Below are 287,478 nucleotides of genomic sequence, written 5' to 3' on the forward strand. Positions count from 1 at the left end.
GACTCTTTTCATTTGATTAGATTCATGGTGTTGCAAATATGGCAAAGGTAGCACCATGCATGGCAGTGCATTTAAAGACGCCCACTGCTATGGCCAAAAGAAAAGAAAAAAATATATTGTAAGGTTGTCAACTGCTGCGGGAAAAAATCCATATTCTTTAGGAGGTTATAAAAGACCATTTGTATCCTGGCTCCGGTACCTGCAGGTGGACTTCTCACTATTCTCTTTCCTTCTCTGCCTTACCTGAAAGGACCTCTTAGTCACTCTCCTTATATCTCCCAGCACCTGCAGTAGGCTTGGACATAAAGCAGTGCTCAAGAAATACTGCGCAGTAGATGATAGCTCTTTTGGCCTGTTAAGAGCTCTATTAATTCTATAAGCCTTCAAAGGAGACTTCTACTAATTCCTAGGAATTCTTTCTTCATAACAGAGGAGGTATAAGAATGGTAAATAAATGTCACTATTTCTTCTTCCCTTCAGAGTGAAACCACTGATTCTTTCAACCTGTGTCTTAAACTTTTTTAAATTGAAGTTTAGTTGATTTACAATATTGTGTTAGTTTCAGGTGTACAGAAAAGTGATTCAGTGATATTTATATATATATATTTTTTTTTCCAGTTCTTTTCCGTTATAGGTTATTACAAGATATTGAATTTATGTTCCCTGTGCTATACAACAGTAAACGCTTGTTGTTTATTTTATATATAGTCGTGTGTATCTGTTAATCCCAAACTCCTAATTTATCCCTCCCTTTGGTAACCTTGGGTTTGTTTTCTATGTTTGTGAGTCTGTTTCTGTTTTGCATTAGTTTTTAGATTCCACATATAAGTGATATTATATAATATTAGTCTTTCTCTGTGTCTTAAAATTTTTTAAGGCCAAATTTTTATTTTAAAATCGCAGAAGTGCCCACCTCTCAAAGTGGAAGAAATTCGTAAAGAAATAGCAAGGGTGCTAAGTTTCCTAACATTAGACGGTTTAGTGAAATGGAATTTGAAAGGATTTAATGGTCATTTAAACTTGAACTGCTAATTATTTTCTTAGGAAAACAAAAATAAGTAAATAAAGGAAAGAAAACATAAATGAAAGTTCTCCATAAGATACTAAAGATGGTACATGCTTTACAAACCACATTGGGGTCAGCAGTACCCTAAACGCTGTTCTAGGAAATGGATGATTTAAGACCACCAAGAGAATCTTAAAATTTAGCCAATTTCAGATTAGTATATATATTTGTAAATTTAATGATATATTAATGATTTTACCATCAAAATATCCTATCTATTATGTGTGACCACTCACATAAGCAAATTGACATTATAATAGAATCAAGTATTAAACTCTTTAATTCTATACTGATAGGCATTATTTAAAAACTAAACCACGGACCCCAAAAAACCTAGGGAAAATGTGTAGCAAATTTGACAACAGCTTTATTGGAATATAATTCACAAATCATAGAATTCCACCTTTTTTTTTTCTTTTGGCTGTGCCTAGCAGCTCTGCGGGATCTTAGTTCCCCAACCAGTGATCGAATCCGTGCTCCCTGCAGTGGAAACGTGGAGTCCTAACCACTGGACTGCCAGGGAGTCCCCTCCACTTTTAATTTTCCTTTCTTTAAACACTTTGCATTTATTTACATTTGAGAAAATTCCTAGAGGAGTGTATACATGGCACTGTGTAACAAGGGATCTTCCTTTTTCCAGAGCAGCAGGTTGTAGTCATTCTAAAACTAAAAAAACTTTTGTACATTATTCCAATAGCGTATACTTATCGAGTTTAATCAAATGCAAATGAATAATAAAAATCATTGAAGATACTTTTCACAAGTTGGTTTCTAAGCAACAAAATTTATATTAACACTGGTAAGGCTTAAGTAAAATTCTGTCACATTTATAAACACACATAAACATTTATTGACTGTTTACTATGTGTCATATGCCGTCCTAAGCAATTTAGTACTGTGCTACCTCATTTGATCTTTACAAGAACTATATCAGATAGGTACTATTATTTTTCCCATTTTCTGGACGAGGAAATTGAAGCATTTATCCAAGTGTGCATAGCTAATAAGTGACAGAACCAGGATTCGAAGTGATTTAGGCCAACTCAAAGCTGTGCTATCAAGTATTATGCTAAGCTGCTTCTCTGGGAAAATAGTACAGGGAATTAAACTGTGGCTTTTAAATATGAAATCATCAGTGTTTTCTGAGTCTGTCAAGCACCCTGTAAATGGAAGTCTTTGTGAAAATTAAATACAGATTGAGCTTTTTCCTCCCCACTTCTGGACCACCTCTCTCTCTCATGAAGCTTGACCTGGTTTTTAGCCATATTCTACCCCCTCCGTTTTGAGGACTCCACTCATCTGTGGGGTGCTTCTTTTCACTACTTCTAGATTTAACAAGATATATTTTAATTTGGGGTCATTTCATTAGGAATGAAAAAGCAAATTCATAAGGAACATAGTTTTTATATAACAGTTTTATATAACAGATGGAAGCACTCCTTATTCTGAAGCTCAGTCTTGTTTTTTCTTGTATTGGTTTTTTCTCCTCAGTTTTACTGACTTCACTGACTTCTCTTTCGGGTACTCATGTTCATTTCTTCTAGATTTACGAATGTATATTTTTATAACTCTTGACCATATCGTTAGGCATGAAATAGCAAATTAAAAGGGACGTAGGGGTTTTTTTTTGTTTTTGTTTGTTTGTTTTGCGGTATGCGGGCCCCTCACTGTTGTGGCCTCTCCCGTTGCGGAGCACAGGCTCCGGACGCGCAGGCCCAGTGGCCATGGCTCACGGGCCCAGCCGCTCCGCGGCATGTGGGATCTTCCCAGACCGGGGCACGAATCCACGTTCCCCGCATCGCCAGGCGGACTCTCAACCACTGCACCACCAGGGAAGCCCGGGACATAGGTTTTATAACCGATAGAAGAGGTAATTTTTTATTATTATTTAGGCTTTAAAAACATTTAGTGTTTTTATTTGTGGTACGCGGGCCTCTCACTGTTGTGGCCTCTTCCGTTGCGGAACACAGGCTCCGGACGCGCAGGCTCAGCGGCCGTGGCTCACAGGCCCAGCCGCTCCGCGGCATGTGGGATGTTTCCAGACCGGGGCACAGAACCCGTGTCTCCTGCATCGACAGGCGGACTCTCAACCAGTGCGCCACGAGGGAAGCCCTATTTAGTGTTTTTGAATAGCTGACTGGTATTCAGAAGTCAGTATGAAAGATACAGAAGGGCCTTCAGTGAAAAATGGGTCCCCTGTTGTTTTTTATTCTGCCTTTGATAGAAGTGACTGTTGTTACCATGTTATTATCATGTTGTGGGAGAGATTTTATCCTCAAGAAAGTATCTTGAGGGGCTTCCCTGGTGGCGCCAGTGCTTGAGAGTCCGCCTGCTGATACAGGGGACGCGGGTTCGTGCCCCGGTCCGGGAGGATCCCACACGTCACGGAGCGGTTAGGCCTGTGAGTCATGGCCGCTGAGCCTGCGCGTCCGGAGCCTGTGCTCTGCAACGGGAGAGGCCACAACAGTGAGGACCCCGCGTACCACAAAAAAAAAAAAAAGCATCTTGTCCTCAGTTTCTTAGACTTACTTTTAAATGACTGCCTCCTACTTGTTTTGTTTCAGCATTTTAATGGTACTAGTCCATTGCCTTATGTTGTCCTTTCTTTCCAATAACAGGTCATCAGATATTGTATTGTTGTTCAATGGTTTGTTTCTATTTATTTATTTATTTATTGAAGTACAGTTGATTTATTTAATGTTGTGTTAATTACTGCTGTACAGCAAAGTGACTCAGTTATACATATATATACATTCTTTTTCATACTCTTTTCCATTATGGTTTATCACAGGATATTGACTGTAGTTCCCTGTGCTATACAGTAGGACCTTGTTGTTTATCCATTCTATATATACCAGTTTGCATCTGCTAATCCCAAACTCCCAATCCATCCTTCCCCCAACCTCCTCCCCTTGATAAACACGAGTCTATTCTCTATGTCCCTGATTCTGTTTCTGTTTCGCAGATCGGTTCATTTTTGTCATATTTTAGATTCCACATATAAGGGATATCATATGGTATTTGTCTTTCTCTTTCTGACTTACTTCACTTTTTATTTTTTAATTAACACACCAGTTTTGTTATTTTTTAAAATTTTTGGCTGCGATGGGTCTTTGTTGCTGTGCACAGGCTCTCTCTAGTTGTGACGAGTGGGGGCTACCCTTCATTGCGGTGCTCATGCTTCTCATTGAGGTGGCTTCTCTTGTTGTGGAGCATGGGCTGTAGGTGTGTGGGCTTCAGTAGTTGTGGCGTGTGGGCTCAGTAGTTGTGGCTCCCAGGCTCTAGAGCACAGGCTCAGCAGTTGTGGTGCACGGGCTTAGTTGCTCTGCAGCATGTGGGATATTCCTGGACGAGGGCTTGAACCCACGTCCCCTGCATTGGCAGGTGGTTTCTTAACCACTGCACCACCAGGGAAGCCCCTGACTTACTTCACTCAGTATGATAATCTCTAGTTGCCTCCATGTTGCTGCAAAGGGCATTATTTCATTCTTTTTCATGGCTGAGTAGTATTCCATTTTATATGTATATACCACATCTTCTTTATCCTCAATGGTTTATTTCTTAAGCTCTGTGAGGCTACATGGATTTTCATTCTATTATTCCTTATATCTTTTGGTATGAAATATTTCATGATCAATTTAAAATATTATGTAACTATCAAAAAGTTACATATAAAGCCAATATAATAACATGGAAAACATTGCTATAAAATCACAATGTATAAATTAAAAATAATGACAACTATGTAAAAGCCACAAAAAATCTGGCAAAGCAAGACCCCCCCCCCCAAAGTTAACACCTTTTCCTTTGGATGGTGGTATTATTACTTCCTTTTAAAAAATATTTCATCTATTTTCTTTTATGATTGGCATTGTACTATAACTTAAAAATAGTAAACTTATTTTTAAAAACAAGCACAATATATTTATTAGGTAGTAAACCATTTGCACTATTATATTGCATTTGATTTATAAGTTAATATCCCACTTACCTTGGGATCTAGAATCATATGTGAACTGTAAAAGGATGGGGAGGGCAGAGATGGAGTTCACTGGTACTGAAGTTAGTTGACAGAGGGGTGTGAAAGCTGGGTGGACCAAGGGTTGCTGCTAGAGATTCTTGAAATTTATGAAGAAGATTTTTCTGATGGTCATGGATAATTGAAGTTGGCTTCCAGTGAGATTTGAGGTAGCAGTAAATGTCCTCAGAGTCAATGTGCAACATAAATTAACTTCGTTGCAAGAAAGAATAAATGAATAAGTCAGGGCTAACATTGAAATGGAGGCTCTGAACTCAAGCTTAGATATTAGAATATTCTCGAAGTTTCCAATGAATCTTAGACTTCTAGAATATTCACAGGTCTTTGAGAGCATCTGTTTTAACTTCCTCATGTGATAATTGAGCAAACTAAACGCCAGCCAAGTAAGCAAAAGAATGAACTCTTCTCATTTCTTTAATTGTATTAGTTCCTGTGTCAAACCAAACCAAACGGTGCCCTAAAATTTTCACAGGAAAATATACTACAAATTCCTTGGTCTGCTCTTTGCCAGTCATAGAAAACCCTCGACAATCTGGCTCCAACCTCTCTTTCTACCTGATCCCACATTAATCCTCCAGAAATGCATGGAGTTTCTGCTATCCTCTGCTTCCCAACCTCACCACCTGCGTTGACACCATTGTCTCCCTCACCAATAAGGCCCTCATCCCTTCTCTCTGCCTATTGAAAATAATTTATCTTTCAAGATACAACTAAGACACTTGGTGGGTTGGTTATTATCCAGATGCAACATAATGAGTGTCTTGATTTGGCTGACGGTGTGGAAATAAAGTAGAATGGAAAAAAATTTGTGCTAGAGATGGGGAAGAATGAAGAAGCCATGGGGGATAATAATAATATCGATAATAATAATAATAAATAGAATGCCAAAAATAGCTACTAACATTTATTGTATGCTTACTATGTGCAACACCCTGTGTGAACCATTTTTATATTCATGATCACACTTAATAATATTCTCAATAACTCTGTGAAATACTGTATCAGTTAGGATTGTGTTACATATAATTGAGAACACTTACAAGAGTTTAAGAAGTCAATTTGGTTATTTTTCTTCTTCCATTTTAAAAAATTTGTTTTATTTTTTATTTTAAAAAAATTTTATTGGAGTATAGTTGATGTACAACGTTGTGTTAGTTTCAGGTGTGCGGCAAAGTGAATCATATACCTATACCCACTCTTTTTTTTCTTCCATTTAATGAAGAGCCCAGTCCAGTTTTATGTGTTACTCAATGACATCACTAAGAATCCTATCTTCTTTCTTCACTCTTCTCAGCATATGTCTTTCATTTTCATGGTCATAGTATCACTGACACTTCTCCAGACATTGCATCTGCCTCCCAGAGAGAAAGGACAATGAATATCTCTTCTCAAGGACCTCCATCAGCATCTTTTTGGTCAGAACTATGTCTTATCGTTACCTCTAGCTGCAAAGGAGGCTGTGAGATCACTAAATAAAATTTTGTTAATAAGGAAGAAGGAGGATGGATAATTTGGAAAACAACCCTCAAGGTTATCCTCATATTATAGATGAGGAAAGTGAGGTGTGAGAATGCTTAGAAACAGTGTTGGAAGTAGGTCTGACAGCAGAGCCCAAGTTATTAACCATTTACATTACACAGCACTATTTTTAAAATGGCTTTTGTCCTGATCTCCACTTAAGATGGTGTGTAAAGATTGGAACACACTTTTTGCCCCCTTTTCCTTCTCTGGCGCCTTCTCTTCCTCTTTGCTGCTGTCTTTCCCCCTCAGATCTCAGAGAGGAGGCTGCAGTTTTTAGTTAGGGCTGGAGGGAAAATAACTGGTATATTTCTTCATTTTCTTTCCCATTTGAAATCCTCGATATTGTTTTAGGAAACAAGAGAGAGGATGATTTTAATAGGATTTGGTAAGTGATTAAGTATGGAGCTTGACATAGAGTCAAACAAAATCTTTTGATTTTGATCACAAGTTGTTTGGGTCATGGAAGATACATATGAATAAGACAGAGGAATTGTTAAATTTCTAGTGTTAAGTTTCAGGCATTGGTAAAACTTCCAGATAGGTAACTGGATAATCGTTGGGTGAGTCAATCATAAGACGCAGAGGAAAAAAAAAAAAAAAATAAGACGCAGAGGAGAAGAAAAATAAGGTGAATGTATGAGAAAGCGTTAATCCTGTCCCCGCTGGAATAATAAAATGTATTTGTTTTGCTTATTTCTAAACTTGTTTGTAACAAGGCTTTATATGCCTGAGGATGAAAAAAAAGAGAGGGTAATATTTCAGTCTTGAAGATAACAAAACAATGACTTTTTTTTTAAAAGGAGCATCATCAATTTACATCTATGTCTGCACTGGGAGAGCTGACAGCATCTTATGAAACTCTGTGAACCAATTCTATGGACTGGGGCGATGGAAGAAACACAAAAATAGGGAATTCAATCAGAGAGCTCCCATGCTGTATGACACCACGAAATCAGATTCAGACCTCTCAAGAGTGGGGAGGGTGTTACTTTTCATCATCTCGTGAATATATTCTTTATTCCAAGTATGGCAAAAGTCAATGCCGTAAGTGTTTACTCTCCTGTCTTCGTCAGACATTAGGGTATATTGATAAACACAGTATTAGAATCATCTTAATGGGTGAAATTTTCTGAGCTCTGCATAGGGTACTCTTTGGGTGTGTCGTATTTTTTGCTGTTACTTATAGTGTGGTCCATGGACCAGCGGCAACAGCATCTGTTAGAAATGCAGAGTCTCAGAGCCTACCCCAGAACTTCCGAATTACAATCTGCATTTTATACAGGATCCCTACACGATCTGTATGTGAATTAAAATTTGGAAAGCACTGATGTAACCAATTAAGAAAGTGTATGGAATGCATTATAAAAGCCCCTTGGTTTTCAGTAACTGTTATAAAGGAGTGATTATTGGTATTTGTGGGATCCTGGACTCCCTGGAATGTGCTGGAAACTATGAAATCTCCTCTCAGAAGAAATGCACATAAGAAGTTGAACATGGTACTTTGCCTAAAAGTTTTTAGAGGGATTCATAGTCTCAAGGCTAAAAGCCAGGGTCTTATTTTCCTTTTCTAACCTGGAGGAACACTTTCCAACAACTGACATGTGAGTGGGCTGATTAACTAGGGCATGAACACAATCTGAATAGTTGAGACGCTTCCATGTGTGTCACTTTTGTGTGAACAAACAAACAAAACTAAAAAGTATTTTTTCTAGAAACCTAGTCACCAGCAGTGACTGCATTTGTAGGTACTAGTGATTCATGTTTCTTCCTGGTGAGGAAATAAAAAATTTTAAACGTAAAAAATAACTTGATTTTGTCTGGACCGAAATGAAAAGAAATTTGATGCCAGCCTAGAATTTGAAAGCAGCCTTGAGGGGAAAGAATCCTGCTTAATTCTCAAGCTCTCGGGTGGTTATTTTAATACGATAAGAAAGAGAAGTTAAGAGAATATTTACATTCCATGACCACAGGAGTAGAGTAAATAAAAAACACTGGGAAGGAGCAGGTCTTACTTAAATTTAAATCTATGCAGGACCTGTCTCTTGTTAATGTTTACTGAGAAGGAGCAAAAAGCTTAAACAACTTAAAATCCACACATCATGGTTGGCATTAAAAACAATGGAGTTTTTCCCTCATTTCTTACAGTCTCCTATTTTTAATAGGGAAACGTTGTCCTCACTTACAGAGGATTATTTCTCTAACCAATGGGACTCACTTTGCTTCCTCTCAGTCTTTAAAATTATGCATTCATGGCCCTGGTAACAGTAACGCTGCTCTACTCTTCTTTGTCGCCATATGTGCTGGAAAAAATCCACCCCAATGTTTTTCATCTGATTTACATCAGCAATATCTATTTCTGAGGATTATTCATGGATTACCCATCAATATTCAGAACAATGTTTCTCTGGATCTTAATCTTTGCTATATTTGGCTTAGGATTTTGTTTTCTAAAAAATTTTCCATTTCCTTTCTCCCACTCAGCAGAAGACTAACCCCAGTTAACTGTTTGGTTGGCCAATATATTTGCAATCTCACTTAGATCAAAAGGTGCTATCCACATGAAAGGCACAGCAGCTGAAGCGGTACAGAAAGAAGGGCTTAACTCAAAATAGAAATTGCCCAGCATTTATTTTTTTAAATTAAGCTTTAAGTAAACCAAAAAGGTTGCTCTGAATGTTTCATTGTGAAAATTCTTAGAAAGTATTTTCTTCAGTGTTTTCTGGGAGCTTTTCGAAAACTGGTCATTCACATCTTCTTAGCTTACTCTAGTGAACTTGGTGGTGGTGGTGGTTTTTTTGTTTGTTTCTTTTTTCATTTTGCTCCCCAATACTACTTTTCCCATCAGAATCTGCAGTTGTCTTTCTCTTCTATCCACGGTCATGTCCTTCTGTCATTTTCTCCCATGATCGTTCAGCTAGAGGGGAAGCCAAATCATGAACAGGAGGAAAAAGTTGGCAAAAGACCACAGCTTTGTTTAAAACGGTCTACATTTAATACAGCTCTTTGGCTTCTGCCTAGAAAGTAACCTTCTCTCATAAACAACCAGCAAGGCAGCAACTCCAGTGGTTTAGCCACAAGTGAAAGCACAGAGGGGGCTTCAGGGCTGCTACCTACAAACCACTTGAGAACCAAACAGGAGGGATCAGAGAAAGGAGAATTGTAGATCTCCCAGCTGTATTTCCTGTCATGAGGGAGGAGTGCAGAGAGGATCAAAAGTAACCTTGACAGGGCTTCCCTGGTGGCGCAGTGGTTGGGGGTCCGCCTGCCGGTGCAGGGGACACGGGTTCGTGCCCCGGTCCGGGAGGATCCCACATGCCGCGGAGCGGCTGGGCCTGTGAGCCATGGCCGCTCGGCCTGCGCGTCCGGAGCCTGTGCTCCGCGGCGGGAGAGGCCACAGCGGTGAGAGGCCCGCGTACCGTAAAAAAAAAAAAAAAAAAGTAACCTTGGCAAGGGGCAGAGCACAGGCAACATGGTAAAGCAGGTCAGGCATGCCTGGAGCAGAAACCTCGCCCCGGGATCCAGAAAATCCTGCTGAATAACTGAGCCACCTCGCACTTCTCACTTCTTAAAGGACAAAGCTAAGCGCATAGCAGGCTTTCCATACCTACGTATTTCTCTATGGTGCTTCCTATGATTCTTGTTAGTGTTAAGGAAAACTACTCATTTGTATTTAATTATTGTGTGTGTGGTCACCATTTCAAACTCTCTTATAGACCCAATGGTATATCAACACATATGCTCTGGATTTCTGCCCGTAATGCTGACTTTTTTCCTCCTTTCGAATAATTATCTCGTTTTTGTTTTCTGTGTTATTGCAGTGGTTTGAGCTTCCAGGGCAGTGTTAAATACTTGCAATAAGTGTGGCATTGTTGTTCTCTCCTTTTAATAGAAATGTTTTAGTTGATTATCATAAGTTGTATACTATAGTGGGTTGAATTGTGTCCCCCGAAAAGATATGTTAAAGTCCTAACTTTTGGTACCTGTGAATATGGACCTTATTTGCTAATGTAATCAAGTTTAGGTGAGCCCTAAATCCAGTGATCCTCTCAGGCGAAGGAGATTTGGAGACACACACATGCAGGCAGAGGGAAGACAGCCATGTGATGGCAGAGGCAGAAACTGGAGTGATGACACTACAGGCCAAGGAATGCCAAGGATTGCCAGCCACCAGCAGAAGCTGGGATACAGCAAGAAAGGATTCTTCCCCAGGCCCTTCAGAATGAACGTGACCTTGCCAGTACCTTGTCTTTGAACTTCTAGCCTCCAGAACTGTGAGAGAATAGATGTCTATTGTTTCAAGCCATCCAGTTTATGGTAATTTGCTCCTAGAAAACTAATACAGATACTGTTTGTGGGTTTGTTTGTTTTTTTTCTGGTATGCGGGCCTCTCACTGTTGTGGCCTCTCCCGTTGCAGAGCACAGGCTCCAGACGCGCAGGCTCTGCGGCCATGGCTCACAGGCCCAGCCGCTCCAGGCATGTGGGATCCTCCCGGGCCGGGGCACGAACCCACGTCCCCTGCATCGCAGGCAGACTCTCAACCACTGCGCCACCAGGGAAGCCCATGTTTGTGTTTTAAAACAGATATTTAAGAAGAGCAGTTCTCTTTGATTATATTTTAAAAAACTAACAATGAGTACTCTTTTATCTATTGAATACTTGCTAAATTTGTATGTTGGTTTTTATGTCTTTATATATTTTTATACACATAGATTATTTTATATAAATCCACAAATATGATGCTATGATATCCTGGATTTTATGTTTTTAATGTTGTAGGGGTTTTTTTGTTGTTGTTTTTTGGTATTTTTGCTTTTTTTGCCTGGTATTCTCCTCCCCTTCTCCCCACCATGCCCTCCCCACATTACCCTAACCCAGGGAACTAGATCCCGCATACATGCCGCAACGAAGATCCCGCACATCACAACTAAGACCCAGCGCAGCCAAATAAATAAATATTTTAGAAAATAAAGTAATACCTAATAATTAATTTCCATTTGCCTGATGCTTAAAGTTTGAGTATGTTTTATATAGTTTTGGACATTTGGATTTGCTCGTCTGCCTTGAAATTTTAATACACCTTGTCTATTTTACTTTTGGGTTGTTTGCCTTTTCTTTTTTTTTTTTTTTTTTCTGCGGTACGCAGGCCTCTTACCGCTGTGGCCTCTCCCGTCGCGGAGCACAGGCTCCGGACGCGCAGGCTCAGCGGCCATGGCTCACGGGCCCAGCCGCTCCACGGCATGTGGGATCTTCCCCGATCGGGGCACGAACCCGTGTCCCCTGCATCGGCAGGCGGAGTCTCAACCACTGCGCCACCAGGGAAGCCCTGTTTGCCTTTTCTTACAAATTTATAAGATATTTCTTTTTGTGCTCTGTATAGCAAAAATTTTAATATATTGTTTATTGACTTGTTTGTGGTATATATAGCCAAAGTTTTTATTTACATGCAACTAAAATATGCCTATTGTCTCTATTATAGATGTTTTCCCCCATTACAGCTCCTTGGTTTCCGGTCTTGGTGAAGAAGGTTGCCAATGTTCCTAGAAGAGATGGCACATATAATGAATTAGATTGTCTTAGAAGATTTTTATTGTTTCATTGTTATATTTAAGTCTTTTAGTATTTTTTGTTTATATTATGTTTACCCAAAAAACCTAAGAGACTTTGGTAAATCCTAATCATATTATAAACAAATGGAGATTGAATTCTCCTTTTCAAATTCATAACCAATTAAAAAAAATTTCTTGACTGACTATAACTGTCAGAAATCCCCAAAACAATCCGAACAGCCTTACTGAGGTATAAGTGACATTAAACTGCACATGTTTAAAGTGAGCACCTTAATCAGCTTTGAAAAATGTACACATCCATGAAGCCATCACCATAGTCAAGAAAGTGAACATACTCACCTTCAAAAGTTTCCTTCTGAACCTTTGTGATCCCTCTCCCTCCTCCCAACCCCACAGGCAATCAGATCTGCTTCCTATCACTACACGTTAGTTTGACTTTGTCTAGAATTTTATATAAATGGAATCATGAAGTATGTACTCTCTCTCTCTCTCTTTTTTTTTTTTTTTTGGTCTGGCTTATTTTACTCAGCATAATTATTTTGAGATGAATTTACATGATGGTATGTATCAATAGTTTATTTCTTTTTTTATATAAATTTATTTATTTTTGGTTGCGTTGGGTCTTGGTCACTGTGTGCGGGCTTTCTCTAGTTGAGGCGAGTGGGGGCTATTCTTCATTGCCATGCGCGGGCTTCTCATTGCTTTGGCTTCTCTTGTTGCGGAGCACGGGCTCTAGAAGCACGGGCTTCAGTAGTTGTAGCACGTGGGCTCAGTAGTTGTGGCTAGTTGTGGCGCACGGGTTTAGTTGTTCCGTGGCATGTGGGATCTTCCTGGACCAGGGCTCGAACCCGTGTACCCTGCATTGGCAGATGGAGTCTTGACCACTGCGCCACCAGGGAAGCCCAATAGTTTATTTCTTTTTATTGCTGGGTAGCACTCCATCGTGCAGATATACCACAATACATTTACCCATTCACCTGTTAATGGACATTCCATTCAGCATTGGTTCTCATGCGTAGAGGAGGCTTCTCCACACATTTTACATTCATGTTTATTACCTGGATGGGTTCTTCACATACAATAAGCAGTGGGATTCCGGAGGCTTTTCCACCCTTAATACATTCATAGTGTGTCTCATCTATACGGATGTTGTAATATTTAATGAAGCGTGGTTTCTGCGTGAAGGGTGTTGCCCATTTACTGTACTTATAGGGCATCTCTCAAATGAGGATTTTCACTTGCCATTGAATACTTTCTCACCTTCCTCCCATGCATAGGTTTATCTCCAGTAAGACCTCGCTAGCATCTAATAAGGCTTGACTTCTAAATATGACTTTTCTCATACCTACTACATTGATAAGATTTCTCTCTAGCATGGATTTGATGAATACTGAGGTTTTCCCCTTTGTCTGCAGATTTCCCACGTTCATTACATTCAGGGAGTTTCTTTCTAGTATGAATGTTTTGATCCGTAGTGAGGCATTGCCTCTAGGTAAAGACATTTCCACATTGATTATACTCAGGAGGCTCTTTCCAGTATGGATATTCTCATGCTCTGTGAGGTGTGATTTGCTATTGGAGCGGGGGGTGCCCTCTTCCTTTAGATGCACGGTGTCCCTCCAGCATGCCTTCTTAGATTTCTAATGAGAAATGACATGTGAGTACAAGCTTTCCTTCTCCTTATAATGATGCGTGTAAGCTTTTTCTATGACAGCTGAAGTCTTTTCCACCTTTATCACTTTTATATGATTTCTCCTTGTATGGATTCTGAAATGTAGAGTGAGGGATGAGATTCAAGAGAACACTTGAGGGACTCTCCTGGTGGCGCACTGGTTAAGCATCCACCTGCCAATGCAGGGGACACGAGTTCCAGCCCTGGTCCGGGAAGATCCCACATGCTACGGAGCAACTAAGCCCGTGCGCCACAACTGCTGAAGGCCGCGTGCCACAACTACTGAAGCCTGCATGCCTGGAGCCTGTGCTCCGCAACAAGAGAAGCCACTGCAATGAGAAGCTCTCGGCAACTAGAGAAAGCCCGCGCACAGCCATGGAAGACGCTACGCAGCCAATAATTAAATAAATAAAATAAATCTATTTTTTTAAAAAAGAGAGAACACTTGAGTCCAGTCAGCACATGCTTGAATGTACAGTCTCCAGGACGCATATTCTCATGATCTCTGAGGTATTGCTTCAGGCTAAAGGCTTTTCTACACTAAATATATTCATGAGTTTTTCCTCCAGTATGAATTTTTTTAGCTTAAGGAGATTTGCTTTGGCTAGAGGCTTTCCAACATTCCTTAAATGCTACAGTTTCTCTTTAGTATTAATTCTCAGGTATCTGCTGACATCATATTTCTGAGAGAAGACTCTTCTCACAATGATTACCCCAGATGAGATCGCTACACATAGGAGGAACCATAGCAAACTTGTTATATTCATAATCGTTCTTGCTTACACAGATTCCCTCATACTGAAATCTAAGTTATGGTCCAAATTTTTCAGACTGAGCCATATTCATAAAAATGTTTTCTTGAAGGAAAAATGTTTGATGGGAAGTACTTTTCCTTTTTTTTCTTTAAGGAAGTACTTTTCAATTTCATACATTTTCTTTTTCCTTGACTGTATTTCAGGGAGAAAGATGCAGTTTGACTCAGGGTCTTCCTGCTGCTTTTATCGCTGCTTATTAACTTCCGCTGGATATCACCTCCTTTGCAGTTCTTTCTCCAACATCTGTGGCTCTAGCTGTTTGAACTGAAGATGGTATATCCACTCTTGTGACTTAAGATCTCTGGGAGTCTGGGACACAAACAAAAGCAGACACCCCATAACAGCTAGTCCTTCTGCAGCCATCTTATCTATTTTTCTTAAAAAGCTGATTTTTTTTTTTTTTGACCGCACCGCGCGGCTTGAGAGATCTTAGTTCCCCGACCAGGGATCGAACCTGGGCCCCCTGCAGTAGAAACGCGGAGTCCTAACCACTGGAATGCCAGGGATAAAAACCTGCTTGTATTTTCCACTCCATAATTAAGTGTGTCCGATTTTATATAAAAATCATATTTTAATTTAATTATCTGCTCAATTCCTTGGCTTTTTCCTTTCACATCTTAAAAAACATACAACCAACAAGGAACTACTGTATAGCACAGGGAACTATACTCAATATATATATTTTTTTGGTTGCGTTGGGTCTTCTTTGCTGCCCATGGGCTTTCTCTAGTAGCAGTAAGGGGGGGATGCTCTTCGTTGTGGTGCGCGGGCTTCTCATTGCGGTGGCTTCTCTTGTTGCAGAGCACGGGCTCTAGGCGCGCAGGCTTCAGTAGTTGTGGCGCACGGGCTTAGTTGCTCCACAGCCTGTGGGATCTTCCCGGACCAGGGCTCGAACCCATGTCCCCTGAACTGGCAGGCGGACTCAACCACTGCGCCACCAGGGAAGTCCCTCAATATTTTGTAATAACCTATAAGGGAAAAGAATCTGAAAAGGACTATACATATATATCTATATATCTATATATCTGTATGTATATATATCTGTATCTATATATATATCTGAATCACTGTGCTGTACACCTGAAACTAACACAATATTATAAATCAACTATACTTCAATTAAGAAGATAAAAACATTTTTTTTAAAGAATGTATATATATGTCTAACTGAATCACTTTGCTGTACAACAGCAGTTGACATTATAAATCAACTACAGCTCCATAAGATAAATTTTAAAAAGCCAACCTTCTCAGCAAAAACAAACAAAAACACCCTCAAACTGTTCCTATATCATAAATGCTCATAATCTCAGCCATCCACATGGAGATGCCCTACACATACACGATCCTGTGGCCTTATAGTTTCTTCCTTACTTTATAATGTTGTCTTAGTTTCCTGTGGCTGTCATAACAAAGTACCACAAACTAGCTGGCTTAAAATAATAGAAATTCATTCTCTCACAGTTCTGGAGGCTAGATGTCTGAGATGAAGGTGTTGGTGGGGCAATGGTCCCTCTGAAGGTTCTAGGGAAGAATCCTTCTCTTCAAGCCCTTGGTGGTTGCTGGCAATCTTTGGTTTTCCTTGCCTTGTAGATGCACCATCTCTGCCCCATCTTCATATATCTTCCCCTGTGTGTATCTCTATTTTCTCTTCCTTTTTTTTTTTTTTTCTGGCCGCGCACCACGCGGCTTTCGGGATCTTAGTTCCCCGACGAGGGACTGAACCCACGCCCTCAGCAGTGAAAGCACAGAGTCCTAACCACTGGACCACCAGGGAATTCCATATTTTCTCTTCTTTTAAGGATACCAGTCATTGGGTTAGGGCCCAACATATCCATCTAATGTGACCTCATCTTAACTCATCATATCTGCAAAGGCCCTATTTCTAAATAAGGTCACAGTCACAGCTGCCAGATGTGGCACCAGGAAAGCCCATGGCATTAACATTTTAAAGGTGAGTATAGGCCAGTTATTTTGTAGAATATCCCTCAGTTTGGGTTTGCCCATAGAGTTAAGAGCTTCTGGTAGCCATATTGCAGAAGTCGTGTCCTTCCCAGGGCATCACATGCAGAGGCACTCGGTCTCGGGGTCCTATCCCTGAGTTCAGTAACTTTGATCACAACGATGGTATCTGCCAACTTTCTCCACCGTAAAGTTATTATTTTTCCATTGTAGTTGATAAGTATCTTTTGTAGAGCTATTTCAAGACCACGTTGATATCAAACCATCAAATTTTCATCCATTAAGGTTTATCCTCCATTGATCATTCTTGCTTGAAAAAATTTAATAGTTGTTATGGTTCCTGCCAAATGATCTCTCTTCTTTTCCCAGCATTCCTTTTTCTCTTTTTAGTTTGTTTTCTTTGTAATGATGAGCTTTTCCCTTTTTACTCACGGACTTTGGTTTTAACCTTTGTAGAGTCCTCACTCTGTTGCCAGCTCTGTGATGCATTAAAAAAAAGTGTTTTATGGAAAGCATGTACAACATTTTAGTTGTTTTTATTGGCCTATCTTATCTGCTATACTATTGGCAACAGATATCACTCTTCACCTCCCACTCTTTCTTCAGACAATTCTTAAGTTTCCTAACTCTCCCCTGAAGCTGCTATTGACAAATAACCAGGTACTTCCCCCTCCATCTTTCCAGGCCCACAGGTTATCTGTCTTTATCTTTCTTTACCTCTCAGCATCATTAGCTGCAGCTGATGACTAGCCTTCTTCAAGCACTCTCTTCCCTTGGCTTCTCAGACACCACCCTCCTCTGTTCTGTTTTACTGGCCTTCATGGTCTCTTTGGTTGGTTCCTCTCCTGTCTCTCATCTCTAAACTCAGCAGCTCCCAAGAGCTTAATCCTGGACCCTCTTGTCTTCTCTATAAACACTCTCTCCTTCATCTCATCCTCATTAGATGATCTCATCTAATTAGACTTCATGTAATCCTATGTATTGAAATACAATTCAGGGACTTCCCTTGTGGTGCAGTGGTTAAGAATCTGCCTGCCAATGCAGGGGACACAGTTTCGAGCCCTGGTCCGGGAAGATCCCACATGCCATGGAGCAACTAAGCCCGTGCGTCACAACTACTGAGGCTGCACTCTAGAGCCCATGAGCCACAACTACTGAACCCATGTGCCACAACTACTGCAGCTGCGTGCCTAGAGCCTGTGCTCTGCAACAAAGAGAAGCCACTGCAATAAGAAGCCCACGCACCGCAACAAAGAGTAGCCCCCGCTCGCTGCAAATAGAGAAAGCCCATGCACAGCAACGAAGACCCAACACAGTCAAAAAAAAATTAATTAAAAAAAAAAGAAATATAGTTTATAGGGGGGAGGGATACATTGGGAGATTGGGGGATTTATATATACACTACTATATATAAAATAGATAACTAATAGGAACCTACTGTACAGCACAGGGAACTCTACTCAATACTCTGTAATGACATATATGGGAATCGAATCTAAAAGAGTGGATATATGTATATGTATAACTGAGTCACTTTGCTGTACACCTGAAACTAACACAACATTGTAAATCAACTATGCTCCAATAAAAAGAAAAAAAAGAAATACAATGTATAATCTGATGAATTCTAAAATTGTATTGCAGCCCAGGTCTCTCCTTGAATTCCAACTGCTTCTGCAGTATGTCCAAGTGTATTTCTAAAAGATATTTCAAAATTGACATGACTATAATAGAACTCTTAATTTTCTAACCAGGTCTCTCCTCAGTTAAGCCATCCACATTTACTAGGTCACTCGAGTCTCAACTTTATGCATCTGTCTTGATCACTCTCTTGTCATCACTAGAAATGCCAACTCTCACCCATTCTCTTATTCATTTGCAAGTTCTTTGGCTTTACCTCAAAAATATATTTGGTATCCATACATTTCCCCCATTTACACTTCTCCTGTTTTAGTCAAGATCACCATCATTTCTTGCTTAGACCATATTGCAGCGGACCCTTACTATCCTCCTTGTCTCCCGTTTCTCATCCCCTCAGCCAACATGATAAGCTTCCTAGGGCAGCCTGAGTTATCTTTAAAAACAAAACAAAACACTGTATCATACCTTCGCTTAAAACCTCTACTTTAAGTTGTACTTAAAATACAATAACAACTCCCATACTCTAGCCCTCAAAGCAATATATGATCTGACCCTTGCCTGTTTCCCCAAGTTTCCTTGGACCACTGTATTTCTTGCCCTGTGTCCTAGCAACTCAGGCTTTCTTAGGTTTTTCAGTGTGTTAGAGTGAAAGCTCTCCATAAAGGCAGGGATTTTTATGTGTTGTGTTTCTCCTTTTGTCTATAATGTTAATTGACCAATCTCAAAGCACCTAGGACAGTGCCTGGCGTATCATAAGCATTCAATGAATATTTATTCTATGGAAGAATGAATGAATAGGTGCATGCTTTTTTTTTTTTTCCCCCCTCATGCCTTTACATCTGCTGGTCTCAGACTGGAATGTTCTCCAAGATCTTAGCACGGTGGGCTTTTTTCATCAATCAAGTCTCAGCTCAAATGTTAGCATCTCAGAAAGGATTTCTTTGACACCTTTATTTAAATTGCCAGCATTCTCCTCCCCTTTGCATTTTTCTGCTTTATTTTCTTCATAGCACTTATCATTACCTGAAATCATCTCATTTATTTATCAATTTTCTTCTGTTTCCTGCACTAGAACTTAAGCTCCATGAGAGCAGGGGCTTTTTTTTGTTTTGGTTCCCCATTCCATCCTCATTGTTTAGAACAGTGACTGGTAGACAGTACATATTCAGTACTTGTATACTGAAGGGAGAGAATTCTACTGTGTGCAAATTTAATAATTAACTGAAACATTTATATAAAAGGCAGATTACTGAGGCTCATTCCAAACCTTCTGAATAACAAAATCTCTGAGGTGGTGTCTACCTGTAACATTTATGCACTCTAAAGTTTTAGGTCTAGGGAATTCCCTGGCGGTCCAGTGGTTAGGACTCTGCGCTTTCAGCCCTTCCACTGCAGGGGACACACGGGTTCAGTCCTTGGTGGGGGAACTAAGATCCTGCATGGCTGCGTGGCCAGTAAAGTTTTAGACAATTTCTCCAAGTCCGTGAGGCCAACTTGGGCCCTCCAGTCCAGACAGCCCCATTCCTCATGACAATTTCCCCTTTTGTGTTCCTTGCGGTCATTTCTGGTCAGACTTCAGTTGTGATGATCCCAATCCTTCAGAGAAGATGTAATAATGTTAAATCTCAAAACGGGGGAAATTCTCTCTAGGGACCGTGGACCTGTCCACTTCTGGCATTGTTTGTCTACTCACAGCACCAAAAGAGAACATTCCAGTGACTCTCCTAACCAATATCATCTTTCCTAAGGCAACTGACTTTCATGTGTCTTTATATCCAGCTAAGAGTTAATAGCATCTCTCACTATAAATGTTAAGGTCTGCCTCATCAGACCCCAAATGTGCTTTCTTTTCAATTAAATTCAGCAAGTGTTTACTGACAGCCTGCACAGGAGTCTGTGGAGGAACAAGACATGGGTAGTCATCAAGTTGCTTATAAGGTACTCAACAGTCCTGAAATTCTAAAAACAATGTTTTCCCAAAATTTCCCAGATTTTGTTTCCAGTTTTAAAAATAAACAGTAAATAGGATATTGTTGAATGAATTTCACATCCTCCGCTCGCCCACCGCCCCGTGTTTTCTATTCTTAGGTCTTTTGCTTAGTGGTACTTTCTTGGTTAGCCAATAGTTCAGCAATTTTGTATATTTTATCGTCATTGATACTTTTATCCGTTTAAGATCTAGTGTGCTAAGTATTTTACACGTAAATCCCACTTTATCTTCAAAATAACGTAGCAAGTTAGATGTCATGGACAGGATTACGGCTCCCTGAAGGTCCAAAGGCTCAAGGTCTCTTCAAGATCTAGTTGCCATTCATATTAGGGGCGGGGAACTACAGGTGGCATCTTGCTGCAAAGCCCGAGCTCATCTCTCTGCACTGGGCTGCTTTGCGAAGGCAATTTTAAGGGATGGTACGATGTGGAAGCCTGAGGTTAAGAAAAGAGTGAGTTAAGCCCTTGGTTAACCAAGGTTGAAAAACATCTTCACGTTTGTGAAAATCACTTCCTTTCAGCATGGTAAAGGGGAGAGGAGAGACGCAGCGCCGCACTCCGGGCTTCTGCCGGGCTGAGGTCAGACGCCGGGGCCGGCTCCGAGGCGCAGGGCTTCCGCGCGTGGCGTGGGCTCGGCTGGGCGCTCCGCAAGCCGGCCCGCTGCCGGGGCCCGAGCCGCCTCCAAGCCCGCGCGCCCTTGGCCCGCCGCGTCCTGGGGAGCACCTCTCAGGACGCGGGCCCTCGGGGGGCGTGTAGCACCCGACGAGCAGCTCCTCCTCCCAACCTCGGGCACAGAGGCTGGAAGGCTCACGACCTGGGCCGCCGCCGCCGCCGCCGGTCCCTCCGAGCGGTCTTGACCCTGAAACCGAAGAGTCGGCTTCTCTGATTGGCTTAGAGCACAAACGCAGGCGAGCGGTGCCTGAGACCCGCTCTTTGATTGGACTTGAAACGAACAGCAGAGCACGAAATAAAGAGGCCTTCCGTCATTGGGCCACTGTGTAAATCTCCTTTTAGCTTCTCCGCTGACTGAATAAGCGTCTCAGGATCTTCGTCATGAGTCTTAAATCTGGGCCTGTCAGTTCGCCCCAGCGTTACTCCTCTTTAGGCGAGGCATGGAGTTTACAGAGTTCAACCAATCACATAACGCCGAGATCAGGTTGCCAGGCAGGTTATGCTAATGAGGCCCCGCCTTTTATGCAGCTCCCACTCTGCGGCGGGAAGAACCACCTGGAGGTGGCGGGGGGGGTTTGATTTCCATCACCCCTAGGGAGAGAGGATCGGGGACCCGCTGATCTTCCAGCTCCCCTCACCCAACATCGTGTAAGTACCTAAAGGATTAAGGGAACCGGATAAGCCAGCGTCCAGAGTACCCCATCGACTGGGAGGGTGTTTCGTCTTTGCTTAGTCCCACCCAAAATGGCGCCAAGCTCTTTCCGCGTCTCAGAGCCCGGCCGGGGCCAACCGACCGCGGACCCGGGTGGGGGGGAGGACTTGATGGTGGTGGTGGGGGAGAAATCCCGGCGGCACCGCCCGATGGTACAGTCCAGTCGGGGCTGGGACGAGGCACCTCACTCGGGGTGGGGGGTCAAACCATCTGCACCTTCCAAGGGGAAAGGGGCAAAATCCCTAAAGGAGCCCCTCCTGGTGCTGCGTTCAGCCATGGCTCCGGCGCCTCTTCGCCCTGCCTTCCCTGCGCGCAGCCTCCCCCCTGCGACCCCCGAGCGGCTCGCACGCTCCGCCGGCCGCGCGCACCTCTCCTCCCCTGCCCGCGTTGGTTGGGCCGGGACGGCAGTTGGGCGCCCTGCGCGCTCCTGCGGCGGCTGTTGGGCGGGCGCTCGGGGTGCGGCGGGCCGTGTTGGCCGGCGGGCGCGGGGGCGGCGGCTGCGCCCGGAGCTCGGGGACGGCGGGCTCCGTGGACTAGGCGCCCTGCTTTGTTTTGGGAGGCCGCGCCACCGTCCTGCCATTGATTGCTGGTTCCCTGTCCCTTACGCACAAGTTGGCGTCCCGGGACCCGGCGAGGCCCCGCTCGGAGGGCGTGGGGGTGGCCCGTTTGGGTCAGTCGTGGTGCATGGTGTCCTCCGTGGGCAGGGCGCAGGCCGAGGTCCACTTGCGCTCTGGGTCGAGTGCAGAGGCGCGAGACCGAGGCCTTTGGGGAGCGGGTTGGTGGTGCATGGTTGCCAGCCGAGGGTCAGCTTTCCTTAAGCACTTTAGCCCGTGACGACGTATTAGGTCCTCCACTAAGTAAAGTGTACGCAGCGCTTTGGAATAGTGCGTGCGTACGTGCTTAGCCTTGCTTGGCGGATTGGTTGGGTTTCGATCCATTTTCAATCTATGTTTGTGTAGGTCTAAGCACAAAGCGGGCTGGTTTGGGGTCTGCAGTCGAGGTTCGGTGTGTGAGGAGTCCCGCCCAGCGCGGCCCTGTGCCATCTGCGCCGAAGCCCGTTCAAATCTTGCCGGGCTAATCGTCCCCAAAAGTTCTTTAAACTCAAAAGCACTTAACGTTCATTAAAAACAAAATCACTCGTGACGCTCTAAGGCCTCTGCCTCAGACCCGCTCTTTTGTTTCTCTCTCCACCTTTTGCTGGAAGCTCTTTGAGGGCAGGAAGGTACATTGCGTGTTTTTGGTATCCTTCCATCCACTCCACCCCCCAGCACCGGAGCAGCTTGAGGAACCGTACTTATATGATGCTCTAGAATTGAAAAAGCAAAATTAAAAAAAATAAAAATAAAAATTGGTGGGTGCAAAGCCATGCTTCAAGCAGTGCTGATGAAATCTGATATGTTTACAAAGTGACTTCTGGGTTTACTTTTGCGGTACGCGGGCCTCTCACTGTTGTGGCCTCTCCCGTTGCGGAGCACAGGCTCCGGACGCGCAGGCCCATCGGCCATGGCTCACCGGCCCAGCCGCTCCGCTGCATGTGGGATCTTCCCGCACCGGGGCACGAACCCGTGTGCCCTAGCATCAGCAGGTGGACTCTCAACCACTGCGCCACCAGGGAAGCCACCTGCGTTTACTTTTTAAATGAAGTGAAATTGACAAAGTGAACCGTTTTAAAGAGAACAATTTAGTGATAGATGCGTATTTAAAAATTTTGGAGCGAGACTTTTTTCCCACCTGTGGCTCTTCCTCACTTTATTCCTTGAGCACCCACTCTTGGCTCTGCTCTTTTGTTTTGCGAGGGCGCTAAACCGGTGTCTTTTTCTAAATAAGCCATTTTTAGTTTTCTAGTGTTTTGCGGCGTGCTCCACCACGCGTTAGTGTACTGTATATGTGAATATAATACTGTATAGTGTACTGTATATGTGAATATAATCGCGCATGTATTATAGATAAGGCAAAGCCCACGTCTTCAAGGGCCCTCAGTGCTTCTTAATAAGAGTTTATCATGGTATAAGGGATAGTGTATCAATCCAGTGTAATCCTAAATTGGTTGGCACTGCCTCAATTGCCACTTGTCTGAATTTATTTTTTTCTTCTAGTTTTAACAGTAGTACATGATCATTGTAGAAGACATAGAAAATATAGAACAGTATAAAAAGTAAAAATTAGCTGAAGTACAATTACCAGAGATAATTTCTACTGATATTTTGGTATGCTTCAAATCTTTTTTGTGTGTGCATATAAACATTTTTACAAACTTGGCACATGATATGTGGTTTTCACATCTAGGTTTTTTGTTTTTTTGTTTTTTTAATGTAAATAGGTACCTAATGACGTCACTGATGATTTTCCATTTTCAGTAGTTTTCCCCATTACTTGAAGGGGGCATCATGAAATCCTCTGAACTAAAGGAATTATGAAATTTGATTCATTCTGTTTTTCACAAGCAGAATTTATTGATTACTGTTTAAATTTATCATAGGTAACCTAATGGGATAGGTTTCTGAGTAACAAGCAGAACTGTTCCAAGAGTTGAGAAATACTGAACTGTAATTTTGATTTCCTTAATAATTTTAAGCACTGGTGAACACATGGTAACTGCATAATTTCGTTTGGTGCAAATGATAAACTGTTAAACACCCTGTCATTGCAATGTTGGAATTGTTTAGCCAGAGTTTGTTTTAAAATAGAATGCTGATGTACTTTGACCTATTGCCACTAAAATACACAGTCTTCCCCCACCCACCTCTGTCCCAGAGAGTGTAGACACACCCTGCCCAGCCTTTTGTGTGGTTTTCACAAGCAGAATTTATTGGTTAAACAATAAATGTATTGTTTAACTTTATCATAGGTGCTTTAATAGATTAGCAAATGAGCATTTGGTCTCCTGTCTAGAAGGGGCCAGCGAGTTAAGAAAAAGGAAGTGTTTTACTATAACCAAATCTTTGCAGAATGGTCCCACTGGATTCTCCAGGGGTACTGGGTAGGGGCAGGAAGGTGAGGGGGGAGCTTTTTCTGACTTTATTATATTGGTCATTCTCTGTTGAAGCCTTCCTCTCCCTCTCTGGCCTTATACTGTTTACATGAATTACTGCTAAAAGGTGTCTGGCCTCCTTCCTTTTTTTATTCTCAAAGTTAAAAGCCTAGTTCAGGACTTATGTGGACCTGGTGCCTTTCCAGTTTATTTCCTTGCAGCCCTACCGTGACACTGATATTTAACTATTAGTACTGAAACATTACTTCCACTCCCTTTCCAGAGTCCGTCAGGGGCTTTGGGCTTCCAGTTGCCTAGACCTGTGTAGATTTTAAAGGTTCAGGTTGTGGAAAGCAGCTGAAAGTAGGTTCTTTTTGGATAACTTTGAAATATTTCAAAGAATTGGGGTTGAGGAAACGGAGAGGGAGGTGGGAGGCTATAGATTATACCAAGTCACAATTATAGCAAGACTAGTTAAAAATGTGGTGAAAACACTCATTATAAAATTATAAAATCAGTAATGTGCAACGCTTTAAGAACTCAAAACATACAGATTGCTATTGGGAAAATAGTCTGTTATTGTTTGTTATCCATTTCTTAGTTGAACTCATTTATTTCAGCATCAGAACATTGGAGCTAAATGCTCGCTTTTTTTACCCACATCCTTCAGTCTGACGGTCTGGCTCTCACGGTCTGGCCTGTTTCCCGCTGTCCCTCAGATCTGTGCTGTCCGGTATGGTTACCAGTAGCCACATATGGCAGTGAAGCACTTGAAAAATGGCTCGTGCTGTGAGTGTGAAATGCATGCCAGATTTTGAGATTTGGTATGAAAAAAAATGAACTATTTCAATATCTAAAATATTGATTACATGTTGAAATGATATGTCGCATATCCCATGTTAAATAAAATCCATTACTGCAATTAATTTTGCCTGTTTCTACTTTCAACAAATGTGGCTGCTAGATTTAAAATTATGTATGTGGGTTGCATGCGTGGCTGCCTGATTTGTTCACTGAACAGCCACCTTAGGCTTAGTCTCATGGGGGGGGAGTGCTCCCAAGTGGCAGTAAGTCATCATACAGTGTCTTATCTTTTTGTTTCTATAGTTTCAGCCAATAGATGTGTCTGATTTCTTTTAGTGCTTATGATAGCTCTCACAGAAGCATTATTATTCTTTTGAAGAATACCTTAATCTCAAAACCATTTCCAGGTAATTGAGTTAACTGTTACTGAATAAATATATTCAATTAATCATTTGAACTTAAAATAATGAAATGCCATCTGTTAAGCACATAATCCATTAAAAAAAAAAAAAGTTGAGGATTTCCCTGGTGGCGCAGTGGTTGAGAGTCCGCCTGCCGATGCAGGGGACACGGGTTCATGCCCCGGTCTGGGAAGATCCCACATGCCGAGGAGCGGCTGGACCCGTGAGCCATGGCCGCTGAGCCTGCACGTCCGGAACCTGTGCTCCGCAACGGGAGAGGCCGCAACAGTGAGAGGCCCGCGTACCACAAAAAACAAAACAAAACAAACAGACAAAAAACAAAACAAAACAAAGAAGTTGAGCTAAGTATAATCAGCTGAATTTTCCCCAGCTTGGTCTGCTACTTACTCACTGATTTTTACAATATACTGTTTTTTCAGAGATTTAAGAAATATTTCTGGGAGAAACTTGAAATTGAAAAAATCAAGCTCATAATTTTTTTTTCTCCTGTGATTAAAAAAAAGGCCACAATAGTTTGCTTCTAAGTGTGGAACACTTTGGACCAGCTCATGGGACAGCTATCCTTTTAAGCACAAATAATCATAACCTACAGATAAAATCATATTCTTTCTATACCTATATTTGAAAACATTGACCGTTTTGCCCTTACGTACCTTTGTGGATGTGTTTCTTTTTACTACCCTGTATGGGGGTTTGATACGGTGTCAAATTCAACAGCATGGGCTCTGGGGGCAAAGGAACCTAGATTTAGAGCCCAGCTTTATTGGCTGGCTGTGATCTTGGGCCCATTAGTTAACTTCTGTAAACCTTAGTTTCTTTATCAAATTATTAATCTAGTTCCTTAATTATTAATGGGGATAATAATAGTACCAACCGCAAAGACTCCGTGTGAGAATGCCTGTTATCACTGTCCACAGCGGTAAAAATGGCTCAGTAACTGTATACTGATTTTGGATATTCTACTTCAGCCAAACTAGTCTTCTCACTGTCCCTGCAATTCTGGGGTTTTCCTTCATGTTTTCACACCTTCATTTCTCAAATGGAATGTTTGTTCCTTTCTGCCCACTTCTCCCTCCTTCCCCAGTTCTGCCCACGAAAATCCCATCCATCCTTCTAGAGCAGTGGTCAGTAAACTTTTTTTTGGTAAAGAACCAGATAATAGGGACTTCCCTGACGGTCCAGTGGTTAAGACTCAGCACTCCCAATGCAGGGGGCACGGGTTTGATCCCTGGTCAGGCAACTAAGATCCCGCATGCTGCACTTCAAGGCCCGCCCCCCCCCCCCAAAAAAAACCCCAAACAAAAAACAAACAAACCAAAAAACTAGATAGTAAACATTTTCAGCTTTGTGGGCCAGACACTCCCTGAAGCAACTACTCTCCGCCCCTGGTGTGAAAGCATGGCCATGTTCCAATTAAACTTTATTTAAGGACCCTGAAATTTGAAGTAATATAATTTCCATGTGTCACAAAATATTCTTCTTTTGTCTTTTCAACCATTTAAAAATGTAAAGCCATTCTTAGTTCACAGGCCATACAGACAAACAGGTGTCGGTCTGCCCTGCCCTGGAGCCAGGTGAAAGCCGAGGTGGGGAGGGAGGCGGAACATCTTACCTGAAAGGGATCCCTCTTGTCTCTGAATGCCCTACAGGATTTTTGTACTGCTTTGTAATCATTGTAACATTTATCGAGTGCTTAATTAGTATCGCATAGCAACTATTTGTGCTTATTTCTTGCTTCCTAAACATATTGTAAATTTCTAGAAGCTTTGGATATTTTATAGTCCCCTCATATAGAATGCAGTACAGAAGTGCCTTTTACTTACTGGGCTCTAAAATGTTTGGAGGAATACAATTAACATAAGACATTAAAGTGAGCTCTGGAATTTTCCTCCCTTTTCTTCAAAATTCTTATTTTTGGATGCAAATCTCACCATTTTGTTGGCATTGCTTGAAGATTTTGAGGCCAATCCGCTAGGGGTTATTTTCAGTCTTGCCACAAACCATGATTATAGGCAACCTTATCATCATGTTCTTCTGATAGAGGAAAACTATAATCCTTTGACTAATTATGGCTTTGTGTTTGACTGACTTTGAAGTGTCCTTTCTAAGACACCTGTTTACATTTAATCCTTACTGTGCGACAGTGACAGACGGCGTTTTAACTACTTTACAAATGAGAAAAAGGAGGCAGTTTAGTGAATGATGTGGGTGGCGGGAGCAGGGTGTCTGGGTCCTCAGTGCCAGGCAGTGGTATGTATATTTATGAGATTTCAGCCTCTTACTCATCATTTATTCATCTTCTCTTTTATTCTTTTTCCATTGAAGTTGATGAATTGAAAATATTTTGGGATTCTGGGGAATTCCCTGGCGGTCCAGTGGTTAGGACTCGGTGCTCTCACTATCGAGGGCCTGGGTTCAATCCCTGATCGGGGCGCTAAGATCCCACAAGCCGTGCAGCACGGCCAAAAAAAAAAAAAAAAGTATTCTGGATTTCCAGTACTTCATAATTTGATAAATATAAGGACTAATAGATGTTTAGGACTTGTTTATGTGACATACAAGTTTTCTCAAGTATGTTAAACCCTCTGAAGTGAGATATGACATAACCACAAAACAGTAATTCTAGAATTAAAACTAAATTATGGAGCAGTAATTGTGCTTTTTTAAAAAATTAATTAATTTGTTTATGGCTGCGTCGGGTCTTCGTTGCTGTGCACGGGCTTCTCTTTGCGGTGGCTTCTGTTGTTGCGGATCACGGGCTCTAGGCGCGCGGGCTTCAGTAGCTGTGGCTCGAAGGCTCTAGGGCACAGGCTCAGTAGTTGTGGCGCACGGGCTTAGTTGCTCCGCGGCATGTGGGATCTTCCCGGACCAGGACTCAAACCCCTGTCTCCCGCGTTGGCAGGGGATTCTTAACCACTGCGCCACCAGGGAAGCCCAGTAATTGTGCTTTGATGAACTTTGTTTCATTTAAAAATTTTAAGAAAGTTGATATTCATATTTATATATACTTTTCCCAAACCTTAGGAATCTCATCAAAAAATTATATCTTTTGGGCTTCCCTGGTGGCGCAGTGGTTGAGAGTCCGCCTGCCGGTGCAGGGGACGCGGGTTCGTGCCCCGGTCCGGGGGGATCCCACATACCGCGGAGCGGCTGGGCCCGTGAGCCACGGCCGCTGAGCCTGCACGTCCGGAGCCTGTGCTCCGCAACGGGAGAGGCCACAACAGTGAGAGGCCCGCATAGCTTTTTCTACATCATTTAAAAATCATATATTTTTTTCTGATTTGTGGTTTTTCAACAGTTATAAACTGTAGGAGAAATATTTTAATTCTAACAAAATATGTATAAGACCTTTACAGAAAAAATTCTGAAACTTTATTGAGTGACTCCAAATAAACTCTAAATAAATGGAGTGACACTGGTTTGAGGATTGGAAGATTCAATATTGTAAGGCATTGATTCTTTGGAAACTGACTTATGGATTTAATGTAATCCCAGCAAATTGAAAAAAACTAGACAAGCTGATGAAATTTTTGCCAAGGCCCAAGAAAAGGCAAGACACTCTTGAAAAAGAAAAAGAAGTTGGAAACCCTTCTGTTCCAGAGATCAAGAGCTAAATAATTAAGACAGTGTGATCCTGGCACCGGGTTAGAGCAGTAGCCCAACTGAACACCCCGAGGAGTCCGGAAAGAGTCTCACACATTCAGACACTTGATTTATGACCCAGGAAGCATGGCAAATAAAAGGCCAAACAGTACAACTTTTAGGAGTTGACATAGGAGAATATGTTCATGACCTCAGTCTCGAAAGGGTTTTTTTTTTTTTAAGATGTTTTTTATTTAAGATGTTACCTGCACTAATGGAAAAATGGGCAAAAGTCTATAACAGGCACTTCAGAAAAGGAGAGATCCAGATGTCTAATAAACATACGAGAAGGTGTTCAAACTTGTTAATAATCAAGGAAATGCAAATTACAACCACAGTGCCGTGTTACTTTGAGCCTAAATTCAAGTTGACAAACGTGTACCTGAATGAAAGTCGGCAATACCAAGTCCCAAAGCTTTTGAGCAATAGAACAGTCATACGTGGCTGGTAGGAATAGAAACTGGTATGACTACTTAGGAAAACCGTTTGACATTACCTAGAAAGTCAAAGACAAGCAGACACCAAAGCCCAGCGACTCCACTGTTAGAGAAGTTGATACACATGAGAGAACCAGGAAGAATATTTGGGGTAATTAATTTTCCTGATATGAGTTGATTCAGTTCATATTTGAGGGCTGTTATGTTCTATACACAGGTAGCTTTATTTTGGCACAAGGGTAAATAAATTATATTTTTTCCCCTCTCTGCTGGGGAAAAAAATAATAATATCTAGTGTGTTCCTCATTTCCTAAAACAATGCTGGGCACAGAATAGGCATATAATAAATACTGTTGTGTTTTTAAAAATTATCATTTCAATTTTTATAGTGGGTACCCTTCACTATAGCTTTGTAGTTACCTTAACTCTGGCTATTGACTAATTTGCTCAATTAAATCTGGCTGCGGTTTTGGTAAATTACAACCTCCCCTGGTTCCTTTGAGATCCAGCTTAGCCTACTGATTGCATCATCTGGTGGGAGTCCGAGGAGACAGCACAGTGGAGCCATGCTTGGGTTCTGGCAGCTTTGCTGGGAGGAGAGCTGTGCAGCAGAGAAGGGAAAAGATGTCTAAGCTCTGTAGTGAAAGGGATCTGGGTTCAAATCCCACTTATCAGTGCTATGGCCTTGGACAAGTAATAATTTTTTTTTTTTTTTGCGGTACGCGGGCCTCACACTATTGTGGCCTCTCCCGTTGCGGAGCACAGGCTCCGGCCGCGCAGGCTCAGCGGCCATGGCTCACGGGCCCACCCGCTCCGCGGCATGTGGGATCTTCCCGGACTGGGGCACGAACCCGCGTCCCCTGCATCGGCAGGCGGACTCTCAACCACTGCGCCACCAGGGAAGCCCAAGTAATAATTTTTGGTTGTTGTGAGGATTAAGTGGAATTGAGTATTTAATAAGCCACAGTGCCTGGCTTATGATGGGAACTCAGTAAATGGCAACCATAATCATTACTATGCCAGTAGTTGTTTGCTTAAGTAACATTGAATTTCCACAGTATGTTTTCAATCAGTTGAACTATGAATATGCTGATTTTTAAAATAAAGAGCTGCATCTGTTAGGGGATTCTAATTCTGTGGTCTTGGACTTCCCTGGTGGCACAGTGGTTAAGAATCCGCCTGCCAATGCAGGGGACATGGGTTTGATCCCTGGTCCGGGAAGATCCCACATGCCGCGGAGCAGCTAAGCCCATGCGCCACAACTACTGAGCCTGCGCTCTAGAACCCGCGAGCCACAACTACTGAGCCCGTGTGCCACAACTGTTGAAGCCCACACGCCTAGAGGCTGTGCTCCGCAACAAGAGAAGCCACTGCAATGAGAAGCCCGCGCACCACAAGGAAGAGCAGCCCCCGCTCGCCGCAACTAGAGAAAGCCCGCACAACAGTGAAGCCCCAATGCTGCCAAAAATAAATAAATAAACAAAAAAACCCTGATTTTGTGGTCTTAACTCATTTGACGTGTAGCCTATATCTGAAGGAAGTGGTCTGGTAAGTGTTTGCAAAGCGTAGATACCGCTGAGCTTTCTAAACAGGAATGGGGTGTCTCTCTTTATGGGAGAAAGTGCTAATCACATAGTTTTAAAATTCTATCCGTTTAAAGTTGAAATACACATGTTATCTAGTGAAATACATTAGTTGTGAGAACCCTTGCCTACAGTTAAGACATATTTATTCCCCAATGAATTGTTTAACAATGAAAATATATTAAATTGTCTTTTACTTGGAAAGAAGACTTTTCTGGATAAGATACCTTCATGATCTAATACTTAGCATCATGAGTTAAATAGTTACTAACATTTGGAATACACTCTATACCATTGTAGTATACTGTAACAAACATCCCACTCTATCTTAACAGTGAGCCTGAGTTAGGTAAATCAGGTGTTATTATTCCAGTTGTCAAGAAAAAGAACTTGTCTCACATCCAGAATTTTCCCACTACTCTGTACTGAGAAAACACTGTAAGAAACGTCCTGGCTGGTAGAAGACACCTCTGAATACCAGGCCAGTGGTGGATGCTGGCCTTTTATAGTAGTTTTATTAAGATGGAGGAGGTTGAAATTAGATTATAATGTTAATTATATGCCATTAATATAGAGTTTTTATGAAGGCAGTAACTGCCTCACTGTGTCATCTGTCTGGGCTCACCATCTTGTTAATTAAATGTTTATTTTTGACCATTCTGTGTTTCATATTTAACTTTGCAAGCAAGGGGCTGAGGTTGAGGAATGAGAATTTGAAAATGAACGGAAGATGAGGCCCATATTACCTGTTCACAGGGGGACTGAATTGGATACAAAGGGAATTACTTCAAACCAGTGTCACTTTGCTTCGTAGTCCTGGGGCAGAGCCATGGTCCAGTCTGTTTGAACAAAAGGCTGTGCCTATTTCAGGAGTTGAGGTAGAGTGAACGAGTACTTACACTGTCTTCTCTTGTATTATATCCAAAATGTTAAATTATGAAAATTGTGCCCTAGAATAATTTCTTCTAAGCAATTTTAATATTCTTTTTTTTCCAGTTAAAACATTTTAAAGCGCTTGAATTTGTTGAGGAAACAGCTTAGTACTTGAGATTATGCCCCTTAACATTATCTAGTATTTTATCCTAACCTGGATTTGTGATTGTCGAGTCATAGTTACCACCCAGAACCCTCTGTAAGAAAGGCTTTCAGGGCCCCAGAAGACCCACCTGCAAGTCTCCTATTTAGTTACTGCAATTGCTAATTCAACAAAGAGCTTGTGATATGTGGACCAGATAGCTTTCTTTGTACAGGTGCGCCCGGGCCAGAGATTGTATTTGTACCCTTGCCAGTTCTCTTGCGAATAAATGCTACTGTTGAGAAAGGGAGCTGGAAGGATTGTGCTCAGAGCTATGTCATCCATTATCCGTAGTCAGAAAACATGGATGCTCCATATTATTCGATGAGTCATTTGTATTAATCTCTCAGTCTTCAGATGTTCCCCATTAAACTGTATTTGCACACAAAGCTTATTTCCAATATTCCTGGTAAGTGCACGGAATGGATTTGCTTGTTATCATGTGGTGAAGGGAAGCTGGAAAATCAAATGTGCATGAGAGTAATCTGGTTGGCAAGGAGGACCACCTGAACTAACAACCACACAGCCTTTTCCGAATTCTAAGACATTCACACCACAAACATATTAGAGAAGCTGGTAAGTTGCATATTTTGAAGAAAGGTGTAAGGATTCTTGCTAAATTTTTGCTTAGTAACAAAAAAGAATCTCTTTTTTAGAAGGTGACTTTGAGCAATAAAGGTCTATGAATAACTTTTTTTTTTTTTTTTTGCGGTACGCGTGCCTCTCACTGTTGTGGCCTCTCCCGTCGTGGAGCACAGGCTCCGGACGCACAGGCTCAGTGGCTGTGGCTCACGGGCCCAGCCGCTCCGCGGCATGTGGGATCTTCCCGGACCGGGGCACGAACCCGCGTCCCCTGCATTGGCAGGCGGACTCTCAACCACTGCGCCACCAGGGAAGCCCCTATGAATAACTATTAATGTCATGAAGTTGGAATAAGAATTCAGAGCTCTAATCTTTGCCCAGTGCTTCCTGAAGGCAGTTCTTGGCCTCAGTATAATCAGTCCTTCATGTTACTTCTAGAATGATTTTCCAAAAGATGTTACTGCCATGATAAAATATTTTTCTTCCCTTGCTGTGTAAGATTTAGACAGATCTGGTTGACTTCAGAATCATCTGGAGAGGTTTATGAACAAAGCTTCCTGCTCTTCCCCTCGACCTTTGCAATTGAGAGAATCCAGAATTTCAGGGGGGAGGCTCTGGAATTTGTCTTTTTGCCTAGGTCCTTAGGTGAATCTGATAAAACCAGGTTGTAAACTTTGGGAACTGTAATTCTTCAACTTGAAGTCTTTTGTAGATCCACCCTAACTATGGTTTGAGGCTTTTCTCTCTTATAGTCCCTGAGCATATCCTCAACTTCTCTTGCCTCTGGAACTTCCTCAAGCTGTTCCCATCAGAAATGCCATTATGTTTGCTCCAGTAGCAAGTATTATCCTCTCTCTTTCTCTCTGTATCTATCTCCCTGTATAGAAAGGTTCCTGATGTTTGTTGCCAAATTGCTTCCTAGAAGGTTTGCATTGATTTAAATGCCCATCTTTTTTTCTTAAAAAAAAACCCCAACAGCTTAATTGAGATATAATTCACGTACCATACAATTCACTCAGGTAAAGCATACAATTCAGTGGCTTTAGCCTATTCACAGTTATACAACTATCACCACAATCAATTTTAAAATATTTTCATAACTCCAAAAGGAACTCCACCTCTTAGCCATCACCCCTTAATTCGTCATTTCATCCCAATCCCTGGGCAACCACTTATCCACTTTCTATCTCTGTTAATTTGTCTTTTCTGCATATTTCATATAAATGGATTCATTCAATGTATGGTCCTTTGTGACCAGCTTCTTTCACTTAACAAAGTTTTAAAGGTTCATTCTTATTGTAGCATGTATCCGTATTTCATTTCTTTTTTTTTTTTTTTTTTGCTGAGTAATATTCCATTATATGAATGTACCATATTTTATCTCTCTGTTCATCAGTTGATGAATGTTTAGGTTGTTTCCACTTTATGGCTATTACGAATAATGCTGCTATGAATGTTCGTGTCCAAGTTTTTATGTGGACATATGTTTTTATTTCCCTTGGGTTTATTATATCTTGGTGACAAATCTCTGGGTCGTTTGGTAACTCTACATTTAGCCTTTAGAAATTGCCAGACTGTTTTCCATAGTGGCTGCAGCATTTTACATTCTTACCAAGCAGTAGGTGAGGGTTCCGGTTTTTCTGCCTACTCACCAACACCTGCTATTATCTGTTGCTATCTCAGAATTTTGAATGAAATTGAGAAGATTAAAGTATACTACAGAACTGAGCATAATAGAAACTAGGATATCCTTAAAAAAGGCAACTTTGTGTAGATAGTGGGCATAAAAGATCTTGCCAGTGTTAAAGATATAGATTAATATTTTGCTGAAGTTGAGGGTGCATAAGCTATGTTCAACTATAATTCTGAACCTCCATATACTATAGATTTTCTTAGTCGGAAAAACCTTTCCTGTTAGTGGAGAGTTTACAGTCTGTATGATTTGAATTTCAAGAATGTTCCACTTACACAACAGCAGGTGAAGAGCCAGAGGTGATTAACCCTAGGAATGAACATGCATTGTTAAGGTGTATTAATAATTAATATCAGTAACCGGGGCAACCACAACCATGAACGTCTGCTACTGTTTCCCAAGTGCCAGGTATGGTGTTCTGTTTCATTGATTTCATGGCTTCACATTATTATTTCATAGTTCTACCTTAGCAAGTGGATCTCTCGTTGTTGTTCCTGCTCTATAGATGAGGGAGTTAAGGCTTGGGAAGTGAGGTGACTTGTCTCTGGTCACGTAGTGAGTGGATGGTGGCTGAAGAGCGTGAACCCAGGCCATCTGACTCTGGAGCTCTGTTCACGCCGCCATGCTAGAGATGGGGGAAGGGGACGTGGGGTGGTAGTAGGCTAGCGGAAGGTCCTGGTAAGGCACCAGGAATTGTGTAAGGACTGACCATGGCTCTACAGGAGGGAGGACTGTCCAGCTGTGATTTCCGACGGTTCTGACGGTCACCCCTGAACCTCTGTCCATCCTGTTAACTAAAGCAGGTTGGAGGCCCCAGGGGAGGGGAGAGATGTACATTCTAGTTCCCAAACTGCCCTACCACCAGCCTTGGCTGTGCCACCTTGAGCCTGGGTTTATCCCCTGTGAGGTTGGCTCCTCTTAATACCTGACCTACTGTGACAGTGCTGTCATGGGCATGACACAGGTCATGCCTACAGAAACTTCAGAAATTCTACAGTCAGACGTCAAGATCTATTCCTTGGGTTGTAATACGTGGACTTCTCAGAGAATTTCTTTTAATACCATATTTGACCCAGTGTACTCTGTGTTTATAAGGATTATTTTGATTTGGGAAGCAGCTGAGTTCCATGGACCTTTGCAGTCTTATAGTTGGCGTGAGTTCAAGTTCCCTCAGAATATTCGGATTTGCTAGTTTATGGTACTAGATAATGTCTTGAGGAATTTGCTTTCTCCCCCTCCATGTTTTTTTCTTTCCAGCTCATTAAAGTTCAGTTATAAACATTGATATCATACATATACTTAATTTCTCAACTGTGGAAGTAGTTGTGCACCATCATTTTAATGCTGACACATTTTTTTATTTATGGGAATTCATCCTAAGAGTGTTTTTGTTAAGAAAGCGGTTCCCTCCTAAGGCAGGAGACTGGACCATGCGTTCATTCCAGAAGCATTTGTGGACCCTCTGCTGTCGGCCGGGTTCCAGGTGCTGAGGGCCCTGCGTTGTCCCATTGGGTGAGGGCGCTCTCGTGCAGCTGCATTCCCCCGTGGCGGGTGGCAGGGGACACAGACTCTGCACAAAATGCGTGCATCACTTAATTGATGGTACATGCTTTGCAGAGTGTGAAAGGAGAGAATGTGGAGACAGGGAACAGAAAAGGCCTGCTGAGGAGGTAACACTGACCCTGAAATCTGAATAGGGAGGAGGAGGTGGCCATCTGAAATGTTGGCCAGAGCATCCGGGTGGAGCCACTGCAAAAGCCCTGAAGGCTGGCCTGAGCCCTGGGAGTGTGTAAAGCTAGAAGGAGGAGAGGTCTGCCAGCGCAGCCTTTAGGGGTCGGCCAGCAAGTGAGCTTGTGAAGGAAGTGCCATAGAGGTGGGAGGAACCAGGACAGTTTAGTGTTAGGAGGTGGAGAGAAGAGCTTAAGGAGGGTGTGAATGCTCCCGAGGTCAAGTGAGCTGAGAACCTGGAGGGAACCTGGGGTTTGGCTGTAGACTTTTAAAAGGTGCAGCCTTGCAGGGGGGCAGGGTGGTGTGTTGGCAAGGGTGGAAGCCCAGTTGGGGAGGGAATGTGGGGCGAGGAAGTGAAGGTGGGCTCGCCAGCTCTTTATTGTGTGTGAGAACAGCAGAGAGAAGTAGGTGAGCAGGAAGGTGGGCCCAAGGGAAAGTTTGTTTTTACTGTACACATTTTGTTGAAATATAACACGTTTAGAAAAGTGCACAGTAAAGATAGGAGATACTGTGCACATTTGCTGATGTGAGTGTTCCAGTAGGGAGGGAACAGTGATGCTGCAGAGGAGTGGGTGTGGGGAAGCGTGCAGAGTGGTGCAGCCCCTGAGGGGACCAGACGGACAGGCTGCCCAGCAGCCCAGGTGGAGAGCCCTGGGCTTGGGTCAGACTGGGGACGTTTCCTCCATTGCAGTGTATGAAGAAGGAATATTTAGTTTCAAAGTTGGGAGAATCACATTTTAATAACAACACAATATTTTTAGATACTGCCTATATTCCGAAGCTTTCTCATTGCTTTTCTGCTCCTTGATAAATCAATGACCTATTTAATGATTCTGGGTGTATCTTGATTATACTTTGTCATATCAGATGTGTCATATGACAGTTTTTTCTTACCAGGGGCTACCATTACTGGTGTCCACAAGTTCTCAGATTTTGATAAACACAGTCACAAGGTCAAAGGGGAAATGTTTTCACAGTCTCATCCCCCTGGGATTGCCCTCAGTTTCCTGCCAAGGCAGCCAGTTCTGAATGGTCAGACCCAGGAGAGAGGGGATGCTTATTGAAACGTGCCTGCATTTCTGCACCTGCTTTTCCCCTTGGAGCATTTTCTGATTCCCAGGAGGCTGGGAAGCTGGTTGGAAAGGGCTACTAAGAGACAAGAGAAGCAGGTAGTGCTTTAGGCTACTTTGTGGGGCTGGAGAGATAAGACATTCCAGGTGAAGGGCTGCGAAGGCCGGCTCTGGTTTTCCCCTCAAGCTATTTGTAGACTAGGCTGTACTGGCCGGCAGGCTAACAAGTCACCCCCGAAGCAGCTGAATAGCAGAGTGGGATTTTGGTAGTTTCACTTTGCTGGGAAGAAAAAAATTGGAATTCCGGGCCCACCAAGGAAGAGGCTCCCTAGGAAACACCTACCTGGAAATTTCCGTTGCCACTCCCGGAAGGTCAAACCTAAGAGCAGACTCTGTCTTGTAGGCCTGCAGAAAGTGCCGACCAGCCTGGAGTCAGCTTGGTGGGGTGGAGGGCCCTTCTGCAGCCCGCGGGAGGATGGGCAGAGGGTGGAGGCCGGTGGAGGCAGGTGGCCGCTCCCAAAGGCGCCACAAGGCTTCCAGACGCTGGTGGCTTTCTGTTCCTTGATCCACATGCCTTTACTTTGTGAACCTCCCTCAGGTCAGACGCTAATGATCTGTGTGCTTCTCCGTAGGCCTGTGATACACTGCGGTTTGAGGTTTCCACCTGAAATCTTGTAAGAGCAGAATGGAAGACCCCTGATAGAGTCCTCTTTGGAATCGCTTTCACATTTTACCAGCCAACCAGCTATTCTTTGTAAAAAGGAAAAGGCAAACATCAAGGTCTATCATTCTTTAGAACTCCCACTGAGTGCTGCCTCCTTTTGAATTCTCAAAGATATTAATGTAGAATTGTTGGGCTAAGACCCCCAGCATGTTCTTAGCCTAGGTTTTTCTTTTCTTTGAGTGAATGGTAAGAGTTCTTTTGAATGACTTGATGGGGTTCAAATGCATTGCTGACAAACTATCAAATGGGATGGGAGGATCAATCTTTGTGTTTTTTTGGTGCATGAAAAGTTCTTATCTGAACTAGGAAAATAAAGCCTGTGTTTCTTGGGTTGACACAAAGAAAGATTTGCTTGCATGCATCTTTTGAGGCATGAAGAAAGGAGTGCCACAGCCCTGACTGGAAAAAATAACCTTCTTTCAAAGAAGAGAACCCTTAGTTGATAGTGTCTGAAGCCCTTTGTGTGCACAAGAAAAGTAGCAGGAATCATTGCCTAATGTGGAGATTTCTGTGGGAGAAGTGGAAGGCAAAGGGCCACAAATGGAGAGGCAGAGATGGCCGAGGTGACCGTTGCAGGCCTGTTTGACACACCTCATTCCTTGCTTGCTGTTGTCATCCTGCGTTTTCTACTCTGTGTTTTTTTAAAAAACCTTCGTTCAGCTCTCTTCTGGTTACACAGTGTTGTCCTTGTTTATGGCCAGAAACAAATTAGGAAAAGTTACTTAGGATATATTCTACAGCAGTTTTTATTTTAATTTAATTTTATTTAATTTATTTATTTTTAATTTTTGGCTGCACCGTGCGGCTTGCGGGATCTTCGTTCCCTGACCAGGGATTGAACCCAGGCCCCGGCAGTGACAGCACCGAGTCCTAACCCCTGGACTGCCAGGGAGGTCCCTCTACAATAGTTTTTAGACTGTAACAGGTAGTTCAGTCTCATAATATTAAAAGTGCAGCTTACACCGACACTTATCTGCCATTCTCCCCTGCTCACGACCCAGTTTCTGAAGGTTTTTTCTGGAGTTTTTTTCCCCAGTGGCATAAAATTTTATCTGGAGTTTTTTTGCAGTCTTGTGCTTTTCACTATTTGCTTCATTGCCAACACTTATAACAAATGTAAAATGTGAATGGCATCGGTGGAAATACCTGGAGGACCCCATTATGATCACTTCTTCATCCTTTATCTTTACCCTTAGACCTCTCTGCTTATATGGAAATATTCCAAATCCATAACTGCTTAATTAAGAACCCCTTTTTTATTTGGAACCTAGTCAAAAGTTTATTATTATAATTTTAACAATTTGTTGAAAGCCTTTCTGAAAGCCTTGTTCCCTGATTATTTTTTCAGAAGCGTTTAGTTCCTTAGGTGTATTTCCCTTCACTGGAATTGTGCTTACTTTATTTCCTCGTGGAATTAAAAAAACGATATTTTTGTCCTACTACTCCGCCCTCACTTGTAGGTTTCCAGGAGCTCTTTAGCTGGGGTCATAGTAGCCCCTTCAGATGGAATTGGGCTCCGACAAACGGAGGGACCTTAGGCCCACCAGACCCAGGACTGCGGGGGAGTCATCACCCTGTCTGTGGTCACTTGGTCCTTTGTGAACTGTAGGCCGGTCCCACGCTAGCCCTCCCCCTGGCCCCCGGCTGGGGTGAAGCTAGAATAAACAGTGTCTGCCGGGGCACGGGGCACCTTGCTGGGCAAGGAGAGGGTGTTGCAGATAGTTTTCACTCCTCATTTTCATTTTTTCTCAATGGAGATACTAATTTGTTGTGAATTTTTAAAATTGAGAAACTATGGGATGGATTATTTGGGCTTCCCCTTTTCAGCAAGAATGGGGAATTTGTGTTGAAATCTGTATACGTTTGTTATTTGTCCATTGTTACTTCCTCTACCAGTTCCTGTTCACCATGTAGAACCAAGTTCAGTTTTTTTTCCCTTCTGAGTTCCAAAACTACTTCTTCCAGAAATCAATGAAATGTAACATCTCAGCTTGCCATTCTAAATGAGTGAACGTTGTGGAAGCCTTTTTTTCCCACATTTAATTAATTAATTAATTAACTGAAGTATGGTTGATTTACAATGTTGTATTAGTTTCTGGTGTACAGCAAAGTGATTCAATCATGCATATATGTATCTAGAGTTTTCCATATTTTTTCCATTATAGGTTATTATAAGATATTGAATATAGTTCCCTGTGCTATACAGTAGGACATTGTTTAGCCGTTCTGTATATAATAGTTTGCATCTGCTAATCCCAAACTCCCACTCCATCCCTTTCCCATCCCCCTCCCCCTTGGTAACCACAAGTCTGTTCTCTAGTCCATGAGTCTGTTTCTGTTTAGTAGATAAGTTCATTTGTGTCATATTTTAGATTCCACATATAAGTGATATCATATGGTATTTGTCTTTCTCTGTCTGGCTTACTTCACTTAGTATGATAATCTCTAGGTCCATCCATGTTGCTGCAAATGGCATTATTTCAATTCTTTTTTATGGCTGAGTAATATTCCACTGTATACATGTACCACATCTTCTTTATCCATTCATCTGTCGATGGGCACTTAGATATAGTAGAAGCCCTATATTTCCAGTCTGCTTGGTCTGATTTTATAGCTCTCACATTTACTGTAGCACCTCAGTTGTGCAGTGGTGACCAGCTGTGCAGAGCAGAGCGCTCGTTGTGATTCTGTCCTGTTATGTCTTCTGAATCATGAGGATATGGGTTTAAACAACTTTGTCAGCTGTCGTGACATTAAATCAGCTGAAGGAGTTGATGAGTGATACTTCTCAGACTGGTGCTGGCGCACAGTGGCACATCCTGTCCTGAGCTTGGCCTTTGAGTGCTGTCTTCCCTCGGGCATGCCATGGCCACAGTGCCAGAGCGCTGAGCTGGATGATAGCTTCTGTAAAACGGAAGCTGCCCGAGACAAGTGGTTTCCAAAGTACCCTCCCCCGAAACAGTAGTGTTCTAGAGCTAGACCAAGGTGGTTTTTCATTTAAATAAAAATAAAGGATAGAATTTTCTTTATTTTGAGCTTCTGTCCCATGAAATTTCATTAACTCTTTGTTGCTATTACTGCCAATCACCTTAGTCAGCACTAGGAGGTGACAAATGAACAAGTAGCAAAAAAAGTTAGTGGAAAACTTGGGAATACCTAGTCTTGCTTAATCTGATAGTTTAAAAAAATTATAAAATAAGCTTGGATGTGATTTTTATATAGCTCATATAATGGAGCCATTTATGCTGGAATCTTAACACAGGTCAAGTAATCTTAGTTTATGGAACGAGAAGCAGGGTGGAATGGTGGCCACCACATGGGCTCAGTAGCCACATGCCTGGGCTTCTGGGCATCACAGCTCTGCCACATAATAGCTCTTACCAGCTCTGTTACCCTGGGCAAATCACTTAATCTCTCTCTTTCTCTGTCCCTCACCTATAAAGTAGAGACAATAATGTACCAGCTTCATGGGTTATTGTGAAGATTAAATGAATCAATACATGTAAAGTACTTAGAACATGCCTGGCACGTAGTAAGTGCTATACAAATGTTAGCTAATATTGTTTTGTGACATAAAAAATATATATGTTAATGTTTCATGGTGCTTGGCAAAGAACACTGTGGTCCTGTCTTGTGAACATATTTGAGAACCATGGGCCTGGAATTTCTCTTCTAGTTCTGCAATTCTATTATTCTGTGTCATAGAATTGGATTCCCCATAATCTTTCTTTTCCCTTTTTATGTTAGTGCTTTAATGAACATGTTCTTCTTTTTTTTTCCCCTCTCTACATAGAGTGAAATCATTCTTACCAAGTGGAATCTAATCTTAAATATGACTTCAGAAGGTGTCCTTTCTGTTTCTTGACATAAGGGTGTTTTTGTATTGTGTACGTTAGTTACAGTCGTTTTCTACTGTTACACAGCTAATATCCTTCCGTTCTTTATCCTACGGATGAGAACACTGAAGCTCGGAGAGAGTAAACCAATTGTCAAAAGCTAAGAGTGGCAGATCTGTGATTTTAAGCCAGGCTGTCTGAATCCCGAGCCTGCTCTCATATAAGTATGGCAAATCCAAGTTGCGGTTCCAGTGGCTGTGTGCCTATTCCAGTGTAACTAGCCTAAAGCAAGCTCAGGCAGCATTCCCTTAAATGGAGACGGATTTCTATGTGAGCATTCCTGAAGGATGCTCTTTTTATACTTGGGTCAGCAAAAGTCACCAGATAGCTGTGCCTGTTCATTCCAAGAAAGGTGAAAGGCGAAGCAAACAAAAACAAGCAATTGCTTGTACATCAGGCCAGAGAGCCTCTGGGCCCAGCCATTGCCTGTTTGCCCCGGGAGAACCCTCCTGTCGGTGCACACTGCTGCCCTAGGCCTAAGGGGAGGCGCTGGCTGGCCTCCAGGCCTTGGTGTCTGTTCCCCGCCCAGCCTTCTCACGGGCCCTGAGGTCTCCCTACCGCTGGCTGCGCAGGGCTGGCTGCTGAGTTTGTGCACTGCGGGACGGTTGTTGCAGGCTGGGCAGCAGGAGCGCAGGGAGAGAAGGAGAAGGAAATCTGCCTCCTCACCGCCGCTCTGCTGGCTGGTCCCCTTCTGTTCTGAGCTCCCCCACAGCTCCCTCCCACGATTGCAAAGCCACCTCCTCCACTTTCTTTCTCACAGTTTTTATATTCATTTTGCAAGTCTATCAGCCTCCCTCTAACTTCTTTCTATGGCGTGTGTCGTGTAGGATTTCAAGGAAGGAGTTAGCAGTCTCTGCTGGTTAGTTTGCCATGAGCCAGAAAAGTTGATTTGCAAGTGTACTGTCTGGATTGTGGCGCACTTCCTTCCATGTAAAGAACGATGCATCTGGAAGGCACCTCACCAGTGCAGAAACCTCTCTTGCATTCTTAGTGTTTCTGAGGTCCAACAATGTGCCATAATCCCGGGGAATTTAACAACTATCTATAACAATGTGTGTTTTTTTGTTTTTTTGTTTTTCTTTTTTTTTGTGGTCCGCGGGCCTCTCACTGTTATGGCCTCTCCCGTTGCGGAGCACAGGCTCCGGACGCGCAGGCTCAGCGGCCATGGCTCACGGGCCCAGCCGCTCCGTGGCACGTGGGATCTTCCCGGACCGGGGCACGAACCCGTGTCCCCTGCATCGGCAGGCGGACTCTCAACCACTGCGCCACCAGGGAAGGCCTATAACAACGTTTTAAAGTGATATTGTATTTATAGTTCATCCTGTCATCCCGGGTGCACATCTACCTTTGAAGGTGGATCTGGGCCTCTTCTTCCACCTCTACGTGCAGGTGATGAAACGGGAGCTTCTCGACTCCAAGTCCTGAGTGGTTCTGGAGAATTGGCTTCTTTCAGCCCAAAAGGGCCGGTGTTGGTGGGAACCAGGCTGGTGGATGGTGAGGGGATACGGCTGTGGGGTGGGAACTACGAGGAGAGCAGGCGATGTGGAGGCTGGGTCACTGGGCTACTCCATCGTCTGGCTCCGGGCCAGCCTTGTTAGTGCAGCGGCTGGAAAGGCAGGCATTTCTCTTTCCTTCTTTCTCCCCCTCACGTTTCCTCACTGTCCTTTTTACCACGCAGGCATCCCCGGTGAGCTGGGAAGCCAGCTGCCCATCCCTCCCACTAGACTGTGAGCTCCGTGGGAGCAGAGCTCTTGCTCAACCTTTTATGCTCGATGTTCACAAAGCATGAAAAGAATTGCTACCATTTCTCGAATGTTCGTCATTATGCTACGTGATCCCAAATGCTATCACGTTGTCTTGAATCTAAGATGTTGGTGGTAAGAAACAACAATTATTTTATGTATCATTACAAAAGGAAAAAGCCTTGCCAATTAAACTCTGATTCAAGTGCTTTTTGGTACTTAGAATTTTTATTAGATACTTGTTGAAAGAGCTCTTTTAGATTTATTTAGGCATAGATTTTTATCACATCACTCGTGCATACATGAAAGGGAAAATATAAGTGAAATGAATTGTTTAAGATATTCCTAAAATGTTGTCGCTTTCAGAGGCTGACTCTTCAGAATCATTTTTGGCTCAGGGTCATCGATGTCTCTGTACCATCAAGAGTGCTGGGGACACAGCATTTCTGAAAAGAGGGCACACTGCTGTCACCAGGAATCTCCTCCAAACAGCCTGTACCCATTCTGGGAGTTCTGATCCCGGTGTTTTTTTATTCAGCCTGTGGCAGGCCTGTCTTTCCACGTATCTCAGTAATAACATTGCACAAAGCAGCATCATTCACGACGCTGTCTCTTATACCCAAGTCCCATAGGTTTGTTGGGCAAGGTCATTTTTCCAGTGATGGATATTTGCTTCCCTAATCAAATTTGTGCCCAGCTGCTGTTCCCATGCCTTTCAGTTTTAATGCCAAATTACAGTGTCATCTTTTTGCATTTAAAATGGCAGTTACACGCAGGGTGTCTGGTGCTCACAACACACATGACTCAGTGAAGCGAGGACAGAACTAATGAAGGGCTGTGAGCAAGGTCACACACGCGGGCAGGGCATCCACAGCCTCCCTGCCACCTGGGTGAGAGCGACGGTGGGACACCAGTGTTGTAAAATAGACCCCTCATTCAGAAGTGTTAACAGGTGAAAAAAAGTGCATTAGAGACTTGATGAAATGCAGACTGTTAAGTCTTAACAACAGCCATGCCGGGCAGATAATTTGGATTTTCCAACGAGGAGACTGAGGATGAGTCTGTGGCTTACTGACATCACACCTAGTAAGCACATGGTAGATTTGGGGGCATAGAACCCAGATTTGTCTGAGGCTAAAGCTCCTACTTTCAATTATATAACACCATTCATTTTTATACATATATATATATATATATATATATAATATGTAACATATACATATGTTACATATGTATATGCTATCAACATATATGTCCTATATATACATATATGTTACAACACATATGTATATATATAGGACCTAGAACAGTATCTGGCATGTTTAATAAATATTTGTTGTTAATAAGTATTTAATAAATATTTGTTGAATGAAATCATTAGAGAGGATAGAAATGCTTCTCTTCCTGGAAATGAAGTCTCTAACATTTTAGACAGTGGGTGAAAGAAGGAAGGTAGGTGGCCATTTTCTAGACAAGGTACAGCTTGTGGATCTCGGGTTCTTTCAGGTCAAGAAGACGAGCGGAGGAAGTCTGTCCCTAGCTCACAGAGCCTGTCAGCACTTGCCTGTTGGACAGTGCTGAGGCAGTTCCTGGAATCATCCTTCCGCCTCGCTCATAAATCAAGATCAACAGGGTTCTATAAATTGTGCAGTTAAAAAAGTAATAATAAAAAAGGCAATCAAATATGACAAGCCTTGCTATGAAGAAAGTTCAGGTACAGGGCATTGGTTATTTGATAAATTGCTAGGTTTATAAAACTATGAGGACTTCCCTGGTGGCACAGTGGTTGAGAATCCGCCTGCCAATGCAGGGGACACGGTTCGAGCCCTGGTCCGGGAAGATCCCACATGGCATGGAGCAACTAAGCCCGCGCACCACAACTACTGAGCCTGCGCTCTAGAGCCCGTGAGCCGCAACTACTGAGCCTGTGTGCCACAACTACTGAAGCCCGTGTGCCTAGAACTCGCGCTCTGCAGCAAGAGAAGCCACCGCAATGAGAAGCCCGCGCACCACAACAAAGAGTAGCCCCCATACACCGCAACTAGAGAAAGCCTGTGCCCAGCAACGAAGACCCAACACAGCCAAAAATAAATAAATAAATTTATAAATAAAATAAAAAAATATGAAATGTTTTGAAAATTCTGAAGCTCTTATAGCTCATCAGTAAAATATGAAAGTTGACACATTTGAGCACTACCATGTGCTAAATCTGTGCCTGGGATTTTTACATATATCATGTAACTCTCACTGTAACACCAGTAGGTAATTATCATATCCATTTTACATAGGATAGTATCGAGGCTCAAGGTGTTTACGTGATTTGGCCGAAGGATGTAACTACTGAGTAGCTGAGTCATTGGGGAAGCCCGGATGTTCAACTCAGAGTCTGTGGATTTTCTACTATACTCTGCTGCTTCCCATCTAAGCTTAAGGCTAGAAACCACTTTATACTCTCGTTTTACAGTTAAGGAAGCTGATGCTAGAGGATTTTAAAGTGACTTACTTAGTAGCGGAGTCATACCTAAAATTCAGTTTTCTTGAACAATTTATTAAACAATAAATAATTGCAGAATGTCACACTGTTTTGAATAGTTTATTAGTTACAGGAGCTCAATAGGTCTTATAAGTATCAATATATCTTAAAGAACAAGAACTGGGTATTCTGTATCACTGCTTTAGATTCCAGACACTTTTTGAATTAAAGGATTTTCACCATCTTTTATTAGTTTAATTTTTTTATAATGTATTTTAAAATAAATTTATTTATTTATTTTGTTTTTGGCTGCGTTGGGTCTTTGTTGCTGTGTGTGGGCTTTCTCTAGTTACGGCATGCGGGCTTCAGTAGTTGCGGCACGTGGGCTCCAGAGTGCAGGCTTAGCAGTTGTGGTGCATGGGCTTAGTTGCTCCGCGGCATGTGGGATCTTCCCGGACCAGGGCTTGAACCTGTGTCTCCTGCATTGGCAGATGGACTCTTAACCACTGTGCCACCAGGGAAGCCCTTTTAATTTAATTTAATTTTGTTTTGGCTGTGCTGGGTCTTCGTTGCTGCCTGCGGGCTTTCTCTAGATGTGGCTAGTGGGGGCTACTCTTCGTTGCGGTGCATGGGCTTCTCATTGCAGTGGCTTCTCTTCTTGCGGAGCACGGGCTCTAGGCACGCGGGCTTCAGTAGTTGTGGCACGTGAGCTCAGTAGTTGTGGCTCACGTGCTCTAGAGCACAGGCTCAGTAGTTGCGGCACATGGGCCTAGTTGCCCTGCAGCATGTGGGATCTTCCCAGACCACTGCTCGAACCCATGTCCCCTGCATTGGCAGGCAGATTCTTAACCACTGGACCACCAGGGAAGTCCAAGAATTTTCACCATCTTGGGCTTCTTTGTGTGCTAACAGTATTCTAAAATTATTGGGAGCTGACACTGTGGGCAGTATTTCACATCTGTATTGCTAAATTTTACTAGCAGGCTTTCCTATGTGTCGATGAACTGTTCTGTTATTTTGCTCCCATCTGCCAAGTAGTTATTTTCATTTTTTTTCTCCCCCTTTATCCTTGCCTTCTGCAGTCTCTGGTATTTTATGTCATGTAATGTATACTTCCTTATTTTGGTAAGATTAGAAAAAAGGTATTTCAGTCTAGAGTAAATATCCTGTCCCTTCCCATCTCTTCTTTCTTGTTTCTGTTCATCCTTGAAGATTCACCTTCTCTGAGAAGTCATCCCTGGACACCCGCTTTGGGATCAGGTGTCTTCTCTCTTCCCACCGCGACCGATCTGTACAAATGATCAAGGACATGCCACACGACAGATCTAGAGTTACTCATATTCCTTGACCTGAAGGAACTTCGAGTTGAGACGGGGAGGCAGACATTTAGACAGAAAAATGCAATATGATCGAACCTTTTTTAAAAATCTAGTGTGTGAGTGTTTATCATGGAGCAGGCGTTGTGCTAAGCGTTTTATGTGCATTATTTCATGTTCTGTCAGTAACCTTATGATCCCGATTTTACAGGGAAGGAGAGGGATTTAGAGACTGTCCTTGCTCTGCCTGAGGTCAGTTAAGTCACAGAATTGCTACCGAAATCCAGGTCCAGAGCCCAAGCTCGTAGCCACTCTGCCTCTTGTACTGCCTTCTGCCTCTGCACAGATGTGTCCCCTGGGCCCTCGCACGCTAGGCACAGGGAGAGGACAGCCCCAGTGCTGGAGTTCAGAAACTGATAGTTACTTTACCGTCATACAGCCACTGTAACTGACTCCAAATTATCCCTCAGAGACTTCAAAAGAATTCAAGGTATAGCACATTGTATGTCCAAACGCATTCATCACAAAAGATTAAAAACAACCTGTTTATCAACACAAGATTAAATACATTATGATATATTCATATAATGAAATGATGCAGCTTTAATAACGAATGAGGAAATGCTATATGGATATGGAACAACGTAAAGGGTATGATATTATACGGAATAAATAAGGTTTAAAAGAGATGCTGCTTTGTATAGAATCAATAGCATGCTGCTGTGTGTGGTTGCAGAGGCATGGAATGTTTAAATTTTGCTTGTATATGCATAAAATATCTTTGGAAGAATAGATAACAAATTGATGGTATGGGTTGATTCTGAAGAATGGATAAGGGATTCCAGGTAGAGAGAAATAATAAGCACCTTTCTAGAAATGAAAACAAATAAGAAAGGCACCCTGGGCTGGTGTGTTTCCAGAGCGTGAGGGGTGAGCCTGCCTGGCTCCTCCCTGCGTCCCCTTGTGCACTTGAGTGATTGTACAATTGACAAACTAAGTTGAAAAAAAAAATCTCAAATTCCTGTATGGGAAAAGCATAACATCTCTTCTGTGGTATTAATTCCTGTTGAAATACATGTCCTGAATCTAACCATGAAGAGACATCAGACAAACTCAAATTGAGGGACCTTCTGAAAAACAAATGGCCTCTGCATTTCCAAAATGTCAAGGTCGTGGAGAACTAGGAAAGACTGGGGACTGTTCCCAATCAGAGGGGACAGACGGGACGTGTCCGCGGGACGCACCGTGTGCGATGCCAGATTGGATCCTGGGCCAGAAAAAAGGGGTTTCCTTCTCTGCAAAGGACGGTAATCAGACAATTGGCAGAAGTTGAATGTGGTCTGTAAATTAGGTAATAGTACTGTTTTCATGTTCACGTCCTGATTGTGATAGTACTGTGGTTACGTGAGAAAATGTCCTGTTTTTAGGAAACAGACACTTAAGAATTTAGTAGTAAAGGGGCTTTGTGTCTGCAATTTACTCTCAAATAGTTCAAGTTAAAAAAACAAAAGAGAGAGAGGGAGAGAGAAGGAGAGAGAATAATAACGTAAGCATGGTAAAATGTTACCATTTGGGGAACCTGAGTGAAGAAGTACAGGAATTCTCTGTACTATTTATGCTGCTTTTCTGTCTGAAATTATTAAAAAATAAAAAAAATTTTAAAAACACTTCTGATGTGGAACATTTTATGATTTTGTAATACTGAGCCTTTTATGTCCTTTTGTACAATTTTGTGATTTTCTTCCTATAGATCTTTATATTGTTGGTGACATTTATTCCTAAGTTTCTTAATATTTTTATTCCTTTTTTAAAAAATATAAGTTTTGTTGAGGTATAATTCACATACTGTGCAACTCACTCTGACCACCTTTGTACTGTGCTTAGATAGTACCATTATATAAGGAAGGCATGCTTTTTTTTTTTAAAGACAACTTTATAGGGTATAATTTACACATGATGAAATGCACATATTTTAATTGAATAGGTTGATGACTTTTGACACATGAATTCCCCACGTAACCACCCCCCAGTCTAGATGCAGGATAGAGAACATTTCCATTTCTCCAGAGAGTGTGCCCCCGGCCCCTTTGCTTATATAGTCACCTGTTGGCGACACGGGCATCTTTTCCAGGACCCTCCGGTGTGTGCAGGGCGAGCGTGTGTGTGGTGGGGTGCCTTCGGGCGGGGGTAAGGATGGTAGCATTGCAGCCAAGCAGGAGCAGGTTCCTCAGTGGCTCCAAAGAGGCTCTCAGGCTGTTTGGACATGGCTTTCCTGTATCCCAGACTTAGGCCCTGACATTGGGTGTTCCAGTTTCTTTTTTTCTTCTGTAGGCCTTATTCTGGTTCAGAGGTTGGAGCATGTGTAGCCTAAGAACGTTTCTCAGCTTATTTCCATTAACAATGGAGAAAATTCTGGCTGGGTTCTGGGTAGTGGTCTTTTTTTTTTTTTACAGAGATGTGCAATTTATTTATTTTTAAAATTTTTTGGCCACACCCCGAGGCACCGGGGATCTTAGTTCCCTGACCAGGGATCAAACACACACCCCCTGCATTGAAAGGCAGAGCCTTAACCACGGGACCACCAGCGCAATCCCTGGGCAGTGGTCTTTCTGACCTTTAGTTGAATGGTGTTCTGAGCAGTTTGGCCTTTCCTGTCCTGCTATTTAATGGGCTGGTGGGAGGAGGTGTATCAGGCCTGGCTGCCCTGATAAACAGCAGATCTCATGTGACCTTTAAAATGTCAGTGTTTTATCATCATCAGAAGGGAAGATTGATTAAAACATCTATTTTGGAAAATAATAATGTTTCAAGGTGTAAATTTTGTGCGCATCGATGTTTAGTTGATGTTTGATTGCTCACTCATCACCCCTGTATGGACCGAATGGGAAACAGAGTTTATATTTGTATTCACCAAATTGTGGCCCAGAAAATTCAGCTCCTTCTGCCTGCCAGTTTTTCCTCGTTTTGTGACTTTTATTATTCTACTGTTCATTTTGAGTTGGTGGTATAGGAAGTCAGTGTCTAAACAAGTGTGCAGGGACTTCCCCGGTGGTCCAGTGGGAAAGAATCGGCTTCCAAAGCAGAGGACTTGGGTTCGATCCCTGGTTGGGGAACTAAGATCCCACATGCCTTGGGGCAACTAGGCCTGCACGCCACAACTACTGAGCTCTCGCACCTCAACAAGAGAGCCTGAGTGCCGCAAACTACAGAGCCCACGCACCACAACTAGAGAAGAGAAAACCCGCACTCCACAGCTAGAGAGAAGCCCGAGTGCCGCAAGAAAGAGCCTGTGTGCCACAACGAAAAGATCCTGCATGCCTCAGTGAAGATCCCGTGTGCCTGCAACTGAGATCTGACACAACCTAAATAAATAAAATATTTTAAACAAGTGTGCAAGGGAGGGACGAGCTGGCCGAGCAGCAGCGAGTCTTGGTGTGAACCCAGCACTTCCCTGCATTTAGCATCTGGGGGCCTCATCCTTCTCAGGAGAGCTAAGAGGACTGCCGTCAGCATTTGTGATGAAGGTTCCATCCACCTAACTGTGCCCAGAGCAGAGCAAGTATGCAATACATTGCATCATTATTCCAAATAATTTCTTCATTTTTACCTTTTTGCCCAGGTGTGTAATCTTTCACAAAGCTTTTTTCCCCCCTTTTTGTGGTTGAAACTGTAATTTATTAAAATGCATTCATTTAGTTAAAGTCTTGGGTCCTTTTCTCTCTTTTTTCAGGCACGTTGCAGAGAGGCCTTTTTGTCCTTGATGAACACTCACGTGGTAGGCAGATGACTGTCCTTCACCCCGAGCTGCTCTAGGTGCCCAGGACGCTGTCCAGCAAAGAAAGGATGGATTCCAAAGATGAAAGCTCACACGTGTGGCCTCCGGCTGCAGAGCATGAGGAGAATGCCGCACAGGTGAAGAGTGGTCTTCCAGCTGGGCATTGACAGCAGTTTTTTAGTTGGTACAGTTTGCTGACAGCTAGAGAAATAGAAGCTCCTATGCAGTGATGAGTGGTTGGGAGGAAGCTGACTTGCAGAACTGGTGCAGAAGGAACGGGCAGCGTTTCAGCACCTTGGACACTCCAGCAACGTGGGGTGCTGTGATTTTGCGGAGCTACATACCACTCATGGCTTCTCTGCCTTTCCCCTGTTTTATTGTCATAATCCACTTCACTGCTCCGTTTTATTACATGGTATTGGTGCTGAAAGCTTCAAACTGGAGGTTTTCTTTATGTTATCCTGGAAAGGGTTTTGTTTCTTCATGTGTAATGAAGTACAAAGGTATGCCTGTAGAGTGAGTGGCTTTTCCATTTCTTCTCAAATTCAGGATGTAAACCTCTAATTGAAAGTTGTCCCATTGAATCCACAGCTCTGGAGGTTAGTCGCTTATTCAGATGCTGCTGTAACCAGTGATCTCTGCCTTTCAAATTGCTACCCTAACCAGCTACACGTTCTTTGGACTATTCTTAGCAAAGGCGAACCTCTGCATTTTTGGTATGCATTTGAATTTTGAGAAGAGTCAGCACTCATAGGGAGCCGTGTTTACATGTGACCAAAGTATAACACTTCATTTTAAAGCATTATAATATATATGTAATTTTAATTTAATTTTCATCAAATTATATAACCATAGTATTATTACCCAAATCAGAAAATTAACATTGAAACCTTTAAATATACACATCTTATTTAATTTAAGCAATATAACAAATTTACAATACATAAAATTGATCACCTGGTATGATTTGAAAGTCTGAGTTTGAATACTGAGCAAAACAGTTCCAGAGATGCTTCCAGCAGAATAATTGAGAATGCTGTTTTGGTTCTCATGGAAACTATTTGGAAGGCTACTTTCATGTAGCTATATATTTTGGTGTATTTTGTTTATAAACAAAAATGTAGTTCATTAATAAATAGGGTCCACATTTGTGGGTAACCAGATGGTAGATGGCAGAGCTCAGCACCCTTTATTGCCCCCCTCCTCCCACTGTTCCTTCTCCCAACCAGGAATTCTGATTTAGCCCAGTACTGGGTGTTGAAGACCAAGTTGAAGAGTTTGGATAACTCTTAAGGAAATTTTATTTTTTCTTTTTTAAGCATTGAAACTAGTTCAAGATTTTGATGTCAATGAGCAAATCTAAACTCACAAAATTATTTTGCAGCACTTAAAACTGCGCAAATATCTTAGAAGCCTAATTCTCGTATGGATGCAAACTGTATCTTCATGGGCAAAGCAGATTTATGTAGAAGCTGGACTAAGCGCTTAGTATAGAAGTGGAGGTTTGTTTTACTTATGTGGTTGGTGCTTGACTTCACTGGGTCTCCATTTTTCTTTCTGGGGATTGAATTAGCTTATGTCATCTTCGGGATCTACTATTCTCCACTGGAAAAAAACTGAAATAAAAAAGTTAGGTCTAAAGCCAAGACAGGGTAAGAGGAAGGAATCCGACCTAAGAGGGTCTAACCTCAATATCAGCACATAAACTATTTCTCTCCCAAATGTGTTCTTTGACCATCTGCTTTGTACCTTCAATATCAGATACTAGGCTGTATGCCAGCCTTCAAGAACCTCCAAAGCTGACTACTCGAAAGCACTTTACAGAATCCAGTTTCTGCTTTAGTTCTTGGTAGATAGAAAATTATTTCCCCTGGTGACAACTGAAATAGTTGTCCAAAACCCCTTAAAAGTACTCACTTAGAATTTTTTGTATTGTTACCTAGTTGGCAAGGGAGAGTTCTGTTACATTCACCGAGTCAGCAAACGTTTACCAACTCGCCTCCAGACCGGCCTTGGAGTATGAAAGAATTTGTAGGAAAGAAAGTGACCTTGTTTTAATGTGTTTGCCAAAAGGCACTGTTAGTTATAAGGTAGAATTCTTATGATGTGTTGAAAGCAACTGGTTTTTGAATCTTGACATTTTTTTTCACATTACAAATAATTTGTATTTTGTAGTTCGGTAATGTTGTCAACCATGCATCTTCTGTCACATTTCCAGGGTCAGTGAACCACCCTGTCAGTACTCCCCGAAAGAGATACCTGCATTGGACATTTGAGGCAAAGGGAACTTTAAATTGGTTGCCTAATATTGAGCAATAAGTCAGTGACAAGGTCCTTGGATCCTGTTGCCAAGTCGCTAACTCAGCATAGATGAAGGCGTATCAGTTGAGTTCTCCTTTCAGTGGGGATCTTTTAGAAATGCAAGTGTGTAATGTTCTCGGTCAGTCCTGCGTCTTTGTGAGACAGGTTTTGTTCCACAAGGGTGGTTGCTACATACTTGCCGGTTATTTTTTTTTTTTTTTTTTTTTTGCCCCAGGTGCATTTTGTTCCAGACGCTGGAACTGTGGCCCAGATTGTCTACACCGATGACCAGGTCCGTCCACCACAGCAGGTGGTGTACACGGCAGATGGTGCCTCTTACGCGTCAGTGGATGGTCCGGAGCACACGCTGGTCTACATCCATCCCGTGGAAGCTGCGCAGGCATGTGAAGGACTGTGGTTTATAGTTTGTTTGTTAATCAGTTAATTCACCAATTACTTAGGTTTACTCTCTGCCAGTCACTGTGCTATTTGCTGGTGATACAGGAAATATTCATATAAGATTTATGCTCTCAAGGAGCTTATAACCAACTGGGCAGAGGAAGATATGGTTTATTTATTTAAATTAAATGTAATAAGGAGTTAGAGCACTAACCTCGAATGAGTTCTTTCCCCAACTGACTATTGATATTGATTTTTTTTTTTTTTTTTTTTGCATTATGCAGGCCTCTCACTCTTGTGGCCTCTCCCATTGCGGAGCACAGGCTCCGGATGCGCAGGCTCAGAGGCCATGGCTCATGGGCCCAGCCGCTCCGCGGCATGTGGGATCTTCCCGGACCGGGGCACGAACCCGTGTCCCCTGCATCGGCAGGTGGATTCTCAACCACTGCGCCACCAGGGAAGCCCGATATTGATTTTTTTTAAATTATAAATTTATTTATTTTTGGCTGTGTTGGGTCTTCATTGCTAAGCCCGGGCTTTCTCTAGTTGAAGCCAGCAAGGGCTACTCTGTGTTGTGGTGCGTGGGCTTCTCATTGCAGTGGCTTCTCTTGTTGTGGAGCATGGGCTCTAGGTGCTTGGGCTTCAGTAGTTGTGGCTCACGGGCTCTAGAGCGAAGGCTCAGTAGTTGTGGTGCACGGGCTTAGTTGCTCTGCGGCATGTGGGATCTTCCTGGACCAGGGGTCGAACCTGTGTCCCCTGCATTGGCAGGTGGATTCTTAACCATTGTGCCACTAGCGAAGTTCCTGATTGATTTTATTAACAAGATTATCAGCTTTTACTTTTCCTAAGGTATCAACAACCAGGCCAAACATGGTAACTTAATCAAGACAGATCAGTGAAAACATGCAGAGTTTTTCAGTTAAACGAGGGATCCTACTAGCTTATTAACTGCTATTTACTAATAACTTACTGATGTGTAGACCTGTAATAGAAGCACAGGTAAAAACTGTACGATTACAGCTACTTTCATTTTTTTGCCAGTGACTCTGAATTTTAGTTTCCAAATGCATGACACGAATATTCCCCAATATATAAATGTTAGTTTGTATGGGACTTCCCTCGTGGTCCAGTGGGTAAGACTCCACGCTCTCAATGCAGGGGGCCCAGGTTTGATCCCTGGTCAGGGAACTAGATCCCGCACGCATGCTGCAACTAAGAGTCTGCATGCTGCAACTAAAAAGATCCTGTGTGCCACAACTAAGACCGGGCGCAGCCAAAATAAATAAATATTAAAAAAAAATGTTAGTTTGTATTGTCAGCACTTTACAGTGTACAAAGCACTTTTAAACACATTAAAAGAGAAATCAGTTCCATGGTTTATAGTAGGATCCTGGTAATAAAAATTTGCCCTCATGCAATATTTAATCAAGAGACTCAAATCACTCCCAAGAAGACATGGGACCCACCTAATAAATACCTTTCAAATCTACATAAAGATGAACGTGCCTAATAGTCAGATGGTACTTTTGGAATGTCCTTTCTTAGTTTTAGTCCCCTAGCTGTATTAAAATAAGTGCATGTAGATTATGTGAAGAATGTCCTGTGACCAACTTTTGGTTCATTACTGTGTTACTAAATGTCTGAATTATGATAATTTTTTTTATTGTCAAATACAAGAAATCTGACACTGGCTGAAATTCTCTTTTACGGTTCTCTGGAATCAACACTTAACCTTAGTTCTTATGCCCATAGGTTTGCTAAAGCCTCGCGCAAATTAAAGTCTCTAGAAAGAATACTCTGGACTGGAGATTTTCTGTGGTACCCTGGCTAAAATCATTTTGAAGATTTTCCTTCTCCATTTATCTTTGCTGCACCACGGCCCAAATTATGTGTTTATAATCAGAACTTTTAAAATTATGATGTTACTGGCTTTTATCCAAAACAGAATCTGTGCAACATTAAACTCAATTTATTTTCCTTCTACTTCTCTTGTGGTAATGAGTGTGCATTTATATTTGAAAGAGTTGTAATCCTTGGGAATACAGTACTCTTCTGTTTGCCGGTATATCTCCAACTATTTTCATTTAATTGCAAGGCTACTCCTGTGATAGAGTGTTACGTGTTGAATGCATGCCCCCCTGTTCATAGCATGCCGTTTTAATCAAGTGTGACATTCAGTCTCAGGAGAGACTTTGCTTTAGAGTAAACTCCTGAAGTATGAAGTATGTTAGCCAATAGAGATGGTTAGCTTTCACAATCTCTTTGGAGCCATCTGGATGAAAGGCTTTAGCAAAATGTAAGAGTACTATCTTTATCTTCTTTGTTAACGAAAGATTATTACTAGCTATTTGGTAGTTAACTGTCTCAAGAATTGGTGCTTAGCAGTAGTATAATTTTTCCTGTGTAGATGAGCTGTCTAACGATCTATTGATAAGTTTTTGTTGTTGTTTGTTTAGACGCTGTTTACAGACCCAGGCCAGGTAGCTTATGTCCAACAGGATGCTACAGCTCAGCAGGTAATGAGTTGCTTTTTTGCCTTTTTGTTGATTGTGGGTAATACTGAAGTTACCCTTCCCTGGAATGCCCCCAACCCTCTGTACTGTGCATTCTCTGGATGTCTATTTCTCATGCGTTTAGAATATTCTCAATGTCCGTTAATGAAAACAAAGCAGGACATGACACTAACACACTCCAACCAGTATACATTGCAATAGCGTGGTAATAAAAAAATGATTTGTCAGGGGAATTCAAGCATTAAATTAAAATAAGCATATCAACTGGGTATTGGTTCAAGTTCCAAAGAGTAATCCTGAGTTTCAAAAGTGTCTATGGAAATTGGGAAACATTTTAGTACTTGGTATTTTTTTTACATTATTGAATTATAGTTGATATACAATGTTGTGTTAGTTTCTGGTGTACAGCAAAGTGATTCAGTTATATATATATATAATATATATATTCTTTTTTCATATTCTTTTCCATTATGGTTTATTACAGGATATTGAATATAGTTCCTCGTGCTATACAGTAGGACCTTGTTGTTTATCTATTTTATATATAGTAGTTTGTATCTGCTAATCCCAAACTTCAAATTTATCTCTCCCCCTCCTTTCCCCTTTGGTAACCATAAGTTTGTTGTCTATGTTTGTGTATCTGTTTCTGTTTTGTAAATAAATTCATTTGTATCATATTTTAGATTCCACATACAAGTGATATCATATGATATTTGTCTTTCTCTTTCTGACTTACTTAGTATGACAATCTATTTTTAAATATTAGGGAAAAATTCCTGCTTAAATTACATATATATTTAGCGGCAACCTTCCTCATTCTACTTTCAGAGAATTGAGATTCTTCTTGGTTTTCTTTTAAAACATTTATTTCCTTTTATCTATATTTCTAATATATCCTACTTGACTTTGAGGGACTTCTTCGTTATTTTCCTCCAGGTTGCAAAAGTGATAAGGAAGGTGCAGAAACTAGATATTGTCAGTCTTACCCTCAAGGGAATGTGAATCCAAATAGTTTTATTTTCATGTTGGCTAGTATGACTGTTATTTAGCTATACCACTGAGTGTCATGAGTAATTATCAAGTAAATTCTCATTAGTAAGCACTTTCTGCTTTTAAAATTTTTTAGTAGGTGATTTGGAAACTTGCATTTTAAAATTTGGAAAATGAACAGTAATTGTTTTGATATTATTTATGAAATCTAGCGAGAATTAGGAGTCTTCATCATAGCAGTTATGGTTGAATTTATTCCTGACTGGTAGTGACCTACAATTTTGTGGGTCTGCCATCTTGAATGAGAACTTGTCTTAGTTCATCTGGGCCGCTATAACAGAATGCCATACACGGGGTGGCTTACAAACAACAGAAACTTATTTCTCACAGTTCTGGAGGCTGGGAAGTCCAAGACCAAAGTGCCAATAGATTTGTTGTCTGGTGAGAGCCCTCTTCCTGTTCACAGATGGCTGTGCCCTCACATGGCAGAAGGGGTGAGGCTGCTCTCTGGAGTCTTGTATAAGGGCACTAATCCCATTCATGGGGGCTCTACCCTCATGACCTAATCACCTCTCAGAGGCCCCACCTCCTAACACCGTCACAATGGGGATTAGGTTTCGACATATGTATAAACTTTGGGGAGACACAAATGTTCTGTTGCAGAGTTACTATTTTATTTTAGTAATTTTGTACTAATTAAGTTTACTCTTGATAAAACAAATCATGTCCATTTCTGTGAATATTTATTGATTCCACCAAGCAAGCAATGGATAGATTTAATTCATTTTTACAACTTGGAAGGAAAAAAATAAAATGAAATGCCTTTGTGTTTCATAGATGATTAATTCATTCACTAATATTTGGAGTAATGATTTCTTTTTAATAAAAAGTTGAAGCAATACAAAATAAAAGAGAAGTACATTAAAAAACCCAAACAAACAAATTCTGTCCAGGAACATCCTCATTAATTTACAATTGGTAACTATTATTCTAGACTTCCTCCCAGACATAAAACAGACAAAGATAAACAAGCAGGGGAAAATTGTGCCCTAAATGCTATTATTAATCTAAATGCTTTAAACTTAAATTTACTTGAGTGTAATAGAAGGAAAGCAAATGGAGATGAACCGGAAAGAGGTTGGAGTCCTCACGGTTTCCTAACCGGCCTTGGGCTCCGGTCCCCTGTGTCCTCAGCTCTTGCTGCGATGACCTGACATCAGCACACTGACACTTCCTCCCCCTCCTCTCCTCCCCCAGTGTTTGGTGTTAGTTGCATTATTATTGTAACTAATGTATTTATGTTCTGTTCAGTAACCACAGCTACTTAGAATTTTGCTCCATTATCTCCTGGCATTTAATTTATACAAATCTTGAGTCTAATTTTGATTATTTTCCTCATTCCTTTTCTATCTTAATGGCTGTTTGAGTGTTTCTTTATCCTTGAAGTTTTTCTTTGAAGTCTAATGACTTCACCAGCATTTGAATCAGAATTCCCTAGGACAGGGTGTGTCCTTTTCATGTATAGGTTAAGACTCTGTTTCGGGAACATTTTCATCTATTAGGTTTTTGAAGATCTATTCAGTTTCATTTGATATGTTCACTTTTCCAGGAATATCAGTGTGAGTATATTGATTCTGCTTTCTATATCTAACATCCTCTCTGTGCTCATTTTTATATCTATTCTTTTCCACGTTATTTGTGTAATTTGCTTTATGTCCCCCATATTTCCTTACTGTTTTTTAAACTTTTTAATTAAATTATAACATACATATGGAAAAGTGCAAAAACTTATAAGCAATAATGCAATGATATACCACGAAGTGAACACACTCTGTAACCAACACCCAGATTAAATAATAGAACATTACCATCTCCTAAAAGCCATCCTCACGCTCTCTCCTAATCACTTCTCCTTCCCTTCTCCTCAAAGGTCACACTCTCCTGCCTGCTGACACTGTAGACTGGTTTTCCATGGTTTTGAACTTTATATGAACAGAATACCTTAGTATGGTTTCCTTTTTGTCTTTTTTTTTTTTTTTTTTTTTAATTTTTATTTTGGCCTTGCCACTCAGCTTGTGGGATCTCAGTTTCCCCATCAGGGACTGAACCCAGGCCACGGCAGTGAAAGCGCAAAATCCTAACCACTAGACCAGCAGGGAACTCCCCTTTTTGTCTTGTTCTTTGGTTTAACATTCTGCGTGGGAGAGTCACGTTGTTCATGTTGTTGGGTGCCCCCGCGGTTTCCTTCCCTTCTATTTTTATCGCTATATCGTGTTCAGTTTTATGAAAGTACCATAATACATCCAGGAGTGTGATCCTCCCTCCACTTTGTTCTTCTTCAAGAGTTTCTTGGCCCTTTGCTTTTCCATACACATTTTAGAATCAGCCTGAAGTTTCCACCGAAGTCCTGCAGGAAACTTACTGGCATTTCGTTGCATCTATGGATCAGTTTGTGAATCACTGACATCTTTATAATATTGAGTCTTCCAATCTGTAAATATGATCTATCCACGAGTTTATTTATTTTTAAAATTTTTATTGAAATATAGTTGATTTAGAATGTTGTATTAGTTTCAGGTATACAGCACAGTGATTCAGTTATACATACGTGTATAAATATATGTATTCTTTTATTACATTCTCTTCCATTATAGGTTATTACAAGATATTGAGTATAGCTCCCTGTGCTACACAGTAGGTCCTTTATTTTATTTTATTTATTTATGTTTGGCTGCGTTAGGTCTTCGTTGCTGCGTGCGGCCTTTCTCTAGTTGCGGCAAGCAGGGGCTACTCTTTGTTGCGGTGTGCAGGCTTCTCATTGCGGTGGCTTCTCTTTGCTGCAGAGCACGGGCTCTAGGCACATGGGCTTCAGCAGTTGTGGCTCGTGGGCTCTAGAGCGCAGGCTCAGTAGTCGTGGCGCACGGGCTTAGTTGCTCTGCAGCATGTGGGATCTTCCCAGACCAGGGCTCGAACCCGTGTCCGCTGCATTAGCAGGTGGATTCTTAACCACTGCACCACCAGGGAAGTCCCAGTAGGTCCTTGTCGGTTATCTATTTTATATATCATAGTATCCTTGAGTTTTAAATAAAAGTTGAAAATTGTCTTCTGGGTAGAGGTTTTTCGATAGATTTATTCCTAGATATTTGGTGTCTTTTGATGGTATTGTAAATTATGGTATGATTTTTTTAAATTTTATTTTCTAAGTTCTATTTCTGATTTTCTTGATAAATAGTCAGGTTGTCTATGATTACTGACATTTTTACTTCTTTCCAATATAAGGAAAAAAATCCAAAACTGGATTTTTTTCCTTCTTTCTGATATAAGCATAAAAAATCCAAAGCTGGATTTTTTCCTTCCAGTTTTATTGAGATATAACTGACACACAGCACTGTATTATAAGTTCAAGGTGTGCGGCATAATGTTTTGACTTACCTACATCGTGCAGTGATCGCCACGATAAGTTTAGTGAACATCCGTCATCTTCAAAATTAAACAAATAGAAAAAAATATTTTTTGGTGATGAGAACTCTTAGCATTTACTCTCTTAACAAGTTTCACATATAGCACACAGCAGTGTTCATTATATCTATTGCATTGTACATTACATCCCTAGGACTTATTTATCTTGTAACTGGAAGTTTTACCCTTTGACCACCTTCATCCAATCCCCCCTCCCCCATCCACCACCTCTGGTAACCACAAGGGGCATCTCTTTTTCTATAAGCTTTTATGTTTGTTTTTGAAGTATAATTGACCGACAATACTGTGTTAGTTCCTGTTACACAACATAATGATTTTTTTGTATACATTTCATACATTCCGCGATGTCTAGTTATGATATGTCACCACACAAGGATATTACTCACTGACTGTATTCCCCACACTGTACATTTCATACCCATGACTCACTTATTTTGCAACTAGAAGTTTGTACCTCTTAATCTGCCTCACCTATTTCTTTCCTTCCCCCACCCTCCGATACTCTGGTAACCACCTGTTTGTTCTTTGTCTATAACTCTGTTTCTGTTTTGTTATGTTTGCTCACTTACATCTTTTATTTTTTATTTCTTCTTTTGTCCCCCCTTGGTCTGCTGGCTAGGATCTCCAATACATTACTGAACAGAGGTGCTAGTAGGTTTGTAGATTTCTCATTTTCCTTCCTGATCGCAGAGGAAAAACTTTCACTACTTTACTATTAAGAATGATGTTTAGTGCAGGATTTTCTTTTCTTTTTTTTGGCTGCACTGTATGGCTTGGCTTGTGGATCTCAGTTCCCCGACCAGGGATCGAATCCGCGCCGCCTGCAGTGGAAGTGCAGAGTCTTAACCACTGGACTGCTGGGAAGTCCCTAGTGCAGGATTTTTATAAAAAGAACACATTGATTAAGAAAGCTCCCTTTATTTATAGTTTTTAATGCGTGTTTATTATTGATTGATGTTGATTATTATTCATGGATGCTGATTTTTATCAAATGCTCCTTTTGAATCTGTTGAGATTTTTCTCTTTACTGTTAATAGGGTGGATTATATTAATTGATATTTAAAAGTTAATCCAGCCTCGCATTCTGTAATAAATTCTATTTGCTCCTTTTCATATATGTCTGGATTTGGATTTGGTCTGCTAATATTTCGTTTGGGGTTTTATATGTTTATTCAATAGTTGACTGTATTTTAGCCAGTGTATTTGATATTTTTTTCTTTTAAAGTAGCTTTCATCTTGATGATATTTTTTTCTTTTAATAACATCCTGAAAAGCTACATCATCATTTTTGTTGGCTGTATAGTATTCTATTATGGGGATGTTCTATTATTTATATTCTCCATCTATTGTTTTATATGTATGTTCTTTCTTTCTTTCTTTCTTTTTTGCTACTATAAAGAACATTCTCACAGACGTCATATCAGATTATTTCCTTAGAATAAATTCCCCAAAGAGAAATGATAGAGACTAAAGGTAGTCACATTTTAAATTATTTAAGAACCAAGATTTTTGTGAAAGTGAAAAAAGATACAAATATAAAAATCAAACACTTTAAATACAAAGTTAGAATCCTAAATTTGAATTAGAATATCAGTATGAACTCATGACTTTTTTTTCTCTTAAAAAACATGTTTTCTAGTTCTGGCCACTGAAAAGGTTTAGATGAAGTCATCAGTCCAGTAGCAATGATGTAGTCTCTAACTACAGTTTTCCAATAAAAGGAATCAGGGCTACTTAGAAAAACGACAGATTCTAGCCCTGGGGCAGAAAATGTACAAGATGTGCCTGAAACATCTTGTCTTATCAGAATGCAAGGAAGCGAGTAAAAACTTCTCTTCTGGGGTCCTGGGAAGAAACTCAAGATCTAACTTGAAGGGGCCAAAATGGGACAATTTGACTCATGAAAAAGGAAAAATATCTACAGTAGATTGAAACACATTAAATATATTTAAAATCCACAAGTTCATACTGATATGAAAAGAAATAACTCTTTGGTCACTTTTTGAGGCTGCTAGGGGACCACCACATTATTAGGAAAAGTGGTAAATGGCTGGAAAGAATCCAGCCTTTCCCCCCGAGTGTCCACAGGTAAACAATCACTTGATGAGGGAAATTTCATTATAGAGGCATCCAACTAATAAAGAAAGGGGGGACGACTGGCTTAGAGTCTCACCATTTTTCATCTCCTATCATCAGAAAAAAGCTGATGAGGCACTTTGTAATGAATGGATCAACTTACCCCCTGAACATTGTCAATATCACTAAAAAGAGAGAACATTCATTATAGGGTTCCTGGTGTTGTGTACCTCCTCTTGACATACAGCACTGTATTTTTCCACATAAGAGGTATTCCTCCCCCAAAATTGAACCTGAATCTGATCGAGTCTCTAGATTTCACTGCCAACTAATAGGAAGCACAGTAAACAAAATGGAACAAGTTACAAGACACACAAGGATGCAGTTAGCACCATCTAGACTGCGGGAAGCAGACAAATTGCAGAAGAAAAGAAGAGAAATGGAACTTACAGATTAAAGGAGACTTCAGAGACATAGCAGTCAGATGCAGCACGTGGACCTTGATTGGGTCCTGATTTGAACAAGCCAACTGTAAAAAAAAATTATGAGACAATTGGGGAGATCCTAACAATAATTGGATATTTGGTGATGTTAAGGAATGATTATTTTTTAGGTATGATAATAAATAAAATATAAAAGTCCTTTTCTTGTAGAGATATCTACTGAACTACTTAGAGATGAAAATATATAATGTTTGAAGTTTGCTTCAAAACAATCGAGTGAGGGGGAAGGTGGGCGGGAGAACAGCTGAAGGAAGGTGAGCTCTGAGTTGATAATTGTTGAAGCCAAGTGATGGGTACACAACATGTATTATACTATTCTCTCTATTTGATATAGGTTTGAAATTTGTCATTATAAATGAGAAAGTCATTTTGATAGGACTTTCTAAATTGCTTTTCAGATGCTGAAAAAGTTTACATTCCCACCAACAGTGTATGAGATCGCCCATTTCCACACGCCCTTGCCACGTTGGGTATTTGCATTCTTTGAATATTTTGCCAATCTGATAAGGAAAGTGGTTATTTTGTTGCTTTAATGTTAAGGTATCATTTTAATTAGAGGTTTTGTTGCTATTTGCACCTTAGAGGGCCCTTCCTCTTCTCCAGTCTCCAGAAACAATCTGCCTGTTTATGTTTTGTACAAAAGAAAAGTTGTTCTCAGACAGCTCTGTGAACCCGGCATAACAGGCAGTACAGCCATTGCCTTAGCATCTGTCTTTATTGCAGTTTCCTTTCAACCCGCACGGTTTTTATTTCCGGCTATAACACCTCAGTGATTATCAGTTAATTCCATGACCTGGATAGATTCTGGATAGAAAGTTAGAGTGAGGGTTTAACATAGGTGATGGGTGCTTTTTTTTTCAATCCTTAGCAAAAAGGTGCCTGTTTTTTCAATTGTCGGTAGTGGTGGCAAAATCCATTTGAAACCTTTTTCATATACGCATTCCCTCGTCCGTAAGGAAGGCAAGGGACTCTCCAGACCTAGAAGCACAGTCTCCGTTTTGTTTCTGAAAAGGAACATGTGTGGCTCCCCACACACTGAGAGGAAAATATGCTGCCCTCATAATTGGTCTCAGTAGGAACCCGGAGCATTCTGTTGTGTTTGCTGCTGTCCAGTGTAGTTTCATGTTTCACTCTCAGATAAATTGTATACTGAAATGCATTATGTCGCTTCAGAAATAATTACCGAGAGTGATGTTAAGTGGGAAGGAGAAGGTATACCACGAGTTTAACAAATTCCTTTTCCTCTCGCCACGCTTTATCGTGTGTGACAAAATGAACGGGCGTAAACTATTTTTGTTACTAATCTTTTCCTCTAAGGGAAGTTGGCACCACGGCTCCCCGCCCTGCTGCCGGGCCGTTGCCTCAGGAGCAGGTGTGTTACCTCGCTGCTCGTCGCTCGGGTACTCACGGTGTATGCGCTGTTTACCTTCTCCTTGAATCGACTCCAGTCCACAGGGGCCATTGTGATGTAGCAGAAAAGCAGGGCAGAGTCAGAATGTGGATTTCCTCTCTGCCACTTAGGAGCTGGGTGGTAAAGTGATCTGGCCTCAGAGGAATTTAGATTCCTCTGGCACGCCGTAAATGTCAGTTGAATTTGAATTATTAGTGAAACAAACCTGTAATGCATTCCTACTGTGTGTTAAGGTCCATGCTATCTGAAATACACGGTTCTTACCTACAAATGATTATCCCCACTTTCCATCCCTTTTCGACGGTAACTTGCATGATTCTGGTATATGTTCCACCTGTGCTTTAGCATCGGTCCCTCTAGGAAATGCTGAAGGCTTCAAGCCTTTTCTTTGCCACAGCCTTTGAGGAGAGTTCCAGCCCAGGGACGAGGAGGTTGTCCGTCTGTTTTGATGTCAGCTTTCTCAGCAGTGGCGAGAAGCCAGCAGTAACTTGCCTGACCCGCAGTCTTTCTAGCAGCATCTGTTGGGGAAAAATACAGCTCAACTTCATGGGAGTTAACTCCCAATTGCTGAATCCATTCTTTCAGGTTGGCTCTGCAAAGAGATAAAGAATTTATGAGGAGTGGAGGTGGATATATGCTTTGGTTTGTTCAGTGTGTGATAACATTCATCACTAAGGCTGGCATAAGCTCTGAGTGGCTTAGAGTAAAGGGTGATATCGAAGCTGCGCTCTGAGACAGCAAGTGGGAGCCGATCAGATCAGGGTGCAGAGGGGGTGGCAGTTGCAGTTCTGTTGCCAGAAGTCCCTATTCTTTTGCTTGTTGACTCCTCATGTCAGTGGGCATTTTATTGTTGTTATTGAAGTTGAAGCAGAAATACCTCCCAGAATTTTGTCCTCCTGTCTACACTTCTGAAAGGCCCTGAGCTACAGATGGAATGTCATGCAAGAGTCTGGCTCCTGGGTTAAGTGAATGCATGTTAAAACACGCATGTGCTATCTGAGGTAACTGATTTTATCTGCCTTCTTCAGCCTGAGGGTTTCCCATGTTGGGCAGTGACCTTTAACTGCCTTGGCAGGTCAGATTCTGTAATATTGTTTCTTTACAGAGTTTGAGAGGTTCTTAGATGCACCACTGAGAAAGGATGTTTCTCTGAAGAGCGGCAGAATATCATTTCCCAAAGGGCCAGATGTATTTCCACAAACTAATCTTCATTGGATACCTGCTATGTGGCCAGCAGCCTTTTAAGGTTGTAAAGGAAATACATGCTGTCACCTCGGTCCTTAAAGAACTTAGATAATAATAATAATCTATTACTATTAATATTAAGCACTTACTAAATGCCAGACACTCTACTACTGGCCTCATATACACATTGTTCCACTTAATCCTCACAACAACCTATGAGGTATGTATTACCATGCCCATTTTACAGATAAAGAAACAAAGGTTCAGAGAAGTGTGTTAACTTGCCAGCATCTTAATCGAAATCTGTCTGACTCCAAAGCCTGTGGTCTGCTTGCGTGAGGTACAGTTCGAGAGGCAAGCTGGGCTCCCAGGGAAATGCACACGAATTGGCAATGGAGACAAAGCTATGAGGAACAGCTAAGGTGTGACATGTCAGAACCAAGATTCTGAAAGATCTTGGCGGACTGAAAGAACAGAAAAGACAATAAAATGAAATTTACTAGAGATACATGGCCATTTAAGTAAAAATCAGCTATGTAATTCCTGAGCAGGAGAAAAAGGGTTCAGTAGCGCTCTTTGAGCAGACAAGAGGACCCAGTGACCTGCCACTTCCAAATGGGGAGCGCTAGGACGTGGCGGTCTCCAGTAAACGCTGGTGCAAGCTGATGGGGATCCGCTGAGGGGTGAATGGACACAGCAGGACCGTGAGCAATGGGTCAGTGCATTAGGGGTTTGGGTCTTGAAGTACTGGAGGAACTGTCTTCATGGGGCACAGAGGGGGCACTTACTTGGTGTAACTCGAGAGGGAAGTCGGGGAGGTCTTGACTCCACGGGAACATCCCTGAGCTGTTCCAGAACCATCCGGGCTGCCTGGTGGGCAGTGTGAGGAAACGTGAAGCCCAGGCTGGACGGTGTCGCTGGGTGGGATTCTGTGACTCCAGGGGCTGCAGAAGGTCAGAGCAGAGAGCGGACGCTGTTCCCAGAGAAAGCAGACGACGAGGACGGGGTTTAGACGGTTGCCGAGGGAAGAGCATTTTAGGCGAGGAAAGACAAAGAAAAAAGGGAGTAGGCACTTCCAAACACGTGTCTTACTTGTTGAACAGGGGGAGGGCATGGCTTGAGTATGAGTAATGGTGCTAACGGAGCAGGAGAAATGCGCTTGCGTCAGAGGGATCTGAGTGGTATATATCCCGAGGCCGCTTATTTAGAAGGTGAGAACTTTTAAGGTACCATTATTTTCCTCCGGTGTATTTGGTAAAGTTAATCGAATCCATGACCCAAACCGTGTCTTATTTGCAAGAGACTAATTTCAGTGTGATGAACAAAATAGGCATCTCTTTCCTTGTTACTTACAAACCTCGGCCTCTCTGAAGTGTGTGACAGGAGAGCTGGTACCCACTGAATTTTACCAACTGCGTCTTGCACCACGTGTTCAATTTTAAAGCCACGTGGTTGAAGGTGGGTCAGATCTTTACCTGCATTATGGTGTGGCCCCCTGCAAAGGCAGGAGGGTCCCTACCCCAAACCAAACTGAGGCTGATGATACCACACATGTTCCAGGAGGGTTTGGAAGGGTTCATTACTTTCATATTTGAAGTCTCCGGGGAGACAGGGCAGGCCCCTCATGCAGGTTTGGAAAGGCTGAGAGAGCAAGGAAGTGGGACTTGAGGTGAAGGCTGGGATCGGCACGACAGTCCCCAGCATGTGGTCAGGGGCTCGTGGGATCTGAAACTCCTGCTGGCACCGGCAGAGCCCAGATGTTGGGCAGAAACAGCAAAAAAGGAAAACAGATCCCTTATTACAGCCCATAGATGGAAATAAGAGTCATTTCTGCAGGGCCTCGAAGGGAGCTGGCGAGAAGAGTATTGCGCCCAAACCTTGTGTTCTGCGTGTGTCCTGGCTAACCCCAAACAGGCTGTACTAACGTTACGATTAAATGTCGTCCAGGCCTCGTTGCCGGTGCACAGCCAGGTGCTACCTTCGCTTGAGGGTGTGGGTGGCACGGACCCTTTGGCGACCCTGCAGAGCCCCATGGCCAGACTGGAGGCCAAGGATGAGGAGGATTCAGAAGACTCGGAGGAGGAGGAGGAGGACGGCGGAGACACAGACCTGGACGACTGGGAGCCTGACCCCCCTCGGCCCTTCGACCCGCACGACCTGTGTACGTAGAGCCGCCTCTCGGGAGCGCGTGTGGGCGCAGGGCGGGCTGGCCCCTGCCGGGGCTCCTGGTGCAGATGCTGCGCCCGGTCTAGGTGTCGCCCTCACTCCATCCTCAGGCAGCCTGTGAAGGAGGCCCTGGCTGTCCCTAGAGTTCTGATTGTACTGATGAGCGAACTGAAGCCCAGGGGAAGCTGGGCGGCCTGCTCAGTGCCCCAGGGGGCCGGGGCTGGGTCAGGACCCAGCCTCAGTCTCTGATCCCAGAGCTCCAGCTGCCAGACCGTGATGTGGTCCAGTCCTGGCAGATCCGGCCATTTCCGATTCCACAAGTTCCCTTCCTGCTTTACCTCTCTTCATACCGACCTGAAAAAATGCCTGTTATAAAAAGACGCCTGTTCTGAAAAGACACCCCAGGCACCAGAGCGCTGCATTTTTCTAGCTCGACTAACGCTCCGCACAGTCTTGTGAGGTCGGCAGCTTTCCCAAGGTCGTGCTCAGTTGTTCAAGAGCCAGGGTTCGAACTCGGGTGTCTGCTGGCTGCAGGTGCCCAGGACGACTGCCTGTCCGTCCTGCCTGCTTGGGGGGTGGGTCCTGCTTCCACCCACCAAGCCATTGCCGCTGCCCATCAACTTCGTGCCTAGATGACAAAGTCCTTATCTCCCCTTGTGAGTTACGAGACTCTGCAGAGCTTTGAGGTCTCACCGTATTTCCCCTGGACCTTCTGTGTCGTGGTGGTAGGCCTGTTTGCATGGGGCCAGTGTTCATCTCCAGGCCCAAAGAAGGGCTTCCTCATTTTGCTTTTCTTTGAATTCATAAGTTTTCAAGGCAACTCCTTAGTCAAATACACAACACACAAGGTCACTTTATGTTATAAATATTAATACAAGATAGCTCTCCATTATTGGAGAACTGTGGAAATTGGAAATACCCATTTTCTAAGTCAGGTCATCACACAGCCAGAGTTGGGTAAACTATAATTGGTTAATTAGATTTGTTTAGGGTCACGAGCATGCTCTCTGTGTGGCCCAGTCCCTTTTTCCTGTTTTGTGGCTGGACCTGTCTCATTCTGGCGGTGAGCTGACAGATGGGCGACACTGGGAAAGGGGGTGAACCACTTTTTCCTGTTTTGTGGCTCGACCTGTCTCATTCTGGCGGTGAGCTGACAGATGGGCGACACTGGGAAAGGGGGTGAACCACTTTTTCCTGTTTTGTGGCTCGACCTGTCTCATTCTGGCGGTGAGCTGACAGATGGGTGACACTGGGAAAGGGGGTGAACGTGGATGCTTAGTGCCCACCGGTCACTTGCAGAATGAGCTGAAAGTACATATCAGGGCTGGGCTAACTGTGTCATCCAGGTGAATGAAGGATGGGATGCTAAATTCATTCATGTCAGCATTACCTTCACACAGTACACACGGAAATCTCAAACTCAACAGCGCTTTTTCTGTTGATTTAGACATGCCCAGACAATAAGGCTTCTATAACTCCCTTTGAGGAAACTGATTAAACAGTATTGTCAGGTTTTTAAATAACAGCTTTATTGTGATATAATTTACATACTATAAAATTCACCTAATTTACATATTATAAAATTCTCATCAGATTTTGCAACATTTAGCCTAAGAAGCTCCTCTTTTCTCTTTTCAGACATGTTATAATTGATTTGCAAGTTTAATGCCACTATTTGAATGAATATCCAACAGAGGAATAAATCGCGGCCTGCAAATTATTTCCGGCAGGCCGCAAGCTAATTCTGCCTGCTTTTAGAAGAAAAGTACAGGATCTTAGTGGCCTCTGAGGAGGAATGTATTACAGTGGAATGGGTATTGCAGCTGTAGGAGTGCATTGAGTTTGGGCTGGGAAGTTTAGATTTGGGGATTTTTCAGGTTGGAACTTTTCCCCTGAGACTGTGACGTTGAGGATTGCTCTCTCGTGTAGGGTGTGAGGAGTGTAATAACGCGCACTCGTCCGTGTGCCCGAAGCACGGCCCCCTGCATCCGATCCCCAACCGGCCGGTGCTGACCCGGGCGCGGGCCAGCCTCCCCCTGGTGCTGTACATCGACAGGTTCCTGGGCGGTGTGTTCTCCAAAAGGCGTATCCCCAAGCGCACCCAGTTCGGCCCCGTGGAGGGGCCGCTGGTCAGGGAGTCGGAGCTGAAGGACTGTTACATCCACCTCAAGGTAATTTCTGCTTCAACATAGTCCAGTCTCGTTCCGACGATTTTTAAGGGGCACGCGTTTTCCCACCAAGCCTCTTAATGCAATCTCATAGCAGTTCGCTAGTAGTTTTCTTTCTGTGCTTGACTTGTTTCAAATGGAGACGTTTTCTCTCTCACCAATGACACAGAGGGTACGGTTTCAGTCCCCGAAGTCTCAATGTGAATAATTCTGAGAGGTGTTCTCAGGGGCTGGATTAGTCTGGGAGGGCTGCCAGGATCAAACATGACAGACCGGGGGAGCTTAAAGAACCGATGTTTGTTTTCTCACAGTCCTAGAGGCTGGAAGTCCAAGGCCAAGGTGCAGGCAAGGTTGGCCCCCGGTGAGGCTGCTCTCCTTGGCTTGCAGGTGGCTGCCCTGCGGCTGCCTTTGCACAGGGCTGTCCCTGTCTGCAAGGTGCCTCTGCAGCTTCTCTGTGTGTCCTGATCTCCCCTTCCTATGAGGACACCAGTCAGATGGGATTGGGACCCACTCTTGCAAAGCCGTGTCTCCGAATGCAGTTACATTCTGGGCTACTGGGGGGCTAGGGCTTCAACATACACATTTTGGGGGGGACACAATTCATCCCATAAAAGGGACTCGACAGCTTGTTTTTCAAATTAACTATGACTGGAGCATAGAATTACGTCGACTCATGTTATCTGTTAAGTGCCCATAATGTTTTTAGGAAAACCTCTTTGCAGTTTTTTAAAAAATTAATTAATTAATTAATTTTTCGCTGTGTTGGGTCTTCATTTCTGTGCAAGGGCTTTCTCTAGTTGCCGTGAGTGGGGGCCACTCTTCATCGCGGTACACGGGCCTCTCACTGTCGCGGCCTCTCTTGTTGCGGAGCATAGGCTCCAGAAGCGCAGGCTCAGTAGTTGTGGCGCACGGGCCTAGTTGCTTCGCAGCATGTGGGATCTTCCCAGACCAGGGCTCGAACTCGTGTCCCCGGCATTGGCAGGCATATTCTCAACCACTGCGCCACCAGGGAAGCCCCTAATTAGTCTCATTTTTTGATGTGTTAGTTAATGATGAAATATCAACCAAAGCTGTACACTCAGGGTGCTAACTTGTAGATTTTGCTAAGTAATCCTTCTGTAGGTGAGTCTTCAGAAGGTATCTTTTTCCTGTTCCATTCGGCAAGACACAATTCCAGTATCTTTCTAGATACAAAGGGGAGAATCAGCATATCTGGTTAATTTCAGGAACAATATCTTGTATGTCATTACATGAATATCTATCATATTAGAGGTTTTGTGTATGTGTGTCTTTTTACTTTCACTCTGGTTGCAGGTTTCTCTTGATAAAGGTGACAGAAGAGACAGGGATTTGCACGAAGACCTGTGGTTTGAGTTGTCTGACGAGACCCTTTGTAACTGGATGATGTTCGTGCGCCCGGCCCAGAATCACCTGGAGCAGAACCTGGTGGCTTACCAGTATGGCCACCACGTGTACTACACAACAATCAAGAATGTGGAGCCCAAGCAAGAGCTTAAGGTACAGTGCTGGGTCAGTGGCACCTTTGCTAGGAATTGCAATTGCTTCATGCTTTTCCTACTTTTCTTTTCCCTTTGCAGAGGGATTCCTTAAACAATGGTCCTTTTCTTGTAATTCACTTACTTACTGAGCACTTGCTGTGTACTGTACACTTCTAATAATCCCACAAATAAAACAGAATGAAAAGTATATGACTTTTGAGATCTCTCAAAGGCGTTCATGAAGGTATTAGGCCCAGGGGTGAGGAAGTAGTTGTTTTGGGGGCACAGGCAGGTCTGTGTGATTAAAGATGGGCTTACTTCACATCATTTACACATTCTAAGGAAGAGTTAGCTGGGAAACAGGAGATCTTGTAAAATGGAATTCAGATGTATGGGCGAGATTTCTTTATCTGAAGACTCATTTTACCCAAAGAATTCTATGCACTGACTTCTGATTTTAGGAATATATTTTTTGGGGATAACACTCTGTAGGAATTTGTCTAAATATTAACTCTTGATGATTAATGAAAATTCCGCTATGATTCTAAGGGAAAATCCCCTCTGCCCCCCACTACCCGTGCCCGTTTTTAAAGCTATGTTAGGAACATGGTAAAAAGAGGGGGTCAAAATATTAAAGTTATAAATGAAAAATATGTCAGAAATGATTGCTTTGGTACATGAACACTGAATAGCACTGTGCCTCAGTGTGATAAAGTGAGAAATAGATACTTCTTTGGGGGGAACAAAGACCTAGACTTTGTTTAAAAGCTGTACAAACCCTGCGTCTTTGAAACCGTCAAGTTTAGATAATCCATAACCTCCAAAGAAAATGTGTAGAAGGAGATTCACATCTCACACCTGTATTCCAACAAATTCTTGATACTGAATGAGTACTTTTAACTGTGGAGGGGAGATTATTTTCTCTTTTAATGCAGTAGAAGGCAGACAGATACAATTAAATAAGAATATAATAGTTCAATATAATGAACAACCAAAACAACAGATAAAAAGAAAGCAACAGAATGGGGGAAATATTTGTAATGCATGTTAAAAGGTTTGAGTATACAAACTGAGAGAAAGTTGTGTGCCCCTAACCTCACTACATCCAGATGGACAATAAATAAGTATCAGGAATAGACTTTACTTGGGGGAGGACTCAAATAGTAAAGAAATGTTAAAAATTTTTTTTAAAGGTTGATCATTTAAAAACCCTTAAAGCAACTATGAGTTAATATTTTTGTTAATTTAAACTAGCAAAAATAAACAGATATAATACAAGGAGTGTGAGGGTTTAAAAAATAGGGATGTTTGTTTCAGTATTGCAATATTTTATAGACTATTTCTGACAGTAGGCAGCAAAAATGTTCTCGGCTGAGTAAACCCAATCCTTGAAAATAAGTCTGAGGAAATAATTATAAGCAAAGATAGAGCTAGCTACATTAGAATTTTGTAATTTTTTTGCTGACTCAGACATTAAGATGCACCATTATTTTGCACACCATTGAGAAAACACTGCCAGCTGAGCTATGTTACAGTGCTTATTTTAATCAACAGAAGTAGTTATTTTATTTTTATGGCAGGAGCTATTTTGGACTTATTTAGACACAATTTTGAAATCACATCACACTTACGCATATTTAAAAAGGCACACTATAAGCAAAAGAAATTGGTTCAGGTATAAACTGCTTTCTGTGCAGTCTGACTTTTTTTTCTTTAACTGGATCATTGTTTTACTTTATCATGGATGTTTGTGCTTTTGTCTATCTGTCATCTTCTGTACCATCAAGGTGCTGATGATGGTGCAGTGTTTTTAGAATAAGTGCTCCTCTGCTACCTCTGCGATATTTTTCCAAGCCACTGATAGCTTTTCTGTAAGTTTTGATGCCGTGCTTTCCCATTGACCGAACCCATATGTGTCTTTTTCCTCAATTGAAACACATGTCCTTGGAAGCTGAGAGTTTTTTGATCAAGTCAGTGGGAAGTTTCTGATCACTCGATGTTTGATACCTTAATGAGAGTTCCTCCGGTATGATCACACCAGCCTTGCATTGCTTTGAAATTTCTTTCGTTTATTCTGAGGGAGATGGCAGGTTTTTTTTGGCCTTCATTTTCATTGCTTGGCAAGTGTAGCACCTCACGGGGTGCCAGTGGGACACATAACCGGAATGAGGTGAGAATGGAAAGATCTCGGCCAGGTTTGTGCAGGAGCAAAGGCAGGTGGTCACGGCTACGTCAGGGCAGTGACCACAGAATGCCATGGGTTGGGAGGCACACTCTGATTTCTGAATCAGAGAATATGAGAAACATACCTCTTGGAATCGATGAACAAGGCAGAATTTATAACAGCAGAATGATAAACTACCTAAAAGTCCAACCACAGGGTCATGGTCAAGTAAAGTATAGAATACAGACTCTGTAGAATATTATTCCACAGTTGAAAATGAAGTCTCTCAGTGTGATTATTTCCATATGGTTAAAATAATGTTCCACAACAATTGTATATGATGGATTCATTTAGTGACCCAAATATGGACCTTGTACTATGTTCCAGACACTAGGAGAAGACAGACTGGTGCCCTGCGTTCAAGGAACTTGTCCTCCAGAGGGGAGGTGGGCAGAAAGGTGTAAATAAGCAAATGATATCAAATAGTGGGAAGTGCTGTGAAGGACACAAAAGGTGTGAAAGGAGCAGATAACAGAAAGGCCCCAATTTAGGTGTGACGGGAGAGGGCGGGCCTTGCTGAGGAGGTGACAGTGAAGAACCCAACATTCCTGGTGGTGGAACAGCAAGGGCGAGAACTCTACATGTTGGAGGAACTGAAGGTGGGTAAAGGAGGGTGGTGGGAGCCCTTTGCAGACCAGCGTCAAGCACTTGAGGTTTACTGAGAACCAAGCAGCTGTTGCAGGCCATTAAGCATGGGAGTGAGTGATGAAATCCGACTGTGTTTCCAGAAGACCGCGCTGGCTTCTGTGTGGGGACTGGAATGCAGGGAACAAGAGTGGAAAAGCAGAGGCTCGTTAGAAAACCAGGCAAGAGCTCATCTTGGTGTGCGTCTAGGTGGGCGGAGCAGACAGAGGACGCCTGAGTCACTGAGAGTTCTTACTGAGGCATTACAGAAGAAAACAGAAATATGGTGGTCCAGGGGCTAAGGCTCCACGCTCCCAATGCAGGGGGCCCGGGTTCGATCCCTGGTCAGGGAACTAGATCCCACATGCCATGACTAAGAGTTCGCATGCCACAACTAAAGATCCCGCCTGCCGCAACTAAGACCCAGCACAGCCAAATAAATAAATATATTTTAAAAAGGATTAGCTTTTAGATTTCAAGTCTGAGCAACTGTGTGGAACGTGGGGTATTTACTGAGATGGGGAAGGTTGGCAGGGGTGGGGGGCGAGGAGGAGAGCATCTGGAAGTCAGGTCCGGACAAGCGCCATCAGGCAGGTAGTAGAATGTAGGTAGAGGGCAGGAGGGGAGGGTCTGGAGTAGAGGCAGTGACCTGGGAGTCATTAGCACAGAGTTGGCTGCAATGGGTGCGATCACCTCAGGAAGAAATAAGAAGGCCCTGGACTTGGACTACGCTTCGAGGAACAGCGCTGTTCAGGGTGCGGGAGGGGAAGGACAGCCAGACAGGGAGACTGAGCAGAAGCGGCCCGCAGGGTAGGGCGGAGGAAGGGGCTCAGGAAGGTGGCGTAGCTCTGGTGACCCAGCAGTGTTGGGGTGGAGCCACCATGATCACAGCTGTGGAGAAACCTGTGTTTAAATACAGATAAAAGAATTGGAAGAGGGCTTCCCTGGTGGCGCAGTGGTTGAGAGTCCGCCTGCCGGTGCAGGGGACACGGGTTCGTGCCCCGGTCCGGGAGGATCTCACGTGCCGCGGAGCGGCTGGGCCCGTGAGCCATGGCCGCTGAGCCTGCGCGTCTGGAGCCTGTGCTCCGCAACGGGAGAGGCCACAGCAGTGAGAGGCCCACGTACCTTAGGAAAAAGAAAAAAAAGAATTGGAAGAGGCTCTGCTTCATGCAGATCAAGAGACTATTGATGTTATCTCTCGTGAAGTTGTTCTAATAACAAAACCAGTTTTTTATCTTTTTATTTTTTACATTTTATTTATTGATTTTTTGGCCTCACCGCTCGGCACGTGGGATCTCAGTGCCCAGACCAGGAATCGAACCCGTGCCCCCTGCAGTGGAGGCGCGGAGTCCTAACCACTGGACCGCCAGGGAAGTCCCACAGTTTTTTACAAAGGAAAAAGAAAACACACAGTGTGTCTTGGCAGGCGAACTTCCTGACTGACCGTCTGCGCTAACGGGGTCACCTCACAGTTCGGCTTCTTTTGTTTGTTTGTTTTCCGTGGGCTGTAGAAAATCCTGAATTGTTTCCTGTGAGCAGGAGGGGGGATTGAAGCACGTGAAGCACATCCGGTGATGCCCTTAGTCCTTGATGATGTACTTGGCTCTTGCAGGTGTGGTATGCTGCTTCCTATGCCGAGTTTGTGAACCGGAAGATTCATGACATTTCCGAGGAAGAAAGGAAAGGTGCTTGAACTTTTTCTTTTTTTTTGTATTTCATATATTGATTCTAAATTGTATATATGACTTACATCTTTAGGCAATGTCTAATTTTTCTATCTCTCTGTATTTAAGATATTCTAATAGGTTCTTTAGAGCTGCACATCCCTGTCTAATTCTAGGGTCAAATGACAATGACATATTTACATTTCTTTCATGGGTGCTGGAAAATAGTATTTAATATAATGAAAACCTCCAAATACTAAATTAGGACCTAGATCAGAGGACGATCCCTATCGAGATGTAATCATCTCTGAACACGGCAAGGTAGGCATTGACTTTGTTTTCAAAGTAAATGTCACTGAAGTACAACCTACGTACAGAAAAGTGCGCAAATCCTAAGTAAGGGCCCAATGAATTTTCATAACGTGAGGACACCTGGGCAACCCGCACCCAGATCAAGACACAGAGCGTGGCCATGGCCCCAGGACTCCCCTGAGCCTTGTAATTCCTCCTCACTCCCAAGGGTAACTAATCTCCCGACTTCAACACCACAGATATGATGATGTGCTTGTTACCAAACTTTTTATAAATGGAATTATGTGATATGTACATTTCTGGTGTCTGGGAATCTTTTGTTTGTGAGATTCTTCCATACTGTTATGTACTAATGTAATTTGTTTATTCTCATTGCCATTTGGGTTTCCATTGTGTGAATGTACCGCAATTCACTGATCTATTTCTACCATAGAAATGTGGGCTGCACAATGCAATCCTGGCACTGACTAGCTGGAGTGAGGTCACATTCTGCAGGTCAAGGGCAGAGTCCTCCACAAGGCCCTCCCGACTTCAGACAGTAGTCTCAAGCCCTGGGGGTCCCATGCCCCCTGCACTTCTGACCAGCTAGCTACAATTTAGGGAGTTCCTGCTAACCCCCTTATGTCTGATAATTCCCTAGAACGATTCATGGGACTCAGAAAAGTGCTGTACTTATGAGTACCATTGTAGTATAAAGGATGCACGGGGGGACCAGGCAAATGGAGAGACACTCAGGGCAAAGTTGGGGAGGATCCCATGTCCTTAGGCTGTGTCACGACCCTGGAGCACTGATGTATGATTACCAGCCTAGAAGGCTCACCTGAGCTTCTGTGTCCAGAGTTTTTCTCAAGGCATCATCACGTAGGTGTGAGTGATTGGCTCCTTGGCCTGTGATTGAACTTGCTCTCCAGCCCCTGCTCCCCTGCCTGGTTGATACCACCTGGCGCAAAGCCCCAACCCTGTAATCAGAAGGTTGGTCTTCCTGACACAGCCAGCCCCATCCTGAGCCATCTCATTAGCATAAACTCAGGTATGGTCACAGATCACCAGGAATAACAAAGACATGCTTCTTACTTGGAGATTCCAAAGATTTAGAGGCTATTTCCCAGGGACCGGGGACAAATGCCAGCAAAATTCTTTATTATACAGCAGGGTCGTTTCCAGTTTCTGGCTAACATGAGGGTGCCACTGTGCACATTCTTGCATGTCTTTTAGTGAACATATGTGCATATTTCTGTTGCGTGCACATCTAGGAGTGGATTGCTGGGTCATACGGTATACACATAATCAGCTTTAATGGGTACTTCTGAACATTTTGCTAAAGTGATTACATTGGGCATTGATTTTCAAGTTATTTGTGATACAGTATACCATCTGATTATGAAACTTGGATCTGAATCACTGGGTTATCTGCATACAGATTTCCATTGTAGCACTCCTTGTCTTTCCAGTGTGGTAAGGTCGTGTGTGTGTGTGTGTGTGTGTGTGTGTGTGTGTGTGTTGTATGTATTGCGGGGTGGGAGAGGGTAGCACAAGGGTGTTTGTTCCTTTGATGTCTTATGCAAATATATCAGAAAACAAGATCCTAAAAATTATTCTCTGTCAAACTTTAGCCTTTGATTTTATAACAGAACAGCAGACATTGCGTATTTATGAACACTGGGCTACGCTGAGAAGGGAATGGTGTGGGTACTGGGCATCTGAGTGTTATTGGTGCCTGTTGATCACCAGCCTCCGTGGTTTCTCTCCCACGACTGCAGTTCTTCGAGAGCAAGAGAAGAATTGGCCCTGCTACGAATGTAACCGCCGATTTATAAGCTCAGAGCAGCTGCAGCAGCATCTCAATTCGCATGATGAGAAACTGGATGTGTTTAGCAGGTATAATAATAAGGGGGAAGACTTCAAAAACTTCGTTTTTAAAGTTCCAGCATCGTTTCTAGATCATCTGTGAATTTGTGGGTCTGTGTGTGTGTGCGCGCACACACGTGCGCTTGTGTGTAGACAGGTAACCAGGGAGGCTGCTGAAGGGCATTTCTTATCCGTCATTTCCTTTTTTCCGCTGGTTCTCATCACTACTTGTGTCTTTTCCAGCATAACCAATACCCAGCAATAGGACATCTTTTCACCTTAGTAAAATCTCCCCTAACTAGAGATTCTGAAATAGGAATTCTTCTGATTTTCAAACTCTTTTCAGTAGTAGGATTCCTTCATCAGACTAAGTCCTATGTTTAATTCCCACTATATAAAAAAGGTAGGTGAAGGAGAATTCCACGGGATGGGGTAAGCAGCAGCTGGATCACATAGGCCTGATGGGTAGTGGCAGGAAATTTGAATTTAATTCTATGTGTGATAAGAAGTCTTTAGAGTCTGCTGATCAAGGGATATTGTGATGTTAGTTACATTTCTAAACATAACTGTGGATAAAAATAAAACTATCACCTTAGCTTGTGTTGCAGTAAGAGTGAAGACAGGGAGTCTAGTTAGAAGCTATTTCAACAGTTCAGATGAAAAATGAGAGTGGTTCTGGGCAGAGTGGTCCCGGTGGGACAGATGTAGGGTTGCCAGCTTTTATGTGATTTGAAAAGAGAGGAGATGGTGCGAAATGGCATTTAGGGAAGTGGGAGAGTAAATATCCCAGGGAAGTCCGGTGTGATTGCCTGCAACGTGAGTGAGGGCTCATGTGAGTCACGGCTGTGTCGTCACCAAGTGTCTTTCGCTGCGAGGGTGCTGGTGCAGAGCCGGCAGGAAGTTGGTTTCACCAAGTGCGTGCAACGCAACAAGAGTGATGAAGCAGCAGTGGGGAGGGAAGAGCATGTACAAGGGAGTGACTCCAGTGAAGGACCTTGGAGCTTATGAGTGGAAGGACGGAGATAAAACATGAAGAGGATGCAGGACTGCAGACAGGGCACAGGACTGGACTGGAGCTGGTGGTGAGGCGGAAGGATCGTTGAGTCCAGGTGTCTGAGGGCGTGAGCTGGAAGTTAGGACACCGTGTAGGAGCGGGCGAGGCATGGCATCAGGACAGTGGGGATGCCGCACCTCCCAAGGACGACAAGGCTGAGGGTGTGACCACGGGAGCAAACGTCTGGGGTGCATGGAGGACATAGCAGGAGTTCCATCGCTCCCTCCTGTGTTTCCCGAAAACTCCGACCATGGCTCTGTTATAGCACTTTTTATATTCTATTGTGAGGTTTGGTTTACATGTCTGCTGCCTCTACTGGACATGTGAGGGTAAAAACTGTTGCATATAACTTACCGTCTTTAGTGTCAAGCTCCATGCCTGACACGTTGTAGATAAAAATGTTTGTTAGCCAGCTGTTAAAAGAAATTTGAGACAATTAGGCAAATTTGAACTTTGGCTCGATTTAATAAATGTTGAGCAACTATCACTTATTTTTTAGGTGCGATAAAGTTGTTGTGGAGATATGTGTATTATATATACAAATATATGTCCTTATGTTTTAGAGGTACATATTGAAATATTTACAGATGAAATGATGTCTGGGATTTATTTCAAAATAGCCTAATGGGTATGTGTGTGGGAGAAGTGGTGAGGCTATAGATGGGATAAAACTGGCCATGAGTTGGTAAGTATTGAAATGAGGTAGCGGGTACACTGGCCTCCTTGTATTCTCCACATTTGCCGAGGTTCGGAATTTCCCATAATAAAGAATCTTTTAATGTGGTGTTTACTGGATGTGCTATGGAACCGGTGAATTAGAAATTTGTTCTGACCTTCCAGAAGATTATAGTAAAACAAGGGCGTTCCTTTGACTCGATAGCCACATTCCGTGGAAGGAACATGAGGTGAGCAAGGGGAAGACTGGAATCTTGTATCCAGGACACACACTAGGCGTGTTCTGTCCTGTCTGCATTGCTCACAGAATCGCAGAGATGTGTGCGAGCTTCCAGAATTTTTGGTAGCAAAATGTTGTCAGTGCTTTGACTTTTTAAACCTCCTTTTATTCTGAATAATTTAAGACATCTCTGAGCTATGTAGATGGCAAAGATGAGAAATTTGGAAAGCGTGCATGAGCAAAGTGATTGTTTCCATTAGAAAAAAAGAATCAGGAAAAGAAATCAAGTGAGAGGAAATCAAGATTTGGGGTGAATCGGGATCATTCAGGGAAATATTTGTTGCGCAGTATTGTGTAACCATGACTATCTATAACCCAATGTCTTGTCCCCAGAACAAGAGGCAGAGGAAGGGGGCGAGGCAAGAGGCGGTTTGGCCCAGGTCGGCGGCCGGGACGCCCTCCCAAATTTATCCGCTTGGAAATAACCAGTGAAAATGGGGAAAAGTGTGATGATGGGACACAGGTATGGGGGATGGGAAAGCAAGAGCTCTTCTTGGATGCTTGGTTAGAGAACTTATGAGAACCATTACTGGATTCAAATACAAACGCCTCTCAGAGGGTGATGGACCTGCCTGTCAGTGCTGTGCTGCCTGGTAATTAAAGTCTGACTAGAGAAAGGCTAAAAAGAACGTTGTTTCAAACGTTACTTACAACAAAAACCCAACTCTGCTGCCCTAAAGGTTTGAAATTGTCCAGAGACATTACTGGGGTACTCTGTTTAATTAGTTTAAACAATTAAAATGATGATATTCCAGAAGAGTCCTGTCATAGTCTTTTCCTCACAAAATGATCTGGAATGTCTCCTGGTTTTTACATCCTGTGGATGGTTACCTAACTAATTTTCTCAGAAAGAAAATATTCTTTTCTGAGCATAACGACGCTAGTCATTTAAAAAGTAAAGCAGCAATTCTAAATCCTAGCACTAATGTCTATCTAGGTAGGGAAATAATTGCTGGTTATTGCAATTTCAGGACTTGCTGCATTTTCCCACCAAGGAGCAGTTCGATGAGGCTGAACCTGCAACTCTGAATGGGCTGGACCAACCAGAGCAGCCCGCGCTCGCAGTCCCTCAGCTGCCACCGGAAGCCCAGTCTTCTCTGGAGCACGAGACGGAAACGCACGAGCTGCACCTGCAGCCCCAGCACGAGGAGAGCGTGCTGCCCGCCCAGAGCACCCTGACGGCCGACGACATGCGCAGGGCCAAACGCATCCGGGTAAGCGGGACGCCCGCCCCGCCCTCTCCCAGCCCTCCGCCCCGCGGGCGCTGACCTCTGTCTAGGCAGCCAGCCGCGTAGGTTCCCTGCCGTTCACCACCACTTCTAAGGCTTGCTTGCATCTAGCCTATCACAGGCTCAAGCCCCTTGTTTTGGAAGAAAGTATGAACTGTTTCTCTGGGTCTCTGGGTCCCGTGGCAGGCTGGCATGGCCGGTCCTAGATTCCATCAATTTAGGAGTGACTCAGAAGCCTGGCTCTTGGCAGCATCCGGACTAGTGTAGTTAGAGTAGAATAACTCTCTGGATGCCTAAACTCACAGATTGGAAATGGAGAGATAAGTACACTGAGTTGTAATAGTTACTTACATTGACGCCAGGCTAATCTGTGCCTAATCATAGCTCTCAAGTCAGTTTGGGGTTTTGAATTTGTTTATCAATGGTTTCCAAGGGGAGACTGGCAAATGCCAGGACCCGTCAGTGCACAGGGACCTGAGTTCATGTTGATCTGGCAGGTGCAGCGCACACACGGGGACAGCTCGGAGCTAAGCTCCAGGTTCGGGGGTAGGGCAGTGTCTCACCCGCGTGACCGGTGACTTGACTTCAGGCCATGTGGCTGCAGGGCCTCCATGGCTGCCTGGCCCGGTGTGTTTTGTCCCTATTTCACAGACAGCGTTGATTGTGCGTTAGGACCTGCGGGGGATGCATGTGGAGAGCAACGTGGTTTTGTGAGATCAGTGTCTGTGCGGACAATTGACATCCAGAAAAGAATGACTTAAACCCGTGATTGTGGCAGCAGGATGTTTAAAGACTTTTCTTAATCCTTTATGCAGATGAAAGAGACTTTTTGTATAACTTCCCAGGCTTTACAGTTTCTAGGTGGACGATCATTTTAGCTTATGTTTCTTTGGGTCTTATTTGCCGATAGGCTAGAAGGGACCTTGAACAATAGTCTAGTCCGTGCCTTCATTTAAAAATACATTTAAATGTTTGTTCTGTATGACAGCGTGGAAGAACTCTGAGCAATCAGGCTAAATAGACTTTATAAGGGTCCTGAAATGGAAACGTATAAAACTTATGACTCCACGTATATTATTTCAAAAGGATATGTAAACCTACATAAATATACACCAGAAAGGCAAAAGGCTCTGCATACCTTCCATCCGTCATGCCACATGATTCCCAATCTGTGTTTCACTCTTTCTTGGGCAATTACTATCTTTTCTGCTTTGGCCATTCTGATTTTTCACTAGGTCCGTAGAAATGCTTTCTAGATTGAATTTTTTGAAGGAAAAAACCAAAGCCCACATGTTTCCTGAGGTGTGGATGTGTAAGCATAGTGTAGCCATGATCGTACTTGTGTTCTGGAATGAACTGGGTTACTGGTTTTGGAACAAGGTTCCTTGTGTCAAAGCAAAAGCCATGTGTATGTGGCTTTTGGAGGTCAGTCTTAGGTGAGCGATTTTTTTTTTTTTCCTCTCACACATTCTAAAAAGCAGGGGCTATGTATTTTTTCATCTTTTCTATCCAGATTGGTAATGACCAACTGAAGGGAAGCCTTCCAACCCCATTGGTAATGTAACTATTTTTCTCTCCTCTAATGCTGCCTGCTCAGTTGGAGCTGCAGGTACGTTTGTTTCCTGTGTTTCACTCACATAACAGAATGTTATTTAAGTGTTTGCCTGACCTGCTGTTCTTTGCAACCTGTACTTACTAAATCCTGGTGGAAACGACAGTTTGGTTGCTACAGTCAATGCAAATTAGTTAATGAATAATGATAATTTATTTTCAAATAGTGAGTGGGCTGCAGTTTGCTCATACACAAAATGAAGGGTAGGACTAAGTGATCTCCAAGGTCCCTTCCAGCTCTGAAACAACTGAATGACTTCTGCAGTGGCACCGAGTTCTGACTGTATGTTCAGCACTGCCTAGGTGCACAGTAGAAATTTCACTGGTGTCCTGTCCTCTGGGATCTTCCAGTCTAATTAGGGAGGCAATGCTAATGTAAGGTGGGTCACAGTTAAGTGCTACACGTAAAGGTAGAGCCTGTAATTGCTATCAGAAGTTGGAAGAGTGAAAGGCCAAAGAAAGCTGGAGTTGGGGAATAATTCATAGATGAAGTGAGAGTTAAACTGGGAAAGAGAGACAGGAAGAAGGGAGGTGGTTTCAGAGGACGGCAGCCATAGCATCAAAGGCCGACACCCAGGAATTGTTTGGTGTGGTTGCTGGCCGGACCTGAGCACGGGTACCACCTGGAGGGTCGTGGAGAGTAGCACATACCGGGCAAGGCTAGCCCAATAGAGGTTTTGAAAACTGGGCAGAAAACAGGCCAGAGAAAAATTGTTTAAAAAAAAAAAAAGCCAACAAACATGATTGATTTCCTTTTAATGTTAGGATCAAAATAATATGAAAATTAGTCAGTTTAGGTTCCTTTAGCTATTAACATCAGACTTCAGAAACGTTTTATGGTTTTGTCTGCAAAGACTCTGTTGAGTCAGAATTCATCTCAGTGTGAGTCGAATCCCTTGTCACAAGTTTTAGCACCTATACCATTTTGTCACCTTTCAAGGAGCTTATGTTCCATCCAGTACAGAGTGGTTGGCCAGCGGCAACTCTGAGACCCATCTGTGCTGCTTCCACCCTTTCTCTTGATTGCTTCTAGAAAATGTGTACCAGTTGCAGCTCTGAACTGCAGAAGATACCGTAGAGTTGAAATGGCCTGCAAGTGGGTTGGGGGGCGGACAGTTTCAGCACTTCCACTACCTTGTAATGAGAGGGTTACATTAGGATCATTCGATCAGAGAAACAACCTAGTTCTTGAGCACTTAGTTCAGTGCTCCATGGAAATCAAAAAGGCAGTAAGAACAAGGTTTGTCGGTAGAGCTAAGAAAGTGGAGCCCAGCGGCTGCTGGGTTTAGATCAAGGGTCTGAGGACACTCACACTAAACAGAGATGACAAGAGACTTATTAGCATAATGGACTGAAACAAAACCACCATCCAGATTTGGTGCCCAAGGGGAAGTGGAATCTCCGTGGGACCAAGACCAGTTGTTGTGCGTTATGTCTGCCCTTGGAAACGTCACTGAACTTGGGTAAAGGAAATGATGCATTCCCCGAGCACTCTAAATCTTGAATCTCTGAACCTCAGGATAGCATCTGTTCTTTTTGCAATATTTCCGTAAAGCTTGGAAAGTAGCCAGAATCGTGAGAGCTTTTATGTAAAATAAGTATCTGTCCAGATAGGGTAGAAAGACTAGGTGACCGCTAAACCGTATAATGAAGTGAAAGAAAGCTCTGTGGCTGATTTGAAAAAGGTCTGTTGTTGATGATCTCTTCAGGTGGTACAGAAAAGATCTTGAAGTAATTCTTTTTGATTTTCTTATGAAATACATTTCATTAATTTGCAAACTTTTATTGACACTTCCCTTGAGCTCAGCTATTTTTTTAAGAGACCTAGATACAAAGGAGAATAAAATATGGTGCAACCCCAGTCAACCTGGGAAGATGATGGAATTGCGAGATATTTACTCAAGATAAATCAGTAGGTAAAATACCTCTCCCAACCCTATTGGAGAAGCCCTGAGATAGATGTTCTCTGCTATATAGGAACTATGTTCAGAATTTTCACTAAGTCAACAATAATTATTTTGCTTTTTCCCTAAATGATTATTTCACATTAAAGTTACTTCAGAAGTTGCTGCTTGTGAATAATTTGAAATTAAGGGTTTAAGCATTGTTCATTGTACTTTTTTCATTGCACAAATAACACATTAAGACCTCCATTAATTCTTTAATTACTAGTCTCTTATAGTTACATAAGCATACCCATTCACAGATATATTTTTTTGAGGGATTTTTCCCCCCCACCTCATAGCTATCTAGAACTTTCCCCCTGGTGTTTTGAGGAACTTATGAATGAGTCTTCATTATAGTAGAACTAAAATATTGATTCTGTATTCTCTGTGTGAAAGATGATTCTGTTGGTTTGCTCTCAGTAGAACGTGAGTTGTTTTCTCAGTGGTGGTGATGAATTTGCACTAAGTAACCATCTTCCCTCACTGGGATTCCCTATAACAATTGGATGAATTTACAAGATGGCTAATCAGCATTAGAAGTGCAATCTGTGACTGAAAAGCAAAAAAGAGCGAAATTGACTGGTCTAGACAGGGAACAAAGCAATAAGCTTAACCCAATTAGCAAGGCATTCTAACCAGTGGAACTAACCAGCTACACTGAGAAGCTGTCCTCTGCATTTCCTGAGTAGGAAGTGATTAAGGCACATATTCCATTTAGAACGTGTGCTCACATATCTTGTCTCAGCTGCAAACACGTTCATGTAAATCTGTATCTTCGTTCTCTTTCATTCTTTTTCATAAATTGAGATATAATTCACTTACCATAAAATTCACTTTTTTTGTAGTGGTTTTTAGAATAGTCCCAAAGTTGCACAACCATCACCACTAATTCCAGGACATTTTCATCACCGGCGAAAGAAATCCCATATCCGCTGCCTCCTTCCCCCAGCCCTTGGTACTTACTACGCTTCAGTTCTTTTTACTATCTTTATTTTTGCTAAGCATTTTAATCAAGCTTCAAGTTCTTTTTCTCAACAAGTAGCATTTGGCTGACTCACTCCAACCTCATCATGCATGTGTGACTCAACCCAAGTCATTTCTTCCAAGTCTTCAATTTTTATTCTACTTGACTCTGGGGTTTGTTTTACTCTATTGGCTTGGCCAAAAAGTTTATTCGGGTTTTTCCTGTAACGTCTTATGGAAAAACCTGAATGAACTTTTTGGCCAACCCAATATAAGTCCTCTATTTTTTGAACGTTACTTAGATCCTTTCAAAAGAAAACACACACACAGAGACGTAAAACAACACACAAAAGTTTGTCTTTTCAAGACGAACTTCTTTGGGGATGGCTTCATTTTTAATGTCTTTACCAGAAAAATCTTTCAACTGTGTGTCCTAGAGTTTAATTTCTGTGGAAAGTCTGTGATTGCAGAGATTGTCCTCTTTTCCTATAAATGTGCGAGCTGCTTACACACTTAACTCACTAAATAATCTCATTTGTGTGTGTCTTTCAGAATGCAGCTCTTCAGCATCTGTTTATTCGGAAGTCCTTCCGGCCTTTTAAATGTTTGCAGTGTGGGAAGGCCTTCCGTGAAAAGGACAAACTGGACCAACACTTGCGCTTCCATGGGCGGGAGGGGAGCTGCCCATTGACCTGTGACCTCTGTAACAAGGGCTTCATCAGCAGTGCGTCCTTGGAGAGCCACATGAAGCTCCACTCGGACCAGAAGACTTACTCTTGCATTTTTTGCCCAGAATCCTTTGACCGCCTTGATTTGTTGAAAGATCACGTGGCCATTCATATCAGTGATGGCTACTTCACCTGCCCAACTTGTAAGAAACGGTTCCCAGATTTTATCCAGGTGAGTGTCTGCTACCGCGATGCCTGAACACTTCCTCTTTTAGGTAAAAGAAACTTCGAGTTTTGGAAGATTGAGACAGCCCGTCATCTGCATTTCCATTCCTTCTTTGCAGCATCTTCTTAGTTGAGCATGATATTTCTTCAGTCAACCTACTTTTGATAAGCAAAAGATTACTATGACCCTTAATTGTCCAAATAAGACATTGGCATTTAAACATTTAAGTTGTATTACAAGTAATAAACAGCCAGATCTGGTTATAATCTTTAAAAAGTCTTTCTTAATCCTCGCCAATACCCACTACTCATAAAATATATGGCGCTTGTAGAAGACATACTTCCATTTCCTGGCCTGGAAACATTTTCTCCCCATCACTTTGGTTTCCTGTCTTGTGCTACTAAGGTGATGCATTTTGGAAGGAAACAAAGAGAAAGCTGGTATATAACATACTGTTTTTTTTTAACTTTTTATTATATATTGGAGTATAGTTGGTTAGCAGTGTTGTGTTAGTTTCAGGTGTACAGCAAAGTGACTCAGTTATATAGATACATGTATCTATCCTTTTTCAAATTCTTTTCCCATTTAGGTTGTTACATAATATTGAGCAGAGTTCCCTGTGCTCTACAGTAGGTCCTTGTTGGTTATCCATTTTATTTATTTATTTTTGGCTGCGTTGGGTCTTCGTTACTGCGCTCAGGCTTTCTCTCGTTGCGGCAAGCTAGGGCTATTCTTCATTGCAGTGTGCGGGCTTCTCATTGTGGTGGCTTCTCTTGTTGCGGAGCACTGGCTCTAGGCACGTGGGCTCAGTAGTTGTGGCACGCAGGCTCAGTAGTTGTGGCTCTCAGGCGCAGGCTCAGTAGTTGTGGCGCACGGGCTTACTTGCTCCGTGGCATGTGGGATCTTCCTGGACCGGGGATCGAACCCGTGTCCCCTGCATTGGCAGGCGGATTCTTAACCACTGGGCCACCAGGGAAGCTCAGGTTATCCATTTTAAATATAGCAGTAGGTACATGTCAATCCCAAACTCCCAGTCTATCCCTCCCACCTGCCGCCTTCCCCCCGGTAACCATAAGTTCGTTCTCTAAGTCTGTGAGTCTGTTTCTGTTTTGTAAATAAGTTCATTTGTATCTTTTTTTTTTTTAAGATTCTGCGTATAAGTGATTTCTCTTTCTCTGACTTACTTCATTCAGTATGACAACCTCTAGATCCATCCATGTTGCTGCAAATGGTGTTATTTCATTCTTTTTAATGGCTGAGTAATATTCCATTGTATATATGTACCACACCTCCTTTATCCATTCCTCTGTCAACAGACATTTAGGTTGCTTCCATGTTTTGGCTATAATATACTTCTGTATTAAGCACTGACCTCCTCCCCTGTATTATATTCTGGAGCAAAATGGGGTGAGGATAAATTCCAGAATATTCATGATTTCATTTGGACTTCAAGTGTTAATATTGTTACATGCTAGTGAATGAACAAGTAAGTCTAAATATCTAGTAAAAATATTGTGTCTCCCTCTTTTTTTTAAAATTACCAAAGCAAAAGGAGACTAGGATTTAATCATAGTTCTGTTAGTGTTGGGAGTCTTGGTAATTTTCTCACTTTACACAAACAATTAGAGAAGTTGCCTTAAGGTGGAATTTAATGGCACAAGAGACTCCAAAAATAATGAAGGAAAATGTCTTGCAGGAGTGGTTTGATATGACTCACTACTTAGCTCCCATCCATAACTCTTCTTTGCTGGGTATTTATGGCAAAGAGAGTTCAGAGGCCATATTCCTTTGTTTAAGTTATCTAAAAGTATAGGGAATAAATCCCAGTTAAGGGGAAATGATGCTGGTGTTGTGCTGTTCTCATATATGGGTAATGTGTTTTCTCCCGTCTAATTCATGTCTTTAATTCTTCAGAACCTGATTTGATAGAAAGATGTAAAAGGACCAGTTACTACAAGGGGCTAAGTTGCTTCTATACATGTTGGAAGCAGGAAAAAGTGAGAAGGAATTATGTTTTGTTCTCTTATAGGTACTTTTTACCAAGATTCATTTAAATCCAAGGGAACTCTTGCTTTTAATCTTAAAAAAAAAAAAAAAGGAAAGAAAAATGGGTTGCACGTGATCAGGGCTTGGACTAGGCGAACATTTTCTTCTTCCTCTTCAAGTTCTGTGGGAGGTCGAGGTTGGTAAGGCTTTCTGGCCTCTGTGATGGGGATAGTGTTACCGAGGCCCGTTATCAGTCACACCTGATTGGCCCCCAGGCCAGGCTGATGAAGATCCACGGCACAGCGTTTGGCTCCCTCTAGCGTCGCTGAGCTGCCTTTGGTCATTTCCCCTGACTTTCTGTGTCCTCACTGCCAGGTGAAAAAACACGTGCGAAGCTTCCACTCGGAAAAGATCTACCAGTGTACGGAGTGCGACAAGGCCTTCTGCCGCCCCGACAAGCTGCGGCTGCATATGCTCCGGCACTCAGACCGTAAGGACTTCCTGTGTTCTACGTGTGGGAAGCAGTTTAAGGTAGGAACCAGCAAGCAGCCTGGGTGTTCTCGGGCCACTGAAACTGACAAGCTGAGGATGAGCCTGCGCATTTCATGGGTGTATCATCTATGCTCAAGGAACAGACTTGAGATGTACTTTGTGCCTCATGTTTGACTTAGTTGTTAAGATAAAATTAAGGGGAAAACTCACCTTAATTTCCCCAAATAATTAATTCAAATCCCCAAACAGAGTATTAATGCATCTTTTACAAGAATCCAAGTGTATAATGAATAGAACTAAATTGCTATCGAGGAACTCCTAAGAGGACAATACATTTACCCACCAGATTTTTTACTGAGCACTTATTAAGTGTAGGAGCCTGATAATTGAGCCCTGGGGCATGAGGACTGTCATCCAACAGAGGTGGGAAATCTGTGGGATGTTGAGAGGGCTTAGACTATTTTGGGGAATGTTAATGACTTACAGGATTAAGATAAAAAATAATAAGTATCAGAAATGGGCCTGGAATTTAGAAGAAAGCAACGGACAAACCCACGGGAGACTCAGAGATAAGAGTTAAACAAATGAATGTGAAAATGGTAAAATATGGTTTGTGGGGAAACCAGATGATTCTGCAAAGATGTCCCTGAGAGACACTCTGCAGAATATGAGTAGGTCATGCTGTCATAGAAACTGGAAAAGAATCCGAAATGGATTCAGGAGGGGAGAACTAATTTTAAAAGGAGGCATTTGTATGGAGTGTGGAGTTGGTGGGGATGCCTGGCATTGCACCTCTGAACTTAGCATGGTTCCAGATACACGGTGGTCATTCAAGAAATGTTTGTTAAATAAATGTGCTGAAAAATGAAGTAGTTACAGAAACATCCTCGTACCAAAATGTGGAAAGAACTGGTCTGGTAAAAAGGTTCAAAATCTTTCTAAGACCGATAGCAGTGTAATCGTATGTCCAGGAGCAGAGCTTCACTGGATAAGGGAGCTGGCATTTTTGGAATTTGTTTTTATTCAGGATGGGCTCTGCTTCATTTTCTGTCTGTGGACTCACATCAACATGTGTCACTAGAAGATTAGATTATCAGACTAAGAGCTGTGACCTAGACCGTGTGCCCCATCCATAGCAGGCAGTATAACTGCTTACTTGAACGGCTAAATTTATATGATGAGAGATACTTACTTAAATTCATTTGGGATTTAGAGGAATGTCATTATGTGTGTTAAAACATGTGGTAATTGAGGACACACATGGCTTTGTAAATCCAGTATTACCTACCATCCATTATCAGTTTGTCTTGTAGTTCTTTTTTTTTTTTTAAACTTTTTGGCTGCACTGCACGGCATGTGGGATCTCAGTCCCCCCGACCAGGGATGGAACCCGCACCCCCTGCAGTGGAAGTGTGGAATCTTAACCGCTGGACTGCTAGGGAAGTCGCTGTCTTGTAGTTCTTAATACCAAACTTATTCCACGTGCCCTTTGATCACTTCTACATAAATGCAGAACCTTTCTGCTCAAAAATCATTGTGTAGTTTTCAAACTGGATGGTCATTTTCAAGCAAGGCTCATTGGAATGCACTTACTTGCTAGCGAACAGAGTAATTCCCAGCCAGGGTTGCCGTGTCCTCGGATGTAGCCTGGTGGGTTGTGTTACTGCTAACTTGTATTGATTTTTTTTTTTACCCCTTCAATTAAAAATCTTCTATTCCAACTCCCCACCCCTCTGCCTTCTCAAAAATCCTCTCTAAACAGCGAAAAGACAAACTACGGGAACACATGCAGAGGATGCACAACCCTGAGAGGGAGGCCAAGAAAGCTGACCGCATCAGCCGCTCCAAGACGTTCAAGCCGCGCATCACGTCCACCGACTACGACAGCTTCACGTTCAAGTGCCGCCTGTGCATGATGGGCTTCCGGAGACGGGGCATGCTGGTCAGTGCCGGGCTCCGGACCGCCCACCCCTGCTCAGGCGATGGCTCTGGCACAGTATTCTGCACTAAACCTGTCACTGGGTTTCGTCCCTGGCCGGGGACAAAGCGGAGGCGAACAGTTCCCAGCCTGGGGCTTCTCTCCCCCCTGGTCACCCCTTGCTGCCTTTGCCATGGTTCATTTCCGGTGTTTCTTGGAAGAGGTCTGTTGATCACTTTTCATTGCTCGCTTTGCTTTGCTTTGCCCCTCTCCGGCTCTGCTCTCCTCTTCCTGTTCTCTTCTGTGTTCCCGAACGTACTCTCTGGCGGGGTCGTTGCCTTGCAGCCCCCCCACACCAGTTGTTCCAGATATGACACAGCAATAGAAGGGAACTTTCCGCCAAGGCAGGGTATGCGAACCGGGTTAGCTGAAGCACCAGGAGAGCCGGGTCTCCGCTCTCAACTCATTGGGCCCTGATGACAGTTTTTGCAGAATATATCTGTGTCTCATTCAACGTCCTCGGTAAGGCCAGGGCGCTGAATAATGGAGAGACTTGCATCAGGAGAATTCTTGAAAGAAATTCCTGCTAGTGTGATTTTTCATTTTTCCACCAGCAGCTCTTTCAGTCAAAGGCTATCGGTGGAATCCACAGCAGCCCAATTCACCTTCAGTGATTTGCGGAATTACTGTTAACTCCTGTTAATGCGTCGGTGTCAGAGGGTCCTGGCAGTGCCGGTTCTGGCCAAAGGCCTCATGTTTTGGGGTGTCGCTTCAGAGAGTTTCAGCTGCTTGCACTCGGTATCGGAGGTATTTGTTCAGCGTCTGCTGGTCACGGGGTCTCTTCTTCTCATTTGCTTTTTTTTTCCTTTTAGGTAAATCACTTATCAAAGAGGCACCCAGACATGAAGATAGAAGAGGTGCCAGAGTTAACTCTACCCATCATAAAGCCCAACCGTGACTACTTTTGTCAGTATTGTGATAAGGTAAAAGGAAACTGTCCATAGGAGGATACCTGTGTGGGAGCCCCGCTCAGGGCCAGTTTGTCTGCATGTATATATATATACTAGGATCTTGCGGTTTCTCTGAACAGATGGTTCCCTGTCTCTCAGTAGTCTTCCATTCAGACAAGAAAGGGCTAGGAGTGCAGCCTCATTTTAAGCCAAAATTTTTTTCTTAAGAATTAGTGAGCTCTGTTTTTCTTGTTCCTTCTCTCTGTGATTTTTGCCGTTAAAGGAGAGGCTTATTACCAAGAGCTTAGTATATGCATTCATTTTAAATTCCTAAGCTCTAAAATGAGGGTGTTTGTCATCCTACTTGTAAAATACAGAGTAGATTTTGGATTTCTAGGAGATTGAGTAGGATGTGAAAAAGTCTTGTGGTGGAATACTCTGTTTGTACTATTCCATTCTTGATTTTTGCATAGTTACAAAAAACACAGGAATAGAATATACATGTATTGTTTCACTGTAATATTGTTTCCTTATACGATGTCAGCTGTATCAGTTATAAGCTGTGCATAAGTAGTGTCAACTTAAAAGTAAGAAACATTTTTTAAGCACAGATTCACCACTACAGGTTCTAGTTGCTATTAGACTTGCCATTTTGGAAGATTCTTTGGCATCTAGTAGTCAACTATGTACATCACATGAGAGCTTTCAAAGAAAGACTAAAGGGTGAACTGGCCTTAAAAGAAATTGTTTCTATGACTGTATATTCACCTCTTAAACTTCAGGGTAAAGGTAAAGGTGTTTTTACTATTCCTATCTTAGATGTATAAATTCAAGGCAGATGCCTCACATATCTATGTTATGTTCTTACGTTATTCTGATTTATGTTATATCTTCATTATCCTTCAGCATATCTGTTAATATATTTTATTTTGGACTACGTGAATACTTTCTCTCATTTCCTCGTGATGAAATTGTTAGATTGCCTTAAGCAAGAAGGTGGAAGTATACACTGCTTCCATGGCAAAGCTTTTGAATTTGCAGGTTTATAAAAGTGCCAGTAAGCGAAAAGCCCATATTCTGAAGAACCATCCTGGGGCTGAGCTCCCACCAAGCATTCGGAAACTTCGTCCCGCCGGCCCTGGAGAACCAGACCCCATGCTGAGCACCCACACCCAGCTCACGGGCACTATAGCTACCCCGCCCGTGTGCTGCCCTCACTGCTCCAAACAGTACAGCAGCAAGGTACGGGGAAGGCTTTGGACCACGTCGGAACCAAGGTCATGGTTTAAGGGAACATTGCTTAAGAGAAGATGGTACTTATCCAGGTGCCGTGATGGCGTCTTCTGAATTGATGGGGGTGCTAAAGGAGCTGCTTCCTGAGAACAGGGAGCGTAGCACAGAACGGGAAGGGAATACAGTGGACTTTCCCGGGAATTAGTACCATCTGAGCACTTGAATGGTTTCCTTTGCCCTTGGCCCGAGGTGGGGCTCCGATTTGAATATTCCCTGCTCATGGTTTATGAGCTCAGGCTTGCAGCAGCACTACATAAGAACTTAAATGATGGTTCTTGAAAAGGGGGTCATTGTTGCTGCGGGGGAATGCAGTCATTGATTGCTGCAGGTATTGGTGGGATCAGGGGATGCTGTGAGGTATTCTGACCTTGCCTGATAGCGTGGGGGGTCACACGAGTCTTTACTTTCTTTCCAGCGTCTTCTTTTTTCCCTTTCATACCATTGTCCCGCTTCAGGGAGGGCAGGCAGAGCCAGTGTTACTCTTTTTTTTTCTTTTAAACATAACATGAAGGACTATAGGAACCATTGGAGGGCTTGCATTTGAGAAAGATCGAAAATAACCTATTCTAGTAATTCTTCTTGGTTTTCGCCATAACTTTTCAGACCAAGATGGTACAGCACATTCGAAAGAAGCATCCGGAGTACGCCCAGCTACCCAACACCATACACACGCCTCTGACAACAGCCGTGATCAGTGCAGCTCCAGCTGTTTTAACTACAGACAGTGCTACCGGAGAGACTGTGGTGGTAAGTGTGTGACCGGTAAGAGCGACTCCTGTCCTCTGCTGCCCATCACAGCTTCAGTGCCAAGGCCATGTCTGTCTTGGTATTTAATTGGCTGCAGACGTAGCCCACCGCCCTTCAGGGTTCTATACCAGGCGTGATGCTTAACGATTGGGTCTCCCAGTCGGTGCTTTCCAAAGCTCTCTGTAGAAGTAGTAGCAGGAAATTCTCAGTGCTGCTTGTTCACTGCAAGATTGTCAGAACTGGGCCTCCCTGGTGGCGCAGTGGTTGAGAGCCCGTCTGCCAATGCAGGGGACATGGGTTCGTGCCCCGGTCCGGGAGGATCCCACATGCCGCGGAGCGGCTGGGCCCGTGAGCCATGGCCGCTGAGCCTGCGCGTCTGGAGCCTGTGCTCCACGACGGGAGAGGCCACAACAGTGAGAGGCCCGCGTACAGCAAAAAAAAAAAAAAAAAAGATTGTCAGAACCTCCGGGGTAACTCCCTGGGCCTGACACAGACAGACAGCTAGAGGTATGTAGGTAATCTTCCAACACCTTCTTAACTCTGGGTATTTTTCTGTCCGAGCTCAGGGCTCATTTGCGGTCCCATGATCCCACCAGTTAGACAAACCAACTGTTTGTAGGATTTCAGAGCACTGAAATAGCCACAAGCAGCAGTGTTATCAGCTGATGTGCTTTTTGTGATTTTTGCAGACAACAGACTTGCTAACCCAGGCTATGACGGAACTGTCCCAGACCTTAACGACGGATTACCGAACGCCGCAAGGGGACTACCAGAGAATCCAGTACATTCCCGTGTCGCAGTCTACATCTGGGCTACAGCAGCCTCAGCACATACAGCTTCAAGTGGTGCAGGTGGCCCCGGTACTGTCCTGCGTTTATTTCTCTTTACCTGCGTGAATGCCATATGGCCACCAGCCAACACAGCAGCTGGGGTCAGCTAAAACACCTAATTCTCAGAGCTGGGGCTGGGCCCTACATACTGTGCATGTCAGCTTGGAGTCTAAGGCATTTGTAAAGCCCTGGCTGTCGAGGGCTCTGGACTCAGCAGTGTAAGAGATTTCTGTCAACAGTATCCAGAGATTTTCGGCTCCAGTGTATACCACTATCCTGCCCTCCTGCAGGCCAGCACTGAGCCTCTTCTGAACCCTTACCCTGGGCACCCAGGTGGACTACTTGGTGAGGAGCCTGTTTGATCAGCCCCTACCCAGGCATCAAATGACGTCTCTCAGTTGGAGGTTGTAAGGAATAATTGTGAATTTTGACTATCGCTTAGTACCTTATTAGTAGCAAGTTATAACTGTTCCTTCTACAAGGTAATTAATACCTCATTCTTACTGATTCAGGAGCTAAACGAAAAAAGTCCTCCCAGAACTATTGTTTCATTGAATTATACTAAGGAAATGTACTCAAGGCACACATAAACAAACGTTTTGCTTTGAAATAAATTGGACTCTGAAAATTTAAAACTAATATGAAAGCAGGAAAGAGGAAGTTGCCACTGTCATTGACTATTCTTTATCTTTTTTTTTTTTTTAATAGGAACGTTCTTAATTTTAGGCTTTGGAGGAATCTATGAATCCCTGAAGTTGTCTGTAAATTATGATATATATGTACATTATTTTAGAAAAAGGGTCTGCACTTTCATCAGATTCTCAGTTGTCTGTGATACATAAAAGGTTAGGAACCACTGTTTTAGTGGTTAAGTGTGACAAGCTGAAAGCGAATTTTCTCCTTTGATCTCTTTTAACTGATAAAGGGTAGGCCATTAAAATTAATTGAAACTTAAGGGAAAAAAGATTTTTGATTCCTGAGAGCTTCTTATTAGGAGCTATATTCCCTCATCTCCTCCTCTTCCAGAATGAAATCGCGTTACTGTCTTATGGTTAATAAGCATAATTTTTAAAACTATTTTTTTCCTTGATGCTTGGCAGCTTGGCCCCGGTGTGGGCCCTCCGGGAGTGAGCCCCGGCTCTGAAGCCCTGCCTGTTCTGCTGCTGGGATGTTGTTTTAGCTACACCTTTTCTTTGGAAGGCTTTCCTTTAACCTTAATCAGCGTGGGTCTGGGTTTCTCCTCCCGCAGGCCACTTCCCCTCACCAGTCCCAGCAGTCCACGGTGGACGTCGCCCAGCTCCACGACCCTCAGACCTACACACAGCATGCCATCCAGGTGCAACACATCCAGGTCACGGAGCCCCCCGCCCCGGCCGCGCCCGCCTCCCAGGTACGCTGCTCCCACTGACTGCTCCAGGGACTGGTCTCAGGTTCATGTGGCCTCAGGGACCCTGAAGATGTACTAAGAGCGAAGACATGCAATCTTCACACCTGGTCTCCTTGACTATGGAAATGATATCATTATTTTGCGGGCCTTTAAAGAGTCTCACCTCTGCCTCCAATTTTTCTGTTGGTATTAGGGATGCACTTCCATTAAGTGCTTAGCTTCCCCTGTCCAGATGGAGCCCTGGGCTCTGATCTCGTAGAGACAACATTGGCCTTTGCTTCCTGTTCTAAATGGCTGTATGACAGTCAGCAATTGCTAGGCTGTTTCTATAATTTTGGAACAGTGACTTCGTGGAGTATTACTGTGTTTGTGTGATAGAGACTATCATTGAGATCACAGAGTTACATCCATTCAAAAATGTTTATTAAATTCTTACTCTTTGCAGGAAACTTTTCTAGGTCTTGCCCTCAAGGAGCTTAGAGTCTAGTAGGGATATAACACCTATATATAAGTAAATAGGGCATGAAATGAAGGTATCTGAGCCGTAAAGGATGCCTGTAGACCCACCCCTGACATTCCCAGGTTCCACAGCACAAATGAAGGCCTGCATACCACCATCCTGAGTAGTTAAATGTTTCAATCAAGTTCACAAATCATTAAATAAACATGTTCTGTCTTCCCTGCTTGACATAGGTACTTTAATAATGATAAAATTGAAAAATATACATAAAGTAACAATGGCTACTAAATAACATGGATAGTGCCAATTCAAAATTAAATGCATTTTTCTGCCAAACACATGGTTGGCACTGGCAGCAGCCCGGTATGGGTGGGAGGAATGGAGGAGAAAGGATGTCTCTCTCTCTTTTGCTGGCTCCAATTGCTGTGGAATCCATAGGATAAACATGCACTTTCTCTGCCTTCCTATTTATTGGGGGGTGGGGGGAGGCCTGACATCTGATCGCCCCTCCTCTCCACCCCCCAGTAAGGTTTCTGGTGACTTCTCCCAGCCCAGGACAGGCAGCCTCTATCCACAAGGGGCCGTGAGTTTCCCACGCCCACTAGCTTCACACTTCTAAGTTTCTCAAAGGAACCCAAGGCTGGAGGGCCAGGACAGACTCAGTTCCTTGTCAGGATGAGGTGGCCCAGGGACAGCCGTCCCCAAGCCTGCTTCCCCTTTCTCCTCACTCAGGCTCCTTCCTGCACTCACAGGGCCTGTGTACCATGTGGACACCCCATCCCACGTGTCTCAGCTCCATCCACACCCCTGCAAATGGTGATCCACGGCCACCCCTTTGGTCCCAGGTGCCCGAATACCGTGAGGGGGGCCACATCCAGGAGACAGGACCCCTGCAGGAGGCCAAGCCTAGGGAAGAGACTTGTGTGGGTCCCAGAAGTGGGTGCAGAGCCATTTCCAAGGTCTGTGAGGCCTCACGTGAGAAGGGCACAGCTGGAGAAGGGCCAGCCAAGATCCCTGCAGGGGTCCCTCTTGCCTGGGTCTGAGGACCACGTGGATGTGCCATTAGGTTAGCGGAGTACAGGTGAGGGAAAGACGGTGTTTAGCAGGGAATCAAGGACAATTTTGTAGAAGTGGTGTTTGAATTAGGTCTTGAAGGAGGGGTATGGTTTTGATATGGTAGCTGGGGAGGCATTATGATCTGACCACACTCTCACTGTGAGTAAAGACACAGAGGTGGGAAATTGTGGTGTATTTGTAAAGACTGTGTAGGTTAGTGACAGGAGATGGTGTTTGGAAACAGCACCGGAGCTGGAGCGTGGAGGGCCTGAATGGCAGATAGATAGTGGGGCGGGGGCTTTATCCTGTAGGTGGACTGTATCCCCGTGTTTATCTCCACTAACTGGGGGAGTATCCAGTGCACATCAATGGGGATTCTGACTTCCGGATTCTACTTCAGTTTGTGTTACAGGTTAGCTTTGTGACACCGGCAAGTTATTGGGCTTCTCAGGGTTTTTTTTAATGTAGTGAAGATAATTATACTTTCATTCATTTACTTTTATAACAAGCATATGGAAATTAAGTTTTTGGATACCCTTGTAGATAATCCTTTGGAAACTAGGATTTCCTAGTTATGATTGCTTGTCATGACTTCTGTTCTTTTTAAAAATATCACTAGTTGAGCAGTGCTCCCTTCAGTGTTACAGTCCTCATGATCACGATGTACTTTCTTCAGTGGCTAGTTGACACTTTAACGCATCCTGGTCTCTTTTCTCTCGAGGTGGCAGGGCAGCCGCTGAGCCCCTCCCCGCAGCAGTCTCAGCAGGGGCTCAGCCCCTCCCAGGTTGCAGGCAGCTCCTCGCAGGGCCAGGCCCTCCAGCAGCAGCCCCAGAGCACCACGGTCCAGCACACGTACCTCCCCAATGCCTGGAATTCCTTCCGCGGCTACTGTAAGTGAGGGTGGCCCTCCTGGGTGCGGGTGGGGAACCTGCAGCCACGGGGAGGAATTTCATCAGCTTTATCATCCATTTTATGGCTTAAAGGGTCATTGGCCATTTTCTACACTCTGCAGAACCTGTACTTCAGTGAGTTTCATGGCACAATTCAAGGCGGCGTCTGATTCAGGGCCGCCCTGAAACGACATTTTTCCAAGACTTCAGGAATATTGCTGGAGGAAGTGTAGGCAGGTGGTTTAAGTAATAGAGCAGGTGGATTGAGGGTATGAGGTCACGATTCACCTCTTCCACCAATATTTACTGAATATCACTGTGCTAGACCCTGCATGTACGAAAGATGAATACTGACATTCGTATAAGTAACACAGCACAATAATAATGTTAGCTAACGTTCATCAGGCTCTCACCATGTGCCAGGAGTGATTCTAAACTGCATCTATATCACATCCAGTATTCACAACAACCTCCTAGGAAAGTACAATCGTTACTTGCATTTTACAGATAAGACAATTTAGACGCCGTGCAACTCGTCCAAGGAACATAGCTACTAAACAGAGGCCTGGAACCCAGGCAGTCTGGCTCCAGATTTTACACTGTAAACCAGCCCACTGTGCTGCCCCTCCTAACGAGATAGTCATGGGCTCACAGAGACAATGATCTCTTGGAGACAGATATATGAGTAGCTGATTTCAAAACCCTGAGGTTAGTGCTACCAGAAGCAGTTTAGCCTGACTGCCAAAGGTCAAACACGTAAAAAACCTTGGTGAGGACAACAGCCTTGGGTATGAGCTGAAAAGTTTGAGACCCTTATCATTGAAGATCTGGGAGAAACAGTAACAGTTAGAGCTCAATAGTAGGAGCTAGGAGGAATAAGGGCTGTGTTGATCTCTCTCCTACCACTGATTTCTTTTTTTGGGTCCATCTCTGCTGTGATTGGTCTTTGGCTGTGTTATATAGATCTGGTTGTGGAGACCAGGCTCAAAGGCTACCATTTAGTTATCTTTACCATCTATTCTCCTAAATATTGGTGGTCACAATGAGAGCTGAGTCTAGTTTCTGTCAGGGAGGGACTCCTCCTCATGATAAATCCCAGTAGAATCCTGGTAAATAGATAGACATTTATACTCAGTTTAATTCCTATGAGAGGAACGTGGAAATGATGCTGACAGCCACTGTAACAATAGTAAGAACTAGCATTCTAACTTGATGAAACAATCTGAAAATTTTTATTAGGAAAAAAGTTTAAAATACACAAAAATAGGGAATTCCCTGGCGGTCCAGTTGTTAGGAGTCCATGCTTTCACTGCTGAGGGCCTAGGTTCAATACCTGGGGGGGGAACTAAGATCCTGCAAGTTGCGCGGCACGGCCAAAAAAATGTGTGTGTGTGTGTGTGTGTGTGTGTGTGTATACACACACACACACACACACACACACACACACACACACACACAAAATAGAACAGTATAATGAGCGCGCCTGTACCCATTATCCAGCTTCAGCAGTTATCATGGCCAGTCTCATCTGATATGTACATGCTGTCATCCTCTCCCAGTCCTCCAACTATATAATAATTCATACCATTTCATCCATAAATTTTTTTTTAAAAACCCCACAACTCTAAGTGTCGTTATCACACCTAAAAATAAATTACAGTGATTCTTTAATACCATCAAATATCCAGTGTTCATATTTCTGTGATTGTCTCATAAATGTCTTTTTTAAAAAAATATTTTATTTATTTGTTTATTTGGTCGTGCTGGGTCTTAGTTGTAGCATGCAAACTCTTAGTTGCGGCATGTGGGATCTAGTTCCCTGACCAGGGATTGAACCCAGGCCCCCTGCATTGGGAGTGTGGAGTCTTAACCACTGCACCATTGTGGAAGTCCCATAAATATCTTTTTAATAGCTGGTTTCTCAAATTGGGTTCCAAATAAGGGCCATACATTGCAATCGATTTTACCTTTTGAGTTTCTTTTAGTACATGTGTTCTTCTCTCTTTTAAGTTGCAATTAACATGTTGAAGAAACTGGGTCATTTGTTTGTAGAGTTCCCCACATTCTGGATTTTGCTGTTGACATACCTGTATTGTCATTTAAAATTTCCTCTGTCCCTTTTATTTCCTATAGATGGGCAGTTAAGCCTAGAGGCTTGATCAGATTCAGGTTCAGTTTTTTTCCCCCAAAACACTCCATAGCTGTTGGTGTGGAGTTCCATCGGGAGGCACATAATGCTTTTCTGTCTTTTTCCTTTGCTCCACTATTTCAGTAGGGATTGCAAAGTTGTCATATGCTATCATTCTTTATACACTTATTGCTAGAAAACTTCCATAACGAAAACAATTTTACCTTAACCATCAGGTTACTCTGAGGTACAATTTGTACAGGAACCGCAGAATAGATGCTTTAAATACTCGGCTCATCTCCTTTATTTAGCAGTTTTCAAAATAATGAGTTGTTTCCTAGTATTATCCAAGGTGACCAATGCCGGGCATGTGTGTTTTAGTATCGCTGGGTACTTATGAATTTCAACCCACTGGATGTGTTTCAAACCACTGTAGTCAGGGCTTCCCTGGTGGCGCAGTGGTTAAGAATCCACCTGCCAATGCAGGGGACAGGGGTTCGAGCCCTGGTCTGGGAAGATCCCACATACCGCGGAGCAACTAAGCCCGTGCGCCACAACTACTGAACCTGTGCTCTAGAGCCCGCGAGCCACAACTACTGAAGCCTGTGCGTCTAGAGCCTGTGCTTCGCAACAAGAGAAACCACTGCAACGAGAAGCCCGTGCACCGCAACGAAGAGTAGCCCCCGCTCGCAGCAACTAGCAAAAGCCCGTGAACAGTAACAAAGACCCAACACAGCCAAATATTAAATAAATAAATAAAAAAATAAACCCATTGCAGTCATTATCCTTGTTGATGCTCAGATTATCCCATCTTTGGCTAGTGGGAACACCTTTCTGTATCTTTCCCACATGACTCTGCAGTCTTTTATAGGGTCTTACACGCTGGTATGACACCAGATTCCATGCTCACCTTGTACATTTCTGACCCAGGTTTGGAATCAGCCATTTTCCCAAGAAGTCCTGGTTCCTTTGAGTAGAGGATGTGATTTAGAGGCTGTCAGCTGGGTGCTAGGGTGAACTCTGTTTTTAATTAGCTTTAATCACACGGTAGTGAAGTAAAATTCATGTTAGACCAAGTTGTGATCGCTAGGCAATAGTGGATACATTGTGCCAGTAATCAAATGTGACTGTAAAAGATAAAAATATTGAGCTAACAGGTGAATCTTTGTAACTTCTCTCAAGGTTTTAAAATTTTTGAATATTTGTCTTTCTGGATATTCAGAAGCCACATTTGAAGGAGATGCATTGATTGTTTCCGACATTTGGTAACTCTCTACTAGCCTCATGTGATCAATTCTTAAGCAAAGGTGCTTTCGCTGTATCAAGAAATCATATCAACATAAGACTCTCAGAGCAGGCAAATCCATGGAAAGTGACTCAGTAGGGAATATGGTCACTCGTTAGGTATTTGTTTCTACAACTTGAATGAAAATCTGAGACCACTGAACTATGGTTCCTTCTTGTTTTTCAGCATCGGAGATTCAGATGATGACGCTCCCCCCGGGTCAGTTTGTGATTACAGACAGTGGCGTGGCAACTCCGGTCACCACTGGCCAAGTGAAGGCGGTGACTCCAGTAAGCTGTGCTGCTTGGAGGGTTTTCCTGTTCCCCACGCTGCACCACCCTCGCCCTCCCACATCTTCTCCCAAACTCTTCACATCTGAGTTAGAGGCACCTCCTCTGTATTCCTATAATTTCTTGTGGTGCTATATTATAGCACAGTTTATTTTTTTTTAATTTTATTTCTTTTTTACTTTTTTCTTTGAAGTGTAGTTGATATACAATGGTGTGCCAATCTCAGCTATACGGCAAAGTGACTCAATTTTACGTATATATACATTCTTTTTTACATTAAAAACTTCTGTATTTTTTAAAATATTCTTTTCTGTTATGGTTTATCCCAGGAGGTTAGATATAGTTCCCTGTGCTATACAGAAGAACCTTGTTGTTTCTCCATTCTAAATGTGATAGTTTGCATCTGCTAACCCCAAACTCTCAGTCTGTCTCTCTCCCTCCCCAGCCCTCTTGGCAACCACAAGTCTGTTCTCTACATCTGTCAGTCTGTTTCTGTTTTGTAGATAGGTTTGTTTGTGCCATATTTTAGATTCCACATGTAAGTGATAATCATATGCTATTTGTCTTTCTCTTTCTGACTTACTTCACTTAGTATGATAATCTCTAGTTGCATCCATGTTGCTGCAAATGGCATTATTTCATTCTTTTTTATGGCTGAGTAGTATTCCATTGTATATATGTACCACATCTTCTCCATCCATTCCTCTGTCTATGGACATTTAGGTTGTTTCCATGTCTTGGCTATTGTGAATAGTGCTGCTATGAACATAGGGGTAGCACAGTTTATTTTAATTATTGGTTTACTATCTTTTCCCAGTGGGCAATTAATTCCTTGAAACCTAGGTCTTTGTCTTTATCTTCAGTGCTGTTGCACAGGAGGCTGGGCTATAGCAAATGCTCAATAAAGATCTATTCAATTAATAACTATAATGAACCTCCTAGATCCATGTACATATATATATATGTAGATAATCATCTTTTTAATGTGCTTCTTAGAAAGTATATGAGTCTTTGTGACTATTGGTCCTCGATGTTGATTATATCTGCTACCTCTGTTTTTATCTTCACTGGTTTCTTCTGGCCTGCCAGTGTTGATTATATCTGCTACCTCTGTTTTTATCTTCACTGGTTTCAGTGTTGAAACCAGTCAATGTTGATTATATCTGCTACCTCTGTTTTTATCTTCACTGGTTTCCTCTGGCCTGCCAATGTTGTCAATGTTGATTATATCTGCTACCTCTGTTTTTATCTTCACTGGTTTCTTCTGGCCTGCCTCTAGAAGACAGAGTGTGTAAATTAAGAAAAATACTCTTAAGTGACTAGGGATATTGAGATGTTCCCAGGGGAAGACTATTTCCCAAGAGGCCTCAAAGAGTAGCAGGGTAGTCTAGTGGCCTCAGAAACCGGATTTATTTATTTATTTTTCAAAGCACACTGAGAGCTCACCCATTTCTCAGCACATGAATTCACATTAACTAGACTTAGGAGAGATGTATAAATCCAGAGTAACACTATTGTCAATGGAAACAATAACTAATATAAAATGGAATAGTCTCATTGGCATGATCAGTGAAATTTTTTGCTCTTTGTGGGGACTCACTGACTCTACCTTTTCTTGGCCAGGAACCCACTTGGGAAACCGATTATATAGCCAAGGATGTTCCCTTCCATCTGCCCCAGTATACATACAAATTTGATGTACAGTTTTGTTTATAGATTCTCTGAAGCCGACCTATGAACTGCCTAGGTGTCCATGGACCCTTGGTTGAGAACCAGCTCCCTCCTGCTAGAGAAGGACCCACACAGGAAACCAAATCCTGATCAAAGAGTGGCTTGATGAGTGTGGACTCAGAACATATGGCCCTCGATAAATCAAATGGGTATTTGGCTGTGGCTTTCTCCCTGGACAGTGCTTGGAAAGGATGCTGCCAGAGTTTTCCTCTGTGACTTCTTTTTTTCTCAGCCTGTGTAGCTGACCAATTCTCCCTCTTACAGACACATTCTTTCTTTAAAAATGTTAATGTAGGGACAGAGTTAGCTGCAGGTTTATGGACATGTTTTTTTCATGATCAGAGGGAAAATGAAGAAAAATTAAGACAACGTATGTTTTCATAAAGTTAAATTTATTCAGTGCAAAAGACTTTTATTCTAAGATTGTGTTCTTCCTATGCTTTTGAGTGTTAAAATGTCCCTCATTTGACAGTAGCATTTAAAAAATGATTTTACTTGGCAAAATAAAATTTGGGAACATTTATTCTTACTTTAATTTTGCTGGTCTTTGAAATTCTGAAGTCTGGGAACCACTGATCTTGACTTGGGCATCATTCTGCCTCTTTAAGGAGAATTTAAATATCTCTCCTTTGATCCATTTTGTATTAATCTTAAACATTAATTGACAGATAGTCACCTTATTTTATGAATTTCTAAATTCTCAGGGACAATACCATAGCACGTTTCCTTTGCCAGGTAGGTTACCATCATGATGCAAATTTCTGTCCCTGAAGTTCCTCACTGTATCATTTGGTACGACCAAGGTGCTCCCTTAAGTTACCTCTGTAGTCTACTTCTCTAAAGGAATTAGGCAAAGCATCTCCCATAGGCACCTAGTTTGGTTCCCCATGTAACATTTCTTTGCATATTCCTTCTCCCCACCGTGCCCCCATAACTCTACCCCCCACTTTAGCCCTCAGATTTCTAAAGATCTTTTTCTTCCCCCTCTAGGGTCATTATGTGCTATCAGAAAGTCAATCAGAATTGGAGGAAAAGCAAGCTTCTGCTCTCACTGGTGGAGTCCAGGTTCAGCCAACTGCACATGGTGACTTGGACCCCCAGACCACCAGCCAACAGCCCACCCAGTACATCATTACAACCACCACCAACGGGAATGGGAGCAGCGAAGTGCACATCACTAAACCTTAACTTCCATCCTTGAGCCAGAATCAAACAGTCACATCATGTCTTTTCTTATTCATTTGTCTGGAACATCTGGAAGCTTCTGACACTTAGAACTCTTTTTTAAGATTTATCACTCAAGAGTTTGGAAATCACAGTTTTGACGCTTATACATACACTGGGGCTTATTTTGTCAAGGTCATCTTTACCAAATGGACTCTTCAGACCCTAGGAGTTTCTGCCAAGGAATGGAGATCTTTCAGGGGAAAGTAGATTTCAAGACAGAGAAACCTTGCCTTGCTCTTGAGTTGGTTTTTTAACCCATAGATAAGCCTTACTTTTCCTTTGTGGAAATATTAAGCAGTGTATTGTGTTTGTACCAAAGGTGGATAAAGGATGTGCCAAGTCCATGGCCACTGGACTTGTTGATTCCAAGCCATGGCACCAAAGGCGAAGGTGCATTTTATGGGCGTGTGTTAGGTCATAACTGCTTCATCTTGTGAGTTTGCATTCTCAGTAACTTAACAAAGGGAGCCCATTGAATATGAAAATTAAAATGATGAAGCAAAGGTTTCATCAGTGATGGTCTGAAGGAAAAACTGTTACCTAAATTTTTCTTATTGCTGATTTTTTAAAAACTTGCCTTTTTTGGAAAACCGTTGTTGGGCTATTGGTAGTGCTTTCCACAGACCCTGGCCCTCAGTGGACTAGGCCAGAACCTCATGTTCTGATAGATTACTTTATTACTCCACAACTGTGGACTCCCTGTACAAGAAAAGGATGCTTGGTGTCAAGAGAATTTAGACCCCCAGGTTACAGGTTGGCCTCCCATTCTCTGGTTGTACTTGTATGAAGAAGGAGATATTGGAGATGACAGTAGCAAGAAAATGATACTAAAACAACTATATAGAGCATAAAAAGCACTGAGACCTTGTCCTGCCTTTCAGGATCCATTTACCACTCATTGGTAAAGGGTGAATCCTTGCTCGTACTAGGTGTACCTGCAACCCTCGCTCACAGCATGCAGTGTATTTTAGTACTTCTAATGCTGTCTTAAAATGAACATTCTTTCAGGTTGGATGGAAAGGTGGTCCTCCTTATTGCTTAACACTTTCAACTTTAAATGTATTGCAATTCATCTGGACCTTTTGGTAAGATGACTAACTTCACACCTAGGGGAAAAATAAAAATGTGGGGACCATTTATAATACGTTAGAGTAATTATAAGGGATCTGGAAGGAATCCAATCTTAATATTACATTGTCAGTTGGGAGAGGGAGAAAAACTGCCTCAGTGATAGCTTTTCTTATCATTGTTCCTGTTTGGGAGTCTTATTAGCTATGAATTCAATGGGGAAAATATTTCCCTTCTTTTTACTGTACATTCCAGTTGTGCACATAAAACACTGCAGAAATCAGTATGTAGTTTAACAACTTTTTGTGACATACTAATACATTTTTAGAATAATTATGGCATGGTAGAATTTATCATTCCAGAACAGAAAGACCTACCTTCAGTTTCAAATGAAGTTAAATAATTTGTTTTATTGACATTTCTGGGTAAAAACTGGTTCTATAAATTAAGAAGTATAGTAGCTTCTTTATGGTAAAGATACCTTTTTGAAAAGTAAACAATTCTGTGAAGTAACTTTACTAATATGTAGACTTTGCACTTTATTATTGAGACCTCATTCATTTAGTTATCCCTGACAATTTAGGCACTAAGAGAACTTGAGAGTTACTTGGTAATTGTGTAGAAAATGAAAATGGACTCTATATCTTTGGTAACAGAGGTAATGCTGATGTTTTCAATAGAAAATATTGACTCAGTGTCACAATATAGAGATTTTTGAGTCCCAAAGTCCTACAATGTGATGATTATAAAGATCCTAGTGTCCAGTCTGGAGAGACTTGCTAGGTAAAGCATATTAGACTTTCCCAAAGGTCCAGTTTAGTTTTTATAACTTAAATTTGGTCCTGTTGGTTCCTTTTTAATTTGAACCAGCAAGGTATTCCTCCCTCCCCTCAGGAATAACTTACTGATTAAAATGGAAAACTATCACTGAACGGAATGTTCATTTTATGCCAGTTATTTCAAGTTTTAAAATACACAGAAGAGAAAAAGGATTGCGGAAGGACCTCTGTTTCTTTCCCATCTCAGTTCTTTTTTTTCCCTTTTGTTTTTTTGTCCTTATGTGGAATACGACTCTAAAACTGATTTGTATATTATCAACCAGAGATGCAGGTGTGGCAGTCAAGCCAAACAACATTGCTTTAAGATCAGGTATTCTGTGTATTTATTCTAAGGTAATGGCTTTTCAAAAGGACTTGGATTTGAAGAGATGGCAGATTATAAGCCATCTGAAGACCCAATTTGGAAAAAATGTCTGTAGCCAATGTTTATACTGTGGCCTCGCCTAAGACGCACTGGCACTGTAGACTTGGATCAGTGCAGTGTGAGCATTTTGGAGTAGGTTACATAGAGATTTTACATTTTTACTGTTTCATTTGTGCCCACATAAACAGATATTTCATCCTGTAAAATTCCTATTATTCCGGAGAAACCTATTGTTTTGATCTTCTGGAACTGTTTTCTGATTTGGAATTATCCTTTCAAAAAACTCTTAAGATATGTAGGGCTAAAAAGCACTTCATGAGATGCTGAAGCTGACCCACAGGTTGAAAATGTTGACCCTATCCTGTTATTTAAATGTGAACATTTACTGTACATTCAGTGAGTTATAGTGTTAATAGTCTTGTGCTACTCAGCAGGTGTAAAAATTAATAAATATTTTTTTTAATAAACATCTTTCTGTTTGTATGTGTACAAGAGCTTCTGAGATCATTACTTTTTTAAAAAATAATACAACTTACATTGTTTTGACTCTTTGGTTCACTCTGGTGTGGTCAGAGACATAAGGTCAGGGAATTTATGGATGGTAATATGGAATGATGTTCCCCTCCCCTTTTACTTGGTGGTTTCTAATTCGAGACCCCTCCCAACAATCTAACAGGAACTAGGGGCAGGCACTCAGCCAGCTCGGGAAGAGCGATTGGCTTTATTTGGAAACCACTATTTGCCAACCAGGGAGGAACACCAGCTTGACTGACATGTTTCCATTTAGTGGAGAGAACTGAGGATGCTCTCTGCACGACAGGTTGGAAGTAGCTGTGAGAGAAGTTTGAATTGGTTCTAAGTAAAACCTAGTTTATAAGAAGAAAGCGGCCTAGATTCTTAACGAGAGGAAGATTAATCGAGTTTGATTAAGAAAATGTGTTTCTTCGATGTGTGTACTGTCTTTCCGGACGTCGAGGGTCCAGGGACCGGTGAGAGATGGGAGAGAGAAGTGGGGCCACGCCCGGGTGGGTTGCAGGGCACAGGCTCTGTTTCGCGTTCTCCTCAACGAAACTCGAGAAATCGCAAAATGGGAACTAATAGTGCACACAGCTGTGGTACAAAGACAACGATGGAAAGTGCTCAGCCTAGTGCCTGGAGCAGGTTATGAGATATGCAAACGTTAGCTAGTAAAACGGCATTCACTCACTCATGGGCTCGGGAGCCTCAATTCGCGGCCAGGTGACTAGCGACACCACCCTCCGGAAGCTTCTAAGCCAGGTGAGACCAACGAGATGCCAGCAAACTGCATCCCAAGGCCCAGCCCCGCGAGCTCACGCCTCTCTAGGTTAGGCCCCGCGAGCCCCGCCCCTCCCCGCCCCCGGCACTTCCAGGCCCCGCCCCATGAAGCTCAGGCCCCGCCCCCAAGCCCCGCCCCTTCCGCCGCCCGAGCCCGGAGCGTGCGCGCACCGAGACGCCTTGCGGGAGCGAGCGCGTCAGGGAACCCGCGGGCCGAGAAGCGCAGCGGGTTCGGAGACCAGCGCCCGCGGCGCGGGTAAGGCCGGGCCGGGGCGGTGAAAGGGTTAAAGTGTTGCCGGGGAGCGGAGGGAGGGAGCGAGCGAGAGTCTGGGCCTTCGAGGGTCGCTGCTCCTGTGGGCACGGGACAGGGGAGCGGGCGTGTCGGGAGGCGGGTGGCCCGGGTGGGTGGGGGTTAGAGTTAGGCACGGTGTTGGGGGAGGGGCTGTGGGCGCGGAGGTGCGGTTTAGCGGGGCGGGACCCGGGCCTCGGGCTTGTGAGAGGCCGGCTAGGGAGGGGTTTGCAGTTTGGAGCCGGCGGTTGCTCCGGAAGGAGTTTGGGGTTTGGCTTCTGAGTTGGGGAGGGTCCAGGAGGGAAGGTTATCCCAGGTGCAGAGGAAAGGCCGTTGGGAGAGGCCTATCCCGGTCTAGTAAAGATGGACCTTTTTGGTCCAGGACGCCGCAAGACTTAGAAGTCCTTGGCTTCCGGTTTTCAGCCCTTTGGAAGCTGCCTGCTTTTTGTATTTTGAGATCCTCTTCAGAATAGTAGCAGGGCACAGGTTGCCACTCGAATAGATTAAATTTAGCTACACGTTCACTAATTGAAGTGAATTGAAGTGAAGCTTATTGAAGAAACTAGCTTCACTAATTGAAGTGAAGCTAATTGAAGAAACTTGTGAGCAAGTTGTGAAACAGGTGATCCTCCTGAGAGTCAGGTAAAACACTGGCTTTGCAGCTCTTACCCTCTTCTGTGCCAGTTCTGGCTATAAAGAGGACTTTATTCTGAGCATCAGGTTGCATCTACACTTCTTTTCTTTTTAAAAGTTTTGTTAAATGCAAATGCCATGTGCTTTCTTACCTGCAGTCAGTTATTTAGGCACCAGGGGTGTTCAGGATGCGGTAGTTCATCATGTGCTGAAGGGTGATGGGACACAGTTGCTTGGTGACAACGCAGCTGCTTTGAACACTAATCTTTCCACTGTACCTTTACGTAGATCTGACATCTCTTCCAGATAACTTGAAATAATTAGTGCAAACGTGCTTATTTTAGTAGTAGTATTACAAGTCTACTCTTTATCATTTGAGAGTTTCAGGATGAGAAGTCATTACATGACTACGTGAAGTTATATAAAGGCATCCACCTGGAGGTTATTCATTGCAGGATTCCAGGATTGGAAATAACAGTAGAGAGGACCGGGTCCAGCTCTCCTTCATCTTATATAGATAAGGAAATTGACAGCCTGTGAGGTAAGATTTGCCCAAAGTCACTGAGATGAGGCTAGGAGTTTGGTGTTTTCTGTGTTAAATCTGTTGTTGTTTTTTTTTTTCTCCTTTCTATTTGGTAGAAATCAGAGAGAGAGAATGGTTTTAGCAAATGTTTGTGGAGTGGTTGAATTCAGCCTCCCTGTGGCCCTGTTAACTGTGGCTTCAGCTGTGCACCTGATTCCAGCCATCAGCCTTATGAGATGCTCTCTGAAAAAGTTTTCCCATGTACTTTTCTAAAGGTAGCCAGCAGTGTTTATTTGTTGCAGGAAGGAGAAAAATAGCATTTCATCTACATGGTTATAAGTATCAGCTGGACCAACTAAAGTGGGTTGGCTGCTGACTTTGCTGGCTGTCCTGGTCAGGTGCTTGGATCCTACAGAGTTTATGCAGACTGATAAAGTCATATTAAGATGCTTGCTTTTCCTGATTTAAACTGAGAGTTTATCCAGGAGGTATTGTATGTAGTGTTAAGAACATGGGTTTGCAGTCATGCAGACTTGAGTTTCAGTCCTACCTCTGGGGTTGGGCAAGTTGCTTATCTATTTTGATCCTAGGTTTTAGTATCTGTGGAATAGATGTAATAACCCTATCTTGCACACTTACAAGAATTAAATCAGGTGTATGAAAGGCCTGGCACTTAACAGGCCCTCATTAAATAACTTAGTGTTACTGTCTGAATTTTACTATTCTGTGGATTTTCAGTGAAATTTCTTTTGTGAAGGAACAACAGCTAAAAAAAAAAATAAATTATATTGGAGTGAGAGATTATTGGCCTGGGAAGTCTAAATTATGGACCGTAATCTAGTTATTTAGTCTTTGAGTCTCATTGTGCTCCTGTGTAAAATGGAGGTGTAAGATTCTATAAATTGGGGAGTCACTGTAGAAGTATTCTGAGTAATGAGAGACCTACTGGCTAAGATCTGAAATTCAGATGAGGATGCAATGGTGGAAGGGAGGGAGAAGAGCTGTTTAGCTGTCGTTAGGGTGTATGGATAAGGCAGAATAGATTTGAGATTGAATATTTTCTGGGCCAGAATATTTTGTGAAAGAGCGTTAGTATCAACAGATCCCTGGGACTTCTGCCTTTCTGTCTCGAGGTCTGACTGCATTTATTTGTCTAGGCTACCCGTGGAACATAAGCAATGGATTCCTTGGACCATATGCTGACGGATCCCTTGGAGCTGGGCCCGTGTGGAGATGGCCACGGCACGCGGATCATGGAGGACTGCCTCCTGGGGGGCACTAGGGTTAGTCTGCCCGAGGACCTTCTGGAGGATGTGAGTAGTGACAGCGGCACCATCTTTTTCTTTCTAGCAGTTCCTCTCAGCCTTTTCCACACTCTGCAAGTTTTCAGTCTTTTGTGCTCCCTTCTTTCTGATTTTCTACATTGCAACCAGAGTGATCTTTTTTTATTTTTAAGTTTAAGTCTGTTTAATAGTGTGATTAAGGAAGAAAGTATAAGCTACATTCTGCATGTTTAGTAACATGTAACTCTATAATGACATAAGCCATATTTGACAAGATAATTTTCAGCAGTTAGCAAAAGTTTTATATTTAAGGGCAGAATTGTGTATATCTTTACATTAGAATGTTTACCCATGTTGTGAATCATGAAACAAAACGCAAACATATTATCTCTGTCCGTAAGGTAACCGACTTGCTAGTCAGTTAATAGTACCTTCCCTGGGATAGCATTAATAGTGTGCTTTTGACCGCTTTTCACAGGCAGTCATCATGATTGTTATGGTGGCATTTATTTAGCGCTTATTATGTGCAAGGCACTAGGGATGCTGAAACGTGTTTATCATCTTGTTTATTTTGCCATAGTTCAAACATATGGACAGGCGTAGAGTATCGTATGGCGAACATCTGTGCATCATTCAGTTTGGGGAGATAATTTCATTTAGTTCTATTTGGTTCAAATTTTTCTTTCATAATGTGTCAAAAATTGTAGATAAAATTAAAGCCACCATTTTGCCCTTATTCCCTCTCCTACCCTAAGTAACAGGTACTGAACTTGGTGTATTATCTTTCCCATTCATGTTTTCTTTGCATGCTCTTTCAAGTAAACCTCTTCATGTCATTCATTCAGCCAGCAAACACTTGTTTTATTGAAATACCTACTTTATGCCAGAAACTGAGCTGCCAGGAATCAAGTGGTATGCAGAAACAGGTTTGCAGGGGGAGATCTTGGCCAGGGAGCCAGAGGAGCTTTGGTGCCTGCTTGCTGAGACGCCTGGCAGGTGGCTGATTTCTGGGTTCTCTCCTGCTTAAACCCTTCGGTGGCTCCCCATTGTCCTTAGGATAAGGTCACAAGTACTTGACATGCTTATAGGTCCCTTGCTCCTCTCTCTGCTGTCTGCTGCTTCCCTTTCCTTCCCTGTTGTTGAGCTAGCCAGACGTTGCCTGAACTCTTTTTTTATTTCATTTATTTATTTTTAAAAGTATTTATTTATTTGGCTGCATCGGGTCTTAGTGGTGGCACGCAGGACCTTTGTTTTAGCATGCAGGCTCTTTTGTTGTGGTGCACGGGCTGTAGAACGAGCAGGCTCAGTAGTTGCAGCATGTGGGCTTAGTTGTCTTGTAGCACGTGGGATCTTAGTTCCCCGACCAGGGACTGAACTTGAGCCCCGGCAGTGAAGTCCTAACCACTGGACCATCAGGGAATTCCCAACAGATCTCTCAAGTTTTTTGTTTTTTTTTTTAAGTTTATTTATTTGTTTATTTTATTTTTGGCTGCGTTCGGTGTTTGTTGCTGTGCGTGGGCTTTCTCTAGCTGTGGCGAGCGGGAGCTGCTCTTCCTTATGGAGTGCGGGCTTCTCATTGCGGTGGCTTCTCTTGTTGTGGAGCATGGGCTCTAGGCACGCGGGCTCAGTAGTTGTGGCTTGCAGGCTCTAGAGTGCAGGCTCAGTAGTTGTGGCGTGCGGGCTTAGTTGCTCCGCAACATGTGGGATCTTCCCGGGCCAGGGCTCGAACCCGTGTCCCCTGCATTTTCAGGCGGATTCCTAAGCACTGTGCCACCAGGGAGGCCCTGACCTCTCAAGTTTTGAGAATTGAGTAAAGATCAGAGGAATTTTTGTTTAAAAAATGTAAAAACTTGGATGACGGTGATTTTTGCACAACTTTGTGATTGTACTTAATGCCACTGAACCATACACTCAAAAATGGACAAAATGGTAGATTTTATGTTATGCATGTGTTATCCACTTATGCACAAAAACTTAAAAACTTCATTTTTTTTCTTGCTCACTTTTCCTTCTGCTTTTCCTGATTCTCCCAGCCTGAGATCTTCTTTGACGTAGTCAGCTTCTCAACGTGGCAGGAAGTACTGAGCGCCTCGCAGCGCGAGCACCTCCAGCAGTTTCTGCCCCGCTTTCCTGAGGACAGTACTGAGCAGCAGGATGAGCTCATCCTCGCCCTGTTCCGTGGGGAGAACTTCCGCTTCGGAAACCCTCTGCACATCGCCCAGAAGCTTTTCCGAGGTGTGTAGCTCAGCATTCTTGTTTTGAGAGGACTGGAGGGTGGGAACACACCCACTTCTGTGCGTACTCCTTTCTTCGTTTTATTCTATTTTTATGTATAGACACTGACTCCAAGTACTTTCATGCAACACTTTGCTGCCTAGGCCGTTCTTTTTTTTTTTTTTAATAAAAATTTTTAACTTACATAGGAAACATATAAATCATAATTGTAATGCTCATTGATGTGTTACATGAACTCAGCTGTGTAACCACCACCCAGATCGAGAAGTAAAACATTATTAGCATCTTAGAGGCACCCTTTATGACTAGTCTTCAAAAATTATTAAAAACAGTTTACCATTTGGTTTATCACATGGATGTATGTGTGTGTGATGCACACACACGTATTTTTTCTGCAGAAAACCTGACACTTTACCACCAAGCACCTCAGCGTGTATGTATCTCTTAGCAAAGACATCCTTCCACATAATCACAGTCTTAAATTCACCCCCAAGAAACTTTACATTGAACAAGTAATAGCCTAGAATGTCCCATATTCAGATTTTCTCAGTTGTTCCCAATGTCAGTTGGCCTTTATTTATTTATTTATTTTTAACATCTTTATTGGAGTATAATTGCTTTACAATGGTGTGTTAGTTTCTGCTTTATAACAAAATGAATCAGTTATACATATACATATGTTCCCATATCTCCTCCCTCTTGCGTCTCCCTCCCACCTTCCCTATCCCACCCCTCCAGGTGGTCACAAAGCACCGAGCTGATCTCCCTGTGCTATGCGGCTGCTTCCCACTAGCTGTCTACCTTATGTTTGGTAGTGTATATATGTCCATGCCTCTCTCTCGCTTTGTCACAGCTCACCCTTCCCCCTCCCCATATCCTCAAGTCCGTTCTCTAGTAAGTCTGTGTCTTTATTCCTGTCTTACCCCTGGGTTCTTCATGACATTTTTTTTTTCTTAAATTCCATATATATGTGTTAGCATACAGTATTTGTCTTTCTGTTTCTGACTTACTTCACTCTGTATGACAGACTCTAGGTCTATCCACCTCATTACAAATAGCTCAATTTCGTTTCTTTTTATGGCTGGGTAATATTCCATTGTATATATGTGTCACATCTTCATCCATTCATCCGACGATGGGCTCTTAGGTTGTTTCCATCTCCGGGCTATTGTAAATAGAGCTGCAATGAACATTTTGGTACATGACTCTTTGAATTATGGTTTTCTCAGGGTATATACCCAGTAGTGGGATTGCTGGGTCATATGGTAGTTCTATTTGTAGTTTTTTAAGGAACCTCTATACTGTTCTCCATAGTGGCTGTACCAATTCACATCCCCACCAGCAGTGCAAGAGTGTTCCCTTTTCTCCACACCCTCTCCAGCATTTATTGTTTCTAGATTTTTTGATGATGGCCGTTCTGGCTGGTGTGAGATGATACCTCATTGTAGTTTTGATTTGCATTTCTCTAATGATTAATGATGTTGAGCATTCTTTCATGTGTTTGTTGGCAATCTGTATATCTTCTTTGGAGAAATGTCTGTTTAGGTCTTCTGCCCATTTTTGGATTGGGTTGTTTGTTTTTTTTGATATTGAGCTGCATGAGCTGCTTGTAAATTTTGGAGATTAATCCTTTGTCAGTTGCTTCATTTGCAAATATTTTCTCCCATTCTGAGGGTTGTCTTTTCATCTTGTTTATGGTTTCATTTGCTGTGCAAAAGCTTTTAAGTTTCATTGGGTCCCATTTGTTTATTTTTGTTTTTATTTCAGTTTCTCTAGGAGGTGGGTCAGAAAGGATCTTGCTGTGATTTATGTTATAGAGTGTTCTGCCTATGTTTTCCTGTAAGAGTTTGATAGTGTCTGGCCTTACATTTAGGTCTTTAATCCATTTTGAGTTTATTTTTGTGTATGGTGTTAGGGAGTGTTCTAATTTCATACTTTTACATGTAGCTGTCCAGTTTTCCCAGCACCACTCAGTTGGCTTTTAAATAGTTGGCTTTTAAATCCAGGATCCACTCAAGATTCATGTGTTGTGTTGGGATCTTCTGTCTCTCAGCTCCCTGAATCTAGGGCCCTCTGCCTTTTTTTCCTTGTCTTTCAAAATACACTTGTGAAGAGCCCAGGACACTTGAATTGTAAAATGTCTTGCTTTCTGGGAAGTTGTCGTCTTGCTTCATCATAATTAGTTTTGGGTTAAACATTTTGCCAAGAAAGAAGATGGGAAGTGTCATTTCTTTCTCATGCCTCCACTCAGGGGATATGTGATGTCAGTCTTGCATTGTTGGTAGGGAGGCTTTTGATCACTTGGCTCTGTGGTATCTGCCAGAGCTACTGACTGTAAGGGCACCTTTTTCCCCCTGTAATTAAGAAGCAATCTGTAGGGTGATATTTAGGGACCATGTGATAATCTTATTTTCCAAAAGCATTTGTTTTACCCAGCGGTTTTAGCATCCACTGACCCTTGCTTGAACCGGTCATTACATTGGGGATTCCAGAATGGTTTGGGGCCACTCTTCAGTCACAGTTTGCTCTCTGTCCAGTGGAGAGGAGGAGAGGATGCTTCTTCCCTTCCCACTTTCTGGGGTGACTTTGCTTTGGCTGGAGGCCCTGAAAGATAGCACATCTTGAGTTTGTGAAACTGGACAGCTTGACAGCTGCAAAAAGACTGGAGGGAATAAGCTTATCATTTCAGACCGCATTATCTTAAGGTTTAAAATGAGCATTCCCTCCTTTGGTGGATCATTAAGGAGGATTTCCCTTCTGGTTGGCCAGTGTTTTATGTCGCTGAAGCCAGGGTCTCAGGTGGGATAAGCTGGTAGGCCTGGTTGGTAGTAGAGGCCATATCAGGGACTGTGTGTAACGCTGGCACGTTTCCTTCCAAAACAATGTGATGGTCAGGTAAGGATGCAAACGAATGCAAGACAGGAGTTCTGCGATGTCTGGTGTCATGTTTCAGGTCCCGCAGTGATGAGGACAGTTGCGTTACCACGGTTATTGTGGTTATGTGTCTTGACTGAGCTGGCATTGCTTTCAGTGTGCTTTTATTTTTGCTTATCTTTTCTGGTTCTGTGTTAAAAACTCACCTTTTCCATGAGTTCCAAGTGCTTGTCGAGCTGCCTTGACTTCTGTTTCCTCCAGGAAAGGGTCGTCATGAGCTTCAGCTTCCCACTTCCAGCCTCCCCCCAGCACACTGTAGTCGTTTTCCTCCTGACCTACTTTTGCTTGTCTCGGAGGAAGGATATTTTCCGTCTGTTTAAGATTAACCTCTGCTCTTGATCCTCTCATGTTTTACGTCCTCCAGGACCTCGTTTCTCAGTGAACCGTTCTACCATGTGTACTTACTCCACTCCTTTTTCAGCCTGTAGATGTGGTCATGGGTCTCACACTAAAAGAGTCCTTAACCATCTGTCCCCTTCATTGTCCTCTGTCATTTTCCCTTTTCTCCGAACTTCCTGAAAGGCATCCACAGGCGCCGTCCGCTGGTGGCTGTTCCCTATGCCTGCCAACACCTTCGACTTTCTAAACCTACAGGAAAGTTACAAGAGTTTATAGTTGACACCCGCATACTCCTTACCAGGTTCACCAACTATGAATATTTTGCCACATTTTTTTTCTTATCAATATTGTACTTATTACCACTATTTTTATTTTTGCTGAACCACTTGAGAGTATTGCAGACCTAAGACTCCTGATTTTTCAGCATTCATCTTTGAAGAACAAGAACATTCTCTTAAGTAACCAGAACTGATCAAATTCAGAAATATAGAAAATACTGTATTTAATTTAAATTCTGTACTTAAATTCTGTGTTTCAGTATAAAATTTAACAGTGACATATTGTTATCTAATGTGTGGTCCGTATTCCTATTTTGCTAGTTGTTTCAGTGCTTGCTTCTTCCTCTGCTCCATTTCTTTTCAGTGAGTGTGTAATTTGCAAACAGCATATGGCTTTTCTGTTCTCTCCTTAACCCGTCTGTAGCATTTGATGCCTTGATCTCCATTGTGAGACTCCCCCGCTTTGCAGCTGTGGCCCTCCCCGTCCTGGCTTTCTCCTGTGCCTCAGATGCCCTCCCTGCACCCCTCTCTCTGCTGAGCCCTCATCCGCTCGCTATTCCTGCCTCTGCTCCTGCCGTTCGGCCCCCTCTCCCTCCCCGCCTGCCTGCTCTCACCCACCAGCTCTTCTCTGGGGGCTCTCGCTGCCGGGGCTGCTCTAGCCACCATCTCCACACAGCCACCAGCGTGAGCATCTCAAAACTTTGCTTTTCAGAGTGTTTACCAATTGCCTTCACTTGGAATAAAATTCACAGCCTACCAGGCTCTGTTGCCCCCGGTTTACCGACTTCTCCTGGTGCTGCAGTCTCTCTTGCCACTGCTCTCTGGCCCAGCGCCGCCAATAGAAATGTTACGTGAGCCACACGTTCAATTAAAAAATTTCCAGTACCGGGGCTTCCCTGGTGGCGCAGTGGTTGAGAGTCCACCTGCCGAAGCAGGGGATGCGGGTTCGTGCCCGGTCGGGGAGGATCCCACATGCTGCGGAGCGGCTGGGCCCGTGAGCCATGGCTGCTGAGCCTGCGCGTCCGGAGCCTGTGCTCTGCAATGGGAGAGGCCACAGCAGTGAGAGGCCCGTGTACCTTAGGAAAAAAAAAAAAATTTCCAGTACCCACATTAAGAATAGTAAAAGCGGGCTTCCCTGGTGACGCAGTGGTTGAGAGTCCGCCTGCCGATGCAGGGGACACAGGTTCGTGCCCCGGTCCGGGAAGATCCCACATGCCGCGGAGCGGCTGGGCCCGTGAGCCATGGCCGCTGAGCCTGCGCGTCTGGAGCCTGTGCTCCGCAACGGGAGAGGCCACAACAGTGAGAGGCCCGCGTACCGCAAAACAAAAACAAAAACAAAAACAAACAAACAAAAGAATAGTAAAAGCAGTTTAATTTTAATAATATATTTTCTTTAAGTTGATGTACTCAAAATGTTATTTATTTTTTAAAATAAATTTATTTATTTAATTTATTTATTTTTGGCTGCATTGGGTCTTCATTGCTGCACATGGGCTTTCTCTAGTTGCAGCGAGCAGGGGCTACTCTTCGTTGCAGTGCATGGGCTTTTCATTGTGGTGGCTTGTCTTGTGGCAGAGCATGGGCTCTAGGCACGTGGGCTTCAGTAGTTGTGGCACGAGGGCTCAGTAGTTGTGGCTCACGGGCTCTAGTGCGCAGGCTCAGTAGCGTGGTGCACAGGCTTAGCTGCTCCGTGGCATGTGGGATCTTCCCGGATCAGGGCTTGAACCCATGTCGCCTGCACTGGCAGGCGGATTCTTAACCACTGCGCCACCAGGAAGTCCCTTGAATTTTTTTTTTTTTTTTTTTTTTTTGCGTTACGCGGGCCTCTCACCGCTGTGGCCTCTCCCACTGCAGAGCATAGGCTCCGGACGGTCAGGCCCAGCGTCCATGGCCCACGGGCCCAACCGCTCTGCGGCACGTGGGATCCCCCCGGACTGGGGCACGAACCCGTGTCCCCTGCATCGGCAGGCGGACCTCAACCACTGCGCCACCAGGGAAGCCCTCAAAATGTTATTTTAATAGAGCATTTGGCTATCTTGGTGAGGGAAACTAAAGACTGAAGGAAGGTAACTTTGGAGAAGTACAGAGGCAAAGAAGTAGAATTTTCATCCAATATCTATATATCAGCATCAGTAGCATTGAACTCTTGCCTCTTTTCTTGAAGGTCAAATTCCTTATTTCTCTGCAACAGGCAGTGTAATGTGGTGGCTAGGAGCGGCTCTGGAGCTGGACTGCCTGGGTTCAGACCCGATTTCCCCTTTTATTAGCTGTGTAACCTTGCACAAGGTATTTAGTTTCTCCATGCTTCGGGCTCTTCAGTAAAATGAGGATGCAGTAGTACCTTCTTGGTGGGGTGGTTGTGAAGATGAAGTGAGTTAATATATGCACGGCCCTTCTTATATGGTGACAGTTCCATGTCAGGTCCTGTTCTAAGTGTTTGCTGTTATTCGTTACCTCGGAATATCATTAAAGTGGTTGGAATTAAAAAAAAAAAAAAAGAAACGCCATGTACTTACTTCAATGCCTCATTTTAGCCTTCTGAGGTTAGCTTTTCCATCTTTCCCCTTAGTTCACTTTGTAGCAGCCTGCTCAAATCTAATATTCCAAAACGGACCTCTGTCATCGCGGCTCCCACAACGGTACGAGTTGCTCGTATCCAGTGATCTAGGTACCATGCTCGCCTTCCTGCCCCAGCATCCAAACGAACAGCAGGTCTAATTTTTCTCCCTCGAAATATATCTGAAGTCTTTCTACTGCCGTTCACATAACCACTGCTCACTCATCAGCTAATATGTGCCAGCCATTCTTCAAGGTTCTGGAGATCCAGTCATGACCTTACATTCTACTAGGGGAAAACAAGGTAATAGACAAGCAAGTGTTTGTTGGTATCACGCACTATAAAGAGTGAGGAAGGGTAATGGGACTGGAAGTGACAGGAAGGATCTGGTTCAGAGGTGGTAGTTGGGCAGGGCTTCTCTGTGGAGGTGCATTGGACAGAGACTCAATGAAGGTGCGACGAGCAAGCCGTGAAGTACTGGGTGTTAGTAGGAAGCCTTGCAGGCAGAGGGGACTTGAAGGACAAAGCTTTTGTGAAAAGGCAGAGGGGACTTGAAGGACAAAGGCTTTGCGAAAAGTACGGTACTTCAGCAAACAGCGTGGGCTGCGGCGGAGTGAGCAAAAGGGAGCCTGGTGGAGGATGAGGCCGAGATACGTGGGACCCACAAGGAAGGGCCCTGGGCCTCCTGGCCCCTTGGCTCTACCCTGGGTATGGAGGGAGAGGTCCGACCGGGCCACTGTCGTCCCTCTCCTCAATCACTGCAGTGGTTTTCTTCTTCCTCTTTTGCTCTCGGCCGTGTTATTCTCCTGCTTTAAACTCTTCAGCTGATTTCCACTACACTCAGGATAAGGTCCAGACTGTGCTGTGGTTTCTGTGTGGTGTGACATCTGCCCAGTTTCACAGGTCATCTCGGCCCCTCCTCAGCTAAGTCCCTCTGCTTTCCTCACACCAACATTTCTTCAGGGGTTGGAGTGGGCACATTCTTCCTTGCTTCAGGGCCTGCCTTAGCATATGCTGTTCCTTCTGCCTTTTCCCTATTTTTATTTTAAAAATTCCTACTTGCTTAATTTTCCTCCCAATAAATTTTTTAAACATATAGAAAAGTTGATAACCAATACGTATGATGCACATCCGTAAAACTTACCTGTGTTTATCAGTTGTTAGCGTCTTCCCACAGTTGCTGTGATCGGGCCTCATTTCATGTCGCCTTCCTTAGGGGCTCTTTTCCTGATGTCACTCTTCGCTCTCTTTGGTTGTTTTAGGTTGGTTTCCTGGCAGCACGTCAGAGAGTCGAGTACTGGCTTACACGCTTTCTGTCTCTCCCCTTGGACCGTAGGCTCCCCTTTCCCCACTATCCTCCCATCAGTGCAAAGCTGGCCGCCTCTCCAGCCCTCGCTGATGGGTGGCTGACAGATATGCATGGCTGTGCCTGTTCTTTGCAGACGGACACTTCAACCCCGAGGTGGTCAAGTATAGGCAGCTGTGCTTCCGGTCGCAGTACAAACGCTACCTCAGCTCCCAGCAGCAGTACTTCCACCGGCTGCTGAAGCAGATTCTGGCCTCGCGGAGCGTAAGTGCCCCTGGGAGCTGCGTGGGACTCACACCTGGTGACCCAAAGGGGCGGATCAGGGGCAAGAACAAAAGATACCACTGAGGAAGGAAGCTGCCCATCAAGCCCCGACACGACCAAGTGCATCCTTCCTTCTCATGATACGTTTTAAGATGCATCCTGATTTCAGATACGTTAGAACAGGAACAAAAGAAGGATACATCTTAAAATTGATGAAATATTGTAGCTTCTGTATTTACCCAGAAAAAGAGGCAGCTTTCAGATCCATGGTGGGTCGTGCAGGAGAAGCAGCTTGCACTCAGGTTCACGTTCGGGTGCCTGATGGGTGCCAGGCTCAGCGGCTCTGGGTCTGGACCAGCCTTGGGATGCCTTGGGGCAGAGTGGTTCTGGCTCTTAGTGGTTCTTTAAGCTTCGGTTTGGAGATACTTCGGGGTCTGGTGTAAGTGTTCATTCTCGATGGAGCAGCACAGCACTCAGATTGGGGATTTTCCATCACAATCAGCACAGGCCCCTTTTATTTGGAAGGAGGGAACTGAGCTTGCTAACAAAGAAGAGAAGAAAGCGTAGACTCGGGGAGCGTGTCAGGACAAGTTGTGGCTGAGGCCGTGCCCCCATCCCATCCGATCTCTCCCAGGATCTCCTGGAGATGGCCCGGCGAAGCGGTCCCACCCTCCCCTCCCGGCAGAAGCGCCCCTCCCCATCCCGCACCCCCGAGGAGCGGGAGTGGCGCACCCAGCAGCGCTACCTGAAGGTCCTGCGGGAAGTGAAGGAGGAGTGTGGGGACTCGGCCCTGTCATCGGACGAGGAGGGTATGTGTCCTCCGTGCCCCGCACCATCTGTATCTCATCGGTCCGCACCTGCAGCTGCTTCTCTGGTTGGAGGCCGTGGTAGCCATTTCCCCGTGAGGAAGCCATCCCTGTGGTTTTTCTGGGCGCGTGGTGACGCTCAGAGCCGTTGGGTGGCTGTGACTGCACACCTCGCCGCCCTTGACGCTCAGGCACACGCGGGGCCCTCCCGGCAGGTGCTCTGGTCCAGTCGGCTGCTCGAGAGAACCACTGTCCCCGCAGGAGAGTAATAGTGACTGTGACCTCTGCAGTGTGACCCGCCACTGTTGAAGTCTCTCCTCCCGGAAGAGCCGTTGCGCTGACACAAGTCTGCAGTCCGTCTGGGGAAGGGTCAGGAAGCAGTGGTGGAGCCTGGCCTCCTTCTTGTTGGCTTAGCCTTCTTGAGCCCAGAGAGCCACTTACCCTGTCTCCCCTGCTGGAGTCCCCAGGCAGGTTGGATTTACAAGAAAACTTTTCTTTTGCAGATCTCAGCTCGTGGCTCCCGAGCTCTCCAGCGCGCTCTCCTAGCCCTGCAGTGCCCCTCAGGGTGGTGCCCACGCTTTCCACCACGGACATGAAGACTGCAGGTGAGTGGGGCTCGGCGTGGATCTGAGGACTGCCTCGGGGTGGGAGACTGGGTTCTGCCTGCCAGGAGAGCAGAGCGGTGTTCCTTAGAATGAGGAGACCTGGGGAAGCTTTCGTGTAGCTCCACTTCTCCGCAGGTAGGTAGGCCAGCTGGCCTTCTGTCCTTTGTTTTGAAAGTTTCTCTTAGGAGCTGACCAGCTGGCATTTTGGCCTCAAGAAAGCAGAATCTTAAAATAACAGTATCAGGATTTCCCTGGCGGTCCAGTGGTTAAGACTCCACGCTTCCATTGCAGGGTCTCGGGTTCGGTCCCTGGTTGGGGAACTAAGATCCCACGTGCTGCCCAGCACAGCCCCCAAACAAACAAAAACAACAACCAAAAAAAACCCCCAAAATAATACTAAGGGATAATTCAATAATAGAACAAAAGGGGTAACCAGAGGCACAGCAGTTTCTTGGCATGTCTGTGAAATTAGAGACTATTTTTAGTTGGGATAGGAGTCAAAGAAGAATGTTCAGAAACTTCTAGGTGTTTTAGGAGCAGCTGAGTACCAAGGTCGTTGTTATTGACGAGTGTACAGAAAAGCTGCAGAGTTGAGCCTGTGACTGTTTCAAGATTGTTGGTACTTGAAGTACACAGGTCAGGAGGGAAGCTCAGAAAATATCTTACTTTCAAACATTACCAGTGACCAGAAAGATGTGAATTTGAGCATTGTGGAAGTGAATGACCGTCCATGTGGTTTGGTTCCTTTTCTCTCAGATAAAATAGAACTGGGGGACAGTGACCTGAAGATAATGCTGAAGAAGCACCATGAGAAGCGGAAACACCAACCAGTAAGATCGGAGGGGGTGGTCAGTAGGTTTTCAGTCTGATTCCCCGGATCAGCTATCCTGGGATGATACGGGGAGTCACTACGTTATTAGTCCCCTTTCCTTATCCTTGTTAGGGGACAGGAGCAGCATGGCAGGCCCAGTAACACTGAAGATGTGTGGAGAAGACAGATGCTTTGACTTTGTAAGGCACGCTTACCGCCGTGTCTGATCCAGTCTTTAGGACGACACTGCTGTGTGAATCCTTTCGTCCGTTTAGCAGGGCTTGGAGAGGCCAGGGAGCTTGTCTGACGCCCAGCGGCCAGTAAGTGGCAGAGCCAAGCGTCAGAGCCTGTGCTTTTCCCAGGTTTTACGTTTCTGTTCCTTCGCTCCACCAAATGGAGGTAACACTGAGCCAGAGATCATGGTGGAGGAAGGAAAGTCAGTTCATCAAGGCAGAGTGGTGAGCTGGGAAGAGTCTTATGTTGGGGTTAGAACCGAGTTCTGTCTCTCTCTTTTCCACTTACTATGATGTCGGGCAAATCCCTTAACTTCTCTGAATCCCGTTTTCAGTCTTTGTAAAATACCACTTAGCAAGACTGTTTGAAGAGCATATAAGATAAGGAACGCAAAAGAGCTTTATAAACTAAATGCCACACATGAAGGATTGGAACTCAGTTCTCCCCTGCCCCATTATGAAGAGCAATAGTTTTTATCTCTGTACGTTTTAAATTCAACACAATTTCCTCAAGTACACGTAACATCTAGTTTTATCTGTAAATTGGGAAAATCAGCAGTTTTAGCTCCTCTTTTGGACCTCCATAACAAATCTCTGAATATCACGTCTAGGATCACCCAGACCTTTTGACGGGGGACCTGACTCTCAATGACATCATGACTCGAGTAAATGCCGGCAGGAAGGGCTCTCTAGCAGGTAAGTGACGTCCTCTGTAGGTGGCCATTGACTGTGGTGTTAGATTACACAGGCCTCTCTACGTATTGCAAAAGGAAAGGAAACCACAGCATCCTTCTTGCTGATAGCCTTTATGTCGTTATTGCCTCTTATGGATTTGTAGGTGGAGAGTGAATATAAAATCAGTACAATGGATCATTGACTCTTTAAAGCACTCATTAGTTTGTTTAAAAAAAAAAATCAAACGAAACTATATGTCTTATTACTGAGACTTTTCTTTCTTTTGCTGGTGGGCCTTGGGAAAATAATATACAGATAAGACTCCTCATTTCCTGATGTAGAAAATGCAGTTCTATGACTTGAGTTACTTTTTTTCCCCAGCACTATATGACTTGGCTGTCCTTAAAAAAAAGGTTAAGGAAAAAGAGGAAAGGAAGAAGAAGAAAATAAAACTGATCAAATCAGAGGCAGAGGATCTGGCGGAACCCCTAAGCGGTACTGAAGGTCTCCCACCCCTCTCACAGGCACCGTCTCCACTGGCCATACCCGCTATCAAGGAGGAGTAAGTGAGCAGCGGGGGTCATGGCTCAGGGCTGTCCCCAGAGCTGGTGCTTCTTGAGAGCCCTAGGTCCCAGGGGCCCTGCTGGGGAACGTGTATGGTGTGGGCTTTCACTGAGCTTTTTTATGACGGCTGGGAGGCGTGGAGGACCTAAAGCAACCTAGGCATGTGTTCTTGGTTGTTTCGGTGGTTCTTTTTTAATTTATTTATTTTTGACTGCATTAGGTCTTTGTTGCTGCGCGTGGGCTTTCTCTAGTTGCGGCGACCGGGGGCTACTCTTCCTTGCAGTGCGCGGGCTTCTCATTGCAGTGGCTTCTCTTGTTGTGCAGCACGGGCTCTAAGTGCACAGGCTTCAGTAGTTGTGGCGCACGGGCTCAGTAGTTATGGCTCGCGGGCTCTAGAGCGCAGGCTCAGTAGCTGTGGCGCACGGGCTTAGTTGCTCCACGGCATGTGGGATCTTCCAGGACCAGGGCTTGAACCCGTGTCCCCTGCATTGGCAGGCGGATTCTTAAACCACTAGGCCACCAGGGAAGCCCTTTTCGGTGGTTCTTATATTTTTCTTCCCTCATTAGGCCTCTCGAAGACCTCAAGCCTTGCCTTGGAATCAATGAAATATCTTCCAGCTTCTTCTCTCTTCTCTTGGAGATCTTGTTGCTGGAGGGGCAGGCTAGCCTTCCTATGGTAAGAATTTTGGAAAAGCCAAGTGTGTAGCAGTTTCAGATTGTAGAAATCTTCAGCTCTGGGTTCCCCGCGAAGCTCCACAGCTGACTTGCTTTGTGACCTGAGCAGACTGGACAGACATAGCCAGTTTGTTCAGGCACAGCCTTGGAATCGCTGGCGTGGAATAGAAATCTAACCGGGTTCTGCCTTTACTCTCCCTCAGCTAGAGGAGCGAGTTTTGGACTGGCAGTCATCTCCAGCCAGCTCCCTCAATAGCTGGTTCTCTGCGGCCCCCAACTGGGCAGAGTTGGTGTTACCAGCCCTGCAGTATCTTGCTGGAGAAAGCCGTGGTAAGGTACTTTGTTCTGTAGGGCCTGGTATTTACCCCGCTTTGTCTAATTCTCGTAGTAGACTGCAGCTTTACTGGCTACATCCGTTGTGGCTTTGCATGATGCGATGCCATGCCTTGGAGGTCTCTGCTGTCCTGATACACCATTAACATACAGAAGTTATCTCGGAGCTCGGGGGTGTCAGTTATTCTGAGTTTAGTAATCTCTCTGACCTGTGTGGCTTGTTCATGGGATCCATTTCTTGCAGCTGTACCTTCCAGCTTCTCTCCATTTGTTGGCTTCAAAGAGAAAACTCAGCAGTGGAAGTTGCTTGGTGAGTAATGCACGTCACCTACCTGTCATAGTAGGTTCTCTTTCTCTTGTTTTCTCCCCGAGCTTCTTGTGCCTTCCAGTCAGTGTGTGCCAGGAGAATGTTGAAAAAGGCAATATTAAACCTTATTTTGCTCAAGTAAAAGAGTCCTTCTAGAAATTCTCAGGGTCTGAGTTCACCCCCCTTGGAGTTGGCTGCGGTGGCATTTGCCCTTCAGTTCCGCTGCACTCTGGGGCTGGCTGAATTAAAATCTCTGGGATGTTTTACAATAGCACCTTCATTTATGTCAACCATATCTGTGGTTTTAGGTTAATTTCTAGTAATATGATTGTTCTTCTTTCCTAAAATGGGTTTTGCTATTGAGGATAACGTGTTGGGCAGCCCTCAGTAAGCTACTTCTAAAGAACAGGTTCTTTTTCTTATAAATTTGTGAAGTTCCACTTACTGTGTAAGTTGTAGTAACGTGTACCTGAAATAACTTGGTGATGAGAGGAAGATTCAGTGTTGATTTCCTGTGGAAATGGACAAACCTTTCTCCACTCTGTCCAGTGGTCTATGAAGAGAAACATGGAGAGAAGGTTGTGGAAGTAGCGGGTGCGTTCATCGCTTGCAACATGGATTAACCTTCTAGGTGTCAGGCACTGTTAGGTGCCGGGGGTGAGGTAGGGGTTTGTGAGGTAGACAGCGTGCTCCCCTCGTGGAATTTGTTTGGGGAACAAATACTCATTCGAATGAAATGACAAACTTAGCCATTCTGTAAGGGAAAAGTGCCGGTAGGGGTGGGCGTTTGTAAGGAGGCATGGGTGTGGCATGCGTGTGGAGTCCGGGAGGGCCTTCCTGGGGAAGGTCATTTGAGCAGCGGTCTTAACAACGACTAGGGATGAGCCAGGCAGGCGGAGGGAGGCGGCTCCCCATGGGGGGAGCCGTGTGGGTCAGTGACTCAGGGATGGTTCCCGCGGAGATCACACAGGCCTGCTCATAGAGGATGTTGCACCTGGGTAGAGAGGATGCATGAATTTGGGAGCTTTAGGTGGTAAAAGCCGGAGGATGTGGTTGTGGGTTGGGTGTGGCGAGTGAAGGAAGAGGGCAGTCAGGTGTCACTTCTGCTAGATTTGTACCTGGCGGATGGGGGTCCGCCATCGACGTAGGCAGCTGGGGAGGACGTCCAGGCCTGGGTGAGGGTGAGGCGCGTGAGTGTAGTTGTGCACATGCTGCCTTGAGCTGCCTTTGGGGTGTTGAAATGGACATGTTAAGTAGGCAGTGGGTTTAGAGTCCAGACCCACAGTCAGGGTAGAAAGCTGTGGGCACATGTGCAGTAAGCGAAGTCAAAGGCATGGGGAGAATGAGGAGGAAAGAGGGCCTGGGGCTAAGCCTTGATAAGCTCCGAGGTGGCGGAGGCTGAGTGGGGACACGGGAGAGGCAGTGACCGCAGAGTCAGGCGGAAGCTGTGAGGTCCGAGAGTCAGGAGGTGGGGAGTGGTCATTAACCTTCATTGTTCCTAAGGTTCAGGAAGGTCAAGACTGGATTTGTGGACATGAAAGAAATGATGGCTCCCTTGGAGGAGTGATTCCTTAGTGGGGTGATGCCGGTTGCGGGCAGAGGTGAGCTGAGGCCGCTCGTGAGGCTGGCTGCAGCTCTTCCCGCCTGTCCGGCTGGTGGCGGAGGATCGGCCGGGGGAGGCTGCCCTAATAGGACCAGGTAATAAGTGTCTCAGGCCTGTGGGGCAGATGCTTTCTGCTGTGGCTACTCAACTCTGCCCTGTGCACAGCAGCCAGAGACAGGGTGTAAACAAATGACCACAAAACTGTGTTTCCAGAAGTGGTTTGCTGACCTTCACGTACACCGCAGAGGTCTGCACGTGCTACCGATCAGGCCCCCTTTCCTGCAGGCAGGAAAACGTTTCCCAGTCCCCCTGGGACAGTGAGTGTGGACAGCGCTTTCTAGAGGTTTGGTGGCGGAGGGGAGCAGAGGAAGCGGGGCTCGTGGCCAGGAGAGGACTTAAGTGTCGGTGGGGAGGGACAGGAGAGGAGGGGACACCTGTCATAGGGTGAATTCCTGGGGGCAGGGGCCGGCCTCAGGTGGCAGGAGGCAGCACATCTGTCCGGGTGGAGGAGGAGCCGTGGCTGCTGGGTCGCGCCGTGGGGAGTTGAGGGGATGGGTCTGTGGCCTTCCTGTGGGAGATGGGAGGCCTGCTGTGCGCGGGAAGGGTGGTGGAGAAGGGGGGGCAGTTGCTGTCCAGCGGGCAGGGAGGCCGGCTAGTGCGGGGCTCGCGGGCAGATTGAGGGCCAGTGACGGTGGCTGTCCGCTCATTGATAGAGGTGTTCTCTGCCTGTCTCTGGGCCTTGTCTCCGGCAGCCGGCAGCTGCCCGAGTGGAGAGTATGGCTGGTTTAGGACGTGAGCTTTGCTCGACGGAAGTGATGCAGAGATGGAAGGGACAGGTGTTAGGTATTGCTGTGTTGGCTCGGCTTGTCGTTGAAGTGACGGGCGTGGGCCCTCGCCGAGTGGGGGAAGTGTGAAGGGAGGGGCTGAGGGGGCCGGAAAGTGGGATGTCTGGACCAGCAGTGCGGTGGAGTCCAGGTAACGTTTTGGTGGGCGAGGGTAGACAGCGGGGAGGGGAGGGGAGGGGAGGCAGCTGCTGCCAGAGAGCAGGATGCGGGGTTAGTTGAAGGTTCCCAGTCCTGGCCGTGTGCTGCCGCGAGTTGGGAAGCTTTTTAAAAACGCTGGTACCTGGGCCTTACCCACAGGGGTTCTGATTGATTGGTTGAGTGGGGCCCAAGCCTTGGCATTTTTAAAAGTTTCCAGGTGATTCTTAGGCGTAGCCAGGGTTGAGAAACTGGATTAGGCATTTTGAAGAGTCCCGTTTGGGGGAATGACAAGGTCCAGTTGTGATAGTGGGAATGAGAGGCTGGAGTCGGGGGAGGAGGCCCTGAGGTCACACGACTGAGGAGTTAGGGTGCTGGCTGGACTGTCCATACGGATGTCCATCCGGACCCTTCAAGTTAATCCAGCAAGGTGAGTGTTTAATCCCTTCCAGTTAATTTCAAGGTAATTTCTGTGAGTGGTGTCAGACAGGGGTCCAGTTTCATTCTGCCTGTGGATGTCCAGGCAGAGGGGTATTCTGTGTACAGGACCATCGCTGTAGGTCCAGATGTAGATACAGCAAGTAAGGAGGAAGTGGCATCCTTAGGTCATATCCTTAGATCATATTACTATTTTTTGCCTTTTTGTTCTAATAGGCCAGTCCCAAGATAATGAAAAGGAGTTAGCTGCACTCTTCCAGCTGTGGCTGGAAACTAAAGACCAGGCCTTCTGTAAGGTATGGTTGTTGAGAACTACCAGCTTTCTCATGCCGGGCTTCCAGAACCCTGAGTTAGCCAAAATCCTTCAGTCCATTTACCTGTTACTGCTTTCCTTTTCTCCAGCAAGAAAATGAAGACAGCTCAGATGCCACAACGCCTGTTCCTCGGGTGTGAGTATAGTACCCTAACGGAGGATGGTGCCCCAAGAAAGCATCATCTCAGTACTGCCCTGGTTGTGCTGACACATCCTTGTATGTTAGAGCCAGAGTGGGCTTGAGATGCCGGGATCCACTGGTCCTTATCTGCCTCAGCCTCGCTAAGAGGCAGCACGCTCCCAGCAGTGGAAGTGTTTTCCCCATGAGTCTCTGAGGAGGTGGGATCCACCTGTAGGTGCATGCTTTTCCCCGGTCCCCCCTTCAGTTCCCGCTGGAGAATGGGCTATCCAGCCCATCTTCCTCATTTTACCTACAAAGAAAGGGAGGTGTGAGGGTAAGTGACAGGACCCAGGCTGGGATTTAGGTCTCGACCTCGTCCTGAGCCTTTGTATCTCTCATGTGACTGTTTCCAGTCTGTCATGGTCCCTTTTCTTTCTCCCCAGCTTTGCAGAGATATAATTGACAAAGCATGGTGTAAGTTTAAGGTGTACGGTGTATTGATTTTATTTATATATATATATATATATATACACACACATATATGTATATATATATAGTGAAGTGATTACCACAGTAAGGGTAGTTAACCCATCCGTCACCTTACATAATTACCAGTTCTTTTTTTGTAGTGAAAACATTTAAGATCTTTCTTAGCAACATTCAAGTATATGATGCAGTATTGTTGACTGTAGTCACCATGCTATTTGTTAGATCCGTAGAACTTTCTATAACTTTAACCAGTGTCTCCCCATTTCCCCCATCCCCTGGTAACTGCCATTCTAGGCTCTGTTTCTGTGAGTTACGCTTCTTTTAGGTTCCATGTGTAAGTGAGATCATACAGTGTTTGTCTTTCACTGACTTATTTCACTAAGCATAATACCCTCCAGATCCATCCATGTTGTTGCAAATGGCAGAATTTCCTACATTTTTTAATGACTGAATAACATTCCGCTGTGTGTGTGTGTGTGTGTGTGTGTGTGTGTGTGTGTACGTGTACACACACACATTTTGTTTATCCATTCATCCATTGGTGGACACTTATCTCTCACAGTTGTTTCCATGTCTTGGCTATTGTAAATAATGTAGTGAATATGGGGGTACAGATATCTCTTTGAGATAGTGGTTTCATTTCCTTTGGAAATATTCCCAGAGGTAAGATTGCTGGATCATGTGGTAGTTCTGTTTTCAGTTTTCTGAGGAACGTCCATACTACTTTCCCTAACGGCTACACCAGTTTGCATTCCCACCATAGTGCACAAGGGTTTCCTTTTCTCTGCATCCTCGCCAACACTTGTTATTTCTTGTCTTTCTGGTAATAGGTACTCCAATGGATGTGAAGTGATATTTCATTGTGGTTTTGATTTGTATTTCCTTGATGATTAGTGATGTTGAGCACCTTTTCATGTACCTGTTGGTCATTTGTGTATCTTTAGAAAAATGTCTGTTCAGGTCCTTTGCCCGTTTTTTAATTGGATTATTTGGGTAGTTTGCTTTTGAGTTGTAGGAGTTCCTTAAATATTTTGGATATTAACCTCTTACATGTATGTTTTGCAAATATTTTCTGCTATTCTGTAGGTTGCCTTTTCATTTTGTTGATGGTTTTCTTTGCATAGAAGCTTTTTTTAAAAAATAAATTTATTTAATTTTTGGCTGCGTTGGGTCTTCATTGTTGTGCACAGGCTTTCTCTAGTTGCGGCGAGTGGGGGCTACTCTTTGTTGCGGTGCACAGGCTTCTCGTTGCGGTGGCTTCTCTTGTTGTGGCGCACGGGCTCTAGGCACACGGGCTTCAGTAGTTGTGGCACACAGGCTCAGTGTTGTGGCTTGCGGGCTCTAGAGCGCAGGCTCAGTAGTTGTGACGCATGGGCTTAGCTGCCCCGAGGCATGTGGGATCTTCCTGGACCAGGGCTTGAATCCGTGTCCCCTGCATTGGCAGGTGAATTCTTAGCCACTGTGTCACCAGAGAAGGCCCCTGTACAGAAGCTTTTCTTTGAGGTAGTCCTACTTGTTTATTTTTGCTTTTGTTGCTTGTGCTTTTGGTGTCATCTCCAAAAAATCATTGCCAAGATCATTGTGCAGGAGCTTCTTCCCGATATTTTCTTCTAGGAGGTTTAGTTTCAGGTGTTACGTTGAAGTGTAATCCATTTCAAGTTAATTTTTGTGAATGGTTTAAGGTAGGGGCCCAGTTTCATTCTTTTGCTTGTGGTTGTCCAGTTTTCCCAGCATTGTTTATTGAAGAGGCTGTTCTTTCCTCATTGAGTATTCTTGGCTCCATTTGCCAAGTATTAGTTGACCATATATGCAGTGGTTTATTTCTTGGCTCTCAGTTCTGTCCCACTGGTTTATGTTTCTATTTTTATGAGAGTACCATACTATTTTGATTACTGTGACTTTGTAACATAGTTTGAAATCAGCAAGTGTGATGTTTCCAGCTTTGTTCTTTCTCAGGTTTGCTTTGGCTGTTCGGGGTCTTTTGTGGTTCCATACAAATTTTAGGATTGTTTTCTTCTATTTCTGTGAAAAAAGTCATTGGAATTTTCATAGGGATTTCATTAATCTATAGATAACTTTGGGTGATATGGGCATTTTAACAGTATTCTTCCAATCCTTGAACATAGAGTATCTTTTTACTTGTGTCTTCTTCAGTTTCTTTAATCAAAGTCTTGTAGTTTTCAGTGTAGAGATCTTCCACCTCCTTGGTTAAACGTATTCTAAGAGTTTTATTGCTTTGATGCTGTTGTATAGCTCTTTAGTTAGATTCCTGAACACCAGCACTCAGGACCAACCTGAAAGTGGCAGAACCATTGCCTTACATAATAAAACTCAATTTCTTTTTTCTTTTCTTTTTGTTTTTGGCTGCACTGCGTGGCTTATGGGAGCCTAGTTCGCCAACCAGGGATCAAACCCAGGCCCCGACATTGAAAATGCGGAGTCCTAACCACTGAACCGCCAGGGAATTCCCTGATCTCACTTACTTGGTACTTTTGCCTAGGAAGCAGAAAAACCACCCTTGCCATCGTACAAATTTGAAGTCCTTTGTTCCTCTAAAGCTGAATTCTTTGTTACTTTTAGATTAGGCTTACTTAGCAACAGTACTGAAAACAGTAGGTAAAACACGACGTCAGTTTCTTTCCCACCTACCCAGTACCTTTCTGGACTTCTAAGAATCAAGTAATTTTGCAAATACCAACAGGAGCTACTTGGCAGGATTTGGAAAGTGGACTTCTGACCTTTGCAAGATAAGAGCACTAATGAACAAATAGAGCACTCGTGTTGCAAAGGATGTGGTTCTGGGTGCTGGAGAGGGGATGATGGACCCAGTGGTTTGGGGTGCTGGAGAAGGGGTGATGGACCCAAAGGTCTTTGTGTTCCAGAAGAACTGACTATGTGGTGCGGCCCAGCACGGGAGAGGAGAAGCGAGTTTTTCAGGAGCAGGTAAGAAAAAGCTGGAACCTGGTGTAAATCTCTGTATCTGTGAGGCCATGAGGTGAGAAGCTCTGAGCCTGACTGTCCTTGAGTCCAAATCTTGGAAGCAACTCACACCCTTAACCTTGCTATTCCGTGGGTTGGGATTGCTTTTGGGGGCAGAGCTGGTGTGAGGAAGGGAACGAAAAATGGTCAGGTGGTTTTTCTTCAGATACAAGACAACACATTTACCTCCTGATCTGTTCGCTAGTGACTGGCGTTTGGGGACAATCCTTCTCCCGCTGTGGTCGGCTCAGTGTTCCTAGTGGAATAGCCTGTTTGCTTTATGCTTAAATGTCTCCGGGCCGACCCCCTCCTGCACGGGGTGGCTAGAGAGAGCCCCCGTGACTGACTCAGGAGCCTCGTCCCTTCTCTTGGCAGGAGCGTTACCGGTACAGCCAGCCCCACAAGGCATTCACCTTCCGCATGCATGGCTTCGAGTCCGTGGTGGGGCCCGTGAAGGGCGTGTTCGACAAGGAGACGTCGCTCAACAAGGCGCGGGAACACTCCCTGCTGCGCTCCGACCGTCCTGCCTACGTCACTATCCTGTCCCTGGGTGCGTGCCTCCGTCTGCTTCCCCCCCCCGCCCCGCCCCCATTGCAAAGGCTGGAGGGTCAGCGTAGCTTCAGGAAGCTTTGCAGTTTGGGACGCGGAAGGAGGGATTCTGCCCCAGAGATCTACACAGAATCCGTGTTTCCTCCCTGGGGTCTGGGCTCATGTTTACCTTCCTTCAGGAACTGTTCACAGGCTGCTAAACAGTTAGCTTAGGTGTCGGAATTTGCTTCCTCCAGGCTAGGATTCCTACAAAGGTGAGGTTTTTAACCTTTTTTGTGCCACAGATTGCTGGCAGTCTGGTAAACTCTGGACCCCTTCTCAGAATTAAGTTTTTAAATGCCTAAAATAAGATGCACAGAGTTACAAAAGAAACCAGTCATATTGAAATTGTTATCAGAATATTAAAACAGATTTATGGTGCAGAAATGTATGTTTTTGGGCTTCCCTGGTGGCGCAGTGGTTGAGAGTCCGCCTGCCGATGCAGGGGACGCGGGTTCGTGCCCCGGTCCGGGAAGATCCCACATGCCACGGAGCGGCTGGGCCCGTGAGCCATGGCCGCTGAGCCTGCGCGTCTGGAGCCTGTGCTCCGCAACGGGAGAGGCCACAACAGTGAGAGGCCCGCGTACTGCAAAAAAAAAAAAAAATGACAAGATCTAGTGGCAGGTCTTCTGACTCCTCTAGTGCCCAGCTAGTGATGAGTGGAAGTAATATTTTGGGTTGTCCGCAGCAGCTGTGCTGTGATAAGAAAACGTCTGATTTCCATTACAGCATCATGGCACTGCCATCATATGGTTGGCAACATATGCCAACAAAGGTTATGCCAGCCTTGGTTCACAATGGAGGGAAATGCTGAATTTCAGTTACAGTTGTAACTTTTTTCTGCCTGCGTTCCTGGACGCACTGAACTCTCAGGGATCCTGGGTCTTCAGCCTTGGCTGAAAGTGTGAAGGGTGTGGAAGAAGCTGCCTGCAGAGGGCCATGTCCACCTGCTGCTGGTCAGCAGTTGGGGGACAGCTCTCCCGGGGAGCCCTGCTGACGCTCGGACTTTGCTGTTTCTGGTGTCAGTTCGCGACGCGGCGGCCCGGCTGCCCAACGGGGAGGGCACGCGGGCGGAGATCTGCGAGCTGCTCAAGGACTCCCAGTTCCTGGCTCCAGACGTCACCAGCACTCAGGTAGGAGGGGAAGGGCTGCTCGTGTTTTGTTCCAGGATGGATTTAAGGGAGCTTACAAGGAGATACAAGATAGAATAACGTAAAAATAAAATTTAAAAAAACTGATGGGGAATTCCCTGGTGGTCCAGTGGTTAGGACCCGGCACTTTCACTGCTGAGGGTCCAGGTTCAGTCCCTGATCGGGGACCTAAGATCCTGCAAGCCGTGCGGTGCAGCCAAAAAAAAAAAAAAAAACTGATGGAGAGGAAAGGAGGCCGTCTTGAGAAAGGAGAGCAGTGCTGCCCCTCGATCTTGCCATTGGCGAGGCTCTCCTTCTCTCAGCTCACCATCTTCGGGGCACAGCACCTCCATCTCTCAGGACTCGTAGTTTCTTGTTTTGCCGAGTGATGGGGTTAGCCATTGGGAGGTGGGATGTGTGTGTTGGCTGTGCCTCTCACCCAGGGATTTTCCCCGAGTCTGAGCCTGCGTGGTCCTTCCTCCTCTTTGTCCTGGGTCTCAGGTGAATACAGTGGTGAGTGGTGCCCTGGATCGGCTGCATTACGAGAAGGACCCGTGTGTGAAGTACGACATCGGACGGAAGTTGTGGATCTACCTGCATCGGGACCGGAGCGAGGAAGAGTTCGGTGTGTGCCCAGCCAGCTGAGGGCTGCCTCTGCCCTCCTGCCCCAGCTCCACTCCTTCTCATTGGCATGCGGGCAGGACAGAGCTGTAGAGGCGGTTTAGCGCCCTGGCTCTTGGTAGGACCACCCTCCACACTGTGCTGAGGGTAAGCTGTTGCTGAAGCTTCCCACTCTTGTCCACAGAGCGGATCCACCAGGCCCAAGCAGCTGCAGCTAAAGCCAGGAAAGCCCTTCAGCAAAAACCCAAGCCCCCATCCAAGGTGGTAAGTGACCTCACGGGATGGCGGCAGAGGGGCTGTGGCATCCCCGTGGGCCTTGCTCACGCCCGCGTCCGTGCGCTCCCCGTCCTTGTGCAGAAATCCAGCAGCAAGGAGGGTTCGGTGAAGGTCCTCGGCGCTGGCCCTTCTGAGCAGAGCCAGCTGAGCCTCAGCGACTCCAGCATGCCCCCCACCCCAGTCACGCCTGTGACCCCCACCACTCCTGCTCTGCCCGCCACGCCCATATCCCCCCCGCCTGTGCCATCAGTGAACAAAAGTGGCCCCACGACTGTCTCGGAACCCGTGAAATCCACTTCGGGGTGAGCGCTTCCATTTCCTCTCCAGCTTTCTCCTTCCAGGGTTCTTTTGAATCTGTGTCCTAAGTTGTCTGTGTTGTTTCCCTGTGTGTTCTTTACAGTGTTCTTCTCGTGTCTTCGCCAACGATGCCGCAGTTGGGAACCATGCTCTCCCCGGCGTCCAGCCAGACTCCACCGAGTTCTCAGGCTGCTGCCCGTGTCGTGAGCCACTCCGGCTCGGCTGGACTCCCCCAAGTGCGGGTGGTGGCCCAGCCCAGCCTTCCTGCTGCGACTCAGTCAGCGGGGCCGGCACCGACGCTGCCACAGATGACAGCAGGACCACAGATTCGCGTGCCGGCCACGGCTGTGCAGGCCAAAGGCGGGCCCCAGGTAAGGAGGGACGGGGCCCAGGGGCCGGGGTGATGAGTCTGCCAGGCAGTCTGGGTCAGGACCCAGGACCCAGGTTACTGCTGCTGACGATGATGTTTATCACAACAGCTCATTTAACGTTCAAAGCCTGGTAAGCAAGTTATCAGTTTTGTTTTATTGAATACGTGTCGGGAATCAGAACTTTGGGAAGTTTAGTGATTTACGCAGGATTGTGACATCAGGACCCTGGTAGACAGAGGTGGGATGTAAATCCAGGCCTGTGATTCTAGGTCCCAGGCTCCTTCCCTTGTGCCTCTGGGCTTAGCCAGGCCACTAACTGCTGTGCTTTAGACAGGGGTCTCCTGCCTCAGGTCCCTCTGCTGTAAAAGGGGTATAACGTTTGCCCTCAGTGTGTAGGGGTGAAGTGAGATGTTAAATGAGAAAGTATTCCTGAAAGTTAAGATGTTCTGCCTAAGGGTAAGAACTCCACACTGTTCATTTTAGAGGGTAGTGTGCCCTCGGCATTGTTAGATTAGAAGCCCTCTTACAGGAACGCTTCCTGGGTGGTGACAGGTGGAGACCACTCCACGTGCTGGTCTGCGGCTTAGTGTCTAATTAAGCTCTTGCCCTCCTGCCCTGAACTAGACAGTAATGGCCACCGTTCCAGTCAAAGCTCAGACTGCGGCGGCCACTGTGCAGCGACCGGGGCCGGCGGGGCTCACGGTGACTAGTCTCCCTGCCACAGTCAACCCTGCGAGCAAGCCGGCCACCAGTTCTCCTGGGGGCTCTGCTCCAAGCACCCCCGCGACTGCCGTCATTCAGAACGTCACAGGACAGAACATTATCAAGCAGGTAGGTGCACGGCTGTCCGGGTGGGTCTGACTCCTTTGTCTAGAATCAAAGGATAGTTGGAGATCTTAGTGGCTTGTGACCTTTGATCCTTAGTTCGTAGGTATTTCAAGCGTGAGTTTCCAGCAAGGGCAGTGCAAGCTTGGTAGGTGCCAAAGAGGTCTTTTTTTTCCCCCCTGTTTCTGTCCATGTAATTCAGCATTAAGTAGCTGAGTTTCTTGATTTGGAGTAGACTCTTCATGAATTTACTTAGCTAAAACCCTATAGAATAACTCGAATGTCATTCTCATAACACCACAGGGCAGGCAGTTTTGTTATCCCTGTTTTACTGTTGAAGAAATGGGACCACTAATGATGAAGCAACGTTATTTTTTTCATCAGATGTTTATTGGGTGCTTTTTGTGTGCCGGCCACTGTGCAGGGTGTTGGGGGCTGAGTCTGTGCATCACCCAGACCAGGCCCCTGCCTTCCTGAGGCTCCTAGTGTCATAGAGAACACCTCTCTAGGGAGAAGGCTTGTGAGAGTGGGGAGCGAGGCTGGAGAGTGTGCGGAACCGTGCTTGTCCGGGGTCAGGCATCCCAGGCATGGGAACAGCACGTGAAAAGGCCTCGAGTTGGGAATGTTTGAGGAACGACAGGAACGCTGTTGGAGGCTCCGTGAGCAAGTGCGCAGGTGTTAGAAGGCGAGGTTGCCAGTGGTTAAGTCACGTCAGACTTTGCTTTTAATTTAAATGTGATGGGAGCCATCGGAAGATTGTGAGCCAGGATGACTTGACCTAGTTTACATTTAAAGAAATCTAAAGTCCATTCCACTGCTTTTGTGTGGAATGGACTTTAGGGGCCAAGGGCGGAAGCAGGGAAGCCAGTTGGGAGGGAGTCGCAGCCGTGCAGGTGGGCGGTGGGCTGGGCTTCGAGCAAGGGCCTGGCGGTAGAGCAGTGTGATTTCCTGGTGGTTTGAGGACAGGGTCAGGAATGACCCTGTGGCTCTTGGCTTGAGTGACTGGGTGGGCGGTACTATCATTCACTGAAACAGAAGGAAACACTGTGGTGTGGAGACTGGGACAGGCTGAGAGGAAAGTGTGCTCACGAAGTCCGTAGCAGCACCAGGCGTGTGAAGGGCAGTGAGACGAGGCCTGAGAAGTGACCACTCAGTGGACATGGATAGTGAGTGAACTCGACCGATGGCATGAGTGGCCCAGTAGAGGGGGGACGGCTCACGAGACACAGAGTCCCCCGCCTGGAAGGATCGCACCTGTTGCACGTGGACATTGGCCGTAGGTAGGAGTTGGTATGTGAACCTGGGAAGTCTGGCCCCGGGGCTCATGCCCTTTAGTGCCGGGCCCTGCTGCTGCCTCAAAGTGGGGGTCGGCACAACAGTGAGGCGTTTTTGAGACTGTAGGGGAAATGCTAGTGTGTGATATAATATTTACAGGTGATTATGTGGTGATGATAGGGGATTACTTTTACATTTAGAAGTTCTCTTCTAGGTTAGAGACATGTAGAAGTCCAGTCGGCCCTCTCTTTCCTTGGGTTCTGCCTCCACGGGTTCAACCAACCACTGACGGAATTTTGGTTTTGAACCCGCAGGTACGGAGGGCCGACTGTTCTGTGCCATTTTATGTCAGGGACTTGAGCAACCCTGGATACCCAGGGACGAATGTGTTGATCAGCAAAATGATACTTATTGGTTTACTTTAAAATATTCCAACTCCTCCCTCTCCCCACCCCAGCTCCCTGAAGAGTGGGGAAAGATAGATAAAATTGGCCAAGTGATAACTTTTGAAATTGTGTGATGGGTGCATGGATTTGTTAGACTGTTTTCTGCTTTGGCGAATGTCTTCCATTTTTCAAAATAGAAAGTTAGAAAAATACATGAGACCCACATTTCCCGCAGTGGAGGTTCCCCCAGTCATGCTCTGGAAGCAGCTCAGCCTCGCGAACGCCTTTGTCAGTGCTGTTCTTCCCCTCCAGGTGGCAATCACTGGGCAGCTCGGCGTGAAGCCCCAGACGGGCAGCAGCATCCCACTCACAGCCACTAACTTCCGTGTCCAGGGCAAGGATGTGCTGCGGCTACCGCCCTCCTCCATCACCACGGACGCCAAAGGCCAGACTGTTCTGCGGATCACTCCAGACATGATGGCCACGTTGGCCAAGTCCCAGGTCACCACAGTCAAACTGACCCAGGACCTCTTTGGGACAGGCAGCGGCCCCACAGGCAAAGGCATCTCCGCTACCTTACACGTCACTTCCAACCCAGTCCACGCAGCTGACAGCCCTGCCAAGGCCAGTCCAGCCAGTGCCCCCTCATCCACTCCACCAGGGACCACCGTGGTCAAAGTGACTCCTGACCTCAAGCCAACAGAAGCCTCGAGTTCAGCTTTTCGCTTAATGCCAGCGCTTGGCGTGAGTGTGGCTGACCAGAAGGGGAAAAACACAGTGGCCTCATCTGAAGCCAAACCAGCCGCCACCATCCGCATCGTGCAGGGCCTGGGGGTGATGCCCCCCAAAGCAGGCCCGACCATCACGGTTGCAGCCCATGCCAAGCAAGGGTCCTCCGTGGCCAGTGGGTCTGGAACTGTCCATACGTCCGCGGTGTCCTTGCCCAGTGTGAATGCTGCCGTGTCCAAGACTGTGGCCGTGGCTTCTGGGGCTTCCAGCACCCCCATCAGCATCGGGACGGGAGCCCCTGCTGTGCGGCAGGTCCCCGTCAGCACCACGGTTGTTTCCACGTCCCAGGCTGTGAGTAACATTGGTGGTGGAGACCAGCCCTTCTGCTTGGGAAGCTTCTCTTGTTGGGAGTCTGTCTCCTCCTCTGACCCAAACAGGCTTCTTTACTAAAATACTTTGCTGTTTAATTCTGAGACAAATTTACAAAAGTGTAGCATGGGCATACGTTCTCATAAAAGTAGAACAGTGCAGGGGATATACGTATGCATATAGCTGATTCACTTTGTTATATAGCAGAAACTAACACAACGTTGTGAAGCAACTCTACTCCAATAAAGATGTTATAAAAAAAAAAGTAAAACAGTGCAGAGGTACACGGAGTAGGTATGAAGTTCCTCTTACCACCTCCGATTCCCCTTTCGTGAGGCTCATCACTTGTCGTGTTTTGGCATTTATCCTCCTAGTTCTTTTTCTGGGCATTGTCGTATATATTTACGTGGTTTTAAAATCCCTATGAGAGACCTCAATCTGTGATTTGCTTTATTTAAATATTTAAAAATGTGCCTTGGGCCTCATTCCAGATCCTACGATACTTAGTATCTTGTTAAAAACATTGCTACAGTGCATGTTTGTGTATGTGAACATGTGTCAGTATTTCAGGAGCAGAGGTTCCTGGCATGGGTCGGGGAGGTGCACATTGAAAGTTCTGATACTCCAGTTGTATTAGCAGAAAGGCCACACCAGCCTACACTCCCCCCATCAGCTAGTTTCCTGTTTCCCTCGTACCCTAACCTCGTGCTGGATATCCTGTTTTTTTAAACTTTATGTTCCTATCTTAGTAGTAAAAAGAGAGTTCTTTTTCTGTTTCCTGGATCGTTAGTGAGGATGGGCAGCCATTCGTCCAGAGGTTGGCATGGGCTCTCCAGGGGTGAATCAGTCTTTGCCAGTTTTCTTCTGGGGTATTTGGCCTTTTCGTATTGTGTGAGCTGGCACCAGCCTTTGTATCTTCTGCATGTTAGTTCTTGTATGTGTAGAAAATATTTTCTTCCAGTCTGTCAATTTTTAACCTTGCATGTGAAGCCTTTTGCTCTGCAGGTATTTTATCTGATGAGATCCATCAACATTTTCTTCTACGGCTCCTAGGTTTCGTGTCTTGTGCCTTTCTTACTCCAGGCTTATAAAGATGTCAGCCCTCATTTTCGTAAAATATTTTTAGAGTTTAAAAAAAGTGTAATTGAGAAATCCATTTGAAATATATTTTTGTGAATGGCATGTGGTATAGGTCTCATATTTTTCAAATTATTCCAACATCAATGACTAGTATACCTCGTCCCCACTAACTTGAGGGTACTACCTTTATCATAAACCAAATTTCCATATCAACAGGTGTGTTTCTGGGTGCATGTGTTTATTCTTTGACCTCTAGATAAGGGGCACTGTTCTGTATGGTGGGTGCATCTGGACGGTATAAAATACAGTTTACTTTTCTAAGCAGGCAATATAGTAAAACCTTACTAATTTGGATAAAATCCAGAGGATTAGTGGGAGGAAGGAGGACCTACATGGTAGTAAAGCCAACCAGCCAACCCTGAAGTGCAGCATCGCTTTGAAGGAAATGTTTGTTTGGGTTCTCGTATCAGAGAAGTTAAAATAAGAAAGCGAGGAGACGGTGCTTACTTGATGCACTTTTGTTTCTCTTGAGTCCTTCTGAAACAGAAAGGTGAATCCAGCGGTATCTACCCTGTTGTCATCAATCAGGGTCACTGTAACCGGAGCGCATTTGGTGGGGCAGGAAGTACTGAGTGGTGCTGCCTGTCTGTCTGTCTAGGCAGCTGGTAGGCTAGTTCATGGAGGGACACAAGTTGGTGGACGGCTGGTCTGAAGCGGTCTTGTTCTCAACACTAGGGATTCTTAGGACGACAATACAACCCTAGTAGGTTCCCTTGGAGGCCCCATCTGGCCGTGTTCTCTTGCCCACTGACATCTTTCCGTGCTTTCTAAGGGGCTGCAGTTGAGCTCAGCTGTGGAGATCAGTGTGGTGCCCTGGTATACAGTTTTCCTCCTGAATGCCTGGCTTCTTTAGAACCAGCTTGCCTGTGGGAAATGTTGATTCCTTTTCTTTGCATCTTGTTAGCTGCCCCTCTTGAATCATTTTTTTAAAGTTGTATGTACACAGGATCCTACTGTATATAAATTTTATCATCAACCAAGGGTTAAAAACCAGGCAACCTACAAATGGGCTAGTGTAGTGGCCGAACCCCAGCCATCATGAAATCCCAAAGATACCAGGTCTTTCCAGCTCCTTTTTTCTTCCTCTGGGCCTTCTTATTAGCTGTGGGTTGGACTTGTCATGTGGTTGAGTTTATTGCTAGTGTTCGCTGACTAACCTCCCTTACCTCTGGGAGAAGCAGAGCACTCAGGGAATGTGTCCTGCTGTGTGCTCCCCAGCAGTGCGCCTGCTCGAGGGGAGCAGCAGTTATGCACCTGCTGTATTCACTCCTGAGTGCCTCTGTCCTTGCTCAGTTCCTCCACCTGGCTGTGTCCCCGGTGTTGGGGGTACGTGGATGAGTAAGACCCTCCCCTCTGGGAGCTCAGGCTCATACTGTGCCGAAGTGGACACACGCTTTCCTTGGTGGTTCAGGCACATGTCTTGCCCTGATGACGGCAGGTGCGTGCGGCTGCTCTGCTTCCTGAGGCAGGAGAGAGGAGGCTCATGGCAGCTGGGTGGCACTGGGTGATGTTGGGTGGCGCTGGGTGACGCTGCGTGGCGGTCTTTTCTTCCGTAAACCTAGTTGCTTTTTCTCTCTAGGGGAAGCTGCCTACGCGGATCACAGTTCCGCTCTCTGTCATTAGCCAGCCCATGAAGGGCAAGGGTGTGGTCACAGCCCCCATCATCAAAGGCAACCTTGGAGCCAAGTAAGTGCTGTGGAGGGTTGGGCGGGCGGCCGTGGGGGGACACCTAGACATGCAGGGGAAGGCGGCTGGTTTCCTGGGCTCCTCCGTTGTGCTCAGCAGTGAGTCTCGAGCACCCGCGTTGTTTTAGGTGCTGTGGGTACAGCAGTGATTAAAACAGACAGAAGTTGGTGCTGCTTTCAGGCTTATACTGTAGGGTGAGTGGGGAGAGGAATAGTGAGTTAAAGTACTGTGTGGCCGGTGACGTGCTCTAGGGAAAGCAAGGGGGAGGACACAGGCGGAGCTGGATGGGGGTGGTGGGCGTGACACAGCTGGGGGCAGTCCCCAGCATGGGCGTTAGGGAAGGCCTCGCCTCGATGTCTGAGCCCTGGGCTGGGATGTCTCAGAGGTGAGGGCCTCCTGGGGGCCTGGGCGTCTCGTGGCTCTGACTTAGATGGGGATGGAGGGCATGAGGAGATAAGTCTGCTGCTCTCAGGACGGCTGCCTTGGCAGGGCTGGGCTTCTGGTCAGGAGTGCACACCTGCTAGGGCCCCGTCCGTTACTCCTGCTGGTCGCGGAGCGGATACAGGGCCATTTCATCCAAAGCGCTGGGAGCCTTTGGCCTTGCTCTCTTCTCTGACACGGGAAGCATAGAAGCTGGAAGAAAGGTGGTCTCGGCAGCCGGTTTCCATTTCAGTCCAGGGTGCCGGGTTTTTCCGCTGGCCCCAGACCTGGCCTCATGCTGGCCCGGCCCGGCCATGCCTCACTCCTGCTTCCCCTCCGCAGCCTTGGCGGGCTGGGCCGCAACATCATCCTCACCACCATGCCAGCAGGCACGAAGCTCATTGCTGGCAACAAGCCGGTTAGTTTCCTCACCGCCCAGCAGTTGCAGCAGCTCCAGCAGCAGGGTCAGGCCACACAGGTGAGGTCCGGGCACCCGTTGCGCGTGTCGGGCTGCCCTCCTGCCCCGTGCTGCTCGTCCTCAGCTGATGGGCCACGGGCAGTCTGCCGACCAGACACTCTTTCTGCAAACAGGTGCGCATCCAGACTGTCCCCGCGTCCCACCTTCAACAAGGAACAGCTTCTGGTTCCTCCAAAGCCGTCTCCACGGTCGTCGTGACCACGGCCCCATCTCCTAAACAGGCACCTGAACAGCAGTGATTCTCAGGGAGGAAGACGGTGGCCGCAAAAGCCACACCCGGTCGGCTTTCTGGCTGAAAGGGAGGAGCGGGTGGTGCATCGCCCCCCCGGGCACGTCTGCCTGAGAAAGGCCAGCGGAGGGACCATGGCGGCCCGGCTGCTGCTCGGCGGGGAGTGCGCTGCGCCAGGTGCGCTGGGGTTCCGAGGTCTGTTCTGTCTGGTCCAGGAGAAGCTTCTCTGGTGGGGTCGTGTGAGCGCGCCGTGGCCACACAAGCCCAGCTGTCTCCTGGAGTGAGGCTCTGAGGATGGGCAGACGGCGAGAAGGTGTGCAGACGGCAGACGAGGCTCGTGCTGTGCGGGGTTTATTTAGCTCTGGTCTTCTCTGTGGCTGGTGGTTTAGTTAGGAGCTCTGTGTCCAGACGTTTTTATGTAACTTATTTTTTTAGAGAACATCTTGTACGTCCTTATCAAGTAGAAACCTGGGCTTAGCTCGCCCCCTCCCCCTCAACTGGTTATTTATTCTTTTGACCAGAACGAGAGAAGAGCAAGATTCTTAGTAAGTTGGAGGCTGACTTGATCTCTGCATGGTAACAGAGAGGCCGTGAGGTGGGGGAGAAACATGGGAAGTGAGGTCACGTGATCCCACCTGAAATGGGATTAGTCTGGCGGCCCCTCTTAAAGACGGGCTGTCAGGATCTTGACTGTGGTCCATACCGTCACCTGCAGACTTAGACCCCCTTATCGAGCGTGTCCCCACGCAAGTCCAGGGCCAGCGGACAGAGCAGGCAGACGCCAGCAGAGGTGCTGCTTTTGCAGCACAGGCTTTATTGCAGTTCAGAGATGATGCGTTTTGCTTTGTTCCGGAGCAAGAGTCAGCAAGCCATGCCCCTTGGGCTGGCTACCCAGTTTTGTAAATAAAGCTTTATTGAAACACAGCCCGTGCCCATTCATTTATGTACTGCCTATGGCTGCTTTCAGTTAGAAGGCAGAACTGAGTAGTTGTCATAGAGACCACACGGCCTCAAGCCTGAAATGTCACCTATTAAGTAGAACTTTGCTCGCTTCTGCTCCAGAGTAGAGGTGGGGAGAAGGGGTAGGGGGTGGGTGCAGCCACGAGGCGGCACCAGCCACAGAGGAGGTGGGTCTGGGTTTACAGTCGTTTGCTCCTGGCTGCTTCATGGTTCTCAGCCTCCATCGAGCTATAGGCAGAACTCAGAATATTTTAAAATGTAACTAAAAGCACTGATTATTGACAGTATGCCTCTTTCGTATTGGAGCAGGGGTTGGGTGGTGAAGCTTTTCTGTAACGACAGGACTTCCCTGTCTTTTTTGAAAGTATCCAGATTATTAAAAGTGTATCTCTAACTCATGGAAATTCAGTGATGATCTTTGATGGGGTCTCTGTGAGGAAGTGGAGTTGGAGGGCAAAGAATTGGAGTGGCCTCCTTTGGAGGGGTTGCTGGGTGGAAGCTGAGTGATCAGGCAAGTTGCAATGGTGCAGAGAAAGAGTGGCTCACTGGGTACACAGACATTTGATTCGTAAAGCAGTTCGGTAAAATAGACATGACCATCTGTGTTCTAACTGAGAAAATCCAAGCCTGAGTTGAAGTTAAAGAGAACCAAGCTGCGAGTGCAGTCTTTTAATTCAGGTGCCCTTTCTGCTGCCTTCCTGTGGGGACGTGGCTGTGATGTGTCCTGGTGAGACGTGGGGACCGTCCGGAGCCGGGAGTGGTAAGCCTGGATTATAAAGAGCAGAGGTGAATTGGCGGGGGTGAGATTGAGCTTTTGGTGGGTGGTAGAAGGCTGGCACAGAAATAAGATTGGTAATGGGGAGAGGCGGAGACTGCAGGGAAGGAAAGACTGGTTTTTGACCTGAGTGGAGGAGAGCACGTCTGCATGGCATTATTTCCTCGAGCACATGTCACGTGAAAAGCCCGTGTGCCGGTTTCCAAACGAGAAAGAGGTAGAAACTTGAGGGATCCTGGCTCTGGCATTTACTGCTGGTTAAAACAAATCCCTTTTGAATTTACTTAACAAATGATTTCATCGTTTGTTCAGCCTCAACCCTAAGCTCCACTTTTATTTGCTGAAGTCACTTGACTCTGCCTGTCTCCTGGGTGCCCGCAGATATTTACATCCTAGCCCGCGGGTCACTTTCAGGATGCCGGTGGCAAGTGTGACCCGGTGCTTCCTGCCCAGCCTGCCCTTGGGTCCCAGAGGATGGCACCCCCTGCTGGAGCTGCTTGGGTGACACCACCGGCATTTGCACCAGGCATGGTTCCTTGCGTGCAGACCTCAGGGGTCTTGTAGAGACATGGTAGCTGGTGGGTGTTTTGTGGGGAACCATTCCAGAAGAACCTGGTTCAGAGGCTCAGAGGCTGGTGAAATTATTCAGACCATGTATCTGAGACTAGATTTGGTGAATGGCATTGTGATCGGTTTGTACTTTGTCACCACGTCTGAGAATATTTATGCGGGTTGATCACTTCCATGAAGGTATACCAAACAGTGCTGTGTCAGGTGCATCAGAACAAACTGTAATTTTTGTATCTGACCGTCACACCTCAGCCCCTCACTGTCTAGAAAACGCTGCATTTCCTTAAAGTGTTCTGTCCCCTCCCCACTTTAAAAATCTAAAATGGAGGGTTTTCCTGGTGGCGCAGTGGTCGAGAGTCCGCCTGCCAATGCAGGGGACACGGGTTTGTGCCCCGGTCCGGGAGGATCCCACATGCCGTGGAGCAGCTGGGCCCATGAGCCATGGCCACTGGGCCTGTGCATCTGGAGCCTGTGCTCCGTGACGGGAGAGGCCACAGCAGCGAGAGGCCTGCGTACCACCAAAAAAAAAAAAAAAAAAAAAAAAAAAAATCTAAAATGGAGATCTTTACTGTGAAAGTAAACCTGCGACTGTGTTCCTTCTTCCCATCTCCAGTCCCTGAGGCAAGAACACGTTTTACATTAATGGCCAACAGTAGAACTTGCTGGATAGAACATGCTTCATTCAGGACTTGCTAAATGAACATTTGGGTTCCTACTCAGCAGGCAGGCCAAAGTGGGTCCTGAAAGGGGGCTCCCGGGTTCTCTTCTCAAAATTCAGTGTCTTCAGGTAGCTCATGCTTAATCCCTAAGATGTGGCTTCGACCCTGAGATGCTGGCTGACCGTGGGAGGTTGCCCTTCGTGTAAGTACAGCATTCCTTCCAAAGAGCATACGTGCTTCACACAGCCGATCCCTGCCATGTTGGTGTGAAGTAGCGAAGGGCATAGCGGGAGAGAAGCTGGCCTCTGAGTCCTACTTGAAGGCTGGCTTTAGGACTTCGTGGTTGTGTGGCCTTAGGCTGATCCGGTTCTCTGAAGAGCCCTGATGTTCTTGCAGTACAGGTGGTTGTGAGAGTCAAATGAGATAGAAAGCAGTTTAAGGTCTGGGAAATACTGTACAAATGAATGGCACTGTGGGTCCCTATGACCTTTCAGATTTGCCCTAACCCACTTTTATTAGTTTACAGAGCTTGATTAGCCGTCCGCGTTCTTTCGTACTCTCACTGTCTTTGTGCCTGGATTCTCTGTTCCTGGAATGTGCTTTTCTGTAGGGCACCCCCCAAACACACACCTTCTCCTCCCCTCCTTCGTTTCCCATGGTATCTGTACTTACCCCTTAGGGCACCAGTCACCGTGCACATAACTGCTTGTATCTCTCCCTTTAGACTGTGAATTCTTTGCTGGATACATATTTCGTTAATCCTTACAACCATTTCAGTGCTGGTGCAAAGCAGATGATTAATAAATATTTGTTGAACGAAACGTAAAGAAAAAAAAAGAACAGGTCCAGAACCAAGATTCGAGTATCAAGACTTTATGTCACTAGTTCAAGATTCACGTCCTTTGCAGGATTCTTATCTTTTGCTTTCAGCTATGTTGAAATTCAAGGCCTTCCATAACCTGACATTTTTCTCTCCACCTCATTATAGAGGTTTCCTGTCAGCACCCTCTTACTAGGGTACTTTTGAGAAGTCAGAATATCTGGGCTCCAGCTCTCAGCTGGACCACTCACTAGCTTCCTGATTTAACCAAAAAAATCACCTTTGGCCCAACTTCATCACTTGTCAACAGTGAGTGGTATTGCAGTACTCCGGAACGTTATGATTAGTTAGGAGATGCTTAGCAAGTCATGTTTAAAAATACCAAAGCTCGTGAATTATTTTACTTTAAAAAATACGGATTAGAATTATATCTCTAAAATAAAGGCTCTGTCATTCACCTTCTGATAAGAAAGTACCTGCCTTCTTGAGGGCAAAAGGGCTAAATTATCAAAAGCAGTAAATTCTGTTGGATTCATATTCTGAATTCACCCATGAGGTCACTTCCTGTTCTGAAACTTTCAGAGTCTGAGTTCTCTTCACACTGAGACACAAAGGCTGGCTTCGTTTTTCTCTACAAAGTATACCACAGCAGCAGAGACTTCAGTTGGTTAAATGAGCAGATGCAAACATACAGACCCTTGAGAGTGGATCACAGTGGGGATTTCAGTGAAGGAAGGGAGCTGCCCCACTGACCACCAGCTGTGCCCCCAGAGGACACTCCGTCCTCCGTTGGTGACCGATGGCCGCCCTAGTCCTCATCAGAGCCGCTCAGGAGGATCTTCTGGTAGGTGTGATCTGACTTCAGCTTGTGAATCCCAATGATTTCTCTGTCTCCAGGCCTCTTTACCCGTGTCAGGAAGCTGTAACGGGGAGACAATAATTGCAGATGGAGTGAGCCCCAGGTTGCCTTATTCCCTCACCCGAGGATGCGAAGGCGTCCGCTGGCCCTCAGAGCATGTTTTTTATGTCTCTGTCAAATACTGTGGTGACTCATCTGCATCTCCGATTTCTTAGACAGCGCTCTTCGGTGGTGAAAGGACTCACAGTCACTTAAAGGTCAGTGATGTAACTGAGACTCAACTTAGTTCCCCTGCCCCACAGTTTGTTGATTCACTGACCGGGCAGGAGAACTCAGAGAAACCATGGCCTGCTTTCCCTTCTGTTTGGTTTGTGTGGAACTCTCTCTGGGTGAACTCTCTCTCTTTGGGTGGGGAAATCAGGAAGGAGGAAAGAACAGAGGTGGCCCTGACGACACAGAACTAGCAGGACCGGGTGTGCAGTGGTTAAAGAGCTGGGCTCTGCCGTTTACCCCTTGGGTGAACTTGATCCAGTTAGTCTTTGGAAGCCTTGGTTTCCCCGTCTATAAACATCACGTGCATCCTTTATAAAGTGAGCATTAAGTGGGGTAATTTACACACTTTAAGTGCTGACCACAGTGCTGGGACACAGTCAGTGCCTAGGAATTACTAGCTACTCTGGTAACCTCGGGAGAGCGAGCGCTGTCGTGAGCGCTTGCTGCTGTGGTGTCTTACCTGACCGTCACATGTCCCTGGGAAGTAGGGCAAAACCAGGAATAAGGTGTTGGGCTCTGAATGAACCAGGGACACAGCAGGGACTGCGGTTCAGTACTGATGCCTAATGCAGAGTTTTTCCTTTCAAACTACGGACTTAAAATCCATCAGAACTGCGTTCGAAACCTGAGTCTGTGAGGTCGCCGTGACCAGACAGACGGTCCTTTAACTTCTCAGACTTCATCACCCTCACGTGCAGGCACAGAGTGCCTTGCACAGAGCTTGGCATATAGTTGGCCCTCATTAAGTGGTAGACATTAGCACTGCTTAGTTATGAAGGGTGGGGCGTGGAGGTAAAAAGGATGCAATGTAATACATTTCGGGGACGGGGCAGGTTAGGACAAACTTGGCAAAAGTCATCTTGTTTTGGACATACCAGTAAACCAGCGAGTAGCTGATGGCCACAATGCAGAGGGCGGCCAAGTAGTGCCAGCAGAAGCACATGGTGATGAACATGATGTTGGCGTCATCTTTCTGGTCCCATTCGGGTGCTCCAAAAAGCGGGAACAGCACGAACCCGATCTGGTGGATTATACAGAGAAGCCAACCTTGTCACTGGGTGGGCCTGAGAAGCCCCCTAGCCTCCTGTGGCTGCCAGAGTGTCTGTAGTTGCCCAGACAACTCCCATGCCTCTGTTAGCATTGAACAGCCTCTGCACAGGAAATTGCTCTGTTAGCTCTGGTTTTAGTGTAGCCTTACTTAAAATTTCAGGGCCCACATTTCAGATGAACAGTTTTAAGCAAGTAGAGGCTGTAAGTGGTGTCAGTAGGTCTGCTGGGAAGGGCAGGCAGGTAAATAAATCCTCAGCCTGCTCGCTACCTGTGCTCTGTTGATGACGCTTGTTTATGTGTCAGCAGGATATCGATGGCTAAAGTCACGTAGGTCAGGGGTGGGCGTGGGCAGAGAAGTGGCTTCTGACCCCCTTCGAGTGGTGTGTCAGTGCTGCATCTCCTGGATGCGCTCGGCGGGCCTGCTTTGTCCTTGCACCAGGTGAGGAGCATGGTTTTGAATAATTACCTGCCAGAACCAGGTGCCCTGAAGGATAACGAGGCTGGTACGGAAGAGTTCCAGCACGATGTTGTCCCGGAGGATCACTTCCAAGGTGAGGCTGACAGCCCCCGCGAACACGGCACACAGCAGGAGGGAGTGGATGTGCTGGTCCAGCGGTGGCCGGTGGTGGACATGGTGGTACAAGAGGAAGCCTGTGTGGAGCAGGGGATGCTGTCGGGCCCGCCCCCGCCCCAGGGGATCCGTTCCCAGCTTCAGCCTGAGTAGGAAGTGTCTGTCTGGCACTTAGGAAGTCAGTTTATGTGACAATCTAGGGCAACAAACCGATGCAGGTTATTGTGTGTATGTGTGTGTGTGTGTGTGTGTGTATGTGTTTGTGTGTAAGCGGGTATAAGCAGCAGAGGATGAATCTTAACATCTCTTTACCGAATTTGTGGTAGGTAGGGTTCAGTCCAGGATGGGAAGGTGAGATGTTGCTGATACGTGACCAGTTGTGTGTTTGTACTTGACATTCAGTTTTACCCTCATTCAACCTCTTTTCAGTTCTTTTTGAGGTTCAGAAATCAACGAGGGGTTGGATTACAACATGCTTTCTCTCATCCAGTTAAGATGAGTTGCGTTGGGAGATGTGTCCTAGCCACTGGGTGGGAGTCCGGACAGCGACAGCACAAGGTTGGGGTAGAGCACGGAGAACCTCTCCCCTAACCAGAGGGTCACCCCCTTGCGTGATGGCACCCCGCCAGTACTTCGTGCGGAGGTCGGGGCGGGGCGGGCGCTGGGCGGGCAGGGGGAGTTGGTGCTCTGCCAGCCAGAGCTCTGGCTAAAAGCCTCGTGCTTTCCTGTGCTGCTTTATGGAACGTGCCACCCGTACCGTCCAGAGCACACGATCAGGTCCTGTGTAGGATTCTGAAGCGCAGAGACTAGGTTTCTCTGGGGAAGATGATTACATTTGCAATATTTCTGATCTGCTGTGCTCCCGTCCCTCTAAGTCTCCGTCCACACCACCCAGTCACCTTCATTGGAAACTGCCACAGCCATGACCAGTCTGTCCAGCCCCAAGGGGATGTGGGTGATGAGGTAGGTCAGCATGTCCACGAGTCCCGAGACCCCAAAGAACAGGTACATGGTGCTGTGCTGCCAGTTCATGAGCTTTACCCAGTGGTCCTCGTGGGACAGGTGGAGGTGGGGCCCGTCTGGAACAAACTGCTCTGCCAGCATGCCTGCAGGGAAACGGGAGTGGAGGTTAGGGAGGGAAGAACAGCTCCAAGACAAATAGACGGCGAAGTGACCCCGAGTCATGGCGAAGGTGGCCCACGGCTCTGTGGACCTACTCTGCTGCCTCAGATGCAGCTGTTTCAGGATGAAATATGTATTTGCTGAGGAACCTGTGCAGACATGTTGCCTTTGTTGCCGTTCCTTTGGGGGAGGGGGGAGAAACGGCGATAGGAACGCAGCCACACAGGTCCCCAGGACATTGTCCAGCAGTTGAGATGACAGCAAGGCATTGCCTCTTAAGCGAGAGTGTGGCTGATGCATTCTCTGGGGGTCCCCTCTGCCAAGTGAGCCGTGAGATAAACCTGGAAAGGAACAATTAGGTGGAAAATGATAGAATGCCAGCGAGACACACTGCAGGTGAAGATAGCCGTGGCAGGCCCAGCGACTCCCGGGTGTGTGCTTTTCCTGCTCCCGGGGCGAGCTCGGAACTGAGGGTCCCTCCCATGGCGCTCGGCCTCTGTCCCAGACTCTGGGAGAACAAGGCCAAGACCACACCTTGGTGATCCTGGCCACCCTGTAGCTCAGGAGACGGGGCTGGCACACAGGTGAAGCAGTACCACAGGGCAGCTCTCACTTCTTGGGAGCAAAAGATTCGCCTTTTGCCTGGTGCCCAGAATGTTCTCGGAGCCTAGAATACGTCCTCTGTGACAACGTTCTGGACCGTTTCCCAAACATTTCTTTCTCAAGCCAGATCCCCACCTCCTCTTTTTTTTTTTTATTATTATTATTATTTATTTACTTATTTGGCTGCACCAGGCCTTCGCTGCGGCACGTGGGGTCTTCGTTGCCACGTGCGGGCTCTTGGTTGCGGCATGTGGGATCTAGTTCCCCGACCAGGGGTCAGATGCAGACCCCGTGCGTTGGGAGTGCAGAGCCTTAACCACTGGACCACGAGGGAAGTCCCCAGCCCCTTTCTGAATTCATGTACAAAGGATGAAGGTGCTGGTGGAAGCAACCCAGGAAAAGGACGTCCCAGTGACAGGCGAGCAGAAGGCCTCCGAGAGCAGGGACTGTGTCTGTTCCCCCCACCCCACCCCCCCGGCACCCAGACAGCGAGTTCCTGGCACGTGGCAGAGGCCCCAAGAGACCGTTCTTGGGTGAGGATTATTTTCACATAGCAAGGAGGCTAAATATCATTTTTCTAGCTTTTCTAAGGCCAAGTTGATGCTGTCCTTTACCGTTTAAGCCACACGGGCCCTATCACTTCGCAGCTTCATAGAGACGACAAAGCCTTTCCGATGCCTGGGTGACTGGTGAAGGGGACATTCAGCTAGACTGTGACCTTTGCTCACTCCACGGGGAGCTACTGCCCTTGCTTCCGTTCCTTGGAGAAACTGTAGGCCAAAGGGGACAGGTGGCAGAATGTAGCTGCAGGGTGAGCTCCCTCCTCACTCACGTGATGGGCTGGTCCTGACAAGGAATTCTGTCTGCTCTTGACACCGCGTGTTGTTCCTCGAGGGCCACCAGTGGGCTGGATGGCTGTCAGGTGACCATGGGAGTGGGTGGGTTTGTTGGAATGGGGCGCAGTGAAGGAAGGTTCCCCTCAGGCAGCTGTCTGTTGGCTTTTCTCTGCCTCTCTGACTAGCCTTCCAGCATGAATCCCCATCTCTAAGCACTTGAGATTTGGGGATGGAGGGTACGAGTTGGGTGTTAACCACTCGTGAGATTCTAGTGGAGGGAGAGAGCTGGGGGGAAAAAAGATGACTTTTCTAAAACTAAGCTCCGTTTAGTACCTTCTCATAACTCACGTACATGAGCTTAACTCTAATTTGTTCTTATTTTCTCTTTTTCTGTTTTGTCTTTTTCATAAAGTATGTCTTCTATTTCTACAATTTATGCCTGTGTTCCTACAAATTATACCTGTATCCTCCTAGGGCAAAGAATGCTGCAGTCTATGTGGTAGTTTTTCATAGTGTGAAACTTAGAACTGTGATGTAGGGTGCTATTAAACTGTCAGTGTTACTAAGCTTGGTACACAATAGATGCTATGGTGAAATATTTAGTGCCCCAAATTCTTACGTTATCCCTGCCAGTGGAGACATCCATTTTCCACAGGGTCCAGGAAGTGGGTGACGGGTTCTGGGTATGACAAGGAGATCCCTGGGCCAAATGACCCCCTTCCTTACCGATGACTGAAAATAGAGTTCTGATGGCGGCCTCAGTGACCTCCAGACGCTGATAGTGGTGAGTCAGTCGGCTGCTCTTCCCCTTTTGGTGAAAGTACTTCAGTGGGTACTTCACTGACCACCACAGTCCAACTATCAAGAAGAAGCTCCCTGGGAGAGCATGGCCCTTGAAATTTGCCATCGGGGTCCCAGGATACCTAAACAATAAAGGGACAGCTGTTAGGTGGCTGAATGGGGAAGACATAAATGGATAATTTGGCAGGAAACACGATCCATGACTGGGGATTCCGAGCTGTAAGCCATATTGAGAAGGAGCCCCTTATTCTCAGAGAATAAGCCTGTGTTACGTCATTGAAGTCTTGTCCGCTCAGTGAGTTACAAGCCCAGGAGAATACCACTGGCCCTGAGGCTTTAGAAACGTGGGTAAAATAGGAGGGAGGAGAAGGAGGATGGGTAAATACTTCCTGATCTTAGAGTAGAAAAGCCTTTCTAAACATAGAGGTAAAGGAGGGAACTAGAAAAGAGAAAGTCATCTGCATAAGCATTTTACATATAAAACACATTAAAAGGCACACCATTTGGGAAAACGTTTGCAATAGCTGTGATAAATGGATATTCCACTACAGAGCCTTTACAAGTTAATAAGAAAAAGACCGTACAAGAATGGGCAGAAGACACAAACCACATAATTCACAAAATAACACAAATTGATAATAAATCTCACTGTAAAGATAATGCAAATGAAAAAATATTTTTCACCTAATTTGAAAAATTGAGGGTTTTCATGCAGCCCTCTAAGTATAAATGAATACGGTCTTTCAAATTTGGTAAAATGACAGGCTGTTCAGCCAGAGATGTGTGGAGAACTTGTATCAGCCCTTCCATGACTCATTTCTAGGGTTTTCCCTGTTGAATTCCTGGTTGGTCTGCTGCTCACCCCAGCTGTGCATTTCCCCTGCTCATTCCCGTGTGTTCATTTCCATGCTTAGCTTGTGAAGCCAAGCGTTTCTGACCCCCCATCGCTGCCCTGAGCTGTGTCTGTTTCCTGGCAGCTGAGCAACTTGTTTTCATGGCCAGTACCAGCATATTTAAAAGTCATTGAGTGAGGGGGGACTCTTGTTATGGTGTGGCCACAAAACCCACAGCCTTCCACAGTTTAGCTGAACTACTCCATAATATTGCCGCCTCAGCATCCTTTTGTGCGGCCAGTGGCCTGGAGGGGCCTTGAACTGACACCGGCCCCTCCTCTGAGCATGCTCCTGAAACAGCTGCAGAGTCACAGTGGTAAACAGTCTCTTCCACGTCCCAGGGACTTCCCCCTGGTGTACTCTTTGGATGAGCCCCCCTGTGAAACTTACGAGAACCCTGGTCTTTTTGGTTTGAATGGTGCAGTCTGGTTTTTCTGGGAACCCTGAAGCACTCCATCTGTGGACCTTAATAAGGGTGTATGTCCCAGTCTGGCCTCCCTCTGCCTGCACCCTGCCTTGACCTCCCACCCTGTACTCCTCCAGGGCTGTGAGTAGTCAGCTTCTCTATTTCGGTTCTCTTGTGGGCTTTTGTCGGACTGAGGCTCACGATGCGGCATCCAACATTCCAGGACCCTTATTTAACAAGTAATTTAACAGTCACCACAGCTCAATTTGTTGTCTACCTTTGGTCAATTTCCAGTTCCCTGCAATTGTTGGTTTTGATAATTTTGTCTAGTGCTGTGCTTATATTTTTGCGGGGGGCGGGGTGGGTGTTTTGCAGAAAGGAACTGCCTGTCTCTTTATGCTGCCGTAACTGGAAGGCCTTCTCATTCTTTTTTAATCCTCTACTGAAAAACATTAAAAAAAAAAAAGCTCCACTTTTCATTTAATGTTTAACACAGGTCCCTTTCCAGGTCAAGCCTGTTACACTCCTTTGTTTTCCTAGTCAGAAGTGCAGAAAAACCAGCTTTACAAATCCTCCCTGCCCTTCCGTATTTTTCTGAGAGGCAGAACCCCAAATGGAGGCACAGTCCTTGTCTGCTTGTGTGGCGTCCGTACCAATTTGTCAAGCCTCGCCCTTGCCTTTTACCTGGTTTAAAATTCATGCCAGTGGATCGTAGGGCCTGCAGCGTGTCTGAAGAAACTCCTTTTAACTTTCTGGAAGGCTGAGGACGTTGATTTGATGGGGAAGAGGAGCAGGGGAGGTAGATTTCTTCCATTAACAAATTAAGAGGTTATTAGATTAGCTACATTATAGAACGTCTAGAGAGAGAGGACGGGTCCAGTTTTAAAAAGGGAACAAGAGAGTAACTTCAAACAGAACAATAAAAATTTAGACTTCCAATAATTTGGATAATACCATTCAGATAAAGTCCCTGAGAAGTCTAGCTTAAAAAATAATTAAAAATATTAAATAAGGAAGCAAACATTTAAGGGGTGAGTGCCCTTGAATACACAGAATGGTGTGGCCATTGCACAGTAAAATACGTCGATCTACAGAAAAGCCACAGATAGGAAAACATAAGAAAGTGCTTCCACAAAGACAAATTCCCTTATTTTTAATATGTTTACTCTCTTTTAATATTACATGAGATGGAATGGGAGTATGAAGGGAGGATTAAATGTTTTGAGGGGTAGCAGCTTTGAGTTAAAGCTGGAAACCGAGAAGGCTAGAGGTTTAGGCAACTTTTCATTTCACGTCTGGGGAGATCACTGGAGAAGGAACATTGTCTGAGTAAGGTTTCACCAGCTTTCCTTGTACTCCTAGTTTTTAACCATTTTCCGCAGTCTGCATTCCCTTTTTTTCATTTAAAGTAATTGAAATGGAAGACAAGGTAGAAGGTGTCAGAGAAAAAGGAGGTGAGAATGGGGAAGAGTGGGGAGCACGGAAAGAGGAGGGAGGGAGAATTGTAGGAGTTGGGGGTGATGGTGCAGAGGAGAGGAGAAACCGTGGTCGGTGCCATTTGCCTGTAGTTAAAAGTAAAACGATGTGGTGCCTTTTCTTTTTTAATAAATCCAACATTTCCCCCTATTTTAGATGGGGAAAGTAGGAACTGTGAAGGAAAGGGTGTATGTAGATGAGTGACAGGATCAGAAAAAGGAGCAAGAAAAGAGAATTTTGTTCCTCATGTGCTTCGTCTTTGCAACCTCCAAAATTAGCAGGATCGAGGGCTTCGCATTCATGGCAGGGGAAGAGTTAAAGCCAATTTCCTCAAATTCGTGAGGACAGGATACAGATACATAGACTACCAACTACACAGCCTGGATCTCTGCTTAGTTCCAGTTGACTTACGTTATCTTCACCGTGGAATGTTACGTAACCAGTAACAAGAATGAATTAGCACTATACCTGCTGTTCCGGGAGGTTTTGCACGAGTTACTGTTGGGGGAGACATGAAAGGTGGAAAAGACTGCTTATAATGCGACCCTGTTTTGTGCAGCAGTGAACGTTCCACATATCTGTATACACATGTACAGGTGTATGATTTGCATGAACGGGGAAAGCAGTGTGGAAGATAATTCGAGGGTATTTCGTGTTCATTGAGCATTTCTGGCTCTGTCTTCTAGGCATGTGGTATGGTTGCACTTTCTGGCCCCCTTGCGGTTGGGTGGGGTCTTGTGAGTTGTGAGCGTAGGTGACGTGTTACTTCTGGGCTGACATGTATAATTGCCAGTTCAAGACCCTCAGAACAGTCACCTCTCCCTCATCACTATCAGTATTCATGATGGTAGCTCCTCCGTCAGCCTAGATCCCGGAGTGAGGAGACACGGAGCAGAGCCCCAAATCAGCCGCGATGAACACATGGCATGAGAAGTAAACGGGAAAGCATCACTGAGCTCTGTGGACCGTTATTATCCAGCAGAACCTAGCCTGTTCTGAATCATACAGCTGTATACTAGGCTAACGTTGACAGGTGGGACACTCAGGCTTTTGTAGTTTTTTTAAAAAAAAATATTGAAAATCTTTATTAAATCCAGGGAAGAAGTAGTTGTGGTGCCATAAGAATGGCAGAAATTGTACCAAAAAGGTGCCAAAGACAATTGTGGTAAATTCTCTCTGAGCTGCCCTGACTTGTCACCTCCTTTCCTACCTGATATCACATAGATGCATTTTCTCTCCTGAAATGGTTCTTCCAGCCCCACCTTACTGTCCTGCCTAAAAAGACAACCTAATTCGAATTCAGGCACCCAGGGGTCTGTTACATTGCAGGGCAAACCTGGAGGTCCATTTCTCGAGTCCAGTAGTTCTCTGTGGGGGACCGTTTGTCTGAAGATTGATTGATGGCTGCGTTGGGTCTTTGCTGCTGTGAGCGGGCTTTCTCTAGTTGCGGCGAGCGGGGGCCACTCTCCGTGGCAGTGCGCAGGCTTCTCCTTGCGGTGGCTTCTCTTGTTGCATAGCACGGACTCTAGGCACGCGGGCTCAGTAGTTGTGGCACACGGGCTTAGCTGCTCCGCGGCATGTGGGATCTTCCCGGGCCAGGGCTCGAACCCGTGTCCCCTGCGTTGGCAGGCGGACTCTTAACCACTGCGCCACCTGGGGGGCCCTGCTGACGTTTTTGACGGTTACCGAGCGGCTGGTGGTGGTGTTACTGGCATCTGGTGGGCGGAGACCAGCCACTAGACGTGACATCTTACAGCGCACAGGACAGTCCCCCACAGCAACAGATGTGCAGTCCTGAGCTCCTAGTGATGGGGTTGTGAGGCCCTGCTGTATTCGAGGTCAGCTTCCTATTCTCCTTTTTTCTGGAAGGAAATAGAAATTAGGCTGCCTGCCTTTCTTTGTTATTTATGCCAGGGTGTTCTTCTCCCTTCAGAACTTTATGGAGTATAAGCCCACTTCCCTAACAGTTTTTTTTCTTGGCTGTCCATATCCTTTTGTTTTTCGTTTTTGTTTTTTTAAATAACAGCTTTATTGAGATATAATTCACATATCATACAATTTACCTAAAGTGTAAAATTCAGTGACTTTTGAGTATATTCACTGAGTTGTGCAACCATCACCACAGTCAATTTTATAATATTTTCATCACCCCCAAAAGAAACCTTTCACCCATCAGTCACTCCGTTTCCCCCAATCCTCCCTCCTGTCCCCCACAGCCCGAGGCAGCCACTAATCTACTTTATAGAGTTGCCTATTCTGGACATTTCATATAAATTGAATCATACAGTGTGTGGTCTTTTGTGCTGGCCTCTTTCACTTAGCATGTTTTCAAGGTTCATCCCTGTTTTCCAAAGTGGCTGCATCACTTTACAATCCCACCGACAATGTATGAAGGTTCCAGTTTTTCTACATCCTTAACAACAATTAATTATGTCCATCTTTTTTAGTTCAGCCATCCTAGTGGGTGTGAAGCGGTAGCTCATTGTTTTGTTCCATTTTGCTTCCCTAATGATTAGTGATGTGGAGCATCTTTTCATGCATTTATTGGGCATTTGTATATCTTCTTTGGAGAAATGCCTATTCACATCCATTGCTCATCTTAAGTTGGGTTATTTGTCTTTTTATTGTTGGGTTGTAATAGTTCTTTATATATTATAGATACAAGTCCTGTATCAGATACATGATTTGGAAATATTTTCTCCCTTTCTGTGGGTTGTCTTTCTTGATTGTGTCCTTTGAAGCACAGAAGCTTTGAATTTTGATGAAATCCAGTTTATCTTTTTTTTTTCTTGTTTGTACTTTCTGTGTCATATCTAGGAAACCACTGCTTAACTCACCATCATGAAGATTCACTCCTATGTTTTCTTCTAATATTTTTATAATTTTTGCTCTTATGTTTATGTCTTTGATCCATTTTAATTAACTTTTTAGGTACGGATCCAACTTTATCCTTTCGCATATCTAGTCATCCCAGCCATTTGTTGAAAAGTTTCTTCTTTCCCCCACTGAATTGTCTTGGTGGCCTTGTCTCCCCTTTTACTCTTGAAAATGGATTTCATCAATCTTCAGGGGAGGGCTTTGTCTATAATAATGTCAAACTGTGGTGAAGAAAGAGTAATTTAGCTATTGTGACACATATATTAACTATTTTAATAGAGTGTTGGGACAGTAAAGGGAGGACTCCAGTTCAGCCTGAGGGCAAGAGGAGGAAGATTACAGAGGGAAGTGTCACTGAAGCTTCCTTGAAAAACAGGTAAACACAGGTAGTATGCGTGGAGTTCTAGGCAGAGCAGACAGCACATGCAAAGGCTGAGAGGCAGCTGCAGCTACTCATCTCTGTGGCCGGGTGGAGCTGCTCACTGTTTCTGCCCTGCCATCCCCACCGTCTTTACCGAAAAGACCAGGTGGCTTTCTCTTCCTTGGGGGGAAATGCATTAAGCCTCGAAATTCGATTGGGAATGGAAAAAGACAGGCTACTTAAAAAAGTCAAAGACCTTGACTGAGTCCTATAAACTCGCTGAATCTCAGTACCCCTCCTTCTAAAAAGGGACATTAATGTCTACCTCACAGGGATCTTGTGAGGGTTGTTAACTGAAAATGTCCAGCAGCTAACTAGAACAAGTGTGTAATAAATGTCAGTTTCCTCTCTTCTCTGGTGCTCTTATACCCATTCCCGCAGTCCATGGGGGAGAAACCTGGGCTTCTCTCTTAGGAGAAGTAAATGATTGAAGCAAAGCTGCTGTCCTTTGCTTTGAGTGGCTGACCCTAAGGTGGGGAAATCACTGTTGAACCTTTACCTCACCTTGGAGAGGGTGGTGGTTGAGTGTATTTTTTTTTTTTTTAAATGGGAACAGGAAGTGTGTTTGGTCAGTAGGGAACAGGTTATGGGAAGAACATGGCATATTCTTTTACTGCAGAACATGGTTTTTATACTTTCTGAATCTGTCCTTGCCAACGGAAACACTCAGATGGTTTCTGGTCTGCATTTACTTTGGAATACAACCAACCATGCCTGACTCAGCTTTCTGTTCCTCTGCAAATAACAAGGTTGATACCCCTCGTTGTTCTATGAGCTGCTTGTTAATAGAATGTGGAAGAAGCACAAGGTGCAGTGTTGAAAGTTCCAACAGGCTGATGTGACCGTGGCTTAGTCCTGAACTTCAGGCACGGTGTATCCCTGCTCTACACTAGCCTGAGAGGCCTTGAGCAACTCTGAAGTCCATCACTCGTCTTCAGATTTTGACAGCTTCTGTGTCATTGTTATTTTCTCTGTGGGGCGGGTCCTTGAACAGCATGGTCAGAAGGAGTAAGACCGGAATGAGTCTGAACCTTGTTCTGGCATGAATTCATGATGCTATGGAAAAGATCACCATGAACAAGAGCTCAGTGACCTCCTAGCTCGGTTGGGTTCCTGAACAAAAGATGTTCTCATTTCTGCTTTTCCACCCGCCCCGCCACGTGCACCTATGAAATACAAGAGTCAGTGCTGCGTGCTGAGTAAATAATCAAATGAATAAGAAGGGATCCCTCCCATCAGGGAGTTTATAATCCAGCAGGGAGCTATATACTTGTGAAAAATTGAACGTCATGAGATATACTGACAGCAGTGCTTGGGGACATGAGTAGAAAGTGAATAACTTTCACCGGAGAATCTGAGAAGGCTTCACGGAGGGGGCTGGCGTTGGATCTGGGCGTTTCTCGATTGCCTCTTTCAAACTCTTGAGAATTAGGCGATCTTACTGGAATCTTGAATTAAGGACTGAAGAACAAATCTAGGCTAAGTTCCATTATTTCTCAAGCTCTAATAAAGAACTTTGGCCTCTGAGTCAGAAGACCTGGGTTCTAGTCCAGGTTTTGCTGTGAACTTACTCTGTGATCCTGAGCACGATACGTAAGCTCTCAGGATCAGAATTTCCTTGTTTGTTAAATGGGTATAGTTTGGAAGAGGTAACCTCCATGGCCCTTCCTAGTTCTAAAATCCCTCTTCTGAAATGAAAAATGAAAAGGAATTAGAGCAGGTTGAGTCATGGCAAGGGAAAATGGAACTCAGGTTATGGATGTCAACAACAGAGATGCAGTTACCAGTTGCCGCTTCAGCATACGTTAGAGTGAAAGGGGCATCTCTGGACTTGAATGGTTGGCTTATTTTCCAAGCAACAAGCAAAAAAGTTGAGTATATTTCCCTTCGTTCCCTACTTTCTGCTTCACTAGCAGCCCTTCTTGCCATGTGCAAGTCTTCCTCCCGTCTCCCGTAGACTAGTCTTTGAAAACGCATAGCTTCCCTTAAACCTGAGTTCAGCCAACTCCAGGTCAACCTTTTCTCTCATTCTGTTAACACTGAGAATGGAATATTGCCTGCCAGGTCAGTAAACAAAGGATGTCACCGTGGTCAGCGATTGCAGCCACCACCAGACAGTGAGCTGGTGAGCCCTGAGGGGACTCAGGATGAGAAAACACAGGATACTGGCCCCAGATAGCTGAGGTGCACATCAAAGGAATGATTTCAGTGAGCTCAGACTCTTGCATCTTCCCATCCATAGAAAAGCGCTAAATTCCTTAACTTGGGATATCTGGCTTTCTTTAAGTTACAATAATTGTTTGACGTTCAGACTACCTGCCATTTGTTGCAAAACTCCTATATATCCTAGCTCCCCCCTCACCTCCTTGGAGCACTTCTCTCAGGGTTACTTGAGATGCTGCCTCGTGGGCTTGAAGTGCTAAAAATTCCCACCAAATAAAACATAACTCGCAACTTATAGGTTGTGAATATTTTTTAAGTTGATAACATCATTGAGACTAAGGCATCATCATCTCAGTTTCCTCTCCTTCACCTACAAATTCATACATACCCACACCCATTCTTCTCCTCAGACTCACCCCTTCTCTCATGGACCATCCTCCATCTGTGCTTCTGATTTCATCCTCACCTGTGCTCTCTAGGCCTCGTTCTGTCGATGTGAACTTCTCTCACCCTTTATAGCCTTTTCCCCTTCGACTATGACCAGGCCCAAGACTTTTTCACACAAAATAATAACAGAAAAAGGAAAAAGAACAACCGTGTGTCCTTCTTCCTATTTACTATTTCAATCATAAGAATAATATATCTAATGTATATAAAAGGTACAAAGGATAATTTAACAACTGTGTTCCACGAGCCAACTTAAGAAATAAAACATTCCTAACATCCTTGGGGCTTCCTGTTTGTTGACCCCTCCACCCCTCCTTTTTTTTTTTGGCCGTGCCATGCGGCATGTGGGATCTTAGTTCCCTGACCAGGGATTGAACCCGTGCCCCCTGCAGTGGAAGCGTGGAGTCTTAAACACTGGACTGCCAGAGAAATCCCCCATTGACCCCTCCTTGACCATCTCCCCCTGAGAAGCAACCATCATCATGAATTGTGTGTTTAGCATTCACTTCTTTCTGCTTTACTATATACTGCATACATTTACTATGTACATTATCTCCAAGCAACATATAATTTTTCAAAATTTTACACTTTATATATATTGTCAAAATATGTGGATCTTTGGGGAGAGGGATAAATTGGGAGATTGGGATTGACATATACACACTACTGCATATAACATAGATAACTAATAAGGACCTCTGTATAGCACAGGGAACTCTACCCAATGCTCTGTGATGACCTATATGGGATGGAAATCCAAAAAAAGAGGGGATATATATATACGTATAGCTGATTCACTTTGCCGTACACCTGAAACTAACACAACATTGTGAATCAACTGTACTCCAATAACAATTAAAAAACAGAAAACATGTAGATCTTTTCCTCATCATCTCACCCAGTTAGTAGCCAATAAATAACTTTGATAATTATTTATAGATAATTAAAAACAATCTTTAATATTAAAAATTACTTGAGAAGTCATTAATTATTGAACTTAATTACCACTTGAATGACATTTTCTTTGGATAGAAAGGAATTTGGGTGGTTTTGTGTAATGCAATCAGATATTGTCAACATCAGTTAAGTTTCTTGAAAAAAACCTGGAAAGACAATTGCTGACTCCATTTGGTCCACCCTCTTCACCACCACACTGAAATTGTATTCAAATGCCCTCTGTATTGTTTCATCCAATGGAAATCTCTAAAATAGTATCTAATGGACCTCTCTTCTGTTCCCGAGGCTACTCTGTAGTTGACACTGTCAACTAGTCACTTATCTTTGATATTATCTGTGCCCTTTGGCTTTTGTAATGCATCTCTCCTGGCTCTCTCTGTTCATCTGCCATAACCTTCCTCCTGTCCTTTAACACAAGCAGCCTCAGGTCCATTTTATGTGTCTTCTTGTCTCAAGAACTCACACCTACCCACGGTTCACCTTCCACATGCACGCTGATGACTCTGGGACTCTGGCCCTGACCGCTGAAATTTCAGACTCACATGTCTAACCACCTGCTGAACGGACAGACGTGAATGGAAACACAAAGCTGCTTCTTGGACACCTCAGAGTCAACATGTCCCAAACTGAATTCCCCATCTTCCTTCCTCACCAGATCAGCTTCTCTTCTGTATCCCAAACTCAGGTAATGGCTTAGCATCCAGTCACTCTCAAAGCCAGAATCCTGGGAGGAGGTCGTCATCCTAGATTCCCCTTTGTCCTTTGCTCTGCCCTGCAGTGTCCCAGTTCCCTGAGAGACTAGACATTCTGCTTATTTTGCATCCCTAAATTTTCTGGTGTTCTCCCTTTTCCTTTGATTCCTACAGCAGTGATCTCATTTAGGCTCTCGTGGTCTTTTGCCTGGACTACTGCACCCCCTCTAGTCCTGCCGTCCATAAATCCTTCCACTCTGCAGCCACCGTCACCTACTTACAGTGTGACTCTGACTACAACATGATGGAATTTAGAATATTTCTTTGACTAACCACCTCATGGATTTGCATTGCGTGTCCCCAGGTCTTGGCTGTTGGTGTGTGTATCCAGCTTCATCACCCATTTCTCCCCATCACGACCTTTAAAGTATGCACTTGACCTGTGCTATTCCCTCCCCCTAGTATGTCATTCTCATTTCTTCTTCACCTGGCTTACTTTTACTCAGTTTTCAATAGGTGGGCTTATCTCCTCTGGAAAGCCTTCTGGAACCTCCAGGTCGGGCTATGTGCTCCACCTCTATGCTACCATACTACCTCAGACATCTTGATTTTTATCACTTACTGTTTCATATTAAAATTACACATTTACATGTCTTACTAGACTGTAGCTCAAGAGCAGAGACCTTATCTGCTTCATCTTCAACTGCCCATGGCTTAGCACAAGCCTTAACATACAATTATAGTTCCTGGTCTGAACTGAACTGATGCAACTTAGCTTTGATCCTGAATCGTAGGGAACTATCTCCTAATCCAGGCATTAAGAAGGTTGCTGGTACCATTGCTTTTCCATATAATTTTTCAGCCTAGGTAAGTCCTTACAAGAACATCTTACAAGTGCTGTGCCTCTTTGGCTGGTGTGGGGAAGCCCCTCCTCCCAAAGATCAGGTCCAATATGGCATACCGTTCTAGAGTGTCAGGTTTCACCAAAAGATTTTTGGAAAGAGATGTGTTTTGAGGTAGCCTATTTTTTTTTTTTTTTTTTTTTTTTGGCATTTAGAGAGGCTTCACCTTATGCCAGGCTGTTCCTTGCTAAGCCTCTGTGTCGAGGGAGCACATGTTCTATGGTGACTGGTAGTGTTTGGTAAACACTAATCTACGGGTCACTGTATTACGCTGTAGCCTAGTTCTTGTTCTAGAGCCTTCCATATAAAAATAAACAACCCCAGTGAGACCAAAGCATAGAAACGATCTCAAAAACAGGCAGAAGAGAGAGATTTTTCCTCCTGGGCTGAGTGAGGTTTGAAAAGGTTTCCCTCAGGCAGGGTAGGTCTTCAGAAATTAGTACACCACCGTACTTTGTACAAAATATGCCAGGTGGTAGATAAAGGAAGGGGAGGGAAGGTAGGAAAACAATGTTAGAACCAAACAAAGAGAAGGTTTGGGTCAAAGTGGGGACCAGATCAGGGAGAGTGGAAGGAAGTGAGGGACAGGACAGCAAGGCACAGAGCACGAGGAGGGAAAAGAGTCAAACAGAACTGTGGCTACAGATGGGATGGAGGTGGGGTGTCTGCCGAAAACCCAAGAAACTATTACATCTTTAGTAAGGTGATAACGGGGCGTTTTCACCCCTGGAAATTCTACCTGGAGTCCTGAGTTTGAGATCTTCCCAGTCTGGGTTCTGACAGCTGTTTCACACATCAGATTTGAGAATGAGGTAGAATCCTCCCAGAGGGAGTGACAAAAAGATGCAAAAGGAACAGAGGAAACAGCAAGGGGACAAGTAGGAAGGGCTAATTTAAAATGGATAATGGGGAAAAAACCCAATAAATTGACAAAGGAAAAAATAAATTTAAAAAATGGATAATGGAGTCAATTCAAGCCATGTGTATTCAGTGTCTGTTATGTATCAGGCATTGTTCTGGGGGGTGGAGGATCAGAGGTAAGACTGTGCCCCAGCCTTCAAGGAGTTTGCAGTCTTCTTTGAAGGTGTCTGAGAAGGAAAAGCCAACAGTAGAAAATCCAGTATCTAATGCTTTCATCTTCCAGTTAAGAGGTCTTTGAAAGCTAAACCAAGAATCATTCCTGTACCATTTCTGTTACCTGGTGCTATAAAGCTTTCTCAGCAAAAAAAAAAAAGAGTGACAAATCTGCCCCAAGTTTTGATTGTCACACGTCAGGCTGCACAAGGGGAAAAGGATATGGATTTGGAGAATGACCTTCAAGGGCAGAAACTCTGTCCCCAGATCTATCACCAAGACATCCTCCAGAAGTATTAGGAAAACATCTTCCCCATATAACCTCCTAAAGAAAAATACTAGGCTAATATACTTTTCCATCATAATTAAATCTTCTCCCAAGTGACCTACTAAGACAAACACTATCCTGATATGGAACTTCTCCAAAAGCCCTAATTTATCCTGCATTAATAAGTATTTCCTTGTTGGTGGGTAATGAATGTTTTGCAAATGGTTATTACAAAACAATTATACATGTGCTCACAGGACTTTCATTGCCCTAGGATCTCAGATGTTTTTTTTTGTAATAGAAAAAAGCTTTGTCTCTGGAAGCTTTCTGATGGTCTCTGTGCTGTTGATAGAAGGTGATGCATAGAGGGGCACAAAAGCACCAGGTACTTCAAAGCGGGGGGGCGGGGGGAGTCAAGAACAAATTCTGGTTTTGAATCCTAGACTACCACGGAGCCACCTCAAAACAGGAACCTCTACTATTAAACAAATTACATAATAAATCAGTCTAAGTTATCAATGGCCTTCTCTCAAACAAGAATAAACGGGTTTCTAATGAGAAACTGATTGTACTAGAAAGCTGCTAGAGACATAATGATAAGCCATCCAAAAAAGCCTGCTCTGCCTAATCACTCTGCAACGAGGCTCTCCCATCTACAAGACACACTCACAGACTGCATGTTAGTACAACATTCTTAAACATGGACATTTGAATACTGCTTCCAACCTGAAAGACAGAACCAAAACAACAGAAAAGGGGACTTTGAAAATAAACACAGACATTGTAGGCAGCTGAAGAAAACTTTTAAAATGCAGAAATGATAGTTAATTTAATATTTTCAGAGAAATATGAGGAGATACTGCATCCATGAAATAAGAACAGGATGCTATTAAAAAAAAATTGGAAGTTCCCCTCCACCCCAAATTAAAGCCCTTGGGAATTAAACATATGGTGGTAGAAATGCAAAAATTTAATAGAAGGGTTGGAAGATTTATTAGAACTAAATGACAAGATTCAAGACAGATTCAAGAGATCCAACATCTAAGTAATTAATATAGTTTCAGAAACAACAGAGGGAATTATATAACAGAAGAACTGAAGAACATGATTTTTAGATTGAAAAGGTCTTCAAAGTACCTAGAACAGTGACCAACCAAACAAGAAAAGCCCAACATCAGCTTACAACATTGTGAAATATCAGGACGTGAGGAAAAAAGAAAAGAAAACCCTACAAACTTCCAGAGATTAAAACAAAATATAAGAGGTCAAAAATCAGAATGGCATTAGCTTCTCAAGAGCACTATGAGAAGGTGGAAGGAAATGGAGCAATGCCTTCAAAATTCTGAGGGGAAATTATTTTCAGTTCATCAAACCATCAGTCAAGTGTGAAGGAAGAAAAATGACATCTTAAGCGCGCAATTTCTCAAAAACCAACCAGGTCTTGTGGGGCCTGAATCTTACCCACTTTAAGAAAAAGTCCCCATTAGGAAACTTGCACAAGCCTCTTAGATAGCCTCATCCACCAGAGGGCAGACAGCAGAAGCAAGAGGAATTACAGTCCTGCAGCCTGTGGAACAAAAACCACATTCACAGAAAGACAAGAGGAAAAGGCAAATGGCTATGTACCAGAAGAAGGAACAAGATAAAACCCCAGAAAAACAACTAAATGAAGTGGAGATAGGCAACCTTCCAGAAAAAGAATTCAGAATAATGAAAGTGAAGTTGATCCAGGACCTCGGAAAAAGAAAGGAGGCAAGATTGAGAAGATACAAGAAATGTTTAACAAAGACCCAGAAGAATTAAAGAACAAACAAACAGCTGAACAATACAATAACTGAAATGAAAACTACACTAGAAGGAATCAATAGCAGAATAACTGAGGCAGAAGAACGGATAAGTGACCTGGAAGACAGAATGGTGGAATTCACGGCTGCGGAACAGAATAAAGAAAAAAGAATGAAAAGAAATGAAGACAGCCTAAGAGACCTCTGGGACAACATTAAATGCAACCACATTTGCATTATAGGGGTCCCAGAAGGAGAAGAGAGAGAGAAAGGACCTGAGAAAATATTTGAAGAGATTATAGTCAAAAACTCCCCTAATGTGGGAAAGGAAATAGCCACCCAAGTCCAGGAAGCGCAGAGACTCCCATACACAATAAACCCAAGGAGAAACATGCTGAGATACATAATAATCAAATTGGCAAAAATTAAAGACAAAAATTATTGAAACAGCAAGGGAAAAACGACAAATAACATACAAGGGAACTCCCATAAGGTAAACAAGCTGATTTCTGAGCAGAAACTACAAGCCAGAAGGGAGTGGCATGATATACTTAAAGTGATGAAAGGGAAGAACCTACAACCAAGATTACTCTACCCGGCAAGGATCTCATTCAGATTTGATGCAGAAACCAAAAGCTTTACAGACAAGTAAAAGCTAAGAGAATTCAGCACCACCAAACCAGCTCTACAACAAATGCTAAAGGAATTTCTCTAAGTAGGAAACACAAGAGAAGAAAAGGACCTACAAAAACAAACCCAAAACAATTAAGAAAATGGTAATAGGAGCATACATATTTATAATTACCTTAAACGTGAATGGATTAAATGCTCCAACCAAAAGACACAGGCTTGCTGAATGGATACAAAAACAAGACCCACATATATGCTGTCTACAAGAGACCCACTTCAGACCTAGGGACACATACAGACTGAAAGTGAGGGGATGGAAAAAGATATGCCATGCAAATGGAAATCAAAAGAAAGTTGGAGTAGCAACACTCATATCGGATAAAATAGACTTTAAAATAAAGAATGTTGCAAGAGACAAGGAAGGACACTACATAATGATTAAGGGATCAATCCAAGAAGAAGATACAACAATTATAAATATATATGCACCCAACATAGGAGCACCTGAATACATAAGGCAACTGCTAACAGCTCTAAAAGAGGAAATCGACAGTAACACAATGATAGTGGGGGACTTTTAACACCTCACTTACACCAATGGACAGATCATCCAAAATGAAAGTAAATAAGGAAACAGAAGCATTAAATGACACAATAGACCAGATTTAATTGATATTTATAGGACATTCCATCTAAAAGCAGCGGATTACACTTTCTTCTCAAGTGTGCATGGAACATTCTCCAGGGTAGATCACATCTTGAGTCACAAATCAAGCCTCAGTAAATTTAAGAAAATTGAAATCACATCGAGCATCTTTTCTGACCACGACGCTATGAGATTAGAAATGAATTACAGGAAAAAACCAAAAAACACAAACACATGGAAGCTAAACAATACATTACTAAATAACCAAAAGATCACTGAAGAAATCAAAGAGGAAATCAAAAAATACCTAGAGAAAAATGACAATGAAAACATGATGATCCAGAACCTATGGGATGCAGCAAAAGCAGTTTTAAGAGGGAAGTTTATAGCTATACAAGCCTACCTCAAGAAACAAGAAAAATCTCAAATAATCTAACCTTACACCTAAAGGAACTAGAGAAAGAAGAACAAACAAAACCCAAAGTTACCAGAAGGAAAGAAATCCTAAAGATCAGAGCAGAAATAAATGAAATAGTAACAGAGGAAGCAATAGCAAAGATCAATAAAACTAAAATCTGGTTCTTTGAGAAGATAAACAAAATTGATAAACCATTAGCCAGATTCATCCAGAAAAAGAGGGAGAGGACTCAAATCAATAAAATTAGAAATGAAAGAGGAGAAGTTACAACAGAAATACAAAGCATCCTAAGAGACTACTACAAGCAACTCTATGCCAATAAAATGGACAACCTGGAAGAAATGGACAAATTCTTAGAAAGGTATAACCTCCCAACACGGAACCAGGAAGAAATAGAAAATATGAACAGACCAATCACAAGTAATGAAATTGAAACTGTGATTAAAAATGTTCCAACAAACAAAAGTCCAGGACCAGATGGCTTCACAGGTGAATTCTAACAAACATTTAGAGAAGAGCTAACACCCATCCTTCTCAAACTCTTCCAAAATTGCGGAGGAAAGAACACTTCCAAACTCATTCTGTGAGGCCACCATCACCCTGACACCAAAACCAAAGATACTACAAAAAAAGAAAATTACAGACCAATATCACTGATGAATATAGATGCAAAAATCCTCAACAAAATACTAGTAATCAGAATCCAACAACACATTAAAAGGATCATACACCATGATCAAGTGGGATTTATCCTAGGGATACAAGGATTCTTCAATATACACAATCAATGTGATACACCATATTAACAAATTGAAGAATAAAAACCATATGATCATCTCAATAGAAGCAGAAAAAGCTTTTAACAAAATTCAACACCCATTTATGATAAAAACTCTGCAGAACGTGGACATGGAGGGAACCTACCTCAACATAATAAAGGCTATATATGACAAACCCACAGCAAACATCATTCTCAATGGTGAAGAACTGAAAGCCTTTCCTCTAAGATCAGGAACAAGACAAGGACGTCCACTCTCACCAATATTATTCAACATAGTTGTGGAAGTCCTAGCCACGGCAATCAGAGAAGAAAAAGAAATAAAAGGAATACAAATAGGAAAAGAAGAAGTAAAACTGTCACTGTTTGCTGATGACATGATACTATACATAGAGAATCCTAAAGATGCCACCAGAAAACTACTAGAGCTAATCAATGAATTTGGTAAAGTTGCAGGATACAAAATTAATGCACAGAAATCTCTTGCATTCCTATATACTAATGATGAAAATTCTGAAAGAGAAATTAAGGAAACACTCCCATTGACCATTGCAACAAAAATAATAAAATACCTAGGAATAAACCTACCTAGGGAGACAAAAGACCTGTATGCAGAAAACTATGAGACACTGATGAAAGAACTTAAAGATGACACCAACAGATGGAGAGATATACCATGTTCTTGGATTGGAAGAATCAATATTGTGAAAATGACTATACTACCGAAAGCAGTCTACAGATTCAATGCAATCCCTATCAAATTACCAATGGCAGTTTTTACAGAACTAGAACAAAAAATCTTAAAATTTGTATGGAGACATAAAAGACCCCGAATAGCCAAAGCAGTCTTTAGGGGAAAAAAGCGGAGCTGGAGGAATCAGACTCCCTGACTTCAGACTATACTACAAAGCTACAGTAATCAAGACAGTATGGTACTGGCACAAAAACAGAAATACAGATCAATGGAACAAGATAGAAAGCCCAGAGATAAACCCACACACCTATGGTCAGCTAATCTATGACAAAGGAGGCAAGGATATACAATGGAGAAAAGACAGTCTCTTCAGTAAGTGGTGCTGGGAAAATTGGACAGCTACATGTAAAAGAATGAAATTAGAACATCCCCTAATACCATACACAAAAATAAACTCAAAATGGATTAGAAACCTAAATGTAAGACTGGACACTATAAAACTCTTAGAGGAAAACATAGGAAGAGTACTCTTTGACATAAATCACAGCAAGGTATTTTTTGATCCACCTCCTAGAGTAATGGAAATAAAAACAAAAACAAATGGGACCTAATGAAACTTCAAAGCTTTTGCACAGCCAAGGAAACCATAAACAAGACGGAAAGACAACCCTCAGAGTGGGAGAAGATATTTGCAAACGAATCAATGGACAAAGGATTAATCTCCAAAATATATAAACAGCTCATGCAGCTCAATATTAAAAAAAAAACCCAATCCAAAAATGGGCAGAAGACCTAAGTAGACATTTCTCCAAAGAAGACATACCGATGGCCAAGAAGCACATGAAAAGATGCTCAACATCACTAATTATTAGAGAAGTGCACATCAAAACTACAATGAGGTATCACCTCACACCAGTTAGAATGGGCATCGTCAGAAAATCTAGAAACAACAAATGCTGGAGAGGGTGTGGAGAAAAGGGAACTCTCTTGCACTGTTGGTGGGAATGACAGCCACTATGGAGAACAGTATGGAGTTTCCTTACAAAACTAAAAATAGAATTACCATATGATACAGCAATCACACTACTGGGCATATACCCAGAGAAAACCATAATTCAAAAAGACACATGCACCCCAATGTTCATTGCAGCACTATTTACAATAGTCAGGTCATGGAAGCAGCTTAAATGCCCGTCAGCAGACGAATGGATAAAGAAGATGTGGTACATATATACTGTGGAATATTACTTAGCCATAAAAAGGATCAAAACTGGGTCATTTGTTGGGATGTGGATGGATCTAGAGACTGTCATACAGAGTGAAGTAAGTCACAAAGAGAAAAACAAATATCGTATATTAACGCATACATGTGGAACCTAGAAAATGGTACAGATGAACCGGTTTGCAGGGCAGAAATAGAGACACAGATGTAGAGAACAAACGTATGGACACCAGGCGGGTGGTGGTGGTGGTGGTGGGATGAATTGTGAGATTGGGATTGACATGTGTGCACTGATGTATAAAGTGTATGACTAATAAGAACCTGCTGTATAAAAAAATAAAATCCAAAAATTAAAAGAAAAAAAAAGTCATTGAATTACAGAGTTGGGTGTGAAGGTGAATATTTACATTGAGGAAAGAAATCACAACAAACAGGAGCCATGGAGATTCAGGGCTCTTTCTTTTAAAATCTCTTTAGAAAATTGACCAAAAATGCCTCTCGATGGCAACCTGCCTCCCTGCCCACATCCCCGACAGCTTGCAGTGATTTGCAGCCCTCACAGTGGCCCCATGACTTCATCAGCTCCGGGTGAAGCTGCCTCTGCCTCCATGCATCCTTCCTCAGGAAACTATGCTCCAGCAGAACCAAGGAACGGAGTCCAAGGCATGGACTCCAAGGGACAGGAATCCTGTACAATCCACAGGATGCCAATGAGGGAGCTTCCAGGGTAACAAGGGGCTCAGAGAAGGACCAGTTCCAGAGAATGGGGGGAGCTGGCTGAGCAGGGATTTCCCAAGGGAAAAAAAAAAAGAAAACTGGCTACTTACTTGACGTTGACTAACTCTACTGTGAGGAATTTTACCATCCTGTCGAAGGTTGAGCAAGAATTAGTAATGAGTACTCAACACTTAAGCAATTGAAGATGTAGCAATGACTAACTCCAGGACGGTAGAAAAGGTTGTACAAGAGAGGAGATGTAAAAATCATGGTTTATCATATGGCTCAGTTGTGAATAATATTTACGTAGTCATAATAATGCAAACACTAAACATTACTATATCGAAAAATATTATGATATAACTTGATATATTGGGAACTTTCAAGAAAGAGAAGTGAATGTGAGGTAGAATTATGAGGGTATAAGAGAGCTAAAGCCACATCCTTCAAGGTAGGATGTCAGTAGATATTATCTAGAACTGTGTGTGTGTGGCCGGGGGGTGGGGGGAAGAGCCAGTATTTGCATGTTATTTGGGAATATGATGGTAAACATGAGAAAAATGTAGCCGAAAGCATGGAAAGTAGTTGCCTCTGGGGATGCAGCTTAGTATAAACTCCATAAAAACCTCGTAGAACTTTTAAGACTATACATTTATTTGTTTTGACCAAAACAGAGAATTAAAAAAAGAAAGTGACGCCCCAAGAGGAGTGAGACAAGAAAGCTGTTGGAAATAAAGCGAAGGCGCCTCTGCTAAACTACCCCAAGTTCAGTGTTTTTCGAGTTGTGGTCCTTTGACCACCTGCATTCAAATTACCTGCAGTGCCCGTTTATTATTCAGATTTATAGACCCATCCCAGACCTAAGTAATCAGCATTTCTCAGGGCAGGACTTGGAACCTACAATTTCAAAAAGTTCCCCTAGACCCACTGCATTATCTATTGCTTTTTAGTAAACCAAACAACAAAAAATAAATAAAATGAAAAAGAATAACAGATGTATAAACAGAGTCAGTGACCCATAAAAAGCACCATGGCAGACACTGCTATTTGCTTACCCGATATCCATTCTTCCTAATTAACAGAATCCCTATTTTGTTGTATTGGCAACATGTCCAACGAAAACACTGGATTTTCTCAGGCTCCTTACAGTTTGGGGTAGTTGTGTGACATAGTCTTTATACCAGTGAGATGTATAAGAGGGCTACTGGGTGGAGCTTCCAGGGAAGATCTTAATATTACAGTAAGTCCCCTACATACAAACGAGTTCCGTTCCGAGAGCGCGTTCCTTAAGTCCAATTTGTAAGTCCAGCTAAGTTAGCCTAAGTACCCAACTAACACATTCGGCTATATAGTACTGTACTGTAATAGGTTTATAATACTTTTCACACAAATAATACATAAAAAACGTACACAAAAAAATAAAACAGTTTTAATCTTACAGTACATACCTTGAAAAGTACAGTAGTACAGTCCAACAGCTGGCATCCAGGGTCTGGCATCGAGTGAACAGGCAAGAAGAGTTACTGACTGGAGGAGGGAGAGGAGGTGGGAGATGGTAGAGCTGAAGGACTGACAGAGGGCAAGCTGCAATTTCACGTGAACTAACTTACGTGATTGGACATGCGAACACATGTTCGCATCTTTGAAAGTTCACAACTTAAAGGTTTGTATGTAGGGGACTTACTGTATTATCAAAAAGGGACAGACTCAGCTGGTACATGCCTTCTGCCCTTCTTTCTATTAAGCACAGAAGAGGTGCCTGTCCTTCAGTGAGGACAAAAGCGTGCTAAGGGTGGAAGGAGCCTGCTCTGGCCCTGGACTTTGCACCTGCAGACCTCTGGTTCTCTGAGAAGAATAAACTCCTTACTTATTAAGCCCCCAGAGTGGGGTCTTCTGTGACTTGTAGCTGAGTGAAATCCTGATGACATTCATACTTGTTCAAATGTGCATTTGATATACTGTATATTGAACACATTTTTTTGAGTGCTTTGGGCACTGTGCTAGGAATAATACAACGGGCCAGACAAATAAGGCTCTTTCCCTCATGGAATGTGGAATACAGTTAGAGTAGAAGAATCTACAGGTGTCTGAGTCCAGGATTCATTGGGGCTATAGTTTGCTGTCACAGACCCTAAAGCAACAGAGTCAATCGAAAGAAACCACTCGATTTATGTATGTAGGAAATCCTCAGGGGACCACATGCCAGAAGGAGCAATAGTCTGGACATTGGGAGACCTAGGTTTTCTCTGTAATTCATTAGTGAAGTACATTTGGGGAAGCTACGTGGGGTGACTGCTTAATTTTTCCCGAATCCACTTTTCTTTGAAAAACAAGAAGATTGGGCTCAGCTCTAAAATATTTTGTGATTACATTGAACAACGATGGCCATGAAATATACCAGACAAGAGTGTTTCTAAATTTAAACTCTAAGAGTTCAAGTCAGAGGATATATTAAACAAATCACAAACAACTGCCCACTCCAAATTAAACAAACAAACAAAGGGAAAAAGAACATGCTGCAGGGAGTTCTGGTTTGAGACCCAGCTTTGCCACGTAACAGCTGAGTAACCCTGGGATGGACACGCAGTGTCTAAGTCTCAATTTCCTCATTTATAAAATATGAAGCAATTATACTCCAATAAAGATCTATTAAAAAATAATAAAAAAATAAAAAGCATACTAAAAAAAATATAGGGCTATTACTCTGACCTCAAAGTGCTAAGGAAAATGCCTGGTACTCTGTAAAGCCCCATTATGATTTGATACCAGCAAGATATTGATAATGGCTTAGAAATCTAAATCCTGCTAGGGGAATGCATGAGTGTGCTTTGATGTTTTCAGTTTAATTCTTCATTACACAAGGCAGATAGATCTTTTGAGTTTCCTTATGCCTGCCATAGTGTACCTTGTGACCTTATTTTTCCATAAGAGAATAGGCAAGAGAAACAGAAACAGCTAAAGTTGAAATCATCTCTGTTTGTTTCTAGCCCCAGTAAAGGTTGGGGGAAAGGGTTGGCTGGTTAAAAGGGAAGCTGGGTTCAAACTAAGTGTGGGAATTACATCACTTACCTGCGGCCTCTAATTGTCCATATTCAGTACGGTATAGTATTGTGAATAATCTGGGTTTTGCCTTATAACCTGTCTCAAGTGTAGATGGGAAATTTGTCTACATATGCAGCCATTAGCTGACGATGCAGTCATGACTTCCATTCTCTTACCCACAATTATAAAAAGTTTTGCAGTAACAGAAACTTTGGCTATGGGAGTGGTTCTACACATGGTAAAATTGATCGTATCCATTTTCAACAAGCAGATGCGTTTGAGAGAAAGAGACAATCTTTTGATTACAACCAACGTAGGTAACATCTGTACTTTGACCAACTGAGCATGGCAGCCAAAGTGAACGTGAAGGTGGTGGGGAGATAAGAAAGCAGAATTCTTTCTTCCTCTTTATCCAACCCTTTCGCCTCAGCCCTTGCCAAATCCCGACAATTTCAAAGTGCTATTTTCTAAGATTAGGCAAGACACACAACCAAGGATATTGGGGAATACTTTACATAAAATTACTGGTGCCAAACGTGAGATTCAGTAACTTCACCTAGTCCATCACAACCAACATTCCCCAGAAGGGTCGGGGAGGAACCCGCAGAATATAAGGAAAAATGCAGAGTATGTGATAAGTGGTAATACTGTTTCCACCGCCCATGGAAGAAGTGCGAGGAAATCAAAGGTCTTTACAAAGAAAACTGAGTGCTTGCCTCCTGTAGTACCAGAACAAATAATGCATAACCAGAAATAATGCCTTTTTCTCTGCTTATGTCGGGTGCTCTCCCCTTGTAAAATTAAGGGGCCTTATTCAACAAAGCCCTCATATCAGTTCCATATCTTTTCCAGAAGCTTTAGGAACAGAGGGTAACTACATCATATTATTAAGCAGAGGAACTTTCACTCAGGAAGAGCTCAGTCTGAAGCAGGCCGCACCCCCCTATCTCAGAGTGTGTTATTTTTCTCCCCAGCAGTGTTCAACATGGTACAAAACCCAGAATATACTGATATGTTGCACATCTGGTTAAAAAGAGTACACGTTTCCTTTAACAATAAGCCGTACTACTTATTGAAGTGAATGCAAAAACACAGGTAAAATTCTTTTGTCACTTTATGAGCCCAGCAGAGCGGTGGGTAGGGCAACGGGGCAGACGGCCAGGGATGTGGGGAAAATGGCAGGCGAGGGCAGTGGTGGAAGAGAACAGGAAGGAAGTGCTCATTTCTGGCTAAAATTTTTAAATTGTTTATTTCATAGGGCGTTTCCGTTGCTGCAGCACAACCCTTCTTACATGGAGGGCTAGCTCGTGTCTCCAGAGGTGATCACTCTGGACCCAGACGGGGACACCTAAAACTATGTTCAGGCCCCACTAAACCTCTCCAACCACTGCTAACCTTCCCCCTTGACCCCTCGCATCCCTCTGCCCACTGGCCTGTCCGTGAAAGCTAAATAATGGCTCAGGGGACATTATCTGTCAGTTGCCTCTCACTGTTAGCCTCAAGGCTTGCTGGCCTAAGGAGAGTATGTGGTGGGCGCATTCGCGGGGGGCGGGCGGCGCCGGCCCGGGGAGGGTCGGGGTGGAAGTGCCGCCGCTGCAAGCCGCGGACTCAAGACAGCTCCGGTCTCCGGGCGGGACACGAGTCATCACCGCGGGGGGTTCCGATCCTCGGGGCGGAACGGAGGGCAAGGGCTTCACACTTGGAAGCTCCTCTCACCGGGCGACACGGTCGCCCTGCCAGGCCGGGGTCGCGACAATATTCACCCCAGGGCCGCTGGCGATCGGCCATAGGTGCGCGGGCGCGGAGGGAACCTCCCAGTGCGGCCCCACCTCCAGCCCCGAGGGGGCCCTCGGGTCAGCTTCCCCACCCCTGGACCTCCAGCGCCTCCCTGCCCTCCCCAGCCGAGACCCCTCCCCTGGCCGAGCCCCTCCGCGTCGGAACCCCTCCGGGCCGAGCCCCCTGCCCGCAGCCGGCGTCTCACCTGCGCCGAGCGCCTACGAGCCGTCAGTCCGTGGCCGCTTTGCGCGCCGAGTGCAGCTGCCACCCCGCAGGTGCGAGCGCCCCTCCCCGCCCGGCCGCCGCCAGCCGGTCCTCCCCCAACCCCGACCGCCCCTCCCCGCACCTGCCCGGGGGCTGGGCTGCCCGTCTCAAAGTCCGCACTGTCCTCCACGCCCCTGACAACTCCCGCCGGGTTGTTTCCTGGCTCCAGACACTCCCTAAGATGTGTGTTCCAACAGGGGCCGGTTCCCAGGCACGTAAGGCCAGCCGTGACTAACTTTGACCTCCTATGATGCAAAGCAATGAACAGAGCCTGGGAGGTGACAGCGGAGGCTGGCTCAAGGAAGACCGTTTAACAAGCCAAGCAATCGCGGTGAACAGGCCTGCCAACTAGGCACGGATCACCCTCCAGCAAAGGAAGGCTCTGGTGTCATATCCCGGACCAGTTTTCTAGGTTAAGCTTGATGTCGTATTCATTCAGCAGAACTGCCAGCAAATCTGCATGCCAGGTAGACACAGTTCTAGGTTCTGGAGACACAGCTGCAAAGGAGCTAATGTCCCTGCCTGGAAGGAGCTGCTCCTAGGAAGGAAGGCGTGGCTTTGCAGTGTCATGTGGTCTCCATGCCCTCATCTCTACGTTAAGTGGTTGGCCTAGTGGTATAGTTTCCCACCCCATCTGTTGGTCATAATCCCTTGTGGAAGTTAAAATAACGCAAGAGGTACGGCTCCATCTCAGACCACTGATCAGAATCTGGGGGAGGAGTGTGGGCAGATTCAGGGGAGCAGAGGAAGTCAGGGCTGAGAATGGAGCCTCCAGGTCCCTAAGATGCCTTCCAGCTTATTCCATTGTTGTAGGCACTGGAAACCAGGAAGGCTTCATGGAAGAGATGCTGTATTTAGGTTTTAGAGAGAGGCAAAAGCAGGGTGGAAAGAGGACAGGATCCCCAGTGCAGCTTCTTTGGATCACATAACTTTTCTTTTCTCTAAAGCCAAAGTCAAAGGAAGGCACTTTTGAGCATAAGGCATAAACCTGAGCAAAATTTTCCTCTATAAATAGAGTGCATGAGGCCTGGTGGAAGGAGATAAAGCCAGAGGCAGGGCTGTCAGTTAAAAGGCTAATGGAGCCACACACTTGAGATGGACAGTGTGCCAGAGCCAGGAGCTGGAGGGTACCACTTTAATTTCCCATCAGCATGGGAACCGATTTAACCATTAGGCCTCATCCTGGCCCTTGCTCACACCCACTGCTTGTGAAATGGATGGTAAGGCGGAGTCCTGCATGCCTGTTACCCTGGGAAATGCTGTGCCTCTCACCAGACCCCTGCTGTGGTCAGGCTTTCTCTTCAGTAATGGTCCCTTTTCCTCTAAGGCAACGATGATGAAATAAATGTGTGACCTCTTAGCTGTAGTCACAGGTGGGTAGAGATGGTTCTTAACATTGAAAACCCAGAACTAAGAAAATTACTTCTGCCTCAAATGATAATATCCAAGAGCCAGGACAAACCAGTTTTTACAATAAGTTTGACCATCTTTAAGTTGATCTGTGGAAATAGTGTAAATCAAACAGCTTAAATCAAACAGTTAACAAAAGCTAAATTACTAATATATCAACAACTGTAATACAATGAGAGCAGCTAACAATTATTACAACATTCATTTAATATGAAAGTGGAGCAGATTAGCATTTAGAAACAGATCAATCGTATGTGCCTAAATGAACACAAGGATGGCATTTTAATTCGGTGGGAAATGGTTTATTTTATAAATATTGCTGACATAATTGACTGTTCTTTTGGAGGATCTTATCCTAGAGTTGTTCATCATCTCATCTCCTCTTGGCCATCACGGTGCTAACGGGGCACACAGCCACCCCGCAGGAGCGCCATCTTTCCCAGCCTCCCTTTTAGGTAGGATGGGTTACGTGACTAAGTTCAGGACAATAAGCTGTGAGTGGAAGTGGTTTAGGCAACCTCTGGGTGGAGTCCTGAGAGGAAGGGCTTGTGCCGGGCTTCTCCCCTCCCCTCTCCTGCTGACTGGAATATGGACATGACAGTGGGCCATCAGGGACCATGAAAATGAATGGTGGAGTAAGAGAATAAAAGGAGTCTGGATGCTTGGGTGATCTCACTCAGTAGTCTGTGTACCAGTCCTGGAATGCCCATCTCCTGACTGTAATGTGAAAGAGAAACAAAATTACATCACAGCTGTAAGTCACAGCTATTGGAGGTTTTCGTCACATGCAACAGAGTTCATAACCTAACTAATACGGAACATCTTCCCTACTGCTTGATACGTTGAACAAATACAAATTGAAAATGCATTAAATAAAGATCTAAATATACCATTCACCAGGAATCACAGTTTGGAGACTCCATTGCACAGAACGAATACATCGTAAGAACCTTAAAGATTCTGACTGCAACGTTATTTATAACAGCAAGTGTTTCTCAATATGGGAGTAGTTAAATATGGTATAGCATACCCTTTCTATGATATATTGTGCAGTGATTAAAAAGGGTGAATTAGATTTATATTTGTTGACCAGGAAAATAGTCATAATGTATTGTTAAAGTTAAAAAGTCTGCAGAGTGGTGAGAGATTTTTGTTTTTCTTTTTTTGTGTGTGATAAAATATACATAACATAAAAATTAACATTTTAACCATTTTAACTGTACACTACAGTGGCATTAAGTATGTTCACATTGCTGTACAACCATCTATCTATCTATCTCCAGAACTTTTCATCGTCCTGTGCTGAAACTGGACACCTATTAAACAATAACTGCCCATCCCTTGCTCCCCGAGCCCCTGGTAACGACTGTTCCACATTCTCTATGAATGTGACTACTCAAGGTGTCTCTTTCAAGTGGAATCATACAGAATCTGTCCTATTCGGTCTCACTTATTTCATTTAGCATAGTGTCTTCAAGGTTCATCCATATTGTAGCATGTATCACAATTTCATTGCTTTCTAAGGCTGAATAAGATTCTGTTGTACATGTATACTATATTTTGTTTATCCATTCACCTGTTGATGGACATTTGTATTGTTTCTGCTTTTGGCTACGGTGAATGATGCTGCTATAAATCTTGGTTTTATTTGGTGTACAAATATCTGTTCGGGTTCTTGCTTTCAGTTCTTTGGTGTATATACCCAGAAGTGGAATTGCTGGATCAAATGGTAATTCTAAGTTTAAGTTTTTGAGGAACTGCCATACTGTTTTCCACAGCAGCTGCGACATTTTACATTCCCACCAGCAGTGCACAAGCGTTGCAATTTCTCCACATCCTTGACAATGCTTGTTTTTGGTTTTGGGGTAATAGCCATCCTAATAGGTGTGAAGTAGTATCTCACTGTGGATTTGATTTGCACCTCTCTAATGATTATTGCTGTTGAGCATCTTTTCGTGTGCTTATTGGCCATTTGTATACCTTCTCTGGAGAAATGTCTGAACGCTTTGCCCATTTTTGACTTGGGTATTTTGATTTTTGTTGTTGAGTTTTAGGAAGCCTCTAAATATTCTGGATATTAATCTCTTATCAGATATGTGATAACCCCATTCTGTGGGTTGCCTTTTTACTCTGTTGATAGTGTCCTTTGATGCAAAAAAGTTTTAATTTTGAAAAAGTTCAGTTTGCTATTTTTGCTTTTGTTCCTGGGATTTTCATGTCATATCCAAGAAACCATTGTCAAATCCAGTGCCATGAAGATTTCCCCCTATGTCTTCTTCTAAGAATTTTATAGTTTTAGCTCTTATGCTTAGATCTTTTATCCAGTTTTAAAATATTTATTTATTTACTTGGTTGCGCTGGGTCTTAGTTGTGGCAGGTGGGCTCCTTAGTTGTGGCTCCAGGGCTCCTTAGTAGTGGCATGCAGGCTCCTTAGTTGTGGCATGCATGTGGAATCTAGTTCCCTTACCAGGGATCGAACCCAGGCCTCCTGCATTGCGAGCACGGAGTCTTATCCACTGCGCCACCAGGGAAGTCCCCCTTTTATCCATTTTGAGTTAATTTTTTGTATATGGTGTAGGTGAGGGTCCAACTTCACTATTTAGAATGTGTATATCCAGTTTTCCCTGCATTATTTGTTGAAAAGACTGTTCTTTCCCCATTGAATTGTCTTGTCACCCTTGTAAAAAATCACTTGACCATATATGTGCATGGGTTTATTTCTAGGCTCTCTGTTTTATTACATTGGCCTATATATCTGTCTTACCAGAACCACACTGTTTTCATTATTGCAGCTTTGTAGTAAATTTTGAAATCAGGAAGTGTAAGCCTTCCAAATTTATTTTTCTTTTTCAAGATTGCTTTGGCTATGTGGTGTTCTTTGAGATTCCATATGAATTTTAGGATGGATTTTTCTATTTCTGCAAAAATAAAATCTTTGGGATTTTGATAGGGTTTGCATTGACTCTGTAGATTGTTTCAGGTAGTATCATTTTAAAATTAAGTCTTCTAATCCATGAACACAAGGTGTCCTTCCATTTATTTATGTCTTCTTTAATTTCTTTCAGAAATGTTTTGCAGTTTTCAGTGTACAAGTCTTTCACCTCCTTGGTTAAGGTTTTTTGTTTTGTTTTGTTTGTTTTTCTTTTAAATTTTTTTTTTTCCGGCTGCGTTGGGTCTTCGTTGCTGCATGAGGGCTTTCTCTAGTTGTGGCGAGTGGGGGCTACTCTATTGCAGTGCGCGGGCTTCTTATTGCAGTGGCTTCCCTTGCTGCGGAGCACGGGCTCTAGGCACATGGGCTTCAGTAGTTGCAGCATGCGGGCTCAGTAGTTGTGGCTCACGGGCTCTAGAGCGCAGGCTCAGTAGTTTTGGCGCATGGGCTTAGTTGCTCCGTGGGATGTGGGATCTTCCCGGACCAGGGATTGAACCCGCATCCCCTGCATTGGCAGGCAGATTCTTAACCACTGCGCCACCAGGGAAGTCCCCTTGGTTAAGTTAATTCCTAAGTGTTTTATTCTTTCTGAGTGTTATTGTAAATTGAATTATTTTCTTAATTTCAGGTTTTTGTTGTTAGTGTATAGAAACACAACTGATTTTTGAGTGTTGATTTTGTATTCTGCTATTTTGTTGTTTGTTTATTATTTCTAAAGTTTGTTTTTGTTCTGTTTTGTTTTGTTTTTTGTTGGTGTGTGTGTAATAGTTAGGGTTTTCTACATACAAGATCATGTCATCGGTGAATACACGTCATTTTATTTCTTCCTTTCTAACTTGGATGCCTTTTGTTTCTTTTCCTTGCCTTATTACTCTGGCTAGAACTTCTAATACTATGTTGAATAGAATTGGAAAAAGTGAGTATCCTTGTCTAGTTCCTATTTTTAGAGGAAAAGCTTTTAGTCTTTCACCACTGAGTATCCTGTAAGCTGTGGGTTTTTCATTTATGAACTTTATTATTTTGAGGTAGTTTCTTTCTATGCCTTGTTTATTGAGTGTTATTTTCATGAAAAGCTGTTGAATTGTTTTCAAATGCTTTTCTGCGTTGATTGATATGATCATATAGTTTTCTTCCCCCTTTTCATTCTGTTAATGTAGTGTATTACATAAATTGATTTTCATATGTTGAGCTACCCTTGCATTTTAGGAATAAATTCCATGTGGTCATGGTGTATAATCCCTTTGATATGCTGTTGAGTTCTCTTTGCCAGTATTTTGTTAAGGATTCTTACATCAATATTCATAAATAATATTGGTTTGTAATTTTCTTGTAATGTTTTTACTGACTTTGGTATCAGGGCAATGCTGACCTCATAGAATGAGTAAGGGTGTATTCCTTTCTCTTCGATTTTTTGGAAGAGTTTGAGAAGGATTGGTGTTAATTCTTTAAATGTTTGGTAGAATTAACCCGTAAACTTATTAGACCCAGGGCTTTTCTTTGTTGGGAGGTTTTTGATTTTTGATTCAATCTCCTTACTGGTTTTAGGCTGTTCAGATTTTCTGTTTCTTCATGATTCAGTCCTGGTAGATTGTGTGATTCTAGGAATTTGTTCATTTCATCTAGGTTATCTGATTTGTTGGCATACAATTGTTCATAGTACACTTGTTCTCTTGTAATCCTTTTTATTTCTATAGAATTGGTAGTAATGCCCCCACTTATATGTCAGATTTTAGTAATTGGAGTCTTCTCTTTCTTTTTAAATTAGTCAATCTAGCTAAAGGTTTCTCAATTTTGTTAATCTTTTTCAAGGACCAACTTTTTGTTTCATTGATTTTTTTCTATTGTTTTTCTGTTCTTGATTTTACTTACCTCTGCTATAACTTTTATTATTTCCTTTCTTCTGCTACTGTGTTGGGTTTAGTTTTTTCTTCTTTTTCTAGTTCCTTCTTTTCTTTTTTTTGGCTGTGCTGTGTGGCTTCTTAGTTGCCTGACCAGGGATTGAACCCATGCCCTCAGCAGTGAAAGTGCAGAGTCCTAACCACTGGACTGCCAGGGAATTCCCCTTTTCCTAGTTCCTTGAGTAGTAAAGGTAGATTGTTAATTTGAGATCTTTCTTGATTTTAGTGCAAACATTCACAGCTATAAAATTTTCTCTTACTACTGCATCCCATAAATTTTAGTATGTTGTGTTCTCATTTTCATTCATGTCTAAGTATTTTTAAATTCCCCTTGTGATTTCTTCTTTGACCCATTGAGTGTTTAAGTGTGTGATGTTTAATTTGGCACAAATTTGTGACTTTTCAAGTTCTCCTTTGGTTATTGATTGCTAACTTCATCCTGTTGTGGTCAGAGAAGATACTTTTATTTATTAATTTTTAACTTTTTATTTTATATTGGAGTATAGTTGATTAACAATGTTGTGTTAGTTTCAGGTATACAACAAAGTGATTCAGTTATACATATACATGTATCTGATATCTATCTTTTAAAATCTATTGAGAGTTGATTTGTGGCCTAACATATGGTCTATCCTAGAGAATGATCCATGTGCACTTGAGAAGAATTTATATTCTGTTGCTGTTGGGTGTGTATGTCTATTAGATCTAGTTAATTTTTCCTTTTTTTGTTTGTTCTTTTGTTTTGTGATAATGAGATCATATTATATACATACACAAGTGTGTGGTGTGTGTGTGGGGGGTACATGAATGAGCATAAAGGAAGTTATGGAAAGCTACCTTGGTTACCTGATGGTAGTGATAACGCTGGACAGGATAGAGGTAGGGGTGAGATTGTTAACTTCACTTTAGAAGTGTGTTCCAAGCTGAAGTGCTGGTGGCAGTGAGGGAACCTAGATTGGTTGTATATGATGACTGTCTCAATCACGGTCTCAGGACCAGCTGAGCTGTGAGGACCGTAGTTTTTTCCACTAATACTCTTCCACGGAGTCTTGCAAAAATCCTGATTGACCACTACATGGAAGAAGGCTCTGTGATGAATTGGACTTAAGAGAGGCATGAGTGGCTCTAGTGGACAGCGCTAGACACCTCTGCTGCAACGCTACAGAACCCTCTCAGCCCCACTTCTTAGTCAGTCATGATTGTGGTGACAGTTCGTGCAACCTTTGACAGGCTTTGTGCAGGTGTGGTCAGAGAGATTTACATGAATGCTTATGCTATGATCTCTTCTTCCTGACTTGGGACTTCTCTGAGGCTCACAGGGTGTAGACTCTTGGCACGAACCCACTTAGTGGTCATGCATGTGCAACTAGGAGTTCGGGGGGAATAAACGCCCATGAGGCCATTTTCCATGAATGGGGAATAGTAGCCAATCCATAAATGCTTCTCTTCTGTCCCATGGGCAGAGAGTTCTGAGACATATTTCAAAAAAAACTCCTCAAGAAGTACCGGTCAGAAAGAGCGTCCTGGTGGCTAACCTTTCTTTCCCTTCTTCCTTGTGACACTTCCTACATGTTTCGCTCCTGCTCTCTGGAATCAAATTCCCAGAGACACTACCCGCACACAGACTTTTCTCAGGCTCTGACTTGCAGAAACCTATGTAAAGGCAGTAGCTTTGTTAGAAGGACACGGGAGCTAGCTTGAAGGAAGACTCTAAAGATGGGACAATTTGAAAAACCAATAGAATGCCAACAATATAAAAAGCGTATTGGATATATTCAAAACCATTAATTCATAGTGATATTCTAAAGAGAAAAATAAAGTTGTCGAGTAGAGCACAGGGAACCCGTTCCCAGTCCCAGGGAGGCCTCCCACTTCGCGGAGGAGAGCAAAGCCCTTCACAACACCAGCCGCCAGCAGATGTCCAGACATGCTGCCCACTGCATCTTGGTATCAGAGTCGCCAAGGAAAACAACATGGTACAGCCGTGGGTGGAGCATCGCTGTGCCCACATAGAGATAGAGCAAAATCAGCCTCAATAGCGCGCATTGGTCCCCTGTGGCCAGTGGGGTCCCTCTCCACCCTGGCAGCCGTCACAGGGCAGTTGGTCTAGAAGCGCCCCTTCCGTGCTGGAGCAGAAGGACCCCGACTCCTCCCCTTTGGAGTCTGGGGTTGTGCACATGTGCAAGCAGGACAGAGGAGCACAGGTTGAATCTGAATCAGGGAAAGATATTTCCATACAGGCCATAGGCCGGCACAGCGGTGTGGGCCCTCTGTCTCTTGATAAGAAGTGGTCCAGGCCCATGGCCCATTCTTACGTGGCCAAGTACGGGTTGAAAGACTGCCCATGAGACCAGTTTTCCCAACAAAAACAAAACTAATGAGATGGTTTTGGGGGTTGCTGGGACACCAACTCATTAGGTTAAAAATTAGTAACTACAGGGAAAGAAGAGGAAGCATTTAACCTGACTTTCCGGTATGAACCATGCATCAGGGAAATTAGATAGTCTTAGGGGATGAAGGAGGTCTTTGTAGAAAAACTCTAGCTAAGTGCATAATGAATGGTAGAATTAGAAAATCACCATTTGGTGATTTCTAATAAAATGATTGATTCAGGTAATAATCACTAATAAATAGATCTAACAAAATATATCCAAGACTTCAACACTGAAACCTATAAAACAGTACTGAATTTAAAGAAGACCTATGTAAAAGGGGGTATACCATGCTCGTATATTGAAAGACTCAGTATATTAATGATTTAATCCTCTCCAAATTGATCTATAGAGTCAGTGCAATCTCAGTCAGTCACTGGAAGATTGTTTTCATGTGTGGTCAAAAAACAATTAAACTGATTTTAAAACAAACATGGAAATGCAAAAAGGGTAAGAATAGCTAAGACAAACTTGAAAAACAAAGCAGAAAGACTTGCATTATCAGATATCAAGGCTTATTATGAAGTTGTATAAACAAGAGAGTATGAAAATTGGTACGAGAGTAGACCAATTAACAAAAAGAACAGAAAACGGAGTCTAGAAACTGACCAACACAGATACAGTCACTTGATTTATGCCAACTTTGCAGTGCAGTGCAGTGGGTGGGGTGGAGAGAGTCGTCTTTGAGTTAACAGAGCTGGGTCAGTTGTACACCCATATGGACATTTTTATATATTCATCTATCCCTCTCACTGGTACACGAAATCGGTTACAGTGGATTGTAGATTGTTGACTGGAAAAAGCACAACCTAAAAGTTGAGAGTTATGTTTTATGAGGCGGACATTCCGAGGACATTCAGCCTGGGAGACGGGACTCTCCGATAACTCTGAGGGACTGCTCTGAAGAGGCGAGGCGGAAGCCGGGATATATATCAGGAGTTTTTGCAACTAAGACCAGGTAGTCGGAACATCAAACGTTTACTGTTAATTAAAGAAAACCAGATATCTCAAGTTAAGGAATTTAGTGCTTTTCTATGTATGGGAAGATGCAAAGTCTGGGCTCACTGAAACATTCCTTTGATCTGCACCTCAGCTGTCTGGGGCCAGTATCCTGTGTTTCCTCATCCTGAGTTTCCTCAGCGTGAACCATCGCCTGGGGTGGCTGCAGCAGTTGACTACTTGATGGTGGGCATGCGCTTCTATCCTGAGTTCCCTCATGGCTCACCTGGGAAGGCCGTAATGTGATGGCTTCAAGGCTGCAACATCCTTTCTTTACTGATACGGCAGCAGTATTTTTCATTCATAAGATCTAAGTGTGAAAGGGGAAACAACAAAGGTTTTAGAAAACAATATAGAAGAATATCTTTACACCCTAGGGAATAAAAATATTTTCTACAAAGGGCATAAAAAAGCACCAACCATAAAAAAAAGACTGATAAAGGAGACTTCATTGTAATTAAGAACTTCTGTTTATAAAAGGGCAACATTAAGAAACTGAAAAGGCAAACCACAGACTGGGAGAAGATATTAATATTTGCAATACATATCTGATAAAAGATTCATATACAGAATATACAAGAAGCCCCTACAAACCAGTAAGAAATAGGCAGACGACACATTTAAAAAACAAGCAAAGGAAGTTAAATAGCTACTTAAAAAAAGAGGAATAATAGTAAAACAGGTACAAATTCTTAATCTACCCCTCACTCCAGCCTTTTTGAGATATGTTTGACATATAACATTGTGTAAGTTTAAGTTGTAAAATGTAATGATTTGATATATGTATATATTGTGAAATGTTTATCACGATAAGGTTAGTTAACACATCTTTCACTTCACCTAATTACAGGTTGGTTTGTTTGTTTTTTGGTTGTTGTTATAGTGGGAACATTTAAGATCTACTTTTTTAGCAGCTTTCAACTATACAGTACAGTATTGTTAACTATAGGCACTATTCTGACATTAGATTCCCAGAACATATTCAGCTTATAACTGAAACTTTGTATCCTTGGACCAGAGTCTTGTCATTTCCCCCACCCCCCAAGCCCTGGCAACCACCAGTTTACCTTCTGTTTCTATGGGTTTGGATTCCACATATAAGTGAGAACGTACAGTATTTGTCTTTCTCTATCTGACTTATTTCACTTATCATAAAGCCCTCAAGGTGCATCCTTGTCACAAAGGGCAGGATTTCCTTCTTTTTTATGACTGAATTATTTTCATATTTATTTATTTATTTATAGCTTTTCGCTGTATTGGGTCTTCGTTGCTGCGTTGCAGGCTTTCTCTAGTTGTGGCGAGCAGGGGCTACTCTTCGTTGCGGTGCGTGGGCTTCTCATTGCGGTGGCTTCTCTTGTCATGGAGCATGGGCTCTAGGCGCATGGGCTTCAGTACTTGTGGCACTTGGGCTCCGTAGTTGTGGCTTGCGGGCTCTAGAGCACAGGCCCAGTAGTTGTGGCACACGGGCTTAGTTGCTCCGCGGCATGTGGGCTCCTTCTGGACCATGGCTTGAACCCGTGTCCCCTGCATTGCCAGGTGGATTTTTAACCACTGCACCACCAGCGAAGCCCCTGAATTATTTTCTTCAGTCATTCATCCATCAATAAGTTGTTTCCATGTCTTGGCTATTGTGAATAATGCTGCAAAGAACATGGAGGGGCAGATCTCTCTACAAGATAGTGATCTCATTTCTTTTGGATATATACACAGAAGTGGGATTGCTGGGTCACATGGTAGGTTGAGGAACCTCCATAATGATTCCTGGAACAGTTTACATTCCCACCAGCAGTGCACAAAGTTTCCCTTTTTTTCACATCTTCACCAACATTTGTTATCTGTTGTCTTTTTGATAATAGCCATCCTAACAGGTGTAGGGTGATATCTCATTGTGGTTTTGATTTGCATTTCCACAATGATTAGTAATGTTAAGCATCATTTCATGAACCCGTTGGCCATTTGTATGTCTTCTTTGGAAAACCGTCCATCCAATTTCTTTGCCCACTTTAAGATCAGATTTTTTTGGTTTTTTGTTTGTTTGTTTTGTTTTTTTTAAATTTTTGTTATTGAGTTGTATGAGCTCCTTAAATATTTTGGATATGAACCTCTTATCAGATATATGATACAAATATTTCCTCCCATTCAGTGGGTTGCCTTTTTATTTTGTTTATTATTTCTCTTGCTGTGTAGAAGGTTTTAGTTTGACGTAATCCCACTTATTAATTTTTGCTTGTGTTGCTTGTGCTTTTGGTGTCACGTACAAAAAATTTTTACCAGGACCAATTTCAAGGAGCTTTCCTCCTGTGTTTTCTTCTAGGAGTTTTATGGTTTCAGGTCTTGTGTTTAAGTCACTTTAGTTCTTCTGCCCATTTTGAGCTAATTTTTGTGAATGGTGTAAGACAGCAGTCCAGTTGCGTTCTTTTGCATGTGAATATCTAGTTTTCCCAACACCATTTATTGAAGAGACTATCCTTTCCACACTGAGTATTTTTGACTCCTCCATCAAATAGTAGTTGACCATGTGTATGATGGTTAATTTCTGGGCTCTTGATTCTGTTCCATTGGTATATGTGTTTATTTTTATGTGTTTTTTTTTTTTCATTTGACAATATCATATGTTGTAATTACTGTAGCTTTATAGTATAATTTGAAATCAGGAAGTGTAATGCCTACAGCTTTGTTCCTCTTTCTCAAGATTGCTTTGGCTATTCAGAGTCTTGTGATTTCATACACATTTTAGAATTGTTTTCTCTATTTCTGTGAAGAATGCCACTGGAATTTTGATAGGAATTGCTCTGAATTTAGAGATGGCTTTGGGTAGTATGGACATTTTAACAACATTAAATCTTTCAATCCATGAGCATTAGCTGTCTTTCCATTTCTTTGTGTCTTCTTCAATCAAATTCTTATAGTTTTCAGTGTACAGATCTTTTATCTCCTTGGTTAAATTTAAAGGCAGTCCTCATTTTATTGTGATTTTCTTAATTGAGTTTTTCTTTATTGCACTTTACAGACATTGTGTGTTTGTGTATTTTTTTTTTTACAAAATGAAGGCTTGTGGCAGCCCTGTGTTGAGTAAGTCTACTGGTGTCATTTTTCTAACAGCATTATTTTTAAATTAAGGTGTGTACCTTGTTTATTTAGACGTAATACTATATGCACTGGGAAACCAAATAATTCTTGTGACTCGCTTTGTTGCAATATTCGATTTATTGCCATGGCCTGGAACTGAACCTGCAATACTTCTGAGGTATGACTGTATTCCTAAGTATTTTATCATTTTTGATACCTTTTTGAATGAGATTGTTTTCTTCACTACTTTTTCAGATATTCTGTTGTTAGTATATAGAAATGCACCTGTTATCTGTATGTTGATTTTGTATCCTGCAATTTTACTGAATTTGTTTATTAACAGTTTTTTGGTGGAGTCTTCAGAATTCTCTATAAGATCATATCATCTGCAAACAAAGACAATTTACTTCTTTTCTGATTTTGATACCTTCCTGGCTGTGCTGCGAGGCTGTGGGATCTTAGTTTCCCATCCAGGGACTGAACCCGGGCCCTAGGCAGTGAAAGCCCAGAGTCCTAACCACTGGACTGCCAGGGAATTTCCAATATGTTTTATTTCTTTTTCTTGCCTTATCGTTCTGGCTAATGCTTCCAGTACTATGTTGAATAGGAGTGATGAGAGCGACTACCCTTGTCTCACTCCTCATCTTAGAGGAAAAGCTTCATTTTGCCTGCATCATCCCATCCCCCAAGGCAGCATTGCTCAGTGCCAAGAGGAAACTGCAGCAAATTCTACCGTCCAAAATAAACTATAAAACTGGACTGAGTTGTCAAAAACAACCATTTCAAGGCTCTGGAAACTGACCAAAGCCATCTGAGCAACTTACAGGTGGTTACTAATGAAACACTGAACTCTGACTAAAGACCATAGGTCTGTGGCAAACTTATCGGGGACTGCTTTCATTTTCCCCACCGTCCATCTCAGTTTGTGGGAGGTCTTACCAGGGTGTTCAAGCTGTAAAAATCCACTCCTTCACTGCCAGAGAGGTCTCACTTGATTCTGAATGAGCAGGGAAAAACCCACCCCAGCAGCACTGTAGCTAATATTTGTGATCTCAGTGGCAAACAAACAGGTAAAACCAGTGCCTCAGCTAGCCTGAGGTTGCAGTCCTGGCTGGAACAAGCAATAAAGTTAGCCAAAAATTTAATAGGAAGATTTGGAATATGAGACAGTCATAGGGTCTGGAAAAGTTTCCACACATCTGCACAGAATAGACTAGAGAGGAGCTAAGCTATCCACAGCAACAGAACGATCCATGAAAAAAAAATTGATAAATTGTACGTCATCAAAATTAAAAACTCAGAAGATACCACTGAGAAAATGAAAAGTCAAGCCACAGACTGGAGGAAACTATTTCCAAGTTATATATCTGATAAAAGGACTTGGATCTGGAATGTACAAAGAAGTCTTACAACTCAGTAATAAGGAGGCCCAGTTAAAAATGGGCAAAATAGGGACTTGCCTGGTGGCGCAGTGGTTATGAATCCGCCTGCCAATGCAGGAGACACGGGTTCGAGCCCTGGTCCAGGAAGATCCCACATGCCACGGAGCAACTAAGCCCATGTGCCACAACTACTGAGCCTGCATTCTAGAGCCCACGAACCACAACTACTGAGCCTGTGTGCCCCAACTACTGAAGCCCACGTGCCTAGAGCCTGTGCTCTGCAAAAAGAGAAGCCACTACAATGAGAAGCCCGTGCACTGCAACCAAGAGTAGCCCTTGCTCGCCGCAACTAGAGAAAGCCTGTGCGCAGCAATGAAGACCCAACGCAGCCCAAAATAAATAAATAAATAAATTTTAAAAAAATGGGCAAACTATTTGAATAGACATTTCATGCACAAAGGTGTACTAATATCTGAAAATCACATGAAAAGAATAGTTAACAAAACTAGTACTAGGAAATGCAACTTAGACTATCATGAGATACCGATGTACCCACTAGAATAGCTATAATAGAAAATAAAGAGGGAATCCCCTGGCGGTCCAGTGGTTAGAACTTTCCGCTTTCACTGCCGGGGCATGGGTTCTATCCTTGGTCGGGGAACTAAGATCCCACAAGCCTCGGTCAGGCCGAAAAAAAATATATATATATATAGAGAGAGAGAAAATAATAAGAATTGGGGACAATATGGACAAACTGGAGCCCTCATACATTGCTTCAGGGGATGTGAAGTGGTTTAGCCACTCTGGATTACAATCTGGCAGTTTCTTAAAAAGCTAAACAAACTTATATGACCCAGATATTTTACTCCTAGGCGAGTATCCAAGAGAAATGCAAATATGTAGCCACACAAAGACTTATATGCACACGTTCATAACAGCATTATACATAAGGTTCAAAACTGGAGACAACTCAAACGCCCATGAACTGGGGAATGGATAAACAAAATGTAGTATAACTGTAAAATGGAATATTATTCAACAACAGAAATGATTGAACTAATATATGCTTTAGCATGTATAATCCTAAAAAATATTATGGTAAGTGAAAGAAGCCAGATGGAAAAGACCACATGCTGTATGATTCCATTTACAAGAAATGTTCAGAGAAGACAAATACTTAGAGATTGCAAGCTGAAGAATGGTTGCTGGAGTGGGAGAGGGGGTAGGTATTGACAGCAGTTGAGCAAGGTGGAATATTTTGGGACAATGGAAGTTTTCTAAAACTGAATTGTGGTAATGTTTTCACATGTTCAGAAGTTTACTAAAAATCCTTGCACTGTGCAGTTACAGTGGGTGAATTTTTTGGTAAATAAGTTATACCTCAATAAAGGTGTTAAAAATCATAACTAGCAATAGGTAAGAGGTGGAGAAGTATAGATGAAACAAGATTGTTGAAGCTGCAGCATGGGTAATGAAAGTTCGTTTTACAATGCCTTCTACTTTTGTGTATGCTAAAATAATTACATAATAAAATGTTCTTTAAAATTGAGGGCTAGCTCTGTTACATGTGAATAAAGTTGGAGGGTTTACACTGTCTGATTTTAAATTTTAATATATTAGTCAAGACAGTGTAGAACTGGTGTAAGGATAGGCATGTAGATCAGTGGAACAGAACTGAGCATCCAGAAATAAGCCCTTACATTCACGCTCAATTGATTTTAGACAAACACAATTCAAAGAGAATTAACAAATCGCCTAAGGGAACAGAATCGAGAGTTAAGAGGTAGACCTACCTGTTTATATAAACTTGATATATGATAAATTTGGTCAAACGAATCAATGCATAGTAGATGATGTTGGAGAAATTGGCCCATAAATAGCGAAATAACACTGGATCTCTACCTTATCCTTACCTTATTTATAGAGGTGGACTTCAGATGGGTTAGAGGTCTAAAGGCACATCTTTAAGCTTATATAAAAATATGGTTGTGGCTTTTTAAGACCACAAAAACACAAAGCATAAGGCAAAATAAAAAGAAATTCAATGGATTTCATTGCATCAAAATTATAGATTTCTGTTAAATGAAAGACCCTATAGACAAGGCCAACACGCAGGCGATAGATTGGGAGAATATATTTGCAATAGTTAAGACAAGAGACTATTAGTCTGTAGCTATTAGCTGGAATGATACAAACAACTCTTGTGAATCAACACGGAAAAGCACGACAGGTAACTGGGCAAGTGATAGGAACAGGAATTTCCAAATGGAGAGACCTAAATGAAAAAAAGATAAAGAGATACACCAACTCATTAACAATTTAAAAATGTACAGTGTATCAAAACACTGGACATCAGATTTGCAAAAATTAGAAACTGGATAACATCAGATGGTATAGGACTTTGGGAAAAATAGGAACCCTCCTGCATTTCTGGTGGAGTGTTGACTGGTACACTTTTTTGTTTTGTTTTGTTTTTTTTGCAAAGTAGGTTGTAAGCATTTGGCTAAATTAAGCATTCATAAGTTCCAGAGAAATTCCCACACAGGCTCAGAGCAGGGCGTGTGCACCAGCGGTCACTGCAGTTCTGTTTGTAATAGGGAGTGGGAGGCATTTATTGTGCAGCATTAGAAGCAACAGTGAAATGGGGACTTCCCTGGTGGCGCAGTGGTTAGGAGTCCACCTACCAGTGCAGGGGACGTGGGTTTGAGTCCTGCTCCAGGAGGATCCCATATGCCGCGGAGCAGCTGGTACCGTGCACCACAGCTGCTCAGCCTGCACTCTGGAGCCCGTGAGCCACAACTGCTGAGCCCGCGTGCCACAACTACTGAAGCCCACGTGCCTAGAGCCCGTGCTCTGGAAAGGGAGAGGCCACCGCAATGAGGAGCCCGCACACTGCAACCAAGAGTGGCCCCCACTGCCACAACTGGAGAGAGCCTGCGCACAGCAATGGAGACCCAACGCAGCCAAATAAAAAACAAAAAAAACAGACCCAAAAAACCAGTGAAATGTACACAACAGCGTGCGTATGTTGTAAAAAGAGTGCTGAGTAAAAATAGTAAGAAACAACACAAGCCCTACATAGTAAGATGCCCTTTATATAAATTTAACACACACACATACCACCACCAATATGCGTTTTACAAAGAAATATGGAAATTCAAAAATACATACAGGGACTTCCCCGGTGGTCCAGTGGTTAAGACTCCATGCTTCCAATGCAAGGTGTGTGGGTTCCATCCCTGGTTGGGGAATTAAGACCCCACATGCTGCGCAGCACAGCCAAAAAACCATGCAAAATGCATTAGACCAGTTAACTATGGAGATGAAGGGAATGGGGATGGAGAACAGGGATAGAAAGATACACACAAATTCATTTACATAAAAGACAGGGGTCTTGTGTGGACCCATGGGGGTTGTAAGCTAAGAACTGGGTATTGTCATTCACTCAGTCATTTTCATCTGAGATCCAAAGGTGGGGAGAGGAGAGGGGAAAATCACGTGTGAGAACAACCTACATCTTCAGATTAGTGGTGCCTTTGGGGCAGGCATGTAGGGAGGAAAAAAAGTGTGAGGAAGCTGTATTAGTTCCATCTGTGCAGTTTTATTTTTTAAAATAATCTATCCTATAGCTTCTGTGTTAGTTAGAGGAAGTATAGTATAGGTATTAAAATCATGGGCTCTGGGGTAGATGAGCTGAGTTGAAACCCAAATCTGCCAGTTATCAACTGTGTGACTTCGTGTAAGCTTCTGAACCTCTCTGTGCCTCAATTCCTTCATCTGTAAAATGGAACAGATGATAATATCTACCACATAGGGCTGATGTGACAACCAAAATGTATGTATTTTATCTGAGAATATATACATATTTACGTGGTACTTTCTGTACTTGGCACAAAGCAGCATATTATATGTGTTTTATTTTAATTTATTTAATTAATTTATTTAATTTTGGCTGTGTTTGGTCTTCGTTGCCTCACACAGGCTTTCTCTAGTTGCAGCGAGCAAGGGCTACTCTTTGTTGCGGTGTGCGGGCTTCTCATTGCGGTGGCTTCTCTTGTTGCGGAGCACAGGCTCTAGGCACGCGGGCTTCAGTAGTTGTGGCACACGGGCTCAGTAGCTGTGGCTTGCGGGCTCTAGAATGCAGGCTCAGTAGTTGTGGCACATGGGTTTAGTTGCTCCGTGGCATGTGGGATCTTCCTGGACCAGGGCTCGAACCCCTGTCCCCTGCACTGGCAGGCGGATTCTTAACCACTGCGCCACCAGGGAAGCCCTGCATGTGTTTTCTATTATTAGAGAGACCTAAAGCAAGCATGACAAAACAAGCATCTGTTTAGTAATGGACATGCATAAATTGATATATATACTATTTTTGTTTTTGAAATATTTTTTATTAAAAATAAAATGGGAAAATACTTACCAAAGAGAAGGAAGGAATAAACTGAAAGCAGAAAGAATGAAAAGGAGTTGAGAGTGAAGCAGGGTTTGAAATTTTGAAGATCAGAGAATTCTGCGGAAATAACCTATGTCAGTAGGGCTTTTGTTTTTCTTTCTTCTTAATAACTTTTTGGTTTATTAGCACCAAAAGTTGGGGAAAGGAAATTATCCCTTCTGTAATTTTTTAAATTGAAGTAGTTGATTTACAATATTGTGTTAGTTTCAGGTGTAGAGCAAAGTGATTCAGTTAAATATATATGTATGTATTTTTTCAGGTTCTTTTCCATTATCGGTTATTACAAGACATTGAATATAATTCCCTGGCTATACAGTAAATCCTTGTTGCTTATCTATTTTATGTACGGTAGTTGTATCTGTTAATCCCATATTCCTACTCTATTACCCCCTTTCCCCTTTGGTAACCATAAGTTTGTTTCCTATGTCTCTGAGTCTGTTTCTGTTTTGTATATAGATTCATTTGTATGGTTTTTAGATTCCACATGTAAGTGATATGTAATATTTGTCCTTCTCTGTCTGACTTACTTCACGAAGTGTAATATTCTTTAGGTCCATCCATGTTGCTGTAATTTTTGAGTCAGCATCTACTGCTAAATCCTTGTGAGGCAAGTGTGTGAAATCATGGCCATGACATGGTTAACGGGTGTTCTTTGTGCTCTTTGGAGTTGGTTTTTTTGGATCAACGGATTGAGTTTGATTTCTTTTCCTGATTAAGGTCATTGTTCCTGTTTATTTGCATACCTGGTAATGTTTGCTTGGATGCCAGACAATGTACATTTTACGCTATCGATGGCTGGAGTTTTGGAATTGCTTTAGACTTTTATGGGCTTGATTTAGGATGCAGTAAGTTCCTTGGAATCAGTTTGATTCTCTAGAGGCTTGCTTTTAAGCCCTGATGGGACAGGTCTAACAGAACTTTTCATCGAGGACTAACTTGGCCCAACGGAGGGAACATGCTTCTGAGAACTGTGCCCGGTGCCCCGGGCGTTAGGCGATCTTTCCACCCTGGTTAGTGGGAGCGCTGTTTCTGGCCTCCTGTGAGCTCCTAGGCTGGCTCCGCCTCCCCCTTTCTGATGCTCCTTCCTCAGCCTTGGAGATGTCCTCACACATGCCCGTCGCAGCTCTCAGCCAAAGGCTTGAGGGACCCCCTGCGGATCTTGGGAGCCCCGCCTCTCAGCAGCTCTTCTCTGGGTGCTTTGCCTCACACCTTGTCACCACCTTGCCCTCCTTGAGCTCTGCACCTGTCTCCTCAACCCAGTGAGAACCTTGGGCTCTGTGTTAGTTTCCCCTTTCTTCGTTCAGCCTGGTGGTGAGCTGGGGCACTCTCAGGGCTCACTTCATTTGTTTCCTTCTCTCAGGGATCACTGAGATCCTGCATCGCCTGTGGATGTCAGGCGATGAGATCTTTTGTTTCATATAGTTAGTTGCTTAAAGAGGGAGGGTAGATCTAGTCTCTGTTATGGCATCAGGATGGAAAGCAGACGTCTAATGTTTGTTTTTGGTAAACAGTCTTTCTTCATCATGTTTAAGTAGTTTCTCTATATTCCTATTTTAATGAATGTTATTTGTTTTTTATTAGAAATGATATTAAATATTAGGAAAAAACTTTCTTCGCAATAAAATCTTATGAGCTTTTTGCTTTAGTATATAAACCTAATGATTGATGTTGGTAGGATTTCCATTGTTGAACAACTTTTGCTCATTCCTGGAATGAGCCCTTCTTGGTCTTATTATTACTGTTATTTAAAAATTTTTATTGGCGTATAGTTGATTTACACTGTTGTGTTAGTTTCTGCTGTACAGCAAAGTGGATCCGTTATCCATATACATATATCCCCTCTTTTTTAGATTCTCTTTCCATCTAGGTCATTGCAGAGTATTGAGTAGAGTTCCCTGTGGTTATACGGTAGGTCTTTATTAGTTATCTATTTTATATATAGCTGTATTATTTTTATATTATTTAAAAATGTTACCAAATGAACAATGTGATGGTAAGTCCTGCAATGACGGCTGTGTCAGCATAAGAGCAGAGTGCCTGGATCGGTGAAACCTAAGAGAGTGCATCACAAAGATTTACATGTTAGGATCTTGGGCGGCAAAATAAAGTTTTTTCTCCAATAAAGCTACAGACAGTCCCCGACTTACGACGGTTTGACTTACACTTTCTTGACTTCAGGGTGAGGCTGGAGTGATATGCGTTCAGTAGAAACTGTATTTCAAATTTCGAATTTTGATCTTTTGCCGGGCTGGCCACGTGAGGTACGAGTCTCATGGTGCCGGGCAGGGCGGTGAGCTGCAGCTCCCATCAGCTCTGCCATCACGAGGGCAAACACTTAACCATTATGCTTTCCACTTTCAGTACAGAATTCAGTGACATGAGATAGTCAACACGTTATTATAAAATGGGCTTTGTGTTAGATGATTTTGCCCAGCTTTAGGCTAAGGTGAGTGTTCTGAGCATGTTTAAGGTCGGCTAGGCTGAGCTGTGATGTTCAGTAGGTTAGGTGTAGTGAATGCTTTATCAGCTCACAATATTTTCAATTTATGATGGGTTTATTGGGATGTAACTCCATTGTAGGATGAGGAAGATCTGTATTTAAAAACGGGCTCCCTGGCATTTTAGACCAGGAGTCCCCAACCCCCGGGGCTGAAGAACCGGGCCGCACAGCAGGAGGTGAGCAACGGGTGAGAGAGCGGAGATTCATCTGCCGCTCTCCGTCGCTCCCCATCGCTCATATTACTGCCTGAACCATCCCTGCCCCGCGCCCTCCATCCGTGGATAAATTGTCTTCCATGAAACCGGTCCCTCGTGCCAAAAAGGTTGGGGACTGCTGCTTTAGAAGATTCCTTTTTACACCTGGAAGCTTTTGAAGGTCTTTCTTTTCACAATTAGACCGCTTGAAGTCATCCCAGAGTGCACGGGTGCCTTTTCCTTTTTTTCAGTGTTTTTTCTCTGTGTATTTCATTGTGGATGGTTTACATTGCTATGTGTTCAAGTTCACTAATCTTTTCTTTTTCAATGTCTAAACTGCTGTTAATCTCATCTAGTGTGTTTTCATCTCAGACATTTTAGTTTTAGTCTCAGAAGTTCAAAATATCTACCACTTCTCTATCAACATGTTCAGTCTTTCCTCTGGAACTTAACTTCTGGAACGTGTGGGATATAGTTCCTTAACTTCTGGAACATGTAGGATATAGTTATAATAACTCTTTTGATGTCCTTGTCCACTAATTCTGTAATCTGTGTCATTTCTGGGTTGGTTTCATGTTTGGTTTTCTCTTCATTATGGATGGTATTTTCCTGTTTCTTTTTCTTTTTTGCATGCCTGATAATTTTTGACTGGATGCATGACATCGTAGATGCAGCCCCTTATTGGGTGCTGCACCTAAAAGAGAGTAGAACAACAAGTGTTCTGGTGGCTGCTAGCCTGGCTGGAGAAGCTGGCATGAGGCTCCCTCTTGTGGATGCAGCGAGGAAAGGCGAAAAGTGGCCACCCTCTCCTGGAGGAGCACCTCCAGTCCTCACTCTGGACCGAGGCTCCCAGGGGGTCTGAGGTTCAGGCCAGAAGCAGTGATGGTGCCTAGGAAAGAAGGGTTTATGGGAAGGGTAGTGTTCCCAGCCCCAGGACCCAGCAGAGCTCAAGTGCAATTAGGGGAGAGGTTTCGTATCAGTAAAGTGAGCCATGCAGAGAGAGAGAGGAAAGCAGCTAGAGCAAAGAGAGGAAGAACCAACTGGCCAGAGGAGGGGAGTTGCTTGCAGAGAAGTTGTAGGTAGTGTTTACAGGCTGCAGAGATCATTCTTGAGCCACCCAGGAACTGGCAAGGTTGGGAGGGAGTTGGAATTTCACTCTCTACGCTAGAGTGAGCTCAAGTCAGAGGGAAACATAGCTGGATGCCAGATAACTTACCACCTATGCCTGAAAGTTCGGTGGACACACAGGAGGTCCCCTGTCATTTTAGTACGTACTTAGTTTTTGACTGAGATCAAAGAAATTTACCACATGCCTAAAGGTCACATGTGAGAGCAATACTCACTTTGATCCTTGTCTGTGTGGATGGAATATTCATGGAAAAATTTTCTATTTCTATTTCATTTTTCGTCACGTGTTTTCTTTGTTCCATTTTCTTGTCTGCCCCCGTCTCCACAAGAATATCAACTCTTTAAGGGATCATGCTTTGTAGTTACCACGTGTGGAGTGATTACTAAGTTGATAAACATTTTATATGCCTTATGTTGCTTAACTTATATACTCGTCTGAGAAATTGTAGGAGTTTCTTCCTTTTATCTCCATTTTCAGGTTTAGGAAATTGAAGCACAGTGAGGTAAAATAAGTTGCCCAAAGCCATATGACGATTAAAACTTGAACTCTAAAACTGTCTTACTCATTCTGAATGTCCTGCATCTAAGGTAATGAGGGAGGCATAGTACTTATGTACTCAGTACTCAATACTGAATAATACTCGATAGAATAGGGGCAAGAAAGGTAGCTGCCTCGTCGTGAACACCAGGTGGCGCTGTCGGCTCGGCCTCGCTGCCTCGCGGGTGGAAAGGTGCGCCTGGCAGGGCGGAGTTGTTAGAACCCATGTGCACATATTGGACCACCCCCAGCCCCGCCCTGTTTGTCTCCTTTTTCAGTGACTCGCAGCTCTCACTGTCAGAAAGTTCTGCACATAAGAATGAAGAATTAACTGTATGATCTCACACAGATTCTCTGAAGGTAGTTATGGGCCCCACCCACCAACCTTATTTACCTGAATGATTCTATGATCTTTTCTCAGAGCTCTTTCCTTTCATTTTAAATAAATCGGGTGCTTCTCTGAACAAGCTCCTGGAGATCTGTATGCCTCCGAATGCGATTGTTGTCCTTTACCAAGCCCTGCTCATGGCCAGCTTGGGTCCACTGCAATCATGGAATCCATTTCAACTCTATATCAAAGTTGAATTTGTTTTCTTCTCTTTGCACTATGTTTCTGGGAGCTGCAGTCCCACTCCAAGATATATACCCAACAGAACTGCATGCGTATGTTTACCAAAAAACGTGTTCTGGGATGTTCACGATGATTTATTACTAATGTCTCCAAACTGGAAACCACCCAAAAACCCAGCAACAGGATGGAGAATGGACAGTGATGTATTGATTCCTTGGAAGACTGCAGTACAGTGAGAATGAGTTAACCTCAACTACACGGGAGAAGGGTGAACTGCACAGACTTATAGTTGAGTGAAAAAAGCCAGGCACCAAAGTGTACACATTCTGTGATGTTACTATATAAATTTCAAAAAAACAGGAAAACCGATCTACTGTGTTAGAAGTCAGGACAGAGGTTGCCCTGGGGTTGGTGGTACAGTCGTGACTGGAACTGGGGTTGGGAGCTTCTGGGGGTTTTGTAATATTCTGTTTCTTGATTTGGGTGCTATTTTTTTTTTAATTGAAGTAGTTGACTTACAATATTGTATTAGTTTCAGGTGTACAGCAAAGTGATTTGGTTATACATACACACATGTATAAATATATATTTTCAGATTCTTTTCCATTATAGGTTATTACTAGATACTGAATATAGTTCTGTGTGCTACATAGTAAATCGCTGTTGTTTATCCGTTTTACATATATGGGTGTGTATCTATTAATCCCATTCTCCTAATTTATCCCTCCCCCCTTTCCCCATTGGTAACCATAAGTTTGTTTCTATGTCTGTGAGTCTGTTTCTGTTTTATAAATAAGTTCATTTGTATTGTTTTTTAGATTCCACATATAAGTGTTATCATATGCTATTTGTCTTTCTCTATCTGACTTATTTCACTTAGTATGATAATCTCTAGGTCCATCCATGTTGCTACAAATGGCATTATTTCATTCTTCTCTTATGGCTGAGTAATATTCCACTGTATATATGTACCACATCTTCTTTAGCCTTTCATCTGTTGATAGACACTCAGGTGGCTTCCATGTCTGAGCTATTATAAAGAGTGCTGCTCTGAATATAGGGGTGCATGTATCTTTTTGAATTAGGGTTTTCATTTTTTTCTGGATATATGTCCAGGAGTGGGATTGCTGGATCATACGGTAGCTCTATTTTTATTTTTAAGGAACTTCCATGCTGTTTTCCAGACGGGCGTGGATGCTGGTTTTACAGATGTGCTCACCTGGTGACTTCATGACTTAAACGTCTGTTTCTGTAAGCATGTTTTACAAAACTCACAAAAAATACACAAGAACTATATTGCCGTGTATAATTGGATTCCATCCTGGGCTATTTTGGTGACTTTGGAAAACTGAGTTCGAACAGTGCTTGTGCTTAGAATAGGCCCTGACTTGCTGGGATCCAGGCCCTGGATTCCGGTCATCCTGTGAGGACAGTACAGCATTTGAAGGGAAGCTATCTCCCTGTTTTTACAATCCTTGTGTATTCAAGGGATGGGAGCTGTAGGGACCTGTCTTTTCCCCATTGTCCTGAGTCTTGGCCACACAAGACCTTCCAAAATGACTGTGCAGTTGTCATCATTGTTGGGGAGCCTGTTTTGGAACATTGGCTTAGGTTGGTGATGTGAGGGGATCCAGGAAGGGCCCAGCTGTCGGGAGGCCCAGGGGCAACAGGGAGACGAGGGCAGATAGGAAGTCACGGGGCGCTGGGCTGCAGGAGCTTCCGAGGGGCCCGGGGTAGCATGGATTCTGGCAAGTGTTCGGTCTTGGCGGGGGGGAATTGGGACAGAGGGAGGAGAAAGGATGGGGAGGGTGGGGTGTAGGTTGGAGGGAAGCTATTATCTGAGCTGGAGGGAGAGGCGGAAGAGGAAGGTGGTTCACCGAGGAAAGGGAGGGAAGAGACCATGGTGTCGAGGGCACATATTGTTTGGGGAGTGGTTTCTGTGGCCTGGAGAACTCGTCCACGGGATGAGAGAAAAGTAAGAGGAGCGCGAGGGGGCGTGGTGACTACCAGCTTGATGTTGAGTCAGGTGACACCCTGCCAGCTTTAGCAGTGAGACTGGCGTCAGACTACCCCAGAGCCTCCAGCTCAGCAGAGAGGGTGGGCTGAACAGATCTCAAAGGTGTTACGAAGGAGGAGAGGGGCAGGTGAGTTTTAAAGGGACAGAGGTGAAATTCTCCTTTCCATTTCCATTTTCTCTTGACTTCACAGGCCTGTGGAAACAGCATATCATGAGTTAAAAACTTTCGTGTCACTGGTTCTTGTACCGCCAGGATCTCACAGAATCTCTAGCCCCTTCAAGGTCTGCTCCAAGTGTCTGAGATCCTGTGACGTGTGCTTTATAATAAGAAATATTATATATATTTGGTCTTCGTCCCCCTGCCTGGCACAGAGCTCCTAAGACTCTTGGAATTTCTTGTGACCAGAGTGATAAAGGTGTCTTCTGTTATCTTAATGGAAAGCTTTTAGGAAAGCCCCTAGGTCATCTAGGGATGGGGGCTGGTTGCCAAGGGATCCAACCACGTGGTTAGAAGGTTGGCACTTTCAGTCCCACCCCTGAGTCGGGGAGGGGAGAGGGGCTGGAGGTTGAGATCAGTCCCCAGTGGCCGACGAAGTAATCCACCATGTGTCTGTAATGAAGCCTTTTTGAAAACCCCAAAAGGAGGGGGTTCCAGGTGTTGGAGAGCAACACCTCTCTGCCCCCTTCCCGGATACCTTGCCCTTGCATCCATCTGGCTGTTCCTGAGTTATATCCATTTATAATAAACCACGACCTAGTGAGCAAAATGTTTCCCTGAGTTCTGAGAGCAGCTCTTTGGTATAAATACGTTCACCATAGTGGATTCCAAGTCACCAATGTGATTGTCAGCTGGCTTGCAAACTTCCTGAAAAGTGAACCATCAGTACTGCTGGTGGGCTCCAGCGGGCTGCGGCGCACCCCTGCCTGTATACACCTGTGTAACCATCACCCAGCAAGACTTAGGACATTTCCATCCCCCCCCCACCAGTTACCTAGTGCCCCCTTGGAGTCCATTCTCACCCCGACCCTGAGCAAACTACTATTCTGATTTTTATCACCACAGATTAGATATTCTAGAACCTCATAAAAATGCAGTATACATATTTTTGGGTCTGGCTTTTTTTTTTTTTTTTTTGGCTGAGATTTGAGATTCACCCATATTGTTGTGTTTATCTGGTTGTTTGTCTTTTCTGTTGTGCATTTGTACTTCGTTGTATGGATAGACTACAATCTAGCCCTCTATTAATGGACATTCGGGCTGTTTCCAGTATTGGGCTTTTCTGAGTAATCTTGAAAGTACTTGAGAGAGTGTGAAAGCAGGAGGTTCTAATATTCTTGGCAAAGACTTTTGTGGTGGAAAGAAGGGATGTGTCTTGATGCTTTAGATTTTACTGGTGAAAATGAAAGAGCGGCTCTGAAAGTGGCAGACATTCAATAAATGTGAGTGGAATCTCAGTTTGATAGAGTTCTGTTTCTAGGCCCAGTGACCAGAAATAGATTGGTTTTTGGAGAAGGGTCAGACTTAATCTTTCTAGAGAAAAGGAAATCTAGACTATTAAAAACAAAAAACACCTCAGAGGTTGTCTTCTCATTTGCTGCATCCATTTCAGGAATATTTCACAGTTCTAACAATTAGGGGAAATTTTCTATGTTAAAATTGTATGCTATACTTTAAAAACCTAATTGTTATACATATTATCTGATTTACTTTATACACATTTCCTTTTAAACTTATGTACATGATCTCATTTAAATGTTGCTGTCACACTCCAAGGTAAGCCCCTCCCCCTTTAAAGATAAGGAAAACTGAAGCTCAGAGACGTTAAGTTACTTTCCCAAGTTCACAGGGCTAATGGAGATTTGATCTCAGTTGTATGACTCCAAAATTCATGCTTTTTTCACTGTAAGGTGCTGCCTTATGTTCACACCTCAGGACGATGGGCAGCACATACTATGGAAATAATTGCTGCCCCATTTTCCTTGATTCCCATTGTTCCAGTAAGCAAACTATGTTGTATTTTCACTTTCTTTTTAGATTTCACCAGTACATGCCCAATAGGCCCAATACTGCCTCATTTAAGCCAGCAAATTCAAAGTACCTGCAGAAAACTGAGTTGGCAAGTCAGCATGCTGCCGAGTGCTCAGCAGGTGGCGCTGTTTCCATGCTATTGCGATGACGTGCACACCCATCCTGCCACCAGGGGGTGCTGTGCTACACGGAGAAGCGTCACTGCTCAAAGCGCGGTCCATTCTTCCTCCCTGCAACTGGGACCAGAGCCCTGGAGCGATCTCAGTGTATTCTCTTCTCCAGCGTGGGACCCCACAGTCCCATCTCCCCGTGTCTCCAGCCAGCCAGAGCTCTTATGTTAATAGGCTTCTTGACCAAGTTTAACCCACGAGACAGGCTTATGTTCAACTCTCCTAGAAAAGTATGAAACCGTGCAGAACTCCCTGCGCCAGCCACTGGGTCCATCTCCTCTTTTCTTATCCTGTTATCTTCCAAGATATAGTTTTCTTTAAATCAATTTTTAATTGAGGTATAGTTGATTTCAGCAAAGTGACTCAGTTATACATATACATACCTTCTTTTTTTTAAATATTCTTTTCCATTATGGTTTATCATAGGATTTTGAATATAATTCTCTCTGCTATACAGTAGGACCTTGTTGTTTATCCATTCCATATATAATAGTTTACATCTGCTGATCCCACCCTCCCACTCCATCCCTCCCCCAACTCCCTCCCCCTTGGCAACCCCCAGTCTGTTCTCTATGTCTGTGATTCTGTTTCTGTTTCATAGATAGGTTCATTCATGTCATATTTTAGATTCCACATATACATGACATCGTATGGCGTTTGTCTTTCTCTATCTGACTTACTTCACTTAGTGTGGTAATCTCTAGTTGCCAAGATATAGTTTTGATCCTACACATCCCAGGTCCAAGACAGTTTCACAACAGGATTCTATCCTGGCTTCTTAGGCTTGTATCACTGTGAAAGGTGAGAGGCATGAATGGGTGTTCTGAACAAGCAGACACAGTGATGGATAGAGGTGTCCCAGCTCCGCCTCGGCGTTTGTCCGTCAGCAGAAGCCTGCCGTTGAGACACAAACCTGGATTCTGTTAACACACTGTCACTTAAGGCAAATAGAAATTTCTGTGGCAAGTCTTTGTTTTCCAGGGTGAAAGGAGCACATCTCCTTGTCCTGTTCTTGCCATGTTAGCACCTGGAGTTTCATCAGAGCGAGTGGGAACATGAGACCGGGGAGGCTGCGTGACCTCAGTCAGAGGTGAATGCTGCAAGCCTGCCTCATCCTTCCCAAAGCCTCTTCTCCACTGGCCCTGGGCAGAGGGCAGAAGACTGCAGGCTTTGAGACATCTAACGTCCTCAAGTTATCCCAGCTGTGCAGTCAGCAATTTCCTGGAGTCCAGAAGTCTTTCATTTACCTACACATGAGTTGACTTCTAGGAGGTTCCTCTCTCTCAGGCAGGGGCAGGAGGGACGAGGGAAAATCCAATATGGGAAATGGAAGGATGTGAATCTGGTAGGAATTGGGCCAATCAGAATGTTAGAGGAGGGATTTCCCTGGTGGTCCAGTGGTTAAGACTCGGCGCTTCCACTGCAGGGGGTACGGGTTCGATCCCTGGTTGGGGAACTAAGATCCTGCATGCCAACAGTGGTGTCTTTCCTAGACCTTTGCTCTGTTTCCAGGAGTGATGTAAGAAGGCCAAGAAGGGGAAGAATGCAATATTCACTGAACTCATGTCTTAGACCCTTGGCTAAAAGCTTGTGGGCCCTGTGTGAGCCCCACGGCCAGCCCAGGGTGTAGGTAATGGAGAGGACAGAGCCCAGGCCAAGCAGACCTGAGTTTGAATCCCTGACCTGCCTCTTACGGGGCTTTGACTACAGACTGAGCTGGCTTTCTTTATGTGTAGAATATGGGTAGAATATATTATATAAATTGTATATTATATGTGAATATATATAAGTTATATATAGATATAAAGTATAATTTATATATAATATAAATATTACATAGATATAAATATAATATATATTATATAATATATATCTCAATATATAATATATATTATATATATGTATATAAATGTACAGGGCCTGGCAGGTGGCTGACAGTAAATAGTGGTGACCAGTGTATTTCTCTGCCCTCAGTCAGTACCTTTGCTCAACCATATAGAACTAATACAGAGAAAACATGGCCTACTGTCCACAAGCGATCACATAAAAAAAAAAACCACAAAACTTTTGGCCAGTTAATATTTATGGTGTGAAAAGTATTGGAAATCCTCGAACTTTAGGCAAAATCAAGTGCGTGAAGCAGTCAGAACCGCAAGGCGCGCCTACTTCCCCGGGCATAGTGAGGGCACCAGCCCCTGGATCCTTCATGCCACACCCTGGCCAGTCCCCTGGGGCCCGTCCACCGTGGACAGGCCTCCCTCTGTGAGAGTGGAAGGTTGTTCCCTCCCTTGAAGATGTCCAGGGACTTCCCTGGCGGTCCAGAGGTTAAGACTCTGTGCTTTCATTGCAGGGGGTGCAGGGGGCATGGGTTCGATCCCCAGTGGGGGAACGAAGGTCCCGCATGCCCCGCAGCACAGCCAAAAAGAAAAAAAAAAAGTCCAGATAATTTACAGAGAAGGACTTCAAATCAGGTCCCTGGCTACTTCAGATGGACGTGCTTACAGGAACTGAATTAATGGAATTAATCCTGTAAGTCCGTGACCTGCCTCCCGCCCACCTCTCCAGTCCCCGTGCTCCCCCGTCTTTACCCCTGCTGCCCGCCTTGCAGTCCCCTGACCTGTGCCGGGTGGGTGCCTGCATTGCCTGCGATTTCCAGCAGCACCTCCTCCATAGCACCCCTCCCGAGCCCCGTTGCAGCTCTAACTGTCCCCACCTTGAGGCCTTCAGGATCAGGTCCCTTTGTAGACATCCACCCCAGAAACCCGAGCCTTCACTTCTCCGTTCATGTCTTCTGGGCTGTCAGCTCCTTGAGGGCGTAGCCCGTCCCCAGCTGCGTCAGACAGCCTGGGAAGAGCCCAGCCTACTAGACGCCATAGGGGTTTGCTGAGTGAATGAATGAAGGAATAAAAGCACACTTCACTTTGTATTTAGAAAGAATTTACACACAGAGATTTCCATAAAAACCAAACCAAGCCAGTGTCTCTTTGAACTGTACTGATATATTATGCCTTGGACAGTTGGTCTGATGCTTTGTCCATTGTTGATAAATCTATTCAGGAATATGTTTAAATTGCTACCAGAGCCAGAAGTTCACTTTTACTTCATATATTCATATATTAAATCCTTCATATATTAAATCCTTCAAATAGTCACTACCTTCAAAGCAAAGGCTTCCCCACCTCAGTTTCTTCTCTGGCTCCACGCGGCAAGGTCCTTTCTCGGGAGGCGGTAGATGCCACCTTGTCCCCTGGTGGGGAGTGGCCCTGGTGGGTTGGGACGTGGCCAGCTGAGGTGGGCGGTAGGGGTGGGATGCAGGGGTATCCCACTACTCAGCGTTAGAGGGTTTGAAAGAAAGTCTGTGGCAAGAGGTGGGTGAGGGATTGTTTTAAATTGGGGCTGCTTTTCTAGGGCGCTGAGGGGTCTCCTGGTGCAGCCCGGTTGGGGATTGTCCCCACCAGGTGACTCCAAGGCGCCAGCTGGGGCTCTGACCTGGAGCCACTCTCCACTGACAGATGCCACCCTCTCCCCTGACCACCCCCCATCCATGCAGAGGCAGGAGGACCTCTGGGAGGTGGGGAGTGTGGGAGGCTGCCACCCATGGGCAGAGGGAAGAGCCGCCCTCTGGGTAGACTTGTCAGGAGCTGGAGGCAGAGCTGAGTCACTGGAAAAAGGCTCGTTGCCGTTTTGCTGCTGGTTGTTACAGGTTGAGTTGGGGTCAAGGTGCTGGGGTATGGTTTCTTTTTTCTAGAAAGCGTGTACCTTCTCCATTTCTCTGACCTCATCTATTATGCTTCTCACGAGTCCGTAGGGGTTCACTCTCCTTCTGCAGTATTGGGGTGTGTATGAGAGCGTGGGCTCTGGAACTAGGCTTCCTGCCTTCAAATCCTGGCCTTTCTTCTTAGTAGCTGTGTGCCCTTGGGCCATTCACTTAACTTCTCTGTAATGATGATGCTTTATCATCTCGTCTGTAATGTGGGGTTCACCTCAAAAGGGTGTTGTGAAAATTAAGTAGATTAATATGTGTTAAGTCCATACAGCAGTGCGGGCACATCAGTAAATGATGGGTACTCAGTAAACACTGGCTGTCACTGTTATTTCCCCTTTGCTGTGGTCTCTCTGTTCAGCAGGGACTCTGACACTGTCTCAGGCAGAGGGAGGTGCTGAGGTCAGATGTGGTCTCTGCGCTCAGGGCTTACCACGTGGAGAGGTGGAGACAAAAGCAAAATACTGAACATGATGAATTAGTTTGTGCTAAAATGTGTGCTGCTGATACACACGTGTGAGGAGTTCAGGAGAGAGTGGTGTGAGCTGAAGGCTTCGTGGAAGAAGCAGAACTGGATTTGGGTCTAAAGAAGGGCAGAATATGGAGAATTGGTTTTATGACTTTACACGCTGCCACTCACAGCTCTCTGAATGGTCCTTGCTTCCGAGTCAGCACTGCAAAACTGCTTCACTCAGGGAAATTCCCATGATGCCACTTTACCAGGTAGCTTAGTCATGGCCTTAGGCCACTGCTGTCTTTTTTTTTTTTGGCTGCTTTGGGTCTTCGTTGCTGCGCGCGGGCTTTCTCCAGTTGCAGCGAGCGGGGGCTACTCTTTGTTGCGGTGCGCGGGCTTCTCATTGTGGTGGCTTCTCTTGTTGCAGAGCACGGGCTCTAGGCGCGCGGGCTTCAGTAGTTGTGGCACACAGGCTTAGCTGCTCCACGACATGTGGGATCTTCCCGGACCAGAGATCAAACCCGTGTCCCCTGCATTGGCAGGCGGATTCTTAACCACTGCCGCACCAGGGAAGCCCACTACTGTCTTTTTAACTGTGGGAAAAATGCAAAGGTTCAGGACCTCTGCCATCCCACCGAGTCACAGCTGCAGGTGACTGACCTCCTGGTGGGCAAATCCCAGGCCTCTGAGCTGCCCTGGTTCCCTGCAGAAGCCTGCAGGGCATTATACACTATATTTAGAGGAAAATGCCTGCCACTGTGTGTCCAGACTGGAGAAAGAGTGTTGTCACCTCAGAGGACACTCAGCTCTTGTTCCCCTGGAGCCACAGACACCCGGGCCTGAGGTTTTCATCTCCTCCTGGCTCTATCTTTAGCTTTCGGGTGGGCTCAGGTGACGCTGAGTGCTTTTGGTGAGAGTTCTGGCGAGAGCCCTGTGGTAGATCCCAAACTCAAGGGTGCGTGAGCAGTGTGTGAAGAGCTGGTGGACGTTGCACAGGATGGGACGTCATGCCCAGTGGTTCTGAGTCAGTAGGCCTGGGGTGATGGCCAGGAATCTGCATCTTTAACAAGCAAACCAGTAATTCTGATGAGGGTAGGTCATGCACCATCCTCCAGCTGCAGCCCATGGGGACTCTGTCAAAGGAAACAAAGGAAGTAAAGTAGCCAAAGGTGAACCCTGTAGCAAAGGAGTGATTCTGAACAGAGTGAAGAGCATATTCATTGAGGAAAACTGTCAGCTCACAGGCTCAAGAATGCCAAGTACAGGGGTTTCCAGCTGTACTTGAAGGAGACCTCCAGTCCTCTGGACTCACCAGTGTGGGGATGCTGAGGGGATGGTGGTTTGGGATCAACCCTACTTCACCCAGAGCACCTTCACTCTGATCTACTTTTATATATGTGGCTTCCATGTCAGACTTCGTTTAGTGGGCACTGCTAAAAGAAATGAAAAAATCTCTAACCTGGAGACAAAGTTTCAGTCCTTGGAAACAACACAATCTCCTCAGGTAACTTTTGGAGCAGGATGCCATCAGGTCTAGCTTGTTCTCTCTGCAAAAGCAAGACAACTTTGGACAGGATGCTTCCGTCTTCCCTTGTTTCCTTTCTCCCCGTAAGCCACTTGTTCTGTAATTTTTGTGTCTTCCAGATCCATTTGGGAATCATACGAAAGCTTTGGATCTTTTCTTAGAAAAATGTGCACCTATGCACACACCTGTAAACTCTGGCATTCAATTTTAGTGGGGTTCTTGGGCTCCATGAAGGCCATCCATGAGTTCGGCGATCACTCCCCCCTCTAAACTTTCCTTTTATTTTATATTTTTTCCAGAAGTTCTAGTGTTTTTTTTTTTCAAGTCTTCTCAACTAGACCATAAGTCTGTTGAATGTAGGAACTGTATATCCTCTACAATGGTGGTCTCTAAAGTGGAAGAACAAGAAGATCCATTGTAGTATAAGAAGAACATATTAGAACTTCTACTTATTTTTAATCTTTACCCCTTTCAAGTTGCTACTTCTCTGTATGTTCCATAATGCTCATTTTATTATGAGAATAGGTTGTGTTCTTTAAATAAACACATCTATATTGGGGATTCCTGTTAAAAACGTACTGATAAGGGCACATGATTTCAAAAGTTTGGAATATCCTGCCTAATAGAACTTTTACGTTTTGTTGATGCTTGCACTGGCATTCTGCTAGCCTTGGAGATACACCGAAAATCTGTGTGATTCCTACTCTCCGGGAGCTTATGGTTCACACTTGTACACAGTAGGTGGAGCTGGTTTATTTGACTCCAAGTCAGTAACTTCATTTTTTTAAAGCAGGGTCTCTCGGTGAGTATTTAGAAAGTACCTCTCCATACCCTGTGCTCACATAGCTGAGATGCCTGGTTTCTAGGGAAGGGATCCCGTAGGGAAGCCTGAGTTGGTATGAGATGCGAAGGAGAGTGTCTGCGTTTATAATCGTCTTAGGTAGAGAGGCACTATTGGTAGTAATTCTAGAATTTTTTTTTTTAAAGATTTTTTGATGTGGACCATTTTTAAAGTCTTCTTATTGAATTTGTTACAATACTGCTTGTGTTTTATGTTTTGGTTTTTTGGCCCTGAGGCATGTGGGATTTTAGCTCCCCAACCAGGGATCAAACCCGCACCCCCTGAATTGGAAGGTGAAGTCTTAACCACTGGACTGCCAGGGAAGTCTCTATAATTCTGGAATTTTTATAGACAAAGTGCTGAGGAGTAGCAATCCTTTTGGAAGGGCGAAGCTTGGGGGCTCATACAGCGATTCCATTCCCATTACTTAGATTTTGTTAGACTGGGTCTCAGGGAGATGATGGAGATTATGGGGTGGAGATGTGTACAACTATCCCAAGCCACTTCTCAGTGCTGCCTCGGGATGTCCTGAGTAACCGAAATAAAGACCGGGCAGAGGGGTGGAGATGAGAACTCAGCTGAGGAGCCAGCATACCAGCAGCGCTGCAAGGACCCTGCAGCAGCCTGGAGGATCCAACCCAAAAAGAGAATGTTTCTTCTCATAGCAACCGCCAGACTGGACCCATCTCCCAACAGCTGTCAACCATTTATTAGTGGGTATCTACTGAAGCCAAGGGAAGGCGGAGGGAGAGCAGACAAATGGAGAAAATAAAATTGTGTTAATTACCAGTCCATTTCCATGATGGAAAGGTGACCCGGTCTGTCATCTCCCTCCCCGGGGCTGGGGTTTTGTTGGGTCTGACATTTGCGGCCAGCACTCCCAGCCGGGCATCTGTTGCCCCCATTGCCATGGAGACAGCAGCTGCAGCAGCGCCTCCTTTGAGAATGTGCCGCCTGAGATTTCAGGGACCATTCTGGAAGCAGTTGTCCTGACAGTGCCAGCTAATCCTTCTTTTCGTTTGTAATTATTTTATCGCCTTGATTCTCTGCTTTGGCATCGTTCCCAAAGCGAACTCTGCTCCCCGACACTGGGGTCCGTGGGGAGGTGTCAGCGCCCCAGCCCCGTCTGGGTGGAGATGAAAGGCCCGTGGAAGCAGAGGCTACGGGGACCACTGCCGTCTTCAAACAGGCCCTGTCTCCTGTCCGCAGCCCTGGGAGGGCCCCAGGCTGATTGAAGTGGCCCGAATTATGAAGCCCAAAGCCTTTGAGGCAAGCCGCCCCGTCGAGGCCAAGAATAATTGAACCAATAGTTTATCTGGCTAACCAACAGCTGTAGAGCCCGGGCGATTTGGACAGGATTAGGGGCGAGCCGCGAGAGGATACTCCCACAGGGCCCTTCAAATCCTATCCTGAATCCTGCCAGCGAAGAACACACGTCGAGACCCTGGAATGGCTTTTAAGTCCGTTTCTCTCCCTTTCCAAGTGACGCTGTTCAGTGCTTCCAAGAATTTTAAGTGACTGAGGCAGCTAACTTTGGGGTCCCTGCTATTGGGTTCCTTCAATCCCCCCAAACCTTGTTTGATCCCAGACAGCTTGGATCCATGTGGAAATTCTGATCCCTCTGGGAGGGGCCTGAGGGCGGCCGCCTTGCCCTGAAGTCTGCATCGCTGGCAGCTGCTGTAATGTCTAAAGGTGGTGCCAGGGCCAAGTTCAGGTGAGGATAGAAGAGGAGTCTAGGGGGGCTGCATGGAGAGAGAGGACACAAGGAATCCTCTTCCCTGTGCGTGCGAGAAGTTGGAAAAAAAAAAAACTTCAAGCAGACCAAAGATTTAAATATTTTTCTAAAAAAAAAAAATCCAAGTAAGTACAAACAAAAACCTGGGAGAATTTCTGGGTTAAAACCTTTATAACCTCGAGGTGAGTAATATGTTTCTAACTCTGACTCAAAATCCAGAAATCACAAGATGATAGAAATCATAGAAGATTGACGAATTTAACAATATAAAAAATTCTGCCTGGCAAAACATCACTTTTTTAAGTATGATAAACTAGGAAAAAGATTTGCAACTCATATCGCAGAAAAAGGCTAGTCTTCCTAATGGATGAAGAATTCATAGCTACCAATCAGCAAAAGACCAGAAACCCCAAAGGAAACTGGGTGAAGGATATGAACAGATAGTTCATAGGGTGGAAAACAGAAATGACCCCTAAGTATATGAAAATGATGTTCAGCCTCACTCATAACATGAGCAATGCAAATTAAAACTACACAAAGAGGACACAAGGAATCCTCTTCCTTGTGCAAGAAGAAGTTGAAAAAAAAAAAAAGAAAAAGAAAGCTCCAAATGGACCAAAGATTTAAATGTTAAAAAAAAAAAAGAAACTCGTGTAAGTACAAATGAGACCTTGGGAGAAGTTCTGTGTTAAAACCTTTATAACCTAGCAGATTGGAAAAAATCCAAAAATTTGACAATGTGCTGTGTTGGTGTATCTGAGAGGAAATAGAACTTTCTTACATTAATGCTGGCAAGTAAAATGGAGAGTACTTTGGCAATATCTATCAAAATTACAAATGCATGTAACCTCTGACCCAACAATAACACTCTTGGGGATTTACCTAATAGATTATCGCATGGTGACCTGCAAAATGTATTAATTGCCACTGGTTTTCAACAGCAAAAAATTGGAAGGGAATTTGGTTAAAAATAAATTCCTCAAGAGGGGAGCATTTAAGTAACTTATGGTACCTCCCTACAATGGAATGCTATGCGGCTGTAAAAAAGAATGAGGGAGCGATCCAGGAGCTGATTTCTAAGGAATGTTAAGTGAAAAAGGTCCAAATGCAGTGGGGTACATACAATAAGCTACCTTTCCTATAAATAAGAGTGAAAATCAGAAAAACATCTGTATTTGTATTACCTTAAAGAGACTCGGGGAAGGACACACAAGATACTAGTGAAATGGTTTAGCTGTGGACAGGGAGGGGGTGATAACTGGGGTGGGCGTGAGACTTCACTGTGCACCTTTTTGTGTGAATTGATTTGGGACCAGTGGAATACCTGTGCTGAAGCAAAATAAGACCCCTTCATATAAAAGACAGAGACAGAACATAATGAAAACAGGACCCCAAACCCAGCCATGCGGCTGTCGTTCTGCTTCCTGAGTTGGGCTGGGGGGCAGCAAGAACACTCCCCGCTGCCCTTCCTCTTCACAGGTGCCGGCCCTCCTGCTGGGTGCTGGGGTGACCGGTGCCCCAGCACAGCGTGGCAGCCGCACCGCCTCTCATCCCAGTGGCCCGGGAAGGGGGCCGGAACCGGTGAACTCAAGCTCCTCATGGAAGGTGGCCTCTAGTCTGCTTGTGCGGCTGCTTCAGAGCACCCCCAATCTCTTTTTCTTCACAGGAATCTCACAAGTCCTTACAAACAGGGCTCAGCCCACAGAGAGTCCCGTACCCTGAGGCATTTGAGAACTTGGGTCCGGATTGGAGAGCTCTTGTTCATTTCCATTGCATGAGAACCTCTGAAAGGGGAGCAGTCACCTGGCTGAGCTGATCAGCCTCTGCCTAGCGCCAGGATCCCCAAGCCACAGACCTGGAGGCCAGGACCTCAGGTCTGAGCGGCCCGCGCGGGGTGGGCTGTGGGGCTCAGGGATCTACTTAAAAAACCTTTACCTGGCTCTTAGCATGTGAAACATGGCTCTATAGGTGCTTTACAAATGTAAACTCATTTATTCCTTATAATAACTCTGTAAGCAAAGTGTTTTGGGTCCCCCCAATTTAAGATGAGGAAACCGAGGCACAGAGAGCTTAAGCAACTTGCCTGAAGTCACACAGCTGGCATATGGCAGCGTCAGGATTCCAACCCAGGCCGTCAGTTCTTAACCAACACACTGTGCTGACTTTTATATTTTAAATTGAGGTAAAATTCACATAATATAAAACTAACCACTTAAAATGTACAGTTCAGTGGCAGTAAGGACATTCCCAATGCTGTACAACCACACATCTATCTAGTTCCAAAATATTTCATCTCCCCAAAAGGAAACCTTGTACCCTAGCAGTCACTCCCCATTCTCCCCTCTCCCCTGCCCCTGGCAACCTCTAATTACTTCCTGACTCTTGGGTTTGCCTATTCCAGATATTTTGTATACATGGAATCATAGAGTATGTGACTTCTGTGTCTGACTGTTTTACTTAGCAAAAGGTTTTCGACGTTCATCACATTTGGAGCCTGTATATTTCATTCCTGCTTATGGCTGAAGAATACTCCACTGTGTGGATACGCCACATTTTGTTTACGGTTCATCAATGATAACATTTGGGTTGTTTGCACCTTTTGGTGAGATTGAATAGTGTAGCAGAGATTTCTTGAGCGCCTGTTTTCAGTTCTTTGGGGTATTAACGCTGCCTTTTTTTTTTTTTTTTTGCGGTATGCCGGCCTCCCGCCGCTGTGGCCTCTCCCGTTGCGGAGCACAGGCTCTGGACACGCAGGCTGAGCGGCCGTGGCTCACGGGCCCAGCTGCTCCGCGGCATGTGGGATCTTCCCGGACCGGGGCACGAACCCGTGTCCCCTGCATCGGCAGGCGGACCCTCAACCACTGCGCCACCAGGGAAGCCCCATACGCTGCCTTTTTGATGGAAGTAAGGAGCAAATGCTCCTACCTTCCCGAGGCTTCGCTCTTGGGGCTCTCGCCTCCGCAGGACTACTCATCCTCTCCTGGAGAAAAACAAGACAAGGATGACTGAGTAGGGAAAAGCCTGCTCTGGGGGAGGAAAATAGGAAGGAAGAGGTGATGGTGGAGACCCACACTCACCCCAAAGCCAAGGCGTTTCTCAGCTGCCATTCATGTGCCTATTGCCAAGGGGCCGAGGGGCGGAGGAACGAAGAGCTTGCTGAGGCTAAATTCTGTCGCCAGGGGCCTCCTGGGGCCACACTGGGCCCCCTCTTGCCCTGGGGATTCGGAGGTGAAGCTGTGTTGGAAGACTGACAGTGGAGAGCTAGCCTCCAGGCCCCTCCTGCCCCTAACCCCACTCACAGTCTTGGGAGTCAGGACTTCCATTCCTTCCGTGTTCTGCAAAGTTCCACAGGTGTTCTTTCTGCACTTCCAGCGTTGTGAAGTTTGTCATGAAATTATCTTTCCGTGTTTTTCTCCCCTGTCGCTCTGGGGCTGACCCAGTCCAGGCCCTGGCTGGTCCATGTGGGCCTCATCTTCTAACCTCAAGTCCTTTGCGTCCCTTTATCACCAGGCAGCCCCGAGAAGACCTGGTTGGAGTTTGATCGGATGGAGATTAAGTCAGGGGCGCTCACAGCGTTCCAGAGCCCGGGACCTCTCTGCACGCTTAACATTTAGTTTTTCTCCCTTTTTTTTCTTTGCCCCCTCCCCCCACCACGGTTTTCGTCCTCTTTCTTTTTTCTTTGAACTTCTAGAACAAAAGTCACCAACTGGTGACTTTCAGGTTGAATCTGACTTACAGACCTGTTTTTAAACATGTTTTAAAAAGTGCTCTTGGGACTTCCCTGGTGGTGCAGTGGTTAAGAATCCGCCTGCCAATGCAGGGGACACAGGTTCGAGCCCTGGTCCGGGAAGATCCCACATGCCGCGGAGCAGCTAAGCCTGTGCGCCACAACTACTGAAGCCCGCGTGCTGCAAATACTGAAGCCCATGTGCCGCAACTACTGAAGCACACATGCCTAGAGTCCGTGCTCTGCACCAAGAGAAGCCACCACAATGAGAAGCCTGCGCGCCGCAACGAAGACTAGCCCCCACTCGTGGCAACTAGAGAAAGCCCGCGCTCAGCAAACCCAACACAGACAAAAAAAAAAAAAAAGTGCTCTTAAAGAATATGAGCTGCCTGTAGCACAGGAAACTACATTCGATAAACTGTGATAAACCATAATGGAAAAGAATCTGAAAAAGAATGTATATATAATATATGTATAACTGAGTCACTGCTGTACGGCAGTAATTAACACTACATTGTGATTCAACTACAATAAAAAATAAATTTAAAAAAAGAATATGAGCTGCCATTGAAAAATCGGTGAGTTTTGCGTAAAAATCAGGTTATCTAGCTTCTCCTAAAAATGTGGCAGGTCTGGCCACGCAGGGCCTGTATTCCACCGTGGAGCAGTCCACTGCCCCGGCATGGTCCCCAGTTCACCAGAGACTTCTACTCACACAATGTGAGCTCGAGGCCCTGTCCTGGTCCAGGGACCTTCATTTATGTCACCTTCCTGACCCCTCATCTACAGTTATATGCAGAACAGAATCACGTTATGTTAAAAGTTTTGGGTAAAGAACTGCAATTTATTTTGGACAGATGCCCTTGCGTTTTGGCGACTTCCTAAACCCGGCCACGGCTACAATGATCACTTGCCTCAGAGGTTTGTAGTAAGGGCTTCTCCGATGCAAGGACAGTGAACACCAAGGAAACCCTGTGATTTCAGTCACTTCTACTTTAGTTTTGTATCTTTTGTTAACTTTGCAAGATATTCAGGAACAAGTTGCATTGGTATGTAAAATTCTTTATAAAATCAAGCCAATTATGATTGTTTTGGGAGGGAAGACATCTTTTCTGCAGACACTGGAATGCTCACAGAAGAGAAGGGAGCATGAAATTGTGAGTCTATTCTACCTTGAATTTGACACCTGAAACACCCAAGGAATTTAAAAAGAAGGAGCAGAAAGGATGGGAATGACAACATTTCAGGAAAGGATGAGGGAAGAGTTTTAAAAGGAAAAATGTTTACAAATATGGGTACACGTTTGTGTTTGTGTATGTGCGTGGATATGTATGGGAAAGTGATTGTATGCTCATGTGTCATAGTGAAGTCATTTCTCTTGACTTCCCCTTTTAAGAAGTTTACAGAGGCTGAGCAATTATGAGGCACTTCTGTAATGGAGCAGGACCGTATGGGGCCCCCATGTCCTCCGCCTGCCCTTATCTGTAGAAAATCTTTAGTCAAAGAATAAATTTAGGCACTTCTCTTGTGGTCCAGTGGCTAAGACTCCAAGCTCCCAATAATGCAGGGGGCCTGGGTTCGATCCCTGGTCAGGGAACTAGATCCCACATGCCGCAACTAAGAGTTCAAGTGCTGCAACTAAGAGTTCAAGTGCTGCAAATAAAGATCCCGCATGCTGCAAGGAAGATCCCGCATGCGACAAAGAAGATCCCGTGTGCCGCAACTAAGATCTGGCACACGGATTTCCCTGGTGGTCCATGGTTAAGAATCCGAGCTCCCAATGCAGGGGGCCCGGGTTTGATCCCTGGTTGGGGAACTAAGATCCCACATACTGCAACTGAGCCCGCATGCCACAACTAGAGAAGACCGCGTGCTGCAACAAAGAGCCTGCACGCCGCAATGAAGACCCAGCACAGCCAAAATAAATCAATAAAAAAAGAATAAATTTAATCAGAGTAGTGAGAAAATGCAGAAACAAAGGAAAATAGTCAAGCAAGACAAGATAATAATAGTTTAGTTATTAAGCAAAGTCAAGGATCTTTAGTTCCTCCTCAAGGGCTATAGATAAAATTCTGAGCCGTGTCCTTTGAGCTGTTTTACAGATACTAAAACCTCCACCAGGTGGAGGAAGTTAACTGCATGACGACCAGACTGTAGCCATGACATAAGCTGCCACAATTCCAAGAATTGGCCTCAAAGAAATGGGAACAAAGCGACACTGGAACTGAAGATTAACTGTACTTAAAACAATCAAGATAACGCTGATCAGACTACTGCATGACCAATTTCAAGATGACTGTCAGAGCTGACTGTGCTGTTTCTGCATGTAGCCCCCTCCCTCTACCAGTGCACCCCTGAAATTCCCCATTAAGAGCTTGTGCTCCTGATCAGCAGTGAGGAATTTGTTCTTTGGGGCATGAGTCCACCTTCTCCCCAGGACTGCTGGCTTCCTCAGTAAAGCCATCTTTCCTTTTACTCAATACTCATCTCTCAGTATTGGATTCTTTTTTTAAAAAGTATTTATTTATTTATTTGGTTGCCTCAGGTTTTAGTTGTGGCAGGAGGGCTCCTTAGCTGCAGCTTGTGGGCTCCTTAGTTGTGGCATGAGAACTCTTAGTTGCGGCATGCATGTGGGATCTAGTTCCCACAGGCGCCCTGCATTGGGAATGTGTAGTCTTTACCACTGCACCACCAGGGAAGTCCCAGTATGGGATTCTTGAGCGATGAGCAGCCAGACCTGAGTTCGGTAACACCTCCGTCACTGTTGTCAACTGACTTTTGATTCTTGGCTGATGTGTCCATCCAGAGACCTCTCACTCAGTTCTTCTTCATTCTTCCTCCCTTTTCCATGGTCTCTGCAGCACAGGAAAGATTTATTAATTCAAAGCATTTATTTTGATCCTATGACATGCCTGGAATTGTTCCACATACTGGAGCTATAGGGATAAAAAAGGCAGACAAGGCCACTGCTCTCGTGGAGCATTTATTCTGGTGCAGGAAGATAGACAACAAACACCAACACTAAAAACACAAATAAGTGAGATGACTTCAAGGAGTACAAGTGCCACGCATAGATGCTGCTTTGGATGGAGGTTAGCGGAGGGTCCTGAGATAGTGGTGGTGGCCTGCACAGTGACCAGGCCACCATGCAAGGGTCTGGATGAGTAAGTGCAAAGACCTGCAGTGAGAGCAGCTTGATGTGGTCTGGAATAGGGAGCCAGGGGCTGTGCTGGAGCTCAGGCTGGGAGCCCCAGATGATGGCAGAGGCTGGCCCTGGGCCTTGCTTAGTGCATTGTTGGCTGCAGAGAATGGTTTGGATTTTATTCTAATTGCAATGGAATTAATTAAAGGATTTTTAAGTAGGAGAGTGATATAGCTTGATTTATTTACAGCTACTGGGGAGATAAGCATGAGAGAGAGAGAGAGAGTTTACAAAAGATGCAAACTGAGAAGTTTAAAAAAGTGTTAATTAAAAACAACATCGATAAACCCATCAAATGTTACCACACAATTTTTATTAAAAATATTTTCAAAGCAAGAAATTTTAATGAGAAGAGTGGCATTGTTTTACACGTTTATAACTCTAATGTCTGGTTTAAAAGAAGACAGTTGAACTCTCATGTTCACTTCTGAAGAAAATGTGTTGTGATGTGTTGTTTCCATTGAAATATCTTGAGAAAATCTGGCTTCACACAGACACCTAGTTGAAAAGAAAAGTACTTAATAGAAAATCAGGGATATTTTTCTACTCCCAAAATTGACAAGTGATTGTTTCTGAAAGGTTAGTTGCAATGTGGAATCTGAAACCACATGGGTGAATTTCATACTCTGTTAGATTAAAATCCACTGGTGAGTCACGCACTTGAGTGGCTCTTCCCCCCTGTGAGATTTAGTGACATCATGCACTGGTCATCTGGAAAACAGTGACTCACTGAGTTATGCAGATCTTCCAAATGTTGACAACTTTCATTAAACAGGATAAACACCATCACATTTGTCAATGACACCACAGACTTCACTGGAAAAGTCTTTCAGGGTTGGGAAGCGGTCTACTTTACAGTGGCAGATACAAGTTTTCCAAAATTGTATTTTTGCTTGAAAAGTCAAGTTTTATCATTGGCAACAAATGTTGTCAACTGCTTTCATTGAAGTGACAGGTTTATTTTATTTATTTTTGAGAAGATGTCTCAATATCCATGTCTGAATAAGCACAGTTTGTCAGTCACTCTTTCAAGTAGCAATAGTGTTCCATGAAAAAGGCGACTAGTGTAGCTGGCAATTCAAATGACCCACGATTGCTTATTCTTGAGACAGGGTCATGCTTCAGTACAGAACAGAAGTGCTCAGAGTACCATGTTGAAAAAGCGTGTGCTCAAGGACTGAGACTTCATAAAATTCCTATTTTTTACTGTTTCATCAAGGACATTTTTTTTTAATTGAAGTATAGTTGATTTACAATATTGTGTTAGTTTCAGGTATACAGTAAAGTGATTCAGTTATACACATATGTATATATATGTAATTTTTTTCAGATTACTTTCCATTATAGGTTATTACAAGATATTGAGTATTGTTCCCTGTGTTATATGGTAGATCCTTGTTGCTTATCTATTTTATATATAGTAGTGTAACTCTATTAATCCTATACTCCTTTATCCCCCCCCTCCTCCCTTTCCCCCATAAGCTTGTTTTCTCTGTCTGTGAGTCTATTTCGTTTTGTAAATAGATTCATTTGTATTATTTTTTAGATTCCACATGAGTGATATCATATAATATTTGTCTTTCTTTGTCTAAGTTACCTCTCTTAGTGTGATCATCTCTAGGTCCATCCATGTTGCTGCAAATGGCATTATTTCATTCTTTTTTATGGCTGAGTAATATTCCATTGTATATGTATATATCATGTCTTCTTTATCCATTCATCTGTCGATGGACATTTAGGTTGTTTCCATGTCTTAGCTTATTGTAAATCGTGCTGCTATGAACATTGGGGTGCATGTATCTTTTCGAATTAGAGTTTTTGTCTTTTCCGGATATTTGTCCAGGAGTGGGATTGCAGGATCATATGGTAACTCTAGTTTTAGTTTTTCAAGGAACCTCCATACTGTTCTCCACAGTGGCTGTATCAACTTACATTCCCACCAGCAGTGCAGGAGGGTTCCTTTTCCCCCACACCCTCTCCAGCATTTGTTATTTGTAGACTTTTTGATGATGGCTGTTCTGACTGGTGTGAGGTGACACCTCATTATAGTTTTGATTTGCATTTCTCTAATAATTTGCGATGTTGAGCATCTTTTCATGTGCCTGTTGGCTATCTATATGTCTTCTTTGGAGAAAGGTCTATTCAGATCTTCTGCCCATTTTTTGATTTGGTTTTTTTTTTGATATTGAGTTATATGAGCTATTTGTATGTTTTGGAAATTAACCCCTTGTTGGCTGCATTGTTTGCATATATTTTCTCCCATTCCATAGGTTGATTTTTCATTTTGTTGATGGTTTCCTTTGCTATGCAAAGCTTTTAAGTTTGACTAGGTCCCATTTGTTTATTTTTGGTTTCAATTCTTTTACCTTGGGAGACTGATCTAAGAAAATGTTAATACAATTTATGGCATAGAATGTTTTGCCTAAGTTCTCTTCTAGGAGTTTTATGGTGTCATGTCACACATTTATCTTTAAACCATTTAGGGTTTATTTTTGTATATGGTGTGAAGGAGTGTTCTAACTTCATTGATTTACATGAGGCTGTCGAGTTTTCCCAACAATACTTTCTGAAGAGACTGTCTTTTCTCCATTGTATAGTCTTGCCTTCTTTGTCTTGGATTAATTGACCATAGGTGTGTGAGTTTATTTCTGGACTCTCTATTCTGTTCCATTGATCTCTACGTCTGTTTTTGTGCCAACACCATGCTGTTTTGATTACTGTAGCTTTATAGTATTGTCTGAAGTCTGGGAGGGTAATGCCTCAAGTTTTGTTCTTTTTATCATCAAGGACATTCTCAAGTGAAACTGACATTTTTTTTTTTTTTTCCTGTGAGTGCATGGCAGGGAATGCAGTGTCTACTGGTGAAGTTTGGTATCACCACCTTGATTCGTCCTAAGGCACCAGCAGTTTTACCCACCAGTGCAACTGTGAACACAGTGAAAAAGTCAAATAACATCTTAATATTATCTTGAAAATAGTCTTGACCTCGCAGACCCCCAGAACTGTTTGGGAGACCTCTTAGGGGTCTGTAGATCACACTTTGAGAAACACTGATATAGGTTACCGAGTGTTCAAAATATATAAGCATTTAATGTCTTGACTCATGGTTGCATTGTGATAGAAAAAGCAATCTGATAAATTTGTCATGTACCACATATGATAAAAGAAAGTCTTTTTTTTGTGTGTGGAAGTCTCTTGCCCATGAATACCATGCCTTCTCTTCTCCTTGTACAGTTACCTTTTTGCTACATATATATATATATATATATATATATATATATATATATATATATATATATATATATATAAAATACACAGCTCCCTCATTACCTTTCCCAAACCCTAATATCTTCCCTGAGTACTGACATTGAAATAGGTTCCTCTCATTTCAGACTCAGCAGACATGGGGTAGAGCTGCACCTGACTTAAGAAAAAAAAAATCTGAAAATATCACTCATTTTATCATGTAGGTCCCATAAAAAGTCTATAAGTAAATATTTCTCGTTTCATATGATTACTAAATTTGACCAGAGTGCTCCAGGTGTTTTATTACATGCGTGATGGAGGTCTGTTAGGAATGAAGTTTTGCAATGTGATCCCATCTTGCATAATTCTGGGAAAGGGATTCAGGGATCGAGTTCCTGGATGGTCCCCCACAAAAAGGACCTCGGCTCTTGCTTGGTACCTTAGACTCTGTTTCCTTGGCTGTAAAACAACTGTCAGTAAGGACCATAACAGTTCTTCACCCCTGTGAGAGAGCGAAGGAAAGCAGACTTGTGTCCATCCCAGGTGTTTGTCTCGGCTGACTCTTTGAATTTATAGTGGGTGGGTTTAAAATGCCAAGGGGGCTGGGAGGGACAAGGAGGAACATCAGACCAATATTTACACCATCTTTCCTCTTCAGGATCTATGGGCCAAGTTTTTCATCTGTAAATGTGGACAGCTGGGCTAGAGGACACCTATCAGTCCTTCCAGATTTACACTTAGCGATTCTGAAATGACGGACGGGTCCAGAAGGAGGCCCAGGTGACGTTACAAAAGTTCTCACTGTCACCTCTAGGGGGCGCGCCAGCCCTCCCTACAGTCTTGAAAAGTTAAGTAGGCAGTTATTCAGCATTTCTCAAAGTTTCTGGGAATTTCTGAGGTCTTTGGTGGGATGGGATTTCCTGACTAGGGGAGGAATATGAAGCTGGGCCAGTGACGGGGTAAGGAAAAGTGACGACAACAGTTACATTGCAAGGAAGTAGAACAGGTAAACTGGTCTCGAGTGATTGAACAAAAGGAGGATCCCAGCTCTGAAATGCACCTAGAACTAAAGGCTACCATTGGGCAGAGTTTTGGGAGGTAGCAGAGAGGTGAAGATTCATAGCTTTTCTGAAATGAACACACCTATTGATGCAGGACCGTGCTGGGCATTGCTAAAGCGGTAAGGAGAAAACAAGCCAGACCAGGGCTGGTCCTCAGTCACTCGAAGCCTGATGACTAAGTTCAGACAGATGATAATACACAGCAGGGGAGGTAACTGGTCTGGGGATCGGAAGATCTCCTGCAGGCAGCAGACTGGAGGGATGAGCAGACTTAGTAGGTGAAGAGGTAGGTTGTAAGCAGTGGGGAGGGAGGGAGGAAGATGAGTGCCGGGGGGTGCTGCCGTGAGGGACGTAGTGTTCTAGACAACCTGGAAGGGATGTTGTTGATATGGCTCTTTCGTTGAGTAAGAGGTGGACAAGGGGGTTAGAAAAGAGGCTGGAGTAGTTGGGAGGGGTCAGGTTATGTTAAGGAGACTGAACTCAACCCTGAGGACAATGGAAACCATTGGAAGGCTTTAGGGAAGGGATTCAGGGGAGATCTTTCCAGCTGGAGAGGTGAACAGATGGGAAGGGGGCAAGATTTCAGGGACGCCAGCTCGGGCAGCTATGGTCACGCAGATGAGAGGAGGTGTGGATGGGAGTGGGATGGAGGGAAATGGAGGGAAGTGACACACGTTAGGAGGTAGTCACACTGGGTTTTAGCTGAAGAACTTAGGGGGATTGTTTTCAAACTTACAGCTTCCTTGACAAACAAGCACAATTACTAATGTTCTGTTCCCCTGAAGCAATACAGGTAATGTGCAGACATGCTTGCTTCCAGGGGACCTCCTCCCCGCAGAATCAAACCGCCGCCTCTGTGTGGACAGGTAACTGTAGAGACCTGTCACTCTTCCTAAGGGGTCCTCTTTGCCTCACCACTAAAATATTCTTGCACTTTCAGCCTCATTCAAGAAAGAGATGAAACTGGATTAATGCGACACTGTCTGTGACCAGGGAATGGTTGCACATGGCCCTCAAGTCCGTTTAAGAAGCATTTTCTCCTTCTGTGATCTGTCAGTATTTTGCAGCCCAGCTCTCTCCATCAGAGAGTAGTGGCAGAGCACGTGTGCCCCGGAGCCCTGACTTGGGAGGAGAAGAGCTCGCTCCTCTCCCAATGGGAGACGCTGTCTTTGTTGCTTCTAGCCAGAAGGGCTGAGGGGCACGCGGAGGGCTGGGGACCAGGAATTGTGCTGTGTGCGAGGGGCCGTGGTTGGGATTCTAACAAAGGGTTTTCCATCAGGCGCTGGACACGTTGCTCGCTGCATTTCTGCAGTGCAAGATTAGCCGGTCAGCGTTAGGAACGGCCAAGGCCTGGGCCAGAGCAAAGTTGAGTTTGCTAGAGATGTGGTCCCAGGACCCCCAGGGGAGGTGTGAGTGCATGTCCTGTAAGTCCCAGCTCCTCACAGGCACTGGCAAGTTCACAGGGTCCCCAAGCAACTGCACAGGCTAGGATTGTACAAAGGCTGCTGTGGTCTCCCCTGTCCTTTCCTTCTTCCCACAGATCTCACTGCAATAGGTAGACAGTGGTGCCGAGGGGGAACAAGTACCGTTGTGATCAGGTGCTGTTTCACCCTTAGAATCCTACAGAACTTGTACAATATACTCCTGAAGGGTTCTTACCATAATTTTCTTCACTGTGTTATTCAACAAAGTATTTATTGAGTGTCTGCTATGTGCCAGGCACCGTTCTAGGTTCATGGACCACATTTGTCCATAAACCAAAGCTCTCCTGCGGCCCTTTCTCTGTAGTGGGAAATAACAGGTAACAAACAGTAGATGCAATCTGTTCAGGAGGATGTGGGCTTCTCTCCTGACTCAGGAGTGGCGAGGGGGCCAGTGTCACCATGTTCTCAGTGCTGGTTTTGAACCTGACCTCCTGGTAGACATGCTATGTGGTTGCAGGGTGAGGAAGGTCAATTCTGATCATGACCTGGGGAGAGAGGGAGCAGGGCCAGTGGGTAGATAAGTGATTTATGTAGTGTGTGAGCCAGTGAGTGGGCTGGGAAAAGAGAAAAGAATGGAACTGATTTAACACAAGTTAGATATAGTTCCCATTTCCAATCATCTATAAAATTTTATCCAGAAGCCCTTCACATTTAGTCCAGATGAAGGTGGGTGGATGGCAGAGAGTTGGGGTAGCGGCCCCAGAGCAAGGAGGTGCTGCTTGGAAGGTGGAGAATGCATCAGCTGAAGCATGGCCTGGTTATTGCAGGATTGACGGCCCTTATTTCTGCTTTCCCCATCAAAATGTAAGGAGAGGGCTTCCCTGGTGGCGCAGTGGTTGAGAGTCCGCCTGCCGATGCAGGGGACACGGGTTCGTGCCCCGGTCCGGGAAGATCCCACATGCCGCGGAGTGGCTGGGCCCGTGAGCCATGACCGCTGAGCCTGCGCGTCCGGAGCCTGTGCTCCGCAACGGGAGAGGCCACGGCAGTGAGAGGCCCGCGTACCGCAAAAAAAAAAAAAAAAAAAAAGTAAGGAGAAGCCTGTGGTTCTTCTACCGAAGGACAAATGTGCTTTAAAAATTCTCAAATGGATAAAATAATCAGGCAAAGGGGGCTGGGCTGCCACCTCGAATGTTTCTGCCACGTGGGCTCCACTGTTTCCTTCTGACCTTAAGATGTGGGGGTTTCAGGGGTTAGTTCATCGTCAGTGAAGTGGGGATCAGGTGCACTTACTAAACCTCTTCTGTGTTTGCTAATAATTATCACCCAGTTCATTATGGGCCCTGCAGTGCTCTCACTTCCTTTAATTAATTTGTCCTGTATTAATTATTGGAGTGTTTTATTTTATAAGGGTGATGACTAACCCGGCCGGCAGGTTCAGAACTGCCCTGTTGGCGCTTGACTGACAAGGGCTTGGTCTCCCAGTTCAGCCCAATCTGTTCGGGAGGAGGGCATCATTCTCTCCTGACATCAGGCGTGGCGAGGGGGCCAGTGCCTGCCAGGGAACGGGGCCTCCTGGGGCAGAGATCTTGTCGGAGCTGCTGACTTGGGAAGCTCAGTTCTGTTCCTGACCACGGAGAGCCTGCCAAGCCAGCCAGAGAAACACGCCCCACGGGCTGGGGTCTTACGGAGGAGTGGCTTCAAGGCCACGTAGTAGATGACCTTCAGACTGGAGGCGCCTCCACCAGAGGCTTCTTGAAACTCAGACACTTGAGGAGCCTGGAGCGTTCTTTTGAAATTCAGCCCCGAGCTCTTGGTGGAATGCAAGGGTTGTTTCTGCCCAGCTTCTTGAATTCTTTAAGTTCCTTCCCAGAGCTGCTCTGAATCTGTCTTGCAGTAACTGCATTGCCTTTCTGGAGTTTCTGCCTTTTTATTGCAATCTTATGCTCAACTCCTACTTCACATCCACAAAGTTTAAGATCATTGGATTCACAGTTGTGATGGGCGAGGAGGACGTTGATCTCCAGTATGCAGTAGATTCCAACACACAGCCCTCTCCACCCAGACTACGGCAGGAGTCTCCTAATGCCCCCGCCTTCTCCGTACACACTGCTCTCCCTCTCTGCAGGCCAGCCTTCCCAGGCGGATTTTTTCCAGATCTCAAGCCGAGTGTGTCCCTCCTCTCCTTAAAGTTCCCCAGTGGATTCCTGTCGCCCCCATAACAAACCTGTACGTCTTCATCTTGAAGCTCAGGGCTCTCCGTGACCTTGACCCTGCCCCTCCCCATCCCTGACTCAGCTCCTGTCACTCTCCCATGGTTATTCAGTCTTAGAGGTGAATTTTTGGAACACGTGATGATGGTTCAGCCTCCACACTTCTGTGCTTCGTGTTTGCCCCCAGGACTATCCGGTCCCAAACTCATCCTCTGCTTGAGCTCCCTGTGAACTTGATCAAGCGTTCCTGCATCCGTGAAGGCATCCCAACTCAAGCCAGGTCCAATGCATCCCCCGGCATCTTCCCACAGTGCCCTGCATCCCAGAACCCGCCCGAGCAGTAGTTAGTCGCTCTCGTGACTGCTCTACGTGTTTTGTGACGCCCTCCTCAGGGCCAGGGTCTGGACCTTATTTGGCTTGATAATTCCAGGCCTAGCTGAGTGCTTTGCCCGCAGTAGGAAATGAGTTTCTGTTTCTTGTAGGAATGAACGAATGAAGGAATGAATAAAGCACGAATCTCAATCCATCCTTTGTTCCAATAAAGATGTGTCTCTTTTGAGACACATAGCAGTCTTCTCATGTCCATATTTATGAGGGAGGGATTGCAGGGAAGGAGGGAGAAGTGAGCTCTGAAAGCAAAGTTAATTAAGAGAGTTAAGGTAGTGTGATCTGGAATCAAAGCGGTTGCACAGGAACAGCTGGTGGAAGAAGGAGATGGGGGTGGAGGAGATGAGTGCAGAGTCCTGAGGAGGTAACAGGAGATGGTGGGAGTCAGCCAGCCTCCTACAATGGGGGGCCTTGTCAGAGGCAGCTAAGGTTGCCGCGTCTGAAGCAGACCCCGGGCTCTGGGACTTTGGGAGAAGAGGTAGCGATGAGTGGATATGGGCAAATGGGTGATGCCACCTGGCAGGAGTACCTCCTTGGACCCAGGAAGTTCTGCATCAGGCTGGGTTTAAAGGTGCGATTCCATCTCTTCCAGAATGGATCTCAGATCCTGTGCCAGAGCATTTCTAGAAAATCCTTTGGCCTGGGTCAGACATTTTGGGTCTTGTCCTCTGTCCGTCCTTCCATCCTGCACCTGCTGGCTTCCGAGGAGTCTTAGTCTCTAGACAATCCTGTACCCCCTTCTCCCCACTGTTCCCATCTGCCTGACTTTCTCCAGGATGCTGCCCTGAGAGAATTGATTAGGGCTCAAAACAAAGTGGGAGCAGCCAGAACCCCTGGGTCTGGTCACTAGGGCTGCCTTACCAACCCGCTGAGTTCCGCTGAGTCTTGATTTTCCCCTTCTGTAATGTGGGCAGCATGCCGCTTCACCTCCCTTGAACTGCCCAGCTAATGATCACCCTGAGTTCCCAGGGAGTGCAATGCCCTGCAGCTCCCCAGGATGCAAATTTGTAATTATTATTTTTTGCCAAGCCTCTCACATCATCCCCAGTTTCATAACCTCCGTCACCCTGCCCCATCCCCTCCCTTCCTGCACGTACAGAGCCCTCCCCTCTCGCCCAGATGCGCACCTGCAGGAAAAACTGGCAAGGACTCTTTTCTGTCTGTCACAGCTTCAGATAGCTTGAGTGTGCTGATGACAGGTAAAGTAATTGCAGAGCATATGAATGACAATATTTGATGTGTTAAAATAATTTTTTAATGCCAAGCATTTGTATAATTTATAGCTGGAATCCAAAGTTTTCTTCTGCTTCCCATTTCTCACCTGGTCACTCCACATTGGCGTGGCAGGCACGTTGGCCCCGTGGCTCTTGTTTTTGTTCCGTGTGTTCCAGGGAGAAGGCAGGATGGGCTGCAGCAACTCTGTACAGTTCTTACTGACTTCTGAATCCCCGGACCTCGTTCAGATCTTAGCATGTTGAGGTGCTTACAGATATTTGATAAATGCATTTTTTTTTGTGGTACGCGGGCCTCTCACTGTTGTGGCCTCTCCCGTTGCAGAGCACAGGCTCCGGATGCGCAGGCTTAGCGGCCATGGGTCACAGGCCCAGCCGCTCCGCGGCATGTGGGATCTTCCTGGACCGGGGTACGAACCCGTGTCCCCTGCATCGGCAGGCAGACTCTCAACCACTGCGCCACCAGGGAAGCCCTGCATTATTTTTTTTTTAAAGAAATTTATTTATTTATTTATGGCTGTGTTGGGTCTTTGTTGCTGTGCGTGGACTTCTCATTGCGGTGGCTTCTCTTGTGGTGGAGCATGGGCTCTAGGCGCGCGGGCTTCAGTAATTGTGGCACACGGGCTCAGTAGTTGTGGTGCACGGGCTTAATTGCTCCGTGGCATGTGGGATCTTCCCGGACCAGGGCTTGAACCCGTGGCCCCTGCACTGGCAGGTGGATTCTTAACCACTGCGCCACCAGGGAAGTCCCGATAAACACATTATCAAATAGAAGTTGGGGAGTCATTTAACAACTATTCACTCAGTGCTTCTCTGTGCCAAATACCAGTCTAAGAATTAGAACACAACAGTGACAAGACAGACGAGGTCCCTGCCTCCGAGGAGTTTAGAGTTTGGTGGGGAGTCATAGCATCAACGCATGCTGAGTCTACTGTGGAGGAAAGAGGGGATCCTGGTAACTTAGGTATCAAGGTATCATGTAGAGGTCAGGGAAGTGAGTTAACTGGAAGACCTAGTGAGAGGTTTAGGGCAGTCAAGGAGGGAGGCAGAAGAGAGTCCCAGGTAGAAAAAAGAGCCTGCGGGAAAGTAGGGAGCTGAGACAGAGAATGGTTAGTTTGAGCAGCTGGAATCCATTCATTAGGACTAGAATTCAGGTCAGAAGAGAGAAGTGAGGCTGTAGTGGTGGGCGGGGGAGAGACCATGAGTGACCTTATCAACGGTGTTAAAGCAACAGGGTGGGATGGAAGCATTTTAAGGGAAGTGACATAGTTAGACTTTTCTACGAGAAAGATTCCTATGCTGAGACCATCAGAGAAGGGTGGTCTGGAAATAAAGCTGCTATAGGAGGTGGAGGCGTCCATCAGTTCAGCTCTGAGAGCTCCTTCTGGCTCAGATTTGGGCTTGGGAGGTTAGGAAATACGATAAAAGCCATCAACCACTCTCTGTAAAAAGGGCTTTCGGACAACAGAGGACATTCTCAGCGAGCACACTTCGGCCCTTCCACTCCTGACTTCTGTTAGTTAAATGCCTCATCACCTACGGGTGTGTGTGAGATTCTGCTCATATAGTGAAGAAGGACAGATGAGAAGCGTCATGTGTTCTCCTAGGTGCTAATTCCTCCTCTCTGCGGTGTCCCATTGGCTTCCCTGGTCCGAGGTCCTCCAAGGCTGGGCTGGAGCCAACTTGAGAGAGCCGGCAGTGGGGTATGTGCCTCTCTTCCCAGCTCCACCATCAGTGACATCACATTTGAGTTTGAAATTGGCCAGGGGGGTCGTATTTACAGCATGGAAAGCAAGCAGATGCGGCTATAATTCAGGGTTTCTATTTTTCCTAGAGAGTTGGTTGTCAGACATTTACGAGCACACCACTGACTACCACTCACGTGTGAATCTGCAGGGCAGCAAGCAGCCTGACGCCCGGCCGGTGAGGGCTTCTGTTGCAGCACCGAGGTAGCTAATTCCTTTCTTACTGAGGTATGTGATTTCTCACCATCTCAGCCTGGCTGGTTTTGAACTTGTCTCTGAGTTTGAACTGGTTGCCCTTTCCCTACCCACCTCAGCTTGCTGATTCTAAAGGTGACACAGGCGAGGGCGCTGGAACGGGGGGAGGATGTGTCTGTTCAGGCTGCCTCCCTTCTGACCACCATCCCATTGTGAGCTGGCCTCCTGCACTTCCACTGGTGTGAATCCTACTCTGTGGGCCATTCTTCAGCCTGTTCACTGATTTCCCTGTCTTTCCTCTGAATTCTTCTCCATTGCCCATTGGAGATGCTCACTTATTGGACCAGAGAAATGGGGAAAGTAAACCAAATTAGTTTTGCTATGCAAAGTGCCCACCAACAGATGAAAATATGTCAACCGCACCCATCATCAAAGAATGCAAAATAAAATGGGATACCGAGAGTTCCTGGAAATGAACCTATGGAAAAGCAGAAGTACAAAAAGATGTGTGCACAAAGATTCTATTGCAGTTTGGTTGGTAGAGGAGAATAATTGGGAACGACATAACTGTACATCAATAGGGGAATGATTAAACATATTGTGGAACATCTCTGTGTTGAATGCTGTGGCAGCTACTAGAGCAACGAGTTGGCTTTAAATGTCCTGCTGAGGAAAGTGTCCTTGCAACATTCAGAAAAGCAAAGTGCGGAACAGTTTGTATAAAATGTTCCTGTTTGTGTGAAAGAATTCTCTGTGGGGTGTGTGTGTGTAAAAGGGTGATAGGATACATACCAAACTGTTACGAGTGGACACTTCTGGGGATTGAGATTAAGGAGGAATAGTGTGGTGGGAGCTATTAATTTTTTAATTGACATACAATATTATATTAGTCTCAGGCGTACGAGATAATGATTCAATATTCATGTATATTATGAAAGGATCACCCCAGTAAGTCTAGGTAACATCCACCACCACACACAGTCACAGAATCTTTTTTCTTGTGTTGGGAACTTCTAAGATCTACTCTCTTAGTGACTTTCAAATATACGATACAGTGTTGTTAACGACAGTCACCAAGCTGTACTTTATGTCCCCAGGACGGTTATAACTGGAAGTCTGTACTTCTTGACCCCCTTCACTCATTTCGGAGCTACTATTTTTTACTTTGTATACATTTTATTGTTTGAAGTTTTGTAATAAAAGCTAAAAAAGATATTTATCAAACAGGATCTATCACTCCACCTTCATCCTGCTCTGTTAGGGCTGGGAAGCCCAGCCCCTAACACGGTCAGCAGGGGCCGGCGTGGTACGATGCAGGTTGGGACCTAGTTCTGCTGGGAGGCGGGGGGGTGGGGACAGTGGGGTGAGGACAGTGTGCAGGTCCCGCAGTCCGGGGAGCTCCTGTCTGGCCGGGGGGCGTTGCGTGATGTCAGGCGTGTGGCCTCCACGGCGGTCGTGTGTGGGTGCCCTGCTATGGGACTCGCGAGTATGTCAGCAGGGCGCTGTTATTCCCTGGAAGACGGGCAGCACTGAAAGCTTGTCAAGATGTCACAAGCCTTGGACGCCAGCCATGAAGCTGACACCTGAACGAATGGGAGGGCAGTCTGGAAGCAGCAAGACCAGAGAAATCAGGATCCGTAGAGGGGCCAGCAGGAGCGAGGCGGCAGGTCCCTGGCGGGTGTCGGTGGTGCCTGGTGCCAGGGCAGTTGAGTACTTACTCCCAGAGCGTTGGGCTAACTCTGGGGACAGGGGCCCGGCCTGTGAGTGAGAGTCAGGTGGTCCGGCTGCGGGGAAGCAGGGCTGCGAGCCTTGGAAGGAGGCCCCACGTGGCTGGGGCCTGGGATGGAAGCTGCCCGCTACCTCCCGCCTCGGAGACCGGAGCTCTGGCCCAGAGGGGCCCCTTCCCCCTGGGCCGCGTGCATGGGGTCTGTTTGCAGACAGGCTGCTGCGCGGGGCTGACCTCCGGGCCCCGCCACCACTCCAGGAGACCCCAGGGGTCGGAGAAGGCGCAGCCTCGGGGGCTGTCCACGCTGCCTCTTTGCTGTCTTCTCTGTTCATTGTCTCCTAATCGCAGGCCTGGAGGAGTCGGCCAGGTGGAAAGTCAATAAAACAAGCTGGCGGTTCTCCCTGGCGCCCTGACAGCCTCTGTACCGTGGGAACCCTGGCCAGGAGGCTCTAGGACCTGGCCTCCTGGCCGGCCGGCACTCAGGGCCAGGCTGCCCGCGTGTCCTGCTCCGCAAGTTCTGGGCTCGCCGGGCAGGCAGGGAGGTGTCAAAGCTGCGGTGACAGCAGCTTCTCTGGGGTGAGTCCCCTCCGGGCTTCACTCCCCTCCCCTCTGTGCAGAGCGGCAGAAGAGGGGGAAAAAGCCCTGGAGTAGGAGTCAGAAGGAGATCCGAGTCCGGGCTTGGCCTATGCTGGCTGTGTGGCCTTGGACAGGTGCTCAGCCCCTCTGAGTCTCAGCGACACACCTGCAAGATGCTAGTTATAAGCCTGTCCACCGGGCAGGGTCGCCGGGAGGCGGGGTAGTAACGGCTGGTGTTTGCCCCGTGCTTCGGCGGTGCCAGGCGCTGGGGTCCCACCTACCAGCTCAATTTACTTCGTAGCCTGCATCACTTCCTAACATACAGTTCAGTCCACTCAGTGTCGATGTTCTGCCCCTCCCACTAGAGAGAACATTTCACGAAGAGAAAGCTTTCGGCATAATTTGTTCCCTGTGCTTAGAACAGAGCTCGGCATATAGGACTTGCTCAAAACTGTTTGCTGAATGAATGGGTGGATGGGTGGGCGTCTCATTTGGTCCCCATACTGACACCCTGAAGGGAGTATGATTAGAATCTCCATCATACAAATAGGAAACCTGAGACGCAGGTTAGAAAACTGTCTTTGTAAAGTCACGGACAAGTACGTGGTGGGGCTCTGGTTTAACTCCAGAGCCTGGGCGATGATTCGGTTCTCTAAAGGAAATGAGGCACACGAAAGCGCTGGGGAAACTGTAAAGCGCTGTAGAAGCGTAAGGTGTTATAACGCGTCACTTTCCATTTACTTGATGATCTAAAACTAAACGGCACCTTTGTACTGTGTCTCCCGCCTCCCCCCTCAGCCCTCACACCCCCTTGTTTGAGGTCGCACGGTGGGTTCTGACTTTCCGCTGGTCTTTATTTTGTAAATTATCCGTAGCCAATCCTTAATCCGACGCCGATTTCCCAGACCACCCAGCGCATTCTCTGCCACCTCCCGCCCTGTCAGCTGTTGGGGAGCGCCCCGGAGGTCACACTGCCTTGTGTCACCAGCCAGAACCCAACCTGGTTAGGCAGTCGGGTCCGATAAGAGACAAGCTTCGTTCCAGAGCCCAGTGGATCTTCGAGGTGTGTTTGGCTAAGACGGGTTCCCAGGTCTCATCTCCCTTGTTCCCGAGGACAGCTTGTCGGTCTTTCCAGCGACCTTAGGAACCTCAGGCACTTATGGGCACCGTCTCCTCTGTTACGCCCTCCACTGTGTCTTGCCCTCCGGGGTCTCGCAGCTTTGCGCGGACACCTTCCCCCTGAGTTTGCCCTGATGCTCCCCGCTCCCTGCCTCTCGCTTCCTTTCCGAGTCACCCACCAGCACTTGCTTTTCTCCAGCCGTCAGGATGTCCTGGATGGGAGTCACCTCAGGGGGGGCTGAAGGCTGAGGGACGTGGAAGAACAAACGCAGGAAGGAGGCGAGTCAGAGAGTGAGCCTCGTCCTGCCCCGAGTTCTCTGTGCGGCCTCTTTCCGGATGCTCCTTGTAGAGGCCTTTGGGGAGACTGCGGCCGTTCCTTGGTGGTCCCAGAACCAGGCTTCCCCTGGGGAGGGGGTGATGTGGAAGCAGGTCCTTCGCCCTCCTGGCGGGGTGAGGGGGCTTGCCCACGTCCTCCTGGGAGCAGGTGGTCATCTGGGCCAGCCCCGGGGGGTCCCAAGCCTTGAGGACCAAGGAGCAGGTGGTGGAAGGAAAACACGGGCTTTGGAGTCAGCCTGGCTTTGAATTCAGGCGCCGCCCTCACCCAGGGGTGACGGGTGCTCACTTCACACCTCCCAGCCTCCGCTTCCCCGTCTGTAAAGCCACACTTCTCAGGGTTGTCACGAGGGTGGCATGAGATGGCCTGTGAGGGGCCCCACGACAAAGCACACTGGTGAGTGTGTATAGTAAGTGTATAGTAAGTGACTATAACTTTAATGAGATGGAGGGAGCTTTATTCACCAGCATCTCCCTTGGAAGGACAAAGTTGGATTGTTGGCGAAATATTTTGATCTGTGCTTTGTTACAGAAGCAGGAATTTAGGGGGACCTGGGACCGGTGGAGCGTGGGGTTGTGCATCCTACTAGGTAGGTTTGGGAGAGGTGAAGGCTGCAAGGTGACTGAAGTGACCCCACTGCATGGCCACTTCCCCCGTATTCACTTTCTCTCATTTCACAAGTTGCTTGTACATAAGTGCATTTTTCGTGGCAGTCGGGCTGGGCTGACATCGGGGTTGATGTGATGTGGGGCAGAGTGCAGCTAACACGCGCAAATGAGGTACCAGGGGCAGGGGAAACATGAGGAGGTGAGCCCAGGAATTCACGGAAACCGTGGGGAGGATTTTGGACTTCTACAGGCTGAGGAATTGGGGTTTGGACCGGGTTTAAGAGGACTTTTGTGGGCCAGGGAGTTACAGTGGATGTCCTATAACTTCCCAGCCCAAACATCATCATCCTTATTTAGGAGAGAGAGAAACGGGTTCAAATTAAGTACTTTCTCAGTCAAGGTCACATAGCACCAAAGGTGACAAAACTGGTTTTAAATTCCCTGCCGCCTGCTTCCAGCCTGTGGCTGTAGCCTCTGAGCCAGACCACCTGTCCAACATGAAAGGCTGCGGTCTCAGGTAACAGACGAGGAAATTAACATCAAGGGCTTGCCCAATCCGCCCAAGGTCAGACCTGGGCTTAATGCAGGGCTCTTACAACTGGCGGGAGAAGCCAGCAGGGATCAGGCCCCTGGCAGGGCCTCCAGGGCCATGGGGAGCTGTTTTCCTTTTGGGCAAATTACTTCATTTATCTGGGATGATCACCCCTCCTAATCCTGTCTGCTAATTGTACTAAAGTTTCCCCTCCATGCAAGTGGATTAGGGTTCATGTAACGGGACTGGGCACAGAACCCAGCAGCCCTGCTGGCACACCCTTGCTTTGACTTCACGGCTGCACCTGTTTCATTCTTGTGGAGTCCGCTTCCCTGTGGTCACACTTCAAAGCATCATCTCACATATAAAGCCTAAATTTAGCTTAAATCAAATAATTGCTGGACACTAAATCATCAAATGGTCATCACCAGCCCCGATTATTGGTGACTAAGAAAGAAAGCTCTAGGAAGAGAGGAGTTGGTTACATAATTGAATCCTCAGGGAGGTTAAAAACAGAATCCTGGGTGTGTACGATTGTCTTATTTCACAAAGCTTAACGTCCACAGCAGGTGCGCTCTGAGAGGCCGTGGAAACCCCACTGGCTATGGAGAGCAAGAGAGTGACCCCAGGAAGGTACTGAGGTGCTGAGTGGGGTGGGGGTCAAAATAAGAGAAGAGAGAGAAGGTTTGGGGGCAGGGATTTGGTCTTGTGGGAATAAACCATTTTAGATGACTTGGGGGATACGTTTCTAGAGATTGGAAAGTCTACTGTAGCAAGCATTGAAGAGAACGGCTTACTGATTGACGAATACCCACTCGCCACCATTAGCATCTTGGTCGTTCAGACAGAAATTAGCCTAGTTAAGCTTGGGCTCTGTAGACGCAGCTGCTTACGTGATTTCCCCACTCTGATCACCAGGACAGCAACTGTTAATGATCAGGCAGTGGCCGCCAGCCTAAGAAGATGACAGCAGGATTTGTCCAGAATGGCTAAGCCCACTCTCTGTGCTGAGTGTGTGTGTAGGCAGTGGTGCTGAAGACAGCACACACCCTGGCCCATCTCCTTCCGGCTCTGCGTTCAGTGACGTCACTTGGTGGCTTAAATTGGCCAGGCTGGGAGTATTTACACCGTGAAATTTGACAAGCAGTTTGGGGCTTTCCCTTACACTGGAGAGCTGGTTTACAAAAAGTCTACCAGCGAAACACCTGTGAGAATGGCTAAAAATCAAAAACACGGAGGCAATTCCCTGGCTGTCCAGTGGTTAGGGCTCTGTGCTTTCACTGCCGGGGTCCGGGTTCAATCCCTGTTCCAAGAACTCGGATCCTGCCATCTGTGTGGTGTGGCAAACAAAACAACACAAAACAGAACAGAACACTGACAACACCAAATGCTGGCGAGGATGTGGAGCAACAGGAACTCTCACTCATTGCTGGTGGGAACGCAAAACGGTGCAGCCACTTCGGAAGACAGTGTGGCGGTTTTTCACAAAGCTAGACACGGTCGTACCCTGTGATCCAGAAACTGAGTTCCTGGTTATTTACCCAAATGAGCTGAAAACTTCTGTCCACGTGAAAACTGCATGTAAATGTTTATAGCAGCTTTATTCATAACTGTCAAAACTTGCAAACAACTAGGATATCTTTCAGTGGGTGAAGGGGTAACAAACTGTGGAATACAATAAGCTTCTTTGCCATTAATATGGTTGCCACATTTCACAGTTTCACTGCGTAAGTAATTGGCCATAAGCAATTTTGCCATAAAAGATAAAATCACTGGTTGAGGGCTTCCCTGGTGGCGCAGTGGTTGAGAGTCCGCCTGCTGATGCGGGGGACACGGGTTCGTGCCCCAGTCTGGGAAGATCCCACATGCTGTAGAGCGGCTGGGCCCGTGAGCCGTGGCCGCTGAGCCTGCGCGTCCGGATCCTGTGCTCCGCAACGGGAGAGACCACAACAGTGAGAGACCTGCGTACCGCAAAAAAAAAAAAAAAAATCACTGGTTGACAGTTTCTAGTTTGACAGTTTGGTTACAAATGGTTGCAATGAGTTATCGACCTTATTGATGACTTCATTGAGCTGACAGATGACGGTCATTTGCCCCAAGAGTTGGTTTCTTTGTTTGAAACACACTGCACCAGAGGAGAAAGAGGCTGAGGCCTCGGAGGCCCGGACTTGGACCCACATTTCCCATAGAACTTTGGAACGTCTACCAGTGGACATGCCAAGAGCGCACAGCAGATACAGATACAAACATGCGTCCTACCGTCAGGAAACTGATACCTCTCTTACTGAGGAAGAAATTTTAGTGAAAAAAATAACCAGTGCAATGCCAACAGAGGAGATGAATTAACAGCAAAAAAAAAAAAAAAGGTATAAAATACTGTGAATGAAAGCCTTGGAAGATAAGTACTTAGTGCTTAGACAAACACAGCCCACAAAATAAAATCAGTTATTTGCGAAGTATTGCCATGAATCTACACACATTTAAAATGTATTCAAATATTTTGTATTTAGCAATAAAAATTTTTAAATTCTGTTCTTCATGTCTCATGTTTCTTTACATTCTGTTTAACGTCCCTCTTTCATTTTTTGTTATTTTATCTTTTACGGGAAAATCACCGTAAGGCCAATCAGCTATGTAGCGAAAATGTTTGTGGCAAAAATCCTGCAATCATGTTTATGGCAAAGGTGTTTACAGCACAAAAACCTGGAACTGTGGAATACAAAATTTGGAAGACATACAATGGAATATTATTCAGGGATAAAAAAGAAACGAGCTATCAAGCCATGAAAGGACACGGAGGAACTGTAAATGCACGTTACTGAGTCAGAGAAGCCGGTCTGGAAAGGCTGTGTACTGTACGAACGCCACATGGCATTCTGGCAAAGGCACAACTATGGAGACAGTATAAACATCAGCTTCTCGGGGCTGGGGGGAGGTGGAGAGGGATGCATAGTTGGAGCACAGGGATCTTTAGGTCAGTGAAACTGTTCTGTGTGATACAGTAATGGTGTCGAAGCATCATTAGAAACTCGTCAAAACCCACAGAACTGTGCAACACAAAGAATGAACCCTCATGTAAACTATGGATTTCGGTTAATGATAACATATCAGTGTTGGTTCATCAGTCTCACACTACTGTAAGCTCATCCCACGGGGCAACGGTGGGTGGTGGGATGGGGAGAGGGCGGATGTGGGAACTCTTTGTGCTTTCTGCTCCATTTTTCTGTAAACCTAAAACTGCTTTGAAAAAGTCTATTAATTTAAAAAATTCACCAGCATATCCCTGTGTCTGTGTGATGACTTATTGAACAAACCGTGCTGGGTGCCAGCAGAAAGCAACTTTATCGTGTCACACGACTGCTTTTGTCTGAACCTCTTCTTCTTCTCCCTGCTGATGTCATCGGTAGACGCCAACACTTTCCTGGTCCCTCTCAACTATTAAGAAATCTTGTTTCTGAGGTATTACAGTGTCAGATCCACTGACTTATTCCAGCTTCAGTCTCTGGCTTGCTCCGAGCTTGTCCCCTCCCCAGGGTGGGTCTGACTCAGGCTGGGAGACCAGAGGTGAGGAATGGGGCAGGCGGGGGTTTCCTCGATATTTATTTCCGTCCCTTCCTCTCTTCCTTCTCAACTCACAGGTTGCTTTTGCTCCTCTGCAGACAGAGGAGGGGAAGCAGGTCTTGGTGGCCTTGGGTGGACAGAGCTCCTGGGATTTCCTGGAGGCCTCTGTGCTGGGCTCCTGGGTCCAGGGTAGCCCACCTGCATCTGGTCCCTTTGACGCCCCTCAGCGTGCATCTCCACAGCAGAGTGTCTGTCAGGCCCCTTTGCCCTGAAGGTGGTTCTGCTCCAGGCTGGTCCCCTTCCTCGGGGTCACACTGGCTCTTCCCTATCTACCTGCTCCCCCTTCTCTGCAGCCAGGAAGCTGGGCCGCCTCTCCCTTTACGGGTGTCTGAGGTTCCCACCTTGGGACCTGTCACAGTTTGTGGCTGAAGGTGAGGGAGAAGCACCTCCTCCTCCATGAGTGATGCTCCCTCTGAGCAAATCCTGACTCCGACCTGTGCCCATCCATCCTCCAGCTGCAGTGAGGGTTAAGGGTCGCTGGACTGGTCTTTGCATCATGCTTAGCAAGGTCTGTACCAAAGCTCTGCTGTTTGCATCATGCGCAGCAAGGCCTGCACCGAAGGCCTACTTTTTGGGTATTGAAGTGATACATACACTGGCTGTTATGTGACGCCTCCAAGAGTTCTGGAGAAGCATCATTTCTGCAGTGAAATATAAGCTTGTACACACTAAACGAGATAGATATAGACTCCGTAAAGACTAATAATTATAGACTATAGAGGCTGGTGGCTGTTTAGGTTAGGTTTTTGCTGCTAAACAAATTTGCACTAACTTTATGAAAAACTTTCATTTTGAAAGCTTTTTTTGATTTCTGAACTAAAGATAAGGCCTGATGGGCTTATGCAGATATACATATAGACATATAGACATATATATATATATATATATATATATATGTATGTATTTGGATAAAAGTTGGAAAATACAGAAAATCACCAAAAAAATATTCACAATCTTAACATTCAGAAGTAATAACCATCCATTGTGACTTTCTGTCACAATGGATTAAGAGTGTGTATATTTGTGCATCCTCTCCACTGAGAGGTCCTGGGAACAACTATCAACATTTTGCTATTTACATATATAAAAAATACACACTTATATTAAAAGCACACAGATATGCATATGTGTTTATTACCCCCGCCAGAGAAATGGGATTATATTTGTGCTGTTTTTTTCACTTAAAATATATAATGAACACTTCTTCATGACATTAAATATTCTACAATAGTCTAATGTCTATTTCAAGTTTTATTGTATTGTTATACCATAATTTAGATTAATTACAATTTTTCATATTATAACATTATAACATTATAACATATAACATACAATAACATTGTAATGAGCATACATATCTATATATCTTTGGGTGTGTCTGTGATTTCACTCCCAGGATAAATTATTAGATGTGGAATTATTGGATCAAAGGGTGTATAAGATATTTTAAAGAGTGTATTTGAAATATATTATTTTGGTCACAAAATTTACAAAAGAAATTACTAAATGTTTTTCCTGCATGCAAATGACTTTGCATAAAGTTATTATTAATTTTACTTGTTATCATTGTTTTAGAGAATTCACTTAGAATTAAAATTTGGATTCTGAATACATTCCCATTTTTAAACATTATAAAAAATTCCCAGGACTTTCCTGGTGGTGCAGTGGTTAAGAATCCGCCTGCCAATGCAGGGGACATGGGTTCGATCCCTGGCGTGTGTGTGCATCTTCTTCACTGAGAGGTCCTGGGAACAGTGACACCCCGATAGCAGGAAGCAGACTTAGTGCTCAGATCTCAGTTTCTACATATCATTCGCCACTAAACAGAGCCAGGGCTCCTTGGAGAAATGGCTGATTCCATGAAGGGTGGCGGGAAAAGGACATCACAATCCTGGAATATTTTGTTGTGCTGGGAACTAAGGAAGTGCTCAGAGAATGGTGGAAGCAGGTCTCAAGGACATAGAAGCCAGCCTGCAGGAGCTCCTGTGACCAAATCTGGTGTAATTTGAACATGACAATGATGTTAGTAACCATTTATATCCCATTGGATAAAATAGACTCCATGAGGCTGTACTGATATAAATATATAAGTGAATAAATAAATGGAGAGAAGAGACAGCTTTTCCTTGCAGTGGAATGCCAACTAATATACTGAGAAGGAATAATGAAATTAGAATATCACCATTTGGCAACCATCATAACAGTTAATTCAGCCAAGAAACACCAATGAGTTTTAGAACTAGTGGGTGAAAATTTGGTAGGATTGGTGTGTTTTCTTAGTCTCAAATAGTCTCATACCTACAAGGAGAAAAGGAGCAAGTTTATAGGGGAGAAACCCAGAAGATACTGCTTGAATGGATGACCAAAGTTAACATCTGCTGTAATCAGGCAAACCGTGATCACTCAAGGGGTTACAGCATCACTTCTGTGGCATTCCTGCCCCAAACACATCACCTGAATCAAAACGAAGAAACTTTAGACAAATCCAAATGGAGGGGCATTCTGCAAAATAATTGTCAAAGGTGCCCCAGCCACAAAAGTCAAGGACAGACTGAGGAAATATTCCAGATTGGAGAGAACTAAAAAAGACAAGACAACTAAAGCCGTGTGGGACCTTGGGCATAATTGGGACAGTTAGCAACACTGGAACGGGTGTGGGATTTCATGATCGGAATAAGCACGTGAGGTAATTGCCTGGCTCTTAGATTGCATTGTTATTATGTAAGAACATGTCCTTGTTTGTAGAAAATGCACACTAAAATATCTGTGCTATCGTCGGAACTGAATTGAACATTGTTTGACTCAGTTGTCTCCTGGTTCTAGTGTTGCAGGATGTCCAGCCCCATTGAGGAGGCCTGATCCTTCCCTTCTGTATGAAAGCTTCTCTGAGGGTCCCTGGGAGCGAGCCTGGTTCTCAAGGCCTAGGTGCCAAGGACTATTTGAAGGATCGTATGAAAGTGGGAAGTAAAGCAATTGAACTTTGTTCTGTGCCTGGGACTTTCCCTACTCCTGCTGGAGAGTTGAAACCAGGAAGTTTCTTCATGGCATCTATATCATATCAACATAGCATTAATATTAATATCTTCTGCAAAGGCTGGATTGAGTTAATGGTGGGAATTCCCCATTGCCATAGACACTATCCCCAGAAGGACTTGGCCATGAGCTAGGAGGTTATTAAAGCTATAGGCTGCACAGGTATTTACCTGTGCAGCCATCAGATCCTTGCTTCTCAAAGCTGTACAAAATCTAGCTATATCTGTTTTATATTTATAAATTTCTTCATATTGTTTGATAAAAATTAACCCAGCATCAAACTCCAGAAGCTGGAATTTGTTGAAACCCAGCAATCTTCACGTGGGTAAGGCACGGGACAGACAATTCTCCACCCCTGCACTGCTCCCGCGCTTGGGCTACCCTCTGCGCACATGGTGCCCTCAGAACCCTTTCTACTAGTGATCCCTCCTGTCACAGGTGAGTAGGCAGTGACCTCATTCTTCACAATCCACCCTGTCCCTTGATTTTCTTATTGGTTAACTGCAGGCCATTTGAACTGGTCCCTAACCTGGGTGGGCAGTCCCTGGACCTTATCTCTCAAACCATCTGCAGAAAATGACTATTTCCTGTCCTCTGCACCAGCCCCTCCCCAGACTACACCCACCCCTGCTTCACACTACCCTTCTGTCACATTCCTTTCCCCTCTCTAGGACCAGTCATGAAATTCCTGCTCCAAAAAACATTTTGGGTTCCGTCATGCTTATTTGGACTCTTTTCAGCCCAATCAGTGGCAAGACCCTGTCCTGTCAGAGGAACTTGTTTTTTTTTTTTAATATTTATTTATTTGGTTGCACCGGATCTTAGTTGCGGCAGGCTGGCTCCGCAGTTGCAGCTCGTGGGCTCCTTAGTTGTGGCACGCGAACTCTTAGTTGTGGCATGCATGTGGAATCTAGTTCCCTGACCAGGGATCGAACCAGGTCCCCCTGCATTGGGAGCATGGAGTCCTATCCACTGCACCGCCAGGGAAGTCCCCAGAGGAATTTTTTAATTAGATGGAACTTGGGAGATAATTTTGGTGTGACATCCAGATCCTGGAAGTGAGTTGTTATTTCATGACAGCTGGAACCAGAGCTCCCAGACTAGTGTTCATTCCATGACATCACACCATCCTGTCCTGCTCGTTCACCCTTTCCTGGGGTGTCCAGCCTCTGGTTTATCCGATAGAGAGACACGATCGTTTTTATGCCCAACGTTAGAGGGCTTGCTCTATTCAAGGCTTTGTGAAATATGACAAAAGCAAATGCCAGCTTAGTAAATCTCATGTCCAAAGTCCCTCTAAATAAGTAAAAAAGGAAGGCAGAGGGACAGACAAGGGGAGAGCACAGTGTCTCGGGGCTGGGGAATAACTGTATTAACGGGAGAGGATCCAGAGCCAGAAGGGATGAATGGGGAGATTGTGCTTCTTCCCGGCTATGAAACACTCTCAAACCCACCTCCTCAGCCCATCTCCCCATAAAACGTGATTTGGGGTAAGTGCCGGAAAACGGCCTGTGTGTACTTGGGGAAGAAACTATTCATGACATAATGATTTTGGATACAATCCCATTAAGCTGTGCCCTGTGGCTGTTTTTTCCATTAAGCCATTTAAGCCATTTCACAATCCGTGATCTCCTCTTTGGGAGAAAGAGAGAAACTTGGTCATGGGGGCCTGAGTGGGGAGATGGGCAAGAACTGACTTGGTTCTGTTTCAGCATGAAGGTACCTCGAGGTTCTCTGGTAATGTGGGCTTTCCTTGACCAAACACTAGGTGGTCCTTGGCTTGGCCCTGTGGGGTTAGCAGTCTTGGGCTCTGCACAAGTCAGTTCTGGATGGAATACAAGAAAAATGTCTTATGGAAAATAGAAACTTACTAGGCTGGATAAACAATAGCACAATGGTAGCCGTGGCACCAACCACTAACGAAAGAATGACAAAACCCCAATTCACCAAGAAGGACTTTATTCCTATCATAGTTTGGTTGGCTCTGTGGTTTTGGGCAAGAGGAAAATACTTCGGATATGATGACGGTGTTTCCCGAGTAATGTGTGGTGACCTAAGGGGTATGGGATTCAAGTGTTTGGGGCTGGGGGCCCCCCCCGTGTGAGTCACAGATGCCTCTTCACGGTTGGCTCAGATAGACGAGGCCGTGAGCAGACAGCACAGTGCAGAGAGACCGTCCCTGACTCACAGAGGGTCCCGTGGAGAGCAGGAGAGGTGGTTGGCCTGCAGAGGACAAGACATAGGAAGCAGAGGAGGGCCGTGTCTAACAGTAGCGCAGTGTGTGTCTCTAGTGCTTGACAGGTGACAAAGCACCGTGTGCATTGTCTCATCTACAGAAACCTGTGAGGTCAGCAGGACTGATACTCTATCTCCAGTTACAGACGGGGAAGGCGAGGTTCACAGAAGTGAAGGAGTCTGTCCACAAGCACACAGCAAACAGGAGGCAGAGCCAGGGCTGGAACTCAGAACTCTTGACCTGAAAGCAAGTAGAATACGCTGGCACTTGAGGGGCGTTAATGAGCTTACCTTGTAATCTTTGCCTCTACTCCCCTGCTCTAGAGCCCAGTATTCCCTCCCTGGACTTGTCCTTTTCAGTTAAGGCGTGGTCTCCAGCAAAGTCCCAGTTAGAGGCAGAGTACAGGCATGAGAGGTCACACATTTCACAAGTCTTTTGCCCTGGTGGTACTTTAAAGGATGTGTCTGCCGTGCCGAGCTGGCAGGGTCTCCCAGAGGCACAGACGTGTCTGTGGCCCCCAGCCCCTTGATTCCGCACTGTGCTCTCTCAAATCTGCACGGGAAGGTCTCGTGCGCTGCCCTGTACTTCGGCCCCTTCGGACTCCTTCTTTGTTACTTCGCGGGTACGTCTTCCCGTCCTCGGCTTCGTGCCTCTGCTCAAGTACTTCTGTTTGCCTTCCTTGCAGGGTCCTCTCTGTGTGGATTAGGATGAGAGCGCTCTGTAAGCCATGAAAGGCCGTCTCAAAATCCCGTCTTTGAATATTCTGAGTTCTTGGTGCGGTTCCCGATCAATGGTGGATGCCCAACAGGTGACTGTGGATGGAAGTTTGGGGGACACTTGTCGGAGGCCATTTCGTGCTCTGTGCTGCAGCCAGTTAGACTTCGGTAGCCAGAGGTTGTTGGTGACTGTCTTAGGGATGGGCAAATGTTCTAGGCGACAGATAGATTTGAATTCTGCTACTGGCATGGAATGATTGTATCAGGTCTGCAAAGACCATGCGAGATTTTTGAACTGTTCACTCCACTTTTCCCACAGCTGAAAGAAGTGATTCTGTAACTGTGGCCTGGGGTCAGCTTGCTGTCTGGGGGAACGCCCAACTCACAGTGAGATGGTTGATGGAAAAGGAATTTAGACAGAGGGAATAGCTATAAGAAGATAGTATATAGAGGCAGCAGAGTGTAGTAAGTGAGGTGCACAGACATTGGAATTGCTTAGAATCTGGCTTTGACACTTTCACTTGGTGACCTTTAGTGCTTTAGTTATCTTGTCTGTACAGTGAGGATAATAATTATACCAACTCCACAGAGTTGCATGAGGATCGAATTAGAGAATTCACGTAAAGTGCTTAGCAGAGAGCCTGGCACAAGGTGAGTACTCAGAAGAGATGCTCTTCCTAAGGAATCCCCTGTCGAGTAGCATGGAGCCGCAGCCATGGAGTCCGGACAGGGCTGCACTGAGCAATGGGCAAGCCCACTTCAGGTGCATCAGCCCTTTGGACCTCAGTTTTCCTGCCTGTGAAATGACCTGAGGGGATTGTTCTAGCTCTGACGTCATAGCATCCTATCACCAAACTACCTTAAGAAACCGAGGGTGGGATGGTACCAGCATGTTGGATTTCAGGTTGCTTCTAAGGTGGGCGCAGGATGGTGTCTCTGAACACAGTTCTAGGACAGGATATTGGAGTGAGAGGACCCCACATATGATGGTAAGAAGGAATCCTCCTACTTACTTAGTGCTCCATGGTTTGCAAACATTGTCCACGTTCGTCATCTTGTGTAATCCCTACAACAGCCTTACGAGGGAGGCATTTTTTCAGGTGAGTTGCTGGGGCTGGGAGAGGTGGAGTGACCTCACTCATAAGCAGCAGGGGCAGCAGGGCTGGGACTCGAGTGAGCCCCTGGCGGTGCTTATCCCTGGGACCCACACGCCAGCTGCGTGGCTTTTCCAAGAGGGACAATTCCAAGTGCTGACTCATGGTCAGCTTTTATTGACCTCCTTCTCGGCCACTCCAGCTGACTCCAGCTGACACCCCAGCTCTTCCGTAAGACTCTTTGTAGCCACACAAGTGCTTGATATATCTGATACAGAACAAACAGGACTATTGCCCTACCAGGGCTTAAATCCTAATATGAGAAAACAAAAAAAAACAAACTAGCCATCAATAGACTTTGTCATTAAGATAATCACCAAAGGGCACTGAGGGGGAAGGGCGAGTCAGGCATTGGGTGGGGGTAGTCCGACTGGTTTAATCTAGGAGAACTTCCTAGAGGAGGTGGCACAGTTGATTTATGATTTAAAAGAGGGGAAAATGTAGTAGTTGAGACTGGGGGAACCAAGCCATCTAAGGAGTCTTCCCTTCCTTCCTCACCCCGCCATCTTGCCACCTATAGAGCTGACAGTACTGCTCAGTGGCAAAAGCCAGAAAGAGGTCCCAGGACATTTGATGTCCCTTGTCTGAGGCCTGGAGAGAGACTGTGCTGCTTCCCCACCCCATCGTTAATCTTGCTCAACCTCTTTTGCAAAACGGGACTCTCAGCTCTTAGGGAGGAGGTGTGAGAAAGAGTGCCTGCAAACTCCCCAAGCTTTCTGGACGAAAGAGGCAGTGTTCATGGAGGCTCAGGCACTCCCATCCATGCCCTGAACCGGGGGGCTGGGCACCACGCCGATGTCACTGCCACACACCAGTGAGCCTCAGGAGGAGCAAGTTTCAGAGGTGGCGGACGGGGGCCAAATACCTTTAGGTTACAGTGCAACAGATGATGGAAGACCAATTAATTTCTTTACAACGGAGAAATAGCTGAAAGATTACCAAGCAGTAATTATTTATTGAACTGCTGCCTATGCAAAAATAGGGGGAAAATTGCTCTGTAGGGGGAAATTAATCTCTCCCATAATCTCAGCTTTTGGTTGCTCTCTGCCTTTGCTTGGAGGTCATGTAACGATCTCCAGGTCATTCAGGAAGCACGGAGTCACTGTAACAGGCTCTTTCAGGGTTGTCAGAAAAACTGTTTAGAAATCTAGGGGTTTTCACCTTTCTATCTTTCAATCTTTCCAGCCCCTGCACAGAAAGAGCAAGCTCTAGAACCCGACCTCCATGCCAGGTAGGCAGTTCTGACTCCCAAAAGAGGCAAGTTGAGACAAACGCCTGCACATCACAGGTGCAACTGGGTAAACAGCAAGCCCAGGGCATGTGGGCTCAGAGCAGGGGCAGGGAGGAACTAAGGACAAACCTGTTGGTCAGAGGCTGTCTTAGGATAACCCGTGAAGAATTTGTTCATTCACTAGTTCATTCATTCATTCATTCATTCATTCAGTATATTTGGAGAGCCTCTGTTGTGCTCTCTATAATATTGCTACCAACGAGATGAGACGCTCTATAGCTTACACTAGGATTTCTGCACTATCCCTCTTTGTCAGAGGAGATCGCACACTGTCACTATGCTGTCTTGAAGTACAGAAGCCCCAACGTAGTCAAGCCAGAATGGCCTCCCAAGGGAGCGACATTAAGGTGACTTGGTGTCCTTTAAGGTCATGGGTTCAATTCCCCTATGGGGAGGAACTTCCTTCAGTTCTTGAACCCACCCATCCTGCAGATAACCCTCTGACCGCCAGGGGGCTTGGTTGAGACGCCTGGCGCAAGCGCAGCCCTCCCAGAAAAACCTTGCCCTTCTGTTGGCGCTTGCAGGTGTCAACATCTTCCTCCAGAGGTCAAGGCCACCTTTGAGGGTACACGGTGCCTGGTCCCTCCACACAGGGAGGCTGGGCGGGGAGTTCTTCCGGTTGGGCCAGTCCTGATGTCCTAGAGCTCTTAGTGGGTGATCCTGCCTGCCCTGGGACTTCTGCCTTTAACCCCATGGGTCACCGAGAAGCCCCTTTCACACAGTTTTCCCAGCATTTAGGCTGGGTCTGAAGGTGCGGAGTGAGATAGAGAATCCATAGCTGGAATAACTGATGCTGTTTGGGGCTCCGCTTCCAGCTTGCACCGCTGTGATAAAGTCCACCTTCCTCTCAGACAGCTGCAGGCACCTCCTTCCCGCACCCGAGGAGGAAGACATCTGAGTCCACCTTAGGTCAGGAAGGGCCACTTGTCCGAGCCTCCCGGCTGGCCACTCCCAGGACCCGTGGCAGGTGGGAAAGAATGGAACAGGTTCCTTCCAAACCCATGTTTATGCCTTGGTGAGATGAGTGAACGTGTGATCTGGGAAACACCGAAGAGCTTCAACAGAACCAAAATCTCTTCCTCACCAAGATTCGATCACACCAAAAATGCCATAGCTGGAAATTAATTGATTCAGGCCAGGTGGTGCCTTCGCTTTAAGGCATCCTTTAAAAATCACTAATAATTGAGATTTCCCTGGCAGTCCAGTGGTTAGGACTCCGCGCTTCCAGTGCAGGGGGCACAGGTTCCATCCCTGATCGGGGCACTAAGATTCACACAATGTGGCACGGCCGAAAAAACCCCACTACTAATAGCTAACCTTTCTTTGCTGTTCTTTAGTATGTAAAGTGCCCCAGCGCCCCACCAGTCCCAGATGCCCCAGCTCTCTCTTCTGCCTATAGAGAGTAACAAGAGCTATTTTCTTCATTTTTTTAAAAAATTGAGGTATAATTGGCATATAGCATTATATTAGTACCAGGTGTACAGCATAATGATTCTATATTTGTATATATTGTGAAATGATCACCACAGTAAGTCTTGTTAACATTTGTCACCACATGGAGCTGCAAAGAAATTTTTTTCTTGTGATGAGGACTTTTAAGATCTACTCTCTTAGCAACTTTCAACTATGCAATACAGTATAGTTGTCTATAGTCACCACGGTGTACATTACATTCTGATGAATACATTATTTTATAACTGGAAGTTTGTATCTTTTGACTCCCTTCATGCATTTCTCCTGCCCCACTCCACCCTCCACCTCTGGCAACCACCAATCTGTTTTCTGTGTCTATGAGCCTTAGGGTTTTGTTTTGTTTGTTTGTTTAGACTCCACATATAAGAAAGATCATATACTATTTGTCTTTCTCTGTCTGACTTGTTTCACTTAATATAATGCCCTCAAGGTCTCTCCATGTTGCTGCAAATGGCAAGATTTCATTATTTTTTATGGCTGAGTAATATTCCATTGTGTATATGTACCACATCTTCTTTTTCCATTCATCTGTCAATGGACACTTAGGTTGTTTTCATAACTTGGCTATTGTGAATAATGCTGCAATGAACATGGGGGTGCATGTATCTTTTTGAATTAGTGTTTTAGTTTTCTTCAGATAAATACTCAGAAGTGGAATTGCTGGATCATATGGTAGCTCTATTTTTAATTTTTTGAGGAACCTCCATACTGTTTTCTGTAGTGGCTGCATCAATTTACATTTCTACCAACAGTGTAGAAGGGCTCCCTTTTGTCCACATCCTCATCAACACATTACTTCTTGTCTTTTTTGATGATGGTCATTCTGACATGTATGAGGTGATATGTTATTGTGATTTTGACTTGCATTTTCCTGATGATTAGTGATGTTGAGTATCTTTTCATGTACCTTTTGGCCATTTGGATATCTTCTTTAGAAAAACATCTATTCAGATCCTCTGCCCATTTAAAAAAATCAGATTTTTTTTTTTTTTTTTTGGCTGTTAAGTTGTCTGGGTTCTTTATACATATTGGATATTAACATCTCACCAAATATATGATTTACAAATATTTTCTCCCATTTGGTAGTTTGCCTTTTCATTCTGTTGATGGTTTCCTTTTCTGTGTAGAAACTTTTTAATTTCATGTAGTCCCACTTGTTTATTTTTGCTTTTGTTGCCTTTGCTTTTGGAGTCAGATCCAAAAAGTCTTTACCAAGACCAATGTCAAGGAGCTTACAGCCTATGTATAGTTCCAGGAGTTTTATGGTTTTAGGTCTTACATTCAAGCCTTTAATCCATTTTAAGTTAATTTCTGTGTATGGTGTAAGATAGTGGTTTAGTTTCATTCTTTTCCTGTGGCTGTCCAGTTTTCCCAACACCATTTATTGAAGAGACTGTCCTTTCCCCATTGTATATTCTTGGCTCTTTTGCCATCAATTAATTGACCATATAAGTGTGGGTATATTTCTGGGCTCTCTATTTTTTTCCATTGATCTATGTGTCTGTTTTTATGCCACTGACAAACTGTTTTGATTATTATAGCTTTGTAATATAGTTTGAAATCAGGGGGCACGTGGCCTCCACCTTTGTTCTTCTTTCTCAAGATTGCTTTGGCTATTGGGGGTCTTTTTTAGTTTCAGACAATTTTAGGATCGTTTCTTCTATTTCTTTGAAAAAATGCTGTTGGAATTTTGACAGGGATTGCATTGAATCTCTAGATCACTTTGGGTGATATGGACATTTTGACAATATTAATTCTTCCTATCCATAAGCATGGAATATCTTTCCATTTATTTGTGTCTCTTCAATTTCTTTCATCAATGTCTTATAGTTTTCAGTGTACAGGTCTCTCACCACCAGGTTTCTTTTCTCTTGGCACCCCTCTGAGCTGTGGCGCCAGCTCCTGGCAGGGACTGGTTCCCCACTGGGTTGTAAGGTGTTTCCACCACCTCCTAAGCAGGGAGTTGGGAATAGACATTGCCCTCAGCTCCCACCTGGACACTGGAGGGACAAGGCTCAGGGACAAGGACACAAGCCACCTGGCAGAGGCCATTTGGCACCAGTGCTCCACAGTATGGGCAGCTGAGCTGGGTGCTGTAAAATTCTGTACATAGTGCTAGGCCCTACCCTCCAGGAGTTTATATGTCAAAATGTCTTAGATATATTACTGTCCCTCCCTGGGCTCCTCTCCCTCTGAGTGTGGCTGCTACTTACTGTTACAATGGGATGCGATTCTCTTTATTTAGGAAAGGTAAGAACACTGGACTTTGGGGATCATAAGACTTGAACAGAGTTCCAGATCTGCCACTAAATTGGCCCTGTGGTCTTGAGCAAGTTATCTGGGCTGGCTGAGCCTCAGTTTTCTCATCTGTGAAATAAGAAAGATAATACCACCCCACAAGATTGTTCTGAGGCTGTAATGAGAAAACGCACTGAAAACATATGAGAGCCACAAAAGGCAGTGGGTGGGTGAGATGAGATGCTGCTATTCTTAGAGAAGAGGCAAGCAGAAGAGCCTAGTGGACAGATCGGCTATACCACACCTCCTCACTTTCCTTCCCCACCTGGACCTGGTCAGCATCTCCTACCAGTTCCCTTGACATGTGCCCTCGACATGTCCCAAACAGTCCTGTTCTTGATGCTCTGGCCTTTCCTTTACCCCTCCTCTCTCTTCAAAGCTACCTAATCTCTGCTTCAGTCCTTTAGATTCTTGTGCCTTCAATTATTTATTCTTGTAATAAATGTTTATTGAGTGCCCTGTAGAAGAAAGCCTGGTGTATTAGATTAGAAAGAACAAGACTTGGCATCTTTTGCCTTCTCCCCAACTAGCCACGACTCTAGGCAAGTCCCTTGCCTTCTCTGAGCTTCAGCTTCCTAAAATAGAAGATGGAGATGACACCTACATTACAGGGTTGTTAGGAGGATGATGGGTGATAAAGTGTGTGGAAACCAAGGCCAGGTGCTCAGTAAACGTTACCTCCCTCTGCAGCCTGCTTACCGTCAATCAGATAAACTTACCAAGTATCAAGCAGCAGTGGAATGACGAGGACCTACTAGGCTGATCCTTTAGAAATCAAAGCGAAACAAAAGCCCGTGCATTTTAACGGGATCCCGGGACCCATCGCAAATTCCGGCCTGACAACAGCTGCTTGAATGTATGACTGAGCCCCCAGTGTCACCTCCAAAAGAAGTAAGTGTGGGAAGCATTCCAAGTCCCGTGGCAAGGCCACGGGAGCTCAGCTGCATGGGCACCTTGTTGCCCAATGAGGTGTTTCGTCCCGTGCCCACCAACACCACGGCTGTACAGTGCCAGCCCTTTCTAACTCAAAAATACAGCACCTCTTCATCCAACTGAGGTCCCGGATGGGTGGGGGATGTCTGGGCTTCAATCGTAGACAACCCTTTTGGGGGACTAAATTTAAAAAGCAGGTATATCATTTGGTAAGTTTGATATTAAGCCTCTGGGGGGGATTTAGGAAGACGAGTAAATATCTAGCACAGGGCACTTTAAACGGCTCATTTAATCATTCATTCAGCAAATACTGGCTGAGTTAGGCACCTCTGTAATGCTGGGGTTCAGACCGGCTGGGACCTGGGACTTTTGCTGCAGGGCTGCAGTGCTTGCACCTGAACACATCTCTCCTCCAGCAACTAAATCTGAAGAAACTCTATGGGACTAAAAATAACTGCGTGCATGCACAGTTGGGGGCAAATTCTGGACAAAAGATACAAAGAGACCAAAAAACCCAACTGCCACTTTTGAAGAGGCTGGAGCAAAAACAGGGTGTTGGGAGCAAATGTGGGGTACTGCGCATGGCCCCTGCACACACCACCACCAGAGGGGTGGGCAAAACACCCAAGCCACCCCTCCGGCTCGACCCCTGGACACGCCCCTACCCTCACCCCACGTAAGGAACCAGCTCCCCTCCCCCACCCAGGGGGCGAGCAAGCGTGGGAACCTCTTGTATGATCTCGCTTCCCCCCCTGCTGCGGCAGCGGCCCCAGTAAAGCCTTGCCTGAATTTCTTGCCTGCCGTCTGATCAATTTTTATTGATTGGGGAAGGCCAAGAACCCTGGTCCGTATCAGCGTCACAGCAGTGAACAAAACAGACGGCCCCCTGCCTGTGGAGCTGGCACGCTGGTGCCAGAGGCAGACGGGAACGGGAAACATCATAAATAAGGACAGTGAAGGGTGTGTTAGGGGTGGGAAGTATTGAGAAAGAAGAAAAAGTAGAGCTGGGTGAGGGGATCAGAGCGCCAGAGGGGCGAGGGGATGGGCTGAACTGTGAAACGGGGTGGGGGTGTCGGGAGAAGGCTCACTGAAAAGGTGAGATTCAGCCAAGACCCGAAGGACGTGGAGGCAGGTGATGCCGATGTCGGGGGTGCAGCGTGGAGCTCGTCCGCCGTGCTCAGGACCGCTAGGGCAGAGGGCGGCGCGGTGGGGGGAGCAAGAGGATGGAGGCGGCGGAGGGGGCCCTGGAGACCACCTTAAGGACTGCAGCTTTTACTGTGGGAGAAAAGGGAGCCGCCAGCGGTTTTGAGGTGAGACAGGATCCACCAGGAGCATTCATTCCAGTCCTGGCTCTGCCAGGCACCCGCCACGACACTTTGAGCAAATCAGGTCACCCGCCACGGGCTGCACTTGCCTCAGGAGTAAGATGCCACGGATGAGACGGTTGGCTTGGGTTATTTCCAAGCTCCCTTCTAAACCCAGTGGTGTCGGATGCGGACCAAGTCACGCAAACTCTTCCACAGTGTCTCTGCTTACCACGGAAGGGCCGTGCTGCCTGGCACTCGCTCGTTTTCCTTCTTGTTCTTTCCCAGTCTGCCCCCGAGGCATCCCCGGGTCCCCAGGCACATCTGGAAGGGAGAGCCAGTGGTGCTGGGAGGGTCGGCTGCGTTTCCTGCCACGCCCACCTGGAGCTGAGTACAACTCTTCCAAGGCAGTTACCTTTCCTGGCTGGGACCAGCGAGAGGGCAGTTTCCCATGGTGAGGTAAGCCCGTGGCCTGCTCCCAGCAACCCCTGCTGGGCTGGCGGGATTAGGAGAGGAGAGGAAACAAGTGACAGGGCTGGACAGCCCCCCCGCCCCCGGCAGGGGAACAGGCAGTGACCGTTCCTGGGCAGTGTGGCAGGATTTGGGCGCTGCGTCAGTGATGGGCCTGCCACCATAAGTGCATCTGTTTCACTCCGAGGGTATCAGAGACACAAGCACCTCAGCCAGGAGGGACCGTGCTTCTTCGCCCGATTGAGGGGAACAGCTGACAAAGACTCTTTTGACGCAGGATTGTCAGAAAGGAGGACTTTCCCCTTTTTTAGCAGAGGGACTATGAAAGGAAGAATGAGGAGTTCAGGGCCCCTTCTCCTCCTCTGTCACCCTGCCCTGCTCTGTCTTTGGGTCCATGGCCTCCAGCCTCCAACCAACCATCACCTCCCGATCTCCTCCATCGCCAGCCAGCAGGTTCTCATTCACCAAGTTTCCAGAGCTGGAAACTTCCCCAAACTAGAGACTTGTTGGAAATTTTAAAATGCCATCTAGGGCTTCCCTGGTGGCGCAGTGGTTGAGAGTCCGCCTGTGGATGCAGGGGACACGAGTTCGTGCCCCGGTCCGGGAAGATCCCACATGCCGCGGAGCGGCTGGGCCCGTGAGCCATGGCCGCTGAGCCTGCGCTCCGCAACGGGAGAGGCCACAACAGTGAGGGGCCCGCGTACCGCAAAAAAAAAAAAAGAAAAGAAAAGTGCCATCCAGCCAAGAGCTTTCAAACGCACAGCCATCAGTGGGCGTGGCTGCTGGGCTGCGTGAGAAGAGAATCAAGTTACAAGAACAGGTTAACCGCTGAGACTGGACTAGTGCACCTGTGGCTTTCCACCAGCATAGGCCGACATCTCTGCAAGGAGTATTTTAAAAATCAGGTTATTGAAGTGTAATTTACATAGAGCAAAACGAATGTTTTTTGGTGTACGGTTCAATGAGTTTTGACAAATGCAGATAGTCGTGCAACCCCTACCGTAAACAAAATGTAGAACATTTTCATCACTCCCCCCAAAACTCCCTCATGCCCCTTTGTATTCAATCCCTCCCCACCTGCAGCCTTTGCCAGGAGTATTCTTCCTGAATCATACTGAATCATATTCTCTCTTTTCTCTAGATGTCTTGATACCTGTCTCCTTTCAGTTAACATTATGTTTTTGAGATTCATTCAAGTTGTTTTGTTTATCAGTAATTCCTTCTTTTTTATTGCTGTGGAGGACGATCACTTTGGTTTTTTTATTTTAATTTTTATTGTGGTAATATAACAAAATTTTCCTTTCAAACAATTTTTAAGGGTACAATTCACTGGCATTAACTATATTCACATGTGCAACCATCACCACTATCTATTTCTAAATATTTCTAAAACTCTTTTTATCATTGCAAACAGAAAGTCTGTATCCATTAAGCAATAACTCGCCCTTCCCCCTTCATAGCCCCTGGTCACCTATAATGTACTTTCTGTCTTTGTCAGTTTCCCTGTTCCTCATACTCATGTAAGTGAAATCATGTAATATTTGTCCTTTTGTGTCTAACTTATTTGGCTTAGCATAATGTCTTCGGGATTTATCCAAGTTGCAACATGTATCAGAATTTCATGCCTTTTTGCGGCTGAGTAATACTCTATTGTATGGGTATAGCACATTTTGCTCATCAGTTCATTAGTCAATGGACACTTTGATCATTTTCACCTTTTAGCTATTGTGAATAATCCTGCTATGAACATCGGCATACAAGTATCTGAGTCCCTCTTTTCCTTCATTTTTTTTTTCCCCCAGTATATACCTAGGAGTGGAATTACCAGGTCATATGGTAATTCTATGTTTTAACTTTTTGAGTAACCACCAAATTTTTTCCACAGTGGCTGCACCATTTAAGATTCCCACCAGCAATGCACGATAGTTCTAATTTCTCTACATCCTTGCCAGCCCTTTTTATTTTCTGTTTTTTTAAAAAGTACGGCCATCCTAGTAGATGCAAAGTGGTATCTCATTGTGGTTTTGATTGCATCCTAATGACTATATGTTGTGCATCTTTTCATGTGTTTATTTGAAATTTGCTTATCTTCTTTGGAGAAATGTTTACATCTTTTGTCCATTTTTTTTTTTTTTTTTTTTGCGGTACGTGGGCCTCTCACTGTTGTGACCTCTCCCATTGCGGAGCACAGGCTCTGGACGCGCAGGCTCAGCGGCCATGGCTCACGGGCCCAGCCACTCCGCGGCATGTGGGATCTTCCCGGACCGGGGCACGAACCCGTCCCCTGCATCGGCAGGCGGACTCTCAACCACTGCGCCACCAGGGAAGCCCTTTTGTCCATTTTTAAATTGAGTATGTCATTTTATTGTTCAGCTGTAGGAATTCTTTATATATTCTCGATAGGAAACTCTTATCAGATATATGATTTACAAATATTCTCTCCCTTTCCGTGGGTTGTCTTTTCATGCTCTTGATAGTATCCTTTGATGCACAAAATTTTTTTTAAATTTTAGTGAAGTCCAAATTGTGTTGTTCATGGTGAATTATCTTTTTAATATGCTGCTGAATTTGGTTTGATAGTATTTTGTGAAAAATGTTTGCATCTATGTTGTTAAGGAATATTGGTCTGCAGTGTTCTTTTCTTGTGATACCTTTATCTGCCTTGGTAATGCTGACCTCACAGAATGAGTTAGGAAGTGTCACTTCTTTTCAGTTTTGGGGGGAAGAATTTGAGAAGGATTGGTGTTCTTCTTTAAATATTTGATAGATTTCACCAGTGAAGCCATCTGGTCTAGGGCTTTTCTTTGTTTGGAGGTTTTTGATTACTGATTCAATCTTTGTACTAGTTATAGGTCTATTTAAATTTTCTTTCTCTTCATGACTCAGTCCTGGTAGTGTTTCTAAAACGTTGTCCATTTAATCTAGGTTTTCCAATTTGTTGGTGTACAGCTGTTCTTAGTACTCTCTTATAATCCTTTCTGAATAAAAATATACATACATACATACAAACAGGAGAGTTTAAAACAGTGTGTGTGTGAGTATGTGTGTATGGGTGTGTGTTTGTAACAGCCTGACTGAAAGTTTAAGGAAAGAGAGAGGACGGTTTTACATTCTAGCAATTTAAATAATTTCAAATGGAACGTTTGATATCCCTGTGTTCAAATCCTCATTTTGCTGACTAGCCACCAGAATTTATTTCATCCAAATAAATTCCCATCTTATAAGCACGGCACCAATGCTTTCATCTTCTTGTATTGGAATGAATGATGACCCCCAAAAGATATGTCTCAACCTCTGCGGAACCTGTGAATTTGACCTTACTTGGAAAAAAATCATGTTTAAGGTGTAATTACGTTGCAGATGTAATTACGTTAAGGATCTTGGAACGAGGTCATCCTGGGCTTAAGGTGGGCCCCAATCCAATGACAAGTGTCCCTATAGGGGACACACAGAAGGGAGACCCATAGGAAGAAGGAAGAGAAGGTCACGTGAAGACAGAGGCAGGTATCAGAGTTGTGTGGTCACAAGATGAGGGACGCCTGGAGCCACCAGAAGTCGGAAGAGGCCAGGAAGGAATCTTCCTTAGAGACCTGGGAGGGGAGGGGATTCTGCCAAGCCCTTGATTTTGGACTTCTGGCCTCCAGAACCGCAGGAGCACAAATTTCTGTTGTTCTAGCCAAGAAGTTTGTGGTAATTCGTTATGACTGTCCTAGGAGACTAATGCAACCATTCTTCTTTTCCTTTGTGTCTTCTCTTCTCTTTCTTAGGAGGAACAAAAATAGTTTCCTCTTACTGTCCCAAGCACGATGGTTTTCCATTTGCTGTGATCACAGAATCTGGTCCTCTTCTACCTGTGTTTCCCAAAGTGAGTGATGTAGGTGATATAAGGGCATAGCATTCAATTAAAGGGAATCACACGATGAGACGTGACACTCTGTTTATTACGAAGGCTCAATAGAGAGAAAGTCTCTGTATGGTGGGAATAGGCACGTAACATTTAACACCAATCTCCCTTTTTATCAAAGAGAAAGCAGGCTTCAGCTCAGCTCTTTGAAAGCTGGCAAGAGTATCTGGCTAGATATTAATAACATTGTTTTGGTTTCAGTGCATTTATTTTTATGCTTGGCTATCTTCTATTTATTGTAAGCGATGCCAATTTTTCTTTTAGGCTTATGATAGCAAGTTTCTTTTTTAAACAAATAAATCTAAATTAAAGCCTGAGTTATTTTAAAGAAACATATTAAGTAAAAAACAGGGATGTTATACAGATATGGAAAAGTCTGTGAAGGTGGGAAGTACTATACTACCCCCATAATCTTATTGAAGTATTTTTTTCTAGGGAAAATTCCCTCTATAAGAAGAATTCTGATGCCAGAAATGGTCCATTTCTGAACTCTTTGGATTCATCTCTTGGTTGAGTGTGTTTCCTTTTTATTTACAAGAAGTGTTTATGGATATTGTGTTCCCTGAGTTTTTATATGCTTGACATTGTCTGTTGCCTCTGTGTTAACAATAACTTGTTTGGTGGAAAATTCTTGGGTCCCACTTTCTTTTCTTCAGAGCCTTAGGGACATTGTTTTACCATCTTCTTGCATTAAATGCTGCCTGATTCTCAGCGTCCCCGCCAACCCACCCCAGCCACACGCACTGTAAGTGAATCACTTTTGTAAGACCTTTTTCTTTTATTCTGAAGTGCGGCAAATTCATTGAAATACATCTCAGGGTTAAGCACTTGGTATCACTTTTTCCCAGAACCCAAGGTGCCCTTTCAATTTCCTGATACAGTCCTTTCTTCCTTTTCTTTCATATTAGTAAATATTTTTTTCTGTTTCATGTGTTGTAGTATCTCCTTCAGGGACACAAGGACCCATATGTCAGATCGTTTTCTATCTTCCATATCTTTATCTTCCTTCTCATCATTTCAACTTTGTATTTTCCCTATGCGTTTTCTGTGAATTACCTCAAGTTTTCCTGAATATGATGAATTTAGTATTTAGGTATGTTAATTTTGTTTCTTGCTGTTTCAAAATTATTTAACTCTGGAATTGTTATTTTGCTCCTCAATTTTTTTTCTTAGCTCTTTAATGACCATTTTTCATCTCATTTTATTGTCTCACCTGATGACTTATATTCATTTCATTGAATTCGTGTTTTTCTTATTTTTTTCCCCTAAATCCAAAACACTTGGATTTTTTCCTGTTTCTTGGCGTTGTGTTATCTTCCAGAATGGATCCTTCACTGGTGAATTCACACTATGTTTCTTCCTTTTTATTTTTGCTTTAACATCTTTGCATAGTCACCATGAATTTCATTCTTGAAAAAAATGTAACATAAGCAGCTTTTTTTTTTTAGCACATTCCATTTGCCTGCATATAGTATGAGTCAGTTTTACTGGGTCTTCATCTCAGTATGTCTGAGTCCTGCTGTCTTCCCTTCAATATTGTTTGTTTCTAGTCTTACAATTTTTCTTGCCCTTAGCAAGTTACTTCAACTTTCTGTCTCAGTTTCATCAGTCTGCAGTATGAATAATAATAGTACTTAATGTACAGGTTGAGCATTAAATGAGCTATAAAGTTCCAAGTGCTTGTAACGGTGCCTGGCATACACTATGAGGCTAATATCCCAAGGGAGGGAGGCTCTCATCTCCCCAGCTTCTAAGTGTTGGGTGCCCAGGACTCGGTCCTTAGACCTCTTCTCTATCACCACTCACTCCCTTGGTGATCTCACCCACTACTGGGTGTTAATATCATTCATAAGCTGATGACTTTCAAATTTCTGTTTTCACCTTGGACTTCTTTCTACGGACTTGTCTTTCTACCTCCCTGCATAATATTTCCACGTAAGCCTCTGTTAGCCATCTCAGACTTAATATGCTCAGAATCAACCAACCTTCTGATCTCCAGTACCCTCCTGCCTGGAACCTGCTCCTCTTGCGGTCTTCATCATCATAGTGAGTGCTAACACCACCCTTTCATTTGCTCGGGACAGAAATGTGGGGATCATCTTTTTTTTAAATTAACCATTTTATGTATTTATTTTAAAAATATTTATTTATTTAATTATTTGGCTGCACCGGATCTTAGTTGAGGAACTCGGGGTCTTCGTTGCCACGTGCAGGATCTTCGTTGCCTCATGCGGGATCTTCAGTTGCGGCATGCGAACTCTTAGTTGCGGCACGCATTTGGGATCTAGTTCCCTGACCAGGGATTGAACCCAGGCCCCCTTCATTGGGAGCGCAGAGTCTCTTACCCACTGGACCACCAGGGTCATCTCTGACTCATCCCTTTATCCCTCACGTTTAACTCAGTCCTTCCAAAAAAAATCCAGAATCCGAATGCTTCTCATCACCCTCTCTACCACTGTCCTTGTCCAGACCACTGCCATCTATCACATACTGCAAATGCCCCACCCCCGCGCCCAATGGTGTCTCTGCTTCTGTCCCCAGCCCCTTCTTCATGTCTGTTCTCAGTACAGCAGTAAGTGTGATCTGGTTAACACTTAAATTGAAACAATGTTGCTCCTCTCCTCAGATCCCCCCAGTGGCATTTCATGTCACTGAGAGACAGACAATGCCAGAGACTTTACAAGATCCTATGTGACCTTCCCCTGCCCCCTCTCTGATCTTATCCTTGCCTACCCTCTCCCGCATTCTTTCCATACCAGCCCCGCTGACTTTGCTGTTCCTTCAACACATCGGATAGACTCTCACCCATCAGAAATAGATGTTGGATTTCATCAAATTCTTCTCCTGCATATATTGAGATGATCATATGGTTGTTAAATATATCCATCAATATAGCAAATTACATTGATTGTTTGTTTTTAATTTTTGAATTTTATTTATTTTTTATACAGCAGGTTCTTATTAGTTGTCTGTTTTATACATATCAGTGTATACATGTCAATCCCAATCTCCCAATTCATCCCACCACCACCACCACCAGCCCCTGCCACTTTCCTCCCTTGGTGTCCATACGTTTGTTCTCTATGTCTGTGTCTCTATTCTGAAGTAAGTCAGAAAGAGAAAAACAAATGTCGTATATTAACGCATATATGTGGAACCTAGAAAAATGGTACAGATGAACCAGTTTGCAGGGCAGACATTGACTGATTTATGAATGTTAACCTAACTTTGCATCCCTGGGTTAAACTCCACCTAATCATTATTTATTTTATATATTGTTGGATTCTATTTGCTAAATGTTGTTGAGAATTTTTGTTCTGTAGTCTTCTATTCTTTTAATATCTTAGGTTTTGTTATCTATCAGGGTTACTTTTATCTCCAGGAAGGAGTGAAGAAGTACTCCCTCTTCTTCAGATTTCTGGAAGAGTTTGTCTAGAATTTGTATTATTTCTTTTTAAAGAGTTTGATAGAATTCAACCAGTGAAGCCACCTGAGCCTGTAGTTTTCTTTGAGGTAAAGTTTTTAATTAAAAATTCAGTTTCTCGGGCTTCCCTGGTGGCGCAGTGGTTGAGAGTCTGCCTGCCGATGCAGGGGACACGGGTTTGTGCCCCGGTCCGGGAAGATCCCACATGCCGTGGAGCGGCTGGGCCCGTGAGTCATGGCCGCTGAGCCTGCGCATCCAGAGCCTGTGCTCCACAACGGGAGAGGCCACAACGGTGAGAGGCCCGCGTACCGAAAACAAACAAACAAACAAACAAAATTCAGTTTCTCCAGTAGATATATATGATTATTTAGGTTATCTATTTCTCCTTGAGTGAGTTTTGTTTCTTTCAAGGAATTTGCCCATTTCATTTAAATTGCAAGTGTATTGGCAAAAAGTTATTCATAATATTCTCTTACTATCTTTTTGAAATCTAAAGATTCTGTGGTGAAGTAACTGCTTTTAATCTGGATATTGGTAATTTGTGACTTTTTAGTTTTTTTCCGACCAGTCTAGCTAGTGGTTTATCAATTTTATTGATCTTCTCAAAGAACCAACTTTTGATCTCATCGATTTTTTCGATTGTTTTCTTTTTTTATTTTATTAATTTCTGCTCTGATACTATTTTTTCTTCTTCTGCTTACTTTGGATTTCATTTGCTTTTCTTTTTCTAGTTTTGTAAGGTAGCAGGTGAGATAATTGATTAGAAACTTTTCTCTTTTCTAATATAGGCATTTAGTATTATATATTTCCTTCTAAGTATTGCTTTAGCTCTATACCACTCTTTAGATACATTTTTTTTTTTACTTTCACTCCTTTTTGCTTTATTTTACCCCATAGGTTATGCAGGATTCCATTAGTTAGTTTCCAAATATTGGGGGATTTTCCAGAGAACTTTCTGTTACTGATTTCTAATTTAATTCCATTGTGGTCATACAACATACTTTTCAGGATTTGAACACTTCTGAATTTATTGATGGCTCAGAATATGGTATAACATGGTCTATGTTGTTGAGAAGAGTGTGTGTCTTGCTGTTGTCGGATGGTGTGCTCTACAAATGTCACTTAGGTCTAGTTACCTGAGAGTGTTGTTCAAATCTTCTATATTCTTACTGATTTTCTGTCTACTTGTTCTATCAATTATTGAGAGAGGGGTATTGAAATCTCCAAGAATAATTGTAGCTGTGTTTATTTCTCTTGCAATTGATCAGTTTTTTCTTCCTGTTTGAAGTTTTGTTATTAGGGGAATGAACATTTAGGATTTTATGTCGTCTTTATGAATTAACCCCTTTACTATTGTGAAATGAGCCTCATTATCCCTGGTAATATTCTGTCCTCTAAAACCTATTTTGTCTGATATTAATATAGCCACTTCAACTTTATTTTGGTTAGTATTAGTATCTTTTGTTATAAATTTCCTTTTGACTTACTTGCGCTTTTATATTTAAAGTAAGTTTTTTGGGGCAGCATATAATCAGTGGTTCCCTTTTCATCCAATGTGACAATCTCTAATTGTTATAATTGACAATCTTCCAGTTGGGCTGTTTAGACTACTTACACTTAATATAGTTATTGATTTGGTTGGGTTTAAATCTGTCACATTGCTATTTGTCTTTTACTTACCCATCTGTTTCTTATTTCCTTCGCCCTTTACTTTCTGTCTTCTTATGGATCATTTTTTATGATCCCATGGTGTTTTCTTTGTTGGTTTATCAGCTATACTTTATTGTATAATTTAATTTCCAAATTCTCAGCAATTATATATTAAAAATTCTACCTCTTTTTCATTGTTTACTCTCTCCTTTGGGGGGTCCAGCAATCAACTGGTGGATGGCAAAGAGCCCACACCTGCTTTGTCTTGGACGTTTGTGATCCGGGTGTGAACAGCATCTCATGGGGGCATAGAGGAGGAGATGGAGCCAGCTAACTGTGCACTATTGTCATTCCCTGCTACTGGGAATCAGACATCTCCCCAGAGGGTTTATGTTCACCCAAGGCAGTGCTCCTGGGCGTAATGAAAGCCGGCCAACACTTCTCATTCTGAGAATTCTTTCTGGAAACAGAAGTCATTCTAGCCACAAACACTTCTTTATCAGAAAATTAGAAACTGCTTCCTACTCTCATCCCCTAGAGCCCTCCCCTTCACCTCCTAATTTTCCACACATTCAAGCTTCAAAACACTTCAAGACGAATCTAGATTATAACTCCTTTCCTGCTATTTCTGAAGCAGCTGCTGTGAGAGAAACAAGTGTCTGGTTCACAGATTTGTAAGACACAGAAAGTGAAAGAGAAACAATACCAATGATTTCTAAAAATTCTATGAGAGAGAGGGGTGAAGAAAACTCGGTATAGTCACTGAAGTTACACAATGAGTAATGAGCGTCCAATTACAGATGTTCCCCTTTATAAATAGATTTATTATTCTCACCAAAAGGTATTAAATTTGATACTCTAGAGAGCAATACTGTCTAACAGAAATACAAAGTGAGCCATATTAATAAATTAAAGTTTTCTAGTAGCCTCGTTAAAAAAGTAAAAAGAAACAGGAGAAGTTAATTTAAAAATTTTTTTTAAATTTAAGTATAGTTGATTTATAATGCTGAGTTAGTTTCAGGTGTAAAGTGATTCAGTTATACATATGTTCTTTTTCAGATTCTTTTCCATTATAGGTTATTACAAGATATTGAATATAGTTCCCTGTGCTATACAATAGGTCCTTGTTGTTTATCTATTTTATATATAGTAGTATGTATCTGTTAATCCCAAACTCCTAATTTATCTGTTCCCCACTTCCCCTTTGGTAACCATAAGATTGTTTATCATGTCTGTGAGTTTGTTTCTGTTTTGTAGATATGTTCATTTATATCATTGTTTTAGATTCCATAACTAAATGACATCATATGTTATTTGTCTTTCTCTGTCTGACTTATTTCACTTAGTATGACAATCTCTAGCTCTATCCATGTTGCTGAAAATTTCATTCTTTTTTATGGCTGAGTAATATTCTATTGTGTGTGTGTGCCCACGCGTGTGCGTGTGTGTATGTACTACATATTCTTTATCCATTCATCTGCCGATGGACACTTAGGTTGCTTCCATGTCTTGGCTATTGAAAATAGTGCTGCTGTTGACATTGGGGTGCATGTATCTTTTCTAATTAGAGTTTTCGTCTTTTCTGAATACATGCCCAGGAGTGGGATTGCTGGATCATACGGTAGCTCTATTTTTAGTTTTTAAAGGAACTTCAATACTGTTTTCCATAGTGGCTGCACCAATTTATATGCCAACCAACAGTGGGGAGAAATTAATTTTAATGTTAAATTTTAACCCAATATATAAAAGTATTATCACTTCAAGGTACTATTAATATAAAAATTATTAACAAGGTATTTTATATATTTTTTCATGCTAAGTCTTATATACTTAGTGCGTATTACATGCTTGTATTACACTTCATTTAGGACTAGCCAGAATTCAGAGGCTCAGTAGACATATGACTAGTGGCTACCTTGTTAGAGAGGGCAGCTCGAAATCTCCTTGAGTATTTTGACTTCTCCAAGGGGTCTTAACTCAGGGCCTAAGGAACCTGTACTTGCTTTCCTAGGGCTTTTTTTTTCAACAAATGCATGCACAGTTCCAGTGGGGCAAGGGCAGGGAGAGTGAGAAGAAAAAAGGAGGAAGGAGATACTGAACCCAGTCCATCCAATATCCAATGATGTACTGGTGTCAACCTCAAACTACCTTGGTGAGGACCTGTTGTCACAGATGTTATTGAGCCAAAATCAGTAGGAAAATGAAGCCTATGTTGCACTGGGACAGATGAGACCCAGCTCATCCTCCCACTCTGGTGGCCCATAGCACTTTTTTATCTGGTTCTCAGAACATGTCTAGTTCATGTTCCCTGCTATTTACCTATAACGATCCTTCAGAAAAATCAATAGCCCCCAGTAGATTAGAGCTGGGAGGGACAGTAGAGGTCCTTTGGTGCAAACTCCCCATTTTACAGTCAAGGACAGTGAGCCCTGGAATGTCAGAAACCTGCAAAGGGTTCCATAGTTGGTTAGAAGCAGAACCTCTCTTAGTTTTGGGAAACCCAGGCCGATGTCTCATCCTCTGCACCATATAGATTCAAGAATGTGCCTAGCTGGAACAACCCACAGCTGTTGCCAGAGTACCCAGGAAAAAAACACATATTGTCATTAGTGCAGGTTGGATTAATGCACCTGGACATAATAGCTGTTGAGAAACTCTCAGGATAAAAAGCAAGTGCCAGAAACGTTGACATACAGACCAGGAAAGAGGAGCAGGTGCAAAGGATAAAGAGCCTCTAACGCCTGCCCCTCCCAGTCACCCCACTGACCAAATAAAAGACAAGTTCTACAAAGGAAATGTACTCAAATATAAAGAAAAAAGTTTACTGAAATCAAGACCTTGAAGCAGTATCTGCACCTCCATATTCATTGCATTTATTTACAATAGCCAAGACATGGAAGCAACCTAAAAGTCCATCAGTGAAGCAGTGGATAAAGAAAATGAGGTATATACATACAATGGGATATTGTTCAGCCTAGACTGGAAAAGAAGACAGAAGACAAAAATTGCCAATATTGGGAAAGATAGAAAGTCACTACAGAACTTAGAGACAGAAGGATAATAAGGATAATAAAAATAGTATGAATAATTTTATCAAAATAAATTTTATAACCTAAGTAAAATGTACAAATTCCTTGAGACATAAATTACCAAAATTGACACAAAAAGAAATAGAAAATCTGAATTGCCCTATTATACGGTACCTATTATACTACGGTGACTATCCTATAAGTTGAATTTATAATTTAAAGTCTTCCCATAAAGAAAACTACAGGTCCAAATAGTTTTACATATGACTTCTAACCAATGAGGAAAAAATAATATGAATTCAACAAAATTTTTCAGAAAATAGAGAAAGAAGAAACACTTTCCAACTCAATTTATGGGACCAGAATCACCCTTATACTGAAACTAGACAAAAACATTACAAGAAGAGAACACTAGAGCAATACTCCTCATGAATATAGACTCAGAAATCCTTAAAAAAATATTAGCAAATGAAATCCAGAGACATATGGAAAGGAGCCTTGGTTTTTTGTTTTTCAACCTGTTAACTAAAAAGGTTGAACTAGAACTAGATAATTTCTGAAGTCCCATTCAGGTCTTAAACTTTACGGTTTTTTCATCTTGGCCTCTAGTCCAGACTCACCTCTTTTAAAGGGGTTTAGAGTTGTTAAAATTCCAGCTTCTGTTAGACCTAACTTGAAAAAAAGGCAAGCTTAAATGGCATATAACAAGGTTTTAATAAAAATTACAAGGTGATTCCTCCTCCCTCGCCCACTGGCTTAAGTAGCAGGAATTGTAGGCCAGAAGAAGGGGAGGAAATGACATTGGGCAGAAGAGATCTGTTGGGGATGGGCCCTCACATCATACAGCGTAAGTAATTCCCTGCCCCATCTGGGGTTCCCTTGTGCTGCTGCAGTGCACATAGTAGTCAGAATGGCCAGTGACTCCTTCAGGGCACGCTACGCAACCTCAGGTGGGGCTCAACCTGAAAGTCAAGTTTATCCTGACAAAAACAAAGGACCCCCATAGAACCTCTTCTACCATCACTTAGAAAATCAGGGGAGGGAGAAGCCATTCCTGGGGTAACAACAGATGCTAAACTTCCTGTGTTCCAGCATTGCATGTAAGTGCATGGTTCCAAAAATAGGATAGCAAGAACTGGAACTATAAAAATATAACGGTTCTCTCTGTGTTTATTTAAATTGAGGACTTAAAAAGTTGCAGGTAGAAAAATGATAATTGTTTGCAATTTTTCAACAACCTACTATATGAAAGGGCCAAGTCCAGTGTAGACTTGTGGAATAGCATCCTAGGACGCAGAACAGGATTGGCAGGAAGAGCCAGGAGGAAGAAAAAAGAGCATCTTGACAAAGCTGAGAAAAACCAGGCAGAGTTTCACCAACTCCTTAATCGAGGAGGAATTGGAATTAATCATAAACCCACCTTGTATGTTGCTTCAAGTTTACTGTAGAAATAACTTTAACCATTTAAAGCATAGTATATATAATTCATTCAGTTGTGTGGATTCAGTCTTTTTCATCTAACCCTTTCTGTCATGTTTATATAGCCTCACATAAAAGAACCCCTTCAGGTATTTTGAATCTTGGTCAAGTGGAACCCCAATCATTTATTGCAGTCGAGATTTTAGTGCTCTGAAAGGGTGGCACAATAGAAACGCTTACAGATGGCACTGAGCAGGGCTTACTCCTGCCTGAGTGTGCCACATGCCACACTGGTGCACTTGTTGAAAGGCCGAAGGCGAAGGAGCACTGATGACTTCGGAATCAAGGGCATGAGCCTTTTTAATTTCATAATATCAGAATTGCTCCTAGCCTCCAGGGAAAGCTATACTTTGGAGGGTCTGAACAAACCACATACCTTTCTATGCCTCTGTTCATGCCATGACCTATGCACAAGATTCTTCCTCCCTCCTTCCACCTCCCCAAATCCTAGACATCTTTCCACGCTCAGCTCAAAATACATGCTCTCTGTTATGTTCTTTCTATTGGCAACTCTCTCCCTCAGTCATGGGGGTAATTGATCATTTAATTCTTTGGGCTCTTATAACTATTATGTTACTTTGTTGTCCTACTTGTCTTTTGGAGGGAAGAGTGTGTTATCTTTTCTTGGAGGATTTTTCTCTTCATCTTTGATGTCCTTTAGAATCACTCCTAAATGTCTAGGTTTGCACTGGTTTTTATTTACCCTGCTTGGAACTTGGTGTATTTCTTCAACCCAGGGTCTTATGTTTTTATTCAATTCTGGAAAATTCTCAGCCATAATCTCCTCGAATATTTCCTCTCTCCCTTTATTCTCTATTTTATGCTCTGGAATGCCTAATAGATGTATGATGCACCTACATACATCATTCTAGTCTCCATACGTCCACTGCCTTTTTGGTATTTCCACCTTTTTATTTCGCTCTTTATCCCCATTTCGCCTCTTTATCTCTATGTGTAATTTCAATGATCCTTCTTTAGTTGTGTCTAATTGACTACAGATTTTAGAAATCTCTGGTACAGCAAATTAGATTGATGATAGTCCTAGGTTCATTATATACTATCATCATTTGTTAATGCATAGTCCTTTTTTGTTTGTCTAGATATGTATCTATTCATTAATAATATAAAAAATGAAGGGACTAGAATGTTAGCAATAACTTATAACTACCCATGTGCTTCCTCCCATCTTGTCCCAATCCTTCCTTTCATCTAAGGTAACCACTACCCTGATGCTTGTTCTTATTGTTGCTTTACTTTAAAAATTAACCTAATGAAACTTAAAAGCTTTTGCACAGCAAAGGAAACCATAAAAAAGACGAAAAGACAACCCTCAGAATGGGAGAAAATATTTGCAAACGAAGCAACTGACAAAGGATTAATCTCCAAAATATACAAGCAGCTCATGCAGCTCAATATCAAAAAAACAGACAACCCAGTGCAAAAATGGGCAGAAGACCTGAATAGACATTTCTCCAAAGAAGATATACAGATTGCCAACAGACATATGAAAAGATGCTCAATGTCACTAATCATTAGAGAAATGCAAATCAAAACTACAATGAGGTATCACCTCACACCAGTCAGAATGGCCATCATCAAAAAATCTACAAACAATAAATGCTGGAGAGGGTGTGGAGAAAAGGGAATCCTCTTGCACTGTTGGTGGGAATGTAAATTGATACAGCCACTATGGAGAACAGTATGGAGGTTCCTTAAAAAACTAAAAATAGAACTACCTTATGACCCAGCAATCCCACTACTGGGCATATACTCTGAGAAAACCAAAATTCAAAAAGAGTCATGTACCAAAATGTTCATTGCAGCTCTATTTACAATAGCCTGGAGATGGAAACAACCTAAGTGCCCATCATCGGATGAATGGATAAAGAAGATGTGGCACATATATACAATGGAATATTACTCAGCCATAAAAAGAAACGAAATTGAGCTATTTGTAATGAGGTGGATGGACCGAGAGTCTGTCATACAGAGTGAAGTAAGTCAGAAAGAGAAAAACAAATACCATATGCTAACACATATATATGGAATCTAAAAAAAAAAAAAAAAAAAGGCTCTGATGAACCTAGGGGCAGGACAGGAATAAAGTCACAGACGTAGAGAATGGACTTGAGGTCATGGGGAGGGGGAAGGGTAAACTGGGACGAAGTGAGAGAGTGGCATTGACATATACCCATTACCAAATGTAAAATAGATAGCTAATGGGAAGCAGCTGCATGGCCCAAGGATATCAGCTCGGTGCTTTGCGACCACCTAGAGGGGTGGGATAAGGAGGTTGGGAGGGAGATGCAAGGTGGAGGGGATATGGGGATATACGTATGTATATAGCTGATTCACTTTGTTATACAGCAGAAACTAACACAACACTGTAAAGCAATTATACTCCAATAAAGATTTTTTTTTTAAAATGTTTTGAGAATATATTTGTTCCTAAAAAGCACATTATTCAGTTTTTGGCTTTTAACTTAAAAAAAAAACTTTGTGACTTTATAAAAATGATTCTGCACTGAAATCATCTTCTAGGACATTACTATTTATTTTTATATAAATTTATTTATTTTAGGCTGCGTTGGGTCTTCGTTGCTACGCATGGGCTTTCCCTAGTTGTGGTGAGCAGGCTTCTCATTGTGGTGGCTTCTCCTGTGGCAGAGCATGGGCTCTAGGTGCACAGGCTTCAGTAGTTATGGCACGCGGGCTCAGTAGTTGTGGCGCACGGGCTTAGTTGCTCCGTGGCATGTGGGATCTTCCCGGACCAGTGCTCAAACCCGAGTTCCCTGTGTTGGCAGGTGGATTCTTAACCACTGCGCCACCAGGCAAGCCATGGACTTATTTTTTCATTCCCAGTTATGTCGTTAAGATTCCTGCATATTGCAGCACGTAGCTGCAATTCATTTGTTTTGACTGCACTGTAATGTTCCATTGTGTCTTCATGTGACTATATCACAGTTTATTTATCCACTCTTGGTGTCAACAAGCATTTGGGTTGTTTCCAGGTCTTTGCTACTATGAGCCGCACTACTATAAACTTTGTTATTTATGGCTCTTGGGTTTCTCTTGGTTGTGTTCCAGGAAATGGAATTGCTGAGATACAGAGTATGTGATTGCTCAACTTTCAGAATAATGGTGCACTCTTCTCCTAGGTGACTGTACCAAACAAATCTGCTATTTATTACCTCTCTATCGTGTTTTGAATTTTCGGCGACCATATTTTTCACTTGTAAAAGTGTTATGTAGTTCTTCATCAAATTGGCTTTTACGTTTCTAAACTGTCTCCCACTGTCATTGTGGCTTCCATTCCTTCATTTATCTGTCCAATCAGCTTAAACATCCATATATTATAATCTTTTTCAAGTTGTGTCATCGTCTCCAGTTACTGATGTGCTGAGTCTGCTTGTTGCATCTGCTTTACATCTATATACACTTCCCCAGCCCATGGTTGTCTGTTTCTTTATATGGTTTATAAATTCTGGTTTTGAGCTTATCTTCAGCACAACATTTTCCCTCTGGGAAGATCCTATCTGTTCTGATGTAAGTGCCTCTACAAAGTTAGTTTCCAATTGCTTCTACTAAAGCCAAATGGATTTCCATGGGTTAAGATGTGTCTTTATGTTGTGTTGATGCTTTGCTTTGGAGTTCCTGTCTGTATGTACAGGATGTATATATGTCTGTATATACATCTAGAACCCACACCCTCACAGGGCACAGGTCTGGAGTTTTACCTTCTCATAAATGACTTTTAAAAAAAACTCCATCAAAGCCTCAAATGGATGTCAAAATTCCTTGCCACTTCCACAGGTTGATGGATAAAGTTTTCCTAATTCCCTTTCCAGGGACTGGGAAACCCTTCAAGTCACTGGGCTTTATGAAGGGGATTCATTTATAGTTTCCAAATGTGTGCATGCCCAAGACCAGTTACACCATGCCAGTGTAAACATGAAAATCAGTCTGCAGTCCCTGGGACCCATACGCAGGCCTAATAACTGTTTGGCCATTATGATATTAGCTCCCACTTCCCATTCTCCCTAGGTTTGAGTTCTTTCCTTCGTTTTTTTGTTTAGCTAGCGTATCTATGTGTAGATGAAATAAGGAAGAAAGCCCAAGTCAGTGCAGGCAGGCTTGCTGCTAGAAATTCTACTGAGATATATACATATCATATATATATAGATAGATAAATATATATCATATATATTTTTATATATAAATTTAATTTTTATTTTATTTTGGAATATAGTTGATTTACAATGTTGTGTTCTACTGATATATTTTTATTAGAGCATTTATGTCATTCTTCCTTGAGTTTTTGTTAGTTGATTAACTCAGGTCTCTCATGCTGAGGGCAGGCTCCTTGAGGGCAAGCCCGTTTTATTCATCTTCATCTCCTGACCACATGACTTTTGCAGCAACACATTAACATGTAATACATATTCAAATATAATTGTGAAATGCCGACATAATGAATGAACACACGAGTGAATGACGTCACAAGCCAAATTCACTTTCCAATAAAACGCCATTTCTACATTTTATTCAAAGAACTCCCAAGGTATAAAAAGCCAGAGACTTGTTCAAGTTCGTAGATGGTCAGTCAAGGAGCAGGGCAGAGAATTTAGGAGTCCTGAGCCCTGGATAGCTGACAACCGGCCATCTCTACTCTCCAGGGAGAGCGAGAGGCCAGGACGGCTGCCGCATGGAGGCCTGTGCTGTGCGTTTTCTTGGATTTGTACACTCCCTTTTTTGTTTCAGACTGACTGAGCCAGGGCTTCTGAAATTTCAGGAGTGAGAGCACCTCTAAGAAAGAGGCAGAACACAGTCAGCACTGCTCCACCTGAAATACGCCCGCCGGTCCTGTTGTGACCGGGGACCTGTGATGACACAGAGCGTGTGTTCTGAGTGAGGATGCGTGTGCGCGTGCTCGGGCGATGTGCGTGTTACCGCCAGTTCCCACTCCACGCAGGAGCCTGCCTCAGCACTTCCCAAGCACATTGGAGCTCTTTACGTGCCCAGCTCTCCTACTAAACTGCGAGTTTCTCAAAGGTGGGTACTATGTCGTCGTCATCTTTGCACGCTCAGTGCCAACAGAGTAGATCAGATTATGAAAGATGAAGCCTGGGACAGGACCCGCCCAGATGGCCCAGCTGCTTTTCCGGGCCAGGGTCTGTGTCTCCCGGGCTAGCCCAAGTCTCTGAAGAGGCAGTGTCCCCCTTGCTCCTTGCTCAACAAGAAGGGCAGAGGTCAGACCAACCGCCTCCCTTCTTGCTTAGCTTAACTCTCTATCAGCTTCGTACTGGATCTTAAGCAGACCTATTCCCACCTGCTTATTTGAGAGCGAGAACCAGTTTGCAGCTTCTTCATGAGGTGTGTAGCAATGGTGTCCCCAGATAGCTTGGGGTGATGAAAGAAATCGGCTTGGGAGACACGCCTCCCTGTTTGTCTTCTCAGCCTTGGGAGTGGAGTGGGTCCCAGTGCAGCTCTGCCCCAACCCTGGCTTCCCTGTGCCCAGGGCTACAAGGGACTCAGAGGTGCTGCTTCTGAGTGTGTGAAAAAGAGCAAAGGGAATGTGAGTCAGAGAAATAATTCCCGGACCAACCTCACCCTAGAATTGTTTAATTAAAATGGGGAGCTGGAGGGGGAGAAAGTCTTTTGCCAAAGTCTCCACTCTGTTCCAACTTGCCTTTGACGTGAGGACTCAGCAGATCCAGGGCTGACGAACCGAGAAGGGCTTGATTTACAGAGCCCTCCTCCGTCCCGGGAGGGCATCAGCGCTGTAAGTGGAGGCTCTAAAGTGTTCGTGAACAGTGTAAGCCGGTCCTGCGCCTCCCTCTGCCCAGCACCCCAGAGTAAATTTCCAAAAGGTGGTAGGACAGAGAAAAAGTTCCTTCTGTTTGGATGCCATTGCGTCTGTTGGATGAAGAGCCGGACCAGTCGCTGGGTTCTTCAAGGCAGGCGTCTCGAGTTTCCTGCAGTTCTGCTCTCTGCCACCCAGCTTCAGGGGTCTTCCATCAGTCCCACGGGGGCGTGCTGTTTAATGATAGGAACGTTGAGAGACAGCTCCAGCTGTCACAGCATGGCCCTAACGGCACAAACATCTGAGTTCCTACAGACTTTTTTCAGACGGTCTGCCCAGTGATACAAGCCCAGCTCGCTTCCCTGGACCACTGCAGTGTTCCGCATGCTTCCCTTACAGTGGCGCCTCCAGAATTTCTATAGAAGAGGGTCTTACAGGCCCCAGTACTGCAAATGGAGGCCAGGGCATTTGTCTTAAAGCTGCGCTTTCATGAACCATCAGAAAGGAAACAAACCTAAAAGCATGATTAATGAAAAAATATATACTTTGTTTATATCAGTGAGATACTTCCTTGGGTTTTATGGACATGAAATTCGGGATTTATTTTTTCTTTCTTATAGTCAGTCAGTTATTCCAGTTGTATTTTATAGCACTTGCTTTTGCTTAGTTGCTTCCTTCTAGATTATTCTGTGACCTCATTGGCCTGAGAATTTAAAATACATACCTTGTGATTATTTAGCTGAAATTCACTTATTTATTTGCTGAATTAATTGGTTGGGACTTCAGGTAAAGGTAGGTAGTATTGGCCCTGCAAGTGTTCCTTGGCTCCCTGGGGTCCTGGAATGAATGCAGTTGTTTAGAATTAGCCCGACTTCATCTCTAGTAGAAGCACAAAGGATCAGATTGTATCCAAAAAAGGGAGGTTTTTCTGTAGTGTAAGGGGGCAAGTCACCATTCCTCTCCAGATTTCAATTTTCTATAAAATGAAGAGGTTGGCTTAGATGACTAAGGTCTCTTTCTGCTAGCTCTATCTAGCTATCCACCCTTCCATCCTCAGCAGATTAGGTGATGGGGCCTATTACTCAGGTTATTTTCATCTCTCCCATCTATTGACTATAATCCTAGAGTGAGTTCTTTTGTGTCTCCCCAGCCTCATGTCCTCCAATTGCAAAGTAGGGACATTTACCTTGGTCTCTTTTCTACCCACAAGCATTGGCAGGGAACCTCAGCATCTCAGGCAGGAAAGGTGATTGGCCCATCCTTCCTGAAGAACCTCCAGAGCATAGCCAAATAGGGAGGAAGACCCACACCAGCACAGGTGGACACTTCCTTTCTGGGGAGAAGGAAAACAACAGAGAAGGAGAGTAGCTCAAAAAGGGGGCCACCCTCAACCACCCAGACCACAGCTCTGGCAGCAGGGCTCCACCCACCCGTCCCCATGGGGTCTTGGTCACTCTCAAGTTTACAGTATTGGAGCAGGAAGGTCTGCCAAGATCACCTCAATAACTATAATTGTGGAAGATGATATAAGCTGTGTTCAATCTTCATTAAGTTTGAGGCCATCTTTTTCCTTCAGTGGTTAATCCAAAGATTATCTGTTAAACGCACAGAGCCAAACCAGATGAAATAAACAGATGTGGCGCCTTCCCTCTAAGGGTTTATAATCTAAATTAAAGAGCATCCACTCACAATGGGGAAATAAATCCTGGACAGCCTTAAAGAGCATTGAGTCCAAATTGATACTGATTATCTGGTTTTTGACGTACTCGGGATGGGGTGAGGACGGTGGGTTTCAATCCGGGGCAGTGCTCTCAGCACTTTTTGTGTGTTGGACCCAAGGATGTGACTCCCTTATCCACTTAGCAGTCATAAAAAGTACACAGACAGCTCAGCTTCAGTCGTAACACTCACTGTATGGACCATGTTGAACGTGCATTGCCAGGTAGTTGTGATTTTTACAGGAACTTGGGCACTGGTGCCCCTTGAACAAGGAAGATATCTATCAAGCTCAATATCATCAATGTCATTAACATAAGTGTTTTCAGTGGTCATAGGACAGATGTGCTGAACTGTGGGTTGTCAACTGGACATCACTGACATCCCCTTCTGAGGTCTTCCTGCCTGGAGAAGAGAAACTGATAGCTGCATTTCCCGGAACCTCTTCTCTGCCTGGTTCCAGGAGGAATCATCCAATGCAAAGCACTTACAGGAGGAAGCGGGAGGAGGAGGGATCATTATTCTCCCCGGGCAGATGGAGGCAGGTACACAGAGAAATGCAGGGTTCAAACCGCTTTCAGATAGATTTTCAGAGAATCACCTGTGTTATGCTACAGGCTGAGATAGCTGGTAGAAACATCTCAGAGATTCATAAGTTTTGTAGTTTCCCAGGGCAGCTCTTGGGGATCACATGCTTCATTGCTGCAGGCTGAGAGCATTTACAATGACTTTTTTGATCTTTGCTTCCCCAGTGGCTGCGTAAACCTTACTTCCCCATCTTAAAACTCTTAATACGTGCAACATACACAGTGGCTTCTATTTTTCTGATAAAACCCTGACTAATAGAAAAAGTAATTATTTAAAAATTTAATGTAAAATTAGGAAAAACAGAATGCAGAATGGATGAGAGAAGTATATTGTGTTATAGGAACACCCATAAAGGGAATCTAATCCAGAATTGGGGGATGGAGGAGAGAGACTTCCTGAGAAAGTGGCCTCCAAGCTGAGACTTGAAGGATAAAACTGGGTTAGCTAGTCAAAGTGCATGGGGTGGAGGAGACGGAGGTTGTCTTCAAATTGTGCAAAGACCCCGAGGCCCGAGGGGGCCCAGAGATAGACGCCCCATTTGTCGGGGTGATGGTAGGTGGTGATCGCTAAGAGCAGAGGAGAGATATTACAGGGTTTTTAAATGTAGAGTTTATGTCTTCAAATGATCACTCTGGTTGTGGGACCGAGAATGGATTTCAAGAGAGCAAGATTAAATGTGGGGAGAGCAACAGCCAGCTGTCGTGAGGGTCCATACACGAGACGTCCATAGCTTGGACTTGGGTACTGGCAGTGTGGATAGAGAGACGGTGACAGATGCAAGAAATGCTTAGTAGGTGCACGGGTTAGAGAATGGGAGAAGTCAAGGAGGACTCATTTTGCCTCTATGGAAACTGAAGCTTAGAGGGATTACACAGCTCACCTCAGGTCACATAGCTCGCAAGCAGTGGAGTCAGGATTCAAACCTTAATTTGTGTAACTCTGGAGGCTTTGCTTAACTAAAAGCTCTATAGCATACACAGTCACAGATAGTCAATTTTTTAAAAAGTAATTAGAATGAGGTCCTCACGGCACTCGAGATTACCATTTTACAGTAAGATAACACATGGGATAATGGTCTCTTCATCTCTTATTCTATTCTACATTACTTCCTAGTTGATTTAACTCATTTTCATAAGTTTTTCCTCTATATTTTAAAATGTTGTAATTAAAGGAAAAGGAAGAGGGAAAGAAGATTTCTTCTCACTAATATTTTGGCTTCAACTAAAGGAAAAGCAAAAGGCATTTGTTTCATCGTTTTGACGTACATAAACCTGTAACTTCAGAAGTTCTGAGAGGCTAAAAACCATAACCAGCTGTCGTATTTTGTTTGCCAAAATGACTAAGGTAGTGTGTAAGGTTGGGAAAGCGGTAAAATAATTATCCCATACTGCTCCCAAACACCCACCTCTTCTGCTTTATGGTAGATGGACTAAACATGTCTGAAATAGCTGGAAGCAAATGCTGACTTGCCCACGATTCTGACTCCTATCTATTTGCTACTGAGTCTTGAGCCTCCATCTCTAGAACAAACCTCTTTGCTGAGGACACTCTCAGGCGCATGACTCAGGCTCCTTCAGCTTTCTGTGTTCCAGCAACCTCACTGCCCCACACTGCTTTCCTTCCTGAAATCTTCATCATCCACATCTGCAAAACCAGACATTTAAAAAGTTATTCTAGAGTCATTTCTCCCCTATTTCTCACATCAAATCAGCCACTAAATCTGATGGTTTACCTCTTAAATACCTCTTTATTTTTTCCTTTCCTCTCTACTTTCACTACGACTGCCTTAATACAGGCTACTGTTTCCAAATTCCTGACGGATAATAATTTTTGTGAGGCAGAAACAAGAAATTGGAATTCCCAGGAATTCCCCAAATCACAATTTATTCTGTATTTTTTCCATAACACTTCACTTACGTGTTTTTAAATAATAAAGATTGGCCACAATAATAGACAATGAATAGTTTTTCTGTGATAGGGTTATACTAAAAGTTTGAAAGGTTTTCTGTGGGAAAAAAAAAGTGTAATAATAAATGCTTGGCTATTACTATTGTGAACCAAAATATTGTGACAAAATTACATGTTTCCATAACATGTAAAAATGACATCTTCCTGATATAGGCATTTGATAGTAATTAGAAGGTAAAATTAGAAGGAAACATTAACACAGAATAAATGCCAAGTAAAAATCGTTTTAAAAATCCAAAGATAATATCACAAATATTTAATATTTAAAGCTTACTCTTAAAATAGAATTGTAAATCTCACAAGCATGAATTTTACTATCCAGTAGTGAAATCTTAGTTTTAGGACAGGCATTCCAGATGTAGAAAAATGTCTTTCATCTCGTGTTAAGGTTCGCGGAATTGGTTGGTTGAGGATGTGTTCAAAAGCATCTTCAAATTGGGCGATTAGTGAACATGTTGCTTCAGATCAGGTCATTTCCTTTTTTAGTAACAAAAATATGTTGTCTGTTTGGCCTGGTTTTTGTTTTGCCATTGAAATAGACGTTGCTGGGCCTTCCTGGTAGCGCAGTGGTTGGGAGTCCGCCTGCCGATGCAGGGGACGCGGTTCGTGTCCCGGTCCGGGAAGATCCCACGTGCCGCGGAGCGGCTGGGCCCGTGAGCCATGGCCGCTGAGCCTGCGCGTCCGGAGCCTGTGCTCCGCAACGGGAGAGGCCACCACAGTGAGAGGCCCGCGTACCGCAAAAAAAAAAAAAAAAAGCAACGTTTATTTCTTTTTCTTTTTTTTTGCGGTACGCGGGCCTCTAATTGTTGCGGCCCCTACTGTTGCGGAGCACAGGCTTCGGACGCGCAGGCCCAACGGCCATGGCTCACGAGCCCAGCCGCTCCGCAGTATGTGGGATCCTCGCGGACCGGGGCACGAACCCGCGTCCCCTGCATCGGCAGGCGGACTCCCCACCACTGCGCCACTAGGGAAGCCCTAGATGTTGCTTTTTTAAATTTGAATTTAAGATCAGTTTCTGGTCTCTTATTAGATCATTTCATAACAACATTAATCTGTTTTTCTCATTGTATGTCTTTTGTCAAAATATTTGCAAAGAACTGTAACTTAGGGTGAATATTTAAACACTAGAAACACCAATGAACATTTCATAACATTCAAATAATATAACATTCGTATCTTCTAACAAGGTTAACAGGACTTCACAGAATTATTTGCCAAAATTGCCCACTTAGAGACTTATTTTGGCCTCCAAAACTTGTTATTTCTTAGCACACCACTCACAGAATTTGTATAAAGTAAAAAATGCATGTAAACATATTAATATTTATTTTATTTCCAAGAACGACATCATTATTAGCAGACAGGGCCATGAAAACATACTTACACCAGTGCCAAAAGCCAGAAGCAACGCTGATTGCCTCTCTCTTACCTGATGCTCCTGCGCTGGTTCCCAGAAATACCAAGTTTAATATTCAACTCTGCAGCTCTGTTCCCTGCTCTAGCTTTTGCCTTGATGTTGAGTGGATTCCTTTGAGCCAGTAATGTTTCTATGTTAATAGTTAAGCTCTAATTCTCACGGGAGAATTATACTACTTTCTCTCACTTTTCTCTGATTTATCAACTGATTATGATTATTGTTTTTTTTAGGTTCAGGATTTAGCCCTCAACTGGAAACAGCCCAAATGCTCATCCACGGGGCAATGGATAAAAAATTGTGGTATATTCATACAATAGAATGTTAGCCGTAAAAAGGAACATGGATGAATCTCAGAATCATTGTGCTAAATGAAGGAAGCCAGGCAAAAAAGTATCTAGTGTATGATTCCATTTATGTATAATTTCAGGAAATGCAAACAAATTTATAGTGACAGAAAGCAAATCAATGGATGTCTTGGATTGGAAAATGAGGAGACTTTTGGATGTGATGGAAGCATTCCTATTTTTACTGTGGTGATGGTTTCATGGGGTTATACACAGGTTAAAAGTCATCAAATCATACACTTTAAATATGTGTAATTTGTGCTATGGAAAGTTATATCTTAATAAAGTTGAAAGGAGAGAAGACAGAGTGAGAGGTTGAGAGAGAGAAAGATGGGGATGGGGGAAGAAAAATGTTTTCTTTACGGAAGGATGCCAGCTGATATATAAATATATTTTATATATATATACATATATATATAGGATGCCAGCTGATATATAAATATATTTTATATATATATACATATATATATAGGATGCCAGCTGATATATAAATATATTTTATATATATATACATATATATATAGGATGCCAGCTGATATATAAATATATTTTATATATATACATATAGGATGCCAGCTGATATATAATTATATTTTATATATATACATATATATATAGGATGCCAGCTGATATATAAATATATTTTCTATATATATACATATATATAGGATGCCAGCTGATATATAAATATATTTTATATATATACACATTTATATAATGATGGAATTACAACATCACTATTTTGTAACTCCTCAATGTAACCACTTATGCAAGGGAGGATTATCAATGAATGCTAAAACAATCAAGTGAAAGATATTTACTTGGTCTTAAGGAATCCCTCCATAGATAACTTTTTAGTTAGAAAGGAGAAAATGTGCCTTTACAATGGAGAAATCTGGCAATTACTAACTTAACCAAGGAGATGAGCTTGGCATTACCCACAGTATACACCCATCTCCTACATGGTGTTCTTACCAGGAACGTTTAAGAGGAATCTAATGATGGAAAAACAGTCAGAGAAATCCAGAATGTGGAGCTTATTGCAGGCAACAGGCCTGGGCTCTACAAAAGATTTAGTCAAATGGAGAACAGAAGGCAAGGGGAGGGAATATCTAGGTTGATGGAAATTATGGAGATATAGTGACCAGATGCCATATATATATATATATATATAGTTTTTATTGAAATATAGTTGATTTACAATGTTGTGTTAGTTTCAGGTGTACAGCAAAGTGATTCAGTTATACATATATATACATAATCTTTTTTAGATTCTTTTCCATTATAGGTTATTACAAGATACTGAGTATAGTTCCTGTGTCATACAGTAGGTCCTTGTTGGTTATCTATTTTGTATATAGTACTGTGTATATTTTAATCCCAAACTCTTAATTTATCCCCCCTTCCCCTTTGGTAACCTAAATTTGTTTTCTATGTCTGCTAGTCTATTTCTGTTTTGTAAATAAGTTCATTTGTATCATTTTTTTAGATTCCACATATAAGCGATATCGTATGATATTTGTCTTTCTCTATCTGACTTCACTTAGTATGATAACCTCTAGGTCCATCCATGTTGCTGCAAATGGCATTATTTCATTCTTTTTATGGCTGAGTAATATTCCATTGTATATATGTACCATATCTTCTTTATCCATTCATCAGTCGATGGACACTTATGTTGCTTCCATGTCCTGGCTATTGTAAATAGTGCTGCTATGAGCATTGGGGGTGCATGTATCTTTTCAAATTAGAGTTTTCTCCAGATATATGCCCAGGAGTGGGATTGCTGGATCATACAGTAACTCTATTTTTTGTTTTTAAAGGAACTTCCATACTGTTCTCCATAATGACTACACCAATTTACATTCCCACCAACAATGTAAGAGGGTTCCTTTTTCTCCACACCCTCTCCAGCATTTATGTGTAGACATTTTGATGATGGCCATTCTGACTGGTGTGAGGTGACACCTCATTGTAGTTTGACTTGCATTTCTCTAATAATTAGTGATGCTGAGCATCTTTTCACGTGCCTGTTGGCCATCTGTATGTCTTCTTTGGAGAAATGTCTATTTAGATCTTCTGCTCATTTTTGGATGGGGTTGTTTGTTTCTTTGATATTGAGCTGTATGAGCTGTTGCAATATATATATTTTGAATAGTTCCTAAATCACAGGGGAAAACAGCTAGAAAACATATACTTGGCACAACTGGGAAAATTTGAGTATTACAAGATATTATTGAATTAATGTTGATTTTCTTAGGTGTGGTAATGGTGATGTAGTCGTATAAAAAATGTTATTGTTCTTTGGGAATGTGTTGAAATATTTGGGAGTGAAGTGTCCTGATATGTGTAGCCAATTTTCAGATATTTGTAAAAAAAATTATATATATATATGTATATGTGGGTGGGGGAGAGAGGTGGGAGGAACAAACTTGGCAGGAATTTAACAGTTGGTGAATCTTAGTATAGGCTTAAACATTTTCAAAAAAAAAGAAACAGGACTTCCCTGGCAGTCCAGTGGTTAAGACTCTGTGCTTCCAATACAGGGGGTGTGGGTTTGATCCCTGGTTGGGGAACTAAGATCCCATATGCTGCGTGGTGTAGCCAAAAAAGAAACAAACAAACAAACTAAATTAAAAAGTTCTAAAAAATAGAAATAAATTTACTCAACAATCCCTACCGCCACCACCAGAATTTCAGCTGCACGCTCTTTGCAAAGGACACAACTAAAATGCAATGACACAGGTTAGAAGTAAAGGGCTGAATAAAGATAAACAGCCATAAACTAATTTTTAGAAGTTGCTGTGTAGCTTCTTTAATGTCACACAAAATAGATTTTTAAAATCAAAAGGTAGTATTAGTCATAAAGTTAATACAGGATAAAAGGAAACATAATTCGCCAGGAAGATGAAACAATTTAAAACTTGTAATGTGTAACTTGTAACGTTAAAGGGAGCGCCTTTTTGCCCCTGGCTTCCGTGAGGAGAGCTGTTCCTGAAGCGTGTTCTGAACCTCTCTGTGTCCCCTGACTTGCTCGCCCTTGGGAGCAACGTGTCTGGCTGGTACACAGACGCCGATAAACCCATGTGGAGTCCAGCTTGGCCCGCACCTTCTCCCTCATGGATGCAGCTGCCCTCAGGGAGCGTGGGTTCCGCTTTTCCTCAGGGGCTCTGCTCTTCTTGGGGGAGCATTGCCCTGATCTAGAGCTGCCTGCATCTGGGGCTGGGGCTGCCTGCCTTTTTGGGGTTCATCCACAAGCCCATCTGGTTCTCATACTAAGATGTCTTCCATCTTAGCCTCTATCAGCAACAAAGGTGATATTCCGACCTACATCTTCACTTTTTATTTCTCAGTGTATCCAAGACCCAGAGACCCCAATAGCATGCAATCACATAGTGTTAAATATATGCAGAGAGAGCAAAAACTTACAGAACTATGAGGAAAAATTCAGAAATCCATAATCATGTTGGAAAATTTAGAACAGTACAAGTGATGTTTCATCTAAATGATAGAATAGAGAACTTTACTTCCAACAATTAGAGAATGCACATTTTTTCAAACATTCTGGAATATTTATAAAATTTTATCATGTCCTAGGTCACAAAGCAAGTTTCAATGAAAAAAAAAAACATATAATTAGACCAGATTTTCCAAGCACAACATAATTAAATATGAAATTAATAACTAAAACATAGACAGACCTCACCATTCTCTTACATTTGGATAATTGAAGCACACTTCTAACTAATCCATAGTTCAAACGAGAAGTCCTAATGGGTGTTAGAAAGTATTTATAACAGCAAAAATGAAAACAATAACAGTTAAACCTGTCAGCCATAGATAAGGCAATAGCTAAAGGGAGGTGTATAATAAGAAGGAAGATTTAAAAATTAAAGAGTTAACTGGCCAGTTCAAGAAGTTAGAAAAGTGAAATAGAAGAAACCCCTCCTCCCTTCAAATGAGGAATTTTGATGGAATTTCTAAGGTGAACCTATTTATATGGAAGGGAAAAGGGCCAAGGATAGCTTTGATAATTTTAAAGAAGAGCAAGGAGGGGAAATTGACTCTTCCAAACAGAGAGGTAAAAGATAAAGCTACACATAAGTGTACAGTGCCATGTTGGTGCAAAAATAGATAAATAGACTAGGGGCTACCACTGGCCTGTGTGCCAAATCCAGCCCACCGCCTGTTTTGTAAAGTTTTGTTGAGCACAGCCATACTCCTTAGAAGCTTTTGAGCTGAGTAATTGTCACAGAGACTCTATGGCCCACAAGCTATAAAATATGTGCTGAGTAATTGTCACAGAGACTCTATGGCCCACAAGCTATAAAATATGTGCTGAGTAATTGTCACAGAGACTCTATGGCCCACAAGCTATAAAATATGTGCTGAGTAATTGTCACAGAGACTCTATGGCCCACAAGCTATAAAATATGTGCTGAGTAATTGTCACAGAGACTCTATGGCCCACAAACTATAAAATATTTACTATCTGTCCCTTTACAGAAGATTTTGCTGATCCTTGAAAAAGACCAGTGGACCAATAGCAAATGGCATTTCAAATCAATTGGGAAAGAATGAAATATT

General features: G+C 44.2%; 3 protein-coding genes across 7 annotated transcripts; 2 read left to right on the forward strand and 1 right to left on the reverse strand.

Annotated features, from left to right (window-relative positions):
- The first annotated feature begins 21,462 nt into the window (after nucleotides 1-21,462).
- PRDM10 (PR/SET domain 10) lies at nucleotides 21,463-108,994 on the forward strand. The gene is made up of 22 exons (XM_060017666.1): nucleotides 21,463-21,593; nucleotides 51,546-51,727; nucleotides 54,127-54,291; nucleotides 56,747-56,806; nucleotides 68,396-68,609; nucleotides 70,544-70,785; nucleotides 72,097-72,300; nucleotides 76,742-76,814; nucleotides 78,866-78,983; nucleotides 81,296-81,425; nucleotides 81,934-82,176; nucleotides 87,264-87,611; nucleotides 89,967-90,122; nucleotides 91,846-92,025; nucleotides 92,874-92,984; nucleotides 93,993-94,193; nucleotides 94,848-94,991; nucleotides 95,681-95,851; nucleotides 97,071-97,211; nucleotides 99,446-99,614; nucleotides 103,214-103,317; nucleotides 106,039-108,994. Exons 2-22 carry the CDS (start codon nucleotides 51,659-51,661, stop codon nucleotides 106,234-106,236), a joined length of 3,441 nt encoding a protein of 1,146 aa, XP_059873649.1. The 5' UTR covers nucleotides 21,463-21,593; nucleotides 51,546-51,658; the 3' UTR covers nucleotides 106,237-108,994.
- Nucleotides 108,995-110,037: 1,043 nt separating this feature from the next.
- NFRKB (nuclear factor related to kappaB binding protein) lies at nucleotides 110,038-146,802 on the forward strand. 4 transcript variants are annotated; one of them, XM_060017669.1, is made up of 27 exons: nucleotides 110,038-110,098; nucleotides 111,152-111,305; nucleotides 112,445-112,600; nucleotides 114,604-114,805; nucleotides 122,356-122,483; nucleotides 123,118-123,292; nucleotides 123,793-123,894; nucleotides 124,651-124,724; nucleotides 125,550-125,634; nucleotides 125,995-126,175; nucleotides 126,745-126,853; nucleotides 127,056-127,182; nucleotides 127,430-127,495; nucleotides 130,730-130,809; nucleotides 130,916-130,962; nucleotides 134,319-134,379; nucleotides 134,791-134,965; nucleotides 136,030-136,136; nucleotides 136,635-136,758; nucleotides 136,939-137,018; nucleotides 137,112-137,332; nucleotides 137,431-137,698; nucleotides 138,323-138,529; nucleotides 140,497-141,264; nucleotides 144,002-144,108; nucleotides 144,871-145,006; nucleotides 145,120-146,802. In XM_060017669.1, exons 3-27 carry the CDS (start codon nucleotides 112,466-112,468, stop codon nucleotides 145,243-145,245), a joined length of 3,891 nt encoding a protein of 1,296 aa, XP_059873652.1. In that variant the 5' UTR covers nucleotides 110,038-110,098; nucleotides 111,152-111,305; nucleotides 112,445-112,465; the 3' UTR covers nucleotides 145,246-146,802. The 4 variants fall into 4 exon arrangements, with proteins under 4 accessions (XP_059873652.1, XP_069397002.1, XP_059873653.1 ...); XM_069540901.1 differs by having other exon boundaries at nucleotides 134,322-134,379; XM_060017667.1 differs by having other exon boundaries at nucleotides 110,050-110,098; nucleotides 111,146-111,305.
- A 2,139-nt stretch (nucleotides 146,803-148,941) lies between these two features.
- TMEM45B (transmembrane protein 45B) lies at nucleotides 148,942-179,709 on the reverse strand. Of its 2 annotated transcripts, none has more exons than XM_060017672.1 (6): nucleotides 176,048-176,126; nucleotides 155,060-155,256; nucleotides 152,672-152,878; nucleotides 151,668-151,852; nucleotides 151,027-151,172; nucleotides 148,942-149,939 (listed from the first exon to the last, which is right to left on the reverse strand). In XM_060017672.1, exons 2-6 carry the CDS (start codon nucleotides 155,238-155,240, stop codon nucleotides 149,828-149,830), a joined length of 831 nt encoding a protein of 276 aa, XP_059873655.1. In that variant the 5' UTR covers nucleotides 155,241-155,256; nucleotides 176,048-176,126; the 3' UTR covers nucleotides 148,942-149,827. The 2 variants fall into 2 exon arrangements, with proteins under 2 accessions (XP_059873655.1, XP_059873656.1); XM_060017673.1 differs by lacking the exon at nucleotides 176,048-176,126 and adding an exon at nucleotides 179,623-179,709 and having other exon boundaries at nucleotides 148,943-149,939.
- Between the last annotated feature and the right edge of the window lie 107,769 nt (nucleotides 179,710-287,478).

Source organism: Delphinus delphis, chromosome 8 (genome assembly GCF_949987515.2).
Source record: "Delphinus delphis chromosome 8, mDelDel1.2, whole genome shotgun sequence".
NCBI classification, from domain to species: Eukaryota; Metazoa; Chordata; class Mammalia; order Artiodactyla; family Delphinidae; genus Delphinus; species Delphinus delphis.

Bases quoted from the DNA above. Each gene is read 5' to 3' on its own strand.
- PRDM10 (XM_060017666.1), top strand. From the start codon at position 51,659: ATGGATTCCAAAGATGAAAGCTCACACGTGTGGCCTCCGGCTGCAGAG. The intron at 70,786-72,096 runs GTAATTTCTGCT...CTCTGGTTGCAG, and splicing joins ACTGTTACATCCACCTCAAG to GTTTCTCTTGATAAAGGTGA. The intron at 78,984-81,295 runs GTATAATAATAA...TCTTGTCCCCAG, and splicing joins AAACTGGATGTGTTTAGCAG to AACAAGAGGCAGAGGAAGGG.
- TMEM45B (XM_060017672.1), bottom strand. From the start codon at position 155,240: ATGGCAAATTTCAAGGGCCATGCTCTCCCAGGGAGCTTCTTCTTGATA. The intron at 151,853-152,671 runs GTGACTGGGTGG...TGCTCCACACAG, and splicing joins TGTGGCAGTTTCCAATGAAG to GCTTCCTCTTGTACCACCAT. The intron at 149,940-151,026 runs GTATGTCCAAAA...TCCCCGTTACAG, and splicing joins AGCTACTCGCTGGTTTACTG to CTTCCTGACACGGGTAAAGA.
- NFRKB (XM_060017669.1), top strand. From the start codon at position 112,466: ATGGATTCCTTGGACCATATGCTGACGGATCCCTTGGAGCTGGGCCCG. The intron at 144,109-144,870 runs GTAAGTGCTGTG...TCCCCTCCGCAG, and splicing joins AAAGGCAACCTTGGAGCCAA to CCTTGGCGGGCTGGGCCGCA. The intron at 145,007-145,119 runs GTGAGGTCCGGG...TTCTGCAAACAG, and splicing joins AGCAGGGTCAGGCCACACAG to GTGCGCATCCAGACTGTCCC.